Source organism: Agelaius phoeniceus, chromosome 13 (genome assembly GCF_051311805.1).
Source record: "Agelaius phoeniceus isolate bAgePho1 chromosome 13, bAgePho1.hap1, whole genome shotgun sequence".
Lineage (NCBI taxonomy): Eukaryota > Metazoa > Chordata > Aves > Passeriformes > Icteridae > Agelaius > Agelaius phoeniceus.
In genome coordinates this window covers 16,645,568-16,927,433 of record NC_135277.1, presented here as the reverse complement: position 1 = coordinate 16,927,433, position 281,866 = coordinate 16,645,568, and the positions used below count along the sequence as shown (strand labels likewise).

The 281,866-nt window shown below is 52.7% G+C and overlaps 2 protein-coding genes across 4 annotated transcripts; one reads left to right on the top strand and one right to left on the bottom strand.

The window, feature by feature from the left end:
* Window positions 1–5,837: 5,837 nt before the first annotated feature.
* CSPG4 (chondroitin sulfate proteoglycan 4) lies at window positions 5,838–31,827 on the bottom strand. Its single transcript, XM_054642319.2, has 10 exons — window positions 31,655–31,827; window positions 19,551–19,714; window positions 14,683–18,261; window positions 13,916–14,395; window positions 13,367–13,543; window positions 10,316–10,514; window positions 10,017–10,151; window positions 9,708–9,862; window positions 8,707–8,890; window positions 5,838–8,508 (listed from the first exon to the last, which is right to left on the bottom strand). Exons 1-10 carry the CDS (start codon window positions 31,746–31,748, stop codon window positions 6,605–6,607), a joined length of 7,071 nt encoding a protein of 2,356 aa, XP_054498294.2. The 5' UTR covers window positions 31,749–31,827; the 3' UTR covers window positions 5,838–6,604.
* A 42,096-nt stretch (window positions 31,828–73,923) lies between these two features.
* On the top strand, window positions 73,924–233,024 carry LINGO1 (leucine rich repeat and Ig domain containing 1). Of its 3 annotated transcripts, XM_077185635.1 has the most exons (6): window positions 73,924–74,149; window positions 88,459–88,629; window positions 125,278–125,320; window positions 168,349–168,491; window positions 172,755–172,840; window positions 230,737–233,024. In XM_077185635.1, the coding sequence occupies exon 6, from the start codon at window positions 230,749–230,751 to the stop codon at window positions 232,588–232,590; it is 1,842 nt and encodes a 613-aa protein (XP_077041750.1). In that variant the 5' UTR covers window positions 73,924–74,149; window positions 88,459–88,629; window positions 125,278–125,320; window positions 168,349–168,491; window positions 172,755–172,840; window positions 230,737–230,748; the 3' UTR covers window positions 232,591–233,024. The 3 variants fall into 3 exon arrangements, with proteins under 3 accessions (XP_077041750.1, XP_054497989.1, XP_054497988.1); XM_054642014.2 differs by lacking the exons at window positions 73,924–74,149; window positions 88,459–88,629 and adding an exon at window positions 101,032–101,183; XM_054642013.2 differs by lacking the exons at window positions 73,924–74,149; window positions 88,459–88,629; window positions 125,278–125,320; window positions 168,349–168,491; window positions 172,755–172,840 and adding an exon at window positions 216,121–216,546.
* The last annotated feature ends 48,842 nt before the right edge of the window (window positions 233,025–281,866 follow it).

Sequence of the window (281,866 nt, the reverse complement as noted above, 5' to 3'; positions counted from 1 at the left end):
CTTGGCTCCATCCTACCCCATTCCCAGCACGCTCTGGTACCATCCCAATCCCATCCCATCCCAATCCCATCCCACCTCAACCTCATCCCACCCTAACCCCGTCCCACCCCAACCCCATCCCATCCCAACCCTGTTCTAGCCTGGCCACATTCTAGCCTGGCCCTGTTCCACTCTAGTCCCATCCCAGCCAGGCTGCATCCCTACATGGCACCATCCCACTCCATTTCCATCCCAGCCCTATCTATGGGATGGGATGGGCCCACTCTGGCCACATCCTATCCCAACCCCATCCTGCTGCAATTCCTTCCTACCCTGGCAGTGTTCTACCTTGGCCCTATCCCACCCTGGTCCCATCCTGCCCCAGCCCATCCCACCCCAGCCTCCTCCTCACCTGACCATATCCTTCCTTGGTACCATCTCACCCCATTCCCTCCTCATCCCAGCCCCATCCCAGCTCAGCAGCCGTGGGAATGTGCTAATCCTGCAGGAGTGGCGGGTCCCCAGCCCTGCTGGCCCTGCTCTGGGTGACCATGGTGGCCTCGGTCCCACGCTGAGGCCAGAACGTGTCCCTTCCCCCAGCCCTGCTCCCTCAGGAGCACAATGGGCACTGGGGCTGAGCCTGCCACCGCCGTCCCCGGGCTGGCAGCCAGCCTCTGGCACTGCAGGCAGCCTCCAGAGCTGAGCCAACATCCCAGCTCCCCTGGACTGCCTGGGCAAGGGCAATCCCTGCCTGGGGTGCCCCATGGGAGCTCGGTCCCTGGGATGTCCTGAAGCTGGGGTGTGCAGCTGGAGCAGGGAGATGTCCCACGCCCCAGGAGTTCATCCTCTGCTCTGGTGTCCTGGCATGTGGACAGGGATGGGCTAAGGTCCCTGTGGGCTGCATGCACCCCTTTGGAAGGCTGTGCCTCAGTTTCCCCAAAGGTGGACCTGTGCTCTCTGTGGTCTTTCAGCATCCACAAAGATCTCCCTGCTCCACCATCCACCCCCTCTGTACCCTCACGTCTGGAGCACACTCCCAGGACACAGCAAATCCATTGGCTAGAACCTGTATTCCATTAGCATTCCTGCCTTTTCCCACCTGGCAGTAGGCAGCTGGGCCTTCACTGCCCATGGTGGGCATTTCAGAGTCTGCCTTGGCCAGATGAGGGGGTTGAGCATCCTGCTGCTGCCCCCCACACCTCCAACAGCATCCTGCAAACCTGCCCAGGGTTGGAGGATAGAACCAGCCCCGAGCATTTTGGTGGCTGTCCCAGGGTGCAGGATGGTGGCTGGGAGGAGTCTGGGGCTGTACACAGCACTTCACATGGCCCAGCAGTGTCTGTCACTGCCTCTGTTATCCGTGACACAGGCTGTTCCCTGCTCCCACAAGAGGAAAAAAAAAAACAGGGCATGGAGGGCTGAGAGGAAGCACCAGGAACATGGAGCAGATCCGTTTCCTCCTCCCACTTCCCAAGGCTGTTCCTGCGTGGGAAAGCTAAGGCTGAGGCCCTGTGTGAGTCCCATCAGTGCTGACAGCAGGGCTGGGAGGTGGCAGCAGCGGTGGTGGCTGGAGCATCCTGCCTGGAGAGCACTGCAGCCAGCACCAGAGAGCCCGTGCCTGCCTCCCTTCCTGTGTGAGGCTTCCTGGAGCTCTCGTCTTGCTGCTCCTCTTTTGGCCTCCCTCCACCATGGGAAGAAAACCTGGCATCCGTATTCTGAGCTCTGGGAGACCAGGGTTTGTGTGTGAGTCAGGCTATCAGGCGGTAGGAACCGCCTGTGCATGTATCCCGAGCCCAGCAAGATGCTCCAGGGTGGGCAGGATCAGCCGGGGCCCCGCAGGGACCGGCCAAACAGCTGGAGGGCAGAGGATGGGAATGCTGGGACAAGCAGAGCTGCTGATCAGAGCCCTGTCAGCCACACGGATCCACCCAGCAGTGCTCAGTGATTCGGGATCAGCCGCCAAAGGAGCGCAGTGACCCAACCCAGCTCCTCCCAGCGAGGGGAGCGCAGGGTGCAGCTGCTGCTGCTGCTGGGGCGGGCAGGACGGGGCTTGCTGTGCACGCAGCGCTGCCGGCACACGCTGCCACGGGGCTGGAGAGGCACAGCCGCCAACGGGGAGCAGGGAGCACCCCCGGGGGAGCGGCGAGAAGCCCTGCCTGTCCCCTAGGGTCAGCAGCAGCTCGGGGGATGGAGCCAAGTGGAGTTTCAGTGCCACCCCCACCGTGTCGGGAGGTGGATGAGTGCGTGCCCGCCTAGAGGAGTGATTCCGGGCGGATGCAGGTGGGTGGACACAGGCATGGATCAGGGCAGAGGGAGACAGCTCAGCCTGCCAGCTCCAATCTTTTAATTGCTGTGCTTCTGAAGTATTTCCGAAGCATGACCCTGAGTTGGCTCCTCCAGGCAAAAATACGAGCACCAACTGGTTCCCTTGAGCACCCCTGTATTCCCTTGGCTGTGGATATAAATGAAGCTCCCTCCTGCTCACAGCCCAGGGAAATTATGGCGGATCTGTGGTATCTGTTTTAGGGAATAAGCTGGAAACCAGCTCTAATGGGGGTGTGACCCAACCCAGCTCCTCCCATGAGCGTGAACCTCAGGTTCCCCCTGCTAGGCACAGCCCGGTCAGGTCAGGTCAGACCCGGACCCAGCTCTCTGTGCCAGCCCGGATTCCCTCTCTGCAGTGCTGGGAAGGTGCTGAGCATGGGGAGGTCGGTCCTGCACTGCCAGGGAGCTGTCTCTGGGTGTGTTGTTTGTGCAGGAGGGGTGGGGAGCCCAGGCTCTGGGCTGTGGTTATCCCTCCGTCATTGTCTGTCTGCCTTGCAGTTGCTGGGTGTGGAAACAGAGGTCAGGCTCAATTTGTCTGAAATTTAAAGCACAGCTGGCCTGGGGAGCCGTGGCAGGCACGGGGATGCTTTCTGGTGGCCGGCTCCTCATAACTCCACAATTTCCCTGGGAGCTGGGAATCTCCTGTGGCCCTGCAGTGTAAATCCGTGTGCTTTATCTCCTGTGGGCAGGTGGTGGGACAGATGCCAGGTTCCCGGGGCCAGCACCGGCCCTGTGTGGGTTTGTTTGAGGTGCTCCCAGGGTGACGTTCCAGCTCTTCCCCCGGGCTCCATCCCGTCGTGCCGGGCTTGCTGCCAGCCGAGCCTGTTCTGCCGGCTGTGGGCACGGCTGGCCCCGATCAGACAGGCACGTAGCAGGGAGGGAGGGCTCCCGGCATCCCGGGGCACTCACTGGGCTTGGCTTGGAGCCCAGTAGAGGTACTGAGCCCTGTCACACCAGGCAGCTGTCAGCCTCGGCTCTGGCTCTAAGCTTTCCTCATAAAACAGCTCCTAGGAGGACCTGACCCCCCTCACCTGCCTTGGTGTCCTCCTGCCCTCCCAGGAGACTCCTCCTCATCACCTGCCATCAGGCCTGTGCCCCCTGAGGGGACACCAGGACGCTGCTCCTGGCTCCTGGTGAAATCCAGAACATCTCCTGAGGCTGCTGAGAGCTGCCAGGGAGGTTTTGGGACTGGGACAGAGAGGCTGGAGCCCTGGGACGTCCCCAAAACAGAGTGGGGTTGCTGTGAGCTCAGGGGGCTCCTGTGCTCACTCCCAGAAGTGTGGACAGTGCTGTTCCAAGGTCTGCAGCTGCTGTGGCCCAGAGCAGTGGGGATTTTGGAGGCACACGATGCCTCTGTGGGTCCCAGTCTCCTGAAGCCGGGCTGGGAATGGAGTCCCACCTTTGTTGAACCCCTGCATTTGCATGTCTAAAGCTCCCCGGAGGGGTTTCAAAGCCAAAGGATCCATCCTGCCCCGGGTGAATTCTTTGTTTGCATTTGAATAGGTGCCTGGAAACTGGTTCAGTCACCCGAGCTGAGACAGCCTCCCCTCCTGCTCTGTGTCCATCCCTACCTGGGAGTCCCAGTGCCTCCAGCTCCTGCTGAAACCTGACCTGAGACCAGCTGCTGGTGTTACTCACCCAGCAGAGGTGTTGGATCCAGCCTGTCACAGGTGGGATGGCCCTGGGGTTATGGTCCCCTTCCTTCTTCCCAAGATGCTCTCCCAGGACTCTGGGGACAGGATGGGAGCACTGGGGGTGTTCACCTGGAGAGGAGAAGGCTCCAGGGAGAGCTTAGAGCCCTTCCAAAGGCCAAAAACAGGCTCCAAGGGACCCAGAGAGGAACTTTGGACAAGGGCCTAGAGTGACAGGACAGGGGGTGAATGGCTTCCCACTGCAGAGGGCAGGGATAGATGGAATATTGGGAAGAAATTGTTCCCTGTGACGGTGGTGAGGCCCTGGCACAGGGTGCCCAGAGAAGCTGTGGTTGCCCCATCCCTGGAAGTGTTCAGGCCAGGTTAAATGAGGCTTGGAGCAGCCTGGGATAGTGGAAGGTGTCTCTGCCCATGGAAGAAGGGTGGAACAAGATGACCTTTAAGGCCCCTTCCAACCCAAACCATGCCATGATTTTCCCTGAAGCTCTGCTAGCTTTATAGCCAGCTTGGCAGGGAAGGGCCTGGCCAGGAAGCTTCTGACATTGATTGGGCTGTGGTTTGTGTTTCATGTCCAGGCAGGAGCCCTCCTGGGCCCTCAGCCCTTCCTCAGGTGGTGGGGTGGCAGCACAGAAGCTGCATCTGATCCTGCAAACCTGGAATAACCCAATCCTTCAGTTCTGAGGATTTAAACTCTGCCAGCAGAGCTTGGCCCTGGAGAGCTGCTGTCCTTTTTCCAGGTTACTGCCTGTCCTCCCCTGACCTCAGGAAGGGGATGTTTCCCAGCAGCAAGAATACAACCACAAGCCTTAAAAATAGCCTGGTTTGCTTTCAGTGTTCCTTACAAAATAGGCCACGTTCCTGCTGTTTAATCCCTGGGCATGAGGCGAGAATCACTGGGAAGGAAAACACAGCCCTTGGTGGATGGAGGTGGATGCTGCCCCCATCCCTCACTGGGGGGATGTAAATGGTGAAGAGAATAAAAATGTGTGTTTGAATGAGATGGGGAGGTGCAGAGCTGTGATCTGGAGTCAATGGCAGAAGTTGTCCCAACCCTTGGGAGCAGCACGGCCCTGGCAATCCCCAGTGATGGCGTGGGCAGCACGGTCACCCTGACCCCGTTTCACAGAGGGGAGAGGGTGTAATTTGCCTCTGAGCAGAAGGAAACCTCATTTTTCCCTCTAGATGAGGCAGGAGAGGGTTTTGGAGGTGGGGAGCAGACATCCATCAGCCTCTCCCTTGGGCCAAACAGGCTCAGAGGTGCCAGGTTTCCACCATGCCCTGTCCTGTGGGGACATGGGGACATGGAGTGCCTGCCTGCACCCTGATGGCTTTGGGAGCCCATGAAGTGTGCCAGCACCAGCTGAAGCAGGGCAGGTGTGATTTACTGCTCAGCAAAGGTCTGGCACCATAAACCCAGCCAGGAAAACTGCTGGCATGATCCAGGCAAACACCCAGCTCTGCTGCAGCCTTGGAGTGGGACCACACAGGGTCACTGTTTAGGGAGGGATCATGTGCTGGATTTTGTCTTGGGTGAGAGGGGTGCAAGTGGTCCCCGTGGTGCCTGGGGGCTCATGTTAGCTTCCCACCAGACGTGTGTGAGCAGGATGTGCCCTGTGATGAGATTCCCAGCTGGAGCAGCACAGGGTATTATTGTTGGGTCCCCTCCTGAGCTCAGCGCTCAGTTTTTCCTCTGCCCTCCCTCAGACAGTTTCTATTTAAGTTTTTAGGACTCCAGGCTGGGGAAAATTTGAGCAAGAGCCCAGAATATGGTCCATTACCTCCAAATGTTGCTCAGCAGCTTAAAACAGGCCTGGCAAGGGAGACAGCTTAGGAAAACAGTGATGCACCTCGGAAAAGGCACTTTATTCTGTTTACTTCTGCCATACTGGAGTATACAGTGGAAAACCGTGCTGGCTCCGCTTCTCTGCTCTCCTCTCTGGTTTCACACTGCCCAGGTGAGCTCCAGCCATTCCTCCCTGCCAAGTCCTACCTGTTGTGCAACCCCCCCAGGGCTCGGTGCAATTGGCTTCATGCAGCACACGGCAAGTAGAGAAAGAGCAAGGCGGGTGTTTTTCCAAGTGGGCAGGGACTCCTAAATTCCCCTGGCATTGGCCACAGAATATTTTCTGAGCCTCTGCTCCAGTGTCTCAGTGTCTCAGTGTTTCGCCTAGCCCTGGGGAATTTGGGCAGCTTCATCCCCAGCCTGACTCAGCGCAAGCTGCTCCTCATCCTCCATCTCTTACCAAGAGCTGTGAAAAGCACCCCTATGGCGACTGTGCTGCCTTCAGAGGAGCCACCACTGGACCAGCCTGGGTGGCTCTGTGGGGATCAGAGTCATCAGGTGCCCCCCAGCACTGTGGCCTCCATCAGGTGGCCCAAATGAGCACCCAAAGTCAGCAATTCCCAGCAATGCTCAGGAATTTTGCCTGTCCCCAGTTGCTTATGCAGTGCCCCCCTCCCCTGCCCAAAGGAGATGTGGGGCTACAAGGTGGGCTGGAGCAGCAGCCCCTGTATCCCCAGGGCCCTCCTGCATCTGTGGGATGCCAGCTCCCAGGGAGGAGGAGGAGGAGAGCCGGGAGGAGGTGGCTGGTGGTGCTGCAGGAGGGGCTGGGTGCCCTGGTGGTCTCGTGCCACCGCAGCTGAGCCCTTCACACCCAGTACTGGTTGTTTTTCAGGGGGGGGTTGGAAGTCCGGCAGTACTGCAGGAGCTCGGGGTCGGGAGGTGCCCCAGAGCCTGTGCCCGGGGGCGGGGGCCCCGTGCCCTTGCCCTCCAGGGTGGTGACAGTCGTTAGGGGGATGCTTTGGCTGGGCTCTGTCCTCCGGAAGGTCTCGTGGTCGGGCACGGCCCCGTTCTTGGCCTTGGCGCTGGGGGTGCCCTGGACGTGGTGCTTCCCCGTCTTGTTGCGCTTGTGCAGGTAGAAGAGAAGGGGCAGGATGAGGGCCAGCAGGAGGAAAATGAGGCAGATGGGGATGATGATGCTGAACATGTTGGCCTCAATGAAGCTGAGGAAGGTGCCCCCCGCCCCGGGGCTGGGGCTACTGGTGGCACTGGGGGCCAGCCAGGGAGTGGGGGACATGCCCAGCTCGCTGGCATTGGGGCTGCTCCGTGCTGTGCCATGGGGCACTGGGGGTGAGGGTGCCAGTGGGACTGTCAGCAGGGTGACACCATAGGGTTTGGAGGCATTGTAGGGCTCGATGCCATACTCCAGGGATGCCAGCGCTGGTGGCACCCCATCAGCCACCAGCTCAAAGACAAAACTGTCCCTCTGCAGGGGTTGTTGGGTGTCCCCAGCATCCAGCACCTCCAGCCCCACCAGCCCCTGCTGCAGCTCACTCTGGCTGAAGGTTTTGATGGGGGATGTGGGCTGTCCTGGATCCCTGGATACCCTCACAAGACGGCTGGCACGGGGCGCCCTGCGGACCTTGAAGACTGGCACGCTCTTGGTGTGGTTGGCCAGCTCACTGGCATCGAGGACACTGGTGTCCAGGAGGGCTGTGGTGCCTCGGGGCCACAGGCTGCCCTCTCGGGTCTTCACTGCAGCTCGGACGGTCACGTTCACCACCCCGCTCCTGTTCCCTGCCCGCGAAATGGCAACAAACTGGAAGTCATCCTGAGGCGACCTGAGGTCACTGAAGGTGAACGTCACCTCCCCACGATCTAGCTGCTTCTGTGAGAAGCCCCGTGATGGCTTTTGGTTGACTTGCACCTGTCCAAACCTGGGCTCCCTGGTGATCCTGTACAGGACATTCCCTGCCCCTCGTGGTGCGGCACCCAGCAGGTGATGCTGGGACACAGGGGCCCTGTTCAGGTCTTGGGGCACCTCCAGCAGTGCTGGGCTGGCAGTGGTGCTCAGGACAGGCAGCACCTCGATCTCCAGTGAGGTCTGGATGGGTGGGTGGTGGCCACTGGAGAGGCTCAGGGCTAAGGAGCCTGGGGACCGGCTCCCAGTGGCAACAAACACCACGCGGCCAGCATTGACATCCGCTTGGGTGAAGCGGCTGATGGGCTCCCCTGGGTTGTGGGCGCTGGCCACGTGGCCAGAGAGGGGTCTCTGGAGAATGCTGTACACCATCTCCTGAGGGGACACCAGCGGGTCTGCCACATCCAGGTACTCCTGTGACAAGGTGACCACGGAGCCTGGCGGGACCTGCAGCACTCCTTGCCGCTTCACCACCCGTGGTGATGCGGTGCTGCTGGTCACTGTTATGTTGAATGCTTCAGAGATGACCACCCCATCCTGTGGAGGACGGACAGACCGCTGTTCCTGGGGCTGGAGCCATGCCCTGAAACTGAAGTGGTCTTTGGAGACGCTGTCCCCACCATGGGCATACACCAAACGCCTCGCTGCCAGGTCTGACTGCAGGAAGAACGGCCGTGACTGCTCCAGGGGCACACCGGCCACCAGGAGCTGTCCATGAGCTGGTGGCTCTGTCACCAGGAAGACAACATCATATCCAGCCCTCTCAGGGACCAGGATTCGGCTCAGGAGGTTGGAGGCATCCAACACCGAGGTGTCAATCTCAGCCTGCTGAGCCCTTGTGAGCTGCAGACCTGGCAAGAAAAAAGGGATAAGAATTAACTAATGAAAGTCGGTCAGAGTTTGTTGCAATGATGGAAGAAGGAATTGGATGCAGTTTTAGATGTCTGATCTAATATATCAGCCATGGAAAACAGGACATTTGTCCTCTTCAGACAAACAAGTCCTCCTGAAGAGCTGGTTTGTCCCATGCTTCTCCATCCTACCCTTACCTGTGTTTTTCCAAAGCTGAGTCAAGTGCTGGGGACAATTTTCCTCGAAGGAGATCAGGACGAGGAGGATGAAAGAATCTGAGATGGTCGTGGGAGTGACCACACGGAAGCGGATGGCATCTTGGGCCAGCCAGAAGGGCTGGCCTGGCATCTCATGCTGGTAGAAAATCAGCTTGCTGTCCACCTGAAAATTAAAAAAAACCCCCTTGATCAGCTCCTATCTTGACTCTGGGATGGAGCAACCAAGCTCTAATTAGGTAAGAAATGGGGATTTTCACTAGCCATGGCATGGTAGTGACCATGGAGAGCTCATGGTGTTTCTTGACCAGGATGTGAAATTGTGGCTGCCCCACCCCTGGAAGTGTTCAAGGCTGGGTTGGATGAGGCTTGGAGCAATCTAGTAAAAGGTGTCCCTGTCCATGGTGGGGGAACAAGGTGACCTTTAATCTCCCTTCCAACCCAAACCACTCTGTGACTCTGATGTTTCTCTCAGCAATAAGGGGACCTTAGGCTCAGAGGAATGGTTGAGCTTGCTCAGCATCCTCCAAGGGTGAGCATAGCACAGAGGAGCTTCTAGGGAGGGTAAACCTATGTGTCTCTGAGTGATGGAATAAAATAAGACCTTTGCTGGGCCCTGCAAAATTTGGCCCCACAGGAGAAGGGTTTTTTCAGAGCCAGGGTGAAAAAATCATGCTTGGCTCTTCCCTTCAGCAGCAGCCAGGCTGGCTCTGCAGCAGGGAGATGGCCTAGGAAAAGGGATTATAGCTCCCTCAGCCTCCCCCAGTGCTAAATCCAAGGCTGGGGCAGCAGCTCTTAATCCCTCTTAGCAGCTGCTGGCAGAGCTGGGAAAGTCACAGCATGGCTGGAGCCTTGTGCTGCCTCCTGCCTGGGATCAGGTGCCTGTGGTGGAAGTGGGCTCAGACTGGGACCCCCATGTGCGGTGGGGGGTGATGAAGGGCTGTGTTTGGGGTTCTGAGAGGCTGGAGGAATTGAAATCTCACCTGGGCTTGGGTGAAGTTCCTGATTTCCTCCCCCTGTGAGGTGGTCAGCCTGCCCAGGCGTGGGGCTTGCTCGATGCTGTAGTACAGAGCGGTGGAGCTGGTGGGGCTGTTGCTCACTGCCTGCAGGTTCTGGCTGGTGATGGGCTGCAGGGCACCTGGAAAACACATCCAGTATGGATTTCAAGCAGTCACCTTGTCACCCACCTGCAACCTCTGCCAGGGGCATCTCAGCAGTGCTTGGGCAAGGGCAGGAGTCCCAGGGGGGCCCCATTTGGGCTGGATGAGGATGGAGAATGTGCTGGTACCCACCTGGGCAGACAGTGAGGCTCTGCTTCCTGGCCAGGCTGATGACAGGCTCTCTCTGGGCCCTGATGAGGAAGAAGTGCCCAGGAGATAGATTCTCACCATCCCACAGATCGAAGGCAAAGCCACCATCCAGGGGTCCTGTGGAAAGCACAGACCTGGGCATTTGTGGGGCCAGAGGAGATGCAGCTCCCCATTAACCTGTCAGGGTTTTTTGGGATGGGGTTGGCATCCCCTGTGGTGGCACTGTGTCCCCACCACCCTGGGGTGGTGCAGGGGCCTGGGGCACCTCAGTCCTGCCCTACCTTGGTGCACGAAGAGGACGAGGCCGTTGTCTATCTGGGCCTGGGTGAACCTCTGGAGCTCAGTGCCGGGCGCTGACCTCAGCACGACCTTCCCGTTGGCCGGGGGCTGGATGGAGTAGGTCACCTCCTCTGCTGGGGAGTCCTCATCCTCAGCACTCAGGATGTGGGGGCTGAGAACAGCCGTGGCACCTTCCCGCAGCTGGGGCACAGGGAGAGGCTGAAATCCCCACGCCACACCCCCGGCACCTTTCCCCTTCTTCCCATCCCAGCTCAGAGCACTCTGCTGGGTGCCAGAGCACATCCCAGCCCAACAAGGGCGCCTTGTCTGCATCCTGGGGACGCCTCCATCCTCTGGCCTCTTCCCAGCCCTGCGTCACTGCTGCCGTGTTTGCCAGCACGTGCCACACAGCTGGGTCTGCGCCTCTGCACGCCATGTGCTGGAGGGCAAGCGTGCCTCAGTTTCCCCAGTTCCTGGAAATGGAAGAGGGCACAGTGCCCTGGGGCAGGGGCTGTGCCTTTGGGACCTTGCTTTGCAGGGAAGGGGTTTTAGTGGGGTGCACAAGCTGCTGCTGGGCACACAGTGACCACAAGCAGCCCCGTCTCTCCCTGGCTGGGTGTTTCTCCTCACTCCTGCTCCCGTCCCAGTTCCCGTCCCACCGCCCCCTCACAAGGCTGCAGCAAGGCCTGCTGTCCCAGCAAACCCTCCAGGAATGACAAATATGTGGCTGAGTTCAGAGCCACTGAGGAATTTCCCAGGACCACTTCCTCCCATCCAGTGGTGCTGACCCTCCCGTGGGAACATTGCCACCCCAAACCCTTGGCATCTCTCATCTCCAGCTGGAGGCAACAATTTTCCCTGCTCGTGACCCTGTGCCACATCCCCATCTTGGCAGACCACAGGGATGAATGCTGTGCTGCCAAACAGGTTCTGCCCACACAGCCCAGAGCTGCCCTTTGCCCTCAGGATGCCTGGAAATCATGGGGTGCATGGATGGAGCTGTGCCAGGGCTCGTGTGGGGTGGAGGGCTGGGATGTGCAGCATCCCACAGCATCATGGGGCTGGGACTTTGGAAATCTGCATCTCGGGAATCTGCAGGACAACACCCAGGCAAGCGCTGGAGGAGGTGCTCTGCTGGATGAGCTCTTTTCTGCTGTTTTTCAGCTGGCCTAACCCAAAACATTGCTTGAGTGGGTGTGGGTGCCGACAGAGAAATTAAATCCCTCTGCAGTCCCCACGGGATGGCAGAGGCAGGCTGGAAAACACAGCTTTGGAGAGGCAGGGTGGGGGAAGTGCTGGACACGCAGCAGGGACAGGAGCCTCGCTGAGCTCTTTGGGCTGCTTCCTCTCCCCAGCACCCACAGCAGCTGGAACTGCAGTCACACTGGGGACTTGGAGCCATAAAAAACTCCCTGTGGGCAAAGCAGGCGGGATGGCAGCCCCGGGGCACCGCTGTCCCCTGGGAAGGGACAGTTCGAGCAGCTGGAGCAGCTCTGCTCCCAGCCCAGAGCCCGCGCTGCAGGAGCTGACCCATTTCTCCCTGCTCCTCGTCCTCTCTGCATTATTAAAGCCTTCCCCTGGCTCTGTGCTCGCTGGCTGGGCCCTTTGTGTTTGCTCAGCCTCCGTGTCGCCTCCGCTCCCGGGGACAGCGCGCGGGGAGGTGGCGGAGCGGCGCCGGGAGCGTGGCCGGGTGCTCCAGGGTGGTGGAAACCTCTGCCTCGGTGGCACCCAGCCATCCTTCCTTCAGATCCGGCCCAAAAACTGCTGCTCCTCCCCAAGGGGCTGCACTTTGGGGTCTAGACCCAGCCTGTTGTCCCTCGGCATCCCTGGAAACCTTTGTGCAATCCCTCTCCCGGGCCTGGCCTGACCTTTAAACACTGAAGTCATCCCTCACCAGAGCACAAACACGGCAGGGCTGGGCCTCTCCCATCATTCCCGTTGGGGGAAGGAAGCCTTTCCCTGCTCCTGAGCTCCTCTGGGCAGCTGTGGTCACTCTTCCCAGGGTGCTAAGGCATTCCCATGGAAAGCAGGCAGACAAGTTGCTGCCTCAGAGTTTAATTTTAGGAGGTTTTTCTGTCTTTTCACCCTTATTCTTAGCATGATGGCTGGGGGGAAGGGAAGGCCATGCTTACACTGGATGTTTGCAGTGGGGAAAAGGGGCTGGCACGGGCCCAGCAGCTGAGGGGTCAATTTCTCCCTGAATTTGGGCCCAGGTGAGGCAGGTCTACAAAAGGGATTTGGTCAGAAGCTTCCTGGGCTGAAGGGGGAAAAGTGGGGCAGGCACAGAGCTGGGGCTATCTCCCAAACTTTGCTGGTATCCCTCGAATTAGCTGCCTCTGGGGCCAGGCAGGCAGCCCCTTCCCCTTGGGCATCTTCTCCAGAGTCCAGGCTCCCAGAACCCTTCCCAAGGCAACTGTGTGATGATCCCCATGGAGCAGATTGCTTTCCAGCTGCCAGTCTGGGAAATCCCAGATCTGGGATAGTGAAAATAGGTGCAGGGGGGTGGGAGAGGCATCACTGTGCTTCTGTGTTTCCCACTAAATTCTTTGCTGGAATTTTGCATTAATGACCCCGAATAGGACAGGGAGGGGTTGGAAGCAGAAGGTGAGAGTTGAGCAGCAGGTGAGACCTCTTCCCTTCTGCCGTTTTCCGGGATGCACGTAAAGAGAGGTGTGAAAGCTGCCCGGATGATTGAGTAATTGCCGCCTGTGTTGGCGAAAGGCGGGCAGGCTGCTCCGGGAGCTGCCGGGGATTATCCCGCGGGCAGGGCTGCGGAGGCGCTGCCGCCGTGGCAGCGCTGGGAGCGCGGGGCGATGCTCCCACCTCGCGGCCGCTCCCCGCAGCAGCTGGGGGCGAGCACAGCTCGCTCTCCGCCTCCTCCACAGCCTCGCCCCGGCGGGAAAACGCTCCTCCCTTCCCATTCCCATTCCCATTCCCTGCGGTCCGCCTCTGGGCGGCAGCCCGGCTCCGCCGAGCGCAGCTCCCGGGGCGGGTGACCCCGAGTGCCGGGGGATCCCCACGCTGGTTCCCTCCCCGCGGCCTCCCAGCCTCACCTGCAAACCGGCGTTGACCTTCAGCCGCGGCGCCCTGGTGCTGCGGGGCAGGATGGTGATGAACAGAGTCCGGGCATGGCTCTGCCGGGACACCTCGGAGGCGTTGGCCAGGATGGTGAAGCTGTCACTGAGGGATCGGCGACCATCCTGCCTGTACTGGATCTGCTGGTTCTCCACCTGCGGGGCAAGGGCCAGGTGATCCTCCACGGAGGACACAGGCCACCGGCCCCTCTGGGGAGGTGACTCTGAACCGTCCCGGGAGGATGATGGCAACCCACCACAAGCTCAGGGGCAGCCCTGTAGATTCTCTGTGGGAAGCAGACCTGGAGCCCAGCATGGGTACTCTGCCTGCATCCCCACTCCGTATCCCTTATCCCGTATGTGGGGCTGCAGAGCAAACCCACCACCCCAAATACCTCCATCCCTTCTGATGGGGAGAGGACTCCTGCAGCCTTCCCCAACCTCCCAGTGTGGCTGGGGGCTGGAGACCACCCCGGGCTCCCTCCAAACCCTCGGGAAAGCAGCCTGGTGGGCAGGTGGGTACTGTACCTCGCTCCAGGTGAAGCTGTGCAGCCCACCCTGCTCGGGCCGCTGGCTGCTCAGGAGGGTGCCAAACCGGGGGGGCTCCAGCACCCTGAACTCCAGGCCGAGAGCTGGGTAGTGGGCGTTGGGAATACGGAGAACGCTCGAGGAGATGGCGGCAGAGCCACCTCCTGGCACCGTGATGTTCTGGACATCCAAGGGGATGGTGATGGGCAGCACAACCAGGCTGACCACCACCCCCTCCAGAGGGTCTGCACTGCGGGCGGTGATGTCCAGGACAAACTGGTCACGCTCCTCGTTGGGCTTGGAGTGGAGGTAGAGGACTCTGCCATTGTTGATGTCCTCCTGGGTGAAGGACTGGATGGGGTCCAGGCTGGGCTGCTCGTTCATGTCCTGGCTGTGCTGAAGCATTGCCAGGAAGCCAGAGGCTGGGGGGCTGCTCACCAGGTAGACTATGTCTTGGGAAGGTATCTCTTCGTGGGTCACCTGGGAGTGTGGGGGAGATGAGACATGAGTGGGAGGGCTGGTAACTGAGGCTGGGCTGCCCCACAGCCCACCTGCTGTGCAATCAATCCCTCAAAGCTTTGCTGTGGGATGGACTGCAAGAACCACCTTCCTGAGGCCATGCCTGAAGCCATCTCTCTTTGCTCCCTGGGCAAAGCCTGACATCTGAGCAGGTGGGAGTAAAATGGAGTCCCGTGGGTAGCCACCCTGGTTTGGTGGCCAGGGAAGTCATACATGCATGGGGAATGACTAGAGAAGGGGATACTCACCATTAAGTCCTCCTCCTTGATCCCAGATGCTTCCCCCTGGAAAACATAGATCTCCTTGTGGTTAACTATGCTCAGGGGGTTGGGATGGGTGTCCAAGAACACGCTGATGGCCAGTGTGTCCTCCACTGCCACCTCATTTGCTTCTACAGTGAACTGGAGCTCATCCCGGGTGTTCCTGCTCCCGTTGTGGTGGTAGGAGATCTCTCCTGCCAGCAGGTCCCTCTGGGAGAAGGCCATGACTGGCTGGTCCCCTCTCAGCACAGTCCCCCACCTTGGGGGGGTGGTTATTAGGAACCGTATCTCTTCATCTGACCTGATGTCCATGTTGGTCTCCAGGCTGAGGACAGAGGAGTCAATGCTCCCTTGGGTACCCTGGTGGATGACCAGACCAGTGTTGTTGACTATTTTGATGTAGGGGTCAGATGCCTGCACTTCCAGGAGGGCTGTGGTTTGGTGGAGGCCATCCGAGACCTGCAGCTGGATCCAGCCCCGGTCAGCCCCGGAATGGACAAAGAGGATCTTCTTCTTCCTCAAGTCATCCTGTGTGAATCGATAGACCTGGTGGCGTCTGTCATCGACAGACACAATGCTGCCAAACAAGATGTCCTTCCTGGTCAGCACCAGCTGCGTGTCGGAGAAGCCGGAGTCCTTGTCAGTGAAGGCGATGTGGTCAGTGGTCAGCAGGTGCTGCCCGTTGCGCACCACATTGAAGACTCTGTTCACTGCCCGGACAGGGCTGTGGTCATTGACGGGCTGGATGGAGACCCTGAAAACGCCCCTCACCTCCTCGGCCTCAGACCCAGCACTGCCCTCTCCCTGCCTGATGGCTACGAAGGGGATGTCATCCTCCAGCGTCTCGGAGTCATCGTGCTGGTACAGCAGCCGGCGCTGCAGGATGTCGTCGTTGGTGAACTCAGTGATCTCCTCCAGGGAGGTCCAGCCGTGGGACGCAGCCCAGGCCAGCCTCCCGTGCGCTGGCCCCTCAATCACCTCATAGACGTAGTCCATGCTGTTCACGCTCTGCACAAACAAGTGATCCTTGGAGATGACGGCCTGTCCGCCTTCCGGCACGGTCAGGAGCACGTTGGTCAAATTTGGTGCATCGGGGTCCCCACCAATGCTGATTCTGTAGGTGTAGACAGGCGAGTGCTGCTCACCAGCGTAGACGCGGAACTGGAAGAAGTCCTCAGCTTGCTGGGAGTTTCTGATGGTCACACTGTAGCTCAGGTGGTTGCCCTGCAGGTCCTCTTCAGTAAATCCAAAGCCTTCAGTCAGCCTGTTGCCAAGTAACTCCAGGTTTCCCTTTTTGGGAGCCTGGATGATCATGTAGCGGAAGGGAACTGGGGCAGAGTTTGGATCTTCCAGCATTGCCTCCAGCTCCTTGCTGGTGATATTTCTGTGCCGCTTATTCTTCATCTGGAGGGGAGCCATGGTCCTCATCTTAATGGTGGCTCTTTTAATCCTTATGAGGAAGGTGTTGTTTGGCAAGACCTTCTGCCCCACCTGGACTTTGAATCTCACCTCCTCCATACTGTCTTCCAGACGGTGCTCTGGGTCTGTGCTAAAATACTGGATGCGCCCTTGCTCCAGGTCTTGTTGGTGGAAGGACTCAACTTTTTTCCATTCCCCTCCCATGCTCCCTTGCTTCTGGACCTCACCATACTTCAGAGGCTCTGTGAGGACGTACAGGATGGAGACCCGTTGTTCCACGGCGTTGGTCTCCACAGACAGGTTGGCTGTGGTGATGCGGGCAGCCCCTCCTTGGGAGAGGGAGAGGCCAGTGTTATTGAGCAGGCGGATCTCAGGATCAATGGCCAGGATCCTCAGGGTGGCAATGGGGCTCGGCACGGCGCCATCACTCACCTGCAAGGTGAGCTGTAAGTTTGTCCCACCCTGGTGCACATAGACTACGCTGCCAGCTTCCAGGTCCCGGCAGGAGAACTCTTCAATGGGCACTCCAGGGTGGAAGTCTAGCTCCACATAGCCCTCCTCCATCTGCTGACTGTGCAGCTGGAATTCGAGGTCGTCACAGGACGAGTCATCATCCAGGACCTGCAGGATGTCGGTGGTCAGGTGTTTCCGTGTGTGCTTCAGGATTGTCATGTGGTTCCCACGGGGGAAGATCACCTGTGGGGCATCGTTGACAGGGTTGATCATGATGGGCAGCAGGTACACCTGCCCCTGCCGCAGGCACTCTGGGACCCCTTGCTGGGTGGTCACTGTCACCTCCAGCATCAGCTGGTCCATGGGCCCTTCGGAGCCATCGTGGATGTACCTGACTTTCCGATTCACAATGTCTAACAATGTGAACTTCCTTCTGCTCCTGGACCCGGGAATGTCCAGCTCCAGCTGGCCATGCCTGGGGTCACTGGTGATGCTGAAGAGGATTTGGGACTGACGGATGTTGGCCAGGCTCAAGTCTACCGTAGGCTGGGCGTGTTTCCACTCCAGGTAGGCCATGCCCCCTTCGGAGACGATGAGGGGGCTGACGTGCAGCAGCCTGCTGATGTTGGCAAAGGCGGGTGGGAAGCTGCTGTCGGGCCGGCATGGTTCCACCACCAGGCCCGGTGCTCCGGAAAAGCCATTTGGAGGTGGGGAAGTGGATGCCTCATCCTGCTCATATACCTCCTCATAGTCCCAGTAGTGGTCCTGCTTCCCACAGCCTGCTGTGATGTCCTTTGTGATCACAGCATCCTGCAGGCTCCTCCTCTGCAGGTTTATCCGGAGGTCCTCCAAGCAGCCAACAAATGAGTGGTTGGTCATGGTCCACAACGAGATGAAAGAAAGATGGTGCTCCCTCAGCCTCTGCAAAGCTTTTTCATCCATACCTCCAATGAAGAGATTTCCCTGAAGGTCCAGGTAGTTGTTGATGCCCCGGTTGGATGTGGATGAAGCATAGTAATCGATCAGTATCTCAAACTTGTGGATGTCTGTGTGGACTTTGACGTAGTGCTGCTGCTCGTCGCTGATGAAGACGTTGTTGTGCAGGGTGATGACACCGTTCCCCTTCTCCACAAACCCTCGCAGGCGCCCGTTGGAGATCTCCAGGTAGAAGAAGTCATTCTCCAGCCCTGCGTGGTAGATGAGGGGTGCCTGGGTGATGCTCGTCGTTATCACAAACTCGATGGTCGCTTCCTGCCTTGCGTCCCAGGTGGGGAAAGCAATGTAGGAGTGTGGCCCCGGGAACCCGAATGGGTCCTCAGGCTCTGCAGAGAACTGTGTGCTGCACCCTTCCTGGACATGGTGGAAGGTCTTGGAGCTGCCATCAGCAGACAGATGGGAGAGGACATCCAGGCCATTGAATGTCACCAAGTGAAGGCACCCCCTGAAGGGAGGGCTGGCCTGGGCAAGGTACGGCAGGTCCAGCGTGCCCGTCCCACCAGCATAGAGGCCGTGCTGGATGTCCAGCTCCCTCGCTGGCCCTGCGATGTCTGCGGAGCTGTTGAAGAGGCCATCGATGGTCAGTGTCATCCTGCCATCTTCCACCAGCAGCTCCACGTCGTGCACTGCCAGGTTATCGAGCTGCAGCCCTGCTGGGGACTGTAAGGTCACCTCCTCCGAGCCCAACTGCAGCCTGGCCTGCAGGGAAAGACACAAAATCCTCAGCTCAAGTGGGACCTCTCCACCTTCCAATAGCACCTGCATGGACCCACACCCAGGTGCTCGCAAGAGTTTTGGTCCCTTGGTTCACTCCTCCACCTCTGGATGTGCTCCTCCTTCATGCTCCTCATGGGCCTGCCCTCTTCATCCTGCTCTCTGAATTTCTCTCCTTTTTCACTCATTCTCAGCAAACCCTAGTCTCAGGGCTAGGGTCCTCCATCTCCCAGTCTCACAGCTGGGCTTTTCCTTTCCCCTCACAGAACAGCCCTGCCAGATGCTGGCTCCTCCTTCCTTGCCCTGTCTTGCCCACTGCCCTCCATCCTTGCAACCTGGGCTGCTTCCAGCCCTTTCCCTGGGAACTGCAGGGGAAATAGCAGGCTTTGCTCCTCGTGGGCAGCAGCCTGGAGCCTGCCTAAGTAGAGGGTTAGCTGGTGAGACACATGGCCTGCATTAGGGACACCTCTGGCCAGTGGCTCTCTTGCTCTTTTGCTTTGGTTTAATGTGGTTGGTAGCCCAGCCCAGGCTGCAGGAGAGGCAGGATGTGTGCCTCGGATGCTCCCTGCTCTTTTTCCTTCATGGTGGATGCCAGCACCATAACCACAACTGGGAATTTTATTGCTCTGTCTTGATTGCTTCACATGTTCCAGTTGGGACAAGGGAGACCTCTTTTTTCCCTGGATCCTCTGTGTCTCACGTCCTCACACCTGAGGGTGCTGTGCACCATGTCTGACCATGCAATGCACACAGGGTGCCAGTGTTGGGGTGTCCCCGTGACCACCCCCAGCATCACCCAGGCAGTGGGTGAGCAGCTTCCCCAGATGGAGCCTGGTTCTCTGTATTTAACCAAATCTTTCAAGACTGTGTCCACTCTCCTCTTGGAGGTCCCTGTCAGGGGTCCTGGCAGCTGGGCTGCCCCTTCATCCTCTCACTGGATGAAGCAAGGAGGACACAGTCTCCAGCTACATCAGGGAAGGGATAGGTTGGATATTAGGAAAAAAAAAATTTCACCAAAAGAATAATAAAGTACTGGAATGCTCTTCCCAAGGAGGTGGTAGAATCACCATCTCTGGATGTGTTTAAAAAAAGACTAGACATGGCACTTGGTGCTATAGTCTAGGTGAGGTGTTAGGGCATAGGTTGGACTCGATGATCTTAGAGGTCTCTTCCAACCTCATCATTCTGTGATCCTGTGAAATCACCCTCCCATATATCTCCACTTTAAGCCGTGGCACAGAGCCCCCAGCCCGGGGAGAGGAGGGGGTGCTGACCTGCAGGCGGCCGGCTTGCAGCTGGAGCAGGAGGTGGTCGGGCTGGCCGGCAGCCAGGAAGAGCAGCCCGTTCCCCTGGCTGGTGAGCAGCTGCAGCCGCAGCCGCACCGCGCGCGAGGCGTCCGCCAGCGGCATCTCCACGAAGCTGTCCCCGAAGAAAGAGGCTGGGGAGAGAAGGGAGAAAGGTCAGGCAGGGAAGGACACCTCCTGCAAGCCCCGTCCGGGTGGATGCTGCGGTTATGGAGCCTCCCAAGCCCATCCATCAGCCCTTCCCTTGTTTGCCATCTGACAGGTTGCTGGAGTCCAGCAGCCTAAAAAGACCCTTGGGGGAATCTGTTTTTCTGATTTTCCTAAAGAAATCCTAGAATGGGCTTGGGTTGGAAGGAAACTTAAAGCTCATCTAATCCCAGTCCCCTGCTATGGCCTGTGACATTTCCCTTTCATGAGGGACCTGCAGCTTCTCACCTCTATCTCCCCTCTTTCTTGCCCTCCACTTTGGAAAAGACGCAGAAATTTTCCACTATCCCAGGTTGCTCCAAGCCCCGTCCAACCTGGCGTTGGACACCTCCAGGGATGGGGCAGCCAGAGCTTCTCTGGACAACCTGTTGCAGGGCCTCAGTACCTTCTGATTAAAGGAACTGTGTTTCTCCTCAGTGCAGGAGGAATAAACAGAAGTGCAGTGATCCATAGGTGGATGTGAGAGTGGATGGAAACCTTGGCACAAAGTGGGCGTCTGGAGATGCAGCTGGAACACGTTCAACACCCAGTATGCATCAGCCCTGGAGGACTCAGCTCAGTGGCATGTGGTCATGAAATGACAGACTGTGTCACAGGGCAGAGGCAGGAGAGTGCAGGATTAAGAGTACAGGGAGTGGCCAGGCTTAATTTTAGAGCGCTTTTAGTTTTTAGCTGACTCAATGCATGCATGTGCATCTCACACATGTTAAATGTGTGTGGCTGGGGCCTGCAGCCACCCATCCTGCTTGACTCCAGCTCAGCCTGTGGCAAAACTCTGTGCTTAAGCATAAACACTGCAGCCCTGTAAGCTGGAAATGTTTGGGGAGGATATGTCAGGGACGGGGGCAAATGCACATTTTCAGTCCATATGTAGTCACAGGCTCTGCTGGAGTTTATATGTGTGAAGCTTTCCTGCTGTGCTTTACTAGAGCACTTATCAGATCCACCCAGTGGGCGAACTACACTTAGGTTTGGGGTCCCAGATCTGTCTTGCTGAACTAGAGTAGGAATTTGGTTTTCAGGGTCCCAGCCCCTGATCTTTTTTGGAGGAGGCAGGGATGGATGTTGGATGCTGGGGTGACACCAATCTTCTGCACAGCGAGGTCTGGGTATAAACACCTACATCTGCTCTTACATCTGCTTCCCTGGATGCATTTTCCTCTTACCCAAGTTTCTGTGGGATGACCAGGCTGGGAATGGGCAATGCAGGCTTTGCTCACAGGGTGGTGCCCTAAGTGAAAACCCAACCCTGCAGGACAGCCACAGTCACTGAGACATTTGGGAGGGGACCATCTGTAGAGGTGATGGCAAAAGTTGGTGTGGCAGGGACAGAGTTGGAGCACTCTGATTTAACTTTTCCCATTTTCTTCAGAGCTGAGCCCTGCAGTGCCTGGGGGAAGCTTTCCTGAGCCCTTTGGGAATGGGGAGACCTCCTTGTCCAGGACACCACAAAAAATCATTTCCTGCCACTGGCAGCAGAAGAAAGTGCCTCAGTTTTCCCCTGTGGTCTGGGAGGATGACGTGGGTGTTGCAAAGGACCATCACCCCACCCGTTCTGGACAGGGAGGAAATGGCACCATGGAAATATTTGGCCTTTGCTGTAAGACCAAGCCCTTTGCCCAGCCCAGGGCAAGGCTGTCAGGGTGCCTGCTGCTGGCATGGGGCACTTTGGCTTCCTTGTCCTCTCCAGCCCAGCCAGTGACTCAGAAGAGCTGTTCTGTTCTCTGCAGGGCTCTGTCCTTCCCTGACCCGCTCCCTCCTTCCCATGGTCGCAGCAGAACCAGCCTTGCCCAGTGGCCAAGGGTGGTGGTGGGTGCTGGGGCTCTCAGCACCGCCTTGTCCTGGGGCTTGGTGAGCTGGAGTGACGTGGCACAGTGGAAAAGGGAATGTTCCTGTCCCTCCTTGCACAACCACAGGCACACGTGGTCCCCAGAGACATCCGTGGACGTTATGTGCTGGCTCCCGACGAGCTTCCCTGTGCATGCTCCATGCTCCAGCTCCCACTGGGATTTTGCTACATTTTAGTGGCTTCCCCTAATTCAAAAATGTTTTTCAGATGGGTACTGAGTGGTTGCTCTCACGGGGAGGGAAAGCTTGGCTGGGCTGGACCCACCAGCAGCTTCCATGCCCGCCCAGGGGCTGGGCAGTGTCTCGCTGTGGGTGCTGGGGATGAGGGTTTGGGGCTGCTCCAGCAAGACCAGCTTGTTTTCCAGTGTGCCAGGGGGCACCAGCTCCTGCAGCCAGCACATTTTGTCCTGCCTGCACTCTACCAAAGCTGCCAGAAATGTTTTCCTTCTTCTCTCATAAAATACTAATAATAAAAAGCTCCCAGAGGTGCGGATGCCATGGGGAGTGGTGCTGTTTGTTGGGGAGGAGGAAGGACCCTTGCTTGGATCCAGGAGGCGCTGGAATTTTTCTCCAGCAGCAGAGGCAGTTACTGTTGTTTGTTCTCCCAAATTCCTGCTTTATTTCAGGGCCACTCTCCTCCTCCCTCATCAGCCCAGCCAGGATGTGAAACCACTTGGCCTGTGACATTTCACTTTCACAAGGGACCTGCAGCTTCTCACCTCTATCTCCCCTCTTCCTTGCTCTCCACTTTGGAAAAGACGCAGAAAAAATGGATTTTTGGGGGTTCTTTTCAAATACATTTTGCTCTGAAGGACCCTCCATGGGACAGGGTGGCCCATCCTGGTCCATCACCTGGAGCAAGGAGGGACTTCCAGGCACCCATCCCCATCTTGGGCAGGCTCAGGTGAGCTCCTGGATCATCCCATGAGGATGAGTTCCCATGCCCCAAAAGCACCTATCTCAACTGATCTAAAGCTGCCACGATCATACCACAGGAGTGTTATGCCCGTCATCCCTGGACGCAGATGCTCAAGGGGGTCCCTCCTCTCCTGCCATGGGGGAGCAAGAGGTCCCCAAGTCCTGGCCACGGGTTGCAGTGGACACCCCGGATGTCCCACTCACCCCGGATAAAAACAATTGACATTCCCATCTTGCTGCGTCCCACAGGAAATCACCATCGGTGCCTTGCCAAGCCGATTGAAAGGCGTTGACGAGGCGAGAGGAGCCTCCTCCGTCACAGTTTCCGAGCAGCCAGCCAGCAGCCAGCAGATTATAGACTGCAGTGTCACTTGGGTTTGGGGTGGTTTTTTTCTTTCTTGCATGGAATAAAACAAGGAGATGAGCCAGAAGCTCTAAGGAGGGGTCTGGGAGCGAGGCCCTGGGCTGCTCCTGGGCCTGCAAACAGCGAGGGCTCCGTGCGAGCCGGCCCTGCCCCAGCGGCCGCCGGCCACGCGCCGGCCCCGGGAGCTCTGGCCTTCTTCCCCTGCTCCTCCAGCTGAAAACACGGCTGGTCTGGCCTCTCCAGCAGCTGCTTTTTTGGTGTTCAGGGAATTTTCTGGCTGGAGGAGCAGGAGCAGAGCCTGGGGGGGATCCCCATCCGCTCAGGGGGCTCTCTGAGTGTTTGGGGCTCGGCGAGGCTGTTTTGGGCTCTCCTTTGTGTTTTTAACACGCATCTCAGCACAGAAACTTCTCCCACCTCCTTCCCTGCACGTAGGAGGCTGAAGGAGCCAAGTCCCGGCCCAGGCGAAGGGAAGTGCTGGGAAAGCTCAGCGCAGAGAGGACCGGCCCTGGGCACGAAGGGTTTGTGCAGCAGGGACAGTCCTGGGCGTGTGGGAGGGCACGGGGGCTGCTGGGGCTGCTGCCCTGCCCCAGGGCTCCCACCCCAGCCCGGGGCATCCCCACCCTGCCGCAGGACAGCCAGCTGCGTTCTGGGGGGCAGCCGAGCTCCTGAGGGGCTGCAGCGTCCCCATCGCTCTGGCCACGGGAGGACGCCGAGGCTGAGGAGGAAGGAGCGGAGCAAACCCTGCCCGGGGATCGGGGTGTGGAGCCGGGGAGGGGCTGGATGCTCAACAAGGCTCCATTCAGGCTGCGGTGGGGCAGATGGGGGCCAGGGCCGGTGGCCGGCTGTGTTTGCAGGGAGGGGACTGGAATTCATTAAAGCAGCTCTTTAAAGAGCGCAGCGGTGCCAGGAGAGCCCCGTGCAGACACACGCGCCCCCCTGAAAGGCTCCCTGTGTTCGCAGCCGCTTCCCATCCCGGCCACACCGCTTTTCCAACGGTGGAAAAACAGCCGGGGAGTGAAGGCTCCTTGTTGCCCGAACAGCCCCGGGCTTGTGCGGCCGCTGGTGCAGCCCAGCCCGCCGGCTGCCCTCCTTCCTGCCCGGCCCCTGTGCCAACAGGCGGCCCCTGGGCTGTGCCCGCTGCTGGGCCGCCACAAGGGCAGCCGGCTGCGATCCTTCTCCGCAGCCTCAACCAGGGAGCTGGTTTGGAGGCCCTCTGAGTTGTTTGGGGATGTTTTTTTTTAATTTGTGTAACTTTTAAGGTAGTGAGATCACCCGCTGCCAGCCTCATTGTGCTGCACCCCCAGCCGCTGTGCAAAGGGCGGATGTGAACCCTGGAGAGATTGGGGGATGTGAACATGGGAGGGGTTCGGGGGGTGAAAATACCGGAGGGGTTCAGGGGAATGCCAACAGCAGAGAGGCTGGGCCATGTGAACAACACTGGAGGGGCTGGAGGTGGCTGCCCAGTGCTGGGGATGCTGCTGAGCAGCTCGGTGGCCTCTGAGCTCAAGGCTCCAGTCCCGCTCCCAGCGCAGGCAGGGAGGGCAGGACCAGCGCCGTGGGTGGTCCCGGGGGCTCAGGCTCCCTTGTCCCCATCCTGGAGCTCTGATGGCCAATGGGACCTGTAGCCCCCTGGAGCTGGAGCTGGGCTGTGCCCCTGTCCCCACATAGGGTGGAGGGGCCACGGGAGGAAGGGATCCAACGGGCTTTTGGAGAAAGGCTTCATTATGTTCCACATTCCCTTCGTTTTACGGTGTGGTTTTATTTATGGCCAGGGAAGGAAATGAGCAGCCTGCAAGGAGGTTAAGGCAAACACCGTAGCACTCGGCTTTGGCTGGGGCTTTGCTGGGGGGACAAATGGGGGGCTGCTGCCTTCAGACATGCCCTGAGACCCGAGCTGAGCACCCACCTGGGTGTAAAGAAATCCCAGTGCAATGGAGGTGACCTGGGTTTATGAATGCATGAAGGGCATTCAAAAACCCAGCAGGGATCACACCACAGTCCCCTTGTGCCTGCCCCAGGAAAGCCTGGGGTTCTGCCTCAAGATTTATGGGATGGGGTGTCACGGGCACAGATCCATCCCTGCTGGGATAGCTCCTGGCACAAAGAAGGACTTTTCCTTTTATTCCCAGTCCCAGTGATTCCAGGGACTGCTGCTCCCACATCCTGAGCCAGGGCTGTGCGTGCTTTTCCAGCCCCAGCAATGGGAATCAGTGCTCTGGTTCTCGCCTCCCCCCTCCATCTGGCCCTCCCTCACGGCGGGGCTCCCAGGGGCCGCCGCTTTCCAGGAGTGCTGGCCAGCAGAGATTGCTGGAAAGCAGCACCCACAAAACCACCAGGAAAGCCATGGCTGGTCACCTTCCCAGCTCTGGTCACCTTCCCAGGGCTGCCGACCACCAGAAGTGCCATTGCCATTGTTTTGGGCGTGGGAGGAGAGTCCTGGCCAGGGGTGCTTTGCTTCGCCCCCATCCCACCCAGGTGGCCTCTGGCTGCAGCACGCTGCTTTGAACCCCTCCTCCTCTGTTTATTCCTTCAGTTCCTCTCCCCTGTTCCCCGGCCAGCTGCTCTGCGTTCGCCTTCCCCAGCCTGACAGCTTTGGGGAAAAAACAGCCTTTTTACAGCCCACGGACTCTGGGGTCAGGGGAAAACATGAAAACATGCCCCCTGCTAATTCTGTGCTGTCTGGGAGGGGGCTGGTTGTACCTTCCCGTGTCCTGCCAGTCCCCAACCCCTGCCCAGAGCCTGTGCCTGCTCCTGCTTGCCTTCCCCATCCTTAGGAGCTGTGATACAGCAGGGAGGCCATATAGCAGGGTCCAGGAGGCTTGGCTAGAGCTCCAGAGCTCCATCGCTTATCCAGCATGGTTTTACGATGATTCAAGCACAGCCCTAAAGCTGATGGTATTTCCTGAGCTCTCCTGCTCAGCCAGATGCAGAGCCATGGAGGGGAGGGCCAGGAGCTGGGAGCCAGCCTGAAACCCCCCACAAAGGTCACAGTGCTTTTGGGAAGAGCTGTGCCCCCAAAGCCTGGCAGGAGCAGGAGCGGGGATGCAGAGCTTTTAACGATGCGTGGCTCAATGGCTCCGGAGGGACTGAAGGAATAAGCCCAAGCTGGAAGCAGAGTTTGGAGCGTTTGCCCTGGGAAGTGAAGCGGGGGGAGAAAGTGGGAGGATTTGGGGAAGCAGGAGGCTCAATGGGGCTTTTGTGCCGTCCCCTGCAGCGTGACTCAGGCTCACTCAGGCTCCCGCTGCCAGGAGAAGTTGGCCTGGAAATACTGTATCAGCCCCAGAGGACGTGGTTTCCAAACCATTCGAAGTCGGGTTTTGTTCTATTTTTTCTGTCTTTTTCTCTCTCCCAAGCCCTCTTCCCCTGTCTCACAGGCTGGCAGGTTTTCCAGCTCCACCCTGCCCATCCTGGCACCCGCTGCCACTGTGTTCCCTACCCCAGCTGCTTCCCACCCAACCAAGGAGAAGCTTGCAGAGAGCTGAGCAAGGGCATGTGGTGGCACAGGAGGGGACAATCGCAGCCAGCCCCTGGTGCACATCCCACCTGCGGATCCCTGAATCCCATCCCTGCCAGTGCCTGTTCCCAAGCTCATCCCCAGACGCAGCGAGGGGAAGGAGCTGGCGGGGGGACCGGCGGCGCCGGGCCAGGGGATGCTCACAGACGCGCCTGGAGCGCTCGGTGTTACCGGAGAGATCCTGCCTGCTGTCAACAAACAGCCCGCGGCAGAGGGGCCGCCTCCAGCCGCCCGGGCTCTGATGGTTCCCAGCCCCGCTGGTGTCAAGTGGCTCCCGACGTGCCAGGATGGGGGGAATTATCAGCCAAAATGGTGGGGGAAGAATGAGCACGAGCAGCAGTGTTGAAACCTTGCCAGAGGATACCTGCTTGCCTTAACTGCAGCATCCAGGGATGTGGAAATGTGTCAGCAGGGATGGCAAAAGGTGCAATTGCGGTGTGAAATGTGTAAATTGGGGCCATTCAGCTTTAGTTGTGCTGGTAAGGCAGCACCCACAGCACCCTGCACCCCACAGGGCACCAAGGACCACGGCCAGGATGAGCTTTTGGTGATGCTGGGTGCTGTGAGGGGCAGAGAAAAATGTCTCCACGGACAGAGATGGGGGAAAGAGAGGGCATTTTTTGATCCTCTGGGGCTGACATGCTAAACTGTCTGCAAAGAAAATTAGTATTTTCTTTTTCCTGCTCCTTCTAGAGCTGAAAGCTCTGTCCTGTCCTGTCCTGTCCTGTCCTCTCCTCTTCCCCCACCCTTCCAGAGGTCCCCCTCCCCACTCCTGCTATCCCTGACTTTTCCATCCATGAGAAACACCCACTGGGGTGATGTTTATAGAGAAAATAAATGCCTGCTCTATTTGTAGCCCGGGGGGAGGCCTGGCTGGGGGGGCTGTGGGGGTGTGGAGGCCGGTGCTCACATCCCCTCCCAGGGCTGCAGGGCTTTCTCAGCCACATCTACCTCGGGCCAAGACTTCCCTCTCTTCTCCCAAGCTCCCAGAGGAAATGACCCTGGTGGGCTCAGAAATTTCTGTGGGATGGGATGCTGAAAACCTTGAAGCCCTTCTGAAGCTCAGCTAGAGGCTGGGAAAGGGAATGGGAAATTCCTGCTGCCTGCCCCTCTCTCTGCCAGGGCTGCACCACGCCAGGGGTGTGAGATGGTTGAGGATGGGGAGCACCCATCAACACGGCTGGGGATGGCACCACCAGCACTTGGTGGCTCCAAACCCTCCCATCCCTCGCCTGCCTGCAGCAAAGAGGAAAAACAACTTCCAGAAAGCCAAGACTTGGGCAAAAGTAGCAGCAGGGATTCACAGGGCCATCCCCAGCTGACTCACAGCTCCTTCCCCAGCCAGTGAGTCATGGTGATGGATCCGTGTTGCTTCTCTGTCTCCTTGTCTGGGAGGCACGTGATGGGCCTGGCCACCTCCAAACCATGCTTGCCCCATCACTCTCTCCACTCCCAGCCGTTTTTGGCACCCTTCTCAGGGCTGTCAGGCAGCCAGGGCAGTCCCTGGGCACAGGGCAGCTCCCAGAGGCACTGCCTGGAGCCATGGGCGGCACACCCGGGGAACAGGGATGGAAAATGGGCATTTATCACCCTCCTGCATCCACAGCTCAGGGCACAAACACCTCCCACCCCACCCTGATGCCAGCTGAGAGGCCCTGTTTGGTCTGTCCTGAGGGTAGAGGACTGGCAGTGGGTGACAAATCAGGCAGCAAATGCATGCTCCCTGTCCTGGGGTTGGGAAGAGCTACAGCAGCCCTGCTCCTATGGATTTTAGCCTGGTTTTGCAGATCCCAGTGCTGCCCTGACTCTCAGCTCTGCTTTGCAAAAGGTTTTGTGAAAGGTTCTCTGACTTCATAGAATGTATTTGGGATATGCTTCATGGAATATATTAATATTCTGTCAATACAATAGACTAAAAATTATCCTCATATGACAATACCTAGCAATATTTTGCTATATTGGTCAAGATATTATATTGGTTATATATACATATATGCATATTATATATATTATATATGTTACCAATATATTATATTGGTAAATTCGACCTCCCTTTTTTTGGTCTATTTACCTCAGGAAAGCTCTCAGAGGTTTCCCATCAATGTCCAACCAAACACAGGGCATGATGGAGATAGCTCAGGAAGGCCTGGTTTGGGAATGAGGGAGCTCTGGTGGGCACCCTCCTGTCTCTGTGTCTCAGGGGTTTGCAGATGCAGATGGTGAAGGGGCTGGTGGCAAACCAGGCTCGGGCTGCCCAGGTGGGAGCTGGGAAGGGCACAGGAGTTTCCAGGAGTCTCCCAGCTGAAGGCTGGGGGTGATGCTCACACTCAGGCTTCCCAAAAAGGAGACAAAGCGAGCCCAGCACCTGGAAAGGGCCAGGGAGCAGCCCCAGGGAGCCGAGGCTGGGCTGGGCCAGGGCCTGCTGTGAACAGTCTGTGCTTGGAGCTTTATTTAGGCACGCAGGCTCCCGCCTCCCAGGCCCTGTTCCTGTCCAGCCTTCAACCTGACGTGAGCTCCTCGGGGTGAGCTTAACCCTGTCCTGCAATCCTGTAGGAATGCACTCATTATATTTTTGCCCACAGCTCTCTGTTGCTAAATATAAGAGTGAGACAAGAATATTCCTCCCCGATTCCCACGATACCGGTTTGCGTTCTCCCCCCTTCTCAGCATTTTTCCTGTTCTTTCCCATCAGCTGGAAACTTTTCCAGCTGCTTTGAGCTATGACCTTAAAACATGTGGCGCGACCATAAAAAAGAAAGTTTGACTAAATCAGTCAGATTTCCAAAAGTGGAGGAAAGGAAGAGCCGAGGTGGCTCCGTGGAGCTGAGGAACCTGGAGAGAGCAGAAGGGATCCTGGATGGACACCCCAGGGTGTCCCAGACACTGTTCCCTGTCCATGGGCAGGATCCTGGACATGCCAGTGTCCCTCCTGCCTCCCCAGGACCCCCTCACTGCCTCTGGGGTCTGCCTAAGCTTTGGAGGGTGTCACATTTGTGGCACCCACTTGCTGAAATCTCGGGGTGAACGCTGCTAACAGGGAGTCCACACATCCAATTCTCTCCTCTCCCCTCACTCCAGACTCCACTAACAGGGATTTTGGGGAAGGGGAGCCCAGCCTGTGGGTGACCTCACTGGGAACCAGAGGGGAGCCAGGCTGTCAAAAAACAGTTTACTAAAGCTTCACACTTTGATGTCAAGAGGACAAGTTTTATGAGTGTTTTTTCTTTTTGGTATAATCCTGTATTTGATGAAGTGCATGATGACTTTTCCCATGCTGGGCTGGGCAGGAAGGCCCGGGTTCCTGGACCTGAGCTTGGAGGGAGCACAAAACACAGGCTTCACCCCCAAAACCTCAGCCCCATGCTCAGCACACTGCTTGTGGCTCTCCCTGATGGGGACACGGGATGTCCCACAGTGGGCAGCCCATGGGAACAGCTGGAGTGAGTGCTGCTGGGCTCAGCAGGGATGTTCTCAGCTGCAGGGGGCTGGTGGGAAGCTGCTGCCCAGGCCCAGGGTCACAGCTGGCACATCTGTTCCAGCCCAGTGCAGAAACAGTCACCAGCATTTGAAAATGGGGGTTAACCCCCTTTTCCTCCCCAGCCCCAGGTGTTGACCAGGGGGGTGCCCACTGATCCCCAGAGCCGTGTCACAGCCATGGGGGAGTCACCTGGGGCAAGTCCTGGGCTGTCAGTGAAAGCCATGGGGGTTTCAGGGGTTTTTTGGGGTTTTTCCAGCCCCTTCACATGAAAGAATTTGGGACTGCCAGGGAAGCCCTCAGACCCACCCTGGACACTGCACAATCAACAGATCCATGTGGGGAAATCCCATCCCGGGATAGAAAGGTCAGGGCTGGGAGGAAGGAGACCACTCTGTTCATTAACAAAAGGGATTCTTTTTCCACTCAGCTTGCCAGGCACCCTCCTATTTTGGTGCATGACAAAAAATAGAAAGAACAAGGCCTAAGGTAATGAAAGGAGCATGTCCCAGAGGCCAGCTGCTCTCTGGGAGAGAACTGGGACAGCAGGAGACCAACAGCAGCCCTGCAGGTGCTGAGGGCCACAAGGCTGGGCTCTGGGACCATCCTCCTCCTTGCACTGACACAGACTGGGATGCAGAAGTTGGTTAGGAAGCAAAAGGCTGGAGGTTTTCAGTAGTTCCTTTGGGAACTGCAGGGAGCAAGCTCCTGCCTCTCCTGCTGGTCAGAGTCCTGCTCCCTGGGGGGAAGTTTGGGGAAGAGACACTGCTCAGTGAAATGATATATTATTTTTGGGGAGAGTTAGGGACGTGAAAGTGCTTTTTAAACACCCTTCACATTCAAAGCTGCAGATGCTGCTGATGCAGTGCCCAGTCAGACCCCAGGCACAGCTTGGAGGGTCAGACCCAGTGGGACCGAGCCCGTCCAGAGGTGCAGAGCCTGCTGAGGCAGGGAGGGAGCGGGAGGGAGCAGGGCTGTGGGACGGCTGGCAGCATGCTCAGGCTGGACACATGTCCGTGACAAGAGCTGGGTGTGCAAACCTGGCTGCTCCAGGGGGAAAACCGGGTATAAATCCCAAACCTCTCTCCCGCCAGAGCTGCCAGCCCTGTGCCACCACGGGGGCACCACCCTCAGCCCCAGCCGGTCCCCGCTGCCCTGTCCCCCCAGGGCTGGTCCCACAACCCTTCAGGGGCTGTGCTGCTGCTGGGAGAGGTGAGCCACTCACCGACCCCGGGCCGCGGGACGGACAGCCCGGGCAGGGACACAGCCCAGCCGCCCCCGCTCCGCAGAGGGATGCAGAGGGGCTGCCCTCGCAGGCGGCTCCCGTGGCAGGGCCAAACATGGGCAGGGAGGGCTGGCGAGCTCCCTGGCCGTGGCGCCGGGCTTGGCGGGGCAGCCACGGTGCCTTTCCCCCGCCGGCTGCCCCTGGCGCCGAGCGCAGCCGCTCCGAGCCGCATCCCGCACGGAGCACGGAGCACACACACAGCCCACATGGAGCACACACACCGTGCGCCCTGCGGGAAGCGCCCAGCGAGGCTCCCACCGCCCTGCGAGCCGCTCCTCTCCAGCCTCCGCTTCCCCCGCACGCCCTGCCCCAAAACCCAGCGCTCCTGCCAGCCTGGCGACAGCGCCCGCCACCCGGGAGGGACAGCCCGCATAGGTCACCCATGTCCGCTGCCTCCCCGGCTCTCCCAGGAGCAGGATTATCCCCAAGGGTTTGTCACTCTCGGGATGGCGACGGGACTCACCTCCGGCCGGGGGTCCCGCGCTGAGGGGCCGGGGGTGGCCGGCCAGCAGCAGCAGCAGCAGCACAGGGGTGGCGATGCCACCTCGGGCACCCATCGCGTCCCCGGGGCTGCAGCGGCGGCGGCGAGGGCTCCGGGACGGCACCGCCTCGGCCGGCGCCTGCTCCAGCCCGGCGCTCCCGCTACTACTATATTTAATAAAGCGGAGCGAGGGAGGGACCTGAAACTTCTCCCGCCTGTCAGAAAGGAGAAGTTCGCTCAGATTACAACCCCAATTTTCCCCTCTTAAAGAGCTAGAGGCCCTCGCCACCCACACCCGCTCGTGAAAGCAGCCTTGTTCCCGCCGGCCAGGGAGGGAGGAGCGGGGACAGAGCCCGACGTGGGGTGCGAGGGGCGGCTCCGGAGGCACCGCCTGCTCCGGGCTGAGCGGGATGTCACAGTCCCAAAATACTCTGGGTTGGAAGCGACCCACGAGGATCATCGAATCCAACTGTGAGGTGAGCGGCCCGTGCAGGGATCAAAGCCTGGTGCTATTAGCACCGTGCTCTAACCCCCTGGGCTAATCTCCACTGATCCCTTGGCACTTCTGGGGGAGCAAAGCCAGTTCCTGGTGTCCACGCAGACCCAGATCAGTGACTCGGTCCCAAAGCTGCTGTTACCCAGCCCTGGCCGTATTCCTGCGTGGCCCTGCAAACCTCACACCTCTCTCAGCTGGCGCTCAGGGTGACCTTTGGCCCTCAGGGCTCACAGCACTCCAGCTGTGTTAGCACAACACTGGGGAAAGAACTTTCCAGCTTCTCCTCCTGTTGCAAAGCTGATTCAGGACAAGGCCACCACCCTTTGGAGACCCAGCATCCCACCCAGCCTGGCTCCCTGCTCCTTGCTTATGCCCCATCTTTCCAACCCTATCCAAAGGTGCTCCCATCCTCCTCCTTGGCTCTGGTGCAGCACACCCCTCTTTCCTCATGGAATTCTGGATTTCAGGCCCTTTCCCCTGCGTGCCATGCTTGGCTGATGGATTATATGTGGCTTGTTTCCTGCTGGGTTAATTCTAACCCCTCCAGGGCCCTCAGCGTGACTTTGCCGTCTTTGGCAGCATTTGCAACACCTTCCAGCGTACAGTCATCTGCAAACATAATTAATTTGTTGTTTACTTTTGCTTTCAGATCATTAATAAAGACATTAAATAAACCTGGGATGCGCTGTTTTGTCAGTAACTTTTTCTGAGTAATTGCCAGGGGCTCGGTAAGTTCATTAGCTAATTCTGTTTAGTCTGGGGGTTTCATATTAGCCAGGCTGGCTGATTTGTACAGATTCAATTTTGCAAAGTATTCCCTTTCCTGCTCTTTATCTTAGGGTCTGCTGAGGACTCTGGGAGGCTTATCTCTCTGTCTGTGTTCAACAGTCCCCTCTCCTTGCCCCTCTTTGGGGCTGATGAAGGAAGAGGGGGGTACAGGGCTTTAGCCTTCAGCGTGGAATTCAATCTCCACTGTCCCCATCATGCCATGGGCAACAGGTGGGCTGAGCACATCCAATCCTCTCCCACCTACCAGGACCATCTCCAACCCACCAGAACCACCTCCAACTCACCAGGACAATCCCCAAACCACCAGGACTACCTCCAGCCCACCAACAGGCATCCCTGGCTCTGCTTCAGGCTCTCTGTCCTCAGGTTTGCTTTGCTCACTGGGCCACTGGAAATGAATCACCCTTTGCCAGGGGATCATCAGACTTGGATGAGGGCAGCAAGTACAGCTTGAGCAGGGGAATGGTTCCAAGCAACCTGAGTATCTTCACCCTCAAGGATGCTCAGGGTCCACTCCACAGGCAGGAGGCTGGTGGGAAAATATCCAAGACAAACCTGTCCACAGCAAGGACTGAGGAAAACTTCCACTGCTTTTTCAATTTTTAATATTCGAAATATTTAAATTTTTAAATATTTAAATTTTTATATTCCCCCCCCTCCAACAAGGAAATCACAACTTCTACTTGAAACTTCCTGCGTTGTCCAGAGGAGCATCCCCAGCGAGTCGTGCCTCAGGCAGCTCCTGCCACCCCCTCGGCGAGCCCCGAGCCCAGCCTCGTGCCCCACATCTGGCCAGCACATTTCCATCCCTCAGCCAGGCCCGCCGGCAGCGGGGGATTTGTTTTTCCCTTTCCCAGCCAACATCTGGCTGAGAGCAGAGGGGCAGGGCCAGCGTGGAGCGGTGTCTTTGCCCTCCAGACAGGGCTGGCAGCCTGGTTCTGCTCGGGGACCCTCGTCCTTCCCCCCAAGGCAGCTCCAACCCCAATGCCAGTGCCAGTCCAGTGCCAGCTCCATTTGCAGGCAGTGGGGGCTGCCCCTGCCCTTTGGTGAGTGCCCACCGTGGGGGGCTGGAGGCTTGGGGGGACTTTGAGGAGGGAAAAAAAAAAGAAGAATTAAATTCTTTCCTTCTCCTGCAGTCCTGGGGCCGGTGTTTGAGGCAGCCACTGCTCCCATCCCGTCTGGCTGCTCCCCTCCTCCTCCTCCTCCTCCTCCTCCTCCCGGTGCTGGCTGACCCGCTGGCCTCCGGACGCAGTTATTTATCCCAGCCCAGCTTTATTTGGGATGTGTTTCCAGGGCAGCCGGTACAGAGGGAGGTGTGGAGGGCTGCCCAGGGGGTCCACAGCTGCAGCCCTCCACCCAAAGCCCTGCCATGCCTGCGGGCACCCTGCTCACATGGGCACCTCTCGGGCACCCCATCTCTCACGGGAACCCCACCTCACCCACTGCATCTCAGCCCTGTGTGGGCTGGTGAGCTGGGAGCCCCTTCCATGGGACAGCCCTTTCCATGGGAGAGCCCTTCCCCTGGACAGCTGTGTTTGCTTGGCATGGGCAAAGCCATCCTTGGCAACTATTTCACTGGAATGCCAACATTCACCTGCAGGGCAGAGGCTCCCTGTGCACCTTTCAATACAGCAGAGCTCAGCTCCTCTATTTGCCTTTTCCCCCCAAAACTGCACCCTGCACCCTGGCTGGGCCTTGTGCCAGGGCCAGGCTCCCCTGTGCCACCCACCAGCAGCACAGGAGGAGCTCTGGGGGGTTCCTGATGCTGTGAGGGGAGCAGCGAGCGTGATTGGAGAGAGCTCCTGGAAGGAATAGCCCATTCCTCTCCTGGAAGGAATAGCCCATTCCTCTCCTGGAAGGAATATCCCATTCCTCTCCTGGAAGGAATAGCCCATTCCTCTCCTGGAAGGAATAGCCCATCCGGCGCTGGCAGCAGAGAGCACATTCATGAATGCTGCTGGGATTTAGCTTCTCAGCATCTGCCTTCCCATGTGCTGCAGGGATTAGAAAAGGAAAGGAAACAAAGCCCTGGGATCTGACCTGGCTGGAGCAATGCCCTGGCCAGAGGTGGAGGGTGGGGCTGGCCTGAGGTGGCAGGACTGCAGCCTTGGCCAGGCACTCCTTCCCCCAGGAGCAGGGGGGCTAGGGGCAAAAGCGACATGAACCTGGTGTCTGTGCTTGGAAACAGCTGGGCAGATGTGCTGGGCTCACCCAGGGGAGTAGAACAGGATATCACAGGGGTTGTTTGGTGTTTCTGACGTGCCTGCCCTGCCTCAGGATGGAGTCAAGGAGGAAAAGGATGCTGCAAGGAGCTGGGGATGCTGCAGAGAAGTTGGGAATGCTGCCTGCCTCTGCATTAGGTGGAAGAAGCACAGTCCAGAGTCTGTTTCATGTCTGCAACCACCCACAAACCCGACTTTGTACTTGTGGTGCTGTTAATTTGAGGAGACAAACAGCTGGGCAGGGGGTGCTAATTGTCCTGACAAGCTGCACCTGGGCTCTCACCACACCCTCCACTCCGGCTGCCCTTAAATTCAGGTGCCTTGAGCATTTGCTCCTTCTCCCCATGGCTGTTCTGTGGTGCTGGGTAGATGCAAGGCCTGGGCAGAGGGTCTGCACCCCTTCCCCAGTTTGGGGGAGTCCCTTGCCCTCAGAGACTGGGATGAGGATGAGGCTGTGTCCCCAGCAGGGTGAGTAAACCTCTCCTGTCCCTTCACTTGGTGCTACTTTGCAGTGTTGCCACCTGGGTAGCTCACACACAGCCTCTGACCAGGAATGGGGCTCTAAGTCCCTGAAAAGTCACCTGCTGGGGCTTTGGAGCTGTGCTGGACCATGGGACAAGCCCTCTGCACCAGCCCCACAGCTCTGCTGCTGCTCCCCCACACCCTGTGAAGGGGTTTGGTGTGAGGTGAGTTTTATTTACATCTGTGGGGGGTTTGGAGGGCTGTGACTGTGTGACTAATGCCTTTTGCTCTTCCTTGAGCACAGAACACATCACTCCCCAGCATTAGTTTTAAAAAGGAAATCAATACAGCCCATTTATTTTTAGCTGGGATTTAGGATGCCTTGGAAGAGGAACTGAGCTGTGCTTTGGAGGCAGCAGGCTCACCATCTTCTCCAGGGCTTGTCAGACAGAGGAACCAGCTTTTAACACTAGGTAGATATTGACTGATGTGTTCTCAAGGAGCTGATGCCCCACTGTGTGAGTGAGGAATTCTGTAAGGGCTTGAGAAGGGGTTGGAGGGAGCAGTGGTGGGCTGTGCTGGCTGCTCGGGCTGATTTTGTGTCTCCAGTGAGCTCTTGGGATCTTGGGCTGTGGCAGGGCTGGGCTTGGTCTTGGGGACCTTGAGATAATAGAATTGTAGAGGGGTTTGGGTTGGAAGGGACTTTAAAAAGGTCATCTAGCAATGGGGGTCTTTATTTTTAAAGGGACTTTAAAAAGGCAATCTAGCAAATATAAAGGTCAACTAGCTCCTGCCGTGGGCAGGGACACCTCCACTATCCCAGGTTGCTCCAAGCCCTGTCCAACCCAATTTTGAACTTTTTTGTGAGGCAGCCACAACTTCTCTGGACAACCTGTGCCAGGGTCTGGCCACCCTTACAGGGAGGAATTTCTCCCTAATGTCCAATCTAACCCTGCCCCTTGTCCCATCACTCCATGTGACAAGAACAGTGTCTGAGGAAATGCTCTTCCTCACCAAGCCAGAGCTAAAGCTCACAAAACCCAGGGCAGGCCCTGGCAGCTGGGTTGGCAGAGCCCTGGGAGCTGAGGAAGGTGCGGGTGCTGCCTGCAGGAGGGCGCTGGGGCGGCCCTGCTCGGCGGGGTGTGACACCGAGCGTGTGTGCGGGGTTCCTCAGTGTCCCAGGGAATGTGGATGTGGTGGATGCGGGACCCTCCGCAGCGGGCAGGGCAGCCCAGGAGATGGCACCAGCGCTCCGCGCTGGCCCGGCTGGCAACGGGAGGGATGGGTGGGGGGATGGAGGGATGAAGGGATGGATGGATAGAGGGATGCTCCCGGAGTGCAGGGTAGGATGCTCGGGGGTTGGGGACCCCAGGGGCCGTGCAGACCCCACTGCCAGATCGGGCTGTGTTCTCACCCAGGTCTAAGCAGGTGGGGACATGCTGGGGACTGATCCCCCTGCTCCCCTGCTCCTGCTCTGGCACTTGTGCTAATTTGGGAGGGTTTTACCTTGCTGCTATTTGGCCTCTTGTTGTCCATCTCTACTGTCACTAAACCAGCCTGGGAAGGTGTGCAGGTGCTGCCTTCCCAAACACATATTTGCAAGCACACCAGAAGCACCAAAACAGCAGCAGCTCAAAGCCCTGAGCCTGGAAAGCCCTGGCTGCTGCTTCACCTGCTTCTCAGAGGAAGATGGTGTTTCTTCACCTGGGAAGGTGGTGGTTGCTCCAGGTGCACTAACCTGGCCAGGGAAGATGCTCATACTCCCTCTCTCCATCCCCAGCAAACCTTGTGGTGCCTGAAGCCCCCAAAGCTCTTATTCCTCCCCATCTAATGTGTAGATAAATAAGCAGAGAAAGCTGCCATGGCACCACCCCAGCACTCCCCCCTTGCACACTGCTCCAGCTTCCAGTGCTGTGGTTTCCCTCCCAGCCAGGTTTAGCCGTGGGATTTCTCTCCCAGCAGAGGAACCCATCTGTCTTGGAGCAGATTAGAAAGATGTCACTGTGCAGGCACAGCCATTTATCACGGCGGCTGGGGAAATTAGCAGGGCCTGGGCAGGGAGGAGGGAAATTGGGCTTGTCCTGGAGCTCTAAGTAGAGGTTGTGGGGAATTCTTGCTGGACTATTTCTAGCCTGGCATTAGTTTGTCCTGAGAAGAAAAGCAGAGCCTTGGATTTCCACCTTCAGGTCCTGATGCGGCAGAGAGCAATAAATTCTATCAAAATTTACAGGGCAGAATAGCTGGGATCTCTCAAGCGTTGGGGTTTTATCCAAAGGCTAATATCCTCCTTCCAGTTGTTAATTCCAGGAGCCAGGGTATAAATGAAGCTATAATAACAACAAGGCTGGGACAAACAGCATCACCCTGCTGTGGTTTGCAGGGTTACCTGCACCTCTCTCTGGGTGGGAGCAGCCTGGGGGACAGCAGTGGGGCAAGGGGCCACAGTCACTACTTGCCAGCTGGGTGAGGACAAAACTCAGGAAAGGCAATAAAATTTTTTAAAAAAATGCGATTTTGCAGCCACAGTGCTGCAAACAAACGATGAGTAAAATGCAAATTAAAACAGATAAAAATTCCTTGGCAGTGTCCCCTTTCAGCGTCATATATTTTTATCCTGCCCTGGTTTTATTTGCTGGAAAGAGAAACATAAAGAGAGAAACATTCAATTAAACCTGCTTGTCAGCTGGAACCCCCAGGCTGTGTCCCTGGGGGCTCTGCCAGGGTTCTGCTCTCGCTGTGCCCAGCAGGGAGGGCTGGGGTGCCTGGACCATCCCTGGCCTGTCTGCTCGCCCACCACAACCAGCTGGTGGCACAGGGCTGTGTTTGCAAGGCAGCACCAATCACCATAGTAACAAGGGCTGGTTGCTGCCAGGATTTGTCCCCTTGGCTGCATGGCAGAGTGGGGCTGTGTCCTCCAGGGAGCAAGCAGTGTCCTCAAGGACACCCCTGTGTTCTGCCCTCTTGCTCTGTGTGACAGCAGCCTCCCCTTGCCCGTCTCCTGCTGCCTTCTTGCCTGGCTCCTCTCTGTGCCCTCTGCTGCTCCAAGGACCCAGTAAATCCACTGAGGAGGCCCCAGAAATCCAGGGGTCAAAGCTGGGGCTTTTGGGGCAGAAACTGCCTCTTCAGCTGCATGTGGGCACTCTCTGGTGTCCACACTCACTAACATGAGAGGGAGGTGCTTACAGGGTGGTTTCTGCTTGGGTCATTGCCTTTTCCTTCTGGAGGGTGAAATGTTGGAGTTCCCATGAGCTGATGCAGTCCACAAAGGTGAGCAGCAGTTTGTAGATGGCAGGAGGGAGGATGAGGGGCAGCTGTGAATCCCAGATTGAGACATTTTCCTGTGAATACAGTACCTGTGGAAAGAGTCAGAGAGAAGGTCCTGGGGATAAGTTTCTCCCCTAGCCAGGCAGGGTTTCTGTGAACATTCCCTGCCCGACCAGGCACAGCTGATTCCCAATAAAAACTGGTAATGTGGAGAATCCATGTGCTAGTGGGAAGGAGCCAGCCACTGGCTTTTTGCTGTGAAAGCACCAGGCAGTGGAGAAGATTCCTCCAGAAATAATCTCCTTGTGGGTACTTAGACTTGTCTTGGTGGGAAGGGAATTTCCTGGCCTGGGTAGAAGGTGCTGGTTAGCAGTGGTGTGACAGGAGCAGCTGCAACGTGGACATCTGTCTCCCCATAACTAGAGTGAGACCAATGCCTTGTTCCCTTGCATGAATTCATCAGTTGGCAATGACTTTCTGTCTTCATTGACCTGGGCTGGAGCTGAGCCAGTGACATGGAGGAAAAAGGTTATTTACCCATGAAAAATATCCTGAGGTGTCTGGAGCCTCTTTGAGATCCTAATAGTGGTGGGACCATGGATGTGCTGTGTGTGGGGAGGTGCTGGTGGGACTGGAGCACCCAGTAAGGTGCATGGAGCCTTGCTGAGACCTCCGGTGGTGCCCATGGGATGTGGGAGAGCTGCTCTCCAAGCAGGGAGACTGGCAGCTCAGCTCCTGCAGCCCACCACAGCTTCACTGAGGCCCTGGAAAGCTGTCACCCACTGACATGGCACAAACAGAGCTGTTTCACTGGAAAAAACCAGACAAGGCATCCTCTGTTGTGTTTCCCCTTGATGTGCTCTTTGTGAACCCCCGGCTGTGTGCACTGGAGTGCGCCCAGGTCACACTGCAGATGGAGATAGGGAAGTAAAAATGATAGAAATGGGACAAGAGCCACCAAAGAGTGACTAGTTGGAGAAGGAAATGGGGTAAAAATGCTTAAGGTGAGATAGGAGCTCCATCCCTGAGGCACAGGTTTGCTTCGGCCATTCCATCACCTCCTCAGCCTTCTCCACTCTATGTCCCTACTCCTACATCCCTGGAACCTTTCCAGCTGACCCCATGCACGTTCCCAGCCTCTCTTACCCCCATCAGAACCCCCAGTGAAGGAGCTGTACCTGCTTCCACAAAATCATTCATCCCTCTCCTCACCCCATCTCCTTAAATGGATGAAAATTCCCCCTTGTTGCTGACTTTGCTCATGCCACAGAGTCTCAGGGAGGCACATCAAATTTAATTCATGTGCAGGTAACTGTTATTTTTATTTTCTAGCTTGTTAGAAGGCCCAGGGCCATACCAGAAGACTTTCCTGTGAAAGCCAAGGCTGCCAGGACGGGTGTGGAGAAAGGATCAAGAAATCTCCATGTGGATGCAGATGATCCCCAGAGAACCCAGACCCTGGGGGAAATAACCACAAGAGGAAGAACCCAAGTTGGAGGAGGAAGAAAGGCTGAGGCAGCTGTAGAGAAAGGAGGAGAGAGCAGGGAGGCTGTGAGGATGGATTTTTGGAGTAGCTTTGGGATGTGCTTGTTGGAACTGCTCCTTCATCAGACAGAGTGTGTGGGGAAGGTCAGGCTCTATAAATCTCCCCAGTTTGAAAGCAGAGATCCAGAAATGCTCCAAAATGTCCATTCCTGTGATTTGTAAGCATCCAAAACACTGAAGAGTTGGTTCAAAAGACTTTTTGCCTAGGAAATGTGAGTTTGCTGTGCCACATCTAAAGACAAAAAAGGGAAGCAAAGCCTGATGACTGAATCCAGTCAGGATTTCTGCTGGGGTAGGTTTGGCTCCCATTCTTTCCTTGCAGCCCTTCCTGGCCACCTCTGTCTGTGCAGTGAGGACAGCAGCCCTTTTGGGTGACAAAACCCTTTCCTGTCATTTCTAGAAGAAAGTGGCTGAAATCCAGGACCTTGAAAAGACAATTCAGGAAACTGGAAATTCAGTCCTATTGAAAACTCAGTCTTGCCCAAATTCTGTTTTTCAGAATGCTGTCACTGACTCCCAGCCCTGATTTTCCAGCATGGCTCCAGCCCTGGGATGTAGGGAACATCCTCAGCCTGGCACTGACACAAGGTAAGTCACTGAATTTGGGCAATCTTTAAATATCCTGCACTGGAGTGACTTGTGAGTATTGTGTGGTTAATGGGGATTAATGGAAATTGTTGAGAAGCCTGAGAGGACTAAACTGCATAGGGAATAGGCTGTAAGAGGGAAGTGTTACCTGGAAAGTGCCTGGGGATGGAGCTGGGGATGATTTGAGAGAACATCCTGCAGGATGCTCTGGGGGCAGGGCAGGGATGCAGGAGCAGCCCCACACCCCCTTCCCCCAGTGCCTGCCTTCCCACAGGGGCTCAGACCTCCAAGTCTGGCTTGTGGGGTTTTGTGTCTATGCTTTTTTCATCTGGAGAAGTCTCATGGGGGCAGCTGTTGAGAGGCAAAGAAGCTGAATTGGATTTTTGTGCCCGCACGAAGCAGGCTCTGGTTACACAGTCTGAGAGAATAGGATCCTAAATTGGATTTCACTGCTCACTTGGAATGGGCTCCAGTCGTGTGGGATTATTGGGGATTTAAAGCTAACATATAGGAAATGATAATGAAACCATCACCCAGCCAAGAAGCTGGGGAGCTGCTACATTCACAAATGAGGAGGAATCTCCCAATTAACACCTGAGCCATGAACAGAGCATTGCTTGGGATGCTGGAGTGTAAATCAAAATTTACAGGATCACAGGTGGTTATTATCTCCTCCTCTGATGTGAAACAAAGGCACATGTGCCAGCATGGCCAGCTCCATCCCACTCATTTCTTTTCCATGCCTTTGCCAGGCAGGCCCTCGTGGGGGGCTTGAGGGTTTTGCAGATCCATGGATGGGTCCTGCCAGCACTCGAACATGGATCTGCAAAATCCCTGCGTTCTCTGGTAAAATCAATAATAGATTTCCTTTTGGTTTTTTAAAGAGTGAAATTTGGGATGCTCTATGGGCTTTGCCTGGTGCTGAGATTTAAGGTCAGATTTGTTTCCACTCCTCTGCCTCCCCTTGTTTTGGCCCCAGCAATGTGAAGGCCAGCTGGCAGAGTTATTTCTCCTCTTGTTTCAGCATCACCCCCCAGAGCACTGGGACTTGGGGTGGAATGTTCCAGAATTACCTGGTGCTGCTCTGGGCAGCCCCTGTCCCAGTTTGGGGAGTGCTCCCACAGGATGCTCAGCCAGAGGCTGGGTGAGAGCTGGGGCCTTGATCAGAGAATCACAGAATGACGAGGTTGGAAGAGACCTCTAAGATCATTGAGTCCAACCTATGCCCTAACAGCTCACCCAGACTCTAGCACCAAGTGCCATGGCCAGTCTTTTTTAAACACATCCAGAGATGGTGATTCCACCACCTCCTTGGGAAGGGCATTCCAGCACTTTATTACTCTTTTGGTGAAAGTTTTCTTCCTAATATCCAACCTATCCCTTCCCTGATGAGACTGTGTCCTCTGCTTCTGTCAGTGCTGCCTGGTGGAAGAGACCAACCCCACCTGTGCACAACCTCCCTTCAGGAAGGAATCCTGAAAGGATCCTGATCTGATCCAACAGCTCTTTTCATGGAGAGAGAATCCTGGTGGAGCTGTGGGAGCACATTTGGCAAAGGGGGGTGGTTGTTCAGCACTGGGATTTGGGGTGTGAGGCTCCCTCGGTGCCTGAAGAGGGATCCTGCTCTGGGTGTTGGGGACTCCTGGCAGGGCTGGGTGCCAGCAGCTGGCACTGCAGGATGTGCCACTCACTCAGCCTCCTGGGCTGGCACTGCAGGATGTGCCACTCAGCCTCCTGGGCTGCTCCCCTGAGCTGGGGCTGGCCCCAGCCCTGCCCTCCATCCCTCACTGCCTGCACATCCCCCCTGTGCCCCACAAATCCTGCTCCTCATCCAGGTGCTCCCCAGCCTCTGCTTTGCTCTCTTTGACATGCTGGGTGTGAGGAAGGAGGCCAGAGACCCATCCTGCCAGAGGGGGCTGCCCAGAGACCCCAGCCCTGGGTTTGGGGCTCGAGTTGGGAAGGGGAGAAGGGCTGGGAGCAGAATCCTGCAGAGGCAGTTTGTTTTCTGTCCCTTGGGTGGTAGGCTCTCACCTCTGCCTCAAATTACAAGTCATGTCACATCTTAGGAGGCTTGAAATTGTGTTTCTCAGCAATGTTCCCAAAGAGATTAGAAGCAGTGAGATGGTTGAAATACCCTCTGAGCCCGGAGCAGAACAAGCCACTAAACAAGGAGTGGGATGAGGAAAGAGCTGCAGCATCCTCAGCAGAGTGGAGGGAGGGCTGGGGGCAGCTCAGTCCTGGCCCCTCCCCAAATCCCTCCTGGCTGGGCTCTGTTTTTTCGGTGCTGGTTCATCCTGGTGCTCATGGGATGTGGGAAGAGCCAGGGTAGCCCTCTGGCAGGGGATGGAGAGCCCCAACCACCATCCCAAATAGCTCCTGGTGTCTTTTAACCCGTGGAGCACAAGGTGCTGCTCCCCACATCTTCAGGTGGAAAGTGAGGGGCTGTGATTTATGGGAATGAAGAAGGGCCAGGCAACAGCTGGCCCTGAGCATGGAAGGGATTGGTTTCCAGCACTGAGAGGAGAAGGCAGAGATTTCCACTGGGGCACCACTAAATGCTGGTTCTCTTTTTGTTTGTTGTGCTTTTGTTAAGGTTGGGATTGAAGTGTTTGAGATGTTGATGTTTTGTGTTTAGATTTAGGTGTTTATTATTTTTTATTTATATCATAGACTTATAAGCTGTGAGTTTTGTAGTATTTTACTAACAAGGTATAAAACGATTAATTATTTTTATAAGGTTTTTTAAGGTTAAACTATTTAATTAAGAAATTATATTTAAATTATTTTCAGTTTTAACTCAATAACTAATCTTTCATGTTTTGTAATGTGGACTTTTCTGTTTAATTATAAAACACTACTTAAACTCATGAAGAAGAAGAACTAGTCACCATCTTAAAACTTCTTAGTTTTATATATATTACTATATTCTAAAACTTTAAACTCTAAGTTTTCTATGTGATATTACACACTTTTATTTAAACTACACACTCATAATCTCAGTTTTAAGAGAGGTTTTAAGCTTAATAATGAGTATTGTGTATTGTTAATAGAAAGGTTTTAAGCTTAATAATGAGTATTGTGTATTGTTAATAGAAAGAAGACCAGCAAGCATTGTGTGAGGCAGGTGTGTGTGTACTTTTAGTAATTGGTTAAAACAACTGTCTGTAAGCTTTAGCAATATGCTATGGGCTAAAAAGTTTTTAAGATGCTGTGTAACACAGAAATCTTTGGCTGCTGCTGGCTGTACGTGAGCTTTGCCATCCTCCTGTTGTCTCAAGCATGTGATGAGGCTGATGCTGAGAATGAAGCTCAAGGAACAAACCCAGGCAATCCTGTCCCGTTGGTGAAAGGGAAAAAACATCAACAGAAAGGTGCTGCTGTGCTGTGCCCCTCCCTGCCATCCTCATCCCCGTTCCCGGCGCTGTCTGGGATGTCACTGGAGCCAGCTGGTCCCAAGGTGGCGCTTGGAGGGCCTGGCTGTGACACAGGGATTTGGGATCTCGGCTGAGCCCACACCTCACACAGCACCTGGAGACCTCCTGGAACGGGAGGGATGCAGCCAGGCGGGGATGGAGCCGGGTACAAATATTGGAGGAGCTGTTAGAGATGCAAACTTGTCAGCTCCTCCCAGGGATATCAGTGCCAGAGCAGCACACAGGGGTGATGGATGCATCCATAAAGAGTGGGTCTTGTGTTTTTGGAGGGGATGGAAAGGTGAGCTCAAGGACAGACATGTCTGCAAATCATCCCAGTTATGGCCTGGGAAGAGCTGCAGGGTGTGAGGAATGGGAGTGGATGGAAGGGGTGTCAGCAGAGTGGGACAAACCAGGGTTTGCTGCAGGAGGGGCCTCGGGTGTTGAAAATCCAGAGATTCGGTGAAGGAGGAGCTGGGACTGAAGGAGAAGCTCGAGTGGTTGGGTTTATTGGGGGAAGATCTGCCTCCCACTGGGATTCACTGCTCTGGACTTCACTGGTTAATTGTGCTGCCCTGTTCCTGTGAGACTCAGCTGAAGCCTGGCTCTGAGGTCAGCAGAGCTAATTGAGCTGAATGTCCTGTGAGAGCATTTACGTGGCTCTCTTCAGAGGGGGCTTTTTCCACACCTCTGGAAAAATGCAAGCTAAAAGAGAATTGCCCTCTGCTCTGAGCCTGGTGGGACCTGCTGCCCCATCCTGGCTGAGCTGTGCCTGGGGGAAGATGTTCCTTCAGCACATGAGGAGGGAGAGCTGCAGGGCACTGCAATCCTGGGGGGCCTAAAATTGTCCTGCCCTGGTGAGAGAACCCCAAACCTATTTTTATCTGGTTGTGCAGCTTTCTGTCTGCAATACCAATGTGCTCAGTGTGCAGAGTGAAATTAATACAGAGCCACATTTACCTTGGGAATATTTGAGCACGTTTTGAAATGAATATTCATTGGAATTTTTGTGCTCTTACATCTTGCTTGGCCCATCATGGCTGTAACTGGGCAGCTGGGTCAGCGCTTTCCAGGGCACTGCTTGCCCTGTCAGAAACACTGGAAATGTCCCAAAAGACAGCATATCCACCTCTGATTTTTCTCTGCAGCCTTTGAAGCTGTGGATATGATGTGAAGCCTGATGTTGACACCTGTAGTGTGAGAAGAGAGGAGCTGTGCCCAGGGTGCAGCTCCTGCCTCCATCCCAGTGCTGCTGGCTGGCTGGAGGAGAGGGTGTTTGCAGCCCTCAGAGGGAAGGTGTCCAACACCCAGGAGCCAGGTCAGAGCTGCAGGATATGCCTGGACTCTGCAATTGTAATAAAAGTATGTGAGCTGACCTGTGGCCAGCTCCATAGAGAGCTCTCAGCGCTGCAGCTAAATGAGCTGGTGGCAGATTTGGGCAAGACTAAAATTAAACCAGGTCAGGTACAAGCAGTATCGTGGAGCCAGGAGCCAGAGTTTCAAAGCACACTCACTCTGAGAGGGAGAGAAGGAAAAAACCTTCCTGTGTATGCAGAGGACATTTCCAGAGCTCTAATCTTTTGATTATAACAGATCTTAGGAGAAACTGTGCTACTCCTTGAAGATGGGAAGGAAAAAAAACCCATAACTATTCTGAACTGATGGAAGTGGAGCTGCTAATCAGAGGAGAATAATGATCTATTTATTGGATGTGAGACATTTAATAATGAAATACCAACTGTCTCCCCTGATTCCTGTGACTAATGGAGAAGGACATGGTAAAAAGTGCTGGAAGGCAGACTGAGGTGGGGCAGGGGTTGTTTAGACAAGGACAAAGAGAAAACAGGAACCAAGGGAGGGTTCAGGAGGGAATGGGGGTTTGCAGGCTGTATTTCAGGAGAGGTTCAGGAGGGAATGGAGGTTTGCAGGCTGTATTTCAGGAGAGGGGTGTGACGGTGTTCACAGGGGTTTTCGGACTGGGGAAGAGATGAGGATCTGACTCCATTTCAGAAGAGACTCCATTTCAGACTCTGTTTCAGAAGGCCTGATTTATTATTTTATGATATATATGACATTAAAACTATACTAAAAGAATAGAAGGAAAGGTTTCATCAGAAGGCTGGCTAAGAATAGAATAGGAAAGAATGATAACAAAGGTTTGTGGCTCGGCTCTCTGTCCGAGCCAGCTGGGCTGTGATTGGCCATTAATTACAAACATCTAAGATGGGCCAATCAAAGATCCACCTGTTGCATTCCACAGCAGCAGATAATCAATGTTTACATTTTGTTCCTGAGGTCTCTCAGCTCCTTAGGATTTTCAGGGGGAAAAATCCTAAGGAAAGGATTTTTCATAAATGGTGTCTGTGACAGAGGGGAATAAAATTACACCCATGGACACAGCCAGGGGAGCAGGGGTTGCTGGAGAGAGCAGGTGCAGAGGTTGCAGCAGCTCAGGGTGCTGGTGGAGTGATCCTGTCCTGGGCTCTGGGTGGGGAGTGTGACATGGGAATGGCTTGGATGGCTCAGGGGGGCTGTGCTTGGTAGGAGCCACCGGCCAGGAGAGGTGGTAGCAGAGGATTGTGCTCCATCCCTGGAGCTGCACGTGCCTCCCCAGTGCAGTAGCAGAGCCTGTAGCTAGGTGCCACTCAGCACCAAGGCGTTGTTATTTTTTATGAGCTCGGAGAACATTCCCTAATGCGCCTTGGAACATTATCGTAAATAATTAAATCTGAGCTGCAGTTGTCACAGTAAATGAACAAAAGATTGTTCCGCTCCCCATGTGCAAAGTGCAAATCACAGACTTTTAGTCTCCCTCAATTTTTACTGCCAATTTAAGGAAAATGGCAAAGAACTGATATAAAGTTCCCAGGTTGGGAGAGGATCCAAAATCCCTCCTAAAAAGCCAGCATTTGGGCAGATCAAATCTGTTTTTCTCTCTGCAAGGGCTGAGGAGATTGGGAAGCTCGTTGTGATGGCTCACATCATAGAATTTCAGATTGCCTTGGGCTGGCAGGGGCTTTAAAGATCACCCAGTTCCAATCCCCCTGCAGGGACACCTTCCACTAGACCAGGGTGCTCAGGTTTCCTGGGATTTGCCAGTCCTACCTTAAAAGTAAAGCTCAAATCCTCCTCTAGCTAAGGAAACACTTCCCTTAAGTTCAAGGGATATAACAGGGCACAATTAGGGGGCTATTTATGTGATAAAGGTTTAGTTTAGCTCTTGGGCCATCACATGGGTCTGCTCCTAAACCAGCCAAGCAGAAAAGTGACGTTCCCAAAAGGTGGGATCAACAGCCTGGCATGGCCAGGACCTAGGGAGAACAAAATACAGCCTGTGTCTGGAAAGTTGGCTCCTGTGTATCACAGGGACCCCTGTGGCCACCCAGGCTGTGCTTTGGAAAGTGTCTCCTGCCCCCTTCCCATGCCTTGATTTAAGGCTGTGGGTGTTGAGGACACAAGGATTTGATGATCTGTAGTACATCTCACCTCCCTAGATCTCCCTGTATGGGTCTTAATTCAGTGCAAAGTGGCCCTGCAGGTGTCACCAGGGCTGGGTGCTGGCTTGGATGGTGTCCCCAGGCTGTGCCACCATCCCAGCACACAGCCCTGGCCTCCAGCAGGGGAGGGCGAGTGGCAGAGCAATCACCTTCCTCTGCTCCATTCCAGGTTTATGATGCAAAACGTTTTAAAAGGGTGAATAATTAAGTGCTGCTCATAAAAAGGGTTGCTTGGCACTGCTGCCAGACTCCTCTGGCTCCAGGATCTGTGATCCAGATGGGGCTGTGTGAGCTGAGACCCTCCTCTGCTGGGCACTGGGCTCATCCTGTGGGCAGAGGGGGGACTAAACACCCCACATTCCTCTGACAAGGAGGACAGAACTTCCCACCTGCTGAGCAGTCCCCCATGGCTGAATCCATCCCCAGGCTGTCCAGCCTAGGGGGTGTTTCCTTTGGGAAGATCCAGCAGTGGTAAATAACCCAGAATTTGTGCTTGATGGATGTTCGTTCCACACCAGCCTGTCTCCTGAGAGTTATATAATTCCCTTTCCTGCAGCTCAGCTGTAAATCCAGAGTGATTCATGGCAGGCCCCTCCACCAAAAGCATTTACAGCCCTGCCACCCTTGGGCAGGCAAGGACAGGGCTGAGGGCAGAGGTGGCCTGTGCTGGGCTGGGGGATGCTGCTTGCCCAGGCATGCTGGGTCTGCCATGGGGATGGGACAGCCTGCTCCTCTTCCTCTGGCTGGCAGCAGCCTCTCTTTGTTTTTGCTGGTGTGGGTGAACCAACCTCTCTGGCTCTGGAAGGGTCCCATCAGCTCTGAAAGTTTCAGAGAGCAGGAGAAGCCAAATTACTGGGGGGTTTTTGGAGGGAACCATCCCTTATTCTGCTGTGCAAGCTCCTACAGGCTCCAGGCCTGTAGGATTTATGGTCAGGCTGGGCTCTGCCCACTCCAGTGCTGCTGGAAGGGACTGTGGCACCCCAGGGATTGGGGAATGGGGAAGCAGCTCTGCAAATATTCCTGTTGCAGTGTGTTTGGTGCTCAGGGGTGATATCCCATCTGCAATATTAGCACATGTGAAACTGAGTATATCCCTGTTCCCCCCTTAAATCAGGTGGACCCCGTGGTGGAGGGAGCTGAAAAATTCCCCAGGCAGTTACAAAGGCAGGGAAATGTAGTTAATTCTTATCTCTGACAGAGGCAGCAAGCAGCAGGCAGGAAAAGGGATCTTTCTGGCCTCTTCTCCATGCTGAGGAGCTGGAGAGTAAGGGAGGCTGCTGGACTTTGTCCAGCAGAGGGGCTCCCCATTCCCACCCTGATGCCTGAGCACAGGAATCTGCTGGGAGGAAAGGAAACAGGGACCTGCCAGCCTGCTGCTCATGGTTTGATCCATCAAAATCCAGGCACCTAACCATGTCAAAACACTGGGACATATAAATAGCTATTTCCAGGTACTGGAAGTATGTCTAAATAAAACCAGCTCAGCTCAACTGCTTGTCCCAGACAATAAACACCTGTAAATTGTGAGGTGCCTGTGACGCGCTCCTGGAGCACACCCATTCCTCCTTGGAAAAATATTTTGGAGTGGTGTTTATCTCTGGTGGTTGGGAAATCATGGCAGGGCTGGATGGTGCAGTGAGGGGCAGCCAAGAGCAGGGTGGTTCTGGGGAAAAGGGGGCACATGTCTGGTGGTGGGATGGACACCCACTGACAGGGTCACCTTCTGCAGCTGGTCCAGAAGCTCCAAAGCAGCCTGGAGCATGAGGCTTTGAGCAGCTCCAGGGTCAGGGGTGCTGTGCTGAAAGAGGAGAACTGCTCCAAGCACCCCAGCTTTGCCCCACTGCTCACCAGCCCCTGGGACATGCCCTTGACCTCAGGCAGAGGTGGGGATGGTGGGACCAGGTCTCCAGGACAAACCCCAGTGAGGGTGTGGAGCTCTGCTCTGGGCAGGAGGAAAAGGTCCCTGCCCTGTGCAGGGTGTTTGAGCTCCATCCAACTTCACCAATGCTGATCAATTCCTCAGTTTTTAATGCTCCTGTCCTCCCAAGAAGCCTGGCTTTCTTTTTTCTCCTCTTTTTCTCCCTGTCACTGGCCATTGCATTTTCATCTTATTCTGCCGATAGTTCATTTTCATTTGACGTATTAATCTATGCTTCTTTCTGTAAAATAACTCATCCCTGCCTGATGGCAGGAGTGCATAACCAGCACCACGCCAGGAATATTTTACTCCCTTTGAAAAGACGATGGAATAACAAGTAACCAGAGTTGAGCTGGCATCACCCATCCATTTTAAGAAGCCAGAGGTCCCTGGCAAGAGGCCTGGTGTGAGAGCTTTGCAGGGGGTGAGATTTGGAACAGGAGCTGGGGGGTCAGGATGCCAAGATGGGGCTGGATACTGGGCCCCCCTTCCCTACACACATTGGAACGTTGGGCTGTTGGCACTGGCTTCATTTATTTGCTGCTGTTAATCAGGCTTGTGGCTGGCTGGCAGCTTTAATGGTGTTTATTTAAGGAACGGTAGCAGTGTACAAGAGCAATTATTCCCACCAATCTGCCCGGGGGTGGGAACTGTGCTGATTCCACCACCCCATCCCCAACAGCAGGGGCATGGGAGGTACCACACAGGGTGGCAGATGTCACCCAGAGGAAGGTTTGACAGCAAAAGCTGCCCAGCTTCCCCTGCACCCATCTGCCAAAACCACACAGCTCTGGGGATGCTCCCTGTGCTGTTCCCTTAAATGCTTAAAAGGACTCCATCTGGTTTTAATTATTCAAATGAGCTGACAGGGTAATCAATATAAATGGTTAAATGTGGCCAGGACTAGTGTCAGCTCTGCTGCAGCACCTATAAAAGCTCTGGAGAGGGGGGATGAGCTGCTGGAGGGGTGCTGGTGTTCTCCTGCTCTGTGGGCATGGGTGGCATGGCAGCAGCCCGGGCTGGGGTCACAGGAAGGGTTTGTGGCCACAGCCACCCTGTCAGAGGCAGGATTTAAAGCCATAACCTGCAGTACTTCTGGCTCTGGCTGCTTTTTTATTGCTAATATACTGCTAATTGCACTCTGCTGTGTGGTGATACTAATAAAGAGAGATTTAGAAAGCAGGAGGCTGGAGAGAGTAAATCAAGGGCACGGTACAGCCTCAGTTCTCTGCATCACAATTACCCCCAGCTCCCTGGCACCAGGAAAAGGTGAGGGACACCAGGAACTGCAGCTGGGGTCCCCACAGCACCCCGAGGTGCTGGTGGGTGACACATCCTGGGGTGGGAACCTCAGCTCCTCCCTGCTGCTGGAGCACTTGTGTCCCTGTGCCCTCCATGGCAACAAAGTTTATCCTGACCCCTTTCTCCTCTTGGAGCTGTGGCCCTGCTGCTTTTTTGTTGTGTTGCCATGGAAATGCTGCCTGCATCCATCCCTGGTCCTGCCTGTCCTGTCTGCATCCCAGCCTGGTCCTGCAGCTGGTGAGTGCCACCAGGCTCCTCTCTCGGGGCTCCAAAGGGGTTCCCCCATCTCTGCCAATGCTGCACAAAGCATTGCTAAGAGATGGAAAGAGAGAGAGGGGAGGAGGTGGCACCCAGGGTCATTCACTCTGTCCCTGCTTCGGTGCAGGTGAGATTGATCATGGCAGCCCCCCAAAGCAGAACAGCTGAAATTCTGCATGTGGCAGGAGGGGAACATGGCAAAAGCTTGGGGAAGGGGGGACAGTGACATCCCTGTCACCACCTCCAGCCAGCCATGAGCATTCCAGGTTTGTCCAGCCCCAAGTGAGGGCAGAGCTGAGGTCGGGCTGTTCCTGCTCCTTCTGTTCCCAAACCCTCATTTTTACCTTGTTGGGCTGTTCCTGCTCCTTCTGTTCCCAAACCCTCGTTTTTACCTTGTTGGGCTGTTCCTGCTCCTTCTGCTCCCAAACCCTCATTTTTACCTTGTTGGGCTGTTCCTGCTCCTTCTGTTCCCAAACCCTTGTTTTTACCTTGTGTTATGGCATGGAAATGTTTGACTTTACAGCCTTAGTTTATATTGCCAGGAAGTAACTTAACCGTGCTCTCTAAGTGTTGAAGCTGCATTTCTTTTTGATGATTTCAAAGATTTATTAAGTTCTCCCAGGGAGAAAGAAGGAAAGGAAAGGAAAGAAAAAAAAACCAAACCAACGCCAGCAAATAAGATTCAGTGGTAAGCCCAGCAAATAAACCCAAAATATATGTGCAGTGTTTAGAGATTTCGCTGGAGCATTCACTTGCTGCCAGCTCCTGTCTAGAATAGGATGTAGATGTTCAGTATTATCCTTGGCTGTAGGAGCTTTGGGGATGCTGTTTTCAGGGTTCCCCCTTTATTTTGGGGCGTGGGATGCAGGAGCTGAGCAGGGGTAATTTAAGGTTTGCTCTTTGCTAACAGCTGGAACACAGGGAAGTGATCATCCAAAGCACTCAGCTGAAATCAAAACACAGTAAGTGCTTCCTGAGCTGGAATCTGGAGCAGTTCCTGGGCAGCCTGGGAACATGAGAGATGGGTCCAGTTCACCGCACAAGTTAGTTGCAATAATTAATGAACTGGTTCTATTAATTTACTCCAAAATCCAATCACTGGGGGATGAGGTCACAGCTGGCAGAGACGTACCAGCAGGTTGCAGAGTTTTCTGCAAAATAAATTAGCAGCATTTAATTTCAAGAATCCAGAGGAAAAAAATGTGTTGAGAAGTGATGGAGGCCTGGAAATCAGCTGGGGCTGCAGCCAGGAGAGGCATGGCCAGCTGTGAGGTGGGTGAGACACAGGGCCAGGCTTCTCTCCAGGGGTGTTTATGTACCTGCTCCATCAACCTGCTGCTCCCAGGACTGAGCCGTGCGCCTCCAGAGGAGAAATTCCTGGGGGAAGCCAGTCTAAATTACTGTCTCCCCCAAATAGATGTGATTTGAAGCAATTTTCTGAAGTGGGGGATTATTACAGGTAAGTTCTGTATTGATTTTGAAGGCTTTCAGGTGAGCAGAAACATTCTTGCCTCATCACAGAAAAGCTGAAGGGTTGGGGTGGGATTTTTTTTTGCTTTTTTTTTGAGAGAAAAAGAGGAAAATGCACCATAATAAGGCAGAAGTGAGACATAGGAAGGCAGAGATGGGTTTGAGATCTCCAAAAGAGCTCTAGCCACTGAATTATCCTCAGTGAGAGGTGAAAAGCAGTGATTTGTGGTTCTCAAGGTCCCACAGGTGTTTGCCTTCCTCCCTTTTCCCCTGCACCCAGCATCTCTCCAGCCCAGAGAGGGGGCTGCTTATCAGGGGGAGTGCTGAGATAAATCCCTGTTAATCTCTGCTCGCTGTATGTGAAGGGCAGTGGCTCTGCAGGTTATTTTCTCACCTGTTTGGTGAGCTGATGGAAAATCAAGTCCTATTCCTCTTCCATATTCCCTGCTCTGACAGAGGCCAAGCTGCTGTGTTTGGCTGTGGGATGCTGTGTGAAGATGTACTGGTGTAATTACCCACAACACACCAGCGTTCCACCTGCCTTGGGAACTGCAAAAATTGCAGCTTTCCTCCATAAAAACTACCCTTTGATGGGGCCTGGGCTGCCCAGATCCTCCCCAGTGCTGCTGGAAAGAGGATTGCTAACATCTAACCTGTCCCTTCCTCTCCTCTCACACTGGATGCAGGGAACAGCTCTCTCTCCCACTTTGCAGCCATCACCAGCTGCATTTGCAGACTCAGTTTTGCCCTTGACACTCTCTTCTCTGGGTTAAGCAACTCAAATTCATTCAACCTTTTGTGTTCCCCAGATCTCCTGGACTGACTTCATTGAATTCATTAGTGGGTTCTTAGGCCAGGAGGAGGGAAGGTCCCGCCTGAGCCCCAGGCTTATCACTGGATGTGAGTATTCTTCCCCTGCCATGATGCCTTGGGGCCCTTTGGGAAGGTACAGGGGATATTTTAAGCAGTTTTGGGCACTTTTTTGCCCTTACCTCTTTTGCAGAAGGCTGGCAGCACCACTTGCAGCTCTCAGCGTCTTTATCTAAGCACATCAATTTGGCTTTTCCTGAACTCAGTCCTGCAGGAGCACCTCGCTGCTTCTCCCTCCATGTATATATTTAGGTATTTTCCCATATCCAATTAATCCAGCCCCTGCCTGGATCCATCCTGCTTTCCATCCTGCTGCAATAAAGCCTCTTTTGTTAGCGGCGCGCTGCCGGCTGCGCTGCTCCGCCAGGCTGGTGTGAGCCAGCCCCAACCCCTGCAGGACAGGGATGTTCATTACCCTCACTGCAAACCTTGGTGCTGGGAAGGGCAAGGGAAGAGGTTCATTATAGTCTGAGCCTCAGCCCCCTGCATGAGAGGCAGCCAGAGGGAAGGAGAGCTCAAGCATTGCTGTGGTTAGTCAGAGAAATTTGGGGCTGTAACCCCAGGAATTGGGATGGATCTGGCCAGAGCATCATCCCAGGGTTTTTTTAGCACTGTATTTCTGTGGCTGCATCTCAGTTTCGCTTCCCAAACTGAACCTTTTTCTCTCCATCAAAAAACCTTTGAGGTGATGGATGTTTTTTCCATGGATGGCATGTTTTATTTCCATTCTCTCCTGTCCTTTCCCTTCCCAGCCCAGGGGTAACGAATCCAGCCTGGCTGGATTGTTCAGGTACCTTCAGGGAAGGAGATGATTCTATAGGGTTCTTCCTGTACCCGGTGAGGCTGAGGGTGTCCTGCCAGTGGGATGTCATTCCCAGAGGCTTGACAGTAGATAATACTTGGAAATGCAGCTCTTTCCTGGCTCCTCCTGCCAGCAGCACAGAGGTGTTTTCTGGGAAAGGTGCAACATTGAGCTGGGCATCACCTTAACTCTGCCCCATTTGAGATGTGTTCTACACAGTAGGGACACTGCAGGGCATTTGGAGATGGGATAGCTTCTCCAAAGCCCTGAGGGAAGCAAATCTTCTCCCTTGCCCTTTCCCAGCAGAGGCTTGTGAGCAGGTCATTGCCATCCCTCTCCTTTCCCTCCTGATGGATGCTGTGCTGTTCCAAGTTTAGCGTCAGTGGGTCTGTCAGAAAAAATTAATTTTTTAATTAAAAACATTTTTTTTGGTGGTGCTTTAATGTCTGGATCTGGAGTAATTATTAGTAGCTCCAGGGAGATTGTGCTTTAGAAAAATTGTTGGTGCTACTGCAAAGGAATTTATCTGATTAACGTCAGGCTTCACACGTGGCTGTCGGGGGGGATGGATGAGGGTGGGAGTCCTGCTGCTCTCAAGCAAACTGATTAATCATGGAAAATGAGGCAGGGCTCTGCAGGTGCTGATTTTCCACCTCAGAGGTGGGCTGGGAGCATCAGCAAGGGAGATCCCCTTGCCACCCCCTCCCCTGCCCACAGGTCCTGGGATGTGGCTGGAACAATGGGAGAGGTGAGTGGTGGGTTTGTCCCCAGCTGGAATAAAGAGGCAAGAAAACACCAAAAGAGAGCAGGAGCAAAACCTTGGATATTCTTGCTCCCATCCTGGGTGGGAATGGAGGGGCTGCTGCCACCCCAGGGCTGGGGGTGCTTGGTGATGTCCCCATCCAGCCCCTGCCCTGCTGTGGCTGCTTGCACCATTTTCCATGGCCAAATCCTTCTCCCAGCCTAAGATTGCCTGAGGGAAACAGCTTTTCTCCCAGCCTTTCCTTCCCAACTCCTTATTACAGGTTTATTCCTGTGCTGAAGTGTAAGCATTTTGATTCTTCCCAGAACTCCTGGCTCTGGGGGTTTGTGCTGGTTTAATCCCTGTAGCCCTGGCTGTGCTGGTTGGTGCCACTTTGGATTCTCTTGGCTGGGAGGGATTAACTGGGCAAAGTGGTGTGAAGGCACCTGTTAGCTCATCCATCCTCCTTCTGCAAGCAGCTCCTGGTGAGAGGGATGGATGGATGGACAAACAGGAGAAAGGGATGCAACAGGAGGTCCTGGGCTGTCCAGAAGCAGGAGGGACCAACCCCTGCCCTGCTCAGGACCCTCTTCCCCTTGCAGAACCTGTTTACCCAATTCCATCATAACATTACCAGCTGCTTCTCTAATGGGTTCTGCAGGCTCCAGGCAGATCCTACCCTTTGTGCCCAATTAACAGGCTGTACCCTGGAGAGTGGGAGGCAATACAAATATTTTCCATGTAGTAATAGGACTTTTAAAAAAAATTCCTTTTTAAAAAATATTTTTTGGCTGTGGTGCTGTCATTATAATATTGATTTGACATCCAGGTGTCAGAAACAGCTGGATGGCAGAAAAAAAGGCAACTTTAATTCATTTTGCAGGCAGGGGAGTGGGGGGAAGAGTTTCCTCGAGGCTTTTCCTCCCCTCACCACCTTCCCTCTGCGATGCTCCATGTTCCACCCTGACAGGAACATTTATAAACTGCCACTGTGGGGAGTATTATTAACAGCTCGATTCCTTAAAGATGCAATTAATTATTCACCTGCTTCCAAATCAGTTTAAGCAGCTTCTAAGCTGCAGTGTAAATAAAACCTTCCCAACTCTCCTCTCCTCTTTTGCACACATATTCCTGGTATTCATAAAGTGGAGCTATTTAAATTGAGCCAAACTAGCAGTTATTGTAAATTACTGCAGCTCCATTGGCTTCCCGGGCTCTCTGCTGAGTTACACCAGCCAGGATTTTAACTCATCCTTGTGGGGATGGCAACTGTCACTATTTCCTCATTTGCCGTATTTTTAGGCTATTTTTACCTTGTTGCTAAATCCCTCCTGTTTTGTTGTGCCTGTCCCCCCTTAGCCCAATCTCCCTTTTACCTGTTTGCTATTCAATAAATCATCCCCTAAATGATCCCCTGACTTGAGCATCAGCTACAACGCCTTGGTGCAGGGTTTATTTATATTTTTTTCTTCCCTCTTTGGAAAGACGTTGATTAGGTCTCAGCTGACTGCTGCCTTCAAAGGAGGAAATGCCGACTGTGCTCCAGGGGGGTCTGCAAGCAAAAGGCTCATTTATTGTGGTTAAGTTTCTGGGCTGAAATTTAGGTTTGGCAAATGGTAGATATTTGGGAAGAAAACATTTTTAAAAGGGGTTTGGACTTTTTTTTTTTTTTTTCTCTCAGGGAAAGCTGAGACCTGCAGTGGATTTTAATGGGAGTGGATGGGGCAGAGCTCCTGAAATACCTTGTCATCAGCACCCAGAGATGTTGAGCCCCCAGGGCTGAAGGGACAAGGGAGCGAGCAGGAATGCCTGGGGGATGCTCACCTCCATAAATAGATTCCGAAAAGAAAAAAAAAAAATAAATTAAATGGATAAAAATCCCCTTTCCTCTTGCAGGGTCCATCTCCAGCATGAGCACAGCAGCCGCCTCCTGTGTTTCAAAGAGGCCAGGCCAAATCTTTGCACAGATTAGTCGTTAACAATGGAGTTAATAATGATAATGGCACAAACGTCCTGTAGCTGCGTGAGCTACACTTAGGAAAATCTGCCAGCACCAGGTAATCACCATGTTTCACGCTGTCAATGAGATCAATCATGTCGAGAGCCCTTTCATCAATCAGCTGCGCCTGGGGCTTAGCAGGCAAGGGGGGAGCACAGGCAGCTCTCGATGCCTCAAACCCCAGCTCCTGCGGGAAAAGGGTGGTGTCCCGGGATCAGAGAAGGGTGGGGAGGTGGCAAAGTCCCGGTGGGCTCCAAACCCAGCTGGGTGCCAGGGTGCTCACCTCTCCTCAAGGGTGCTCCCCTCTCTGTGCTGGCTGGGGCTGCCGGGGCCCCTCTGCCGGAGACAGATTGTTTGTTGCTGTTCCTCCATCTGGCTGGAATCACGTCTGTCTTTCGCTGTGTTATTTGTTGCCCGATTGCCACCTGTAAGCCATCCTTTCTGCTCGGCTTCCTGGCAAGGAGATGTCCTCAGCTGTGCAGCCTCAGCACCGCCCTCAGGTCCCTTCTTCCAGTCCACCAGTGCTGGGAATCCTGCCCCAAGGAGCTTTCTGCTCTGAAAAATAGGATCTTGTCTCAAAAATCCTCCCTAAAGGTGTAGTCCTGGCAGAGGGGAGCAGCAAGCAGGGAATGGGCGGCTGACCCGTGGCATCTTCGCTCCAGCAGGCAGCGGGAGGTGATGGAGAGCTTGTCCCCATCTGCGGAGAGGCTGGGGCTGGACCCCGCCCCAGGGCACTCAGCCGAGCCCAGCCTCGCCGAAGGGACAGGAACAGACTGTAAAGAGCATTTTATGGGCAGCTTGGGGTCTGCAAACCCTGCTGGACAATCCTTGGTGGCTGCTGTGCTGTTATGGGAGAGATGCCCTAAGGGTGATCTCAACACCTCCCAGCTCCTGTCAGCACCAAACCTTGTGGGACAGGGACACCCTGCTTCTGGGTGGCTCTGGGGGGCAGTCCTGCCCTGCCTGTGCCTGTCCTCCCTGCTGGCTGATGGGTGAGCACCCTGGGAGCTGGGAAAGGCCTCCAATGCTGCCTGCTCAGAGCTGCCCTGTCTGGCAAGGCTGTCACTCCTGGCCTGCATGAATCAGACAGCTGAAGGCATGGGGACATGGAGGGGACACAACCCTGCCTGTCACTCCTCTGGCCTCTCCATCCAGCCCCAAACCACCCTGCTGCTGCCAGCTCTGCCTGCATGGACTTGCTGGTCTCCAGCTTCTGTGCTAGATGGAGATGCAGCCTGGGCACCCCCTTGGCCAAGGGGGCTTCAGGCTCACTGCCAGAGTAGCATTTTGGGCAGAGGATCATACCCCTTATTCTGCATCTTAGTGAGAAGGGAGCAAACTGTCCTACCTATCTCACCAGGTGAGTAGGAGTGGTAAACCCAGCACAGGCTTTGGTGATGCCACCTCCAGGCAGCCAAGAGGGTGTCCTGAAGGACCTGGCACTCAATTTGAACTCTATTACCTGCATGGAGCCCTTGCTTGTACAGCACTTCTATAATTCCTGGGGCAAACATTATTGCAGAGCACAGCCCGTGAGCCCAGGCTCAGCACTGTGTGCTCCAGAGGTTGAGCTGAACTTTCCAGAAGCTGTAAACTTTCCTTGCTGTGGCCAGCATCCTCATCTTCCTCAGTGTGGTACCCAGTGTGGTACCCAGGTCAGTACCTCAGCAGAGGTGCTGAGGATGCTGCAGATGCTCCCAACAGGTAATGGCACCTCTCTCCTCATAGCTGCACCACGAAGGGATGCAGGGCTGGTGGTGGGGCAGAGTTAATCCCTTCTCCCTGCCTTGCCTGGCCCATTCCCCTCTTTTTTTCCCGACAGCAGCCCTTTCTTTCTTCCTCCTTCTTTCCCCACTTCTGGGAGGCTGCTTGATTGCCTGGCTCCCTTCATTAGCATGATACCTCCCGGAAAATTGGTAAACAGAGGCGTATGAATGAGGTGTTGATTGCAATCAGCGGGGAAGAAGGGGGACTGAGAGCGCTGGAGAGGCCAACGATGCTTCTCAATCCCCCGGTGGTCCGGTGGGCTGCTGGAGAGGATCCGCTCCCCGGCACGACCCACGGGGGCTGGGGACGGATCCGTGATGCTCCTTCCACTCGAGCACCCCTCGGCAGGATGGCGCTGCGGGATCCCTCTTTGTGCGATCCCGCTCTTTGTGTGATCCCTCTTTGTGCGATCCCGCTCTGGGAAGCGTGGGATGTGCTCTGCAGGAGCCCTCCCTCTCTGCGGGACGGGTGGGATGCGGGACACGCTGTCCCGGGCAGGGCACAGCAGGGAAGAGCTCCCGGGATAAACCCATCACCCACCCTGGCGCTTCTGATTCACCGCGGGCCTGGGCTGCTGCCAACAGCTCACCCACAAGTGTCTGTCATTAAGCATCTATTTAGGCGTGCAGAAGTTGCCTAATTTTTCAAGGGTGCTGCAAACCCCCAACGTCCTTGAAGTCGGTTGTTGCTGAAAGTACCTGACACCTCCAAAAATGAGTCATGGGGCATGTGCATCTGGTGCCCAGCAGAAATAGGTGGGTAAAGGGCCAGGCTGTGTGTGGAATGGATGTTGTCCTATTAGCAAAGGGGGTGTCAAGGTGTATCAGAACCCTCATGGGTGTTGGGGAGCGATCCCCTGACTGATACCAACTCTCCAGACTGCAGCCCTGCATTGCTGGAGAAACCCAAAGAGTGATGGGAAACTGTGGGAACCCAGGGCATCCCTCTGGCTGTCCAGGACGGCCAAGACCCCTGCCAGGGGGCTCAGAAACCCTGGCATGGAGCCCAAAACACCTGTGGGTTTGATTATGACCCGTGGAGCAAGTTACCAACCTTATATGAAGATCAGCAAACCACAATAGTTTAGGTAGAATAATAGTGAAGTTATCACGAGGTGGAAAAGAAGATTTTTGGCGTTTCTGGTATGGGGGTTCAGGAGGCAAGATGGAGGGATCTGGGTGTGTCCAGCCTTTCTCCTTCTTCTTCTTGGCCTCCATCTTCTGCTGTGATGTTGGCACTTTTGGATTGGTTTGGAGTAGAAGCTCAGTGTCTAACATGGGTGATGGGTATTGGAAAGTAATTGTAAACATTGTACACGTAGTTTTTAGTATAAAGACATAACACCATCCTGGGGGCAGGCAGAGTGCCTCTGTCTGTCCTGCTGAGCTGACCTTGGCAGGACAGGAGAAGGAGTTTTATAGATAAGAAACAATAAACACCCTTGAGACTGAGAAATGAAGAGCCCTGACTCCTTCTTCGACCGCCGGGCTGGGAAAAGAGACTTTCCAACTCTTCTTGGGGTCACTCTGACAAGCTAGACATCCTGACAGGAAGCCCTGTGGGAAAGTGCCTTTCCCTCTGGAGCATCCCATTGTCACCCAGGCTGTCTCTGTTGCCTGTCCCCATCCCTGCTGCTCCCCAAAGGTGGCCTTGGCTCATGGGAGCCAAACTACTTGTAAAGCCCTGCCTAGAAAAGGCAGCCAAAAGAGGAGGCCAGAGGATTATTCCCCAGGCATCCTCAGCAGGAAATGCAACCACTGAAAGAATAAACACAGGAATTAGAGGACACCTGAAGACAGGGGCTCAGGCTGGGAGAAGGATCCCTGCAGAAGGAGGTAAAACACTGGCAGTGGTTTTTACTCCCCTGCATCTATTATTTGACCTTATAAAACTCTATTTGTGGAGGTGGATGTTATTTTTTTGTTAAAACTTTTAATCTAAAATCCCATTAGGCTCAGTGGTGTGTTCATTTGTGAGCAGAAGCAAAACAGTTCAGTGTTTGCTCATTCCTGTATCTTCCTCACTTCAAACAGATGTAATAAAGTATTTTCTCTTTCCTTCTTGTTTTCCTTTGTGGTTTGGCTTTCTTTAGGAGCCTTCGAGGCAGTTCAGCCTGGTTTTCCCCATTCCCTGCACTGCACGTCTCTTCTAGCTCTTCTGCTTTCAGGTCTGTTGAAATCAAATAAATTCACAGGATGTCCTCTGAAGCAGGGACTTTTCTTTGCCTGGCTCTCCTGCCAGTGGGGTTAAACCGGCCCATGCAGACTAAATTGTCTGACTTTAGGATAAAAGAGCATTAAAAGATACATCCAGGGTGTATTTTTGTGTGTGTGCCCATCTCTACCAGGCAGCAGCACCCTGTGGAGGGGACAGCCTGGTCCCCACACTTAGAGAGGCATCACAGTGGCCCTTTACAGTGGTTTTTTCCTTCACCCCCATTTCTCTGTCATCTTTATTTCAGGAATTGCTTTAAAACCAGGCTTTGAATAATTCACTGGGAGCATACGGCAGTCCACCCTGATTGCTTCGTCACAGCTTCCCTTGGCTTCAATAATTCACTTTCCCACCAGGAGCTGATGTGCTTTCCTTGTACGTGGGTTTGCTGCTGAGCACACCCGGCTCCCAGAGCAAAGCTGGTCTCGAGGAGGAGTAAAAGGGGATTTAAGGCCAAATGCCTTTGTTTTAAGAAGTGCTAAATTTCAGGCAAGGCAGAGAGTTGGCCAGGCAGCTTCTCCAGCTGTGGAAAAGGAAACACCAGGTTCCCCTGGGAGCACAGGCTGTTGGTCATGCAGCCCCTTCCTTGATGGAGGCTTTGGGTGCTGCACATCCAGTGGATCAGTATCCACTCCCCAAGAGCATCCCAGACCCCCCAGCCCCACTGCTCCAGCTATCTGAAAGCTGCATCACACACCAGTCTTCTTATAAGGGCTCTAGGCTTGTATTTTTCCCCAGAAAATCAAGCCAAAGGGGCCAATTAGTTGGTGATGGCCAGGAACAGGAAATAAGAATGGGAATGGGAGCAAGCCATGGGAATTCAGCAGCCTCTGCATCCAAGTCCTGCTTATTTGGGTAAATTAGGGTTTAAGTTAAAGGAAGCACAAAGGCTCCCATTGCAGTGTATTGATGGGAGAAGGTATGATACACATGGGGAGTAAATATAAAATATATGATGTACAAGTGTCTTGGTTTGAAAGACAGGCGGGAACCTCCCTTGGAATAGAGAATACGACCCCCTTCCCTCTGAATTATTGTAACTTTGGGGCTTTTGGGCAGAGCTAGCTTTAAGAATGGGGAAGATGGGAATGCAAAGCTGGAGCAGCAGTGCCGACACTTTCTGCCGTGCCCATCCCGGGGCAGCAGTGCCTTTGCCTTTGCCTTTCCCTTTCCCTTTCCCTTTGCCTTTGCCTTTCCCTTTGCTTTTCCCGGCGCTCCGGCCCCGCCCAGCCCTGCCCGCGCTGCAGTTCCCGGCACGGCCGCAGGGGGCGCTGCCGGCTCCCGGCCGGGCAGGCGGGCGGGGCTCCCCGCGCCGGCAGGGGGCGCTGGGCGCGTCTCCCTCAGGCGGCGATGGCTGAGGCAGGAGCGGCGGGGCGGCTCGGCCGGCGGCGAGCAAGAGGCGGCGGAAACTGGGCAGTTGTGCCGGGAGCCGCGGGGTGCCCCGGTAGGCACAGGGTGTGCGGTTACGGTGTAGCAAAAACCCGGAGCTGTGGCAGAGAAATGGCGAGGCCGGCTCCCGAACACGGCCGGGAGAGGCTCCCCTGAGGGGAAAGGGCCCCGGGGTTCCCGGGCTTCCCCTGAGGCAGCCGAGCAGATGGTGAAGGGCCCTTTTTTCCTGAGGTTGGATGTTGGTAAGGCCCTGGTGCAAATGGCGCTTCCACAAGCACAGCTTCGCTCCCGGTGGCAAAGGCAGCAGGAGACGGAGCCTCGCAGCGCTGCAGAATCTCCCCGCAGGAAGCACAGCGGCTTCCCCTCCGAGGGACAGGAGGGAGACCGAGGAACTGCACCCAATGCACTTCCCCCAGACAGATCTCAGAGGAGCTGCACCCAATGCACTTCCCCCAAACGGATCTCGCAGTTTCTCTGCCCCTCTAAGAGAAACCCCTCAGATAAGAGAGTAGCCAGCTGCACTCTTCCCTTGGCAACTTCTTTGGTCTCTCTTAAGTACTGGTCGTTTTGGTTTCTTAGCGACAGATGGGATGAAATTCCACGAGCGAAAGAAACAAGGAAAAATCCTAAATCCGGACACCAAGCTCTATGCAGTAGTGTTTCTGTTGTGGGTCTCTTTTCTTGCTATCTCGGGAGCAAGCCTGGCGAGTGATGTACAGCCAGGAGCCATGGGTGTGAATAACCAGCAAATTCCTGGGAGGAGAGCTGTGTACCTGATCCTGCAGATGCTGTGGGACATGTGTTTGCAGTGATACAGGCTGAGGTAGGTCATGGTAAAGATACTCTGGTGCCTGTGTAAGAGTGTGGCATGGAGGAAAGAGCTTACACTGGTGCTAAGTGCAGTGGATTTAATTTCCTCACAGTAGCACTTTGATATTACAAGGCGCTCCAGAAAAATCAGAGAGGGCCTGGAGCGAAATGCAGCCGAGTCAATTGAAGTTAACTTCCCTGGGCACGGGGCCAGGCCCCTCTTTAAAGGCTATTTTTCCAGAAAGGCTACAAAAATGTATTTTGAGTTGGTTTTGATTCAGCTGCCTTGAGCCTGCTTGAGTGAACTGTGTGCAGAAAGAACCCTGAAAGCCTGGTCTTGAAGGAGGGGGTGCAGACTGAGAGGAGCTGGCCTTGTATCCCCCCTGGTTCCCTCAAGGAGCCCCATGAGTGCTATAAGGGCCCTGTGAGGGCCCCCAGCCCTGCCCTCTTGCAGCATCACCGAGGAAGGCTGGAGGGAGGTGGGGAATGCCTTGCAGCCTGCAGGGCGTGAAGGGTTTGCCATCAGGCAAGGCAAAGCTCCCTCTGTGCTCAGTGCTGACTGAGGGCAGATGGATCCCCAGCACCAAGAGATGCTTCTGACTGGGAAGGGAAGCACCAGGAGAGTTGAGATTTAGGGACAGAGAGTCTGGACAGATCTGCTGCAGGTTGGGGCTGAGCTGAATTTGTCCTCAGGTTGTTTTCAGGGTTTGATGCTCCATGTCCTTGGGGGCCTGATGAGACTGACCATCCTCTAGCTGGACTTGCAGTTTCTCTTCCTTTTCAGGCTGTGCTTCCCACGCCATGGCGTGGAGCAGGAGGGGTTTCCACAGCTTCTCTCCCCCTCCTCGCTCCCCCACATCTGCTGCTGCCGCTCCCAATAGCTGCTGCCTCTCTAATTGCGTTATAGGCAATGGGGGGAAAGAAAACACTGCTTTGGCTTCAAATAACGACGCCCTAACCCAGCTCATTAGCCACCTGACTGGCTCCCCAACCTCCTGTGACACTCCCGTATTTGTCACGCTGTTTTAGCACCACTAACGAGCACAGCAGCTGAGGCTGTGGCCGGCGGCTGCCCCAGCACTGGACCTGGGCTCTGGCAATAAGCTTGTGCCCAGAACCCCAAGGGGATGCTCTGCCTCTGCCGTGCTCATCCTTCTCTTTGCCGTCATCCTTTTTATCCACAGGCGCTTCTTCTGGCCTACTTGCATTCAGTTCATTCTCCTTTTGTTAAATAAAACCTGACTCTAGGCCTTATTTGGCAAATAGAGCTGGGAGAAGCTGGGCTTGCTCTTTCTTCTCCTGACAAGCCTTTCAGGATGGGGGAGATGAGATGGAAAGAAAGGCAGATGAATAGGATGCAAAAGCAGTGAAGAAAAATAAACAGGAGATAAAGGGGGTGTGGGAGAGAGAGAAAAATGAGGCAGATCTGTAGCTGGGATGGGAAGCAGAGGGAAGGCAAGAGGGAACCTGCTAAACCCCAGGCAGCCTGGCCCCTGTGCACGAAGCCAGGGACCAGGGGGTCTCTCACACTGGTATAATATGCCCCTTCCCAGCTCCTCCTGGCCATGCTCACTTGGGGAATTTGGGGAGAGGGACCTGCTGTGGTAGAGAAATGTCCATATTTCCATCCAGGAGCTGCCCTCCCCTCTCCTCCAGTATCCCCTAACAATTTCCCCCTGAGGTACAAGGCCGTTCATGGAAGCAGATGAGCACTTTAGCCTGACTCTGTCTCCAGCTGTCAAATGCTGTAAATATCTGGGAGGTGGTTAAAGCTGGGAAAACACAGAGATGTTTTAAACACAGCCCAGAGCTGAGCCCACTGCTGGTAGGGCTCATAAATATCCCCTCTGTGCTCCTGCTCTGTCAGGAGGCTGCAATAACAGGGAACAAAAACCAAAGCCATTGTGGGGTGGCTTCAGCATTTCTGATGCCTCCTTACCCCTTCCAGGGCATGTTGAATAGCAATGAAGAGTAAAACTCAGTTAGCTGGGGGGACATGGTGGCACTGGGGTGTCCTCTGGGCATGAGATGGTGAGGTTGGGAGCCAGTACAAGCAGCTCAGCATGGAAGTCATTGTTTTTCCTATTATTTCCCCATTTTCAGCTGGCTCTATAACACTGAACATCTGCCTTAAGGCAAGTCACCTGGCCCAGCTCTTGAAACCACCAGCTTCATTGGCAGCGAATGAAGTCCTTGGCTGAAGAGAGAAATTGAGGACTTAAAACTGTCTGTGCAGCAAACAGGTGAGAGTGAATGCTGTTAAACAGGGCATGAGACAGGAAACAGGTAATTGCCAGCACAGAGCAAACCCTGGGCATTGCTGGGGAAGCCAGTGAAATGTCTCTCCTTTATCAAGAGGCCACATCACCCCATCAGCCCTACAAGCACAGGGCCTGCAGGGCAGCAGGACCCACTCTCAGGGAAGGTGGAAGCCTCATCTAGAGGCAGCACCGGCTACATTGCTCTGCCCCAGTTGTGATTTTTATAATAAGCTGAATTCTCAGTTGGACCCAGCAGAAAATCAATAGTGGGACTTGAGAAAGCAGTCAAAATCCATGGAGCTAAATTGGCCACCCCGCAGGCAGCCGGGCCTTCTCGGGCATTGTGATGTGCAGCCACACTGAAAGGGGAAAAAATAGGACAATTTCAAAAATCCTTTGAAATAATTGCCTAAGATTATTGAATTCTCTTGAAATACCAGGGCAAGATGCAGAAGTGCTTTTTAAAAAGTTGGCAGTGGGAGCTGGAGGAGCAAGGGAAGCCACCTTCCTGCTGCCAAAGGCATCTGGGGACAGTTGAGGTGGGTTTTTCCCTTTCCCAATTAGATCCAAAGAGTGCCTGCCACTCCACCTGTGGAGCCTTATCTGCAGAGCAGCACATCAGCTTTAGCAGAAAGCCTCTCTTTCTCCAAAGTCCCTTTAATTCCATCCTTTCAGATCTGCCTTTTCAAGCGCAGCCCCAGCGCCTTCCATCTGCCCTTACAATACAGACGCTGTCCTGAATGGTTTTATTTTTGGCAGCTCTGCCTTCCGCTCCTCATTGGCAGGGGAGCAGGGAGCAGATATGCCCCTCACCACAGCCTCTGAGGATGCTGTTGGATTTGAGGATGGCTATTTTGGTCCTCAGCTCCTCTCCCAGCGGTGGATGCAGGACAGACAGACGCTGTTGGGCAGCATCCTGAGGCTGTGTGAGCCTGTCCATGAATTACTCACAGCACATGGCTCTTGCTGGTTTATAGCCAGGTGACTCTAGGGACACCTGGCTGTGCCATGTGCACCCTATATCCCACCCCACATCCACCCCATGGTAACCCAGAGCTGGGCTGGCCTTTGAACATTCCCCCCCTGGGGCTGGGGAGGACATGGGAAGCCTTGACCAGAGTTCTCCATGCCTATCAACCTCTTCCAAGCTATAGGAAAAAAAGACAGGGCAGGAAATGAGGAAAAACATAAAGAAACAATTTTCCTCTGACATTTTTCTTTTCTTTTTCAATGTGAGCCCTTACAGGAGGAGGTCTTTAAAATTAATAATGTTCTTTCTTTTTCTCTCTCTATTCCCCAGACTCCTGGTTTAAATTAATGAGATGTCAAATACTATTAAGTTCCAATGATGTGTTTGTGATAACGAAGGGACTGATTTTCAGCCAGTTTACAACTCTGATCCATTCTTTCACCCCCTTCTCTTGGCTCTGATTAAAACTCCCTTTATTAGATTTGCTCTTTCATGGGCTCTCTCTGATTTCTAACCTTTGTGGTCCAAGGCTGGGGAAAGCCTTTTCATTGAGCAGATTTGAAGGCTTTTAAGCATTCTAGTATTTTCTTGCCATGTCTGCTCAGGAGCGGGTGGGTACTCCCAGGGATGTCACCTGGGCTGCTGCAGGGCACATCAGGACTGGACCCTGCCACTGGCATGTGGGCTTTCAAGGCAGTAGGGATGCCAAGCTGGGTTTTCCCTTATGGTGACTTTACTGGGACGTTGTGAAAAGGAAAAAAAAAAAACCTCTGATGGCCACAAACTGCCTTGGGGAAGGCCAGACAGGATCTCCAGAGACCCATGTGCCTGAACAGCCTGTCTAGGAATTGAGGCAGTCCTTGCTTCACTTGCTTCCCTGCCAAGGTCATATGGCAAGAGTTGTACAGCTGATAGCATGTCTGGAGGGATGAATTAGGGAAGGACAAATGGATGGACTCATAGCTAGATGGGCCCATCCTCTAATGGATGGGCCAACAAGGTGACAAGGTGCTCTTGCTGAGGGCTTCATTAGTCACCTGCCTGACTGTGCTCCCTGGCAAACTGGAAGAGATTAAAGGGTTAATCTGTAATTTAGGACTCAACACCAAAGATACAGTTGTTGGGAGAGAAGAAAGCCTTGTTGAAGGCTTTGGGAAATAATTTGCCTTGGCACTTTCTTATAAGAGTGAATTGATTTTTGCTGGGCTGTGTCAGGCTGAATTATGAATTGGGGAAAGTAGGACTGGTGCTCCTGGAGCTGAAGGTGTGATAATTAGAGGCACGTGCAGAGGGGGCTTGGGGGCTGCCTCCTTCCAGGATTTCCCATGTGAATCCAGGACTTCAAAGCGCTCAGAGTGCTTGGAGAGATGGGTTTGCTTCAGCCTGGCCACAGAGGTGGCCCCCTAGACTGGACCAGGAGAAGCCTTTTCTGGGTCATCTGGGACCATCTCCTCTCCCTTCCAGGCCGTAGAGCAGCATATCCTTTTTGCTGGAGGGTGAAGCAAAGCATCACCCTCATCCTGGGAGGAGGTGGGAGTGTGCAAGGGGTGATCCTGTCACCCTGCCCTCAGTCCTGCTCTGCCCACTGCAGTGCTGCTGGGAAAGAACTGTGTCCCCAAGCCCTGTTCCTGCCCTCAAAAACCCCTGGTACTGTGCCACAGCCTGAATCCACCTCCATCAGTCAGTGCTGAGCCTGCTGCCCCTCAAGTGCATTATCCTGACCTGCTCAGATGCTGCTTTCCAAGGCAAAGGCGTACAATTCCTGCAGGCTGCTGGGAATTGTAGTGCAGTAAAGCCAGCAGGCAGGAGTGGGGACAAAGCCAGGCTGGCAGCTGGCTGCTGGCCTGGCCCCTGCTGCTCCCCGTGGCAGAGCCAGCACCAGACCTTGCCCCTGGCCTGCAGAGACCCCAGGAAACCTGCATTTGCTTCCAGCACCAGCCACCTCTCCAGAGCTCCCAGCATCCTGCATGCAGCTTGGCTTTTGTTTGCCAGCTCAAGAGGAGTCACTGGGAAGAGAATGAGGTCTGGGCTTTTTCTTTTTTCCCCTTGCCCTTTTATTTATTCTCCTCTATTAAGAGCCAGCTCTAGCTCATCAGTAAGACCTGGGAACAGCAATTCCTGAATAAGAGAGACGCTGTAGAAAAGCCTTGGCTGATCGCAGCCACTTCCCAAACAAAGAGGCTCAGACTATTCACTTCCTTCCCTGCCCCTTTTCCCAGAAAATCCACCCCACAGAACAGCTTGTTCAATAAGCTGTCTGCTCCATAATCAGACTAACCCAGTAATAAGCACCGGGCTCATCCAGCTCAGCACAGCATCCCCCGGTTCCTGGGAGGATGGAAGTGCCCTGCTCCCCAGGGAAACAGGCAGCACCGAGAGGAGGTGGCTCAGGGAGGGGGGGAAGGGGGGGACCTATCTCTGTTGCCTCCTGGAGCCATGGTTTAGCCTTCCCCAGGTAATTGTGCATGGAAATGGATTCCCATTTCTCTGCTCAATTGTCCTGTTTGCTGTCACAGCCGAACGTTTTGCATGTGCAATTACCCGTCCCCGCACATCTCTGTGGGCACGCTCAGGTGTCGCCTGCCAGCCTCGGGCAGCACTGCGCAGCCACATCGTGCTGCGTTCGGGCTCTGATAGCAGTCAAGCAGAAGCCATTTTCCATATGAAGCTGCAGGACCTATGGGATAAATAAATGGGTTGGAAAACCAGGCTGTATAATGAGTTAATTTAAAACCTGCCTTCCCTTCTTGTATATTAATTTACTTGGCATTATGTTTAATCTTTCTCTTACTGGGTTGCATTGGTTTCTTTGTCTCCTTCCCCCTCTGGCAGATCCCTGGGGTGCTCTGCCTTTGGCTGGGGCAGAAGGAAGCTAAGCCAGGGCTGGAGACAGTGAACCAGACATGGACCAAGAGGAGCTGCTGTGTCCCACAGGAGCTCAGATTGCCACCTTGAAGAACTTTGTTCTTGTGGATGCCCAGCAGGTTTGGACGAGTTCCCTGCAATGGAGGGGAGACCACTGCTGGGTATCCCTGGTGTCATTCCCATGGTGCTAATTCCTTTTACCAACTGGGAGAGTGGCACAGGGAATTAATCAGCTGTAATAAGGACCTTTGCAGCTGACAAGGCAGGAGGAAGTGGAAGCAGAGGACTGGGTGCAGGAGCTGAAATTTGGCTGGGGATGATCCTGCCCAAGCATCCATCCCATCCTCCAGCAGCCATAAAGCCTCAGGTGTGAGTGGATGGCACTTCACATGAGCACCTCTCTGAAGGGCATGGGAGGCCAGCACAATGAATAAAAGGCTGCAGCAGCCAGGGAAGGCAGGGAAGAGCCGACAGCAGCAGCTCTGTGGTGAGGATGAGCAAGTGAACACTGGTCTGGGGCTTTGTGTCACTGTAATGAGACTGTGATGCTGCTCTGTGCCCATGGCTGGCTGGATCCCCACCGGATCACTCACTTGTCCAGTCAAAGACAAACTTGAGGGTGGATATTTCAGGCAGGGAGAAGTGGGGAGGGAGGGAGCAGCAAGCAGGGCTTGTAAGGGCTCACCAGCAACCCAGTGATGCTGAGTGCCAGAAAGTGTGGCAGGCATCAGGACACCTCAGTGGGAGTATCCCCAGCCATTCCAATCATCTCTCTTTGCTGGGGATCAGCTTAAACTGTCTTTTAGAAGGACTGACCAACCATCTGAAAGAAAAAGAGACTATTGTGGAACCTATTTAAGATAGGCTCACCAGGGAAACTGTCCCTGAGACCATGCCAGAGAGAGGAAGACTGATGCAGGCCCTGGGGCTGCATCCAGCCCAGGGAGCACAGGGTCACAGGCAGGTTTGATCTATGCCTGCTGCCTCTTCCGTGCTGGGGGAGCATGGGGAGCATCACAGCAGCTGCTGCTGGGAACATCCCCTTCCCTCCCCTCTTGATAACGAATGTAGGTGAAACTTGCTGTGCCATGACTTTAATCAGCAAAGAAAACTGCAAAGCCTTTTTTTCTTCCCTTTCCCCACCTGCTGAATTCAGCACCGAATGCGAATTAGGCGGCGCTCGGGCTTGGCTGCGCGCCCGCTTCCCGTGCTAATGCAGGGAGCCAGACTCCCGCACTCGGAGCCTCCCAGGCTAATCCGAGGCAGGCGTGCCTGGATCAGCCTCAGGCATTTCACACTGTGCACGGAACCCCTGGAGCTTAAAGGCTGCTCGCTGCCTGCTCAGCCTGTGCTGGGCAGTGGGACTGGCCCTCGGCACCCATGGGTGGCTGGGCAGGGTGACTCCAGCAAGACCATGCCTCACCAACCTTGGGAGCCAAGTGCTGCTCTGGGGAGTTTGTGGTTGCATTATCCCACAGATGGTGTGCTCAGCAGCAATGGGCTGCCTACCCCAGGAAGGGATGCAGGAGTGAGCATCCAGGAGCTCTGCATGTGTGTGGAGTGCTGTACCCCCAGGCTCACACCTATGGGTCCATGAGCGTGGCAGGAGTAATTTGTGGCTCCATTAGCACTAGGAGTCAGCATAGCAGCCCTGCAGTGTGTCCATTTGATAAGAGGCAAGTTCCACTGAATAATGAGCAGTAATTGGATTTCAGGGTTAACCAGCTTGCAGCAAAAATAGAAAAGAACAGAAAGCCATTGGATATTTCTGTTCTGGCTCATCAGACACTGGAAGTTTATCTCTGCTGAGAATAGCACAGGAGAGGTAAAGTTATTAGTGACCATCAGAGCATGGTGATACCATCTTTCTCCTGCGTTTAGTGGGATGAGTCTGCACGTCCTCTGTGAGTTTCCTTTAAGGCTATGGAAGTTTATAAGCTCCTGTGGGAGAGCTCCACACGTGTACCAATGCAGTGTGGCAGAGAGGGGAGAAACCAGCTCTCCTCAGTGTGCAGGAACACCTGGCTTTTCTGCTGCCAGCCAGAGGCAGAAGGCAGTGTCTCCTGCCAGTGTCACCTCATCCAGGTGACAGTCTGGTGGGGGGAAGGCCAGCAGCTGTGCAGCACCGCCATGCCTGTAGCTGCTTTGGGGTGGCACCAGGGTAGGCAGGATGGGCACTGGTGGCTGTGCCAAGCCCTGGGAGCTGCACACAGCCATGATGGCCCATCTTGCAGCGAGATGAATTCATGCTGGGAGTGGTACAGAGGAGGCCTATTAGCATAGGGCAGAATGGAGAGCCTGTCTTGTAAGATGAAGCTGAAAGCACTTGGCTTGTTTAGCCCAGCAAAGAAAGGCAAAACAGGAATATGATTACTCTCCATAAATATATCAAGCCAGTAAACACCAGGTACAGAAAGGAACCATTTAAGCTAAAAGACTGTTGTGGCACAAGAACAAATAGGCTTAAACTGGCTAATGTAGGCTGGAAATTAGGAGACAGTTTTTAACCATGGGAAGCAGAGGAGGAAAAAAATACCTCATTGCTTTTCCAAATGGAGCTAGGCCACCATGTGAAGAGAGCAGAATGCCAGCTGACTGCAACTGCAGGGATCTGGGGGGGGGAGCCTGCAGGGTCCTGGCATGCCAGGCTCCCTCCAGGGTGACTGGGTGCATGGTGCACAGCCAGCAACTTAGAGGTCCCAGTGTCCCAAGGCAGGGAACACTTGCTCCTGCAGGCAGGGCCTGCTGACACAGTCTGCCTCTATTCTGGGGCTGGCAGTCACCTGGCACTTGGGACAGCCCCTCAAAGTGCTCGGGGTGGAAGGGGTAATGAACCAGAGGCAGCAAATGGTGTCTACCAGCTTGGAAGATGCCACAGGAGCAAAACCTTCACTGATCAGAGCAGGACGGCTCAGAGCACCTGGATTAGGGCTGGGAATCCGCTGCCATCACTGCTTGGTCTGGATTTTCACTGGGAATGGCACACAGCTGAGCCACCAACTCCAGATTTTACCTCCTGCATGAAATTATTCTCAATTCCCTGTATATTCTAGGGCCTGCCTAAAGGATGGGTGAAGAATCTGTTGATGAGGACTCTAATCAGTTTTGAGAGCAGGTAATTTCTCAGCTAGAGATCATCTCCAAACAGGAAATCAGATTCAGGAGATATCTGCTTTATGCAGCACATCATGGTGGACTCAAGCAAAGCTTGTGGTAATAAGCAGAGCTGGAATAAGAAGATCATTATTAACATTATGCATTAATTATTTTACAATCCTCCTACCAGGTGTGCTTTCCTATCTCACTCATCTCTAGTATTAATGGAACAGGAATAATTCTAGACCAAATCTTGGCATCGGGGCAGGTTTTTTGGTGATGTTTCTCCTTTGTGAAACTGAAGGAAAGATTTCCCTGCCTTCATTGTGCGTTTAGATTTTGGCAGCGTGCCTAGGATCGTAGTAAGACACAAAAGCATCTGAAGGAAGTGGCCACTGGATGGAGCCTTAAAGGTCATAACAATTGCCGGCTCTGGTACAGATGGTGCTCGCTGATGAAAAACACCAAGCGGGAAAGCAGCGAGCATCAGGGCTGTGGGATGCTGCAGAGCCCAAATCCACCGCCCTGATCCCAGCTCTAGACACCTGAGCCAGCTGCCAGCACGGCTGCCTGCTCCTGCCCCCGGGTCCTGCCCTCACTGTGGCAGCTGGAGATTGCTCGGGGCAGGGATGCACTCACACCCCGGAATGCTCTAAAACACCTTGCTTCATTCCGGCAAGACAAATAGAGATAAGTGACTGTGTGAAGAGAATTCTAGTTTTGATTAAAACCCACAGACCTGCAAGCCTCGGCTCCCGCTTGAATAAGGATGAGGATAATATTGGCAGGAGAAAATGAAAACATCCGATGATATCTGAAGCAGAAGTGTGGCAGGGTGTCAGCTTTGGGAAAGGGCTTCATAGCTTTCTCCTGGACAGGGTCTGCTGTGCCGAACCCTTGGTGGCTTCACTCCCTGCAGCCCTGGGAAGGGGTAAGGCAAACTCAGCCCGTGGGATAAGAATTTTCTGGATGAGTGGACGAACGCGCTCACTAAAACGGGCTCTGCAGGGGGGACGAGGGCCATCACTGGGTCCAGCTGTCGGGACTCAGCCTCATGGCACACCCAGCCGCCCAGGGAGTGATGGAGAGCTACGGGGGTGCGGTGCATCTTGGAGGGGATGTCAAACAGCGCTCCCTCTATGCAGGCGCTCTCCCTTTAAAGCAATCCCGGGGCCGAGAGCGGGGAGGAGGCGGGGGCGGGCGGGGGGCGCGGCGCCTCGGTTCGGCGGCGGCTGCTGCGGGAGGTGGCCGGCGCCGCGGCGGCGAGCGGAGCCCGGCAGTAGCCGCCAGCCCCGGGGTATGCGGGTGAGCGGGAGAGGAACGCGGAGGAAGGCGGAGAGCGGCGGGGAGCGGGGCGAGGGAGCCCGGCCGAGCCCTCCCGAGCGGCGGAGGATGCGCCGAGCCGCGGGGAGTCGAGCCCAGCTGCAGCGCGGCGCGTCCCGCCCGGCCGCCGCCCCAGCCCGCGCAGGTAACGGCGGCGGAGGGGATAGGGGGCACCGGCATGGCGTTTGGTGGGGGGAGAACATCCATCCTCCCCGAGGCGGGGGGGACACCCATGGTCCCCGGGGACCTGCGGCTCTGCAGCGCATCACTCGGCAAGTGGGACTGGATCCCCTCGCAGCGGGGCTGGGATGAGGGAAGGGTCCCTCCGCGGAGTGAAGGGCTCTCCCGGCGCGAAGAGCTCGGTGGGGCAGGCGGAGACAGGGTCGCCGTGTTCGGGGCTCCCCAATGCCCCGAGGGGCTGGAGGCCCAGCTCGGAGCAACGGCAGATGCTCAGTGCCAACCTCAAAACCACCCCGATCGAAGCTCGGCTTTGAGGTTAGATGCATCCAGCAACCTCAGGCAGCTGGCGCAGGAGATAGGCAGAGTGTGGTGTGAGGTGACAGGTTCCCATTTTGCCGCTAGCTCCCAAAACCAGCCAACTTCGGGCTGATGCTGTGGGGCATCTGGCTCCCAGTGGTGCTGGTGGGGGCAATGGGAGCCAGTCCTTGCTCGGACTAAAGCTAGAGGAGATGCCAAGGGTGCCTGGAACATCACAGCTGGGTCCCTAGGGACTGCTGGCTGCATGACGGATGCTACCCCAGGTTTAGCAACAGCAGGGGTTTGATTTGATCCCAGCCAGACACTTTGTTTTCAGCTCTCTGTTCATCAGAGGATCTGCCCGGCTAGGGAAGCTGCCTGCGTGCTTCTGACATCTTGCTCCCCTGCTAAATTAGGGCAAATTGCCAAGTTGGCCCCCTGCTCCCTTGCCCATGTCTCTATTGAGAAACTGAGTCTCATCTCACGTTCCTCGACTTGTACAGGAGCAACCCACCACAACAGCGACTCGAGGGCCCCAGGGCTCTCCTTTTATCTGCTGTGCTGCCAATGGAGGAGAGAGAGGTTTAATTATCCTCAAGTGTCAGTTCAAGATAGATCTGCTGGGACACAGCTCTTGGCAGGTGCAAAATAACAGGACGTTTTCATGCATGGGAGGCTGAGCTGGGAACAGTTCAGTGGTTTAATTGGAAGGGTTCATATCAGGGTACAGGAAATGGGACGGTGCAGGCTCCAGCAGTGATCCTGCTGCTGCAGCTGTGGGAAGGGGAAGATGGATGCTGAAGGCTAAGAACTTTCTCTGGTGTATTGTTTTGTGGGCTTGGAGCAGAGAGGGTGCTGGTAGCACAACCTCAAATCCTGTGACCTGCGAGGTGCTGATGTGTTTTCAGTCTCACTTCAGTTCTCAGCTTTTCAGTCAGTTCCCATGAGAGTCCTTGCAGGGCCACTGGGAGATGTGCCCTGTTTTATGGGGCATCCAAGAGCTGAGAATGAGTGAATTGCTCCTGAACCAGGGCACTCTGGGGCTGTCTTCTGGGCTGTAGCTGTCGTCGCATAACCTCCTCCAGCTGTGGCATCCCACAATGGCCGTATTGCTACCACAAAATGAGACCTTTTTATATCCAGACCCTGTAATCAGCCTGGTGTGGGACACTCCAGCACAAGGAAGAAGGATATCTAATTTTATTTCCTTTTATTTAATTTTATTTTTTATCAAGATATGCTGAGCTTTTCTCTGTGCTCATTCCCTGGGGACCATGGGACAGATATTGTAAAGAAACCATGCCCCCACCTCTTCTGGCTCCTCGGAGGGGACATGATATCCTGATTTTCTGGCAAAGTCACAATGTTGTGCTGTTGTAGTTAGGTTCCTTGTTTTAGGGTCCAACATAATGAGTTAGCTGTACTTCTTTTCAGTGCTGGGTGCAACAAGCCAGCCCTCATGCAGTTCCTACAGGCACAAAACAGCAGCTGGCGTTAGAAATCTGGGGTTGGTCCTGTGTCATCTACAGCAATCATGTTCTAGCCCCCCTTGCTAATTGCTGGTGTCTTTTTCTGACACTGTGAGAGGACATTCAGTAAACTCGGTCAGTTTTGTAGTTGTGCTGAGATGGTGTTTTCAGGAAGACTCAGTTATTAATGGCATTTTGGCATTATTCCCTTCATGCTTGTGCTTGGTGAACACTGCCATTTGCTTGTAGCCATGCTCCAGTCCTGCCAGAGTCACATCCCTCCTTTGCAAATCTGCATTAGTGAAACTTGTTGGCTGTTGCTTGGGTGAAAACCTTGTGGATACTCCTGGTGCTGTGACCTGTGTGGTGCTGGCCCTGATGCAGGAGTGCTGGGTATCTGGCTAGCTGTGGCTCAAGGGAGGGCAGCTCTGAGAGGAGGCTTTCTGTCCTTTGTCCTAGTTAACTGTGCCTGAGTCTCTGACAAAGGCATTTTGCAGGTGAGACTGAGGAGCAGAGGCTCCTCCTCACTTCTCCTTGAAGGTCAAGCATCTGGGAGATGGGCTGGACCAAGTAAGAGCAGAACCCTCACTCATTTCAACTCCAACAATCTTTTGGTGCTGCCTGTGACAGGAACATATCTAGACTTGATATATATCCCCTGCCTTGACTTTGGGCTTTGGATCAAGGCATAAGAGCTTTTGATGCTTGCATACACAATAAAGGGAAAAAAATTAAAACCACAATCCTCAAAATGTTTGCAAATCCAAGAGCTTATCCTCACTCTGGGTAGGAAAAACTAACCAAGGGTAGGATCAGCAAATCACAGAATCAGCCACTTTCATCATCAAACATCAGGGCTGGGATACAGCTAGCATGGAGCAGCATAACCACACGGAGTCCTTGGGAGTATGATCAGGACCTGGCACCATGGGTTTTTCCTTTAATACCTTTACAGTGAACAGCTTGGCAATCAGCAGGGATCCCCGCCGTATGTGGATGGGGCTGGGCTTCACCTGGGTGTGATGGAGAAACAAAGGCTGCTCGTGGAACAGAGGACACCCACTGTATGAACCTCTTGCTGGGGCTCTGCGAAGGACAGTGGCTCATTCAGGACCAAATGGGCTGAGCTAATGCAAGCCCCCACCTTTGTCAAAGGGTCTGATAACTTCAACCAATAACTGAAGTGCAGAGCAGGGAGAACACCCACACTTTTAGCCCAGGGAGGAAATTTAGGCCGTCCCTGCAAAGCTGGGAACATCCTATCTACAGATCAGCATATCAGAGCCAACAATAAGAACAGTAAAGGGGCTGGCAGTACAGCATCTCATCCTTTAGCCACTCCCTACATCCACTTGCCACCAAAGCCCCTCTCCAGTGAGGCCAGTCCCTGCTGCTGGTGAGCAGGGGCCATCCTCTCTCTGTATTGGTGTGGTGGGGAGGTGGGTGGTGCATGGTGAGGTGGGAAGGGATCAGGCTGTCCTGGCACATGGGCATCAGTGGTGCATGATACCCTGAGGCAGCCACTGCTGAAGCTGACTATGTGGGGTGTGTGCAGCAGCAGTGGGGAGAAGATGGGCTGGCATCTGGCCTTCAGATCTGTCCTTCTGCCACGCTGAAAGCAACTCAGAGCCAGAAGCAGGGCAGATGGCATCTCTGTCACTGGTGCTTGTGTAGGGCCAGGCTGGTGTGTGCTCCACGGGCAGCAGCGAGCCCAGGCTGGGGCAATGTGCCAGTGGAGCAGGGCAGCACATCTTTGGTAAAGTCGGCAGGGACTCTCAAGCCCAGCCCACAGGGAGCACTGCAAGGCTGAAGGTTTTTTCCCAGGGTGTTTGGACCTGGAACACCCCCAGTGGTGTCAGGGTCTGGGGTCAGGCCAGTCCGTCTGGAGTTTCATGGCATTATCTCTTAAATGCCTTTAACTGCAATAGGATGGCCTGACTGATTGGATTGTGCTCTGTAATTAATTAGCTGGGTGTGCCGTATGGGAAGCAGCATCAGTGGGATGAGAGGGGGGAATCTGCTGGTAAGAGCTGTTAAGCTTCAAATGTCCATTTCTTGTTAAACCAGCCTTGTGCAGCAATAGTCTCTGGGCACAGGGGGTTAGTTCCAGGGTCATGGCCCTTTTCCATAAGAGGAAGTGTTGTTTTGCTGCCTGTGTTCTGAGAGCCCCAACCAACTTGCCTGGCCTTGGGGACCACTAGGAGGGAAGAGCTTGTTTGGGCTGGGATGTTTTGGGGGTGGTGAGGGGGTGCCCCCTCCTGCCAGGGTGACAGACCCTGTAGGATGGCTCCAGGGGTTAGGGTCTGCTGGGCATGCCTGGCAGAATTCCATTGCTCTTTCTTCCCACACCGGAGCCCATGGGCTTCTCCCTACTCCCTTCCTGCTCCCAAACTTGCCATGCCTCTGCTCAGCTTCTTTTGTCTACTTTTACCATCCATTTGTACCTTTAAACAGACAGCATCCCCCTTAGGGTGGTTCTCTTCCTTTGTGTTTACTGTGGGCATTAATCTGGACCTGCAGCGTAAGGGAAACCTGCAAGGAACGGCTCCTTGTTTATTGTTTGATTTGGGAAATGCTGCTGGGCTGGGCTCATGTTTCAGGTCTGTGCTGTTTTTTAAGGGGTACATTTTGGGAGTGCTGTGGGAAGAGGGGGTTCCCTGTCTGCCCTGGGCTGGGGTCTCTCCTAGGCATGGCATCCTTTGGGGTCGCTCCCTCCCTTGCTGGGTCCTGTATGGTTGGAGGAGGGAGGGCTCTTCTCAGGGTGCCTCCCCTGTTTTCTGCTCAGGTGCCCCCACCAATCCATCCAACACCCATGTGTCTGTCTGCAGCCCTCGGGTTCCTCCAGCATCCATTTGGAATGTGGTGAGCTGGGATGTTTGCTGCCAACAGGCACCTCTGTGCTCTTGTAAAATTTCAATCTGGCTCATGATGGGGAAGCTGAACTTTGCCCTGTAGTGCCTGCTCAAAATGGTCCCTTCACCTCTGTTTGGGGGTCTGGGATGGGCTCTCCCACTCCTCGATGCTGCAAGGAGGTGGGGAGGAGGGCAGTGTAAGACTCCAGAGGGTTGTTGTTACTGTCAAGCTGGAGAAGAGTTGTAATGCCCTCTGCTCCAATGGCTGATAAATCTTGGAGGAAAAAAACAAAGAAAAAACAACAAAAAAGTCATGTGCCTGCTCAGCTTAACCCTCAAAGGAAAACCACGTCATTTTAAAAAGAAAAGCTGTTAAAAATAGAAATTTTTAGCAGAGAATGACACTCAGAGGAGTCAATGAGATCCATTTCAAGAGCTAGGAAACAAAATGCTCCAGGGGCTGTGAAAGGAAGTCTTTCCTTTTCCAACTCCCTGGGTGTCAGGTGTGGCTCCTCAAGCTTGTTGTTTTCCATCTGGCTGTGCCAGATCCAGCAAGGCTTTGGTGGTCACTGGCTGCTCCCAGCTGCTCGCTGGAAGTAGGGAATTCACCATCTTGGAAGGGGACAAAGCTGTGACTCAGACTTGTGTTACATCCTGCCTTGGGTTTCCCACTCACCAGCAGGGCCGAAGGGGAGGTGGTGAGCCCCACGGAGCATCCCTTCCTTATTTATTTAATTTTTAATTGGCTAAGGAGCCCTCTCATTTGCTTTGGTTCTGACTAATGAGACGCGCCTCGCTTTGACAGCGTGTCACAAGCAATAAATTTCTCAGGAGCTTCTGGGCTGTGTGGATGCCCTCATGCTCTTGCCTGGCTCACCCTCCTCCACATCACCCTGTGCTGCTGCCCCAGCCTGGCCCTTGAGCAAAGGAGAGGAGGGTCGGGATGAAGAGTGTGAAATTGGTGATCTCTTTGGGCTAGCCTCAATTGGTGATCTCAAAGCTGGGGATTTGGGGGCTTCCTATATTGTTTGTCTGGGCTGGAAATTGGAAAGTAGAAATCTGTCAAAGACCCAGACAAGCTGTTGTTTAGCAGCCATGATCTCTGTTGCGTTTTCCCAAAGATCTCAGCTGTGCCTCAGGGTGTGAACATAGTGCCAGGCTCCAGCTAATCTCACCAGGGGCTTGGGCTGGCTGTCAGTGAACCAACATGCCAGTGAAGATCCTATGGAAGACTTTCATTCACATTAAAAATGCAGTTTTTTATTTGAAGGTTTTGCAGGAACAAAACCGTCTCCTTTGGTGAGGAAAGAAGGGGATGGTCTCCAACAGGAAAATCTAGATGGACCCATGATTTCCAAAGCATTTCTCAGGGGCCTTTACCAAAAGGGGCCTGGTTGCTGCAGGGGTGTGCAGAGATGGAATTCTCCTTCCTTGCCATCCTGCTGAGGTCAGGATGTGGGGGGCAGTCCTCCTGGGATCCTCGCTCTGGAGCATCCTTGTGTGCATTAGGAGCATATAGCACAGGTGCTGTGTTATATAGGTGATATGTGATGCTGATACAGGTGAGGAGAAGGGTCGTGGGCACGCTGAGGGCTGCCACCCTGGGGCAGAGATGCTCAGCCACATCTGACCATAGCAGAAGGGGCTGGATGCTGCTTTGTTTGAGAGCATGGATGCCATGGTGCTGTTTGTCACCTCTTGCTGGGTGACACTAACCTTCACTCTCCTGGAGTCGTTAAGGGACTGCTTGAGGTTTCAAATCATTGATGGGAAGCACTAACTATTAGCACTTCTTCTCTTTGTATTCGTGATGGATTCTCTTTAGGCCTTGCTCTTAGTGGCTCTCCACTGTTAGCTTTTGTTTTCTCTTCAATAGCTTGTCTAATAAACGCCATTATCTTGGGCACAAATCTACTTCATGTCTCAATTCCACTTGGCGAGAGTTGGTAATAACAGCTGAACAACATCCTTTGAAAAGGGACTCTGTCACCAGAAGCCCTGGATGCCACTTCTCTGCTTCCCACACTTGTCCCCAGAGCAGATAAAGACAAGGGGAAGGCGCGTGGCCAGAAAGCAAAAGGGACAGCCTCCTGATAAATTGGATGTCTGAGCAGTGCCGGCAGCAGTCAGTGCAGCAGCTCTGGGGATCAGGGCAGCTCGGGCCCTGCCACCTTGGTCATTAGAGGAGATGTGCTTATGGCTTGGGATCCTTCCTAATTCCAGCAGATTAGAGGAGAAGGATGGTGGTGAAAGGTGATGGCTTGCAGGGAAGATCAGCAGTATTTTGTACAGCTTGAAGGAGCGTCTTATCTGTGGCCAAATCAAGCTGTTGCCTCCCAGTCTGAATCTGGTTCTGAAAAGGCTTTAACAGGTAGCTGCTGGGTGCTTACTGGGTTTTGGGTCAGCCTGCAGGTCTGTGAGGGGAAGTATTAAGGCAGCTCCATGTTTTGGCTGAGGGCAGCACACTCCCAGCCCATGGAGACCTGACCTTGATGTCACTGTGGTGACTTTTGTTACTGTCCCTACTGCATGAGCAGATGAAGCGGAGGGCGAGGAGTGTTTTAATTAGAACAAATTTTATTTATTTCTACTGGACCAGGCTGCACTCAGCTGCTGTGTTTTCAGAGGAAATCCTTCTCAAGGAAGATTTCTCATTCTCAGGGGGAAGGGGACCACAGATAGGAGCAAGCTGCCCCACCTCCTCTCAGTTGTCCCATTGCTGGAATGTCTGGCTGCTTCCAGTATCTGTCCTCTCCCTGAGTTATAAATACTTTATCTTCTCAGTGCCTACTGCATCAAATATTTTTTTTTAATGGCATTTTCTTTTTCTATTTTTTCCTGACTTGGTTCTTGTATTTCAAAACACGCCTGCCACGCGCGTAGCGCTCAGACATGCTCTCGGCTTCCCCCCAAATGTAATTGCTTTAAAACTGCAGATAGTTGGCGAAAGCAATTTTCTCTCCATTACAGAAGACTCCAGCTCCTCTCATCCTTCATGCAAGTCACTCTCCCCCAGCCCTGCCTTCTCTCTGCCACTGTGCAATGCTCAGCACTGGGGCTGGTGGTACCTCCGCTTTCCCAAATGAAGCTCTCACTTTTCTGGTGCACGGTGGGGATCTCTCTGCAGGGAAAAAATGCCTTCTACCACAGCTTCTGCTGAGCAAGGGCGATGCTCTCTGGCAGCAAAGCCCTTCCTTGGCTGTGCTGATCTCCCTGGTGGGATGGGTACCTGTGCCAGGCACGTGTTCACCGTGGTTTTGCAGCTCCACCACGCGCACATTTAACATGTTCTTTCTGTCTGCAGGACGTGTTGGGCTTTCAAAGACATTAATGATGGAAAATAAATTGGAATCTGAGAGAAATAATCTTTAGGCATTCTCTGTAGGCCTTGTCTTGCCTTGCCTTCCTCAGCCATGTTGAAGGCTGTGGCTGGAGGGGAATATAAATGAGGAGGAGCCCTGGTCTCTCTGATCTGCTGTGATGCCTTGTGCTCAGTGGATCTCGCTGCAGGGAGCCTGTCCACTCACTGGTGCTGATAAACCCAAAGGGGGCTAGAGATGGTGGAAATGATGAGGAGTTGCTGGACCTTCCTGGAGGGTTTAGGGTCCTGAGTTAAAGGAGGTTGAGGCACACCAGGTTTTCCAAGGGTCTGTGCTGTGCCTGGGGGGTTTTAATGTCACTCTGGCATGGGGCAGCAGTTGTCTTTGGTTCTACACCAACGTGTCCCAGGGAACCAGGCCCTTGTGTCAGCTGCCCACAGTGCAGATGGAGTTAGGTCACAGGTAAACAAACCTGAACATGCTCCATACACACTATGGCTGCAGTGTTTCCTGCCCTGTGCTCAGACCCCCTAAGGTGCTGGTCTCCTGCTTGGAGGAGAAGATGTGATCCCCCAGGACCACCACCCACAGCAGGTAGGGATCATGCTGGTGGTTATCACCCCTGACATGTCCCTACAGAGGCCAGCAGCATCTCCAGATGCACCCAGAAATATCTTGTCTGGGCATCCTCACAGCAGGAGAGGATGCAGTGGCTTTGTCAGCATCAAAGCTTTTGGTCCCTGGAGGAGAGCCAATGTGCCATAAAACCTGCTCATTTCTCCTGCCCTGCTCCTGCAAAGTGAGTGCAGAACTGGCATGGACTGGGAGCCCACAGGGAGCCATAGCTCACACTGGCCTCTGGTGAGAGGCTGTTAAAGCACCACTGCCTATCTTAGCTGGCCCCTGGGCTGCTCTTGGACATGAACCAGCCTTGTAATGAAAGCTTTCTCTATGTCTGTTTGTTTTCTGAGCATCAGTTTAATGTCTGAAAAATCCTGTTGCAGCAGAGCCCGGAGCACTTCAAAGACACTGCAGGAGAGGAGGGGGCTCTGTAGGGACCCTGCCTATGCCAGGTGTGGAGAGAAACCTGGCCAGCCACCACAGCCAGCTTCCTACTTCCAAGGGATTTGGCTTGGTGTGTTGAGGGAGACATTGAGCTTTGTTCCCACAGCACAGATCCATTGCTGTGAGAGCCTTGTACATACCATGTCCTCCCAGCCTTGGATATTTGGAGATGCCTATATGAAGAGCTGAGGGTTTGGGTGGGGAGGATTCATGGTCTGAAACCTGCTATAGTTGTCACATTAGCATGATGAGTGCTGCTTGTGCATCCCTCTCTTAGGGGATGATGCTGGTGGCTTCCACTTCTCACTAGGATGAAGTTAAGACTGTCTGGCTGCTCCAAGGTGCTCCACAGCTCCCCAGAGTGGCACTTCTTGCAGTGGTATCATCCTGTAGTTCTGTGTTGTCTTAATGGTGTCAAGCTCTGAATGAGCTTGGGCAATTTGTTTTATAAAGCAATGCGCTAAATATGTCAACACTCAGCGCATGTTTTTAATATAATATTTCAGATTGTTTTGAAAGAAGCCAAGATCCTGCTTTCCCTCTTCATTAGGAACGTTTTATATGAAAGAGATGAACAATAGAGAGTGTTTGCCAGAGAGAAAGCTTTCCCAAGTATTTGTTGCTGCTGAGAAATCAGCTGCTTTTCACAAAAAAACCCTCAATGCATAACTATCAGGGCAATTAAGCAGCTTGTAAGCTGCCAAGGAAGGTTGTAGAATTGGCTTTGCTGGAGATGTTGGAGGCCAGGCTTGACCTTAGCCATTGGGTGTGCTTTAGGCACAGTAAATCCCAGTTTCCAAAGGGGGAATGGACTAAATAACCCACCAGTAGCCCCATGGCTCCTGGGAGTTCCACACAAACACTCTGAGCTGCTCTGGCATGAGCAATTCCAGGCTGATGGAGTGAGTGGGTTTGTGAATCTCATGCTATTTCAGGCCAGAATTGATGGCTTTGGCTTTTAATTCACTTCCCAGCAGGACCAGGGTTGGTTTCTGTCCTGGTCTCCAGCTGGGAGATTTGGTCTCCTGCCATGGAAAGGGTAAGACCTTCTGCCTGCCTGGTTGCAAAGCTCTGTTCTGGCTGATGCTACTCAGAAGAAAAGAAACCCAAAAAATCCCACTGCAGTACTTTCATCAGGGAAACTGGGTTCCTGTCTGTTCTCCAAAGAGTTTCTCTTTCATCACAAGTTAGAGGAAACTTTGAGGGAACTGAAAACTTCCCTCTTCAATGAGGACACACCTGGAGAGATGATGGGAGGAAGCTGTTCCCAAAGCCCCTGCCAGCCCTAGCTCTCTTTCCATCAGGCCTCCTCAGCTGAGGTCCCAAGAGGTGTTCTGAGATCACTTCCTTATGGAAGGGAGGGCAGCCAAGAGCCTGGAGCCTTCCTATCATGGAAAAGCCTGTCTGAAAGGCAGGGAGCCTCAGCCTCATTAGCTGGGGTGGTTGGCACTGGGGAAGTGGACTCTGGAGAGGGATTTGAGTGAAGAGGGCAATCCTACAGCCAGAATCAGCCCAGGAGAAATGCTCCAGAGGTGAGACCATGCAGATGTTGGCATGACAGCTGGAATGTGGGCTGTGCTGGGATGCTCTGGCCCAGGGCAGGAGGGAACTGACTGGGTGGCTCTGAGGTGAGACCTGGTGTTTTGTGTGTGTGCTCACTGCACACACACACTGCTGCTGGGCCTGGGGAGAGGGTCCCTGGGGATGCTGCTGCCCTGCTGCACCCAGGACAGGCAGGATCTGGTTTTCCTTCACCTCCTGGTAATCCCGTACTCAAATATTCTTCCTGCAGATCTGGTTTTTATCTTTCTTTTATTTTTTTTACCACTCCTAAATGGAGTGTTTAAGCCTATTCTTTTGTTTTCTGTGAAAGGAGCAGTAAATCCTTTATCCTGCCTGGCTATTTCTGTGTGCGTATTTTCTCATTGTGCTCTAGCTTGTCAGCTGTGTCAAAGCCCAGAAACCTTGGCCTCTGTTGGACTTCACACTTGGATTTCTCTGTGTTTAACAACACAGACTCCTTTGGACTAACAGTTCTTTTTTTCCCTCCCCTTGGTGGTTTTTTTTGTTTGGTTTTTTTTTTTTTTTTTTCAAAGAATACCTGGTTAAAAAATCCCTGACAAGAGGGAGCGAGCAGAGTGGTTGTTGGGTTCATTCCCAGCACATCATGCCAGCGCTGGCAAGGAGTCACAGCCAGCATGTCCTCCTTTCCCCCCGTGCCTCTGGGGTGCCAGGGCTGCCCAGGGAAGGGAAGGGGAACCCCCCTGGGTGAGGGAGCTTTCTGGAGATTAGCTCAGGCTCGGCGGGTGCCTAATGCTCAGGCAGTGGATGTGATGAGCACAAAGGCAGGATTTCGGTGGGATTAGCTGGGGAGAGGATGGATGGCTGCCTCTGTGCTGGGGCTGTGTGCCAGCTCTGCCTGCTGTGCTCACTGCTGGGAGCAAGTGTGGGGTGTCTCCCTGGGGGGATCTGATAGAGTGGCAGCCAGGCAGCCATCCCCATGGCTGCAGAGAGGAAGAATGGGCTGTGGCACTGATGGCTGCAGGAGGGATCAAGGATGGTGGCAAGTGAGCTGCAGCCCACACTGTGCCCTGACAGTAGTGGCAGTAGCCTCAGGAAGCCAAGGGAAGCTGTAGAATTGGCTTTGCTGGAGATGTTGGAGGCCAGGCTTGATGACTGGGCATACTTTAGGTACAGTAAATCCCAGTTCCCAAAGGAGGAATGGACTAAATGACCCACCAGCAGCTCCTGGCCTCATGGAAGTTTCAGAAATATGGTCTGAGCTGTGCTGGCATGAGGAATTCCAGGCTGGAAGTGTGAGAGAGGTTGTGAATCTCACACTGTTTCAGGCCAGAATTGATGACTTTGGCTTTTCACTCACTTTCCAGCAGGAGCAGGGATGGGCTCTGTTCTGGTCTCCAGCACTGGGCCCAGCAGCCAGTGACCCACATTTGCTGGGGTCAGCTCCACCAGCTGTGCTGGTGCTCCATGAATGCCATGGCAGCTCACCAAACTGGGCAGCATGGGCGTTTCTGCGAGAACAAAAGAATAAACAATGGAAACTGTGATTAATTAGTGCAGCTAATTAGCGATGTGCTTGGCCTAGGCTGGAACTTGGTGAGGTGCCAAAATCAGAGGCAAAGCCACAGGAGAAACTCTGATTGGAACTGCTTTGGGGAGGGAGCAGGGAAATGGAGAGGATGCTTTCCCAGCACCTCTTTGCAGCTTGCCACACAGACAGGTCAGACTGGGGCTAGCACTGGTCTTGCAGCCTGCAGGTGCTGCTGTTGCCATCCCCAGCAGCATCCTCCCATTCCCTGGTGCTGCCTTTGCTGAGACATCACTTCCCTGGCCACAATCAGCATCAGGAGCTGGGTGTTGCACCAGTGCTGCAGGTGTTAATTAATGAGCCCTCGTTAGGGTCGGTGGGGTTGCCTTCCCCATGGAATAGGATCCTGCTTGTTCATCTTCCCCTACACAGTACAGCCACATTTTCTTTGCTCTCCATTTGCAAATTAGTCCAAGGACCACGATCAGCAAACAAATTTGCAGTGAGCTCATGGCGGGCTTGGAGATTTGGAAGAATCCTTGGCAAATATTTGCCAGCCTCCACCGCAAACCTCGTGAATACTTTTCATGACAGAGAGATGCTGAGCTTAGCTGCCAACTTGGGATAGGATGGCAGACCTCAGGTAGGGGATGGCTGCTAAAAAATACCTGAGCTAAGAGGTGTTTTTAACTTGCTTCCACCCCTCCTGTCCCCTGCCCTCATGCTGTGCAGCATGGAGATGGATGGAGATGGGATATATCTGATCCCCATGCTGGATGGTGCATGTGGGTGTGAGGGCTAGCCCATGGGCACAGGGACACAGTGACACTGCACCCACAGGTCAGCATGGCTGCCACAGGCCGTGGGACGGGGGAATGGGAGAGCACCCCCATGGCTGCTTTGTCCCTCTGGGGCATGGGGCGAGCGTGGGAAGGGTCCCCACGGGGCTGTGGTGGCCTTTGATGTCACCAGTGGATGGGCAGGCAGGAGGTGGTGGGGAGGGGTGTGGCCCAAAGTTTGGTCCTGGGTACCAATGGGCCCCTGGCACTGCGGGGAACAGTGGGGCCTGTGGGCTCAGGGGGCTCTGCCTCACTGTGCCCGACTCCTGCTCCAGCGCTGTTCACCTTCCTTGTGGCAGGGTGGGGATTATGTCATTGTATTTTCAGTAATACCATCATTTGAGAGATGTGTAATAGTGCTTTTAGTAATTTTTAAGGGTCTGTTTTAATTAGGGGGCTTGGACTAGGTGACCTCCAGGGGTCCCTTTCAACCCTAACAGTTGTGTGACTGCTGCTGTAGCAGGATCACATCATTGCCATTAAAAGGTGGCTGCACCGAAATGCCATTTGCTCAGTGAGGTCTGAAGCAGTGCCCTTTGGAGTAATTGGGAAATGTGGCCCCTTTTTTGAGGACAGGACAGTCTATTTTTCAAGGTGCCATCACATTATCATTAATTTGTTAAACACTGACTGCTCAAAACTGTTTGAGATGCAAAAAGAGGATGTGAGTTCTGCCTTGAGGACCTCACCACTAAATAAATGTATTAAATCAAACTCTTTCTGGAGAGGAGAGTGCTGCATGTGAAGCTGAAGCTGGTTAGAGGATGGGTGGATGTACTCCCTCCATCAGCAAAGGGTCTTGCTTCCCTTTCAGTTTTGAATTTGGGAGGAGTGATCACAGATTGGCAGGTCAAGGACCTGCTTTCTCTTAGCTTTTCCTAGGTGCCAGTGGAACCCCTTGACTTGTGAGGAATGGAGAGAGCTCCCCTTGTCTTATGAGACCCTTTGGCTGGGCCTGTTGAGCTGGGGGGTTCTTCCCTTGCATGTTCATGGGTGTGTGCATCAGCACAGGCCAGGGGCTGCTTGCCCAGGTGAGCTTGTGCCTTCTCTCCTTCCCCACTAGTGATGCTGGAAGCATATAACACCCTCTGGGAAACTGCTCCCAAGAATCCCCCTGTGCCTGGCAGGAGCCCCTTGGGCCGTGCTGGATCTCTTCAGGTGTCCACATCTGCTTAGTGTCCAGATCTAAGCAGATCCCACTGGTTTCCTCTCCTTGATGACGGGGAGGTGGGGAAATAAGAGCAATACAGAAAAATACCAATATATTAAGTTCTACACCTTCTTAACTTTCAAGTCAGCCTTCCTGTGGGGTTGGGTTTGCTTGGTGTGTGCTCGAGGCCTTGTGTTTCCTGACTGACACCTTCTGTGCCTTCCCACCCACAGCCCCCTGTGCCCTGGAGCCATGAGCTGCCCTCAGTGCCCGCAGAACCGCCGGAGCAGCCTCCCAGCCGCAGCCCCTCAGCACTCTTAGGCTTCCCTGCCCCCCTGGAAGGTGCTCATCACTGGCCAGGAGAACCAGCTGCACCTGCACCCAGCCTCTGCATCCCTCCCAAGGTAAGGATGTCCATGAAAGGAAAAGGCAACCCAATTTCACTTGGCAAATTCAAGTGCAATCAGGTTGTTGCTGTGTCGTTGCATCTCCTACCTACTCCTTCCCCCTTGTCTTGCTGGGAGGAAAGGTGCTGGCCTGGGGATAGGAACTTCTCTTGCAATTAAAAGGTGATTTTGAAGATGAGGTAGCTGCTGGTGAAGCCTGATCCTTGCAGACTGTATCCCATTGGAATTCGCTCATAGTTTTAGAAAGTGCTCTGCTGATGCAGGGAGCCAGGCTTGGGTGGGACTGGTGCCTTGTGACTGCCTCTGCTCCCCTGATGTGCCTCCTGAGGATAATTGTGTATAATTTTCCTCTTAACGATGCTCTGGAGGCTTCCCAAGCACAAGCCACCTTTCCTCCCAGCTGTAAAAGGCCTTTGGGGTATTGGAGGCTTCCTGTGATGGGAGAGTAAGGAATGGCTGGGGCAGAGCATTTGGGTGGGGGCCAAGTTCCTCTCCCAGGAACACCCTCGTTTGTTTCTTGCACTTGGCAATAGGGTTTTTTTAAAGTTCAAAAAGTAGAGCTCAGCTTGTGGGGAGTGAGCAGGGGCTGAGGCTGATGTGGCCCAGCTGCCCTCCTAATGGGTACAAAATCAGTATTCATGGAACAGAAGTGGAAATCGGGATTAAAAACCAAAAACTGGTTTCTGAGGTGGTTTTGGAGTTGGAGATTTTTGGGACCTCTTGTCTTCAAGTTTCTCCATGCAAACAGAGATGTCAGCTGTGTGCAGTAGCATATGAGAATAGCAGCTTCTCCATGTGTGATCCCACACATGGGCAGAGGAGCTGGGCCTGGAGGAGGATGAGGATGCTACCAGCTTGTCACAGGATGGACATGGGCATGACACTCCTGTTTTGAGAGGTCTGTGAGAAAGTCACAGTGGACCCAGAGAGCTAAAAGTACAAGTCAGAGCTGTGAACTGCCTTATTCTGGTTCACTTTGGGAGCTCCCTACCTGGAGCTGGGATCAGCTGGGATGCTCCAGCTGGGAAGCAGAAGCCAGTTAGCACTGGGAAGACTGACATCCTCAGGCTGTAAATATCCAGCCAGCTCTAATCCTCCCAGTAGCTCCATCACTGCTGTTTTCCTAAGAGTTATTTGACTCTTTGTGTTGCACTTCTCAGACAAATGGTTTTTAAATAAAACGTCTGCTAACTTGTTAGGCCTCCTGTCCAGGTCACTTCCTGCATGGGTGATTTATAGGGCTGCTTTTAACATTTTATTAACTTTCAATCACTGGGGCCAGTCAGTCAGAGCCTATCCCATTAGCTGTGGTGAGTGGCTGCCCAGGGCATCAGGCTCTCCTGCTGCCTCCTCGCTTCTGGAGAGACCAACCATGGTGAGAGATGGGAATGAACAGGAGGAGAATTTAGATAAGGAGGAATAGATCTGGGATGGATAAGTGAATGCATAAGGGTTAAGGAGATAATGGGGCCTGTGATCATATCTGGGAAGGCAGCTTATCTCCTGCTGTTGGTACGTGATTTCTTGGCTGCATCTCCTGCAGCATGTGCTGAACCTGTGGTGATGGGAGAGGAGTGCCAGGGCTTGGTAAGGAGGTGGCTGCTCCACACTGATGGCAGCAAGGCATCACAGCTGGAGCATCCCTGGGTAGGATGTGCCTGTGTTAAACCCCTCCTGTGACAGTGCCAGAGAGAGCTTTCCTCCTTGCTAGTGAATTTGTAAGTCCCTTTAGCTCCTGGCAGCCCATCTGATCCTAGTTCCCTGCTATCTCAAGCTCTCCTCTGCATCTTCTTCCCCCTTGGAGCCGAGCAGAGCCAAGCCCTGCAGCCCTGGCACAATGGTGAGTGGGGCTGAGCAAGCAGAGACCAGTCCAGCTGGGAAATCCAAAGGAGATGGAGATTGTAAGTGATGTGAGGCTGCAGCAATAGCTTTGATTATCTCTGGTTTAGTTGCTCCTCTCCCTGCCATGCCCTGTCTTTGTTCCACCCGTGCTCAGAGATGTTATTCAGTGGAGTTTTCCAGCTCTTAGTAACAGGGAGAAAAAAACCCTGAACTCCTGCACAACCAGAACTAATGAGCTCTCTCTGGAAATAAAAGCATCCTAAGGACAGCCTTGTGATACAGAACATCCCGTTCTCTGTGGCTGCTCTGGCCACTGCCTCTGAGCGATGGCCCAGCACAGGGCTGTTGGGAGCTGAGCAGAGCTGTCACCTCCCATCCTTCCCCCCAGCCGTCGCTCATGTGAGGCATTGAGAAAGCTGAGCCATGGTTTGCTCCTCTGGCAGAGCTCTGCTGTGGGGACAGGGATTTGGGAACATTTGTCCAACACTGTGATGCAAAGCCCATCACCTTGTACATCCTCTCAGGACAGGGCAAGGAGGGGTCACATGTCCCCACAGGTCAGGACCAACTCTTACTGGCTTGGAAGGGGATTTGGGGAACAGCCTGGCTCCCATCCCTGGCTAGAGTGGAGAGGTGTAAGAAGGTGGGCTCACTGCAGCCCCTGTGTCTGAGGGAACACAGACCTGCAGTCCCTGAGGGCTGTCAGGGTTGTCAGGCATCTGGCTGGGAGAGAATTTGTCTTGCAGCAAAGCTGGCATCTGAAAGCCATCGCTTCTGATGTGCCCATGATTTGATGAAACCTGTGTCTCCTTTGTCATTCTTCTGTCTCTGTCTCAAATCCCAGAGCAAAGACAGAGAACTTGCTCACAGAGACAAGCAGTTTTTTTTTCCCTCCACCTTTAAATATTTATTCTGAGCTCTCAAGATACACACACTGTGGTCTCGGGGGCCTGCCTGTGTGTTGGTACCATCTTCTGCCTGGCAGAACAGGGCTGGCTGCCCTTCCCTCTGGGGAGCACAGGGAGAGCCTACTCCCCCTCCTACTGCCTTGTGCTGTGTCCCAGAGGAGTGACATGAGGTGTTCACCTCTTCCTACACATGTGCTCCCATGGGAACAAACCCAAGACCCACAAAATGCTGTCCAAAGAAGGTGTGGGTTGTGAGCTGCCTTTCTGGGGCTGAGACAGAGGGAAAAGCAGCCTGGTCCATCTGGTGTGCTCTGTTCCTGGGGTGGCACATCCCAAATGGCACCCACCCCTCTGTCCCCTGCCTGACTTCCCCATCCCTGTTAGCACACAGAGCTGCCACTGGAGGCTTTCCTCTTCCTCCCTGCAGCTTGTCAAGGTCGTGCAGGCAACTGGAGCAACACTGCCAGCCTTGGCTTTACAGCCTAAGCTGCGGTGCTGTGCTCAGCTATGGTTTTCTCTCCCTTCCCTCGTTTTCTCCACTCTCAGTATACTTCTCCAAGCATTCCTGGTGCTGCTGCTTGGGTACACAGATTGCAGGAAGAGCAGCCCCATGCCACTGGGAGGAATGTGCCTGGCATGCCAATGAGGAGTGAGGCTGGCGCTGGCAGCTCAGCCTGGGATGTGCCAAAGCAGAGCCACGCTGCAGGCACTGTCCCATGGTTCCCTTCAAAACAAGAGATGCAATCCCATCTGGCTGCAACTGCTACCTTCCAAGCATTTTTTCCTGGAAGCTGGCTGTCCTGCAGAGCTGTCTCACCTCTGCTCCTGCTATGGGGTTTTCTGCACTCAAGGGAGAGGGGATTTTGCATCTGCTCATAGTAGCTGGAGTATGGTGATGTTAAACTCCTAGGAAAAAAGCCAGGAGCTGGTTTCTCAGCAGCTCTGCAAGGGATGAGAGGATGTCTGCCTTTCCAGGTGAGTACACAAATCACTACCTCTGCCTCCAGCTGCTGCAGCCCAGGCATCCTGCTCAGCAGCTGGCACTCATCAACACAGAGCTTGTCCCCAGCTGCCCCTGGCAGTGCCAGCCATGGCCTCCCTGGGACCTGTACGGGTGTGGGCACCGATGCAGAAAGAAAATCCTTTGCAGAGGCCTAGGATTGGATGGCAGGTGCAGCTCTGCCAGGAGATGCCTTGAAACCAGCATGTAGCCAAAGGCAAGAGGAGGCAGAGCAGACAATAGCTGATGTAGTGAGATTTTTTGTTGTTTTTAAAGAGAAATAAATTAAAGCCAGGTCAGGAAAACTGAGCTCCAGTAAGCTGCAAAGTGATGAGGTTGAGACCATGGTGGTGGTTTCCTGGGCTGCTTTTCCCACCCCTGCCTGCCCTCTGCCTGCACCCACGATGGGCTGGCAGCAGCAGCAGCCCTCTCAAATCTTGCTGAATGTCTGAACAGAATGGCCTCATTAGCAGGGAAAGTTTCTACAAGATAAGTTAGTGCTGCTGTAAGAAGTGCAATTATCTCTTTTCTGCTCTCACAACTGTGGGCATTGAAGTTTCCTGCTCTTACACCATGTCATGGCCGAGCTCTTGTGCACAGGAGGGTGCCACCAGGAGAAAGAAATTATAACAAGGATATTTTTTGGAAAGAAAAAGAGATTTTTTTTCATTAAGGATTTGTTACTGCTTGGTTGTCTCACTGGCTCAGAGCTGCTGTGCCCATGCAGAGTGATGGCAGCCCCTGCCTCCCCATCCTGGTACCTGCCTGCATGTGGCTTGGTTGGGATAGTGGCAGAGAGTGTTTTTTATGGAAGGCAGAGAACCTGTGCTCTGTGTGTGTGTGTGAGCTCCTGCTCTGCCTGTGCCCTGTCCTCCTCATGGTGTCACCCCTTGCCCAGGGCTGAAACACTCCAGAGCTCTTCAGCTCCAGGGGGACTTTTCACTGAGCAGGGCATTCACAGGAGCAGCCAGTGCCAGCAGAGTGAAAATCTGGGGCCTGAGACTTGTAGGAAATATTCCTTCAAGATTCAAGCTTTTTCAGTCATTGGTCATTTGACCATGAGCCGTGGGGAAGGCTGCCAGAGCACACACAGAGGATGTTTGCAGCTGGATATTGTAACAACTTAGTAGTGAATGGTTGGGATAAGTCATATTTCATAAAACCAGCCAAGAAAAAGATTGGTGATTAATTCTTTTTAATAAACAATGGTGAGTAGTGTGGCTTGATTTGAGCCTGACTGACTTTTACAGTGATTCATGGATTTTTCCACAGGAAAAACCACCTTTATGGTGATTGCTGGTGTGTGGGGTGCCTGCTTGCCTTCATGAGTAATTCCCCCCAGCTCTGAAAGCACCAGGGTGTGGAAAAATGATGAACTCTGCAGGAGCTGAGAGGGAGGAAGGGTGTGCGTGGCTCCACCGCCACAGCCAATGACTGTGTCCCTTCAAAGAGCATTGGAGGACGTGGGAGAGGGGGAATTTCACTGCCAGAAGTGCTGAAGGAGGCGAATCTTACGGCAAAATGAGTGGAGCTGAGATGTCCATGTGTGCTGTTCTGGGCTGGCCAAGAGAGGCCAGCTGGGACTGGTAATGGTCCTCTTTGCACCGTGCTACCCCACTCCTCCAGCAAACCAAACACCTGAGCAGAAGTGTCCCAGCATCCCATCCCTATGACATTGGTTTTCTGTCCTTTGCAGCCCCCCAGGCTGGAAGCCGGCCAGGCTCCGTGGCGTCGTGCGGCTGCGATTCGTGGCTCTGGGGCGGGAGCGTGCGGCCGGGGGCGTAGTGCGCGTCTGAGTGATGCTGCTTTTTAAAACCCGCCAGGGTGGGATGGGGAAATGCCGGGCGAGGCACAGTCAGAGGTGTGAGCAGTGCCTGCGCCTCGCAGGCGGGCGCCGGGGGCGGCGGCAGCCCTTGCTGCGGTGTCGGGTTTGTTTTCTAGTTTGGAGATGAAGGAAAAAAAAGCTGTAGTTTTGCTGAGATGAAACTTGAAACATGATTTGGTTCCTTGGTGAGGGTTTTTTTGACTTTTGGTGAAAAATATAGGTATTTGGCTAAAACTTTGATTTTCAGAGCAACGGAAAGGAAAGGTGGCACAGTGGTAGGAGAGGTTTGTGTAGAGATGCCGCTGTGAAGGAGGAAGAAGGAGCCTCAAGGTTGGTCCAGCTTCTAGCAACAGCAGACAGGCTGACACCTCCCTTGGTGCAATAGCACCCCATGGCAGTGTGACTCAGGCCACCAAATGCCCAGCCTGGTCCCCTGTCCCTTCAGTCACTCTTGATCACTACAGGGGCTGCATTCTCTGGCCATCGTCCCACTCCCTCCTCATCCTCCTTCAGCCCTCCCTCCACCGCAGTGCCCATCCCGCATTCATCACGGTGCCCATGTACTTCTCTAAGCCCAATATACTTTGAATTACTGCTCATCTCTTCCTCTTGACATCCTCATGCTCATAACTAGGGAGCCTGCATTACCCGTTTGCACATCTGTCAAGCTGCGTGTTCCTTGGCCATTTCCAGAGATACATAAAATTGCCCGTGGTTATGACATTATTGACAACCCACCCCGTCTCCTTCCCCCTCCCCAAGCCCAAATGGCTGCCTGGCTTTATGAGGATTGATATTTGGGCAGTAAATATTTTAGAGCCTCATCCGATGAGTGTGTCTGTGCGGGTGAATACATTTGTGGCTGAGGACAGATGTTGGAGCTATCTTCATTGGAAATGCAGGGCCTTGTCTTTCTCCCTCCTGCCTTTGCAGCATCTCTGTCATCTCTCTGCAGCCTCTCAGTGCTGCCTGTTCCCAGTGGGAAGAAGGGAAAATTTAGGGAAAAACCAAGCAGAGGTTGACAGGAAGGATAGGAGCTGGCAGAGCTCTGTGAAGGTTGCATTGCTGCTGGGTTCCTATGCTCCATGTACAATTTCTGTGGCAAAGTGTTTTCCTTCCTTGAACCCAGGGAATCTACCAGTTCCTGCTGTGCTGGACAAGTAGCTTCAGCCCTTTTGAAAAGAAGACTACAAGTATCAGGCTGTCTGTGGTTTCCAAAGGATATATTCTGACTCCTGTTCTGAAAAGCTGCTTCATCACCCAAAGTTTCAAAATGTACTTCAGTAAATGCCACTAATGAGGAAACAACTTAGGAATAGCACAGCCTGGGTGATCTGAACCATTTTCTTATCTTGCTGAGAAAAGCAGAAGAGCCCATTTTCAGTTCCTCAGAATGATTTGCTCTCTTTGCTTTCAGTCAGCAAAACAAAGAGTGATGCCTGATTCCTAGGGAAGAGAAGAAGGACACTCAGCTTCTGCAGAGTGACCTGGGGCTGGGCTGGGCTGAGGTTTTGAGAGTCACAGCTCTCCTTGGGCTGGATCTCAGCTGTGTGCATCAGGATCCAGGGAGCTTTCAAAAATAAGTCTGCACTCCAACTCTCTGGGAGTTTTGCTTCAGCTACCAAGCAGAGTTGTCCTTGTACCGGGATTCCAGCCTGGGATGGGATTCTGGTCTCTTCCCTTCAGGGAGGACAATGGCATGGGGATCTGGCATGAGCCCTCTCTGCACACAGAATGGTTGGAGCACATGCAAGGCAAGTCAGCCCTGCTCCTTGATTTCTTCTTGCCATTTTGCTGCTTTTTTCCCTCTCCATGGCTGGAGCAAGTGCATCCAAATGTGTAAAAAATCAGCTGCCTGGGAGTGGCTTTGTAACCGTTCAGTCCTTGCAATCCCTTGGAGTCTTTGTCAGGAGACCAGGAGGTTCCTGGCTTGGTTCAATCCCTTTGTCAGGAGACCAGGAGGTTCCTGGCTTGGTCCAATCCCTTTGTCAGGAGAGCAGGAGCTTCCTGGCTTGGTCCAATCCCTTTGTCAGGAGAGCAGGAGCTTCCTGGCTTGGTCCAATCCCTTTGTCAGGAGAAGGGGATTTTCCTGGCTCTGCAGTGGGTGCTGTGCTGGGCTGGTCCCTGCCATCCAGGGTGAGGGGCTGTGGAGGCTGCTGGGCTGGCAGTCACCCCCTCCAGCACATCACCCAGTGCCAGCTGTGCCCAGAGTGTGGGTGTCCCTTTCCCGACAGGAGTGATGTGTTTTGGGGCAGGGAGTAGGAGGGAGTGTTTCTGGTTCCTGCAGCTTGAGGTTTGAAGCTGTTGTGTAGGCAGTGGGGGTCCCCAAGAGGGCACATGGATTTCCAGGGGTGGCCCATATGCCAGAGAATGTCACCTGCCTTCTTGGTGGCTGCTGTGCTGTTGAATGTGGGCGGTTGAGTGGACCATGGAGTCCACTGTAGCTCTTATATCCAGTTTGCTCATTGAAGGAGATATCTGTGTCATCAAGGAGCTGTACAGGACAGCTTTGTGAAGGTGCTGGGAGAGTAGGAGGTGCCCAGCTCCCTTTGCAAGGGCTCGGTGTCTCCACCTCCACAAAGCCTGGCTGCAGGAGCCACGTGCCGAGGGGAGGGGTTCAGTGGCCTCATTGAACTCCCCGATGAAGGATGCTGCCCTGGCCCTGGCCAGTCTGCTCTTTTACAGCACTATAGTATCTATTTATTTATGATTTCCGTGGGTGGTGTTTTGGATGATCTATTGAGCCAGAGTGAGATATTTTGAGGCACAGTGAGATATTTTAAAAACATCTCATCACTCTGGAAATATCCATGGTGCGATAGCTGTGTATTAGTCATTCGGAAAGGGAGTGATTTCAATGAAAGAAAAAACATTTCATCTTGTCAGAGCATTTTCACTCACTGTCTGCCAGGCAGCTCCTGTCAGTCTTCAGTCTCTGTGGCTGGTTTTACTCTTCTTAGGCTCTGCCTTTTTTATTTTCTAACAAGAAATAAAATAAACCCTCTAATGGATATTGGTACCTATGAACTCATCAACTGTTAGCGAGAAAGACCCTGTGAAAAGATAGAACAAACTCTCTTTGTACTGGATTATTTCCCATGGGATTATTTCTCTCAGGGGCTATTTGCATTTGGAAGGAGAAACTCCTTCTCTGGGTATTGCACCTTCAAAAAAAACCCCTTCCCTCCAAGATTATTTATCCCCCTGAAAAGTGAGAGTAACTCCAAAACCCTTGAATGTCAGCTGGAGATGCAGAATTAGGCTCACAGAGAGCAGAAGGAGAGATGGTTTTCTCCTAGGCAAAAAAAAAAAAAAAAAGCCTGTTAGAAAACACAAATGATGAGGCCTTGTCCTGCAAGGGAGAAGAGCTCAAAGCCGTTCAGCAAATGAAAAGCCAAATGAGCTGTGAAAACCTTACCACCATGGTAGGAGGGATTTTCTCTTGGAGGAAATCTGCCACAAATCACCTAATATTCAGCTTTGCACTGCCATTTGGGAAAATGCTCATCATATTCCCCTGGTCCCTGCTGCAGCTGATGTGTGTCTGTGCCTGGGTTTCTCTTGCACAGCCTGCACGCCCAGGGGGAGGTGATTGGGCCGAGGTGCTCCTGTTCTTGGATCATTCTCTGTAATCAGGCAAAGAGAAGTTGCACTGTAGTTACACCTGAGTGCTGTTCACTGTTGCTTTGAGGGGCACAATTGCTATTGCTTCATGCAACAAGTAGATAACTGCTTCAATGACTCAAAATGATCCCTCTGTGGATAAATCACAGTGTTGATATTCCAAGTTTTTCCAGGGTACGCAATAGTAGAATTGTAAAATCAGTTTGGGTTGGAAGGAACCTCAAAGCTCATCCAGTGCCACACCCTGCCATGGCCAGGCACAACATTCACTATCCCAGGCTGCTCCAAGCCCTGTCCAGCCTGGCCTGGGACCCTGCCAGGGATGCAGGGGCAGCCACAGCTGCTCTGGGTACTCTGTGCCAGGGCCTCACTACGCTCAAGCACATCTAAGGGTACATCCCTGGTGGGAATGGGGTTTTAGGGGATGTTTCTCTGCTGCTGTGGCTGCTCCTTGGCCATCTCCTTTGGTATTGGGAGTCTTGGCTGGGTTTTCTCTGCACCAGTGCTGAGCTCTGGCTGCATCCCTGTGCAGGCCCACCCCACTTCCAGCCACTGTGGCCATAGAAACTCCAGCCAGAGCTGTAAAATAGAAACTCTTAACTACAGAGCGGGAGAGGGCAGGAGAGAAGCAGCCCTGGATCCCCTTGATGCCTTGGAGCCTTTTCCCCAACTCTGCCAGGACAAAAGGGGCATCACTCCCCATGAAAGCAAGAACTAGGGGAATCAGGGTGCTAACTGCCCTGGAGCAAGTGCCCATAAACCCCATCTTGCTAAAATCTGGGCTTGGCAGCAGTGACCTGTAACCTTTACAACTGTTGCCTATTTTTTCTTGGCCAAATGAAATTAAAATGGCCAACCAGTGCCATTTCTTTCCTTTAACTTTTCCCTTTCATGTCCACACTTGACCCAAAATAATATTCTTTCTTGATACTCCCTTGCTGGACACTAATTCAATTAATTCAGTTAATTAATTAACACAAGCTGACCTCTTGCATTTCTTGGCCAGGGGCAGCAGGACTTACCACCCACGTGGTGAATCCTCTGCTCTCCTGCCCTTTGTGGCATGGCATCTTCTGCATTCCTTTGCTGGTGGTGAGCATGTCCTCGTCCCGTGCCCCTGAGTCAGCACTCTGCTGCTGGCGTGCTATTTCAGCTTAGGGGGAAAAAAAAAAAAAGAAGAAAGTTTCAGTATTTAAAGTATTTAAGCAGATGGAAAGCCACAAACTACAGTCGGTGGAAGGAGCGTGTTTCATGACTAACAAAATATGCCAGGTAGGCCGTTCCACTTGAGATATTTTCAGGAATATATAATCACTTTCACACATCCTCATAAATTTGCTAAAGTGTTAGTTTTCCCCCATATGGATGGGGAGGATGCAGCATGTCATGACTGTTGCACGGCATCTTGAATGCTGTGTCTTCGTGGTGTAGTTTTTTTTTTTCCTTTATTCCCCCCACCGTGGCTGTAATTGCAATTTTAAGTTTGATTCACCCTTCCTCATAATTAGTGTAGGCAGAAGGTCATCCTTGAACATTGTGGTGAGAGAGCTCCTTGGACAAGGCAGGGCAGAGGAAGCAGCAATTAAATCTCTAATAATACCCCCAAAAAATGGACTGGGGTTGGACTGGAGCAGTGCCAAGGATGCTGTCCCAGTGGGGTACCAGCAGGTGATAAAGGGATGCTCTAGGGGAGCCCCAAAGGCTGCATCCTTCCCACTGAGTTCCTCCGAATAGATGCTCCAGCGTGGCACTGGGGTAAACAAATGCAAAATATTTTGAAGTCATTCAGTCTCAGCATTGGATTCTTTCTTTTCTTTCTAGTATCATGGCAAAATTAAATAAAAGGACCCGTTTTCTGCATGTTATTGATCTTTCACTCAAAATCTGGGCCCTTTTCCAGGAAAAATGAGCCCTTTTGTGAACAAAGAGACAGGCACCTTCCCAACAAAAGTCAGCTTTCAAATCCAATGTTCTGTGTGTTTGAAAATTCATGTTTCTGATAGGAAAATATCAATTTCACTCAAATTTGCAGAGCAATGATGTGGTGGGGGGGAGATGGCCCTGAATGGATTGATGAGAACTTGAAGGCCAGATTGCCAGAGGGATTTAAAAGCAAAAGAAAAAGCAACCTTGTCACTGATTTTGAGCAGCTTGTGTTTGAATCCAGAGCCAGGCTGTTGGGCTGGAGCTGGCCCTGCTGTCCTTTTCTCTTGGGGACCTAGAGCCTTCACTGTACACTGTGCATGTGGCAGGAGGGCTCAGCCCATTTCTCCTGACCAAATCCCAGACTCAGTGGTTTATATACCCTTTTTTTAAAACATGCTGGTGGCTGGAGTCAGGCTCTGAGTTAGTGTGTGTGCTGGCCTTGCTCCGTTACCCTGGTTGGGTGCCCCACTGAGAGCTTCCTGCTGGTGTCTCAGACAAGCTGGGCTTTGCCAGCAATGTCTTACAGGTTAATTTGTCAAATCTCTGTAGCTAGATTATTTGTTGGTGGAGCCCTTGAGGATTGCTGGGGAGGAGATGCGTTACGCTCCCTTGGACCGTGCTACCACACACATGCTCAGCTGTCAGGCAGGGCTGCTGAGCTGGGTGTCCTAAATGTTCTCATAGTGCACCCTATGACACTGCTCCCATGGTAATGAGGGTGGCTGTGTTCCCTTGCCACTGCATCCTTCAAGAGAAAGTAAATTGGTTTTTTTTATGTATTCTCCCTGTGCCAGCAGTGGTGCTCCATCCTCGCTGTGACGTGGGGGGATGGAGGTAGTGCTGGCTCAAGGGCATCATTCCCAGCGCTGTCCATCATAGAATCATGGAGTGCTTTGTGTTGGAAGAGACCTTAAAGATCTCATTTCACCTCCCTAGTGTGTGCAAGGACACCTTCCACTAGATCTTGCACCCTGCTCCTTGTCCACTGCTACATGGAAGGTTTGCCTGGTACCTGAGCAGAGAATTTCCCCCCTGCCCCACGGGATTGCTCCCGGGGCTTTGCTCCCGGGCTGCGTGTGTAAACTTGCTTATCTTTGGAAAGGCACGGCGGCGCTGACAAGCGGTGCAGGAGATGGGGGCAGTAGGTGGATCGTTTTTAGCAGCGTGCACGCACGGAGCAGACAGCTTGGGCATGTTCCAAAACACTTCCCACGCCCCCAGGCTGAATTTTAAGAAGCTGGGGCATCTGCACGTTCAAAACGCTACGGGGTGGAAGGGAAAAAAGGAAAAAAATCCCCAAGGCAGGCAGAGCAGCCAGCGCGTGGAAGGGGCAGGCAGCACCCAAAGGCTGATGTCTTGCTGCGGAAGGGAGTTTGTTGCAAAGGCTGAGCAGCTCCAAGCCGCTCTCCGGAGGGGCAGAGCACAGGTGAGCGTGGAGCAGCGGGCGCTGGCTTACAAGCTGGTCTCGCTCTTGGTTGAGTGGGGGGAATGGGAAGAGGAGCTTGAATTACCCAGGAACAGCGCCCGGGTGAGTGCCTGTTCATCCTGTCCAGTTGGGGTGGTGCAGCTTTTGAGGAGCCCCACACATTTGGGGGCCCCAGAGTCTTGCAGTAAAAGGGGGGTTAGTGGGGGAGGTAGTCCTGTCTTCCTTATGGTGATGGGAATGAGTCCTGTGCTCAATCCACTTTTGGTGTTTCAAGGGACTGCCTGGGATCCTGCCCATTAATAGCAGGAGATGCCCCACTGATTTCTTTTTGTGGGGAAGCCATGGTATGCAGGACCAGCTTCATCCCCTTCTGCATCTCCTGGGGAAGCTGAAATAAGCAGGCAGTGGGCAGGGATTGATGTTGGGAACACACAAGCTCCGGGCTTGCACTGGCTAGCTGAGGACTATTTCTGCCCTGCCAAAGGCTCCTTGGGGCAGGGTGGGATATCCAGCCCAAGCAGGGAACTCTGAGGGATGGGGGAACAACCTGTGTGTACAGTCCAGCAGAGTCTTGGATCCCCTGGAGTGATGATCTGGAGTTCCTTTCTGAGTGCTGGTATAGCTTTGGATAAAGTAGCTTCAGCTGTGATGGTTGGGAGCTTTCGGGCTGGTTCTCAGCTTACATGGTGAGAACAGCCCCAGTTCTTGCTGTTGCTGCTCCCTTGGGATCCAAGGTCCCTGCTTCTGGTGGTGTGGGGCCTCGGATGTCTTGCACTGAAGCATCAGGAAGGGATGGGTGTAAATCTGGAGAGCCCAAGGTGCCGTCCGTGTTCCTCAGATCAGGATCCGGTGTGCGCTCTGTGATCCAAGGGTGGGGAACAAGCCCGTCTGCACGTTCCATTGAGCTCCTGTTGGTGCTGCTGGCGAGGAGGATGATGGTGTGGCATCCTGGCAGCCTGAAGCCATCCTGGTAGGGTGGCTGGGCTCTGACTGCTCCCTCCCATCTCGCTGGGCCAGGCACTGGGGGATGCTCCTCCCGACGCATCACGTGCACAAGGGGCATCTTCCCAGTGCTGCCCGTGGCTGCCTCCCGTGCTGCTCCTGCCTCCTGTGCCTCTCCTGCCTCCCGTGCCACTCCTGCCTCCTGTGCCCTCCCGTGCCACTCCTGGCTCCCATGCTTCTCCTGCCTCCCATGCCATTCCTGCCTCCTGTGCCTCTCCTGCCTCCCATGCTGCTCCTGCCTCCCATGTCATTGCTGCTTCCTGTGCCACTCCTGCCTCCCGTGCCACTCCTGCCTCCTGTGCCCTCCCGTGCCACTCCTGCCTCCCATGCTGCTCCTGCCTCCTGTGTAATTGCTGCTTCCCGTGCTGCTCCTGCCTCCCGTGCCACTCCTGCCTCCCGTGCCTTTCCTGCCTCCTGTGCCACTCCTGCCTCCTGTGCCACTCCTGCCTCCCGTGCCTCTTCTGCCTCCCGGCGCTCAGCTCTGGCAGTGTGCAGCTCTGCCCTTCTCCTGGCAAAGCCAATGGCTTATTGAAATGGGACGTTTGCCTGGTGAGGAGACAGGGAAACTAGTGAGGAGTGAATACTAGAGAAGTCCTGGGGGGAGATTTAAATGCCTCCAAGATCAGAGCTTTTTTCCTTTCATTCTGGGAAGAGAAGACTTCTTGGGAAGCCTCCACTTCCTAGGTATCCCTCCAGAAGAGGCTAAAACAGATTCTAAGTTATGCACTTTGTAAGTCTCTTGGTACCAGCAGAAGTAGTGCTCTCCATGGTGTCCTCACATGCCTGGTAGCCTCATGGCAAGAGCATCTTCTTGGCAATAGGTGTTCCTGGGGTCCTTCTGTCCCTTGTCCCTCGGGTGGGCAGGAGTACCTTAGCACTCTGGCACCCAGGGGAGGAGTAAAGGCCCTCCTGGTGCTAAACACAAGATGTGCTTCTATGCCCTCCAGGGTGAGGAGGAGGAGGAAGGCAGAGAGGGATGGGGATGGACCTGGTGTGCCCCAGGGGACTGGCTTGTTTCTGCTAATTAGCAGTGTAACCAGCCGTGGCACAGCCCAGGGCTCCTGGCAGATAATTACCTTGCTGGGTGCTGGGAAGGGAGCAGAAAGACTTGCTGTCCATGGGGACTTGAAAACCTCCCCATTCTTGAACAGATTTGGGAAAGGCAGCTCAAAAAGAATAATATGGATATATATTTTAACAGAGCAATTTCTGCCAGGCAGGCAGGCCAATTTGTTACTGAGGTGACACATTTGGTTTTAGCTATAAGAATCAAGATTTTTCGGCTTTTCTCCTTTTTCAGTCCCTAGGGCAGGGGTTGGCTAAGTCATAGAGAAGCTGGGGGTTTGCATGGGAACAGGCTTGGGGCTCTGGCTTCCTCCTGACCAAGCATTTATGGGTGTTTCATAGAGCAGGGGGAGAAAAATAAATCTGGGAGTGGCCCCAGTCTGCTCACTGCAGCTTGGTGAGGTTTCCATTCCAGGGTATCCTGCCATCCTGTGCTGTGTGTGGATGTGCAGATCCTGTGCTGTGTGTGACTGTGCAGATCCTGTGCCCTCCCTGTGCTGTGTGTGGATGTGCAGATCCTGTGCTGTGTGTGGCTGTGCAGACACTGCCCCAGGGCTGCCGGGGGTCCTGCCCCAGGGCTGGCTGCTCTGCCAGCCTGGGGATGGCTCCCTGGAGCTGCCCAGGGGTCCCTGCTGGCGCTGCCAGGGCTGTGCCAGGCAGGGCTGTCCCTCGAGTGCTCCTTGTGCCTGACGGGTGGGATTGCTGCTGGCCAAGGAGCATCTGTGCTCTCCTCACACCTCTTGTTGGGGCCAGGGACCTCATTAGCTGCTTCCATCTCCTCTCTCCTCTGTTTATCTCCAGGTTTTCAAACGTTTGTCTGATTTTTTTTTTTTATTATGTCTTTTTTTTTCCTGGCTTGAAGGGAGAAATGATTGTGTGAGTCATGATAGGGCCTGACAGCTCCCTGTGTGCCCTGCCAGGCTCTACTGAAATTGGGGCTGGGGGGCAGGGCTGCAGTGACTGCTGCCCATCCAGGTCCTGTTGCAGAGGGACACGGGATGGGGAGTGGGGAACAGGCATCACAGCCTTTCCCCCTCATCACCCATTAACCCTTTGGTCTGTGGTGCTTGGCAGAGGGTCTGGCAAAGCTCAGGCCTCCAAGGAGGGATTGCAGGCAGATTTGTGATTCTCCTTGGGAGAACAGAGGGAATGTCATGACACTGGGTGGCAGGAGAGCAGCAGGGTGGGAACAGCTTGAGCTGAAAGCCCAGTGTAGCCAGCCCTGCTTCTGTCCACTGTCTGTAGGAGATTTGGGGCCATGCTGAACTAGAGGAAAGCTCTTGGCCACATGCATGTGCCTTGTCCAGGAACAGGCTGAGATGACAGGCTCGTCTGGTCAGTGGATTTGTCCCCATTCCAGAGCACCCAGGATGTCTGCTTCCATGCAGAGTGGGGTCCCAGGATGGTGCTCCCCATGGCATCTCCCTGCTGAAGGAGCACAACCACCATGTAACAAGCACAGAAGGATGCAGGGGATGGCAATCCCACCTCTGCCTCCTTGGTAAGGGCTGGGGGTGCCAAACTGCATCTCTCCATCTGCCAGCCCTGCCTTGTTGGCCACCTCAGTCCCCCTTCCTCCACAGCCCATCTCCCTCTGGAGAGCCAGCAGTAACTCTTAGTCAGTGCTGTCTCACGGACCATTACTTTGGAAATCCCAGGGAGAAGGGTGCTTGCCCATGGTCCTTTGTGGCTGGTGCCATCCTCTGCAGCCCATTGCCACCCAGGCACTGCTGACTTGGAGGGCAGGGTCATCCTCACCTCTTCCTCACTGCTCCAGGATGATCCCAGCATCTTGCCTGTGCTTTTTATAGCCCGTGCTTCCCAGCAGGCTCACCAGCTGACCTGGATACGGCCACACCGCATTTGGGCTGAGCTCCCCTGCTCCCTCTGCTCCCTCTGTGCTGGGGTGGGCTGCTGCTTTGTCAGTGCTCATTGGCACCCCAGGTTGCTCTCACAAAGACAGAAGCATCCGTCATCCTGCTCTTGCGTCAAGCCTTTCCAGTCCAGGCTGGGTAACAGGGATTGTTGCGAGCACGCGCCTCCGGATCTCTGCTCCACGGGGATCCCTTCTCTTTAGCAGGTGCTTTTTCTCCCAGATGCTGTTCTGCAGAGAGGAAACAGGGACAAATTAGCATCCCTGGCATTTCTGGCTTTCCCCGCTCCTTGCCTGCCAGCTTCCCCTCCCTTCTCTTTTTAAAGATATTCAGGTCATGCCTGGAATTAGGGCTCCCTGAACTGCAGTGAAAGAGCATTTAAACTGCTTACCATCGATTAGATGGAGTAGTTGGGGTTTGGTTTGTACCCCACCTCTGTTCTCAGCTTTGGATGGGCGTTCACAGCACATTACTCCTTCTTTCAAGGCCTTTGCCATCATGGGCTGCTCTTCCCTGCACAGGTGGGTCTGGGGCCCCTGGGAGCTGCTCCCTACTTTGCACCCCGCCAGCAGCCAGCTGCTCTCGACACAGAGACCTTGCAGGAAAGCATTTTATTTAGCCAGCTTCGTTTATCGCAGCGCTCCGGCTGGGATTAGACACAGATAAGACGATCGATAAATCCTCCTCTTGGCTGAGATGTGCCGTGAATTTTTTGGGAAAGGGTAGAGAAAGGAGGGCACCAATTCAAAGGCAGCAGGACTGGCTGGAGGTGAGGGAGGGGACAGCTAATGCTTCGAGGTGGTGGCACAGAGGCGACCCTGCTGTGATGCCACCGGCAGTTTTGAAGAAGCCGTGTGTACGTGGTAGAGAGAAAAGAAACCCCGCGCTGCTGCTGCGGCTGGTGTGACTGTACCGCCAGGGAAAGTAGGTCAGGCTGTGCTGCAGAGCCCAGCTCAAGCCCCCAGCACAGCAGGACACCCACCCCTCCCCAGATCCCCTCAGCTCTGCTCACAGCCAGCCACAGCCAGCCCTGCCCCAAAGGCAGCTGCTCTGGGGCTGGGCTGGCATCAGCCCCTCACCCCGGTGTCTGGGCGGCTCTTTGGTCCTGCTCTGGTGGCTCTGGGTGAGGGTGGCAGTGTGGGAGCCGTGCAGGAGGAGAGGCAGAGATAGAGGGAGGGGAGAGGAGACAGTGCTGCCTCTCCCCTGCCTGCATCCCTCAGCTGCTCTCCTGCATCCAGTGAGGATCTGTCTGCAGGAGCGATGTAGGGTGCAACCCCAGCATCAGAAAGGAGCAGCTGTTTCTCCATCTCCCCAGAATTTTGAGGTCTCCCACTAGCTGGGGGTGGGAAAAGCTCAGGGACATCACCCTCCCTCCTCCCGCCCCTTTCTGGGACTATTTTCTGCATTGTCAGGGAGATTTGGGGAGGAAGAAAAAATGGTTAAAGGCAGAGACTAACACCTCAGTCTGCAGGGATTTTGGGTGTCTCATATGGATTTAAAAGCCTCCTCAGAGGGGAAGGGGGAGCAGGACAGGACAAATGATGGGATTCCTGCGGATAGGACTCAGGCAGGACTGGAGGACGTCCTAACTTGGCTCAGGAGGATGGCTTGTTCCATCATCACTTTCAGGAAGGTTTCTTGGCTGCTAGGGAGAGGGGAAAATTAAGATGTGTTTTCATGACAGAGGTGTTTCAAGTGCAAATCCAGTGTGTGCTGTAGCTCTAGGAACCCGTTGGGAGATGAAAGGAAACTCTGGAATTGCCTTTGCCACTGGACACGGCTGGGCTGTCACTCCTGGACATTTTGTGGGGAGGGATGCTGTGGGGCTGGATCACAGCCACAGGAGCATGGCCTGTGACTGCCAGGCTCAGGGAGGTGACACCAGTGCCATGACCCAGAGGTGGGCAGGGACACTGTGTCCTGCAGCAAGGACCTGACTGATGTGAGAGGGCTGGTGGTGAAGATGCAATGAGCTGAGCAAGGAATAAATTGAGTGTGTACATCACAGGCAGGTCTGGGCTTTATTGATTTTCAATGAAAGGCTGTGTCATGAATTTTTCTTTCCCACTGTATTTGCTGGAAAGTTGCATCTGGTCTCCAAGCATTAACCACTAACTAGAGAGCTCATTTTTCGCCCCCCAGGAGCTGCCCCAGGGGGAGGCGGGTTTGCACATGGTCTGTTTAAGGGTGTGATGGATGCAGCAGCTTTACTAATCCAGCATCAGAAGAGAAGGCCAGTATTAGCAGTGGAAAATGTTCTGTCCAGCAGTTCAAGTGACTCATTGCCGAGGGGATGCATGTGTGATGTGTCTTGTTTGATGGGCTGCTCCAGGATCCATCGGGAATGGTGTCCTGCTGTCCCCAAGAGGGACAGGGCATCATCTGGGTGTTGTCACTGCTTTTGCTGGTTTGCCTTTCCTCTCAATGACAGGAGGACTCTCAAAGAGAGGGAGCATATTCCCTATGGTAAAACCCTTTTGGAAGCTCCTGTTGCATCCTGCTTTTAAACTGGTGTTCAGAATTTGGAGCATCTCTTTAATCTTGAAGTCATTGTTTTTAAACATTAAAGAACATTTGGGAATGAGTGTAGCACAAAATGTTTTAGGAGACATTTCTCCCTATCTTCAGAAACTCTTACAGATCTTCTTTGCTTCCTTATGAATGTGTTGAGGACTTAGGGGAAAACGTTGAAACCAGTTGAGGGATTTAAAAGCAGATAACCAATGGAGAAAGTTGGAGAGGTTTAGGATGGGTTTGTCTGGAAAAGAGGTAATAGGGAGGAGGTGTTTGGCTAGAAAAGAGGTGATGGAGAGATGTTTTACCAGGTTTTGAGTAGCACTGTGCAGTGAGATGTGCAGCGACAGCAGCTTGTGTCCTCACAGGGAGAGGCTGGCAAGACTTGCAGGGTTGGGAACTTGGTTGGAAATACCCTGGAAGGGTTAATTCTGGTGCCTGGATATAACTGGATGCACTGAAGCTGAAGTGGAGCAGTATGCAAATCTATCCACTTTCATAAACTGCTTAATTAGGCGAATGTTAATGAGACGTTAATTACTGTTGTGCCGGCGAATCCCACGGAACGGAGATTATGTTTCTCTTCAAACATCCAGTCTTAATTATAACTTGTGCTTAATTCCACTGTCTTGCTTGGGACGGAGCTGGGTAGGGAGGATGAGTGCCAGCTCCCATGGCTGCCCGCCTGCAGAGCATCTCCCATCCCTGCCCATGCCATGGTGCTGGCTCTGGGACATTTGGGATGGAGCTGTGGGGGCAGCAGGGGCTGCTTGAGGACAGTGGCTCTGAATGCTTTGTTTGCAGCCATCTCCTTGTGCTCAGGTCCAGCCCAGCAGCAAACCCTCCAGTTGTGAGCAGGCCAGGGTGGGAAGTCTCATGTCATGTGTAAGAGCAACCATGCTTTTCCTTTGTGGGCTTGAGAAGCCTTTGTGAAGTCCCTGTTGGTGCCCTGTGCACCCCAGGGATGTCACATTGCTCTGCTCTGGAGATGCCTGCCCTAACTGGTCAGACTGGGGTAGGAAACTTGAGCATGTGCCTTGTCCTTCCTTCCTCACTTTCTACCTGCCTTGGTCTTCCCAGTAGGACTGCAAATGCATTCTGTTGTCTGTGATTTCTAGTTCCTGTATGGGTTTTTGTGGCAAATTGCCAGAGGTCTTGCTTCCAGAGTGCCTGGCACACATGAATATTTTTAAAGTATGGCTTCCACTTGGAGATCAGCAAGAGATCACAGCAGAGATGAGCAGAGAAATGGCATCCCATTTTCAATTTGAACTCCTATTATTATTATTATTATTATTATTATTATTATTATTATTATTATTATTATTATTATTTTACATGGCTTTCATTAAAGTTCAGGATAATATAATGCCTTCAAATGAGGTATAGTGAGCCATGGAATCTGCATCCTCAGGGGCTTTTGGCTGGTTTTCCTCTGTGCTTTGCTGGTTCGCTGGAACCTCTGAGCAGGCTTGTCTGGCTCGTTCTCATTGCTGCCAGCTGGGTAGCAGAGAGGACAGCACCTTAAGGCTGAAACATGAGATTTGGGCTCCATCAGAGCTTTGGGTACCCCTGAGGAAGATTTCTTCCAGTGGCCAGGCTCTTGTCCCCAGGGAGGTGTTTGCGTTGCCACTGCTGGTGGTGGGAGAGCCCATGGGCTGCCTGCTCTGCTCCTCCTGGCATGAGCTTCACAGGATTTTAATCACACATACAGTGGCATCTGCATGCTCAGGGCTTGTCGCCAGAAACCTGCAGCTGAGAGCAGTGACAGTCCTCATGCCAGGCCCTCTCTGATGGCCGGCGGTGTCTGGGGAAGCTGCCCCGGGGCCGGAGTCACTTTGGATTTCCTCTGCAGAAAGCGTGTTGTCCCCGGAGCGGTGATTCTCCGCATTGGGTGTTTTCAATTACAAAGGGTGTCAGTTTAGGTTTCGTTTCCTGTGTTTTCTTCTTTCCTTCCCTCTGTTCTGACTCTGCTGTTTGATTTCCAGACAGGTTTGATATTTCCTCTCCCAGCAAGCCGGCAAGTCCTGGGGACTTTGGTGGGCGGCTCCTTTGATCGCAGGACAGTCCCAGTGAGAGGGATGGGCTGGGCTGGAGGACCAGGAGCCGACAGGATAGGGGCAGCACCCATGGGGGTGGCACCACCAGGGCTCAGGGCAGCTCTGCGTGCCTCCTCCAGAATCATCGGAACATGAAGTTTTTAATCTCCTAAAAAGATTTTCTACCAGAAGAAATGTGTCCAGCAGCCAGGGAGTTTTGCCTTTTTTTTCTTCTCTGCATTCTGCATCTCTCAGTGTTGAAACATTTGTTAATTAATGAAGAATTAATTAATAGCAATTTCTTTAATTTTTGAAAATGGCAGGATCTAGCCGCGTATCCACTTGCAGAGCTGCCTGCTGCTCCCTCCTCCCCTCTTGCAAATCTCCAACAAACAGAGCCCAGCACAATCAACAGCTGCGTGGGAGGCAGAGCCAGCACTCTGCCTATGATTCCAACCAAATACAGTGTGTTTGGGAAACATGGGGACACCAAAGCCAGCTCAAGGGGACTGAGAGAGGTCACTGCCTGTGTTGAGCCCCACTGCTAAGATGCCTCCGTGTGTTGGTGGTTCCTGTGCTGCTTTTCAGAGCCCAGAAAATACCACAAGCAGGACCAGGTGCTCCAGTGCAGCCCCCCAGGGTGCCAGTACCTGGGGTGGGTGCCCAAGGGGACATCACAGGCAGAGAAGCAGGCAGGAGAGGAGAAGCTTTCACTCTGTGTTCTGCCTGCAGCTGCTTGTCACTTCCAATTGCTGAGCCCAGCACCTGCTGGCTTTAAAATAAAATAAAAGAAGGACAGAGGAGAAAGGAGGATTTGGCTAAACATCTAAATTAGCCTTATTGTGCTGGGAGCTGAACTGGGCGTGGGGTAAATCCATTCCCACAGCACAGTGTGTCTGTACTGAGTAAGATGTTGAGGGATAAATGACTGCTTTTCATACATTATCATGGCCTGACAGCCATGAGGCAGACAGAGGCAGTGCAAAGGTGATAAATGAGAAAGTTTGAGTAAACAAAGTCTAGATGTCTCTCATTAGTGGGAAAGGAATTCCCTTTACCACAAGTCCTTGGGCTTGTGCAGTTGGGATTGCTCCTGCCCTCTGTTTTGCTTTTTTAAAAATGCCTGATAATTTGTTTCTTATTTACCTTTGCTTGCCAGGTTGATGCTATGATACATGGGTTGTGTGCTGGGTGTGGGGCTCTCTTGCAGTGCTGGGTGAGTGCTTGGGGATGCTGGTGGGGGATAGAGATGCTCCTGCAGACGTCAAGGCAAGGAGATGTGCAAAAGGGACTGCTCAGGGCTGTGGGAGGAAATCCCTGCGCCTCCAGGCAAGGGAGGGGAAGAAGTGTCTCCCTGGCAATCAGCCAGAACCAAGAAAGCAGGTCTTCAGCAGGAACCTGCAATATTAAATAGTCTTTTAATGAAAAATACATCTGCTGTTGAGCTGCCTCGCAGCCCGAGATGTGAGCGTGCTTTTTGGTTCCACAATAGCTGCTGCACGACCTTTTATTTTACAATATTTGAAACAAAACTGGAATCTATTTTTAATCCTTTCCCTTTTCCCCTTTCAGTCTTCTCTTGTCACTCAGCCATCACACTAATCCTGCAAAAGCTCAGTCAGGGTTTGGGAGAGGCCAAGGGCCAGGTGCGTGCCCAGCTTAGAGCAGGAAGTCGACCCATCCCTGCATGGTCCCTCTGCCCAGTGACCCTGGCTCAGGCTGTCCTGCTCAGGGCTGCTTTGCAAAGACAGAGCTTTGCCTGCTGCCCTTTAGTAGCTCTACCTTTTCAAGGAGGGGGAGATTTTGTTTTTACTGCTGGATGTGGGGCAGACCAGGCAGGATCTCCTCAGCCTGGATTTCAGATTGTCTTATGGCAATCCTGCCCAGAGGCAGAGGTAAAGGCTGGGTCACAACAGTTTGCACTTTGCTAATGCTTTTCATGGTGGGATTTCTTAGCAATTCCCAGAGAAACCAGCCTTTGCAAAGCCCATCCTGCTAGTGAGGAGCAGAAGGAGCTGGGGAGGTGAACTGAGGTCCTGTGCAGGCTATACCTGCTGATGGCACATTTTGACATCCCTAGCAGTGGTTGTGTGTTTCAGCAGTGTCTGGCCCTGCCAGTGCCATGGGCAGCCCCCAGAGCTGCCTTGCCCTTCCTCCACCCACTGCCTGCAGCCACAGAGGCCCCATTTATCTAGAGCAATGACTAACTATAGAAAAATAACAGTAAAGAAAAGGTATGTGAGAAACATCTGTGAAATAATAACAAGATCCTGGGGATGGAGCTGCTTTCATCTGGGAGCTCTTTGAGAACTGCGGGTTGTTCCTGTCCCTTGTTAGAGAGGGAGCCGGGCAGCGATGCCCGCTCAGATCTTTCTTTCCTTTCAAGATCTCCCATGGCATCCCACAGGCTGGTGAGCCTGGGCCTTGCCAGCACATCCCTCCTGCTGCCCGCTGCTGAACTGGTTTTTAATCCTTCTAATCAGCCCCACATCCAAGGCCAGTGGCAGTGGCAGAGCTGGGTTCATCCAAGGCCGTCGTGCCCTCTTGCATCCCGAGTGAAGAACCTGGCAGGGCTGGGAGCTGTGGAGTATGGAAACCCCATGTCTGGCCTAGCTTTGTAAGGCTGAGCTGCCAGCTTTGCAGCCAGTCTCCTCCCAGCCAGGGTAGATGCTGCTTTATGCTTGTGCCAGGTTTGCTCCAGACCCTTGGGGAACACCCAAGCAGTGCAAGTACTGGCAGGCACTAGCTGGCTGGCTGGAAAATGTCCATCAAAACTTCATTTCCTGAGAAAAATCTGGTTTGGTCAAGCTAAAACACTTGTGGGATTCTGTGTTGAAACCTGTGGAGGCTTTTGATGCTCCCACATTGGTGCAGAGGAGTATGGACTCTCAGGGGTGGACTAGAGAGAGCTGCCCCATGAACAGCCCTGTGAGCAGCCCCAGAGCAGAGTAAACTATGAAGGGACCCCCCTGGCAGGTGCTGGGGAGCAGGAAGAAGGATGGGGGGCTCAGGATTACACATGGAAAGCCCAGTGCTGGCCATGCTTGGGCAGAGCTGCTGTTTCTATGTGAAACCTACATTGCTCTGCCCTTCTCCAGTGCCTGCCTGGCTGTTAATGTGTGGTTATTTGCACATGGCTTGTGAGGGCTTTCAGTGTGGTCCCTGGTTGGACTTTTCCTATAATAAAATAATTTGCTGCTCTGGAAGGAGGCGTTTCTGTGAGTGAGGATTAAGGTGTATTTCAGTGTTTGCCTCTTGGTCTGTGGCATGCAGGGATGTGTGGGTAAAATGTGCTGTGTCTGATTTTGAGGCTCAGTAGTTGAAATGCCTCATGTTGAGCTCAGGAGAGGAGGGATTTCTGCAGATTGCTGGAGGTAAAAGGTGGGGCAGTGCAGGAGGAACTGTGTTACATCCACAAGGTGAGCTGGGGGTCTTGTGGGCTTGTCACCTTGGAAGTGAAAAGAGTGGTGACCTTCTGAGCCTCCAAGAGCATGTTTGGACAGCAGTGAAATATCCATCATGTGATTTCAGGTGTGGATACACACATACACTGCAGTACACGAGAGCAGGACATGGCCCAGGGCCTCCAGTGGGGATGCAGGAGGCCAGAAGCAGAGTTCTCTAAGGCTAATGAAGATGCCTTAGCAGATGATTAGCTTTGCAAGCAGCATTCCTGTGCACTGGAAACAGGGATTATGGAGTTCACACTAAGCCCTTGGAGACCTGGAGCAGGAGTGATCTGTGTGTCACAGTGCTGTTATTGGCAAGGGTGGCTTCACTGCCTATCATCTGGCTTTGCTGACTTAGCTCTGTGGACCATTGCCAAACACAAAGCATCTTCTCCTTGGCCGTGGCCAACCCACCTACTTGGAGTGGGTGATGATTTGTTTGTTCTTCAGCTCAGCTGGAAAAAATTAGTGTCCTTGTGGGAGGGTGGGAAGAGAGGGCGTCACAGGGTGGCATCTCCTGAGGAAAGAAGCGGATTGCTGGGCTCAGGAGTTCAGCTGGAGCAATGTTCAGTGTCCCACTGCCATGTCAAGGTGGTCCTGTTGGGCTCCTTTGTTGGGCTGGGGCAGCACTGCCTGTCGGGTTCGGTCAACTCATCCCCTCCAAGGTCCTGAGAGAGCTGCACACAATGGCAGAGCCCCCCATCTTCACTCCTGGGGGTGTGGGGGTGCTCTTGCCTGGCCTGAAGGCCCCTAGAGCAGCGAGGCTCTCCTCAGTGTGCTGCCACTTCCCCAGGGCTCAGCCCAACCCGGCTTTCCCAGTGCTGGTGTGTGTGGCACAGAATGAGGCGTAGTTCCCTTCTTGGCTTCTGACGCTGTCAAGGCGAGAAGTGCTTGTCATGCTCCTGATTGAGATGGGAAGCATCCTCAGGACTTGGCAATGCATCCCTGCAGAGCTGTGCTGCTCATGGCAAGGCTCCCAGGGCTCCAACAGCAGCCGTGCTGGCAATGCCCGTGGCTGCCAGCCTTCCTGCTGCTGCTGATCCAGCTGCAGATTCCCCTTGGTGCCACCACTAGCATCACAGAATCACAGAATCACAGAATGATGAGGTTGGAAGAGACCACTAAGATCGAGTCCAACCTATGCCCTAACACTTCACCTAGACTCTAGCAGCACCAAGTGCCATGTCCAGTCTTTTTTTAAGACACATCCAGAGATGGTGATTCTACCACCTCCCTGGGAAGAGCATTCCAGTACTTTATTATTCTTTCTGTGAAAAATTTTTTCCTAAACATAAATCACCAAATCCCTTCTGTGGCAGACACAGACATGCAGTGGTTTAGGGACATGCAGGTTTTAGGAGCTTTTTAAAGAAAAAATCTGGAAAGCATGCCTTTGGCCCCAGAGCTGCTGCCCAGAGAACTGGAGCAGGAAGGAGGGGGAAGGTGCTGTGCAGGGAGAGAAGAGATATCAAATGGAGATGTGGGGTGTGGGAGGGAAAGACTGCCCTGGCTGCCACCTCTGCCAGTGAGCATCCCTCCCCCTGTGCTGGCAGCCCCACCACTGCCAAGGCTGAGAGAAGATTTGCATTAGAGGTGCAGTGCTGCTGCCCTGCTCTCCTGGCAGGAAAGCTGTGGAGCAACTGGAATTCTGATTCCCTGGGAACCTGTAAGAGCAGCATCACTCCAGGTCAAGGACTAAATCCATTACAGAGAAGCACTTGGGGGAAAGCCCTGGCTGTGATGCACATGGATGCTGATGCATTAAAACCATTTCCCGTGGAGATCTTCCACAAGGCAGGCAGGGAGAGGGGTCGGGCACAAACCTGTCCCTGGAACTGCTCCAGCACTAATGGCTTGCCCAGCAAGTCAAGGGCATCCTGGTCATCAGCCTGGTGCTGGCTGGAGAAAAAATCCCTCCAGCCCTCAGCCTGCAGCCCCTCTGAGGCCAGAGGTGGCTGAGACCCTTCCCCTCACCGTGCCTCTGGGTCCTGTGGAGCTGAGCTGCTGCTCCACCAGCAGGTTATCAAACCTGAGGAGGTTTTTCCAGCCATTTCTTTTCCAGCCACAAGTGTTGCACAGGTCAGAAAAAATCCATTCAGAGTGATCCTGGTCGGCTCTGAGCACAGATGGTACCTGGGTCCCTGGAAGGTCGCTTTTCCTTGCTGGGATGGCTGCCTGCACATGAGGTACAGGCAGGAGCAGGCAGCTGTGCTGTGCCACTTTCTTCCTAGGTGTTGCCTAACAACTGAGAGATGCAGAGAGCTTTAGAAAACCCCCTAGATTATCAGCCCTTTCCTAGAATGGGTTCTGGAGTCGAAGCAATCAGCCATTCTGATTTGCTTTGAAAAACATGTATTTTCAGTATTCATGTATTTTTCCCTTCTCTTCCCTTCCATCTTGCATCCCCACACACTTCCTTTCATTCCCCTCCTTCCTCCTCCTTTTCATGAGCTATTTTCAAATGCCAGGAAAGGCGAGATCTGAGGGGAGGAGGAGTAACTGAAAGAAAAAAAAATGGTGGTGAAATTATTTCACACATTTATGGGAAAAAAAAAAAAAAAGAAGGTGTGGGTGTGGGGAAAGAGAACAGCTCCAGTTTCCAGAAGACAAAAAGCAACTTCATTCATTTCCCAACATAATTTCATCAGGTAGGAAGGCTTGGTTACGTTTCTGCAGCCCTGCAGTTCCCTGAGATGGTCCAAGTTGTCCCTCCTGCTGTGTTGCCCTGACTTGGAACAGGTTTGGTACTGGGGCTTTGGTACTGGGAAACCGGGGTAGGAGGATGCCAAATGGGGGGAAAAGAGAGGATGAGCTTCTGGAAAATATGGCTTTGATTAAGCCAAATGTAGCCCTGAGAAGGGTAGGAGAGATATTGCAAATATCACCAGCCTAATTGGAAGCATTTTTTCACACAAGGACAGTATGTTGGATGATTTCCCTTGTTTAATAAATAGGATTAAACCCAGCAACAACAGCTTTTGCTGGGAACTAGGAGTCTGGGTTGTGATAAACTTTTTAGATGACAAAATCTCCTTATGCTCAATTGTTTTTTCATCTCACTGGTAAAACTGGAAATAACTGTTTTGGCTTGTCCCACCATTCTTGAAAGGTGATTTGTTTGTCCTACTGGCCCTCTGACTCACAGCCACTGGAAAAGGGAAATAACCCAAACCCTCAAGGAAACTTTTCTGAGTAGCTCACTGCTGAGATGCTGGAGGTAATTCTGGAGGACTCATGCTCTGGCTGTCCCACACTGAAGTTCTGTCCCCTTCATGCCATGGAGCTTTGGAGAAGGCCCTGGACAGGAGGAATTTGGAGATCCAGCAGCATTAGCCTGCCCATCTCCCCACGGCTGAGCTGGGGATCTTGGAGCAGGCTGGCATTTCACACCTTGGCGAGGGTGACATTTTCTTTGCAGCTTTTCCATGCTCGGGAGATGGCATTTCACCCCAAGAGGAAGCTGGTATTTATAAGGCAGGGCACTGGCATTTCATTCATTGTTACCATCCAGTGATTCAGACAAGGTCTCTTAGCCGGAAAGGTCAACTGGGTCTCTGCTGTTCTTTGCTGCTTTTCTTTCTTTCTCCTTTTTTTTTTCCCCCCCTAAGGGGAAGAGGGAAATACAAAACCAAGTCACATGCCAGAACTGCTGATTGTCATTTTTCTTGCCTTGAAAATGAAGGTGTGCTAAGCTACATAGAAGCTAGGAGTTTCCAAGTTTGCAAGGGTGTCTTTGGAAAGGTCCTTATTTTGCTTTGAGTTCCAAAGGTACAACCCAGAGCTTGGTGCTGGGGTGATGTGGGTGGGTGGCAGCAGTGTTTGCCCCAGTGCTGTGCCAGTGCTCACCATCACCCCAGCATCATCCTCTTTCTTGAAGCTGAAAAAGGGCCTAAAACTCCCATCTTTTCTGCCCAAACACCAGGTTTTGTCCCCAGGGCTGAGAAGCAGGATGGGAAAATCAAGTGCAAGTCACCTCTGTGACTATGGGGATCTTGTTGGACTGGGGCAATCTAAACACTGCCAGGGCCTGGGAAACATAAATAAAATCAATAAGAAGCTGTTAAATTGTGCCTGAACCTCGCAAGGAACAGCGTGGGGAATGCAGGCTGCAGAGATGTATCTGCTGCCACTCCGCGGGCTGTGGCACATTCATTAAGCATCTTTAAGATGGATACACCCCCCAGTTCACCTCCTGCAAAAGCCTGGGAATTTATTTCCTCCTGAACCATGCCATCAATCACCGGTGACAGCACCGCCTCGGCACCGCGTGGCTCAGCCGCACAGCAGCCAGAGAGGCACGGGGCTGGCTGCCCCCCGGCCTGGGAGGGGGCTGCCTCGGACCCCCACGCCCTGCCTGGAGGAGAGGGATCCCATTGCCTCAATCTCTGCTGGGGGAAAGGCTGTCTCACACCACAAATGCATCTGTGCATCTTTTCTGTGCTGTTCAGGACCCTGCTACCTCGTGCCGGCCTGCAGCGTGTCCCTGCTTCTCTTGGGCATCCAGCACTGCCTGCATCAGTCTCTAATCCCCACAGGCCAATGCTGCAGAGAGGAGTTGATGGTCCCACCTCTTCTCTCCCCTCTGTGCATCTCCCTGTGATCCTCTCCCCTTCCTTGGCACCCTGGCTCCACTCCCAGCTCCCAGTCCAGCACTCAGTGCTTGCGGGGATGCTGGGAGCTCCCAGGGCCCTGCCTTGTGTGTGTGAATATGAGAGCCTGAAGTCTGGACAGAAAATTTTTTCCTTGTGCTGACTTGATGCTTGTAGCTTTTATTGGAGCAGCCAGACAGGAGCAGGACAAATCCAGCAATCCAGGGCAGTATGGGGGATGCCAACTGATGGCTGAGCTGCTTTGCTTCCCCTCCCTTCTCTGCCTGCTCTGTTAGTGATGCTCTGGACTGGAAAGATGTGACAGGTCCACTTAGCATGAGGAAAGACCAGCTGGAGGGGGCTGAGTGACCCTCCTGTCCTGCACCCAGCACCCTCTGTCCAGCCCTGCCCGCACCCTGTGGCTGCCCCTTTCCTTCCTGGCACTGACATTTCACCCTCCAGTGCTTTCAGCTGTCAGCCAAGCTGCACATTACTTCAATTTATGCAGAGGCCTCAGTTTCTTGCAATTTCTTCTGATGCTTTTAATTTTTTTCCCCCCTATCAGCTGGGAACCTACAGATTATCCCATAAGAGCAGAATAAAGACTTGTCAACCTTTCTTACCTGCTCCTTGAGATGAAAATAACTTCCTGAACCCCTTATAATGCTTTATTTTCTGCCACTTCTGCTACTCGGAGTGTAATTTGACTGACTAAAGGATCTTGAGCTAAAGGTAAAAAAAAGATAAAGTAGACTAATAATAATAATGGTAAAAACTGCTCCTGAGAGGCTGATAAGGGCCTGGCGATTCACACACTGGCCTCGCCTGCCGGGGCAGGTGTGAGCCCGGCTTTTGTTCCCCAGCTCCATAAGTCAGTGCTGGGGGTGGGGACAGCCGGTCTCTGCAAAAATGGGATGTTTTTCAAGAGAAGAAAGGTATTGTGTCCCCTGTGATATGGAAATGAGCAGGGAGGTAAGGGCAGGGAGAGACGATTTCTGATGGTAATGAGGTTTTACACTGGCTTTCTTGCCTTGCCTCCATCCCTCCCTTTCAGCTGTAGGATGGGGTTTCAAAGGCTGTTGTATTCTTTTCCTTGGATTATTTGTCATGTTTGTTTTTTGTTTTTTTAACCTTGCCTGTTGTGGTTTTTAAAGATAAAAGGTGGGAGCTGCAATGGAGGAGAATTTTCCTTGCCCTTTACTCGAAGGGCTGGGAGATCCTGCAGAGTTTGGGTTACTGATGTAAGGATGCCACGAGCTCTCATGGGCAGTTAAATGGGCTTGGGAATGCATTTCCTCTCCCATCCTGTCCCACAGCCTCAGCATGGCTGGAGAGGGATGTGACTTGCTGGCTGAAGCAAAGGCTGGTGCCAAACCTGAGCCCATGGTGGCTGTGCCATCCCCAGGCACCATGTCACAGCTCTGTTGCACTGGTGGAAACCAGCCCCTCCACAGTTGTATTCCACTTGTAACTCTTGGATGGTGCTTGTGGCACCTCCTTTGGAGAAACAGCCTCGCTTTCCCTTGACATCACTGAAGGCTGAGTATTCCTCTTGTTCCTACCTCAGCTGCTGCAGTATTCCTTGTGACTGTCCAGCAGTCAGCCCTTATTTCAGTCCAGTTTGCCTAGATTCCAGCCTCCAGCCATTAACTCTGGTCCAGCTTTTATCTGCTGCCTTGAGGAATGCTCTGTTTTCCAAAGCCCTTCCTCATGTAGGAAACTGTGCCTCTTGATGGAACGGACTGGACACAAACTTCCTGTGCAAACAGTTTCTGGTGGAATACTGAGGCTTGGGCTGAGTTCAGTTTGTTGTGTAAAACGTGGTCTTTGCTGAAAAGGTGAACTTTCTCCTCTGCAAAACCAGTGCTGTGAGCCCATGGATGCAGCTCCCAGGGGAACAAGGTGGGGAGCAGACAGCTCGGGGCATGGAGGGACCTGAAGCTGTCCCTGGGCAGTGGCAGGGCTGCTGTTGGCTCTGTGCTGCCACTCAATTCCTGCAAGACCAGCAGTGCAGTGAGAGCCTCGGCAGCCAGGGCAGCTGGGCTGAGCTCCACAGTCAGTGCTTTTCATCTGTTGTTGATCTGAGGAACTTCACTGGGCCTGCCAGGGGAGCTGCCTGCCCCTCCTGTCTCTCCTGCCCTGCAGTGAAGGAGCACTGAAACGTGGCTGCTTCCAGAAAGTGCTGATTCAAACGAGCTCTGCCAGGCTGCTGTGGGTCAGGAGAGCTCCCAGGTCAAACCCACTCTTTGGGCAGGAGCTGCAAGCAAAGATGCCTCATGGTGGGCTGTGCTGGTGTTAATTCTGGAGCTCCCTGTCTTGCCAAAGCCCTTGAGCTGTGCTGGTGTTGCTCCCCTCCCCCTGCCCAGCAGACATTGCTGCTCAGCTGTTTGGTTTTATCCCTTCCTAATTTTACAAGAAGTGACACTAAATCCATTCTGTATGCACAGGACTGTGTGGGGTGTTTAAACAATCATTTGCATCCAGATCAGGTGATGGCTTTGGGGTATCTCCTGGCAATGTGGGTTGGTGTGGGATATATCATGCTGTAAAAGTTAACGTTCAGAGCCTGATATTCAATATGCAAGAGCAGGAGAGCATTTGGCCATGAGCTGTGCTGTGTGGGGCCATCCTATGGCCTGTGGGTGCCTGGGGTTTCAGGGGTGTCACCAAGGGATGTCAGGGATGTCTCCTATCAGACCTTCCTGCAGATACTGCCACTGAAGGACTCCCAGGCACAGCCAAGAGTACCTGCACAGCTTGTCTACACATCCACAAGGACCATTAGCTTGGGAGGAGGAGGAGGAGGGGCAGCAAGGGGACATGGCAGAGGAAGATAAGGCCATGGAGCAGAGGATTTGTGGGAAGTTAATGGGCGTTGAATTGGCATTATGCCCCAGCAGGTTCTCATTTCCCTGGCTCTGTGCTGGCCCATCCCCACCCCAGAGCAGAGAGGGAGCAGGATGCACCCACAGCTGAGGGCTGTGCCCCAGAACATCATGGCCAGGGAGTGCAGGGAGCCAGAGTTTGTGGCCCTGGGACCTTGGGCACACAGCAGGTGGCAAAAGGGATGAAGCAGAGGAAAATGAGGTTGCTGCACTGCTGCCCCATGGGTGATGCTGAGGGAGATGCTCCATTTTAAATCAAACTCAGATCAAAGTAGAGATGGCTCCTCTGCTGCTTGGGGATGCACAAGGCTGTGTCTGAGCTCATAACGTAAGGGCAGCTTTTACTACTCAAAGCTCTCTCCTTGCTCTGCTTCACTTCTCAATGCCTTCACAACAACCCAGTATTTGCTCTGCTTCATATTCCATTGGCTTAGAAGAACTGGGGGGAGATTGCCATGGCTTCCCCTCTGGGCAGGAGTGGAGGCAGGGCCTCTGCTGCTCTGAACTGGGCAGGATGCTGGCTCTGTAGGAGAGTTATTTTTGAGGCTTCCTTTTTTCTAGCACTGGGGTAGGGTATTCCCCCATTAGCTCAGCCTGCACCCCCAGGGTAAGTCTCTGATGAGGAGCCAAGGTGCAGCAGGGCTGGGGACTGGCAGCACAGTCCAGCCCCATGGGAAGCACTGCAGCTTCCCTCTCCATGGGGCAGGGAGAGGCCATCGCCTCGGTCAAAGCAAAAATGCTCCAATGTTGTTATCAGGTCTCTGGCTCAGGGGTAACAGCTCTTCTCCTGTGCCTCCTGAGCACTCTCAGAAGCAGCACCATGACTGCTTAAGTCCTTTGCTGTTCCCCTGTGTCCATCCAGGAACATGACAGCAGTGCTTGGCATAGGCTCAGGAGTGTCCTTGATGGGGTGTGCTGGGTTTGGTAGCCACTGGGGAGGGCTCAGCCCTGGGATGTGCCTGCAGGTGCTTTGGTCCTGGCATCTGCATTCACCCTCCTTCACGTCCCCCACAGAGCTCAGAGCTGCCTGGGACACATCTGAGAGCAGCAAGGGGATCTGGGGGGATGGAACCTGCAGGCCAGACCCTGCTTGGTCCAGTGGTTTCTGCAAGATTTTTTCCCTGCTCTCATTGCCTTGCTCAGGCCTGGATGGATGAAATGGACTTTACAGCCCCAAATCCCTTAATCTCCAGTATACTTAGCAGTATTAGCCAGCCTACAGAAGTTATATACACAGTAATTGCACTCAGTGGAGGACACTCTCACAATTTCATGCTGGAAGAAAACGTATTATTCATTTCCCCCCATCTCCCACCCATCTATGCAGAAGTACATTGGAACCATGATAGGGATACGTTAAACATGCAGAGAAAAGTCATAGCTGAAATACAACCTGCTCTCCTGGCAATTAACCCAGGCAGCCTTGCAGAAGCTGTGCAGGGTGAAATCTGCTCAAAGTGGGGCCTAAAGCTTCAGCACATCTTAGCTACTAATGCTAAGCAAGTTATGCTAAGCAATTAATATCCTTTACTTCTTTACAGCCCTCCCTTTGTTTTTATTAAGCATCCCTGCTAATACATTTAGCAAAGCTTGCAAAGCCTTTCAAAAAGCATGATCAGCTTCCATAATCTTATATACAGAATGATCACAAGCACCAGACCTAATAGACTCAAAGCTAGTACGATTACCACTGGGTGGAGCAGGAGGTTATAAATTCCTGTGGCTGTAGGTGACCACCCTGGGAGAGGTTCCCACCAGTGTGTTCTCCATCTCTTTTTCCTCTTTTGAACACACAACACATTTCATCCCCATTATGGTGGACGGTGATTATAGTTTCTTTTTATCAATTCATACGTGTTTTAATACTTGATGTAAGTCATCATGTAGTGATAATTTTCTTACCAGCATTAAGATTAATTCCAGTTGAAGTAGGTAACAAGTCTTTACCTAGTGTATAATTAGACTGTAACAACTGGCAGGACGTAACAGGAGCTGTATAATTAAAATCATACCCTATAATTCCACTAAAGTTACGAATGCAAATATTCAAATGATTACTTGTATCTGCAATAGTATCACCTCCTAATATAAAACCACAAAGGGTCCTTAAGAAAACATATCCTTTTCCAATATACATAAGTTCAGTTGCAGGGAAGTCATCAGCATGTGTTTCAAAATGACAAACATTTTGCTCAGTGTCAAGACATGTCTTGGGCTTTAAGGGTGTTACAGTTGAATCCTTGTTGTTCCCATATACTGTTTGCCACCTGTGTCCACTCTGTGGTGTCCATGCTCTATGTTCTATGGGAAAGAGGATGATTGTATTGTGATTTAGTGCAGCAATTGGCTATGTGCTGTGTACTGAAGCATATTATTATTAAGAAAGAAACTGTGACCTTATTGATAGTGGGGTCATAATTGGCCAAATACTACCAGGACTGAAGTTCTCTCCCAGTTGTGCTGTCCCAAGCCACTTTTCAAACCTCTGTGGGTAAGGTGCTGCGTTTGCCTACCCTTTTAATTTCTGCCAGTGTGGAGTGCATCCACAGTTGAGAGTGGATACATCTAAGAGCTGGTGAAAGATTGCCCTGGACTATTCCAAGTGCCTCTCCAATCAGCTGGTGGTCCTTCTCATTAATTTTCTCCCACAGAGGCAATATATCAGACAAGAGCCATTGATTAGTCCCCAGTGCTAATAGAGAGGATTGCAATGGGTGCTCTAATATGCTTAAATCACTTGTTGTTGCACTTAGTTTATTTAGGAACACTTCAACATCTATACCATTTAGGATTCCCAATCCTGTCCCTGTAATACTGGCTGCATCCCTCCCTGTTTGCTTTGAAGGGGGATGAGCAGGGAAAGGGTAATCACTCCTGGGTCAACACTTCACAAGTGATGTTAATTGTATACTATTACTTCTTAAACTATTATCTGTCATCACACAACAACTGGTATTAAGTCTTGAGCAGCAGCTGGTATTATCAAGGCAATGAGACCTGTCCTTCTGCTTACCTCTGCCCAGGCTAAATTATAAACCTTATCTGATAGACACCAGAAAGCAAGAGCCTTCCTGTCAGGTGTTTCAGGAATTGGGAACCTTGTTCCTATATAATCTAGGAAAACTATCTTCTCTTTGGATTTGTTAACTTTCCACTAATCTGGATCATCCATCATTTTTATCCTTAGCTATGCTGCAGCAGTAACAGAGTCAATAATACCAGGAGTAGTGAGATGCCCCATTCATTCTTAGCTGATGTGAGAGTTTTTCTAGGAGTCAGTCATTTGTCAGCTGGCTGGCTAGTTACCACCTCCTTGATGGGAGAATGGTGTATCCATCTTTCTTTTCCTAAACTTCTAACAGCAAAATAGGAACATAGTAAGATGGTATATGATGCTTCCCACTTGGGTTCCAGTTTGTATTTTCATGAGAACATGTTAATTAAAATGTCATCTCCAAGTTGTATATAATGGGCCTGTATTTCTAGATGTGTAGGCTGATACCATTCAGCTTATTCTATTATTTTCAAACCCCTCCTGCATATATATGATGTATTGTGTCAACCATTTATCAAATGAGATTAGTAGGTGTCTTAACTGGGTATTACCTTCTTTAATAAGGCCCTGTGTCAGCCTTTCTTGTGGGAAAGGCTTCTACCCAGCCTGGTAACTGATGTATTATCACTAACAAATGTATTCATTGCTGCTATATCACACAAGGCACTTCCTTCCCTAATGTCTGTAGAGGCCTTGGTATGTGGCTGGACAATACATTACAGCAATTTCTCTGGATAGCTGGAGCTGATTCCAGCACTTGTGTATGTCTTCTCCCCTTGATACTTTCCCCCCCAATGATGTGAAAAATCCTCATTCTTTCCACAGCTTTGCCATTGTGTGGCATACCCTGAGAGCACACAGAGAGGTTTTTGGCTCGTTTCCCTTTTCTCAGTTGTTCTGTACATGTCAGGGCTGCCAGTTCACCCTGTCCTTGCTGGGAGTGTGTTGTGGTTGCACTAAGCAATTAATACCCTTGATTTCTTCACAAGGTGAGGAGCAGTCCCTCATCTTTACAGCTGGGTGTTTGTGCGTCCCACGCCTGGTGCTGCTCCTGTTTGCAGAGCTGATAACTGATGGCAGAGAAGACTTTACTGTCTGAGGAATACTTATGCAAACAAGCACAATGGCTTAATAGGGAACACCCAGAGAAATCTCCAAAGAAAGCACCATAAATTCCTCTTTCTGTGGATTTATGGGGAGATTTTTCACAGATATTTATGGTTTCCCAGGTGCGTTGTTGTGACTCCTTTGCACAGATTTGCATGGCGTGCTCCGGGAGCTGATGAGAGGGGAACACTGATGGGGCAGCCCGATGTTCATACCAGGATGGTAATGATGGGAATGGCTCCTTAATCCCTTGGTGAATTCCTCTAGTGTGCAGCAGCTGTAGCTCTGCCAGCATCAGCTGAGCCCCTGGAGAGGCTGGCAAGCAGGGCTGGGTGGATTTAGGTGGCCCTGATCAATTTAGATGGTGCTGGTGCAATGCCAGGGTAGGTGACTGCCACAGCCCTGTCTGAACGTGCTGCCCATCCACCCCTCCAGGGCTGGGCCACACCAACACTCCCCTGCTGCTGACCACAGCCAACCCACTGAACCACATCTCTTCTTCTCTTCCTTTCCAGGTTCCTTGCCTCACCAGCAGGTCCTTGTAGGGTTTCAGCTCTGGTAAGTGCAGTTGTGTTTTCTCCTCACTGAGTCTGTTGTGAAAGTGTCACCTGGGGTTGGAAGGGCACTGGGGCTGGGCACCACCACTGCTCCCCAGGCAGGTGGAAGAGCCTGAGTGTGCCCCTGTTGAGGAGCCAGTTCCTGCTGCACTTCACCCCAGAGTTCTTTCCCCTGTGTGTGAAAATACACTGAGATGTGTCTATCAGTGCCCTCCTATAGTCCATGAAGGGAAACTGTGTGGGCATGTTTAATCCTTCCTGGGCAATCTGTATTGGACGGGAACTGAAAACTTTGGTGATTGGCATGATGATTGTAATAAAAGCTGGGAGGTATTTCCACTGGGTGTGACTTCAGGGGACATCAGGGGAACAATAAGAAGGTGAACTGATGGGTGGAAGGAGAGCACAGCCTGCCTGGGGACGTTTGCACAGGAGCCAGGCTTAGAGGAGCATTTAGGCCCTGGAAGAAATGTGAATGTGAGAAGCTGCAGTCCTGGCTGCAAGCTAGTGTTGTCACCTGTAACCTTTCCAGGAATGTGCTCCTCTCAGGCCACCCTCTCTGCCACCAGCCACCCAGCTGACTCTCCTGAGGGACTAGTGGGTAGAAGGATAACATTTCAGGGCTTTCTCAGGCCCAAGTCCCTGTGCCATTCAGTGTTTGATGTTTTCACATTTCTATAGTCCCCATGGGTTTTCTAACCTTACCTTTAACCCAGCAGAAAGGGTCCTGGTTCTGTGCTGAGGTAAATCAGCAGAGGTGTATTGCAATCAGCGTGGCTACCATGTATTGTGTCATCTTCACCTTTGTCCTCTTGATGTGTTTTTTTTTTTTTTTTTAAGTATGCATTTATCAAAAAAAGCAGCCTCTTTGTTTGATGCTATCTGTTGGTTTGATAATTAAGTCCCATGGAATGCAGTGACATCAGCCATGTGCTCAAGGAGTTGCCAGCGATGTCCCAGGTTGCATGGCCTCGTTGAACTTGAAGGGTTTTCTTTTCTTTAGCTGCAAGTAGTTCACTACTTGGGGCCTAAAATTATCAAAGGGAGTATTGTTACAGTGATCTCAGGGTTTTGGGGTGCTGCTGGCATGACCTTGCTCTGAGACAGAGCTGTTCTACAACAGGGACACCAGTGTCTGGGGCATATCTAACCATGGCAGGGGGCAAACGAAGGTTGTGGATCCTGGTGCCTAGGGAGCTGCCCTGATGTCCTCTCCTTGTGCATCCATCTCACCAGAGGGCATCAGGCATGGTGTGAGCTTACCCCAAAAGCTGCTCCTCACTCCTAAACTGTGCAGAGACTCCTCATCCGTGATGCTTTGCTCATGACCTTGGCAGCCTCAGCAGGGAGCAGCTCAGGCCCTTGGGAGAGCTGTGCTGTGTTGAGGAAGCAGCACTGCCATATTCCAGCACGTGGAGAAACTCCAGCCAAGAGGTTGATGAACCAATCAAGAGATTTTTCTGTGTCAGGGCTGTGTTACATTGGGAAGTGAACATATAGCTTTGTCTTCCCAGACAATTCCTGCAGGAACAGCTCTGGCCACACTCCCTCCAGCAACAAAAAGCAAGTGTCTATAGCTTCAGAGTGGGGACAGGCAAGACAGGACCCACTGGTCCTCCAAAAAAGGGAGAAAGTGGAAAATGGCCTGGAGGAGGGGGCAATGGGGGAGAAGTGGCCATGGTGGTAGAGCTGCCTCTCCTGACACAGCGTAATCAGCTCATGGCTTCTTCTCCCCAATCCTCTTACACCCCTCCCGTTGCACATCTCTCCCCAGACGTGGCCATGTGTGTTAGCAGAGATAAAAGCTCTCTTCCCACACGGGCTCTTCTTCCCCAGCATGCTTAATCATGAGCCAATGTGGCAAACAGCCTTCCTGAGAGGAGAGCCCCGGGCTTGGCTCTTCACTCTCCCTCCCTGCCTGCTGCCTTTTGCCTGGGCTCCCACTCTGCCTGCACCCCGGGGCTCCCCGCACGCCCCTGCAGCCTGCGCAGCCATCACGTGCCTCTGACAAATGAGCTTCATCTGCACCCAAAATTAATCACATTGTCATGCTGGCAGAGGATGAGGCAGCTGTGCTGAAATGCCTGAATCCCTGGCTAATTTATCACAGGGGCTGGATGCAGAGCTGCTCCGCAGCTCCTGCCGCATGGGGACATGCTCCAGAGAGGCAGATGGGGACAAGGAGCTGTGAGGCCTGGGAGTGAATGCTCAGGAGGACACATTCTCCTTCTCCCCAGAGCTCAGCCACTGATTTTCAACCAGGAGAACCTGGTGGGAGATTGCTGGTGCCCAGGGCTGATGCTGCTGGTGACAGCCTGGCTCCTCTGAGCCACCTCGGACCTGGAAGCTGATGAGTCCTCCTGCACTGGAGCATGCTCAGGAACCTGGAGCAGAAGACTAATGAAAGAAATGGATATGAGGGAATTATTCCAGGATTTCCAAAGCTATGGTCTTTGTGGATGGTGAAAGGAGGAGGCAGCCAGCCAGGCTGAGGTGTCTTGTTCACTTCATTGCTCCAGTTTTGCTCATCAGAAGCAAAGTGTTCACTGGCTGTGCCCGTGGGGCCTGTGATGGGCTGGGATCAGCATGGAGAACCAGCTCTAGGGCCCAGGGCTTCCAGCTGGACCAGTTCCTGTACAGGATGTCAAGGATGAGGGCCAGCTGTGATGTTTGCTCCTGATGTTGTGCATCTTTCTGGGATCCACATCATCCTGCTTGCCAGCTGCTCCTCTCCACTTCACTTCAGTGTGGGTTTGCTGGGCAAACTCTCTTTCCCTAAGTCCATCCCTAAGACAGACATGGGTTTCTCCAATATAGACACCCTTGCTTGTCTTGTGGTAATTAATTACTAATTCCAGACCAGACTCAGCTCTGGAGTGCTCGTTAACTAATTGGATGCCTTCCAGCAAATCCCAGCAGTCCCTGCACGATGGGAAAGTCATGCATTCCTTGTCTGCTTCCTCATTGCTTTGTCCCCCCATGGTCGATGGGAGCACCTTGGAAGAGAATCCACTGGGGCTGCTCTCCTGGAGCTGCAGGGGGCTGCTGGGGGCACAGCAGGTCCTTCCTTGGGGTGCATAATAATGGATAGCAAAGCAAAGCAACACACAGATGCCCTGTACAGTGACTGGTGGCATCCTTTGCTGTGCTCCCAGCTGCTGGAAGAGGCTGGAAACCTGCTCTGCCCACTAGTCTCTAAGGGTTTCACACCAACTCTCTTTGCAGATGTTGTTGGATGTGGTTTTTTCCTCATAGCCTGGCAGAAGTGCTGGAAAACTGTTGTCCTGTGCAGTCTGAAGCTTTGTGTTGCTCACTTTGCTGTCATGGGGAGAACTGGTCCCATGTTTTTAGAGAAAAGAGGCTTTTATCCATAAAATTGAGCGGGTGGTGCTCCCAGCAGTTTGCCCAGACAAAACAGTGAATGGCTTTTGTTAAAACTTTAAATCTTAACTTACAAGGGCATGGACTCAGATCAGTCATAAGCTGGTGCACAGATAAACATGGTGTTTTGAGGAGGGAGAAGGGGTGTTTTGGTCTCCTGTGCCTCTGAGGGCCCCGTGGGGTCTCTGACTGGGCACCAGCAGTCATGGGCAGCTGAGCAAGAGACAGTGGAGAGTTCAGTCTGAGCATCTCTGAGCCTCATCCTCAGACCCTGCAGCCTGCTGTGCTGACCCAGGAGCTCTCCTGCCTCCTCACCTGCATGCTTCAGAGTGGATTTTAGGGCTGGGCTGTGCTTGTGACTCCGTTTCCAGGCTCTTTGGAGAGGCAGATGTGTGCATGCCTATGAGCAGGAGACATGTCTGACCCGATGTTCATCCTTATTTCAACTCCCCCAGGGCCTTTGGGGGATGATGCAGCCTTCAGACAGCACAGAGGAAAGAGTTACAATTCTCTTGGCTCAGTTGCATGTTCAGAGTGAGCTGCTGACAAGGCAGGGGCTCCCATGGGTGCCACCCCTAACCCTGGTGGCATGGTGATGGGTCCCAGTGCTCAGCCTTGTTGAGGCTGCCTTATTTTTTCCCTATGCTCTTATTTTTTTAAGTCAGGGCTGCAGCTGAGGTTTTGTAGGCACCCCTTTGCCAAAACATGACTGACTTGTGCCCCCTGTTGAGTGGAGAGGCCAGGGAGGAGCTGGGAAGCAGCTGAGATGTGACATGGGGAATTGGAGATGTGTGGTGACACCAGAGCAAGACTTGGTCACACAGCTTAGGAAATTACAGCTTGGTTTTCCAGAGTGTGTTGAGAAGGTGGAAGGCAGAGGAGCAGAGGACTATAGTAGAGGAAATGTATTGTATTTGAATATTTGTATTTGAATATCTGTATAGAGGCTTTGCCCCAGAGGTCCCCATTGCCCTTGATGGGCTGCAGCTGTGATGTCCTTAATTGGGCTGCAGCTGTAACCAATGAAGATAACTGGGATAAAAGGGGGTGGGTTAGCTAGTCAGGGAGAGCCTTGGAGGAGCCCTGAACTGAGAGAGGACAGTGTGCAGAAGAAGGAGTCTGTGCAGTGAAGACCTGCAGCTATGAGAACACACCGAAGAGGTATGGACTTTAGAAGTCTGAGAATATCATTATGGGACTCTAGAGAAATAATAGAACAACATCAAGTGGTGACCCCAATGTGATAGTTAACAGAAGATAAGACAGCCGAGAGCTGTGGTGGCTAAGAGCTGCGACAGAATGTAGCCTTTGGGTCAGGGAGCTGTGAAAGAGTATGGCCTTTGAGCAAGGAGCTATGTGGGTTGTACATGGCATGTGAGTCATAGATAAATGTATACATTGTATTTGAATATCTGTACAACTGTTAACTTATGTAAAAGAAAAGGGGGAAATATAGTAGAGGCAATGCATTTGAATTTTTTTATAGAGGCTTTGCCCCAGAGGTCCCAGCTGCCCTTGATGGGCTGCAGCTGTGATGTCCTTAATTGGGCTGCAGCTGTAACCAATGAAGATGGCTGAGATAAAAAGGGTTGGGGTAGCCAGTCAGGGAGAGCCTTGGAGGAGCCCTGACCTGAGAGAGAACAGCATGCAGCAGAAGGAGTCTGTGCAGCAAAGATCTACAGCCATGAGAATATGCCAAAGAGGTATGGACTTTAAAAATCTGATAACAGCAATATGAAACTCTAGAGAGATAATAGAACAACAACAGAGGACATTGATGCTGGAAGATTCCAGGAGATGCCTTTGCTTGGGCTGTGTGAGGAGGAGTGCTGAGGGTCAGTCCCAGGTCTCCCAGAGGTGGCTGGCACAGGGGAGGACCTCCTGCCAGAGTCAGGCCTGGAGCCACTGCTGGCTCTGCTCAGCATTTACCATCCCCTGGGCTGGAAGGGAGCCCAAACACAGCTCCAGGAATGGCTGAGAGAGGCATCTCCAGGAGCACAGGGGATGCTCCAAGGATGCTGAGCCACCTCAGCAGAGGGAAGCACTTGTCTGCTCAGAGAAAAGGCTTTTCCAGACTCTGTTAGAGTGTGGGGAAAGCCTGTTGTGGCTGTTTAGAAGCACTTTGCAGTTGGAGGTGCCCAAGTCTTTAGGACTCAGAGTGCTGTTTCTGAAAGGACCTCTTCCCTAGAAATTCAGTGTGACTGACTGCAGATTCCTGTGTACCAGCAGGCAGGGCAACACTCAAGGACTTGTCGTGGCAGGGCTGACACCAGCCTGCTTTTTCCTAGGTGTAAATAACTGTGCCACAAATTACATCAGACTTTGCTATCCATTAACAACTGCTCCTTTGATCTTTTGTCAGTGTGAAGGAACTGGAAGAGTTTCTTTGGGTCTAGTCCAGCCCCAGGGTAGTAAATTGGACATCTTCTGGCCCTCTGTCTCTTGTAGAAATCATATGGATGTAATGGATTTAGTGGCATCTTGCATTTTCATCTGTTGGGACACAAATAATGGTATTTCACCCTGGCACCCAGTGGTGCAAAGCCCCTGCACCCACATTTTGGAGAGGACTGCACTGTGAATCCCTACCTGTGCTCCTCTGAGCTCAGCATTTGGGAGCTGGGCATGGTTTGAGAAGGGTTGGGCATGGTTTGTGTGGGGTTTGGAATGGTTTGTGTTTCCTTGAACCACTGCGCTTTTGGACAGAGCTGGAAGCACCAGCCTCTCTGGCACACCCCAAAGCCAGCTCCAGGGAGCTGCAATAACCTGGTGTGACTCTGCAGAGCCTGATTTCTAGTGCTGTCATTAAACACCCAGCTGTTGGGATCTTTTCTCTGTATTCAAGTTGAGACTTGGCAGGCTTCAGGTAGCAGGGAGCTCATCTCGGTGACCAGGAAGATCTGATGAGCTCTTAAAGCAAACTCATCATCCCACAGGAGGATGGGCAGGGATCTGAGCAGGCCAGAGATGCTTTCATGGGCTGAGCTGGTGAGATTGGGTGGGAAACTCTGCTGTGTTACTGCTGGTGTCCTGCCCATGGGAGCTTCCTTAGAGGTGGGGTCTCCAGACACCCAAAGAAGTACCCAGAGCCCCCTAAGGCACACAGGGGCTGCACTTTGTGCCGAGATGTTGAAGGGAGAAGAGGGCTCAGCATCTGGAAATTTTCCAGGCAGTGCCTGAGCTGAGCCTAAGGATAACCACCTCATCACATTGGAGCTGGCAGGAGAAGATGGCTGCTCCCCTAAATTCCAGATTTGTCCATCACTAGCGATAATGCACCGAGAAATAAATGTCACTTACAAAATTTATGGGAGAGCAGCTTTGCTAGTCTCCTTTTTTTAAGGTTATACTAAAAATTAAACCACATTTCGCCCCAAGGGGGAGCGGCAGGCTGTCACCGTAACAAATGTGCCGGTGTGTCACGGAGCAGCGCACATGTGTGTGCACACAGCGTTCGGGAGGCAGGGCGGCGCAAGCCGAGCCGCTCACGTGGCTGCTTAGCTGAGGAAAATCGGTATTTTTGTACTTACACTTTACATGGCACTTTCCTGGCCCCGTAAAGGAAAAAAAAAAAAAGAAAAACAAACATAAAAACATGGGAGAGTTACACAAGCTCAAAACCGAGTCCCCACTATAAAACCTGCCGCGTGAGTTCTTCATGCAGCGGAAGCCCGGGCTCCTCCCGCTCATGGAGAGCATCCCTTGCCGGCAGCATGGGCGGGATGGGATCCGGCAGCCCCATGCCGTAGGCACCATCAGCTCGCATGAGGTGTTTTTCTAAGGTTAAGCAGGGATCAATGTGCTTTTGAGGACTGTTTTCCCTCCTTGCCCCGTGCCGGGTGTTGGACGGGGCGCTCCGGCTGGGGATGTTCATCAGCTCTGGCAGCGGAGCTAACACGATTGAGGGCTTTTCTCACCCTCCGCTCTGCGCTCATTAACATTCCCCTGCTAAGGAGTTCAGAAGCGTCGCCTCTTCTCGCCGTAGCTTTGGTTTGTGACGGGCGGTGCAGGGGGGAACTCCCCCCGGCCCTGTGGGTTCTGTCCGGGCAGCCACAGGATCACAGAGAGAGGGGACGTGGCTGTGAGAGCCGCTGCAATGCAGTGCAGTGCCACCGACAGCAAGGAGTCCTATTTCTGCCGGGCACTGGGAGCTGGGCAAGGCAGATGCCCTGGTTGAGGGAGGGTGAGGCTGCCTGCCTGCAAACGGAGACCTACAAACAGCTCCTCTGTGGTGTCACAACCCCGTCCTCTGCGCAGGCAGGGAGAGAACCCAATTTTGGAAGCCTCCTTCCCAGATCTCACAATCGAGAATCAGGAGATATTTTTATTTGGTCTTACAAGTAGGTCTTGAGACGTCTCTAAGTGGGTGCTTCGTAGTCTGTGTAAAAATAAAACCCTCCCCGGCACCACCCAAAGCCCTTCACAGCAGCCAGCCCGAGGCTTTGTCCTGCTGCCTCTACTCTGTGCTCTCCTTTTGCTCCGTGTCCCTGGCCAGCTCTCCTGGGGGCACCCAGAGCAGGCTGACATGAGTTCTGACCCCTGCCCAGCAAAATTTCATGCAGGAGATGCTTCTACACTTTCTGTGGTGGGTCCCAGATGTCTTTTTAGTCACCTGAAATGTGTCAGTCTGTGTTGAACCAAAGAAGAAAAGTGCGCTCGATTATTTTTTTTTTCCCCGAATATTTTAATTCTTCCATCCAGAAAACCTGATTCTCCCATGGAAATTGTGTTTCCTGTTTGAAAACAGGTTGTTAACACGCCACTCAGCACTACAGAAGGCTGCTTTTCCAGGGGCTAATACTTGAAGATTGACTGATTTCAATATCTAGCACGCTACATCCTCTGATTCAGCCTTTCCCTTGCATCATCAGGGCTTTTGTGCTTTTCCTTTCTCCGATGTGGATCCTCTGGTGCCTTGCAAGACCCAGGCTCCTGCTGCAGCCTGGCTCAGCCGAGCTGAGGAAGACCTCTCCACTCTGTCTGCCTGGTTATTTCCATGAAACCTCCAGGAATTTAATAACTCTGAGATTTTCAGCTGTCACTCACAAGCTGTTGAATTTGACTGCTGAGTCGGAGAGTAATTAGGGTAGACAGACAACATGTGGAGCACGTGATGGCACAAGACTTGTTTTCTTAAGGAAACCACACCAACAAAAAAAGGAAAAAATATCTAAAAATACCTCTTTTCAAAGTTTTTGCCTTGTTCTACCTGCAGATAGCTCTTGACTGGCAGTAAGGGAACATGGGCTGCCTTAGGGTGGTGACACTCAGCACTGGGTGCTGTGTGGGCAGGATGGGTGTCCTTGTCCCTGCAGTCCTTGGGGACACAGGGCTGAGAACTCAGCATGGTGACTTTGGTCCCTTTGAGATGACATTGGGTGTGAATGAAGGACATGACACGAGCATCTCCAGCAGTGCTGTGCTATTTCAGGGCAAAGCCATCAACTCAGAACCATCTTTTATAAATAAAGGAGGTTTTAATTAAACCACAAATTGTTAACAGTCTAGTACACTGCACATTCTGCCAAATAGCAGAGCATTCTTGAAAGTACCTGTTAAAATACTGAATGGTGCTGCCATTAAGGGATTTTGGCTGGCTGGCCAAAGGTCTGTGTCCAGCTGCAGGACACTCGAGGTGTGCAGGAGGTGCAGAATGTCTCGGCTGAAGCAGCCAACATGGGATTTGGAAATTATGCCTGATTGCTTTGTGTGCCCTGTCCTGCCCTTTGGAAGGGAGACACCAGCATTGGGAGCAAAGAGGGGGCAGGGTTGTGCCAAGGGAGCTACTGAGCCTCTTACTGTGTAGGGAGGAATGGAAGATGCTGCCTAAGGCTTGTAGTGGAGCCTCATGCTGCAGGCAGAAACAGGCAGGAGGAGAAGGATGAGGGCTGCTGCTGAAGGCTGCAGTTCCTGGTCAACTCTCTGCCCTCCAGAGATTTGTGTCTGGGATGCTCAGAGAAACCCAGCCCCACACAGCTGCCTGCCCGTGCCAGCTTTTATTCCCTTTACCCGCTCCTCTCTCTCGGTGCTGGCGGGCAGCCCAGTGCCAGGCTTTTTATGGTTTTCTTTTTGTCTTTTTCAATGAGAATAAATCTTTTATCTGTTGACTGTGAGACTGTGCTGCAAACAGAGTCGTACAGATCCTGTGGGTTTTTATAGCCACCTCCATCTTCCAGGTTGATGGTTTGCAGCTTGGTCAGTGCCCAGAGTTGGCACTGCTGGCTTGGATGGAGATTAACCCCAGCTGCTCTGTGCTGGAGACTGAGATGCAGGGATGGAGACCTGCCCTGCCACCCCCATGATGTTGTCTCTGCTTGCTTTGTACTGAGTGTAAGAGGAAGGGGGAAGCATGTGGCTGGAAAGAGGCAGACATAGAACAAGGAAAAGCAGCTCATTTTGCTTAATTATGACTGACTGTGACAGCCTGCATCTTTAGTTTGAAAAGTATCTGTGAGGTATGGGCTGCTTCTCTCAAACAGGATAATTATGTTAATTAAAATGCTTTCTTTATGGCAGTTCTGATTAATAAAAACAGTTCCAGTGCTCTCTTTAAACACGCTAACCTTCTGTTGTGCGGGAAAACTGGCTTTTCTCAGCAATTTATGACTTTTAAAACAGATTAGAGTGGGACAGCCTGCTGCTTTCACACAGTAACGCTTCCTCCCCGGGGGAGAGCAAGGCAGCCCACCAGCACAGTGCCCTGCTCGTGGGGAACAGACGGAGCAGAGCACTCGGGCAGCGACGCCGGAGCAGGCAGCAACATGTGCCCGTGTGGGAGCGAGGGATGGGAGGCGTCACAGAGCTCTGCCAGAGTGCCAGCGAATAAAAATACCACTTATTTCTCTAATTGCTGTTTATTTCCTCTGCAAAGTATTGCGATAATTAACAAGCTCCCAATTAAGAAAAAATTGTGTGTAGAGGAAAAGCAGGTATGGGTGCCAAGAGAGCTGGGTTTGTGCCAGAGCGTGGTGAGGGGCAGTGGTGGTGGGTCCCTCTTGCTGACCTCACGTGGGATGGGGTCCTTTGGGGACTCCAGCACTCTGGAGGATTTGGTGAGTTCCCAGTTCCTCACTGGAGACCTTTCCCAAGATGATGGTTGTGCTTCCAGAGGTTTGAAAGCTTAGGAGCTCATCTGACCCCTGTTGTGGCTGCCTCATGTTTCATCCTTTGGCTGGTTTGCTGGTCCTTGAAGGGGTTTCTTTCCTGCACACGGAGGTTCAAGGCCCTTGAGCAAGGTGGGTTTAGAGAGGGGCTGAGCATCCAGCACCCTCCTGAAAGGCTGGTGGCAAACCAGGAGGGCTTGGTATCTGCAGATAGCTCTGCAAGTATAATCAACAGGCAGCCCAGTGTTCATTAGGAGGGTGGGTTTGCCACACACTTGTCCACAAATGTCAGTCCCCAGCCAGATGCGTGTTCCCACTGTGGCAAGGAGGTTTTGTGTCCCCAGCCTCCCTTTTCCTTTTTCCACATCTTTCCCCTGCTGGCAGCTGGTGCCTTAGGCTGGGCCAGATGCTGGAGCAGTTCTTAACTCCCACTTCCCAGGCCCAGCCAGGGACTCTTACACAGGGGTAGTGACTTACCTTGGGTCCCTTCCCTTCCTCTATGCCCAGGAAGGGACCAGCACCTCAGCAGCCCATCCTCAGGTTTGGGGAGTGCTGCTGAGCCCTCTGCTTTGGCAGGTGCTTTGGGAAGAGTGACACCATCCAGCTGGCCAGAGGAGTTTGGGTCTGTTCTGCCCTGCTCCTCTAGGAGAGAAGGAAAGGGAGTGCTTGTCCCTGACCTGTGAAATGCTGCATGTGACCAATAGCCCTTGCCTAAAGCATTAGTTTGCCATCAAGCTGTGACTCCTGATGTAGAGCTGATTGACTTCACTGGGTTTACTTGACCTGGTGAACTGTTGGCAGGCAGCCCCACCCCCCTCTCTTGCCATGTTTGAAGTATTTTGGGAAGGATTGGTGTGGGAGATAGGGAGTAAAAACACCTAGAGGTATGGAGTATAGGCCAGGGGAGGGTGGTGAGGGGCTGTGGGGTGAGGTTCCTGCGCGCATCCAGCAAGGCAGCTTTGCCCTTTGGTGTTTGCAAGCTGCAGATCTTGGTGAGCAGTGCAGTCACTCAGGGAAGCTATCCAGAGCTTCCCTGCAGGTTATCCCCCCAGCCTGGGGGGCTGCAGCCACCCCAGCATGGCTCCATCCCCCTGGCACAGCCCTTTCCTTGCCCTGCAGGCTCTGCTGGGGCTGGCTCTGCTCGTCTCCTCTCCTCGCTGCCCCGCTTACCTCTGCTATATTTACATGTCTATTTTATGATTTCAATTTTTAATGCTTCTGCTCTTTGAAGATGCTTAATGCTTTGGAGTGGAACATTTTCTTCTGAGTCCTGAGTGCCAACTGAGGACAGACCAATAAATCAACTAATAACTGGAACCTCATTTTCTGCTCCCATGGTTGTGAGTTAACCCTCCTTGTGCCTCCAAGGCTCTCCTGGGGCAGGAGAGCTGCCTGTGCCAACTAGGAACACCCTTTTGCTGGGCAATGTCAGGCCTTTGGGATTCCCATGCCGGGTTGTATCTTAAGTGGTGGTTTCTGGGTGTATCCTAAGTTGTGGTGTCCAGCTGCCACTTTGTTTACCTTTCTGTCACCACTGCTCCCAATGCCTCGTTGGGTCAGCAGAGCTAGAGATTAGGAAGGCAGCCTGTAGATAGTGGGGAGCATGGTGGCTGGGTCTGGCAAGTCACCCAGTGAGACCCAGGCTGTTCCAAAGCTCCTCAGGATAGGACAGCCAAGTGCCATCTTTGTGATGCTACAAATTCCAGGACTTCTAACTGTGCTCTGCAGGAATGATGTCCAGAGAAAGCCACTTCCTTGCTGCTTGCACAGGGAACTCTTGCTCTGCTGACAACTTGTGGCAGAACTGGAGGAGCACCTCAGGAAGGCATCCTGTGGCCCTTTTACTGGCAGCTGGAACTGATGAATCCCCAGTGCAGGAGAACATGCTCTGCACTGCAGGTCTAACAGAAAGTGGCAGATCTCAGGTAAATCTTCTTTCCAGCTATTCAGCCTAACCCCCAGGGGCTGAGGACTTTCCACACTGCTGCCTTCATTAGCCCAACTCTATTTCCTGTTCTCATTCATCTCAATAACGTCTAATCCTTTAAAGAAGCATCTGCTTTTACCTGTGTCTCGGTTTGAAAAGGCAGTGTCTGCTAAAGAAAGCAGAAGCCTCTTGAAATGGAAAATATAAACCCCCTCCCTCCAAATTATTGTAATTTTGAAATTAAAGGGCTCTCAGGCAAAGATAGGAATAACAGTTACTTTATTAGGAAAAAAAAAGTAATACAAAACAACACTGCCAGAGTGAGAGCAGGCCCTGGCCCCCTGTGTGTCAGGGTGGTGGCACAGCCCCATCCCATGGGGGTTCAGCCTCCTGCAGTGCCAGCTGTGGCTCTGCTGGAGCAGGGATCCTGCACAAGGGGGGAGTTTTCCTCTGCAGCTCCAGGGCTGCTGCAGATGGGCCTGGGCTCCCTCTGGCAATGCAGGGCAGCAGAAGCTGCTCCTCTGGGAATGCAGTGGGCAAAGGCTGCTGGGGTGTCCCAAACCTCAGATTGGATCCAGGTAGGAATGCTTGGCTCCTCCCCTGGGCAGGGCATCTCCCCATGGGATGATGGCACTGGCCCATGAACAGGAGATAATTAATAATTAATGGCCCATGAACAGAAGAGATCTCCTGGAGGGAGGATGGCTTGTGGAAGAGATAAAGGAAACTGCCCAATGAACAGAAGAGAACTGCCCCACCTCTAACAGATGGGAAATAGAATACACACCCCAGCCACATCTTCCATTTGCAACATAAGACGACCTGATCCTGCAGCAAGGTGTGCAGGATCCTTGCAGGGCATCTGTGTTTCCCCTCTGCATGTCCACACCTGCAGGCTTGAGGATTCAGGTGCTAGCCCTGCTCTCAAGATACCTTCCCTGAGACAGGCTGCTGGCCTTGACTTTCTCTAACACTTTATTGCCTGTTGAATTATGAAAGCACTGCTTGTATCACCTGGCAGATGGCCACAGAGCTGCCTCTCAGCTGCTCTTTTAACTCCTGACTCCCAGGTGTTGCATGCATTAGCCTGGTCAGCTCTGCAGCTGGAGCCAGGCTGTGCCCGTGGGCTGTGCTGACATGGGGTGCCAGGGCCCTGGGGAAGCCCTGGCCTTGCAGAAAGCAGCCATGCCTGGGCCCTGCTCCCCTCAGGGGGCTCAGGTGCTGTACAGTGGGCAGGGGTGCCCCTGGGCCAGCAGCATGTGGGGCTGGACACACCAGTGTCCTGTGGGGAGCCCTGCCAGGCAGGACAGCTTGGCATCCCCATGTCCTGGGCTCTCGAGGCCCTCTGCTCTCTCCACAACCTGGCACCAGCTGATCCAGAGCAGAAATGGGCTTCACAGGGCTCCATGGCTGCCTAATGATGTGCTGGACCCTGTGAGCCAGGCACATCCCCTGGTACCCTTCCTCTGCCACAGAAGCACAGGGCTGCAGAGCAGTAAACCAAGGCCATGCTCACTTTTATTTTTTGTCTCTGATGCTCTGGGTTTGTTCCTGGGGGCTGGAGCCCCACAGATACATCTGCAGGAGCTGGGGCTGCACTGCAGGTGCCCAGTGACAACCAGGAGTGGGCTCAGGCAGGGTGTGATTCCCTCTTTTGCTGTCAGAAGTGATTTGTCCCTAGGGAGCTCTTACAGTCCTTGCCTTGGCACAGCCTGGCCCCCAGCCAGCTTGGTTTTAGCAGGCCAGGAGTGCCCAGGGCTGGTTGGCAGAGCTGCTCTGGTGCAGAGCTGATGGCTCAGGCTGCCCAGGGCCATCTCCTTCCTTCCCAGTGAGTGCTGGGAGAGGGTGGGGAAGGGAGCAGGGCCCTTCTTCCAGCCTAGTGCTCAGTTGCTCTCTGATGGCCCATCTTGTGTTTATCCATAATTACATTGTGGTGACAGGGCTACAGTTTCCAAACCCATACACAAATGCTTAATAACCCATGGGAATGCTTTCCCATTCGTTAAGGGGCACAGGCTGGGTCCATTTCCCCTGGTCCTGCACAAGCCAAGCGTGGGGCAGCATCTCAAGGCTGGTCTCCTCTCTGCTGGGGACCTGCCCTGGAGTGACACCACCTCTTTCCCCTGCATCATCCATCAGGCACTCTGGAAATGGAGGAAGAGGGTACTGGGGTAAAATTTTCCATTGGAAAATGTATTTTTTATCAAACTACATTATCAGAATCAGCATGGAGCCATGGAGCCAATATTCAGGTGGGAGAATATTGAAGCAAATAATTCTGGCTTCTGTCTGTTGACAGTGTCCAGGAAATTCAAATGTGTCTCTTTGATTTGATGTGTTTTGACTTTTATGTTTTAATTTAATATCCAGGTTGTATTTAACATTTTATTATGGTTCGTGCTTGAGAAATTAAATACTTTTTCCCTTACTGCGGCAAAATTCCTGAATATTTCCCAGTGAAATGCCAGGGCTTGGGTTTTTCCTAAGTCCTGTCCTGCAGGTGATTTTGATTCACTTGAGTTCAGTGCTAGACAAAACTTTTCATTTAGGAACCTTGCACAAACCAGATAATGGTTTCTATTAGGCAGTTTCTGAAAATTCATGGCTTTTTGGTTACATGTGCCTTGGCAATAGCTTGGAGCAGGTTTGGGGATCTGGGGAAGCAGCATGTGGCCTTGTCTGGTATTTGGAGGTGCTGCAGAGGCAATGTAGAGGTAGATTTATTTATGGCTTTGACCAGACCACTGTCAGAATCAAGGGTGACCCCCGTGGCAGGGAGAAATGATGAGGAGGAGTCCATTGACATCAGAAGGCTAATTAATTACTTTATTATACTATATTATTCTATACTATATTACACTACATCTAAACTCAAACTGCACAAGCACTCAACCAAATCTCCTGACTGTCTCCTGACTGACTGTCAGGACACAGTTTGCAGAGATTGGTGAAGAAAACAAAACACTCACACCAGAATCCAATCAAGCAAATTCCTTCAGGTAAATAATCTTCCAGCACATTCCACATGTTCCAAAGCACAGGAGCAGTAAATGAGATAAGAATTGTTTTGATTTCTGTTTTTCTCCAGGAAAAACCTGAGAGAAAGAATTATATCTCTCTCTTCAGAGAATGTTAATGCCACAGACCACTGAGGGATGGAGATGTCTGGGGAGCACCATGTCCTGTGCTGTTGTGGGTCCACTGCTGGGAACAGTGCTGGAGGTGGCACAACCCTCTGGTGGGATGCCATGGGGTGCATCCCTCTCTCCTGCTGTGGGACACACACACCCCTCTGCTCTCACTGACATAACAGGGCAGGGGTGCCACAGACTAAAGCCTCCTCTGCACCCCCAGTGACCCCCCTTGGGAAGGGAAGCTGTAGGCAGAGCTCAAAGAGCAGAAGAGCTGCTGCTGCTGCCTGCGCCGGCTGGCTGGTTCCATGCACGTGAGCACGTGCGCGGGTGTTTGTGCATGCATGTGGGGATAAAGCCACTTTCCAGGCAGCTCTTTTAACAACCAAATGACAGCTTGTTTGCTGCTAGGATTGCAGGCCTGCCTGGCAGAAGCTCTAGAGTAGAACTTTGGAAGCTGCTGCCAGCGAATAGCCAAACATTTGTACGGGCTCAGTCGACAGCGTGTTCCAGCCTCCAGCTCTGTCAGGGGGGGAAAATCATCTCCCTGATATATGTGTTTCAGCACCAATTATCCAAGCCTCATTTGCTCTAGACTCACAAGACCATGTCCCATGACATCTATTAATTGCATTAAAGATCTCTCATTATCCTAAATCTCCAGGATGCCAGGTTGGAGTGGCTCAGGCCCAGGTTTTCAGGAGGGCACACGTGTGTGTGAGCACACGGGCCGGAGGATGTGCCTCATTCAAGGCAGGCAGGGCAGGCACAGCCACCACAGGCAGCAATGGTGTTCCTCCCAAGCTCCTGTCCCTGGTTATTCACAGCTGGGTTGTGGCTGTTCCCTGGGGCTGGATGTGACACTTGGCTTGGAGCAGCCTGGGAGAACCTTTCCTGTGGTCCCTGAGGTGTTGGTTCTGTGGGGGAAGGATGGAGGGATGCTGTCAGCACTCCGCACCACACACCGCCAAGCATGAGCCCACTGCCCCTTCTTTGCCAAATGCTTATTGTTCCTGCTTTGAACTTCTGCAGAGTGAGGTTTGCCAAGGATCCAACATGAATCATTAATTAATTCCTGGAGGGCTTTTTTTTTTTTTTTTTTAATGTTGTTTGTTTGTTTTGAGTTTTTTGGTTTTGCTTTTTTTGTGTGTGTGTTGTTTTGCTTTCATAATTGAAAGCAGGGAGAGGAAGGCAGTGTAGGTGCAGGATAGCAGAAGTGCAGTCAGAACCATTTCACCATCCATGGTCAGGAGGGTGTCATGGGGGCCCTGCTTGGCCTTGCTCCTTGGGCTGGGCTGTAGTTGCTGGCTATGGGCACCCAGATTCCTGCCCCTCATCCTTCCTGCCAGGCTCTGTGTGGGCAAACTGGCTATGAGCATCCCTTTCCCCCTGTTACCCTCCTCCTTCATCCCATATCATGTTTGGGTCTCCTCTGGTATTCACAGTTCTGGAGGTGCCCTTTGCCAAGAGCCTTGTTGGATGCAGGGACCCTGAGGTTCAGTGTGGAATTGCTTTGCTTCCTTTGGAAACATCATTCCTTGATGAGGCCTCTGGAGGGGCTGGTGGAAGCAGAAAGCTCAGCAGGGCACCTTGGAAAGGAAAAGGCAAAAGTGAAAAGGACAGAAAGGTCTCATTAAAAGAGAAAAAAAAAAAAATTATTTACCAGGGCAGCCTCAGGGTTGTGGAGATCAGAGGAGGGCAGTAAGGCCTGCTTGGAGGCTGACAACCCAACTCCTTGTGCACTGTGTGCTCCAGTCCCTGACTATCCCAGTTTGTTCCAGTGCTGCCTTGGACTGGGGAGCACCAGCTGGGTCGGTCTCATGGTGCTGCAGGGAGGGACAGGCCTGACCCCAGAGCTCAGGGAACACAGCAGGAATGGGCAGCATTTGCAGTAATGCCCAGGCCCTCGAGCCTGCATGAGCTCTTGCCATTTCCACCCTCTTTCTGGTGTAATAACTTGTTCCTTATTGACATTTTTATTCTGAACACAGGGAAAATGCCAGAATGGTAATTGCTGTACATGTAAAGCAAGGCACTGTGCCACATCCTCCAGATTATTTCCTTCCCTCTTCTCCCAGCTTGTAAGGCCTAGGTGGAAGTGCAAGTGGCTTGGCTGGAGGGTGGGATACAGGGACCCACATGTGCCATGGAGCTGCCACCAGGTGGGTGGGGAGGAAGGCACTGTCCCCTCCTCTGCAGTGACTCACAGGGCAGCGGCAGGGCTGGGAATAACACCGGCTCTAATTGCTCTGCTAACAGCTAGACCTGCTGCCTCCAGGAGCACTTACATCTGCAGGTATCTTGTGGTTTCTAATACCATCAGAAATCCCTCTTGCTCTCATGTTTACCAGCATGCAATTGCAACCCCTTGATGTCTGCATAACAGCTTTCCATCTCCCAGTTCCCCACAAACAGTGACAGAGCTATGACAATCAGGAAGGAGGCAGACAAGAAGCAAAAACCCACTGGGATCCAGGGAAAACGCTGTGTCCTGCAGGATGTAAATTGAAAATAGAAATGCTCTTCCCTCCCTCCACCCTGAAAGCATTTGATAAAAAGATAATGTAGAAAATGTAGAATTTTGCAAAGCCATGGTGGCCACATTTTTTCATGCAATAAGCCAGAAAATGTTTACTGCATGAGCAGAGCAGAAGCTGTAATGTTGTAAAATGATAGTGCTGGGGAGCCATCTGCTTATTGCCTGAAGTCTGGAGCATGGGCTTTCTGCTCCTGTGTCTTGCAGAGCTGGGTGTGCACCCGTGTGCCAGGGATGCACAATGAATGTGTGCTGCCAGTGTGATTCCTCATGCCCAGGGGCTGGTCCTTCACACCTGCAGAGACCCTGGGGTGTTGTTGGGTTACAGCAGGATGGGTGGTGGCTGGAGATGGCAGGCTCTGGGGATGCAGCAGGAGGATCTGGTTCTCTAAGCAGGTAGAAAAGCAAACCTGGGGCAAACAAGCAGCCCCATGAGCTTAGGGGCTCTCAGGATGGCTTTGGAGGGGGATTTTACTGGCACAGCACCGACAAGGGGCACAGCAGAGGGCTCAGAGGGCTCAGCACAGCCCTCCCATGTGTCTGCATCCGATGAGAGCCGGGTGCATCCCAGGCTCCTCCCGCCAAGGCCTCTGGGCCACGCCAGCACGTGGTTGCCCGTAGTTAAGTGGGGGATTATGCATGTCTGAACAGTTGGCATTGAACTCCCAAACTCTGGAAATCAAATTGTGCCCTGCAGAACGGCTGCCCTGCTGCTGCCGAGGTCAGGGGGATTTGTGGCTGCCTGTAAGAGAGCCAAATCTGTCTTTTCTGCCCCCGCTGAAGGTCGTGCCACAATGCCTTCAGCATCTGGCTAATCCAGCTGGTGCCCTTCACCCACACAGACCTGCCCATCTCCAGTGCCCACCGAGGCCACGCTGACTCCTGGCACCCCAGCTCACACAGGGGAGCAGCAGGGACCCCCAGACACCCCTAAGTGTGACAGCCTGGCTGGAGAATCAGTCTGCAAGTCTCCAGTGCTGTGAATTTGGTCTGTAGCATTGTTTTGATGACAGGAGTGGTGTGAAATAACACCCAGGGGACAGAAGGGATACCAAAATTATGATATTGCCCTTTGGAATTATTTCACGGTCAATGTAGCTTTCCTGTCCTCACGGTGATATTTTACCCAGCCATTGCTCAGAGGATCCCTGTCTTATATTAATCCATTTCTGTTGATGCACAGAATGAAATGCTATATTCCCCCCAGCCCTCCTGCTGTCCGTTTTGTTTCCAAGCAGCAGCTCGGGCAGTAGTGCTTGCCTGCTGCTGGGAATTCTGATGGGCTGTGGCAGAGCAAGGCTGGGCTATGGATTCATTCATCCTCCTGCTCTCTCACAAGCTGCTCGTGTATTATTGATAACCCAGGGCTGAGTGATTATTACATATATAAATTTATTTTAATTCCTTACGATTGCTGCTGTGATTAAAGGATGTGCCAGGTTGTACGTAGCCTGGTAGTGATTAGGCACTACAAGCCATTGCAGAGATAATGTGCAGGGCCTGGCTCAGTGAGGCTGACAGATGAGACAGGACTGGTTTTCCCATTCAGGGCTTTGTCCCAGACCTGCAGAGGGATTTCAGTGCCTACAGTTCCTTGGTTTCAGTTCTGGTGTGTCTGAGTGCTGGTGTTGAGCTCAATGCCGGGATGTCCCCATGCCCTGGGATTGTCTGCTCCAAGCCACGCAAATGGCTTTTCCTGGGCATCCAGAAACAAAACCAAACTTTACTGTCACTTATTTCTTTCCAACCTCTCCAGTTTTTCTTAGAATGATGAACTTTGGGCTGGAATTATAAAGGTATCATAAAGGTATCATACAACATCACTGAATATCCTGAGTTGGAAAGGACCTCCAGGTATTGAGTTCAGTGATCTTAGGTACTTAGGCTGTTAAAGACTGAGAGAAAAGCTGAGGAAGATGAGGTGGCTATGCCCTCCTCACTTGCCCCACAGACACTGACCTGCAGTTTCAATATCTCAATATCTGGCTATTAGGGCCAAGCAAAGCTAAGTGTGTGAGCAATTTTGTTGACTTAGTTATTCTTGTAAACATTGATAGAATCAGCTCTCCTATTCCTCAACAGGAAATACTTCCCAGCAGAAAATATAAACAAATTGCTCCTCATATCAGAGCATTTTAAAATAAAAATATCAATAAGGAGCTAAGTCAAAACTGCATTTTAGATTCAACAGATTATTCAGCAGAAAACACGAAAACAATGAAGCTCCTCTGGGGATGGTAATCAGCACACGTAGACATATTGCTTTTTCAGATCACAAAATCTCAATACCCAAGATCAGTAGAAAACTAAGCAGAAAATGCTTTTTATAGGATTCAAGTTTCAATTAAATTAGAGCAGATTATTCAACAAGAAAGCCTACAAAATGAAGTCTCGGTTTATGTATTGGAAAGCAAAATGCAAATATGTTGCTTTCCGGCTCACAGGGTTTCAAACCAAAAGACAAACTTACTTTAAGTAAAAAATATTTCATTCAAATTCTGGGGGAATCGACTCAAGTAACTGATCCTCAACTGAATTATTCAGCTTTTTTATCAACAGACTTATTTCTTCCCTCTTTATTCTTAATTTGCCTATTCATAAATCCCACTGCTTTGTCAGTCATAAGTAATACTTTCCAGTGGCTTTGACAAAGCAGAAATTAGCAGGGAAGGGAACTGGCACGTAACTGCCTCACTGCAGAACGCTTCCTTGCAGCGTAAGGTATTTTTCTCTTCCTGGAGCTTTAATGCCAGCAGAAATCAATGTGAGATCTCAGCTCACCTCCTGCCTGATGCTCACTGCAGGGCTTCAGCCAGGCTTTGGGTCCCCAGTGGTGGCTGTGTTGGACCTGCGGTCCCCAGAACATGTGTTGGGGGGTCCGGGTGCTGCTGCCCTCCCCGGGGTCCTTGGGGCATGCTCAGGGGAAGAGCTTGGCTTTTAGCAATGCTGAGTTGGGCCCAGAGGTCCTGCAGGGCAGGAGACTGTGCTCTTCAGCCAACAGCTCTGCTGCTCCATTTCCTTTGCTCTTAACCACTGACATCTTTGTCCCACCTGGAATTGCCTGGCTTTGAATTGGAGTCATTGGATCTCATTCTGTGAGCTTGTGAGGGTCGTGGGTGTTTCTAAAGGAAACACCAGTGATCATAAATATTTCTTTTTGATCTGCAGGCATCAACCTCTGGTGATCTGAAGAAGATTACAGCAAGAGTTTGAGTCAGAGCGGTAGAGCTAGATGAAAATCTTAGTTCTGTAATTTTACGAGGAAATGGGAAATATTTTAACAGGAAGATTAAATGTATCTTTAAATACAGAACTTAAAAGGAAGAAAGGGATTTGTTCAATTGACACACAGGAGGAGTTGTAGAAACCTTAGAAACAATTTGTAAAACCTCATTAAATGGTAGAATGTTCTGCAAATCCATCCAGTTTTCCTGAAGAACTTTGGACCTTCCTTCTCCCTCTGTCTGCAGTGATTTATTGCTGTGTCCATAGAGCAGTGACCAGCTGCCGGCCCCACGGGCTGCATCCTGGCACCCTGGGGTGTGGTGTGGGATATAAAAGCAGTCAGGTCCCTCCTCATAACCAGTTCTGATTCTCCCAGTTTCCCTGTGAGGCTCATGTTAGTGGAAGGGATGGAAAGAGCAGTGGATGCCTTAGGTCAGAGGTGTGACTTTGAGGGTGATCTTCCTTCTGCTCTGGAAACGTCACCTCGAGTCTCTGCTGCAAAGTGGCTTCTTTTCCTCACCTCCTTGTGTTGAGGTGCTCCAGAAGGGCCAGGGGGATGGTTTTGCCGTTCTCCCCTCTCTCAAGAGCAGGCTGGGAGGGGACAGTGAGGAGCTGCAGGGTGGGGGGTGGTTGCCAGAGAAGCAGTGCCAGGGGGTGACAGCCAGGACAGGGCACCCTGGCAGTGGGAATGCACCCCCAGCCTGTCCAGCCCTGCTGTGAGTGCTCAGTGTGCTGCAGCCTCGTGCCTCCTGGGATGTCAGGGGAACACTGCAGGTTTTGGAAGCAGCCCAGAGAGCAGCTGGGGTTTCTGGCACCTGGGAAGCTCTTGAAGATGGTTTACATGCTTGACAGGCACTTGGATGTGCTGCTGCTGGAACAGGGATGTCCCTCCGCTTTCCTCTCCCTTCTTTCTTGTGTGGGGGTGAGGGTTCCCCACCCTTTGGTGCTCCAGCTGTGAGCGAGACACCCTGCACAAGGAGTCTGGGGAATGGCACAGCTCCAGGCTTTTCCTGGCAGTGTCCCAGCCTTCCCCAGAGGGCTGGCAAGGCGACCTTGACTTGTTTCATGGAGCAGTCAGACCCTGTAGCTGCTGCTGCTGCTGAACACTGGCTTCATGCTTCTCAAGCCTCCTTCTCTCTGATGGCAGAGGATATAGATGTAGGGGAGAAGGTTTCTTATCAACCTCCTTAAGAGATTGCAATTTCCACCTGAGGGTGGCAGCAGAATGGAACCCCAGCTCAAATCCTCTTCCTCCTGTGACCTCTGCCTTGTGCCCACAAGGGAAGGGCTGTTACAGGTACCACACAGCAGAGGGGCTGGGATTCTCTCAGGATGGAGCTTTATCAAACCCTCAGCACTGCTGAGCTGGTGGCTTTTAGGTCCTGTTTTGGAGCTAGGGGACAGCTCAGCTTTTGCTGGAAGGAAGGGCCAAAGCAGAGGACAGGGGCTACTTATGGTCTGGGGGAGCTGGGGAAGGAGAGGGAGACAGAAGGAAAGGGAGGGGAGATAAAAGGGTTGCTTCTCCATTTCATTCCCCATGAGGGTGGCTGGGGAACAGCCCACAGTGTTCCCTCCCTGCAGAGAGTTTTCTGCAGAGCTCCCTGCTCCACCAGGAGGGAATGAGAAAGCAATGTCAAATATATGTTTGAAATGTCAACAGAAGGGCTCTGCAAGATTGACTGTAGTCTCGTGAAATATTTCATTCTTTCTCTCCTTATGAAGAGAGATGTTGTTCTGGATGACAGATAAATTCAGGGGGAACAGGGCAAGGGAGGAGGGGGCAGAGGGGGAAGAAGTGTGCAGGGAGAGGGAGGCACCGGCTGTCTCCCTCTCTCACTGTACCCCTCACAGGGTGCCTCTTACTCATCATGGGAAATATGGGCTCTTGCTTCATTATCTCAGCCTCCTTTATTTCTATCAGCTTATTTTCCCTTTCTGCTGCTTTTATCTCTGCATAGATGCCTGTTGCAAAGCCCACCTGCACTCTGCCCCCCCCAGCCCCAAACAGCCCTGGCACAGCCCACCCCAAAGCATGGGGACAGCAGTGGTGGTACAGGGCCCTTGGTGGGACAGCCACAAGGGAGCCAAATGTGATATTGTCTTGGTTTGAAAAGGCAGTGTCTGCTAAGGAAGGCAGGAGCCTTCCTTGAAATGGAAAATATAAACCCCCTCCCTTTGAATTATTGTAATTTTGAAATTAAAGGGCTCTCAGGCAAAGATATGGGAATAGGAATTACAGCTCTTTATTAGGAAAATTAAAAATACAAATGCAGTAGTACAAACAAAAAAAACAATACCCAAACCACTGCCAGAGTCAGAATAGGACCTGACAGCCTGTGGGTCAGGGCAGCAGCAGTGCCCTTCAGTGGTGGCTCAGCCCTCCTGCAGTGCCAGCTGTGGTTCTGCTGGAGCAGGGATCCTGCACAAGGGGGGAGTTTTCCTCTGCAGCTCCAGGGCTGCTGCAGGTGGGCCTGGGCTCCCTCTGGCAATGCAGGGCAGCAGAAGCTGCTCCTCTGGGAATGCAGTGGGCAAAGGCTGCTGGGGTGTCCCAAACCTCAGATTGGATCCAGGTAGGAATGCTTGGCTCCTCCCCTGGGTGGAGCATCTCCCCATGGGATGATGGAATTTTAACAGCCATGCAGGGACACTCACTGGCCCATGAACAGGAGATAATTAATAATTAATGGCCCATGAACAGAAGAGATCTCCTGGAGGGAGTATGGGTCATGGAAGAGATAAAGAGAACTGCCCAATGAACAGAAGAGAACTGCCCCACCTCTAACAGATGGGAAATAGAATACACACCCCCAAACCATATCTTACAACCTAGGACAGACACAGGGGTAGTGACCAGGATAGCATTTTCCTAGGCCTGAAGGTTTTATGCTGCCCAGGAGTTTGGTCTTGCTTTCCAACATGAGGTCTGATGCTGGAGATCCAGGGGGACAAACAGGCTGAGGCAGAGGGGGAGGGCAAGGAAAGCATTCCCCTTTTCTGCTCCCTACTCAGCACCATCATCTGCTGTGCTTCCAGAGGCTCTCTGCCTGTCCCTCTGCCTGCTGAGGGGAGCAGGGGGACAGCCAGGGCTCCTTGGCACCCTGCCCTGCCATCAGCACGTGGTGACAGTGACAGCTGATCTGGTGGCTCTCCCTCACTCCCACCAGGGCTGGCACTCTGAGTGGGACAGGGCTGGATGTCTGCAGAGAAGCTCACCTGGAGCCTCCAGCATCTGGCAAAGGCAGTAACAGCCACAATCCTACTGAGGCCATGTGAGCGGGGCCAGAAGTGGCTCAGGAAGCATCTCCCCACCCCTGCAGCTCCTGAGATAGAAAAGAAGTGAGTTCCCACCAGCATCAGAGATGAAAAATTCCAATATCAATAAAAGAATAAAAATCTTGAAAGCCCTCCTTTTGATTCCACTGAATAAGGGGTTTTAAATATGCTTTCAAAACATTTTGATAGTTGCTTTTCGTTTCTAGTTCTTTTTTGCAAACTATAAATTATCTGAGATTTATTAACCTCAAAATTGATTCTTTCTTATTTCAAATGTGTCAAAAATGGGACATTTTGACTTTTTGAGCCTTTTTCCAGGATTTTTGTGAAGTGGATAATTTGTCACAATTGATCCTTTTTTGAGAGGCTTTGAATTTCAACAAACTGGTATTTACTGCTGAAAACACAGTGAGCTGACAAATTCCCAAACCAGCCACTGTGATTTCAGGTTTCCAGAGCAGAGTGGAGGAAGGTTTAGGTACATGACAAGGAGCTTTAGAGCCTGGGTGGGGATGCATTCTGAGAATGGGCACTTCCTGGACTTTTCCAGCTCTCTGTGCAGAGACCTGGAGCACTCCAGTGTCCCCTCCTGAGTCTCCTTGGGCCACAGAACAGCTCCATGACTCCACTTGCAGCTCCCCACAGAAACCACAAGCACTGGCATCACTGGCACCCGTGCTGCTGGACTCACTGCAGCATTAAACCTTGATAAATGCTTTTAATATTTAATTGGTCTTTAAAAAACATAAATAGGCAGGATATTAAATGCAACTCCTCAGGCAGAGTAAGGCGAGTAATGAATGTTACCCACGACTGGTGGCATCTGCAAAATGCTCTTTTAGTGTGGTTTGAAACCAAGGGCTTGGGAGGTGTTTCCTGCTCTTGTTTCCCAGATGGAGTTTGTGGGCGCTCACAGGGGTCTTTCACTTTGGAAATGGAATGTGGGATTCCTTACACACCCTCCACTGTGTCTGCTGATGAGGCCACCAGAGGTTCTCCTGCTCCAGCCTCCGTCTGTGGTCTCAGCCAAGCATGAGGTGGGAGTTCCAGCCATTAAAAACAGTTTCCTAAGGGTCCAGCAGTTTTTGTGCCATTTACAGTAGTAGGTGGGGGCAAAAAGCACTGGGAAGTTCAGACTGGAATAAGGCCACAGAGCCAAATTATGGCTCTGAGTCCCAGAGCACAGTGCACACTGCAAGTTTCATCTGCTCAGAATGTTGCAGGATTTGCCCACAAATTCCCACCTCCAGCTGTGACAGGTTTTCAGAGGGCTTCAGCTGCAGCACCACATGTCCTGGAGTCAATCCATGCCTTGGGAAGTCAGGTCCACTTCCCCACTGTGACATGAGGTCACAGTCAAGAGCTTCAGCCTGGCTGTGGGCAAGTTATGGACTCTGCAGTGGGTGTACAGGCAGGTAACCCTTGGGAAAACAAAAACAAACAAAGCCCTACTCAAACACCTTTTGAAGTTCACTGGAGGTTCAGCTATGCAGGAACAGCACATTTAGGTTTTAGGGGAAGCTGGGGTTCAGTCATGATCCCCTAAGCAGAGTCCTCCCAGGGAAGGTGGCAGGGATGCAAAGAGCATCCTGCCCTGCCATCTCCAGCACACGTGTACAACCACTCCAGTGTCACCAGCACGAGTGGTGGGTGAACCTCTGCACGTCTCCAGGCCGATTTTTCAATCAGAGGAGCACTCAAGCTGCCCAGAGTTCAGGTACTTGTCTCTCTGATGCCACTCCTGTGAGTTCAAGTGGCCTGAAGATCCCAAGGGAAGAAGCTTTGCTATGGAGTTGCTGTTGCCTGGGGCTCTTGGGCTGGGGGTGGCACCAAAATAGCCACTCTTCCAGCTCAGCTCCCTGTTGTTCACCCACAGCAGTGTCTGAGCCACCATCAGCTGCTTCTAAATATGGAGAAATGCTGCAGGCCTTCAGCAGCTACGCTGGGGAGCTGCTGCTAAACGCCCTGGAATAATGATCCTGCTGCTGGGAGGCCTGGAAGAACAGAGGAGACAGGAGGGAGCGGAAGCAGCAGCCACAGCAGTAACAACCGAGGAGCAATCCAGCAGGGAAAGGCTTTGATCTCAGGGCTGGGAGACAGGTCTGCTGTCTGCAGGGGATTTTTCCTGCACAGGTTGTGGAAGGATCAGGGGTTTGTTGGAGGGAAGTAAGAGGCAGGAGCTACACCCCACCCACACAGTATTGTGCCCACCTCAGCCATGTTCTGTGTGCAGCAGGGACATCCCTGCATGGCCACATCCTTCAGATGGAGTGGGTGGGGGTGGCTGCAGGTCTGCATCAGCCAGATCTCACAGCCCTGCTCTGTCCCACTGCCACCCTGTGCCAGCCAGCAGGGCAGTAATTCCCAGCCAGGAGACACACACACTGCACTTTCTCCTCTCATGGAGCTCCTCAGAACCCACCCAGAGCAAGATGGAAGCAGGCACCTCAGTCCTGCAGGAGCCAGAAGCATCTCTCTGCCTTTTCTTTTCTCTCTTTTCTTTCCTCCATTCATTTCTGTTCTCCCTCCTCTGCAGAACCAAAACATTTTGGAGACTCTGCACTCCATGCTAGCCTATTATTCACAGAACCTCCTATCTCCCTGCTTCAGGATGCTGCCTGGATCCGACCAATTACCAGCTCCCTTGATGTATAACACCATAAAACCCTTAACCTCATTATAGAAAATTTCTTTTGAATGGCCTTTAAAAACCATCTCATTACACAGGAAGAACTGTAATTACCTTTAACGAGACTGAGATATTGTGCGAGCAAGTGCGTTTGGGCTGTCAAAACAGGAGCAGTGGGAGATCATCTCCAGCCGTTTTCGCCACAAGGGCAAACACTTTGTAATTCCCTCCCCTGCGCCGCTCCTCATCCTAGCCCTCCCCCTGCCCCTCTCTCCTCCTTTCTCCACGCCTTCCCTGGGCAAACACAGCTGCTCATGGGGCTCTGCTTCCCAAGGCAAAGCCCATCTTCCCCAGGGTTTGTCTCTGAAGCTCTGGGTGTGTGCAGTGTCAGCAAAGCTCTCGCTGTGGATGCTCTCAGAGAGCTTCTGTTGTTATGAATGGCACGTGAGCAGCTCCAGTGATTCCAGCTTTATTGGAAACACTCCAGGCAGGGGATCCATGGGGGTGTGCACTCACCATTGCTGCTCCTAAGATGGCATGGAGGGTCTGGCCTGGAGGAGCTGGGTCTTCTTTCCTCACGAGAGTCTCTGAGTAGGTGCCTGTTGGTTTCAGATCCCAGTCTTTATACTGCTCCTGGGCTGCTCTGGTTAGGGTTGTTAGGAAAATTAATCCACAAACACCAGAGGTTTCTGTCCAAAAAGGAGACAGAGGAGTCCTTTTTGGCTTTATTGGAATAAAGGGAGAGGCCATGGGGCATTCCCCTGGAGTCTCTCCAATTTTTGGAGGACACAGCCTACTTTTTATCCCAATTTCCCACATTTCCCTTCTCTCTTTCCCCATTGGCTGAGGTACTTGAGAGGTACAGACCCCCTGATATGCCTGATACCGAAGATTTCCCTCTAATGTATAACCCTCCTTTTAATTTTTAATTTTTACGGAATTTAGGGGTTTTTCCCCATTGGCTGAGGTACTTGAGAGGTACAGACTTCTCAAAATGCCTGATACCAAAGATTTCCCTCTAATGTATAACCCTCCCTTTTAATTTTTAACTCTTATGGAATTTGGGGTTTTTCTTCCCCATTGTTTCTTTCATCTTTCAATGTCTAATTTCATTTATCAGCAAACCTAAAGTTTATTTGTAAAAGTAAATATCTTTTTCCATTCACCAATCAGAATCCTTCCCATTGTTTCTTTTATCTCCCAGTGCTAGTTTTATCTACCAGCAGACCCACAGCTTGTTTGGAAAGACAAATCCACTATTGCTCTCAGGGTGATGAAGGTGAAAAGTTCTGACTCGGGTCTTTGATGTTGTCTTATGTTCTCTCTGGTTACAGGTGTTGTTTCAATTCTTTATTTGCATGGTGGTTCATTGTTCTAGGGGTTTTCTCTAGGTAATCCTTTTCTGCTAAGTCTTATGGGAGTTTCATGTTTGCTTGTTAGGTGATGTAATCTCCTTCATGGTCTCGGGTGGTTTGCCATCTTACATGAGAGTGGGAGCAGTAGGGATTCACATAACTACAGACATCTAAGAAGTAAGGGGGATCTTATACAACTACAGAATATTGAACAATCAACTAAGAGGGATTTACATAACTATAGAACATTCAGCTAACATTGGAACTTTATATTAACTTCTTCAACAATGAACTTTATATTTATATTGGGTGTGCTGGTAGATAAAACTAGCACTGGGAGATAAAAGAAACAATGGGAAGGATTCCACTGATTGATGAATGGAAAAAGATATTTGCTTTTACAAATAAACTTTACGTTTGCTGATAAATGAAATTAGACATTGAGAGATGAAAGAAACTATGGGGAAGAAACCCCCCTAAATTCCATAGAATTAAAAATTAAAAGGAGGGTTATACATTAGAGGGAAATCTTTGGTATCAGGAGTTCTGGGAAGTCTGCACCTCTCAAGTACCTCAGCCAATGGGGAAAGAGAGAAGGGAAATGCAGTCAGGAAATTGGGATAAAAAGTAGGCTGTGTGCTCCAAAAATTGGAGAGACTCCAGGCGAATGCCTCATGGCCTCTCCCTTTATTGGAATAAAGTAAAAGGACTCCTCTGTCTCCTTTTTGGACATAAACCTCTGGTGTTTGCGGGTTAATTTTCCTAACAATATCAATTCCTTCAACAATGTATTCTCTACATCTCTGGTCTTTGCACTCCAGGCTGGACTTGGCCAAGTGGAGCCAAGAAGGTGATGATGTGGCTCCAGGGACATGCCACCATCACAGCTGAGGGATGACAACTTTCCCAAGCAAAACCATCTGCTGTGACAGGGAGGGCTGAAGGTTTGCCTTCACCATCTTCCAGCGAGGAGAAAAACACCTTTTTTGTAGGGCAGACCCATCTCTGCTCCTTCCAGCTGTGGTCTCTAGTAATCTGAAGGGCAGGAGTGTGTCCCTGAAGTCTCTTGGGATTTGGCTCTTTGCTGACATGATGCAGGTAATCTCTGGAGGGGTTAAGTTTTTTTTCCTTTCTGCATATGTGTGACTCAAATGAAGATTTTTTTTTTTCCAAACAAAATTTTTTAATTGCCATCTGTCACTAATGTCAAGGCACTCCTTTGCCCAGATCCATTTTTTTTATTAAAAAAAAAAAATTAACATTATTTTAGAAAAATCTGGGTATTGCCAGAGCAGTGATATGTTCCTTTCTTGGGATGTTGCAGTGTTAACCCCTGGTGTTCATCCCCAGGGCTTCCTCCACTGGGCAGCTCTGCCTCCTTCTCCTGGGGTGTTTCTGGCTGTTACTTCTTTATTTCTGTCTTTTTATTATTTCTACCTCTGGGTCTTTTTTTGGGTGTGTTTTGGTATTTACAGAGAAGCTCAGGACAGAGAGCTCAGCTGGCATGAGTCAAGCTAATTGTTCACAGCTGCTGTTGCCCTAATTGCCCTAATGGCCCTAATCACCCACACCTGCTCAGAGCCCTATTTAACCTCAGGACTGGCCCCTTCATTTTTTCTCCAGGGCTTCGTGGTAGGTGGATGTGTGTTCTTGGGCTCCAGCCTGTGCATTTTGGGGCCTCGTTTGTTGCTGTTGGGGGACCGGGTTGCAGCTCCCTCCTGTTGTTTTTGGAGCCATGGGCATGTGCCCCGTCACAGAAGGCACCCGCTGCTCCTGGGCTGCCCTCCCTGACAGGACAGCCAGGGCTGCACCCTGCTGCTCTGGGGACACGTTTCTGCTGCCAGCTGGTGAGTTTTGACCCCACAGTAGGGGAGGCCCTGCCCGTGGGGAGGGCCCGGTCCGCTCCCGGGGCCCTGCCCGTGGGAAGGGCCGGGCCTGCTCCCGGGGCCCTACCCGTGGGGAGGGCCGGGCCTGCTCCCGGGGCCCTGCCTGTGAGGAGGGCCCGGTCCGCTCCCGGGGCCCTGCCTGTGAGGAGGGCCCGGTCCGCTCCCGGGGCCCTGCCTGTGGGAAGGGCTCGCTCCTAGGGCTCCCCATTCCCTGGGGAGCAGGCAAAGGGAGTCCCAGTGTTACAGAGAGGGGGAGTCCTGCTTTATTATGTGTAAGGTGGCTTTGCTGGGCAGGGGTTGAGAAAAGGCTGGGAGGAAGCAGGTGTGCTGTCCCTGCTGCTGCATGCTGGGCTTGCCCTGTTGCCTGCCAGCAGGGCTGGTTTTTCCTTTCATTCCCCTGAATGCCTTGAGGGAGGCCTGGACTCAGTCTCCTCTTACATCTACTGTGAAAAACGCCAATCACTTGTTTTTAAAATTTTAAAAGTTTAATAGTAATAAAATGGTTATAAAAATAGCAATATAGTTAGAGTAATAATAATTTGGACAATTTGGATTTGGACAATATGAGACAATAGAAACAAAGAGTTATGGATGTCCGGGTACATTTTTCTGAGGAACATAAGCCTGAAAAAGGACACATGTTAACAGAGGATTAACCCTTAAGACAATAACCTGTTACATATTCATACACCTCATACATGATGCATAAATTCCATTCAAACACAGGATTCTGTCTGGTCAGTGTCAACTTCTTCCTCTTAATCCTAACGGTGTCTCAGGGCTGAGCAAGGTGGGAAGAAGCTGATTTCTTCTGATAAGAGGGCAATAAATTCTCTTTCTCTGAAAGATTTAGGTGTCCTGTGGCTGCTATCTGAGTGAGAGTACCTCATTCCTTTCTTAAAAAATATCCCACATACATAATTTCTGTTTTAACATGATGTTATAACCTAAAACTATATTTAACACAGTACTTAAGAGAATTAATACAGCATAACTTTTTAACATAACACATATAATATTCATTTTAATATTTGCTAAAAGCTAATTGTAAAATATGCATTTTTCACATCTACCAGACATGGCTAATAATCACCTTGGGTAGCTGCCTTCTCTGTCCTGTGTGTGTGCCCGAGGCTCTGGAAAATGATCTCTGTGCTTCCCCTCCTTAAGCAGCAGCCTCAGGTCTGTGGCAGCAGTCAGGGCATTTCTGCAGCCTTCCTGCTGGCCTTTGTGCTGTAGGAGCACAGCCCTACCCTGTGCTTTCTTGTGACAGGAGGTTTTTATTGGAGGCTCCGTGCCAGGGTGGCCAGGTCCCCTTGCAGCAGCAGCTGGTGTGTCTGGGAGCCAGGATGGGTGTGGTGCATCCCCAGGGAGCCTGCAGCAGGAGCTCTGCCTCAGAGGGTGCCTGGGCAGCCGCTCCTGGTGGGTGTGCAGCTTGTGTTGGCTGAGGAGTGTTCCTGTCCTGCTCCAAGCACCCTCTGGAGAGGGCTCTCTCATCCTCCATGTCTCTGACCTTTTCAGTGTGCTGCAATAGCATTGGCTGTGGAGCTGCTCGCTGTCTAATGAGCCTGTGGGGATTGGGGGGAAATGGGCAGCCAATAAAAATATGGAATATTGAAAAGGTCAGAGCTATTTGGTGGGGACACAATAACTCACCAAACTTCTCGGGCGTTGCATTTCTGGCTGCCAGCCCCTGGTGTGTGCCTGAGTGCAGGGGCTGTGGGCTTGCAGCTGGCTGGGAGCTGCATTGCATGTGCTCCTGGGGCAGGGCTGAGCTTTCCAGCTGTGCCAGGACCTCTGTGGGTTGGCACATTGGCTGCACCTCTGCAAGAAGGGCTGGAGAAACCCTTGTCCAGAAGGAGCCTTCAGGACTTGGGCTTTGCTTGCACCTCTGTGGAGGGAGAGGCGAGCCTGTGGTCAGGGTGTTCTCTGGCATTGCTGGCAGGCTCCTGCCATGATTCCAGCAGCAGGGAGCTGGGTGACAGGGGCCTGTTTGAGGTTGTTTCAGTGTTGTGCTCTGGATCTGTGCCCCAGGTGTCACAGGCAGGGACCACAGACCTTGTGAGAGCACTTGCTGGGGCTCAGGGTGCATCCCTAATTGCCAGCAGCTGAGAATGCATTCTGAGTCAGCTGTGGCTTTCCTGTGCCCCTCCTACTTGCTAAACAAGGGCAAAGCTCTCATGCAAACCTGTGCTGATTTAGCAAATCTGTGCCTTGTGGGGGGGTGGGGAAAATACATCCAAAAGTTCCCAAACTGACTCCATTTCTCCCGTGTTAGCACCGAGGGGAGTCTCCCCTCTCTGTCTCTGACCCCTTTTAGTCTTCAGCTCTGTCCCAACACATCTGTCAGCTTGTCCTCTGCCACAGGCTGCTGGCTGAGGGAGACCTCACCTCTCCAGCCAGGGTGCCTCTGATGGCCTCTGTGGTGGCAGAGCAAGGTCTGTGATCTTGCCATATGCCAGGTGCCAGGAGCAGAGGGAGAAAAAGGTCTTTTAAAAGCCATCACACCATTTCACCTTACCAAAGTTGTCATGGCAGTGCAACAGTGAGGGCTTTGTGACAGCCCTGTGCCTCAGTGTTGGCTACTGGGAAATCCCAAAGAGCACTTTGTGCAGCCCCCTTTCCTGTAGGCAGGAGGCATTTGGAAATGACAACTCATTGAGCTTAACAGTAAAAATTTAAGTTCTGGGAGTGAAACCAGAGCAGCAGGAGGAAAGTGCATGTTGGTGCCAGGACTGAGCACTGGCAAAGCAGCAGGTCTCACCCTGGATGCTGATTCTTCTGCAGACTCTGTGCTCAGCAGTTGTGACTTGGGCAAGTTTCTGGCAGAGGAGACCGTGCTTTGTGCTGCTTTCTTTGGTTAGATGTGATGGCTGGATTATTCTGTGGGCTCCCCACAGCTGTATGCCCTGACCCCAGCTGTGGGCACTGGGGATGTCTGCCCAGCCTGGTGCTTTTTACAGCCCTTGGCTTTGTTATTCCAAGTGTTGGTGTGGCGTCCTGGTGACAGTCTGTGTGATGTGTAGTTCAGTAAATATGTAATGGGGTCTTTTAGGGCTTTATTGCTTCTATGCAGCACTAATGTAATGCCATTTAGAGAGCTCTGGCACACCCATCAGCAGCTCAAGTGGAGCAAAGGAAGGATGTTCTTCCTCTCCAAGCCCATCATCTTCCCCACTTGATGCTCTCAGCCTTGATATAGTGGTCTAAAGGTGACAACTTGTCTCTGTGAGCACTCTGAGAAGCAGGCAGTGGGATCATTAGAAATGATTGTGGATTGGCCCTGTTTTAAAAGGGAGCAAAATATTTGGCCAAAGTCCCACTGGAGCATTTTCAGCTTTTGTGAAAACCTTCTGCTAGACAACTTGTTTCTAGAGTTCCTACCAGAATTGGGCTCTTGGGTTTCAGATCACCTCTCTGAGGAGCTGCAGGTGCTCTGTGGGGCTTTAGCCAGCCTAGGAGGTGTCACCAGGCCTTAGCTGAGTGTTGGATGAGGTTGGAAACACTGCCTTGCCTGACATTCCCCTGCTTCAGGGCAGGACTTGGCTCTTGTTCCTCCCTGTGCCCATTTTGTAGGCTGGTCCTGGGCAGGGCTGCTGCCCAAGAGCAAAGCCTGTTCTGTGGTGAGCCTGGTGCCCCTGTCCCACACTCAGCACTGGGGGCTGGGACTCCCCTGTGGATGGGTGCTCCCTCTGGGTTGTAGGGGTGCTGATATTCTGGATTGACACCTCAACAATTTGGGCTCCTAGCAGTTAATAACTGCAGTACCTAATTTTAGTGTAATGGCACCCATTCAATCTGCTGTTCCCAGACTGTGCAAGTGACATAAATTAATGTTACACAGAAAAAGTCAAGTTTCTAGTGTGAGATCAATAGATCATAATGTGGTGATATTTGAAAATACATCTTATTAGCAGTTCATATTTTGGCACTTTCCATGGATTCCCACGAGCTCCCTTCCCTGCTGCCCCAGGGAGCTGCTGTGCATGTGGTTGCTGACAGCATCAGTAGTCCTGTGAGATGATCCTGCCTGTGCTGGATGTCACTTTGTGGCTTTTATCCCTTGGGAAATGAATGGAAAGAGGTTGGAGTGCTGTTGGTCGCTGCAGGGCAGAAGCAGGAGCCTTTGGCATCTTGCAGCAGTTATGAGAAGAGTTTCTTTCTGAGCTGGCTCAGGGTGCCCAGGCAGGCAGACATTGCATGGTGCTGTTGTGAACCAGCCTGAAAAGTGAGGTAGGGTGGGAGCCCATGGCTGCTCTCCTGTCCTGGATGAAGGCAGAGCTTCACTGGGAGGATGCTGAGCACACCTGGGTGAGCTGGGCTGTGCCTCTGGGTAGGTGAGCAGAGGCTTTGAGCTTTCAGAACCCAAACAGCACCGTTTACCTGCACTGAGGAGGAAAAGTAATGTGAGGGCCCCCCATGGCAGGGCATGGCTTTGCCTCAGCACAGTCCTTCTCAGCTCCAGCTTATGGGGCCTCTGCAGAGGTGTTTGACAGCTCCAAGTGACTTCCTTGAGGCCCGGGCTCAGGGTAAAGGCTGGCTGGGTTCTGTCTGGGGTCTCCAGTTACTCCTGTGCTTGTTGTCTCCTCCCCACGTGCAGGAGATGGTGCTGGGTTGATTTGTCTGCATGAGTCAGGCTCTTTGGCAAGGGGCTCAGAGCTGAGTTTTGCAGCCAGCTGTAAAAATATCCCTCGAGGGCATGTGCACTGCACCTCTCCCCTCCCAGCCTTGTGCTGCTTCCTCCTCCTCGGGAGGAAGCTAATCTCCTCTGCAGAGCTCGCCATCAGAGCAGATTAGAGCAGCTTCCAGCTCCTCTGGTGCTGCAGGGAGATTGCCAGGATCAGAGGTTTGGATTGGAGCTGTGGGGGATGATCCCTCTTTCTGTGAGCCTGGGTGGGAAAGGTGCTGTGCAGCCATTCTGAACCGATGGAGTGTGCTGGAGAAGATGCACTTCCCTCTGGTCCCCAGAGCCAGCAGGGCTTTGCTCAAATGGAAGATGCTTGTGTACACTTCTGTAAGCAATGAAGTGACTCAGGTTGCCCACTCAGTCTTCTCTTTCCACAGACTGTTCCCAGAGTCCCTCCGGATGTGTCTGAAGCATCCTAAATAAGACCTGAGCGCTGTGCTCCGAGGTGGAGCTGCTCTGAGCTGCTCAGAGGAAAATAGGCCACTGCTTTCCTCACACAGGCAGGCATTTAAAGAGCCTGTGAGGGAGGAGTGTGGGCTTGTGGCTAAATCAGAAGTGAGGAGCTGTCCCTTCCTTTGGCACCTCACCTGCCTTCCATGAAATGGGGCCACTGGGAAGCCAGGCTGCAGGCTGGCTGGCTTTTTTTGGTAGCTTGCTTGGTGGCATTGGCTTTGTGGGTCGCTCCCAGCACCCAGCAGAAATCACTAGGGAGAAACAGCTCACTTTTTGCCTCGCCTTTCCAACCAGAGTTTCCAAAATGGCTCAGGTTTTTCCCTTTTCTCCCAGAAAAGTCAACAGCAAAACCTGCTTGCCTGAAGTGGGATTAGGCAATTGCCCTTGCAGGAATCCCAGCCTTGCTCCCCTGATCCTTTCTTCAGCCAGTTGCCCAGGCAAAACATCTATCTCTGTCTTCCAACCTGAGAGGCTGTCTCTTCACTAATTAAATGAGGAATATCACCTCTTTATAATTGTCAGTTAATTTCAAATTAAAAAAGGGACCTGTCGGACCAAGAAGAACCTTATCCTCCCTCTGGGGACTGCCTTCCTTTTTATTTAAGTTTTTTTTCAGGCTGATAATTCCATCTGAAAGTCTCCTGTGATACTGTGGTAACCCTTGGATGCTATTCAAGTGCATCCTGGCCCCTGGCGTGTGCTCATTGCCTCCTAATTGCTCTAAATAAGTTGGGAATGATGAAATTAAAGTGCCATTGATATGAGGCAGCCCTGGCATGCTGCAGTTACAGGCATGTGAGGGATGTAGACAGATGGGGAGATGTTAGGATAATAGGTATTAAATGCAGATTTTACCCTGTTTGGGATCCCCATCTAAGCACAGTTCAACCTCTTGGTGCAGCAGGTTTGGCAGCTCCTGTGCTGGAGCCCCAGCTGAGCATTTGGCATGGGCTGGGGATGTGCAGGACATGGAACTGTGCGACCTCCCTGAGTTTCTGAAGGGCTCCTGGGTAGTGGACTCTCCAGCAACAAGGACATGCAAGATAACCCTGAGTCCACACAGTGTCCCCAGTCTGTAAATCCTGGGCTGCTCATCCTTTGGGTGATGTGGTTCAAGCTGAAACAATAGATGTGGGGTGCTGGATGTGCTCTGATTCATTGAATAGGGCTTGTTGTTCTCTTCATTCCCTTCATCTGTAATTTTGGAGTTGGGTTCAGGTTTCAAACCTGAAACAGCTGAGTTGGGGGTTCTGGTGTTGAACCAGAATGGGTAGCCCCCTGCCCTGGCATGCAGGAAAGCTGGGCTGACACTCCAGTGAGCCTGGGATCAGCATTGCCTGCTCCTGACCCTGTCCTGGAGTGGGGATGTGTGCCCTGGGCAGAGGCTGGGAGCTGCTGGGTGTCATTCAGTAGCTGCTCTTGTGCTCTGCTCACCTGGAAATGTTGCTGCTTTTAGTGTCCTTTGCTCTGAGAGAAAGCAGACTATTTTTGGCATGTGTAGTCAAAGGGGGAGAACAGCACCTTGCTGGCTGGTGGTGCTGCAGTGTCCCATTGCAGCAGAGGGGCCTGGATGAGACCTGACTCCAGATCTTCAGCAAAGGCAGCTTTGTGACAATCTGTTCCCAGCCAGAATAGACTTTTCACATCACCCACAGGGTGAAAGTCATCCCAGTCCAGCAATTCCACACTCATCCCCATGACTCACTATCCCATCCCTGATCCTGCAGCAAGAGCTGTCTGGGCATGGTACCACGATGCCCAAGGAGAGCATCTTGCCCAAAGCAGCCCATTTTTGGGGCATACAGGGGTGGCTGGTCCCAGAGCTGCAGGTGAGGAGGAGCCTCATCAGTCTGCAGGGACTTTGATAGCCTTACAGGTATGCTGGGCTTGGTGATTGTGCAGTTAATAGTTTTCTGAAGATAGATGGCAGGTACAGCACAGCAGTTTGCTTTCCAAAAAAATGCCAATCATTCTAATCACTTGCCTAAGATTTGGGTCAAGTCCAGCCACCTGGCTTTGGATAATAACTCTCCCAAGTCTTCTTGAGCTAGTCTTGTGTAGCATTGGCATTCTCAGGACAGTTGAAATGGATGGGAGGTGCTCTGACATGGCAGCCAGCTGGCCTCCAGGATGGATGGCTGATTGCAAAGTGATGGAAAGTTACATTTGCTCAGTCTGAGCCAATTCTATTCCTGTCACTGGCCTTGGCTGTGACTTTGGCTTCCCCGTGGCTCATCGGATGCTCACCCTGCGGCGTGCTCACCTGGAGCCTTTGGGTTGAGATGGCAGGATCCCTTGCTCTGGGCAGCCCTCCAGGCTCAGGGCTCATCTATCAGAGGAGTTCAAGACCTCTGAATTCTACCTGTTGCACATTTAAAGGCCAGAGGAGCAGATTTATGGCTCTGGTCTGACCTGCTCTGGAACAGAAGCCAGAACTTGTCCCTGGCTGATTGCTTTGTCAAGTGTAGCAACTCTGGGCACGTGGTTCCCAAAGACAGGGGAGCTGCAGGGTCTTGGCTCTGCTGGCAGGCAGCAGAGGTCTCCAGGAGGCTCCCATCTGTTCCTAGCTGGGCTGTTTGCAGTAATCCCTTTGAGTAAGGAGTGCTCCCAGAGTGCCTGGGATTGTGTGGGGTGTCCCTGCCTGATTGCACTGAGGCTCATGGGCACTGCCTGGGCTGGTCCTGGTGCCTGAAAGGCCAAATGTCCCCAAAATGTGGTATCTCCAAGCAAACAGGAGTGGTTATGGTGGCTGTAAATCCCTACAGGCAGGAAACCCCAGTGTTTGAAGGGATTTAGGTGTAAATTCATTCAGTTAACTTTCTCAAAAGGATATGTGAGCTGCAGGGTTGTTAGCATGATGCCACTTGTGCTTTCTGGATGGCCAGTCCCGTCTCCCTGGGGCCCAGCACCCTGACGTGCCCTGCTTGTGTTCAGGGGTGTGCCCCCACCCTTTGCTGCTGCTCCCTCTGCTCCCAGTTCAGCCTCTCTCCAGCTGAGCTCCCAGTACAGCACATGGAATTCTCAACAGAAGCTGAGGTGTGTGCTGTGACCTTGAGATCCATTCCCAGTGACTCCTTTTCTCCTCATCTTTCTTGCATGTCTGTCAGATCATCTCTGCTCTTCCTCTGCTTCCCCTTCCCTTGGCCACTTCCAGGAATTGCTGCCTTGGGCAGGAGCAGGTCTGTGCCAGCTCCCACAAAGAGCCATCCCCTTTCCTGCATGGCTGAGCACAGTACAGGACGTCCCTGGACCTGCAAGGAAAAGCTCCTGGTGACTTCCACAGGGCCATGGAAGAGGGGGAGCACAGAGCAGGGCTGGCTCATCTGTGCCAGCACACTGGGTTTTGGCCTGGGCTGAAATTGGCTGTTCCTGCCCTGCATGGAGGAGAAGGAGGAGGAGGAAGGAGCAGTGCTGGGTGGAAAGCCCTGGTGAGCTGGGCTTGGCATGGCTGTGGGAGGAGGGAAGGAGCAGTGCTGACTGCTCCCAGGAGGAGCCACAGGAGCTGTCACCATGTGTCACCCCCTTTTTGGTAGCCCCAGCCTGCTCGGCCATGGAGAGCAGTTAAAAAGGCTGAGCAGGCACCAGGACTTGTTTTGCCACCAGAAACTGCTTGATGCTGGAGGCAGCTCTGCCTTGTTGGTCTGTGCCATGCACGCTCTGGGCAGGGATTGGTCTGGGAGTTTATTTGAGGAGCAGATCCCTTGGAGTGCTGCCCTGGTGGTGATGGTGCATTTGTTGCATGAGAACTCTGCTAGTTGGGCCAAGCTTCAGTGTTTTGTGGGCTTTGCATCCCCTCCAAACAGGGCAGTCTCACCCCTGGCTGGCACTGGGCAGAGCAGGCTGCTCCTGGTCCCCACTTGCCACAGGTGCCCAGAGATGTGCTGGCATTGCTGGCCAGGGCACTGAGTGGATAGAAGGACTCAATTCCCATCTTGATTCCTTGTGGCTGAGATTTCTCTCAGAGAGCCTTTCACCCAGAGGTGAAGTCACTCACCATGGCCACCTTCAGCAGCTGCTTCTGCATTGTGGGTTGTAAATGTCCCCTTAATTTAGTGCCTGCAGTGCACTAAAGCAGCAACCTTAGCACAGCCTCTGCATAATAACCAGAGAGGCTCTAGATCCTGAGCTCTGACACACAGAGCTCTCCTTGACTGCTGTAGTCCCAGGGGCTGCTGTCTCCTTTACCCTGGGTGCCTCAGCCTCCCCACCACACGCTTTTGAAAGATAACTCCCTGTAAAATAGAGAGATTTAGTCTAGTCCAGCTGGGCAGGCCGGTTCAGGCAGTAATGCACTCACATCCTAAACGTTTCAATTCTTTTGGCTAAACTTCCCAGTGAAAGGTGGTTTTTTCTCCTTCATGAAAGAGGGTAACAGCTCTGACCTTGAGGAGAGAAATGAGGGTTCAGAGTTCTCTTTCTTTTTTTTTTTTTTTGTTGTGATTTTTCTTGCAAAATATTCCAGTTGAGAGGGATTTTTTGCTTAACCAATTTATACCCAGTGGATAGATTTATTCTGTTCAGCTACCAGCCACAAGAAAGCCTTGTTATTCCCTGTGGCATGTGGGTTTTTTTTTCCCCTCAATACTCATAAATACTCTTTGCTAACTATGAGTTTTTACTACTTGGAGCAGGAGGGACCAGGTACTCCTGCCCTGTTCTGATGCTGGAGGAATCAGCCTCCTGTGCTGCCCTGACCCTGGGTAACCTGAGTGGTGCTTGGGATTGGTTGTTAAATATCCTTCTGTCTCCCCATGCCTGATCCAATTCTGCTCCCTTGTTATTTCCATCTCTCAGGGATAAAGGATCTGCACAAAATTACTTTTGTGAACATCCTGGAAGCAAGAGGTGATTTGGAGGCAATGCTTCCGAGTCCCACCTGCTCTTCCCATGCCTCTGCTCCCAGCCAACACCCTGCTGTCCTGACTTTTAGCAGGAACTGGGCAGAAAAATGTTTCTTGGTTTAGCATCATTGTTTAAAGGGAGAAGAGGAAAACGTGGAGGTTTGGTTTGAAATTATTTGAGTGAACGTGACAGAAATGCAAGGACTTGACAGCAGAGTTGGTTTAGATTGGGGTAGAAAAGAAATGAGGGGAGTTAAAATGAAAAGTGGGCTCAGAGGGAGGGAAAAAAGGCAATGTTTCCTTTCAAACACATAAAACCTGGCTGCTTTGATGCTGATGGGGCACTTGATACTCTTTGTGAAACCATTCCATATGACAAAGCCAGTTTTCTGGGCCAGAATTGTTGCTGGTGATAGCTCCTTGAACCCCTGGTGCCTGCCTCAGTTTCCCTTCATAGAATCACAGAGTGTTTTGGGTTGGAAGGGACCTTCAAGGACAGCCCCCTGTCATGGGCAGGGACACCTTCCACTAGACCAGGGCACTCCAAGCCCTGTGCAGCCTGGCCTTGGACACTTCAGGAATTGGGGCAGCCACAGCTGCTCTGGGCAGCCTGTGCCAGGGCCTCCCCACCCTCACAGGGAAGGATTCCTCCCTAATATCTAATCTCTTCTTCCCTTGTCTGTAGTTTTTCCATGAGGTTTGGGGCACTTCAGCTGCCTCATCTCTCCCTTCACCAGAGAGGGCTGGTGCAGGGGGACCCACATGGTGCTGGCAGCACCTCCCTTGCTCTCTAAACTAAAGAGATTTAGTTGAGCTCTCCAAACTCATTGCAGTGGTGAGCCCGAGGCAGCATCCCTCCCCTTAGAGGCAGCTCTGTCTCTCTGTTTTTAGTTTCTTTGGAGCTCAGATTCTCAGCCTCCTTACCTCTCCACTGGTGCAATGTTTCAGGAACAGATGGGCTTAATTTCCGATTGCCACCCCCTGAACTTGGGAGGAGGTTTGAGTTTGGAGCCAGTCTGCCTCTTGTTCTGTGTGAGTCCATCCAGCAAGCTCCTGCCTGCCCTGCCCCTGTGGCCATGGAGCCAAGGACCCGGCAAATTGCCCTCTCTGGGATGAGAGAGGCTCTCAGAAGGAAGATTTTCCCTCTCAGTGGATAAATCCATCTCCATGTTACCTTAGCAGTGGCAGCGGCTGAGCATCTTCTTATGGGTTGATACTGCTGAGATGCTTAGTCTAAGCTCCATCTAATCCTCTTTCAGGGAGCTATCAGGCTGGTGATCTTCTACAAACAGGTTTTCCAGCACCAGCCTCGGCATTTTGTGGTTTGTGATCGTGCTGGAAGGGTGATGGTTCTGCTGCACCTCTGCTGCTGCTCCTGAGCTGAACCAGAGGTGAAAGGGAAAAGGAAATGAACCTACAAGTTTCTAACTTGAGCTCTGGTGGAGTTTGCATTTAGGTGTCTACTCCTGCTTTTATAGGGGCATGTGATCTCCTTATCCAGCTTCTTGTGGAGCATAAATCAGATTTTTATAACTGATTTTGTGTTGGATTAAAGCTTTGGGGTGGTTTTTTTGAGAGCACCCTTATGAATCTGGCCTGTTGTGCTCCTGCCAGTGTACCCTGGGAATCTTGTCACTCTTTGGGAATCAATAGCAGATGTAAAGCAGATTTAAGGTATTTCCAATGCCCTTCTGTGTGTCAAGGCCCAAAATTCAAGGCAGAATTTAGAGGTGCTGCAATGTGCTTGAAAACTCTTGGACTGTTGAATTTGGCAATTGAAGCCTGATTCCTGCTTGCTGAGTGGGAGCCTTGTGTGTGGTTGCCCTCCATTGTCACATTGTCACCCAGACATCTGCATGGGGACAGAGTCACCTGGCAGCAGTGCTGGCACAAGGCACTTGTGGGGACTGGCACCCAGGGCATGGAGAGAGGCTGTGAGATCTGCTGTTGGTAAGATGTGATCAGCACCAACCTGCTTGTTAGACCTCATCCCTGGGATCTGGTTTGGACCAGTTTAGGGATGGACATTGTCCCTCCTGGAGCAAGATGAGCAAAGCCCATTCTGCCATGGGCTGGGCTCCCTGCAGGGAGCACAGGGGTGGGAGTGAGCAGTCCCTGGGGGAGAGGGCAGATCCTTGGGCACTACTGCTGATGCCTTAAGGAGCTGGAGCAGAGGCTGGATGGAGTTAAGGGGAATAAAGTGGGGATTTACTGAAGTGCCCTCAAAGGCCACACCCTGGCAGTGCCCAGATGGCTCCAAGATGGAATCAAAACAGGGCTCAGTCATGAGATCTCACATTTTTATAAGTTTTAGTCCATTTGCATATAGGAGTTAACTGTCCAATTAACAGCTTCAAGTGATGAAGTTTCATCCTCCTTGCTTGCTTTCCCACCCTCCTCTTCTCACATTGTTTATGCTTTGGGCCTGAAGTTTGAAGAGTCTCCAGTCCTTGAATCTCCAGCTAGAACAGGATTGTTTTGTCTCCACCACCCTGTGAAAAGATCCCAGTAACACTTAATATAAAACTAAAGCTGCACACCAACACAGAAGAGAACAACCCCAAGGTATCACTGACGCTGTCCCCTTCCTCCTGTCTTGCAGGGCTGTGTGTCTGGGGCTGAGCCAGGTGCCCCCTGCTCCGTGCTGGGTCCCATGAGACGGGCAGGACCCCCCTGTCCCTCGTGCCCGGGGCCGCAGCGCCCGGCTCTGCCCCCCCAGAGGAGCTGCAGAGAGCTGCTGCCACGGTGAGTGCTGGCCTCTGGCTTTGCTTTGTGACTCCTGGCTCTGGCTTTGCTTTCCCAGGACACCCCCCTGCAGAAGGGCTGCTCCAGGGCACTGTTCCTGCTGACTCCGTGTGCGTCCCCGGCTGCAGCGGGGTCACAGCGTGGGGCACCTGTGCCAGCCTGCAGAAAAAAAGCTCTCAGGGAACAGCTTATGCACCAAAAAAATTCAGGTTTCAGTCAACAGACTCAGCTCACGAATTCAGGTTGTATTTAGCAAGTGGCTTTGGCTGGGAAAAAAAAAAGTGAAACACTGAAAAGTTTGATTTTGACATTTTCAAAATGAAACCTTTCAGCCATCTGTTTCAACATGACATTTCATTTTGATTTTTTTCGAGGTTTTTTTTTTTTTTTTTTCCCCAGGGTGGAGGGGAAGCCACCTACAAACAAAATGAAAGCTTCACTTCAGCCCAAACAAAATGTTTCATTCAGCCTCAAATTATTACTGGAGCTTTAAAATTTGGCAAAGAAAAAAAATATTTCTTTGGTCATCCTGAATGATTTTCTTTTCTCTGTTTAATCACCAGGACAAAAGAGAAGCGTGTGAGGGAGTGGGAGCTGTGGGGCCCATGGCAGGCAGCGTTGGGGGTTTGTGAGTGGGAGCTTGGGAAGAGCCTGTGGTGGCAGAACATGCTGTACCAATGACTTTGGTGATGGCAGAAGCCTGTGGGAGCCAATTTTAGCTGCAGCAGAAAGCTCATGCTGGAGAGGAGAGTGTGCTGTGCTGAGCCCACCTGGAGCCAGCACCTCCCAGGCTCTGGGGGTGGCCCCAGTGTCCAGAGCTGTGCTGGGTGCCAGAGGTTGAGTGGCAGGTCTCACCCAGTGCCATTCCCTCCCTGTTACCTGCTTTCCCATCTGCTCTTTGGGAAAGCCCACTTTGGGGATTTTGATAAATGGGAAGGAGAAGGGACCTTCTGCTCTGCCCAGAACCTTTGAACAGGAGAAATCACTCTGGGGATGGAGGAAGCAGGAAGGGACTGGGGGAGGAGATCAAGCCCCTGTGGGGCTGCATGGGCTCCTCTCAGCCCCCTGATGGCAGGGAAGAGGTGATCTGACCCCTGTCCCAAATCCCATCGTGGCTGGCACTTGGGTAGCACTTCCACCACCCAGCTCAGCTGAAACTAGCCAGCTGGAGAAAACAGCTGTGCTTTTCACTTTCCTCACCCTCTCCACCCCAGTCTGCCCTAAATGTGACCCTTCCCAGCCACACAGAACTGTTGGATGTGGAGGAAAGTGCTAGAAGGGGGCTGTGCTTGGTGGGGGCTGCTGGATTCCTTGGATGGGGTTGTGCTGGTTCATGCCCTGTGTCAGGAAGGAGCAATGGAGGCTGAATCACAGAATGAGAATAGGAAAGCCCCAAAATCATGCCATGAACAAAATCTGTGCAGCAACACGAGGGGCTGCAGGAAGGCTTCCTGGGCTGATTTCCTGGGAGGAGTGTGCTGCTGGCACATCCTGGCTGCCCACAGCCTGGCTGTGCAGGACTCCCACTCCAGCAGGAAGGCTCAAACACAGCAGGCAGGTGCTTGGGAGCGTGGTGGGACAGCAGGTGTTCAGGATCTGCTCACACGTGCTGCCATGCTTCTGTCAGCACTGGCTCCCTGCTGGAGTGCTGAGGGGTTGCTGCCTTTGTTGCAGAGGAAAAAAACCTGGCTGTTCAGAGGTAGGTGAGATGAGAAGGGATCATGGCTGCTGCAGGTCTGAAACCAGTGTCTGCCCTTGTTTGGAGGGGAGCTGGTTGTGCCCAAACCTCTGTTGGCTGTTTTGTAGGTAGCTGTGACCCCAGGGTGTGGGTGGCAGGACCTTGTCCCTGTGGGCTTACCCCAGAGGGAATCCCTCCACCCTGCTTTGGGGGAGTCTTTCCCCAGGCCCTGAAACTCCAGAATTGTGTACCTCTGGGGTTGCATTTACTGTTCCCACCTTCCATTCTCCTTCTCTGTTTTCATTTCTCCCTCTTTTCCCCCCTTCCTCCATCTTTATCAGTAGCTAATGAAACAGGCAGGGAGAAACCCAATTCGTACAGTAATTAAATTTACTTAGAGGGTATTCAGCTGGAGTAATGAGAAGTTTAATTCAATGATTAGTTTTTTCTTTCATTAATTAAAAATGGAACAACGGTGCAGTTACAGTGGGCTGCATTGATCCTCCTTGTGGAAAGCTGCTGATGGAGGAGGAGGAGGAAGGAAGGAAAGCTTCTCATTTTATCTTCTCTAGATGCTCTCCCCACACACAGATGCCTCTATTGTCCCCTGTTCCCAGCTGATCCCTTGCCCAGGTGTCCCTGAGTGACTTTAGGTGAGGGGTGCTCGGGGTGGTGATGAGGAGAGCAGTGGCACAGTTCCCCACACGGGTCCTCTCCCCAATCTGTCCCCAGCCTTTCAGTTTAAAATTGGATCTGAAATATTTGCTGTGGGTGGAAGATTGAAAAGCAGGTCCCAGCCCACAAGAAGTTTGGGGTGGGAGAGTTGTTTTCCATCCTTGCTGAACAGATTTTGATCCATTTAAATATGTTAAACTCATAAACATGTTTTTAGTCTTTTAAAATAAGTGATGTGTGAAAGCAAAAAATAAACCAAATAAGTAATTTCCCGTTTTTCCAATGCCTTCTGCAGGATCTTGAGCAGTGTTAGGACCTCAGATGTCCTTTGAAGCATGATTGGGCAGGTTCTGTTCCCCTAAAGCAGAGGCATTTGTGCTCCACGTTTTCACACAGATGGACTTTTTTTGGTAGCATTGGGGATTTTTGTAAGATCTGCTTATGTATGAGTTCCTAAGGAGGAGTAGACAGGAATAACCCCCAAAAAACCAAGGCACCATTAACTGGTGTCACACATCCAGTCTGTGCAGGAGCTGTGCACAGAAGGGGGCTGGGCAGGTGAGCAAGCTCTGCCTCCCCTCACCTGTGCCCTCCCTGCCCACCTGTCTGCCAGGTCCTCTGCTGCTCTGGGGGCTGTGATGGGGAGAATTAGCCAAGGGCTGGGGCACCAGCACCTGGGTTTGAAGCCAGTGAGAGCCAAGAGCACTCAACACCTCTGGAAATGGATGCTTTAGCTTTTCCTGGCTTATCTTGGGGGTGATAACTGCTCCAGGAAAGCTGGTAAGGGAGAGGCTCCTGGCCAGCCCAGCACTGTGTCCCTGTGCTGGGAGGACAGACAGAGTCCCATGTGGGACTGGAGCCCCTCCAGCAGTGCTCACACCTCCTGGAGGCTCCTCTGTGCCCCCTGGCTGTGGAGTGGCTCAGGACTCAGAGAAATGGCATTTTATGGCAAGAAAGGAGGAATGCATCCCCCTGCTTTGACCTCATCTCCTGATACAGCAAAAATTGTGCTGGGAGAGGGTGAATATGGGGTACAGGACAGCTGCAGCTGAGCTCTTCTACCTCCAGCACATCTCAGCTGTGGTGGCAGTGGGAGGGAGCCCCAGGCTGGGTAAATTGGGGCACCCCAGTGCTGCCAGCCTGTGCACCCCTCAGCTGGACTGAGCTCCTGGCTTTTCTCAGGGCCCAGCCTGTTGTCCCCAGGACTTATGGCAGTGTTCTGGCTGTAACACAGCATCTCCAAATCCCAGCACATCTGTGGGAGAGGCCCCCTGGGTCCATGGGGTGCAGTGTCCCCAGTTTGAGCCTCATTGCTGGGGTCCTGAGCTGTGAGAGCCTTTTGCAGCTCAGCCCTTTGGTGATGTTTTGCAGTTCCTGTGCTCTGTGAAGCATTTGGCTGGGATACAGGGATGCAGCCAGGGACTGAGCTGCCTGGAGAGGCTTTTGGAAGGAAGTGTAAACCTGTGCTGACCAGTGAGTGACATCTACACTCGTAATCGGCTGCAGCAGTGCCTTACAACAGTGTTTTTCCAAGGGGTTTTGCATGCATGTGCTTCTTCAGAGATCACTGCAAATGATTCCCAAGTGCTCTGGCCCAAATCTGTCCTGGTAGCTGTCAGCAGATCAATGCTCTACTAAGTACAGACCTGCTCTATTTCCATGGGAAAATGGCTCTCTTAAGCAGTTCATTTTGGGCCTTCCAGCAGCAGGGCCACTAAATTTTGGTAGTTGTGTTTTTCTGTCTGTTACAGCCTGATTTATAACTTTTAAATATCAGCTTGGATGAAGATTGAGCTTCCCTGAGCTCAGTTTTGAGAGGGAAAAGCATTCACAGCTTTTTAATTTCTCTCCTGCTCGCCTCTCAAATGCCAGGTTTAAAACCCTAATTTTGGTTTCCTTTTTGTTCACAGTGCATGAGTGGAAAGCAGAGGAGAGGCCAAAGCCCAGTGCACACCTGGCATCTGATCCCCCAGCATCCTGCCTTCATCTGACCCAGGTAGGTGAGCTCAGAGCATTGCTGCAGGTGATGCTCACATCCATTTGTGGTGCTGAGTCCAGGGCTGGACGGGTTTCCATTGCCAAAAGTGTGGTAAAAATGCCTTTTCTTTCCCCCTTAGTCTGGGGTGGCTTCCCATCCCTGCTGGTGTGGGTGAGGCAGCTGGGTGCCTGTCTCCCATCCCTGTGGTGGGTGAGGCAGCTGGGTGCCTGTCTCCCATCCCTGTGGTGAGGGTGAGGCAGCTGGGTGCCTGTCTCCCATCCCTGTGGTGGGGTGAGGCAGCTGGGTGCCTGTCTCCCATCCCTGTGGTGGGGTGAGGCAGCTGGGTGCCTGTCTCCCATCCCTGCTGGTGGGGTTGGGGCAGCTGGGTGCCTGTCTCCCATCCCTGTGGTAGGGATGGCTTCCAGCTGGGACCTGGGGCAGGTGGGAGGTGTTCAGTCAGTCCATCGTGCTTGCTCAGGGGAGTGTTTTACCAGGGGGAGAGGCCTCTAAAATGAGTATTTGGATGGTGATGATTTTGAGAAAGGGCTTTGTAAAGGGATTGTGTGACTCTGCTCGGGAGGGTTTGCTCCAGCTCGTGTTACATCAGGGAGGGACAAACGCTGCCCACGTGGAGTGATTCAGGTGGACAGCTCAGGAATGCCGGGCAGGAGCAGTTTTATCCTCCAGGAGAGGGCAGGCGAGAGGGTCCTCCAGAAGCGCTGCCTTTGGAGATGGCTCTGCTCTCCTTGCTCGGCTCCCCCGGCTCAGCTCCTCCCCGCGCTCTTGCCGGGACAGTTAAAAGAGGCAGGAGCAGCTTTGGGCTTGTTCTGCACATCCCCATCCTCAGCTGGCTCTGGGAGCTGTCAGCCTGGTGCAGGAGATGCGTGAGACAGCAAACATCAGAGCTGACTGGGCTGAGGTAATTTCCCAGCATGTCAGTCCTCGAGAGAGAATAAAAAGGATCTCTCGGTGAAGAGCAGAGTTTGGTTTCCTAATGAAAAAAAAAAAAATTAGGATGATTCAAGCATCTTTCATCTGCCACAGCTGGGGGAGGGTTTGTTGAAACTGGATGTTGTCCAAGGTAGTAGGAGATGGAGGAAAGTGCTGGCATCTCTGTTCAACAGGAGTGGTGGCACTGGGAGGGGCACTCCTACCTGGGCAGAGCACAGGGACTCACTGGGGGTTGCCCAAGGGTGGTGCTCCATGCCTGGTTCAGGGAAAAGAGAAGCAGAACAGTGAAGCAGAACTCTTTCACACTCAGATATGTCATTTCTCCCTTATGTTGCTCTTTGCTCAAAGCAAAGAGCAGGCTGAATAGGCTCAACCTGGTGCATGCAAAAAAGGGACCTGTCCTTACCTTGCCTCACATTCCTGTGTGAGAGGAGCCTGTGGAAGGCATTTCCAGCTTTGCAGGGAGGTGTTTGTAGCTTCTTGTTGCTGTTTCCTGTTTTATGGTAATCAGGAATGAGCCCAGACATCCCTCCCTGCTCCCACAGGTGCTCTGTGTGCATTGGACCCTGGGAGAAGCTGTGTGTGAAAGATGCTCCAAGGAGGAGCTCCCACTGTGTCAGGGCTGACAGAGCAGCTACAGGGACCATGGAAATAGCAGTTTTCTGTGAAAATACCTTCTCAACAGCAAGCTCTGAAGTGCATTTATTTTTAGTGATTGTCTCTTAAAACAAAATTCTGCTGGGAAATGATCCTGCTGGTTAAAGTCCTCCTGAAAATATAAGCACCAAGAACCATCTGCTCTGTGTTTGGATTTGGGTGTTTTCTTTCAGAGTGCTCTTTGCAAAAACTGAAGGTTTTTCCTAAGAACAGTATATAGAAAACGAGGTGGTTTTGGTTTTCCTTCTGCTTTTTCCTTTGAGAAAAGGAGAAAAGTTTTTTTCCTAGGGAATTTGGGATAATGAGGGAGATGGCAGAGGCTGCTCTGCCCACTAAGCAGTGCAAGAAGAGGGCAGCCAGGCACAGCTGGGGTCCCAAACACCCCACAGACCCCTGCCCTGCCCAGAAGCTTGGAGGGAAGCAGGATGTGGTGCTGGGAGCAGGGATCTCAGCCTGAACATCCAGCAGGCACAGAAGCTCTCTCCTCAAGGAGCCTGCAAACCTTGGGCTGGATGATGTGGTCAGAGGCTTTATTTAGTTCTGAGCCTGAGTGGATTTTTAATGCATGAATTTTTAGTGTTCAAACTGAGTAGATCTTTGAACTGCTGTGGTTTCTGAGGGATGTTTCTCTTCCTCTCTGACTGCATGTGCCATAAATGCTCCCAAAAAATCCCCCATGTGCTCTCTAGCTCTGGTGATGTGGCCATGGACTTGCATCAGGGTTTCCACCAAGCCCCTGTGGAATGTTTTGGATTCTATTGAAAAGCAAGTTTTTGGTGCCAAGGTTACATCAAAAGCCCCACGAGCTGGGGGGACATGTAGGAGTGGCAGCAGTGTTGGGGCTGTCCCCAGGGACAGTGGGGACACCAGGACCACTCTTGTCTTCAGCTGCCCCAAATGCTGTGGTTTAACAGTGGGGCTGGGAGAGCTGAGAGAGAGCTGGGCTGGAGGAAGGAGTGTCACACAGGGAGAGGTGTCTGTGGTCTCTTCTGGAACATTGGCTTCTTCACCCCAGTAGAGCCAAGGGCACACCTGAATTTCTGTTCTCTGCCTTACCTGGTTCCCACCTGGCTCTTTGGATTGAAACAGATTTCTTCTCAAACATCTCCCTCCAAGGGCTGACAAAGCTATTAAGAGATTTTTCTGTTGTTAAAAATAATTCTTAATTAATTAAAAATAATTATTAATTTTGCAAAAATCTACCAAGCCAGGCAGAGAGCCCTGCCCAAGGGTGGCACCATGAGTGCATTTGCTGGATGTCATCATCAGCAAATTTGCTGTTGCTGTCACCATTTGCTGGATGTCCAGCAGCTCTGCAGAGCCCATTGATGGGATCTTACAGAGTGTCTGATGCTCAGGGTTTGGTGGGGACCATCAGGGACTCTTTGTGGCAGGAATCTGGGCACTGTGTTTGTGACTCTGGGAGGCTTCTGAGGTTTTCTAACAGTTGAGGCAGCTCTCCCTTGTCTTGGGCTGGGAGATGATATCGTGTGCACACACAGCTTTGGGATGTCACATCAATGTTAACCACAGGGAAGAAGTGAGAGTGGAGGTGGGTGTGCATGGCAGTTTGTTTCTTTGGGTTTATGCCTTGATACTTTCTGCTTAATTGCACCCTGACATGCTCCAAGGGGCAAGGAAGGGTTTTAAAGCAGCTTAAAAAAAAATAAAATTACCTTCCATGAAATATTTAGGATAGCCTGACTACTTTTTAAAGACTGTTCTAATTACTCCTGCAAGGCTTCCACTTCTCCTGATCTCACTGCACATGGAGAGAGGCAGCAGGAGTGTTTGTCCTGGTTAGCACTGAGGGGCTGGGATGGTTTGTATTCACTGCAGGGAGGTGATCACTGCATTGACCTTGGAGATGGTGAGTTGGGAGTCAGAGGGCTGCTTTGTTCCTGTGGATGTTTGCTGGTGATGGACTCAGGGCTTAGAAGGGAATGGAGGCAGCTTAGTGACATATTAGGGTGTACTAGGAACAAGAATAATGCCCTGGTGCACCCCATGGCTCCCTCCTGGCTGTGTCCTGCCCCCCATGGCTGTGGGGAGCACGTGGCTTGCCTGTGGAGACAGGCTGCTCTAGGAAGTGCTCTCCCAGTGCTGTGAGGTGTGATCCAAAATTAGCATCCCATTCACTTGCTCTTAGCTCTGTTAGCTCTGCAAGGCTAATAGGGCTTAAAAAAAAAAAAAAAAGTCTCTTGTCACCAAAATCAGCAGCTCTGACTCAGAACATGCAGAGGGAGCAGACTTGCTGATTAAGGCAATGTTGATGTTGTAAGTGCTCACCCGGCCACAGCAGGGCCCTGGGACTTGCCTGAGAATCTCTCTCAGAGCCTGGGAGGGGTCCTTGGTTCCCATCTTGGTGCCTAAACCACCAAGTGAGGAGGATGAAGGCGTGAACATCAAAGCCAGCCAAGCCATGGAGTGTTCCCAGTGCCGTGCCATGTTCCACAATTAATCACTGCCACCCACACTCCACCTTCTCCCTTCCTTGAATCCTCCCTTGCCTGGCTCTGGAGCAGGGAATGGAAGCAGCTCCAGTTTTATGAATCAATCAAAGACAATGGCTGCTTTTGAGGGCTGCTGATTTAGAGAGCCCTTTGCAAGCATGTGTGCAGTGTGATTTCTTATCAGAGCACAGCTCTGGAGGAGCTTGCCAAGAGGAGCTGTTCCAGCTCCAGGCCACATCCTGGGGAGACGGCCTGAGTGGTCCTTTCATCTACAAATAAAACAAACAGGAACAAAGGAGGCAATAATATTGACTTTCATCATTGATATTTCCATTTATCTCATACAGTTACTAATAATTAGTATTTCTGGAGCTGGATGGGTATAGCTCATAATCTCACTGTTTCAGGGGAGCCTGTTAATGTCACTGCCAAAACCAGGCATGCATAAAGCACTGGGCAAGTGCCAGTGCACTGCACTGGGGTGGAGGGATGGGAATGGAGCAGGGCTGAACCTGGAGGGGAGGTGAGAGGCTGTGGAGCGGGGAACAGTGGGGCAGCAGCTCTGGGGAAGGGACACAGTGGGCAGGGCCTGAGTCAGCACTGCTGTGCCTATGGTGGGGTGAGAGAGCTGTGTGAGCTGGGCCTCATGGGGCTGCCATCATCCAGCCCCCTGCTGCACCTTCTGGCACAGCTGGAGCACAGCTGGGCTGTGCTGGGAGGGAAGGGCAAGACTGGCACTTGGTGCCAGTGGGTGCTGGGGTAGAGGATGTGCTCCAGGTGGAGGATCTGCTGAGATGCAACCCCAGAGCCCTCCCCAGGATGTGCCCCCAGACTGTGGCAGCAACCCCCCCATGTCTCCAGGACCCTGGGATCTGTGGGATACCAGGGCAGGGATCTGTCCCACCTGCCCCAGGGCACCTGTGTGGTTCATGCACACAGTTCCCACAGCACCTGCTTGGTTTCCTGGTGCTTCATTAGTTATTCCCTGTTCTCCTTTAAACCCAGTTATGGTGCAGTCTGTGGGTGCCTTGTGCCTGTGTGTGCACAGAGCTGGCCTGGATCTCCTCTGGCATTCCAGAGGAGGTGGGACTCTGAGGTTTCCATGCTGCTGCTGCTGCTCTCCTGTGTTTCTGTGGAAGCTTTGACACACAACTGCTCTGCCAATCATCCTGGGTCAGTCTGGAGGCCCATTTCTTGCATCTGTGTTTTTAATTGTCCTGTTCGGTGTGCATCCTGACCCCTCCTGTGAGGGATGGCATCCAGCATTCCCAATTCCACAGGAGCTGCTGTCAGGGCAGCCTCAGGGACCTGCAAGCAGCGAATGCAAATGCAGGGCGGTGCTTTTATTAGGATTTAAATGAGTTTAAGACTGTTCAGAATTACAATGTGATTTGAGCCAGGAGGGGCTTATAAAACTGGTATGAGTTCATATATTACACAGTAAACATGCCCAAGCCCATGGCTCCTGCTCAGCACTGTCCTCACCGAGCTGGGGAGAGCAGTGGGCAGCTGCTGGGGCTCAGCCCTGTTGCCCCAAGGTGTTCCCATGGGGAAAGGCTCTTTGGGATGGGAGATGGGCTGCAGTCATGGAGCTGGCTGTGCAGGGAAGCTGCTCCCTGTTAATAAACCTGAGCCTGTGGTGCAGTACAGGTGTGTACAGTCTCTGGCTGAAAGGTAGAGGTGCAGGAGGGGCTTGTGGGCGTGTTTTGGGTCAGAATGACGCTACTTTATCCATTCTTCCCTTTATAGCTCCCCTGTGTGAAGTGGCAGGGATGCCTCAGTGCTGGTTGTGCTGGAGGATGCTGTGCAGTGAGTTGTGCCTTCCCTGGGTGCTGGTGCAGCATGGGGCCACCTTTTCCTGGGCCAGATCCCACTCCAGGTATCTGGGAGCAGTGAGCTTTCTCCAGCTGGTCCAGGCTGTGCCAGCCCCAGCTTGTGCCTCCCTGGAGACCTCACAGCACACAGGTCACCTTCTGGTTGTACAGGCAGTGCTCATGAAAGCTTTAATGGCCATTAATAAAATCACTGGCAGCTCTGTGTGGAGATGGGTGCTGTGAGAGCTGTACCTGTGTGCCCAGGAGTCCTGGGCCTGTGACACCTGGGAGCCACCACGGTGATGGAATTCTCATCTGCTTCCTCAGCCAGAACAGGAATGAAAGGGAAGCTTGAGCTATTGGCTTGGGATGTTCGTGCTTCGCCTCGTTTCAGTGCTGTGCTTTTGATCTCTGAAGGATACAGCTGAATATTTGAATGAGAAATACGTGGTAGTGTTGAAATCCTAGACAAAATGCCTTTTGTGCCTCCCTGCATGTTTATTTGCGTAAGAAAGTGTTTTGCTGGAGAAACACAGGAAGGAGCTGGAGGGAGGGGAAGGCGGGCGGCAGTGAGAGCTTTGGGGAGCTCACAGTGCAATTCCAGGACACTTAAGAGCCTCTCATTGTCAGTGGCAGACAGTGACATCGGAGGCAGCTCAAGCAATTGGCTGAGACAAATTGCTTCGTTTGATGTCTTTGTTGGTACCTCACTGGTTAAGTTCCTGCGTGATATATTTATTATTATACACAAAGCACACGAGAATTACAGCTATACATACATATGTACATCTCAGGATGCACAGTTCTCTCCCATGAATGACCTTGCAGCAGTAAATAACGTCCCCAGCCTGCGTGATGCTCCTGAGCAGCTGGATGTTTGTTCTGGAGGTCCGGGGGGCGAGGGAGCCAGGCCCCTTTTGGGCTCCTCACGCCGGGGAGCGGGGCTGCCGCTGTGTTTGCCACAGGAGGGAGCATTCCCCTCGTTCCCAAAGAGAAAGGTTTCACTGGCTTCAGGAGGCACCGAGGGAAGCGCCTTTGACAGGCAACATGCTGCTAAAGAAAGCTGCTTTCCCCAGAGAGGGCAAATTGCTGCTGGTGCCTGCAGGAGAGGGGAAGGTGGAGGTGTGGCAGAGAGCAGCCCCGCTGCTCTGCCCTGCTCGGAGGAGAGCTGGCAAAGAGGGATGTGAAGGCACCCTGGTGGAGAGACCTGCTGGGGGCATTTGGATGGCACTGGGGAGGCTCAGCTGCCCTGTTCCCGTGGAGCCCTGGCTTTGGGCAGCCCTGCAGCGCTGTCCTCGGGGTGGGGACGTGGGAGGAGGGGCTGTGTTCAGGGCTACGTTGGCTGGGAGATGTGAGCTGCATCCAGCAGCCCAGATCAAAGGCACCTCAGCCAGCAACATCCACCAGAAAGCCTTTAATGCCCAGCCCTGGAGCAGGGAGATTTGCTCAAGGGACTCATTTCCTTGCCTGAATGTAAAAAACTGTGTCAACTTGACATTCAGGAAATTTTATTTAATACCTTTTTATTCATTTAACAGTTTAGTTAATTGCAATGCTTTTTTAAAATTATTTTTATATACTTCTTTTTAATTCATTCCAGCTTTGTCCTTCTATACACTTTGTTCTTTAAAGCCATTTCATGATGGGTGTTTATTGTCTGTGCTGGTTCTCTGAGTGCATGGGGAAGGAGGGGGGTGCCCCAGCTGCACCCATGTGCCAAAGCCATCAGTAGCTCTGGTGACACAAGCCTGTCTCAGCAGATCAGGACAAGATATCACAGAATTGTTTAGGCTGGAAAATACCTCTTAAGATCATTAAGTCCCACCACTAACCCACCACTGCCAAGCCCACTGCTGAACCATGTCCCCAGAGACCTGCTTCTGTTTTGCTTAATTGTTTATTTGGGGCAGAAAAGCAGAAAAAGGAAAATGTCCTGGGGTTTCATTGTGCTATTTTCTCTATGAATTAATTGCTACTTTCCTTTTGTAAGAAAACTTTAGTTGGGAAGTTCCTTGACTTTTGTTTTAGAGAGCTGGGTAAATCCTTGGAAATGTCCAGATATAAAGTGAAATGTCATTTTATTTCTCTGTTTTAGATTTACCAGCACTTAGCAGAAAATGTTTTCTTCTATTAAGCTAATTCTTACTGAATTGTCAAAAATATGAAAAGATAATAATTGCAATAATTACTCTAATGGTAATGGGCTTTCACAGCCTTGGCTTTTACCACAGCTAATTGTGCTCATCCATTCCTCCTGCCTCCTCCTCCTCACTCAGACTTTTCCCCAGGCACTGTGGGTCCCTACACAGCACCCCCTATGTGACCTCCTTGCATCCAAACTTGCAGCAGCCCTGGCCCTGTTGTGTACTGAACTCACCAAGTCTTGCTGGAGCTGCCTGTGCCTGGTATTATCCAGGTGGATGAGCTCGAGTTTCAGCTGGACCTGCTTCCAGGAGGTGCCTCAGGAGAGACCTTTGTGCTGGGAGCCCCATGGCATCCATGCCTGCAGTCTCTGCCACCAGATCCAAGCCTTGTCTTGTCCCCTTCCTGAGCAAGGCCCACTGTGCCCGTGTGCCCGTGGGGTGTTAGCCCAGTGGATGAATCCAGTGCTGGGAGCAGTTTGCCCTCCCTGTGCAATCCTGGCTCGGCCTGTGCGTGAGCCCCAGCCAGGAGAACACAGTGGGCAAAGATGTCAGGAGCTGTTAGAGCGTGTGCAGGGAGCTTATATAAAGGGATCCATTTCCACTGCCCTGCTCGTCTGCTGCAGTCAAAATACAGCACCACAGCTGCGGGGGTGGAGTGTCAGGGCCGACCACAGTGAGCCAATGCATGGCTGCTGCATCTCCCTGACTGCAGCCCCTAATGCACAGCTGCTGCCGTGGGTGCTGCATCTCCCCGGCCCCGCCGCAGCCCGCAGCTCTCCCTGCTGTGAGTCCTGGCTCCCTGGCGCTCCCCAGCTGCCAACCCCGGCCCTGCCGGGCTCCCCTCCAGCCGGGGAGCGGCTCTGCGGTGCTCGGAGCAGGAGCCGCCCCGGGAGCTCCCAGCTGAGCCCGCCGCAGGGCCCCGGGAGCAGCAGGGCCGTGTCAGGGATCTCTCCCTGCTCAGGGACAGGGGTGTGTCAGGGATCTCCCCCTGCTCAGTGATGGGTGTGTCAGGGATCTCTCCCTGCTCAGGGACAGGGGTGTGTCAGGGATCTCTCCCTGCTCAGTGACAGGGGTGTGTCAGGGATCTCTCCCTGCTCAGTGATGGGTGTGTCAGGGATCTCTCCCTGCTCAGGGACAGGGGTGTGTCAGGGATCTCTCCCTGCTCAGGGACAGGGGTGTGTCAGGGATCTCTCCCTGCTCAGTGACAGGCGTGTGTCAGGGATCTCTCCCTGCTCAGTGACAGGGGTGTGTCAGGGATCTCTCCCTGCTCAGTGATGGGTGTGTCAGGGATCTCTCCCTGCTCAGTGATGGGTGTGTCAGGGATCTCTCCCTGCTCAGTGATGGGTGTGTCAGGGATCTCTCCCTGCTCAGTGATGGGTGTGTCAGGGATCTCTCCCTGCTCAGTGATGGGTGTGTCAGGGATCTCTCCCTGCTCAGTGATGGGTGTGTCAGGGATCTCTCCCTGCTCAGTGATGGGTGTGTCAGGGATCTCTCCCTGCTCAGTGATGGGTGTGTCAGGGATCTCTCCCTGCTCAGTGACAGGGGTGTGTCAGGGATCTCTGCTCAGGGACAGGGGTGTGTCAGGGATCTCTCCCTGCTCAGTGATGGGTGTGTCAGGGATCTCTCCCTGCTCAGTGATGGGTGTGTCAGGGATCTCTCCCTGCTCAGTGACAGGGGTGTGCCCGTGGGCACACACGTACCAGAGTGCCCTTGAGGCGTCTGGCATCTGGTGTCTTCGTCTCCATTATTTAGAGGCTGTGAAGAGCATCTCAATCTGCCCCGTCGCTCCGTGGGCACATTATGGGGCCACTGGGGATGACTGGCTGGCTGGCACTGGCAGGGGCCAGGAGATGGTGCCTTAGGCAGAGGGCACAGTGGATGTTTGTATGCTCAGACCCCCTTAGCCAGGGCAGGGTGACAGCTGTTCAGCTGAACCTGTGCTGAGAGTCCTTAGAGATGTGATGTGGGGAGATGAGCAGTGTGTAGGGATCTGTGCTTCCCTTCTTCTTCTCCAGAATACTTTCATGTATTCCTTGGCAGGGCTTATCTCACCTGGACCCTTCATCCTGGGGACACCTGGCTTTTTTCTGCCACTCTGCTGGGCAGCAGACATGCTCTGTGTGGCTTGGAGAGAGCAGTGCATGTGCCCATGTGCCTGGGCTTGGCAGAGGCTCAGGGATGCTTTGGGCAAGCCTTTGCTATTGTGTTCTCCCCCTTCTCCCCTAAAAGTCCCTTGCATCTCCTCTGGAGTCCGTGCTGAGGCTGTGTGCCTGTGGAGAGCAGTGTGTTTGTCCAGGAGGTGGATGGGGGTGGCTCTGCCCTCCAGCAGCCCTGCTCCATGATCAGGCCCCGTGAGGATCATCCTCTGGCCAAGGCACCATGTCTTTGTTCTCTAACTGCAAACTTCTCCTTACTGAGGGCTCCATGAGCAGAGCCTGGTGCAGGAACTGGCAATATGAATCCTGAAACCTCAATGCACTGAGCAATTTTCATCAGAGGTTTTCACACCTTGCCTTTCTCTGCTCTGTTTTTCCCCTGATTTCTCCTCAGTTAGGAGGACATGGAAGCAGGTCTCCTGGGCTTTGCTGGGTAGCTCACCACCACTCCTCACCTCTCACTGGTGCAGGCAGAGCAGTTGATGGGGCTGTGGGGATGCAGCAGAGCTGCAAAACTCTTCCCAGCACTGGCTGAACTGAGGCAGAGGCCACCAGCCATCACCCACCCCATCCCCCTGAAATGTCACTTGCTTTTAAATGCACTAGTAGTTTAAAATAAGAATAACCTGCTCTAGGGCTTCTTAAACCGTGGAATTAAATATGGTTCTAGTCTCTAGGCAGAGTCTGACTCTTCAATTCTAAATCTGCTCAGCCAAGCGAAGTATTGCAGGGGGAAAGAAATCAATATTTCTCATGCCTGGCACAGAGAGGAAGCTGTCTGTGTGTGGCTGCAGGCGTGCAAGTGCAGATGTGCACCCAGTGAGGCTGGGGCTGGGAGGGTGGCAGAGCTGAGACCTGGGATGGAGAGAAGAGCATGGTGTCTGTAGTGCCAGTGCTGTGTGCTGCTCCAGGAGAGCTGTGGGGGTGAGTCCATCCTACTCATGTGTGTGGCACAGCTGGGCTTCCCTCCATGGGGTTCCCAGCACAGTCCTTTAGAGAAGGAAACACAGTTTTTCTCATTTCAAGAGGTGTAATTTAGTAGCCAGTGTGAGGCTGTGAGTATATTGCAGAGCAGGTGTGCTCTGCATGTCCTGGTTTCTGGTACCTGGTGTGTGGAGCTGAGCTGTGCAGGAGATGGGAATAATCAGGGATTCTAGCAGAGTGAAGGACTTTCCCAAGGACCCACAGGCCCCATCATTTGGAGGATGGAAGTGGTTGAGATAGGGAATGGATGGGGTGCTGATCTGGGTGCACTGCATGCAGCACTCTGTGTGGCCTGTGGTGTCGTATCCTGGCCATGGCTGTCCTTGTCCATGGAGTTTCTCTTGCCCAGTGGACATGGGCTGTGTGGTGAATGGCCCCTGGTGTCTGCTGTGGGAGCACTGCTGAAGATTCCCATCCTTCCCTGCAGAAGTGATCTACAGCTGGGGCTGTAGTTCAGGGTCAGGTGAAGCTGTTTCTGCCAGGTCTGAGTTCTCCAGGTGGTTTCTGTCCAACCTCTCTCCCCTCTGTCACTGCTTTGCAGAGTTCTGCTGTTCTCCCTCTCTGCTCCTCCATGGAGTGTGGTGGGAGGAGGGAGCTGTGCCACTGTGTTGGGATCAGGGGTGGAGGAGGATCTCCATCTGCAGTGGGAAGGACAAATGTTACTGACCTGCTCTGGCATCTGACCAAACCACAGACACTCCTGAAAAGCCTCTCTGATAGCTTAATTTCTTAATTGCTATCTATAATCTGGATGTCAGCTCTGGCTCTCCTCCAAGATCTGTCACTTCCAGCAGGCTGGTGCTCACTGCTACCTTGCTTTGGTCACTATTTTCAGCTTACCTGAATAACTGGCTGGAGAGTCTCTCCTCTCCCTTCCGGCCACCTCTGCTGCCCCTGAGGGCAGTGGTGAGTATTGAAGGAGCTCAACAAACTGAGGAGTGCCAGTTTAAGGCCCCAGCTCCAAACTCCCCAGCCTTGGCCAGACAGCAAGGGTTGGAGCTGAGCTGTGTGTTCTGAGCTCCCAGGTAGAGTCAAGCACAGTGCTGGGAGAGGTGAAGAGCTGTGGTGCTGGGCTCAGGATGGAGAGCATGGTCAGGAGCCTGGGGGTGAGTGGGACCCAAAGGAGAGCTGCCCTCTGTGGGCTCTGGCACTGGGTGATGGGAATTCCCAGTGGTTCCAGCTCCAGTTAAAGCAGTGCCATGAACATGGGCAACAGGAGCTTACAAGCTGCAGCACAGCAAGGTTCTGTATCTCAATAAGCAGCACTCCAAGGCAGACCTGAAAATAAATATTTGAGGAAGAAATAGTACTCTGTCTTCTGTTGTCTCTCCTCCTTCCCTTTCACTCTCTCTCCTCCCCCCTTCTCCTGTCTTTCACGTATGACTGAGCACAAGAGTTCATTGTTAAAGGGGGTTTGTTTTCTTGTGGGTTTTTCCCTTTCTCTACTTCCCCAAGGAGGAAACTCCAGGTGCTGCACTGTTAACAACCCCATACAACAGCAAGGGCTGTCTTCATGCTGAGTTTGTCCATGCCCAGGATGATGGGTGCTTGTTTTTTTTGCTGTGCTTAGTTTGTTTGCCATGATAAAACACAAGTAGACGGCTCTTCCTTTTCCAGGGAGCAGATATGATGGGATCAAGCTGCCTAAAGTCTGTAAGTGTGGTTCAGCCCAACACTACAAGCTTCCTTATTCTTAGCAGGTCAGCAGTGCCATGAGGGATACTGCTCCTGGTCCCTGTTCTTGGTGGGAAAGGTTAAAATTGGACCAGAGAGGAGACAACTGGGCTTGTGCTTTCCTGGAAAAAAAGGAGTCAGAGGCTGCTAAGCTGGGGATGGATGTGAAGGTCAGGGCTTGTGGCACTCCATGTCAGACAGAAGGTGAGGCAGAGGTGGGAACATCAGCCTGCCACCAGAGAGAGGGGTGCCCATGCCAAGATGGTGTGCACCCTGTGTTGGTTGTATGGGGCAATCAGGGAAAGTTGGGGTGCTGTGTGCAGAAGTTGGTCCTGGAAAAGCGAATGCAGAGTCAGCCCACAGGCTTTGCAATCTCCCACTGCATCTGAGGATCCGTGGGCTGGGAAAGGAGCATTGGCATCATCTAGAGCCCTCCTCTGAGCGTGAAGGAAAGTGTTAGGAGAATTCAACTGTAAAAGTAGAGGTGAAGAGTGGTTGTGAGAAGGGAATGGGGAAGGAAAAGGCTCCAAAGAGGAAATGGGACTGAAAAACGCAGAGGTGGTTTAAGGATATCTGAGACGTCAGAGGCAAGGGAGATGGGCCGGGGGAGATGGAACTTTGAGAGAAGTCTTCTCAGACTGGCTGCAAATGTTTGCTAAGCTCCTGGGCTATATTTAGTAGGCTCCATGCTCTTTGGAGAGCTCTCCAGGCAGATGGTGAGGAGCGCTTTGCCAAATGGTGGGAGCCGTGTCGGAAGGGGGTGCCCAGCGTTCGGGGATGGACATTTAATGTCAGCTTCGCCCTTTCTGCCGAGCGCTCGCTTTGCTGCCCGCTGGACAGGGCTGCCAGATGGCCAAATATTTGCTTAGAAATTAGCAATGGGAAACAGGTGAGGCAAAGCCCTACACTGGAGAAACCCAGGGCCCGGATTGGACTCTTCCTGCTGTGCGGGATGGTCTCTGCAGAGCGGGGCTGGGTGGATCCATTGTGGGGGCAGCACAAGGAGATCTCAAAGCCGATGAGCCTGGGCACAGCACTGTCATCTCTCCCCTCCTCACTGGCACAGTCACGGGCCATTACTCAGGCGTGTGCAGCCTCTGGCTGTGTTTGCTTTAAACCAATATGCAGAGAAAAACAGCTTTCCTCTCTAGGTAAAAAATAATGCTGCTTGGTCTTGTATCTGTGCAGTATCTCACTGAATGGGATATGACTGGAATGAAATTTGCAGGCACTAATGCAATAGAAGTACTCGTAATTTGTGTGTGTGCCTGTGTGGGCACAGGCAGTGTACCTGATCTGGTGCTGAGCAGCATTCCATATGGTCCTGCCCTTCTGGAGCTCACCTGTGAAAAGCCTTCATGGCTCATTTGGGGTGTCTCTGCATCACACCTGAGCTGGGGCTCTGTGCCAGTGGGGAATTAAAGCCTGAGAAATGCCAAAAGATTTTGAGGTTGAGGGGTGGACAAGGGACCACAGGGATGTGCACAGCCTCTCACCAAGGTAGTGCTAATGCTGCCTCTTGCAAGTCCTCCCAAATCACAGGAATGTCCAGCTCCCTGCTCTCTGCATGCCTTTACTCCAGAGGTATAAAATTATTTTAAAAACAGATAAATTTTAAAATAATGGCTTCCTTTTATTTGCTGCCTGGAGTTGGAGCGGGGTGTTTGCACATTCCCCAGTGCTCCTGCACTGGCCTCTTTCCTCTTCTGTTGCTTTCTTATGAAAGCCAAGCTTCCTGTGTCTTAACTTGACTCCAGGGGCTGGGGCTTGGAGAAGCTCTACCTCGTTAATGCTGGCAATAAAATCATAAGTGCTGGCTACACTGCTGTAAAACTTTTACTGCTGTGGGAAGAGGAACAGCGAATCCTCCCTCTCTCCCTTCTCTCCTTCCATGCTGCTCCCCAACTCTGGCTCTGCTCATCCTCCAGGGCTCTGAGCCTTTGTGCCAGGCAGCACTGAGTGCATCCCATTTCTCTCTGCTTCTGCTCCCTTTTCTGCTGTTTTCTGCTGCTCTGGCCCTGCTGTGCCCCATGGCAGTGTGCTCCTGCCCCTTCCATGCTGTGTATCCCTGTGCCTGTTTGCTGCTGCTCTGGCCCCGCTGTGCCCCATGGCAGTGTGCTCCTGCCCCCTTCCCTGTCCCTTCCATGCTGTGTGGCTGCTCAGCTCCATTTGTGGCGTGCTCTGAGGGAGAGGAGCTGTAAGAACTCCCCGTGTGTGGGGCCATGCATGCATTTTGCATTTCATGGCGCCTGGAAGCGTCGTCTGCCTTCCCACAGCATCCCTTCCGTATTTATAGATGGCAGCGGCATTATCCGTGCGCACACAGATCGAGCACGACGCTTTGCTATAAATACAAATGCTCTGTAATTATCCTTAGAACTATTTAGCCCAATTCAAAGGTAGATTAAATAATGAATGTGTGTGTGATACGCCTGTCGACATCAACAAATGGAAAGAGACATCTCTGGATGCATATCTGGAGGTTTCCCTGGTGAAGGAGGTGGGGGAGGGAGCTGAGCCGAGCATGGCTGGAAGTGCCTCTGTCTCAGGGCTCAGGTGGGGACTGATGGCCACACTCAGCTCCATGGTGGCCTCGTGGGACTGGTGTTCAGGAGGCACCGTGCCAAGGGGTGGACAAGGAGGATCAGCAGGAACAGAAGGCATTGGTATTCACAGCTACCCATGGCTCTGCATCTTCGCCCTCCACTTTCACTGGTCTCAGGAGAAAGGAGAGGTAGTTTCAGGCTAGGCTGCTGATGGAGAGCTGTGGAAGGTGTGGGATAAGGCTCCCCAAGGCCTCTGGCCCCTTGTTTCATGTGGTAATTGATTTCCTCTGAGGCCATGCATGCTCTGGCATGTTTCCCTTCCCACAAGCTGGTCCACAGCAGAGCCATGTGGGGACCCTGGCTCTCTCCCCTCTTTTGGCTCCTGCCCCTGGCACCCCTTGGAAAAAAGGAAGGGGGGAGCTTCAGAGCCCTTGCACAGGACCTTCGTGGGCTTTATTAGCATCACAAAGGGGTGAGGCAGAGGACAACTGACACTTGGGAAGACCAGAGGATTTAAAGGCAAGGATGGGTGTGTGGGAACCCCTAAACACTGTGTGTGCCCCAGGAGGGGAGTTTGCAAAGCCGGTGGAAGAACGAGAACAGCCAGCACTGCCTTTCACACAGGAGCTTCTGTCTCCTTGCCTTTTCCAGGTGCAGTGAAGCCTCAGCTCCCAGAGCACAGCTCCATTAGCTCCTGTGTGGCTGTGCTGGGTCTGAGCCCTCCCTGAGTTCTGTGTCACATCGTGGGCTGCTCCCCTGCCCCGGGGACAGCAGCATCAGGAGCCAAAAGGGAAGTGGGGCTGGGAGGAAGGGCTCCATCACAGTAACTAATAACTGTGTGCTGACAAATTGAATTATACCTTTTCCAGTTGCCTGCACTATTGATCAGAGGAAAGGTTTGTGTTTTTGTTAGGCTATTTTTTTCTTTTTCTTTTTAAGTTACAGTTGCAATGTCCTGGGGGCTTATAATGAACTAAATAAGGTCAGGTTAGCAGAAGAATCAAATATACTCTGTCAGCAGAAGCGTGGGCTTTTCCTGGTGACTCTGAGTGGAGAGGAAAGCAGCAGCAGCTCCTGCTCCTCCATGCCCTGGTGCATGGGGGTGTCCTGCTCTAGGCTCCTGCTCCCTGGAGGGCTGCTTGGAAAAGGGCTGATGTGGGTGGCTGTGCTTGGCCTGATCCTGAGGAGCAGTGTGGCAGGATCAGGGGGAGCTGGGGCTCACCAGGCCCGTGTGTCACCAGCCCCAGGTTGTGCCAAACTGTGCTGCCCTGGCAGCTCCATGGCCCCTGCCCTGCCTGGGGAGGCTGCCAGGAGAGGCAGCAGATGCCCAGGGGCACACAAGGAGCCAGGATGTGGCCAGGCACAGCACATGCCCCGTTGCTCTCTGTGGGGTCCCTGCCTGGGGAAGCTGGTGGTGTTCAGTTCTTTGCTGCAGAGCCGAGATCCTGCTGTGAACTCAATTAAAGCTGTGTTGGGGAAAGGGGGAATAAATTACCCAGATGAAAAGGATGAGTAAAAAAAAAACATGTGCAGAGAGCTGCCAGCCCACCTTTGAAAGGCTTTATTGAATTTGGACATGTGTCACCTTGGCAGCAGAAGCTGCAGGGGAAAGGGGAGCACTCCCTGGTGTCTTCCTTTGTGTCCCCACTCCTGGGCTGGGACTGGAGGAGGGTAGGGCTGTTGCAGGAGGAGCAGAGGGTTGAGGTTTTGTGTCTGTGCCAGGACAGAGGTGAGGCTGGAGGCTGCTCTCAGGTGATGGCTTGCAGAGTGTCTGCCTAAGAGGGAAGGGCAGCTGCAGGTCCAGCAAGTGTCCCCAGCAGCCTGTGTGTCCCGTGGTGTGTCTAACCTGCTGTTCCCAAAGGAGATGCAGGGGATGTGTAGTGCCTGGCCAGCTCCACAGCCCTGGGGCTGTGCTCAGCCTTGGCCTCGGGTCGCCTCTCAGTGAGCAGTAGAAGTAGGGACATTCACATCTTGTTTTTGTGTTACTCTGTTTACAAAGACCTCTGTTGAAATCTCAGCTGCCCTGGGGTGGATCTGGATGCTCTCCAGAGCTGTCTGTGAGCTGGCAGAGCTGCTGTGCTCCACACAGTGGGTTTTCCCACTTAGCACACAAGTCCCCTCCCTGGTGACCTAGCAGCCCCAGGCTTTGGAAGCACAGGCTCTGCCAGGACCAGTTCCCAGCCTGCCCTGGGTCCCTCCTGCTGTGCTGAGACTCACTTCTCTTCTGGATCCTTCCATACAAAATTCACTGATTACAGGCAAGGACCAACGAGCTGTCACCCCTTGTCTCAGTGGATTGGGCCTTGGTGGAGGAGGAGTGGCTGGAGAGCTGGGTCCCATCCTGCTTGGTGTTCCCCAGGACCTGCCAAGGTGTGGCCAGCAGCTGGGGATACTCTCTGGACACAGACCTCATATTTCTGCTCTTAATTGCAGCCTTCCTCCTCCCTCACTGCCTTGCTTGAGAGTCCGGCCACATCGGGTCTGGGATTAACATTCCTGGCACAGCATAACTCCATCACCATTTCTATTAAACTCATTTGCTATCTAAAGGAATTCATTTTCCACTTTGTTTGCCCATGAGAAAAAAAAAAAAGCCCTCTGAGCTGAGGCCCCAGTGTTTGAGAAGGTGGAGGGGGGGAGAGCTGGGTGCACGTGCCCTCCTTCAGCTGGCAGAAGGGATGGCATTCCCACCATCCATACAAGAAGATGCCCAACTCTGTGCTTCCACCGTGCTCTTGGAGGCAGGAGCTGCCCATTGCTGGCACCAAGGCCAGTGCTTGCTTTCTGAAACAAATGATGCTGTTTCACCCTAGGATGAGTCTTCACAAAATCAAATTGTTCCCTTTTCGTCAGGGATATCCCTGGACTTCCTGGAACTCCACTCCCTTCCAAAAATCAGGTTTCCTTGGCATCTACAGGAAGTTCAGGGATGGTAAAGCCAAGCTGGATTCTCTCTGCCTGCTCCCTCATCTCCTTGTGTTCAGTCAGTTGCTTTGCAACAGGCTCAGGAGCTGAATTCCTGCCCCTGCATGGGATGTGGGGCCAGTCTGTGTATTTGGGTGCAATGGGGAGGAGGAAAACACGGGTACAGGGGTGCCAGGAGGAGAAGTGTGTGTGTGTGGCATGTGAGGATACCTCTTCTGTGTGTGCATCCCCTCCAGGGATTGTGGGGCTCCTGCTGGCAGCGCTTCTGTGGATTATCACCTCCCGAATGGGCACCTCCTGCCCAGAAAAGGAGGGAGACACTCTACAGCCCTCTGTGCTTCTGCTTTCAAGGTCAGAGGCTGCTGATTATTGATCTACAGCCTCTCTATAAATCTGGTGCTGAGGGGAGCCTTCCCTGTGCCTCTAGACAGCAGCATCCATCCTGCAAGACTTGGCCAGCCCAGCCACCTGCAAGGGATGGAGGGTTTTAATCACTCCCTGCCTCTGCTGGGCAGCATTTGGGTTTGCAGCTGGCTCCCAGCTCTGCCACATTCCCTGTGCTGCTTGGGGAGCCTCCTCCTGGGGCCAGGGAACCCTGCCAGGGTGTGCAGCAGCAGGGCAGGAGAGCTGAGGAGCTGATGTGGGATCTGGGGAGTGACTGCTGGGGCCAGGTGGTGGATCCAGTGAATCTGGGATATCCAGCATGGCTTTGAGTGCCCCACAGGACCCAGAGTTCAGCAGATGGGAAATCTGACTCCAAGGCAGGCAGAAGAGGAGTTGGAATCCAGCTTCCCAGGGAGCCTGTGGAGCCATGTGTTACAGCGGGAGAAGGAAGGTGGTGATGGAGGCCACCAGCTGTGGAGCACTGGGCCACCCTCCTCACGTAGTGGCCACCAGCTGGATGTCAGGATGATCCGTGGCTGTGGTCCCTCTGCCTGATGGACTGCCATGGTCAGAGGCTGCTGTTGGGGTGGGAGCTCCTGGGTGTACACCACAAATTGAATTGGAACCCCTGGAAAATGACAAAATGACAGCCCTTCATAGCTGCTGAACATTTCCCTTCATCACCATCATCATCATCATTTGCAGCTAGACTGTGGCTCTGACAGGGATCACTGCAGTTTTCAGCCCAGAGCTGAGCTGGTCTTGAGCCCTCCTCACCTGCCATGGGCAGAGCTTTGCTGTCCCTGTCCCTTCCCATGGGATTAGCCCTGTTCCCAGGCTATCTCCTGCTTTATCCAGAGAGAAACCAGTTTCCCTCCCACAAATCCTTTCTCTGTGGCTGCTACTAATGGAGAAGAGAAGCAATCAAGGCAATTTAACCCCCCTGCTACCTGTGACTCTCCTGCAAAGCTCGTTAATGAGCCAGCTCAGGTTGTGCTAATTACCACAACCCTGGTAGGCCTGGTGAGAGCACCAGGAGTTAACTAACACTCAATTAACCCCTGGTTGCTCGTGAAGATTTCCCCTGTTCACAGCAGCCTCAGAAATTCAACAAGGAAACAGTGGCAGGCAGGAGGCAGATGAGCCTCTTGTGCAGCTGGGGAGGTGACAACTTTCCTGTGTGGTTTGGAAGCCACAAAGCCAAGGGATCCCAGGCCACACACCTGAGCTCTTCAGCTGCTTTTCCCTGGTGATTTGGAACACCTTGGAGCACCTCTTTGAGTCAGGAGTTTCAGGTCCCAGCTGCCTCTCCATCCCTGGAAGAGCCCAGCCAGATGGATGCAGAGAGCATCCAGCCCTGGTGCAAGGGAACAGAGCAAGTGGGATGGAGAAGCCAGGAGGGGTTGAGGTGGTCAGGAGGGCCCTTCACCAGGAAAACAGACCCCATCCCATGGGTCTCTGGGAGCCTTTGGCCATGGTGTATCTCATGCCAGTCACTCTGCAGGCTCCCAAGGCACCTTGGCTGCAGGGCTCAGGTGTGTGAGGGTTGGAGCTATCCCAACCCCTTGCACCCCACAGGCTGTGCAGAGGGGCTGGGGCAGCCCCAGCTCCTGATGATGCCTGAGCTGCTGCCCAGAATGTGCCCTGCAGTTGCTATGGTGACATTGCCATTTCTTACCTCACTGGGGGAAAAAAAGCCTCCAAACATTTAATTCTGCAGCCCACCTGGGAGCCTTTTAAAGTCCCCATTCGGTGTTTGACATGTAATAATTTTTCTGCTTTTAAGATTATCCTAAAATGCTCATTCTCTTTCTCTCTCTCGAACTCTCAGCAGTAGAGCCTCAGAAAGAAATCAGCATAAAAAAATACCAATACAAGTTTCAAATGCCAATTTGTCACCATCACTGGGAACAGGCAGTGACAGGCACCAGGGAAGGAGACACAGCAGAGTGAGTCAGGGCTGACAGCGCCGGCACGCTCCAGCCACCGCTGACCGGCTCCCGTGGGAGATGCCAGGTGGAGAGCTGAGCCCACGGATGAGAGGGGAGAGGAGGTGATGCCTGCAAGTGAGGAATTTATGGAGGAGAGCTGGTCCTGGTTGGTAGCAAGGAGGGCTTTGATCTGCTGCCCCACATACACAGCGGTGCTGTTCCTCAAGGCAGCCATCGATGCAAAAAAGGAAAAGATAAAACCTCCCTTAAGAAAGCAAATGGAGCTTTGGCTCAATTCCCCAGGTCTGCCTCGTGCTCCCAGCTGACCTGGGATCCCCCTGGATTTCCCGGATGGTGCGGGGGAGCAGAGCCCAGCCCTGCCAGGCTCCCAACCTTGACGTGCAAGTAAATATAGTCAAAACTGTCAGGCGCCGGTGCCGCCGTGCCAGGAGCGCTCGGGTACCACCAGCGGGACCCCATCATATGGCTCTTCATGCTTGGCTATCCACACACCTTCCCAAGCAGATGGTCTGCTCCACAGCACTGGGATCCAGCAAGCCTGTGGAGCAATTTAATCTCCAGAAATAATTTAATATGGCTTCCTCCAGAGTACGGTGGTTTGGGGTTTTTTTCCCTGACCAGCCATAGAATAATTTAATCCTGCCTTCTGTGTGAAGGTCTATTTTGAGCTTGCCACCTGCAGAGTGTTTTAATCCCACAACTCACAAAGTAATTCAATCCTCTCCCTTGGTGAGTAATTTAATCCTCTAATTCCAGGGTAATTTAATCCCCTCCCTGGGGAATAATGGAATAATTTGATCCTCCATTTCCAGAGTAATATGATCCTCTACCTGAGAAGCTCAAAACTTCAAACCAGCCACCTGCCTATCTGCAGGCACTGCCATCCCTGCAAAACATTCCCTGCCAGGTGGGGATCTGGGTGTTCTTCCAGTAAATTCATCCCCACACTGGCCAGGGCAATCCATGCAGGTCCAGAATGGGCAAAACCATTCAGCACTGCCTGACCCTGGGCCCTTGAGCCTGGATGTATGTGATTGCTTCATTTTAATTCCTCTTCAATTAATTAGTCCATTTTCTGATGAGTTAGTTGTAATCTAGGTTGGTCCCATGGTTGTTAAAGCAGGGCAGCCTTTGTCCACATTCTGGGGGCCTGCTGGTGTGAGGGAAGGGCTGCTGTGGTCTTGTGTTGGTCTGAGTGCTCAGTTATATAAATATAAATATAAATATAAATATAAATATAAATATAAATATAAATATAAATATAAATATGTGTATATGGATTGTTTTCCCATTTTTTTCCTGGAAGGGTAAATAGGAAAACAATCCATATATACAAAAAGTGTACCCTCACACAGCATTATCTCCACCAGGACTGACCTTTGAAATGTCTTAACCCCAGGTGCCATTCAGTCAAGGACCCCTTGGACCTTGCGCTGAGGGTCTGTGAGCAAGACCCCAGCCTCTGACTCTCCCTGAGGAGCTGGGAGCATGGCAGGGCCCTGGAGCCCCCCTGCCCTGCCACAGCATCCTGGGCACTCCATGTCCTCTGTGCACACTGTCCCCACACAAGGTCAGGGGCCTTAGGGCATGTCACATGCCACCTCCAGTATGGAATTCCACCTTGAAAGCAGTGAAGACTCCCCATGGAGTGGCAGGAAAGAGAGATTCTCTGCAGGAGCCTGGCTGGTTTACTTCTCCCTCATTTCTGCTTAGCAAAGGCTCAATAGGACAAAGAGTTTCCTCAGCCAAGATGTAAAAAAAGAGAAATCCCAATAATGATAGTGTCCGTTTCCATGCAGAGGAGGATCTGGGGAGTATGCAGAACAGAAATATTTCTCTGTTCCTCTGAAGACTGCAGCAGTTTGTACTCAGGAGAGGGATTAGCATACTGGAAAGGAAATAACCCCCTGAGAAGCACTTGTGGGAGAGGAGAAAGAGGGAGCAGGGCAGGAGGAGAGGCCTGCAGAGGGGGTCCCCTGAGCCATGCTGGCCCCAGGTTTGGGATGCCAAGGCACAGATGGGATGGTGCTGAAGCACAGGGGGAAAGGGGAGGTTCCCCTCCATGGCAGAGGGGGGCAGGGCTGGAGTCCATCCCCTGCCTGGGAAGTGCCCAAGCCAGGCAGCCCCACCCACACTCTGTGGGGCCCTTTTGCACAGGGTGCTCTATCCTGCATCATCTGTCACATCCCCAGGGAAAAGTGATGAGGCTGAGACTCTGATTATTCTTTTTGCTTAATCCTACTGTCAAGTTAGTGCTTGAATCTTGGAAGCCAAAGGGGAGGCAAGGGGCTTTGGAGGACCAGAGCCACCTTCCATCACTCCCTGCCTGTTGCTCCCATCTGTAAAGTGTTGAAATTATCATCCAGTTCCCCCCACCTTGCTGTGACCCCATGGGACCACCCCATCACCCACCACAGCTCTCTGCAACCTCCCTCTGGGGCTGCACTGGGCTCAGAGGTGCCAGTGATAATTGTCTTTCCTAGGGACAGAGAATTCAAACAAAAGTCCTTGCCTGGGCTAAAGAGAAATCACTGCTCGTCCTACTGCATGCTTTATATGCCCTGGTCCCGCCTGGGACTGCTAAAATTCTGCTTTTAAAAGTCTGCTTTGTACAAAAGTCTGTCCTGGATATGTCATCTTGCATTCTAACGTGATATATTAGACAAATAATTCTTTATGTGCAAAGCGTTCCTAAGTACCTGCAGGCCAGAGGGAAGAGAGAGAGGGGCTTGAATATCTTTAAAAATCCCATTCTAAATGGTTCCATTTCAAAGTCTCTTCTGCAAATTCTGTTCCATGCCACATCTCATGCCCAAAAGTCAGCTCTGCCAGTGCCTTCTGTGTCATGCTGATGCCACATGGCAGTGCTCTGTGGGGCAATGGTGGGCTTGTGCAGGCTGTGCTGTGCCTCCCAGATGTTGTAGCCTTCTGTTGGAGTGGGGGAAAAGAGCAGGAGAAAAGTTCCTCCCTTTACTCCTTGAGATATGAGCTGCTCTCTTTAACCAGGCTTGGTGTTCACTCACCTCTCTTCCCCTCTAATGAGTTGGGTTTTGTTCTCCCCTATCACGTCTGGATGCACATTGTGGGTAATTGATGGACAGGACCTGACCTCTGAAAGCTATCAACGGAGCCACTGTGAAATCACACGTCCAAATATGTTTATCTTCCCAGCTTTTTGGGCCTGAGCACTCTTGGACACGGATTTCCGTGCTTCAAGGAGGAGAACAAATTTCCTTCAAAATGTCAGCATAGAAATGAAAGATAAAAGGGAAGACACAAGGGCTGCTTAAACTTTGCATTCCTAGCAAAGCAGAGTGGTGTGGCTCAGAGGGAAGGAACTGGAGCTCAGCCATGGGCAGGCCATTTTGGGGGGGTTGGTGGTGCCTCGGGGGTCTGGATGGTGCCCTGTGATGGGTGCACTTCCAGTGGTGACTTCCAGCCAGCACTGGTGTGCAAACTGCCTCCTCTTCTCCACCGGTTTTCCCCAGGCTCCATCCCAGCAGGTTGGAGCCTGGGTGTCTTCTCCCACCGTGAGCTGAACTCCTGGTGTTCGGCACAGGTGGGTCCCTGGGGTCACACCAGGTGTCCACCCCAGCACTGGGGGATGTCTCCATTCACCTGATGTTCCTCTGGCATGTGAGGAAGCAGCCCTGGATGCTCTGGGCCTCTTTGCTCTGCCAGGACAAGGCTGTCCTGTGCTGCAGCCACTGGGAGTGGCAGGCAGTGGCCCATGGTGGTGGGCTCCTGTCTGTGCAGGTACACCCTGCCTGCCCCCGGCGTGGCTTTTGAGTGCTCTGTGAGTGATTCTCAATTGCAGGAATCACTCTCCAAACAAGCACCTCTCCAAAGCAGCAGCAGGTGTTCCTTGTTCCTCCCTGCTCCCTCCTTGAGCTGTGGTACGGGAGGAAAGCGGCTGAGCTGCAGCCAGGGAGCTGGGAGGATTTCCCTGACCAGCCAGGAGGATGGAGACCATTCCTGCCCCCTGGGCACAATCATTGTCTCCTGGCCAGAGCCTGGAGGGGCTGCCCACGGGCACCAGGGAGGCATTTCAGGGAGAGCACGAGCCCTCCCCCGTGTGAGCTGGAGCGGCCGCGGCGCTCCCTGCGTGCTGACTGACAGCCAGGACGCGTGGCCCCACATCTTGTTTTCAGCAGTCTGGGTGTTTGTGTTGGCAGAGCCTGGCTCACGCTCATGACAGGAGCTGCCTCTCACTGTCAGCAGCAGCTCTGCTGTCGCTGAGCCTTTGCACACCCACCTCTTCCCCGGAGCTGCAGGCGGCTCCAGCAGCCTCTGCTCCTGGCACCTCTCGCATTGCTGCCTGCAGCCGCTCCCTGCCCTCCTGCAAACTCAGGTTTTGCCCCTCTTTTCATGGAGCCCTGTTGCTCACCATCCCCCAGCCATCATCCCTCTCCCACTGTCCTGGGGAGCTCCTCATGCACCAGGATCAAGGCTTAGTCTGCTTCCAGCCTCGCTCCTGAGTTTGTCTGTGTGACGGTGTTCACAGGGGTCCAAGGATGAGGGAAGAGATGAGGATCTGACTCCACGTTTCAGAAGGCTTGATTTGTTATTTTATGATATATATTATATTAAAACTATACTAAAAGAATAGAAGAAAGGATTTCATCAGAAGGCTAGATAAGAATAGAAAAAGAAAGAATCAATAACAAAAGCTTGTGTCTGGGACAGAGAGTCTGAGCCAGCTGACTGTGATTGGCCATTAATTAGAAACAACCACATGAGACCAATCACAGAGGCACCTGTTGCATTCCAGAGCAGCAGACAATTACTGTTTACATTTTGTTCCTGAGGCCTCTCAGCTTCTCAGGAGAAACAATCCTAAGGAAAGGATTTTTCATAAAAGATGTCTGTGACACGTCTGCTTTAAATACCGGCAGCGGGTGAAGTGAGGAACCCTTATGGATTTGCTGTGGAGCTCCTTGGGGATGGTGTAGTTTGTGCTAAGCAAGAGCTGGGAGTATAGGCTGAGAGTGGTCCCTCTGGGCTCTCATTTCTCTGTCTCTAGCCCTCTTTTCTTGAGGAACTCTGTGGGATGAGGATGAGCTACTGGAGCAGGTCCATGGTGGGATGCAGATGGCAGCAGAGCCAGGGCCCTGCCCAGAGCAGTGCTGCCCACCCAGCCCATCAGCTACAGCCTGTCAGTCCTGCTCACACTCCCAGAAACTCTCCAGGACTGCTGAGGCTGTACCAATTGTACCTGCAACCCCTGGGATGGGGCTGCCTGCCCAGGCTCCTGCTCCTCTGGGCTACATTTACTTCATCCAGTGTGGGATGCAGGTGCTGGATGTGAGCTGCACCTACTGAGCTGCAGCCACTGTCTCACCCCATGTGAAGAGTGCAGATCCCCAGCCCTGCCGTGGCTCCTGGCTATGCAGCCCCGCATCCATCCCTTGTAGTGGCCTGTCCTCCTGTTGCACTGTCACCAGGAGATGCCACTGCAGGGCCAGCGAGCCTCAGCCTGCCAGGAGGACTCGGCTCTGCCCACTGCTGCCATGCAGGGACCTGACAGCAGCACGGCCCAGAGCCCTGTGCCTCTGCCTTCGGATGACAGATGCTGCCGTGCCCCAGCACAGCTTCCAGGCCCTTCCTGGACTGGAAGGAGCTCTTGCCTGGTACTGCCAGGGAAGGGAGGTGAGGAGAAAGAGGAGGGTGAGCTGGAGCACGGGTGCATCTGGGGACACAACAGCAGAGCTGCAGGGAGGGGAGCGTGTGGGAGAGGAGCTTGGACTCAGGGGTTGTGTATGCACACAAAGGTCATGTGGTCATTGCCTGACAACATGTCCATATAGCAAAATCACCTCTGAGCACCTCAAAATCACCCTCCCCACCCCAGGGACAGCAAATTATACTGAGACATCTGTAGATGCTTCATGACTCAAATGAGAGCTTGGTTGCCAACCTACTCCTCTCCTTCTTCCCTGCTAGTGCTAAAAAAACCCAAAGAGCCCTAAATCCAACTCGTGGCCCATTTGCAGCCTGCCAGCAGAGTGTTAGGTTGGGGCACTTGGTCTACAAGGGTCAGGGCTGCAGGAGGAAGCTTTGAGCCGCCTCTGAGACCTTTCAGTAGCCCCAGAGCACCCTTTGGTTCTGTCATCAGAAATCCATCCAAAAAGGCACCTTTTTGATAGAGAAAAATGAAATAGAAATAGGTTTCTAGAAGTCTGGAAGTGAGGAGAAGCTACATTTCATCCCACCCTCCCTTGGAGCTCTGGAAGCCTCTTGTGCTGCCAGAGCTGCTCTTGCACAGGTAGCCCCTCTTGGGAGGCATGTACCCTCCTCTAGCAAATGCATTTACCACAGTGTGAAGCACAAACTTGTCTTCTCTGTGTGTGACTCCAGGCTGTATTGTAGATTAAAAGATTTGTCTTTCTCCTTTATCCAGCAGGTGGGTCTCTGGTGGCTGTTTCAATACCATTCCTGCATGGGCTCTGGGATGTCTGTGCTGAGGTTCTCAGTAAACTCAATTACACCGTGGTAATAGCATGGTATTGACTCAGGAGCCTCAGCAACACAGGACTCTTGCCATTTATTAGTTGTTTAATTATATGGCACATCAGGCCAAAATAATGTCATTAGCTAATTAGCCCATGTTGGGGGTATCTGTAATTTTTCTTAAATGAATGTTAGCATCATAGAATAGCACAGTGAAAGGTGCCAGCTGATAGCCCAAGAGTCAGGGCTCCTTTTGTGCATAGACCAGGTTGGGGCTGATGCCAGCCTAGATGCTCCTTTGTGTGTCCCAAGGGCACAGGTCCCCTACCACCTCTGGGGACAAATGTCCCTCTTCAAGGGTTTGGGTGAGCTACTTACAACAGCACCTTCTCACAGTGTGACTGGGATCCAGCACCCTGTGAAGAGCTCACTATGGGCATGGCTGGGCCGAGCTCACCTCCAGGGGTTATTCAGTAGCAGCATTTTTGGGATTTGAGGAGTACTACGGTGGCATTGAAAGGCACAGCTCTCCAGGACTGTCACACAGCTCAGCCCAGACACTGCCCATGTGCTGCCAGAGCCACTGTGAGTCACTGCCCCCGTGTTTGACACCGGCCACGCACGGCTGGGCACACTGAGGAGGGAAGCCAGTGGCAGTGCTGCAGTCATAACCCACCAGAGGGGGTGACAGCAGCACAGCCCTAGGGCTGAACCTTAGTGTGGCACCCTGGTGCTCCTCCTGCTGCCTGTTTGGCCCAGGAATTCACCCAGTTACTCAGCAATGCCTCATTTTCCTCTGCCTGGGGGGCTGGGAAGGCAGAGCCCCTGTGTCCTGTGCAGGAGATGCTGCCAGGATTGCTGTGCCTGCCAGCACACACCCTGTCCCCATTCCTGTGTGCAGACTCCAGTATGGACTTCCCTGCATTCCCAGACTCCAGGGTGAAAGCTTTTGGGCTGGGGCTGTGTTCTCAGGATGCATCAGTCTGCCACAGGATCTGCTCCTTGTGTCACTCAGCAACATCCCAGTGGCTCACCCGGAGGATGCAGGCTGCTGGCATGGACATGGGCTGTGTTAATCCTGTGGGATAAATCCTGTGGGATTAGGAGTTCTACGAGACACTTCTGGCTGTCTCCCTGTGGTTTCTGTGGCTTTTCAGAGGAGGAGGCAGCATTGCCATGTGAGAGCACTCTGGGCAGGATGCTGCAGGATGTCCATCAGGGATATTGTTATAATTAGCATTTCTTGGCTGCTCTATGCCACCAGCACCACAGGTTTTCAGGATGATGACTCCTGACTTAATGTTAGTCCTTCAGCTGGCTGCTTTGGGCCTGCAATTCCCAGTTGTGTTGCCCCCACAAAATTCTTACCATTATTTAACCTAAACAGGTCAGCTCTGTGCTTTACAAAATACATTTGCTGATCCTGAAGATTTCTAAATGTCTTTCAATCTGGCTGGGTCTATTCCAAACTCTGAAAAATTGCAGACCCCTGCAGATGCATTCATGTCCTTAAGGACAATTCTGCCCACTGGAGAACCTCCCTGGGGAGCCCACACACTTCTGACAGGTTCAAGAGTCCATAGCAAATAACTCCAAAATTAACCATGCAGGCCTCCCCCAAGCCCTCAAAGCACAAGTTCAGATGAATAAAATAAATTTGGAGTTAATAGACCACACTGAATTTTAAATACGACTTTTCTAAAATGGGGAGGGGGAACAGAAGACTTGTCCAATAGTTAGAAACTTTCCCTTTTTCATAGCTTATCTCCCCAGTGCCTTCACTGCTTCATTGGAGACTCTCTCAAATAATTATATTCCAGAGTAGAGAATTCTTTGGTGGACAGATTTTTTTTTTTAATTTTTAAAGCACATTAGGGGGAAACAAAACTGGGCTTGTAAGGAGAATGAGTTATATCCTTCTGTTGGCTGTGGCTGGTGTGGTTCCACAGCACTGCTGTGAGATAATCACCCATTCTCCTATGCTCTGCCGCTCACCTTAATAACTCTCCCAGGATTTGATGTAATGGTTTACATAACCTTTCTGAAGCATCCTGAATTCTGATGCCTCCAGCACTTAAATGTGACATTGAGTCAACTCTGAGGTACTTTACAGCTGGGTGATGCTGCTTGGGGCTATGGCAGACGATGAATGGAAAAGTTTCACTTACCAAGATGAACTTTGTACCAGCTGAGCTGTGTGTCTGGGAGAAATCTCAGGGTCTCAAATCCCGAGCTGGGTTTGTCTCCCTGTCCTGCCCGTGGATCCATGCAGCACCAGGGTTGATCCAGGGCAGCAGCTATGGACTTGAATCCCTGTTACTTGTCTGCATGTGGCCTCTCTGTAGGTACCTGCCTTGGAGCCCACTGGCTGGATGACATTTATAGTCAGCAGGGAGAAAAAAGGCACGTCCAGGCAAAATTCATCTGACCTTTCTCAGGCAGGCACCTTAGAACGAGATTAATCCTGCCCCTGAGAGGCCTTTTCTCTCCATTAGCCATACAGCAGTTCATCCAGCTTGTCCATGGATGCAGGCTGTGTATGGGCAGATGTATCCCCCCAGATCCCTGCTGGGCTGTAGGATTTGTGCATGGCCAGGGAAGATGCTTTGCTCCTTCCTGGGGCAGAGTGCAGGTGTGGGAGATGGGCAGCCCTGCTTTCTCCCAGCACCCTGCCCTGGCACGTGGCATTCACCAAAGGCACAGGATAAAGATGGGCATGTTCTGATATCTGGGGCTGATTCTGCTGCCTTCAAAATCCCGCAGTAATTGCTGGTGTTGACTGTATATGTAAATGTGTATCTATAAAAGTCTCTCCCATGTATGTGTGTGTATATATATCAGGCACACGTAGATGTGTGTGTATCTAACATATGTGCTCCCAGCCCACACAGCAGATGGGGCTCTGAGCGCCGCTGGAGCTGCGCCTTCCTCAGCCCCGCAGCACCCACGCAGCAGGCAGGGGGACGGCCTGCCTGTGCCAGTGCCAGCCTCACCACCCATCCCGACCTGCCACTGCCCCCGATCCTCCCCGCTGGGATTGGCACCCTGCACAGCCTGGATGTGTCACCGCTGTCCCCCCAAACGCTGGGTGGGGTGCTGGCACCCTCCTGTGCTCCCAGGCTTTCAGGGTTTGGTCTGTGCTGGGAGGAGCCTGCCCAGCTCCCAGTGCAGGTGGGTGCAGTGGGATGTAGCAGGCTCCCAGTGCTGCGCTGTGGCTTCTTCATTAGTTCATGTGTCTTAATCAACCAGCTTGGTCCTCTGCCAGCAGGGAGTAACCCAGGCTGGGTTGAGGGGGAAGCACCTTGGGAATGGGAAGGAGCCTGTGGAAAGCACAGCTGTGCTCCAGGCACACACAGGAACCTATCCCAAAGCCCTTGTGGCTTGTGCTATGCCAGATTCTGGGCCAACATCACTCATAGAAGGGGCTTTTGGCTGTACCTTTCACCCTGAGGTGAGATGTGGCTGCAGGGTGTCCCCAGGCCAGCAGGACACAGTGCTCTGCAAGGAGAGCAGGCTCTCCAGGGTGCTGTCCAACCCTCCAAGCCCACAGCAGATCAAGGTGCTGCCTGACCCTTTTCCCCATCTCTAGAGAGGTCACCTTGCCTCCCAGCTCTTCCTTTTTGCCCGTGTGAGTACCTACATCAGAGACCAAGCACAGCCCCAGTACTTTGATGCAGGTCCTGCTACCATGGCTGGTCACAGTGAAACAACGTGATTTCATTGTGTGATTTCCAGCCCTGGCATATTCACAGAATCACAGAATATTCAGAATTAGTCCAGAGGAGCAGAGCTGAGGGAAGAAGGGTCTGCAGGAGTGCAGGGATGGAGAGGGAGAGCACACCCAGCTGAGGGTGGTCTCTGTACTGGCTGTGACCTGAGCATGTCCTGCCAAAGCACAGGAAGCAGAGCAGGTAAGGGAGGAGTGGGCAGGTGTAAGAAAATTCAGGTGTGCAGCTGGGAAAGAGCCTTTCTATAAGAGAGCCATTGGTGTCACTGATGTTGGTGGTGTCACTGATGGAAAAATTCAATCACTTCCAATGAGGGAAAAATAATTGTCTTTCGGGGTACAGTAGGTTGTTGTCATTTTCCTATGACACACTCCATCAACTTTCAATTTCTAGTACAAAAGCCCTTCGTTCTTGCTTGGGTCTCTCTAATCCATTGCAGTGAGCACTCATGGCAGACATGGCATGGGCTGGGGGACTCGTCTGGGAGCAGAGAGGCCCAAATTGCACCAAGCTGAGGAGAACACCCAGACCCTGCTGGGTGCAGAGGGTGCCAGATGGGGGAAACCAGCTTGGGTCAACAGTCAGTGAAATATCTCATGCCCTGGAGCCCCAGGTTCTGTAAGACAAGGAAAACAATATGGTGAGGGGCTCACACAGCTTGGGTAGAGGGGTTTGGGGTGACCTCTGGCACTGGGATCCCAGGCAGGTTTGGCACAGGGAGGCTCAAACCCTCTGGGGCTGGAGGATGCAGGTTCAGCACTGTCCTCCCTTCTGGTATCCACAGTGGCAGAGGAGAGGAAGAGGACAGTGGCCAGCAGTGATTTGGAGCAGAAGTGTGTGTACAGGAAAGCCAGAGCTCAGCACTTCCCTGCCACTAGGTGAAATGAGAGGTGATTAGCAAAAGATCCCAGCATCCCAGCCCCAGAGCCTTCTCCTCTAGCACTGGAAGAGGAAATATGTATTTAAAAACACTGCTCTAACAGAGAGGGGTAATGATGTGTTTCAAGGCAGAGCTGGTATCATTCATAAAGCCCGTGCTGCTTAATTATATCTGCCCCATTTAGGAGAAAAATGATTTCCCAGTGAGTTTCTGGTTTGTTTTCCCTCTGTCCTGCTGTATCTCACCATGGCTCCAGCTCTTTGTCAGGCTCTTTGGGATCTCTGTCTCCAACCACAGCTTGGGGCTGCCTGCCAGCCCCAGGAACTGAGGATTGTCACTGTCACCAAGTGCCAGCCACCCAGGGGGCCCTGAGGGCTCAGGATGGGCAGAACTGAGGTGATGCTATCCTACACTGACCCTGGGTGGGGTAGCAGGGGTAGGTCCCTTGTTCTTATGGGACAATAGTCAAGACAGAATCACAAAATATGCTGGGTTGAGAGAGACCCACAAAGATCATTGAGTCCAACTCCTGGCCCTGCACAGGAGCATCCCCAAGAGTCACACCAGATGCCCAAGGGCATTGTCCAAACACTTCCTGAGCTCTGTCAGGCTTGGAGCTGTGACCACTTCCCTGGGGAGCCCGTACCAGTGACCAGCCACCCTCTGGCTGAAGAACATTTCCTTGATATCCAACCTGACCCCCTGCTGCTAGGCACACAGCCCTGCTGTCCTGGCTGGGGACTCTCTGGGGACCCCAGCATTGTCGTGGCAGGCTCTGGCACACTGCTGCCTGCGGGTGCCTGTGCCTGGCACTGGTTCCTCTGCCCACTGGCCCCACCAGCCAGGGCTCCCCCTGCTAGAGGAGCTTTTCAGGCTGCTTTGAGGCAGCCTTAGCCTGTGGTGCTTTCCTTTTGCCTGTCAGCTCTAGCCTGACATTATTTGGGTAGAAGCAGAGGGGTGGGAGTGTAGAGAGGCAAAATGGTGGCTTTTTTTTTCATTTCTTGCATTCATAAGACATTTCAAGTGACACACAGAGACAATAACGTATCACTCAGCTCGAGTACAGCTTGAATGGTTTAAAAATACGCTCCTGAACTTTCCACCCCTATTCACACACAGACACCATCCCTTTGGGGTCTGCACTTTGGCAAGAACAAGCAAGGAGTTAAGCAGCTCGGCAAGACGAGCTATTTATGGATGTTGCAAGCTCCCTGCTCTGCTCCCATACCCCATTCAATCCTCTAATTATGTGCAGTTGTTTCATGCTGTGTCTCACCGCGCGCTCTCTGGGGGAAACCGCTGGGGCTTTGCCAGTTGATGAGGAGGGGATGGGAAGGGGGAAGACTCTGCCACACATGCTGAGGCAGCCTGGGAAAACAAGGAATGCTGTGAGGTCGTTTGTCTGTGGGCTGTGGGATACCAGGGCACGGCCCTGGGACCTTCTGGACGAGGAAGCAGAGTTTGTAAGAGCAACAGCCCCAGTGGGGGAGTTACCTGTGGGAAGGAGGATGTAGCAACAGAAGGTGTGGAGAGACTTCTCCCATCCTTGGGTTCAGTCCCCTGTGTCACTGAGCCCTCCCTGTGAAATGGAGCCCAGAAGCTGCAAGACAAACATGAGAGAGCAGGAGGGACCACAGGGCTTGCCAGCCACCGCTGCCCTCCAGACAATTCCTCTACAGCACTGCCAGCTTGGAGAAGAGAGCGACTGCTGCCAGGACTCTGAGCCTCCTCTGGCAAGCGCTCCCAGCTGCAGACTTGCTCCAGGGTAACATGAGAGCTGCCCCTGAAAACTGCCCCTTCCAGCTCCCTAAACCCCTGCTAAGATGCTGCTCCAGCATCATAAGAATTTTAGTTAATCCACTAATAGTCTTTGAATAAGTCGACCGAACAAGAAAAGAGATGAGAATAATCTCCAGTGCCCGGAGCTGCGTGGCTGTTTCACTAAAGCAGCTCTGTGAGCATCCTCAGTGCAGCAGCTGCACCCGTCTCCCCCAGTGTTTCACACTCCCAGGACACTCTCAGCAGCTTTTCTGGCCCTTAGGAATGGTGACAAAGTGGTCTGGGGCAGACCAGCCATGGCCAGCACCCTGTGTCCCCTCCACACTGCAGGGGGAATGGGCTCTGGGAGGACTGGAAGGGATGAGCACCCCCTGCTCATCCAGAGGCTGACAGGGCCAGGGGGATCTGTGCAGGTCCTGGTGGACACAGGAAGGTTGGCATCTGCAGTCAGTGCTGTCGGACTGGGAGGAGCTGGGGGCTGTTGCTGGTTACACTGGTGTCAGATAAATTGTTCATGGGAACTGGAGATGCCCAGATTCAGTTTTTTGTGTGGGTCTACCAGGTGTGCAGGGCTGTAACCTTCCCTGTATATCTATTCATGTCTCTCCTTCTCCCTCCAGTCCTCTGCCTTGTACTTCCCTTCTGGCTCATCCTGGCCAGCTCCAGCGATCCTGGGTCTCCTGGATCCTTCTTCCCATGCAGGTGTGGCCCAGCTCTGCCCAGGAATGGCAGAGAGAGCAGGAATGTCTTCTTCTCCCTTTACCCTCCCCAAGCTGGACCAAAGGTCATACACTGCACCCCTGGGAATGGTGCTCAGACCCCAAAGCTTTCACAAACACATCCATGTGAGTGAATTGCCTGACCTGTGCCTCTGCTGTCGTTTGAGCCCATCCAGCCATCCTCTGTGTCCCCAGACTGCTCCCAAGCCCATCAGCAGGGAAGGGAGGCTGTGGCCAAGCCCCTGTGAGGTCCCAGCAGGCAGCACAGGCAATCCACATCCACTTCCATCTGCCACAGCATCCAGAGGCACAGGCAGCCCCTGCACCACACACCTGGGCTCAGGGAGCCAGCCTGTGTCCTCCATCTGCTCCATCTGTGGGGAGTGGGGCTGCACCACCAGTGCCCCTCCAGCAGCTCAGTTCAGCTCTGCACAGCCTTGGGTGAAGGCAGGGTCCTGGCAGTCCCTGCCCATGGAGGTTTAGGCGCTGAAAGGGCCCCTCTGTACGGACCCAGTGCAGCAGGAATTTGGGGTTCAGCCCCCACGAGTACAAGGAGTCCCTTCCCCTGGAAGCCCAGTTTGGTGGGTGCTGATGGGGTGCTGGGGACCACTGCCATGGGGCCCTTGCTGTGGAGTGGGGAATGCTGCCAGGAGCCAGAGGCTCCCCCTCCTTCCCTGCTCTGCTCTGCTCTGCATGGGTTTGCTGTATTCTCACCTGATTAGTGGATTTGAAATACAGCCTTTGGCTTTGAGACCCAAAATAGATGTCGGGTTGTCTTTACTGCGCTGAAGGCTCCTTAGTATGTAAATCCCTCCCCAGCATGGTCGGTGCAGCACAGTGGGATGGCACCTCCGGGATCCCGGCGTTCCTGGGCATCCCCACCCCAGTGTCCTGCTGGGCAGGGCTTCCCCAGGCCCTGCTTGCAAGCCGTGGTGCAGTGGGGTGCTGGCACAGCCCCCGTGACAGGCACGTGTTAGGGATGGTGCTCTGCACCCCCCCTCCACTCCCCCTTCTCCTCCATGGGACCCGGCAGGTTTCCAGGGAGCCACTGGGGCCAGCGGGCAGTGACATTTGTTTTGTCACTTACGCTGTCGTCACCAAAAAACCCTAAAAAATCGCTGCCTGGAGGGGAGAGCTGGGCCCGGTGACATTCGCTTCATCTCACAGCAGCTAACGCAGCCGGCAGCGTCCCCAGGAACCGTGTGCTCTGTGCCGGGACAAACGAGCTCCGTGCTGCCAGCAGTGTCCCCCTGCTGGGGTCCAGCTGGGCACAGCCAGGACCTCCCCAGGGCTCAGAGACACCCCGTGCTACCACAGCCCCCCAGGAGCTGTGGGCTCTGCAGAGAGCAGAGTGTGTTCATTTGGTGACATTATTGCTCGATACTTTAGCAGTGTTCCCTACCTTGTAGAGATTGAGTCAAAAACCAGCGCCTGAGGAACTGCCTCTATTAAACTGATGTTCATTAGAGTTGACTTGGTGCTACCTCATTAGGCTGCTGTAATTGAAGGAGTTAATTGATTATCAATAGTTTGAGTTCCCTCTCCTCATGCCCACAAGGCCCTACTGGGTGTTCTTCGGGGGCCAGCATTCATCATGAGGCTGGGACGTGCCTCAGTGCTGGCAGTCACAGCTTGGGCTGCTCCGTGCGTCCCCATCCCCGTGCTGTGCCTGTCGTGATGCCGGCAGCGTTTTCCGCGTGGGTCCTTTTGCGTTCAGCTTATTCATCCCCATTTGGCACTCGCTCGAAACTGTCTAAAATACTTCTGATGGCTCCCCTTTCCATGGCTGTTCTTTAATGCATATGTATTCTATTTGGAGAGGCTACGTGTGGGGGTTTGGTGACTCTCTCCTGGGTGTGAAAGCAAAAGCAGAGCCTCCAAAGCAGCTGCTCCCGGAGCGGCTCCGTCCTGCAGCGCAGGGATGGGGGCATAGCCTGGGGGGGCCCGGCTGCCCGGCGGGGGCTGCGTGGCCACGCTCGCACGCTGCTTCTGCCGAGCTTGGACTGACTCCCTCGCACAGACACGTGCTGCTGACTCAGTCACACCTCTGCTGTTTTTAGAGGCGGCCTTCTAACACCCTGCCTCGTTCAGCAGAAAGCAGGGAGATGCTGTGCTTCCCCCAGCCAGCCTGAAAACACATCCCCTGCGCTCAGGAGCCACTCTTGGGCTGCTCGTCCTGGCCCTCGGCTGCTGGAAATGGGACAGGCGTGGGTTTTGGAGAGAGAAAGGTCTGTGCTCAGCCCTCCTGCCATAGACACCTCTGCCTCCTGCCCTGTCCTGACCTCAGAGTTCACCCTCGTGTAGCCCTCCTGCCGGGAGGAGTGCTCAGAGCATCCTCAGGTACCCCCAGGAGCTGATGGTCCATTGCTGCACCCAGAAGGACCATGGGTGACATGGAAGTGGTAATGCTGCAGCAGGCAAGCTGGGAATGGAAAAAAGGATCCTCTCCATAGCTGCATCCTTACACCTCCACAAGGGCACAAGTAGGGCTCAGAAAGCCAGGGGATAAGGCTGTCACAGGCCATCTATCTGCTGCCAGATTTTTTTTTTTAGCCAAATTTAGGCCTGCCCCAGCTCAGGGTCTGTGCGGCATCACAGGTGACAGCACAGACAGCGAGGTGGGAGGTAGACAAGCCAGTAGGAAACTGTTGCTCCCCAACTTCGTTAGCTTTAACTAACGAGCTGTTTATAGGAGTGACATGACACCTGCTTTCCTCTTTATAAATTCAATAATTTATGAAAGGTATTAAAGGCAAAACAGCCTCCCGGATAAAGGCTGTGATGCGTGTACGCTGGGTATTAGCCAGACGGGACAATGAGCTACACTTGAATAACACACGAAGATATTTACCCTCTCCCTCTATAAATTATTAAGGGGCTTCTTTGCACGTAATTACATGAGCTTTTATGTTTCTCACTCCCTGCTTTTAATCCTTTCTGGAATGGTGCCAGTCACTTATAAGAGGAGCTGAGCAAACAGCAAGTGCTGTGGCTGGGTTTGGGGTTGGGTTTGGGGTCGCTGCAGATGATGGAGATGCAGGAAGGGGCATGGCTGTGAGCCCATCCTGCTGGGCACGGGGCACACCCCGCAGGGAGGGACACAAACAGTGGGGCTGGGATGGGGTTTGGCCCCAGCATGAGGTGCTTTTCCTCTGTGTGGGTTCAGGGAGGTGGCTGTGGGAAAGTGCAGACAGGCTCCAGTGTTTTAGCACCCTCCAACTGTGCGTGCAAATCAATTACATGCAGATGTAATTGGGCATGCAAATGTCACTGGAAGGCTGTTTACATGTGCAGTGCACATTAGGGGAGCACGTATTTGTGCAAAGGAACACTGAGGATATTAGTAATAATTGCACCCTGAGAGTGTCCTGGAGCTGGGTCTGCTACTGCTGCTTCTCCAGCTTGGCCTTCAGGGAGCAGAGCTCCCTCCTTACCCTGCCACATGCCAGACCCCCCTTCCCTGGCTGATGTGTTTGCTCCCTGGCCTGTGCCCAGCAGGGCAGCCCAGCTCCCCCCTGCTCCCCATGCTGCTTCCCATGCAGCCCCAGCTGAGCCCTGCCCATTTCAGCCTGCCACACCAGGCAGGGGCCAAACTTCTTTTGAACATTAAGATGAGCATTTCATCCCCTTCAGGCACCCTGATCCCCTTCTCTTAGTTACCAAGTATTTGTGAGTCAGCCCCAGCAGAATGGTGCCCATATCACCTTGCCATCCTCCATGCCCAGGGCAGCTTTTGCTTTTTCAGTGTGGGCAATTGACAGGACTCTCCTGTCCTCCATACTCACAGCTCTCTCCAAGCCCTCTCTCCTTTGTGCCAAATTCTTTAATCATTGCTTTTGTCCTGTTGTGCAGCTCCTATTCTTACACCAAGCTGTTAAAAAGCTGTCACTGTCATAAATTCCTTGTCCCAGAAATTATCTTTCATCTCCTGAACGTGGGCAACAATAGGCACTGAGGTGCTTGATATTATTAATACCTTCTATATATGTGTCAATGGGCTTAAGAACTTAATGGAGCCTTTTCCCTCAGCCCTTCATGCCACGTGTTTGGGCTGCTTGACAGAGCAGTCAAGTTATCAGTGCTTGACTCAGGCTGACATGAGGACATGTGGCCTCTCTCCATTCCAGAACATTGCATAGAAAGGCCTAATTTCCACACCCAGAATTCCAATGGGTCAGGGTGGGGACAGTGCCCTGGCAGAGACGTGGATGAGCTGAGCTGGGGCAGACCCTGTGTATCAGCAGCTTACCCAATGTTCAGTAGCACTTGCTGAGAGGGGCTACAGAAAGGCTTTTTTCTCCTCTTCATCCCTGTTCTCCAGAGCTTCATGGAGGTCAGGTCATGATTTGAGATGTGCAAGGCATGAGCACAGCATCTCCTACTTCTCACCTCGCTTTCAGTTGGACACAGAGCTGGAGATGGGTCCAGCCATGCACCTGCAGCCTCCAGCAAGTGAGGCTGTGGTGGGGACAGTGGAGGGATCCCCTCCACGGCCTCACAGCCCCAGCCCATGTCCAGGGGAACATTCTGTGGCTCCTGCCACTGCTGTCCCAAGTGAATGGCTGCTGGTCAAAGAATTTTTGGGTCATTCTGCTCCAAATCAATAAGCTGACCAGAGCAGGGAGCAGTACAAGGCAGTACAGAGAGAAAGCATTATGATAATACTTGATAAGGATCCTCAGTTTCACTGAGGAGCAGCCATACAATGTGGAATTTGGATTCCCTCCAGCTGATAATGAGAAGCCACTGGACTGACTCAGCCTGCTGTGAGGAGGCACCAGCACACATCCAGATGGCCGTGGGGACGGGGGAGCAGGAATATCCTGCCTTGCCTCTTCATCCCACTCCCCCCACACACCCTGAAATGTCACCACCTCCAAGGGAGAACGTGATCTGGGAGCACATTTCTCCCTGACTGCATCCGCAGGGGCCCGGTGGAACAGCCATCCTCAGGAACAGGGGTTCCTCAGGAACAAGGGTTCCTCAGGAACAGGGTTTCCTCAGGAACAGGGGTTCCTCAGGAACAAGGGTTCCTCAGAAACAGGGTTTCCTCAGGAACAGGGGTTCCTCAGGAACAAGGGGTTCTTCAGGAACAGGGGTTCCTCAGGAATGAGGGTTCCTCAGGAACAGGGGTTCCTCAGGAACGAGGGTTCCTCAGAAATAGGGGTTCCTCAGGAACGAGGGTTCCTCAGGAACGGGGGTTCTTCAGGAACGAGGGTTCTTCAGGAATGAGGGTTCCTCAGGAACAGGGGTTCTTCAGGAACAGGGGTTCCTCAGGAACAGGGGTTCCTCATATATGGGGGTTCCTCAGGAACAGGGATTCCTCGAGGGTTCCTCAGGAACAGCAGTTCCTCAGGAACAGGTCCTGCTGCCCGCAGTGCTGAGGAGGGCAGGGGAGGTCTGTGTCCATGCGATGTGCAAGGCACGCACAAGAATCAGGGTGACCTTTCCTCCCTGTCCCGAGCAGCCAGGAGATGATGGTGCCTTCTGCAGGGACTGGTTAGGACTGGCAGGATGAAGGAGCTGGTTGCAGGTGGAGCCCAGGGCCATGTGAGGACCCTCCTCTCCTCTCCTCTCCGGATGTGCAGGGGCAGAGCAGGGACAGCCCCTCCCCCGTGCCTGCTGCCGAGGGAGGAGGCAGGAGGGGCAGACAGCCGATCTGGCGTTCCCAGAGCCAGCGCTGGCAGTACTTCAAGGTGTGGTACATCTTATCTCTGCCTGGCATTTGCATGTATTTTCTCAGCTCAGCTTGTTACGACAAAAGTGTGAAAATCTGAAAGAAAAGGAATGATAATAATAATGGGAGTAATTAAAATCCACCTCCCTCCTGCCAGCTCGGCCCTTTCTAGACCTCTTGTGGCATTTCTGGACACGTGCACTGAATCCAAAGGAGGGAATGGGTCCTGGGTCTCTCCCCTGAGGGGCAGCTCTGCTCCCACTGCCCAGGTCCCTCAGCAGTGTGCAGGTGCTGCCTCTCCAGGAGGGAGCTGAAGCAGGGATAAACTCCTGCCTCATGCCAGCAGAAGGGAACCATCTGCCACAGCCCGTTATCATCCCAGGATGGCAGTGGCAAAGAGCTGGAGCATCTGTCTGAGGGACAAGCCCCTGCAGATGGACACCCAAATGTTCCTGCCATTCCCTGCAGGTTTTAAAGAGGAACATGTTCAACGAGGGCGTGTGAGCCGAGCTGCTCTGCAGCTTCCAGGGGCTGCACACGGGTCAGCACAGGTAGTGGCACCTGGAGGGCTGGGGCCCTGTGGGTCACTCCATGCTGCAAAAAGGAGGTTGACCCAGTTGAGGAGCTGATCCAAAACCAGCTGGAGTTGGTCTCTACAACATGGGGGAGGCCAGTAAAGGTGATGGGAGAGGGAAGAAAGGCATGTTAGCTGCAAAGCTGTCAGCTGCACATAGCTACGGGCTGTTAGTGGGGACAGGAGGGGATGGTACTTCCAGTGAGGCTTGGTTGTGGGCTTGTGGCTGTCCCCAGCACACTGTCACCCGTGCCACAACACCTCAGGGACATGAACAGTAAGCTCAGCAGTCATGACAGGTCAATAAATGCAGAACATTGGAGCCTTTGGGGCTTCTGAGCAGGGCCCCATGCAGTTCCTCCAGCAGAGACCAGCAGGGTTCACTGCTGCCAGGATCTGCCTTTGCCCAAAGTGTCCTTGAGGCTGCTGGGCTGAAGAAGTGTTGCCCATGAGGTGGGCTGAGGGTTAAAGACAGAAAAACCCAATTGGCAGTGCTGCTCCTTGGGCAGGTTGGTTGTACTGGCTGCTCTTACACTCTGGCACTGTGGGCAAGGGCCTTGGGGCTCCAGCTGAGAGAGCAGCTCTTAGGTGATGGTTTTATCTCCCTGCACTCTCCATCCTTCCCCTCGCCTCTCCTCACTGCTGGCCAAAATACACAGTGCGGCTGTCAAAGCAAACAGGGCTGTGCCCTGCTGCCATTCCTGGGGCACCCGTGCTGCCCTCACCTCCCCTGCTGCCCCTGGTCCCTGCACCCAGGTCCAAAATCATGGAGCCATAGAATAGTTTGCATTGGAAGAGGTCTCAAAGATCCTCTCGTTTCCAACTCCTGCCCTGAGCAGGGACCCCTTCCACTTTCACCTTCCCAGGTTGCTCAGGGCCCATCCAAGCTGGCTTTGGGAAGGGAAGATTCACTTCCAGGGAAGGGAATCTCACGCTGAGGGCACACAAAAGGCAGGGTTTGCACGGACGGGACTGTTCTGTAGCAGAGCTGTGCACGGATGCCCTCTCAGCCCAAAAGCTCATCCCTGCTCCTGCACACGTAGTGCCCCGTCCTGTGCCGCTCGGCTCGCTCCCAGGGCGGGGATGGCCGTGGAGCCGAGGTGGGAAAGACGGTCTTGGAAGGCCCCCTGCTTCCAGGCAGTGCATAGCATCACTCTCACACGCCACCAGCGCTGCGTGCATGGCGTACTTGCCGTGTCTTTGTGGAAGGGCTGAGGTGAAATTTCCCCCCTCACACACCAACAATTCCAGGAATTATTTCCGAGTGTTACTTCTGAATACGCGGTGCCCTGCACTTTAGCGGGGCTTTAACGGGGCGGGGGGAACGGAAGCATTAGAAACGGCATTCAGAGCTCTTAGCCTGTCTTTTGTCCTCTGTTTGTTTTTTTCTGGCCGCATTCAGATTGCCGGCTTTGTCTGTGTTTGTGAAGTGCTATTAACATCGATGGCATTGCTGCCATAGCCGTAACAATAAGAGGCATCGATCCGCACCGAGTAAAGGTCTGAGGAGCGCTGCGAGCGGCCAGGCTGAGTTTCCTTGGTGGCAGGAGGAGAGCTCGTGCACCAACACACGCCTTGTCCCCCCACGGTGTTCCGTGCCACGAGGATGCAGTGCCCGAGCCCACGCAGGGACACACCTGACGGGTACCCACCGTGCCAGCCGAGCCGGGGGCTGTGCCCGTGGGAGCCGAGCAGCAGCGGGAGCAGGGAGCTGCAGTGATTCAGCCGGCGAGTTCACCGTGCCCACCCTTTGTTTATTCCTCCTCTGCTCAGAAGCTCGCCTGTGCCAGGCATGAGGATAATGGGGATAACGTTACCCATAACGGGGCTCCGCAGAGGCAGCAGCCACTGCCTGAGTGCCAGGGGGTGCTTGCTTGTAGCCCGCTGCAGGGACGTGAGCTTGGGATGGCCTCTCCTGTGCGATGGCCTCCCCCAGCCTGCCATGGAGCACAGGAGAGGCCCGGGGCCAGCTCAAAAGCTCTCACTTGCTGAAAGAGCCCTTCAAGGGAAGGCTCATGGGACCCAATCAAGAGAGTCGTGGCCCCAGCCCGTGCTACTGCCGAGCGCCCTGGTGCCCCTGCCTTGGGTCTGCCTTGGCTGGCAGCCAGGGACAGCTGGGGAGAAGCTGGACAGGGCAGGAAGCACCCCAGGAGAGCCCAGCCCAGAGGAAGCAGGAAGGAAAAGTGCACATTACAAGCAAAGTTTGTGTCCATTACTGCTGGAGAAACCAGCCTCGGCTGCGAGAGCCAGCGCTGGGCAAATCCAGCGCTGCTGGATAAAGAGTGCCCATTATGGAAGGGGGGAGCGGTGGGCAGTGCTCGGGAAGTCGTGCACTTAGTCCTGAATGAAAGGCCATCGGCTCAGCATGCGCCGGACCCTCCGAGGGGGCTTTGGGATCGCCAGGTCCCAGACCTGTCCTCGGAGGCGTCCCCTCAGCGCTCGCAGCCCTTTCCCTCTTATGTGCCGGGAAGGGGGGACAGTGTAAAGAGGAGCAAAGCGCAGTGCTGAGGGAGCTGCTGTAGGACGGACCCTCCGGAATCCTCAGGGTAGCCCGACTCCGTCTCCCGGCGGACGCGGGGAGGGCTGGGCACCGACGCGACGGTGACGGGCAGAGCTCCGTTGGTCCGTCCTCTGCGGGCAGCGAGGCTGCACCGGCGGCGGGGCGGGGGCTGCGAGGGCCCCCATCCATCGAGCGGCCCCGGTTGGCGGGGGAGCCATCCCCGCTCCCCCCGCCCCGCAGCCCCGGGCACCCGCACCCCCCGCGCGGAGCGGGGGCGGCGGCGGGAGGAGGGACCGGCCGCGGCCGCCGCTGCCGCGCTCGCCGCTCCGCGCACCGCCCCGCACCCGCCGGCGGCTCCTCCCGGAGGGGAGGCGGGGGCCGGCGGCACCCGGCCCGGCCCCGCCGCGGCAGACCCGGCCGGCGGAGCGGGCGTGCGGAGCCCGGGCTGAGCCAGCCGCCCGCCCGCCCGCGGGGGCGATGCCGCCGCCCCGAAGCGCCGCCGGCCGCCCGGGCGCGGAGGGCAGGGAGCCGCCGGCAGCGCGGCCCTAGGGCGGCCCCGGCGGGGCCCCGTGCCCAGCCCGGCCCGGCCCGGCCCTCCCTCCCCCGGGCGCGGGACTGGGGGGCGGCCCGGCCCCGGGAGCGCCGCCGCCGCCGCCGCTCCGTGTGCTGTCGCTGCGGAGAGGGGGAGCTGCGCTACTGCAGGTGGAGGTTTGGCGGGGGGGCCGGGGGAGATGCCATTTCTGACCGAAGGAGATCGCCGGCGAGGATGAGATGCGGGTAAGCGGGACCGGGGACCGGAGCGGGGCACGGGGCTGGCGGGACCAGCGGGGTGGGGGCTCCGCCGCCCCGGGACGGCGCCGCCGCGCTGCCCCGGGGCCGGACCCGCTCCGGTGCGGAGGGCGCGGGGCTGGAACTTGGTGCGTGCCCCGGGGCTGCGGGGGGAGCCGTGTGCTCCGGGAGCTGCCGCCCTCCAGCCCCGCCGGTGCGGATGCTGCCGCCTCCTCGCCCCGCTCTGCCCGGGCGCTCCCCTCTGCCCGTCTCCTCCCCGCACCGTTCCCGCAGCCTCGGCGCAGCCCCTGCGGGAGCTACGAGCCAGGCGGGGTCGGGGTTCGGGGCCGGGGTCCCAGCGGGCGGGCTGGGGCTCGGCGGGACTGAGGCTGTATCCTGATGGGGAGTGTCCTCCTCCTCTCCCGGTAGTTCCCGGGTGAATTGGCCGGCCTGAAGCAGATGCCTTGTTCAGGTAGGGAAAGGATTGTCTGGACAGCGCTACCCTCCGGGACTGGCACGGGAGCAGGGATCAGCCTCAAGCTGGCTGTGCCCATCTCCTGCCCAGCAAGGGTTAACTCGAGAGGAGGAATTGTTCCTCTGCCCATCCCCAAAGCAGAGGCATTAAGGGTTAAAGACGGGCAGGGAGAGCTCTCCAGCCCTGAGATTGGAGTCATGGGGAAGGGGTATTTTTCAGGGCAGGGGTTCACCTCTCTGTCAGCAGCCCCCCAGCCTGGAGATAGGTGAGTCGGGGCCGTGGGGAGCTCATGCCGAGGGGGGTGATTCCTCAGGCTCCGGGAGGGCTCGGGGGGCTCTGAAGGGTCCCCCTGCCTGGGCTCAGCTCCACACCCCGGAGCCAGGAGCCAACCCAGAGAACTGGAGATGCTGGGCCAGGGTCAGGCTGCGGGTGCGGGCTCTGCCCTCGGTTTGTGTCTGGCAGAAAAAATGAAGCAGTTGATGTTAAAGGAGCTCCACAGGGCAGTGGGGATTGCGGGGATGCCCAGGAGCCTGCTTGGCAGAAGGGCTCTGGGAGCCCTCCCGGGCGGTGCCGGTGCTTGTTGCTCTCCGTTACTGTGTGTGGGTTATTGGATTTTTCACCTTGCGCCGTGGATGTATAAATAGCCCGAGTGATGGGTAGAGGCACGACTCGATCCAGGTGCTGGAGGTGCCACCTCCGAGAAGGAATGGGAGCGTTGGTGCCGCGGAGGGAGGAAGGGAGGGAGGGAGGGCCAGCGGGCGAGCGTGGGCACGGGTGGGATCGGGGCTGCTCGGGCTGCTTGGCGTCGCCGAGGCTCTGCTGCCTCTCCCTGCCTGTCCCTGCCCCAGCTGCCGCCCCAGCCATCGCCATCCGCGCTCCTTCCCAGCAAACGCCTGCTCCAGCAAGCGACTGTGGCCGCTGGCCGGCAGCAGGGGATCGGTGTGACAGCCCCGCTGCCCTCCGGGGTCCCGACTGGCGGGGGGAAGTTCAGGCATTCCGGGAAGAGCCCCACTCTATGGATCTCCCTCCATCTCCCGTTCCTCTGCACCACCTCCAGAGCCCGGCTGTGGCTCTGCAATGATACCCCTTCCACAGCCCCATCCCAGCCCTCCTGCCAGTCTTAACCCTCTCCTCACTGCTCTGCACCTTGCAGCAGCCCTGACCTGACCTTCACGCACGCTGGAGACGACCCTGGAGCAGCAGTGTGGCCGTGCCTCGAGCCATCTCCTCCAGCACGGGGCTGCACAGACCTACAGGACTGCCCAGCCCATCCCCAGCCAAAGGCAGCTATCCCAGCCCCTATCCCAGCCCCTATCCCAGCCCATTCCCTCCCAAAGGCAGCTATCCTAGTCCCTGTCCCAGCCCATCCCCTCCCAAAGGCACTATCCCAGCCCCTATCCCAGCCCCTATCTCAGCCCATCCCCTCCCAAAGGCACTATCCCAGCCCATCCCCACCCTAAGACACTATCCCAGCCCATCCCCTCCCAAAGGCACTATCCCAGCCCATCCCCACCCTAAGGCACTATCCCAGCCCCTATCCCAGCCCATCCCCACCCTAAGGCACTATCCCAGTCCCTATCCCAGCCCCTATCCCAGCCCATCCCTATCTCAGAGCACCCACCCCCACTCCATGACAGCTGCCCCAGCCCATTTGCACCTTACAGCTGCTATCCCAGCCTGTCCCCATCCCACAGCACCCATCCCAGCCCTTACCCACCCCAACACCAGCTATCCCAGCCAGTATCACTGCCCAAACCTTCCTTCCCCCTGCTCCTTCCCTGTCCATTCCCCTGGCTCCAAGAGCATGCTGTGTCCCTGTCCTGCACCTCTCGCAGCTCGGGTGGCCGGAGCAGCCGTGCCTGTCCCAGGTGCCAGGGGCAGGCCCAGGGTGGGTCTCTCTGGGGCACGGCAGGAGGAGTGGCTGGGTTGGCTGTGCCTGCTCTCCTGCTGCTCCTGGCTCCCTCCTGGATCCCGTTGGCACAGCTGCTGGATGCCATGGAGGAGAGGGGGCCTCTCATGATGAGCAAGGCCAAGAGGGAGATGTGCCCCTGGGCTAAAGCCTCCATGTCTTCTCACAGAGAGTTTTCCCCATAGCAGCTGCCTGCTCCAGGGCTCAGGCAGCCCCAGCTCTCGCTGGGTCCCGTGGAAGGGGCAGGAGGTGACTGAAGGAGACAGTGGAGCTGCTTTTACAGCTCCTGGGGAAGCATCAGGTTTTGCAGGCCTTCTTGTGGATGGATTAATTACTCAACAAATGGCTGTACCACTGTAACACCGTACTGTGCTGCAGCTACTCTACACCTGTAATGTAATTACTGTGTGATACCTCTAATTACCACTGTTTCCTGGAAGGGTAACAGTATCACTGAAGGACTTCTGTTTCCTTTAGTGTCCTGCTTCACAAAGCCACAGTAGCACTGCTGAAGTTAGTGCTGCTCCATGTAAGTGACAAGTATAAAATCCTCTAACTTGAGGCTTTAATTCAGGGGTTGATAAATCACTTTATAATAACACCACAGTTATAGCTTTTATAGTAATTACAGTTGTTGAATTACAAAACACAACACAACCTGTTGGGGCTCAATGAGGTACATTGGATGACCACTGGGTGCTGCTGTTTGATGGGACCCTGTCCTTGGAGGCAGAGTTGGCAATGGGCACATCTCTGTGAACATTTGGGTGGAAAACACCCAAATGTTCCCAGCTTGGCCAGGGTGGGTGTTTGGTCTCTCCAACACACCCAGTGCACTGAGTCAGCAGCTGTCCTTTGTTCTGTGCTGAGCCTTGAGCAGGGTTCAAGCAGAAATGGCTTTTGGTGGGAAAAGAGCCAGAAGAGCTTTTCAGGTAGCTGGGATGAGAGAGAAAAGGGCTCCAAATGTTTAACTCAAATCAAACAACCCAAGAAAAACAAAGGGAGAAAGAAACGGAAGGCCATGACCTCAATTTTCTTCTTAGTCAATTTTTTCCACTTTCTTTGCAGAGAGAGAGTAAAAATTGGAACTTTTGGCAGGGAATGGTTGTGGGGAGAGAGATCTCTGTGCCTCTGCACCGTGTGACCATGCCTGGGGACACGCCTTACTCCCAGCCAGTGCTGGTGGCTGTTGGGCAGTGCTAGGGCATGTGTGATACAGAGGGGACAGGGGTGTCTGGGCATGGGCCTTACTTGGGGAAGGGACAAACACCAGCCAGAGTCCCCCCTTCCCAGTGCTTCCCCAGCCCCCAGGCGCTGTCAGCAGCATGGTGTGGCCTCTGGCCCTTGTCACCAGGAGAGGGCTGGGTGGCACAGAGGTGTCTGTGTCTGAGCAGCGTTAATTGTCAGCTTGACCCGGGCAATTGAGTAAATGCTGATAAATGTCACTGAGGGTGACATCATCATCTCCCCTTCAGCCCAGGCAGGGAGTGTGTGGCTCTCTCCATCCCTGGGGACAGGAGGTCACATCAGTGTGGCTTCACAGTGGGGGGAGCACTCTGCCTTGAGCAGAGACCCCAAGCATCGTGCTGGGCTGAATCCTGGGTGATTCCCACCTTCAGGAGCAGCAATCAGGAATGGCCAATGGGACCTCTCTGGGCCTGCATGGGATGCATGGAGTGTATTAGTGCAGCATGGCCATGTTGGGGGAGCCCTGCCATGAGCCCCACCAGTGGCTCAGTCCTCCTTCTGGCCTCACCAACATCATGGCCACCATCCCTTGCCCCTCCCATGCCCCATCCAGACAGCATCTCCTACCTGAGTAAGGCTCAGGCAGGGCAGCAGGTCACTGTCCTGTCACAGGGGCTGGGGAGCTTGGCTTTGTTTTGCTCATTCTCATGGTGAAGCACAGACCATGGTTCTGTTTAACCATGCTGCATGGTTTTTTCCATCATTTTATTCATGTGTCAGTGCTGGTCAGTGCCTTGGCATCCTGCAATGGACGTGTGTACAATGAGCTTTCCTCTCCTGGGCTCCACAGGAGTGTCTTGGCAGAGGCCAAAGGCTTTCCTCACTGAAGCACTCGTGTCCTTTGTCTCTGGGCTGTGGTCATTGTCCTGAGGTGGGGACAGTCCTTGGGTGAGCTGGAGGGTCCCCACAGGGAGCAAGAACAGAGTGAGGAGGTGCAGGACTGGGCTGTGCCTTCCAGGACACGATTCCTGTGCTCCAGCAGTGTCCAAGGGATGCTCAAATAGCAAAATGCCCATGGTTACCATCAGACTGGGCTGACCTCTGCTCTGGGGGTCAGGCTGGCCATGGCTCCCAGGGGGATGTGCCCTGAGCACCCAGCCCTGCCCTTGGGGATGTAAGGTTCCTGATGGAGCCCAGCCCCTGCCACCCCACACAGCCCTCACTTCCCAGGCAGCCCTTCCCCTCCCCCCTATATTGCCATTAGTTATAGCAGTAGGACCCACAATTACTCATTTTTTTGTCATTTCCATTCTGTTTCTTCATCAGAATGCAAAACATTAAATATCGCTCTGGTAATTATGGTTAATTTCATAACCTGCACCTTAATTGGATTGGTCTCTGATGGGGAATTCTCGTAGGAGGGAGAAGCAGAAATATTTTGACGTGATCTATTCTTTCAGCTCTTTGTTTGGATTTGAGATGTTGAGTGTGAAATGGGAAACAACCGATTTAGACCTCAGAGGCAACCTGGGGGTGGTGAGCAAAGCCTGAGCCTTCCAGAGGTACTTGTCACCCTCCAGCAGCCAAACCTCTCCCTCCCGTACCCAAACCCAGCCTTTCTCCACCCCTCCTTTGGATTGGGAATAGTCACAGAGAGCCAGATCCATCTGGTCTACCCAAAATATGAGCCTGATGAGCTGGGGAGGCATCACAGTAGGCACTGGCCAGGTGCCCTGTTCTGCTGGCCAGTGCTTTGTGTGCTCTAGCACAGAGCAAGGCATGGCACTCCACAGGCCCCCCGTGGGTCTGAGGACCTTAGGGACTTGAGGGACACCCACAGGGACGCCTCTTTTCTGCTGGGAATTGTGCAGACAACAGTCCATGGCTGCAGAGGGACACCAGTCCCCTTGTACTGTGATGGTCTGGGTGATCTCAGTGCTGCTGCCAGGGCAGCCAGTCCTGGGGGGCCCCCAGTGCCTGTCTGGGGCTGTGCCATGGGGTGCCCATCCCACAGAGCTGGCACCTCCCTGCCACTTTGGGCCTGAGCTGTCCCACAGAGCTGCCATCTCCCTGCCACTTTGGGCCTGAGCTACGGCTCGCTCCGGGAAGCGCAGAATTGCGCTGCCATTAGGTGCTGCCATTAAACTGATTTGTGCTCAGCCTGTTTATCCTCCTCGATGGGAAACGGCAGCGAAATGGAAACCCTGGCCTCGCATTTCCCACTGCATTCCCGTGCACTGGATTTCCCCATGATTACTTTTGTTCTCACGTACAGCCCAGAGCGCAGGCTCCGTGTCATTATCCACAGTGCTGGGAGAGGAGAAAGGGCAGAAAGCATTGCTGCAGCTCAGGCACAACACAGCAAACCCACCCCACAGCTGCCTTCTTTTGAGGGCAGTGGGGAGCTGCTCCATCCCTGTGGTGGGTCTCTCTTTTTTTCTATGCCCACGGGCTCAGCGTGTGCTGGAAAGGCTGAGGAATGCATGGCTGAGGCTGCCACTGTGCTGACACTGCCCCCCCTTGTCATGGGCATTAGAACAGCTCTGCCTGGCACAGCCCCATATCTGCAAGGACTTCTATCAGCCCAAACCCTGTCCAGACCACATCCCCCAGCACCTCCCTTCCTGCAGGATTTGGGCTGGGAGGGGCTGGTGGCCCCTCGCCCGCCCTGCCTGGCTGTGTGGGTTCAGCTGGAGGCAGGACGGGCAGGCTCAGCCGTGGCTCAGCACAGTTTGTTTTTATCTAATCCATTTTATTGTTGAATGAAACAATAACAGCAAATACAGGCCCTGAAGACAAGCCATAAATAATGCAAAAATCAAACAAGTGAGAGAGGGAGAAAGAAAAAGGAATTATACATGTAAAACCAGCCCAGAGAAAACCAGGCTGGGAAGAGGAATCTTCCCTCTGCACTTGCTGTTGCTCAGGCTTTCTTTGCCTCCCTTTTTTCTCCACTTCTCTCTCTGGAATTTCCTGCGGCACCAAATTTGTGATTATGTGAACAAAACTTAATAATAAATGGGAGGGGGAGAGAGAGAGAGAGAGATGTGGCTTGCGGGAAGGAGTTGGGAAATGAGGTGGATGGAGTGAACTGGGGCTTCCATCTCTCACAGTGCCTTGAAGCACAGCCGTGCTCCTGCCCCCTGCTCTGCCCCGTGTCCCTGGGGGTGTGCAGCAAGGACAGCTCTGCTGGTGCCACCCGTGCTCATGGGAGCCCTGGCAGCAGGGCACACACAGTCCCTTGACCCTTGTCTCACTGGTGGCTGATCCCAGAGCCGGCTCTGCCGGGCTGGGCTGCACTTGGCTTCTCCCAAAGGCTTCCCAGGCCACTTATTTTAGGCAGCAGTATAAAAATACCAGGGCTAGTCCTAAAGGGGGGTAAATCAGCAGGTTTCCCTGAGGTCAGCAAAGCTGACTACTTTATGTCCTATGTCCTTTGAAGTTCTCTTGCCACTATCCCAAAGGTTTCCAGAGGAAAGGAGCAGCCCTTGTACTTTTTTTTGGTATCCTGTGCTGGTTGTAGGGGAATTCAAGGGATGCGCCCTAGGAACCAAAGTGATGCTGTAAGTACAGTCTTAGCTTAAATTAAATGTAAGGAATATGACTGGTCCCTGCAGCTGCTGTTCCCCAGCCTTTGGGACTTTGATCTGGGGTTTCAACCTTTGAGCAGTGGCAGGGATGCAGTAGGGACACAGTGGCTTGGAGTGGTGGCATTTAGAGGGGCTCACATCCCAAAGCCTCAGAGCTGTTCTCTATGGCCCTTGGGACCAGGGTGTTGGGCTGGTTTGGCATTTGCTGTGCTGAGGCAGCCCTGGGTAAATGAGGGCAGGAGGCACTGCTGGGGCTCCCCCAGCCCTGCCTGCTAGCCCTGGGTTTGTGCTGCTGGAGCTGCTGGTGCCCCAGCCCTCCTGTGGGCACTGAGCAGAGCTCTAGGCAGCTGTGGAGCCATAGGATGCCTTTGGTAGCTGGAGGGGGATTGGGTGTTCCCAGGCAGGGAGCAATAGGAGGGAGCAGCTCATCTTTCCTGCCCCCAGGTGTGGTTTGTGGGTGGCCAGGAGCCGTGTCTCAGCCTGGCAGAGCTGTGCCCTCCTCACTGCTGGGGCACTGCCCGTGGCCCAGGCTGGAGCCTGGCTCTGGGGGAGCAGGGAGCCCCTGTCCCCAGCCCAGCCCTCAAGGCAAGCCCACACAGTGATGCCATGTGCTCCTGGCGGGGCTGAGAGGCGCTCTGGCAGTGGGGTGACTTTGTTCAGCTGCTTTTCTGCCATGTCAGGTGCTGTCCTGCCCTGCACACGGGTCCAGCTCAGGCTCTGTGCAGCTGGGCTCTGGCTGATTCAGCAGCTCTGGGGCCCTGTGCTGGGAGGGAGGGCTGTGCCCATCCTCCAGCCCCAGCCCAGCCCTGCCACCCCATGCAGGGAGGCTCAGGGCAGCTCAAGGAAGCACAGAAGGCATCCGGGCCCTGGGCACGTGGCAGGGGATGCCTTTGCAATGTCATTGTGACCCTGGCGCTCTCCCAGCAGGAACACTCCTTGGACTTTCTTTCACCTCTTCAGGGCAAGTGTTTCCATTGCCCTGAGAAGAGCCTGGGGTTTTTACATCCCCCTTTCCCAGCTTCCTCAGCTTTCTGGCAGGGAAAAAGAACCGTCTAAGGAGACCCTCATGCTACACTGGAGCCTCCTGTCACAGTGCCCACTGATCAGAGTGCAAGGTGAGCTGCCTGCCTTCAGTGAGCACTTAAAACATCCTGGTGACCCAGCCCATATCCACAGAGGTAGCAATCCCAAGGAAATTTGCCAAAATAAAGGAAGAAGAAGGAGAATCTCCATTCAAAATGGTGCATGTCCTTCCCAGTGCCCACCAGCCTCCAGCCACCTCCAGCCCTAGAAGTCTCCAGCCAGCCCTTGGGAGCTATTCCCTTGGCAAACACACCTCCCCTGCTCTTTGGCTCACATAAGTAATAAAAAATGAGCCTTCTCCAGGCTCACCTGACCTGGGAAGCACAGAGCCACCAGTTCAGGCAGTGGCTGTGGCAGCAGTGACCAGTCCATGTCCTGGCTACCCCCGCCCATGAGCAGGGGAGCATGGCTGGTCCTGAGCCCCAGCCCCACTCTGCACAGCACCCTCACCCCCCTTGTTTATCTTGTGCTGGCTCAGGGCTTTACAGCCCCTGACATCCACAGCTGCCTTTGCAATTACTTATTGATCCCTTGTCAGGATGTTTTCTCTGCTGATGGGGTGCTGAGGCATGTGCAGCCAGAGAGAGAAAAGATGCTCAAAATGAAGGAGCACAGGTAGGAGGAGGGTGAGGAGCTCTTGCACAGATGTGATCACAGCAAGAAACAGCCTCAGCAAAAACTGCTCTGAGCTTCAGCATCCTGCAGAGACAACCAGGATCTCCTTCCCGTTGTCCTGCTCCAGTAACCTGCCTGAAAATGAAAGCCACTCTCCAGGTTGGCTCTGGCCACTCCTGGCTGTCCCTCTCTGTGCATAGCTGTCCCTGCATGGGGTCAGGTAGATCCACAGCCCAGGTTTAAACCAGTAGGCAGCTGGGCCAAAGCCTCCCTTACCAGCATTCCAGCCCCTCAGCCCATGTTAGAGCTCTTCTCCTCCCCTGGGCATCTCCGTTTTTTCTGCTCTTCTTGCTCTCTGACTTGGTGCTTTCCTGACTGACTGCAGTGCTGGGGACACCCCATTTTGGGTGGCAGAGCCTGTTTCCATGAGGAAATGCCTTTGCAGGGCGCTTCCATGGGCCAGCCATGACCAAAATCTGGTGCCAGCCGGGCGGTGTCAGTGCCGGAAGGGGATTTGCATCTTCAATTCTTCTTCGTGCTCTTTTACAGCTCCAGAGCAGCTGCCAGAGCAGATCAGGTTGCCTCACACCTATTCCAGGCTCCCACCTCGGAGCTGCTGAAAGCAGATACTCCAGGAGGCTGAGCAAGAGCTCCCAGCTGGAGAGCTGTGCCTTCCTGGGGAAGGGGAGCAGTGACCCTGGCAGCTGGGGGTGCTGGGCTGGGGCTGGGCTCTCCTCTGGCTGACCTGCCTTGGCTCTTTTGCTTAATTTGCACAACTTGCTCGTGTGTCCCCACCACCCTGAGGGGTCCTTCTCATCTCCTGCCTGTTTCTCCCCCATTCTTTCACCCTCCTGTGTTGCTCCTGGATGATTTTGGGGCCAGGCCAGGACACAGTGCAGCCCTCTGACCCTTTGTTAGCAGCACATCCATGAATGAAGGTCCAGAGGAGTGTGGTGGCAGGTCTCCATTGCCCAGGCCAGTGCTGTGCCACCCTGGCTGTGCCCACCAGCCAGCCCTGACAGCACTCAGGAATCACTTTATGCTTTCCCTCTTTGATTTCTTCTTCCCCATGTGAAGCATGGTGGTTCCAGAAGGGAAACTACTTCCTTTGCCTGATGCTCCCACCCACTGCTGCCCATCCTTGAGCAGGGGGGAGAAGGGCAGTTACTGCCAATGCCTGCACTCTGGGACTGGGTGGGAAAAAAGGAGGAGGAGGAGGGAGCAGATAGGGTGGAGAGGAGGGAGAGACAAAGCAAAAGGGCCCACAAATGCACACTGGACACAGGGGAAATGATGAGAGGAGGAAATGGGCACAAACGTGTTTGGCAAATTAAAGCTGCTCCCTTTGTTTTGCTGCTTTGCAGATAGCTACAGAAACAGTGCAGAGCCCGGGGTCTGGGTAAGAAACTCCTCTTCCAGCAGGAAAGGTTGTTAAATATTTATTTGTAAACCTGAAGTCTTTGTCTCTAAAATGTAGTGAAGTTCAATAAAATTTGATTTAGCTGGAGCAGCTTAGAGGAGACAGGAGCATGGACTCAGGGAGCTGTGTCTCACTGGCTTTGTATGAAGCCATCATGGCAGAGATGGGGTGAACCCATGGCTGAAGTCACCCCCCCACTGCAGCCCAGTGAGGATGCCCAGCACTGTCCAGCTGTGCACAGCTGGGAGCAGCAGGTTGGCTCCTGCAGGGACAGGGTGGGGATGGTGCCCCCAGAGCACCGTGGGCCCCCCTCCCTGCTGGGGTATGGCTTGCTTTGTCCTAAATTGCCTGTTGTGGCTCGATGCTCTCAGAAGCATCTGGTTCAAGGGTGAACATCTCCAGCCCTGTAATTTATGGCTGCCAGGTGGGCTTAGAGCTGACTCGGGGTTTTTGCCTCCTGCTCGCTCCCTGTCAGCACAGCAGATCGCTCCCTGCTCGGCGGGGTGGGAGCAGGGGACAGCCCAGGGACAGCGGTGACAGTGGTGGGCATGGCCAGGCGGCTGCACCACCCCTTGGGGCATCCTCAGGAGCACACTCAGGGGCAGAACCTGGGCTCCCTTTTGGGTCATCACCCAAGTTTGGCTTTCTGGGGCTGTTCCTCCCACACCAGGGCAGCGTGTGCCTGTCACAGCAGAGCAAACCCCACGCACGTCAGCGCTTCAGTCTGGCCCCAGGCTGCATTTCCAGGCACAGCCCAGAATGGCATCTTCCCTCCCAGCAGTGAGGCCAGGCACAGACACTGGGCAGGCCCTGCTGTATTTAGCACCAAGGCAGAGCTCTGGTGCCTCCATCTGCGCCTCTTGGGCTGAGGCTGGGACGTTCCTGCGGGAAGGGACTGTACTGAGAGCCCTCAGCCCTGGGCAGCAGGTGGTGAGGACAGGGGTCAGTGGCTGCCATGGCTCTGAGCATGAGTTTTGCTTTGGCTTGCACTGGGTTTGCTGTCACCTAAAGGCAGTGAGCCTGGCAGCTGCTGCTTTTTTTGTCCATTCTTTTTTTGTGGTTGAGGAAGGAGAACCACGCTCATGCCAAGGGCTGGGCTGTGCATCACAGCCATGGCCCCATCCTCTGCTCCTGCCCGGCAGCTCCTGTTGGGCCATGGCTGGCACCCTGGAGGGGAGCTTGGGCATGTTTCAGGGTCTTCCTCAGAGTAAATCTGGGAGGGCTTTGTGGAAAGCCCTTCCTGCAGGTAGCAGTTGTGCAGTGGCTGTAAAGCCATGCATGCATTGTTGGCCCACAGCTCACACAAAAATCACAGTTTGAGTCGTTTTTAGAAGGGCATCTCTTAATATCCACATCACCTTGAGGCACAACTATTTCTCTCCGAATCAGGCAGAGGTAAATGGGAGCCAGAAGTGATTTAAAGCTCATCTTAGCTCAGAATTTTCCAGCTTATTTATTGTCTTTCTCCCAAAGCTCTTCTGTGGCTCTGGTTATTAAGATTACGGATGTTTTTGTCAGGGATTGTATTTATCACGGATTTAAATTTAGCTGAGAACTAATAACATGTGAGGTGTGTCTAGACTTTAATTCTGGGCTGTGCTCGTCGGTAACACCACACAGATTCTGCTTCATTCATCTCTGGCCTCTTTGCTGATTTTTTACTCACTGATACCTCACAGCTCTGGCTCTGCCGAGGCTGCGCTGGGGATGACAGCACAGGACAAGGTGCTTTGGAGGTGCAATTCCCTTCCTGCTGCTGGAGAGGCAGGATTGAGCCTGGGGGAAGTTGGTCTGCAGGATTCAGCTCTGCCTCCTCCCCATGGCCAGCAGGGACCAGAACAGAGCAGCACATGCAGGCAGAGCGGAGCTTTTGGCCCGGCACACAAACAAGGCTGGTGCCTGGCACTCTTAATGAGCTGAGTGTTTTCAGTCCTGCTATAATTAAGCCCCTCAGACTGTATTTTGTTTTGCATGCCGTGTTTTGTTGTCTTTGATGGCTTTCTCAGCACGGCTTTGAGGAGCAGGAATTGGTTTCTGAGAAAAAAAGGCTGCAGGCGAGCCAGCGCTCAGGAACGAGCCTGTGGTGGGAGGGCAGTGCCCAAGAGGCTCCTGGCCATGGGCACCCCCTGGCAGCCCAGCCCCAGCCAGGGCTGCAGCAGGAGCCTAGGGAACAAATCCATGTGCAACCCGGGCCATGCCAACCAGGGGGCCAGCCTGGCTCCAGGGCACCGGCCCCAGTCCCAACCCCACCCCAGCAGCATGGCAGTGGGAGCAGCAACCCCCTTGTATCTGTACTGCTGCCCAGCATCAGGGAGGTGATGACATGGGAGATGATGGATTGTAAATACCCAGCAAATGGCTGTTTGCAGCCTGGCTGGGGCCCAGGCACTCCCACTGGAAATGTTTCCACTGGACTGGGACATGCTGGCCCAGGGCCAGCAGGAGGGAGCTCAGCATCACGGCCAGGGGAGCTTGGCAGGACCAGCTCCCATCCCTGCACCCCTTCACTGTGGGGTGATGTGTTCAGCATGATCCCCATTGAGCAGCCCCACTGCAGAGGAAGCAGGGAAAGGGGGGGGGTGGGGGGGTGGAAGGGGACAGTGAAATGGGAGGAAACCACAGAGGGTTCCTCTGGAGACACTCCCGGCCCTCACGGCCCATCACTGGCTGTGCCGAGGCTGGTGGTTTCCAAGATGGTGCTGGTGGACATTTTTATGGCCAGTCCATCATCTCCCATCCTTGTATCTTACAAAGAAATTTTGAATAATTTTTTGGGAACAAAAGTGATCCTTGGGTCATATATCTGTATGAAATGATGAATATGAGCAGATGCAATGGCAGGAATGTGCAGAACGTGTACCAGCTCCATAAATAGTGCTGGAGCAGGGAAAGTAATGGACAGGATATACAGTGATGGATACAAACAGAGCCAATGGAAGTAATGGATTGGGTGTGTTTGGTGATAGCCATAAATAGCATTAGTGGGAGTAGTGCAGAGAGTAACATAACAATAGATATAAACAAGGGCTGGAGTAGCTGGAGATCTAATATGCAATATTGATATGATTTGATTCCTCATAACAGCCTGAACAAGGAAATAAATGCAACGAAGGCAGCGTGACAAGGAGCATCCGCTTCTGCCGGGCCAGGACGGCTCTGGGCTGGGGCACAAGCCAGACCATGAGCCCCCAGGGAGGTCTCCCAGCCCTCCCCAGGGGCATCAGCAGGAGGCTGGGTGATTCCCAGCTGACACCAGGCAGCTCCCTCATTATCCAGAGCCCCCCTGGACCTGACTTGAGGCCACAGCTTGCTCTTGTAGGCAGTGTCTGCCCAGTTGTTGTTTCTGGAAAATGGTTTGGGTCTGCCCTTGCAGGCTGGCATGGTGGGAGGCAAGGAACTTGCCTCGGGGACACACTGAGAGCAGCTGGGGCATGGGGGAGCACAGAAGGAGGGAGCTGGCTCCCACTGAGCTCTCAGTGTTGCTTGCCCCAAGTGGGGCTCCCCCAGATGCTCCATCCTCTGCTCAGCTCCTCTGTTTGCCAAGCAGCCTTTATATTCAGGCTCCATCTACAGGGAACGGAATAATTTCAAGAGCTTAAAATAGGATGTAGATAGATGTGTTTCGTATTAAATTATTTTTTTAAGAAGCAGAGGAAGCTGTATGACACAGATTCCTCAAGGCCTTCCACTCAAGAGTCTGTGCACGTTCAACCATCAAGTGGAAAGTCAGGGAAGGGGGAGAAGAGAGGGTCTTGAAGCCAAAGGGCTGCATTTCAGCTGGAAAATGAGACCCTCTGCTGTGCATGGATGGTGCCTTTTGCCTTCCCATCACCTCTGGCAGGACACCAGAGCTTTTGCCTTGGCTGTGCCCGTTGTTTGCTCACGTGCCCCTTGCTCTTTCTCCCGCTGTTACCTGCAGGTGAGAGATAGGATGGTAGCTGGGGAGGCGAGTATGCGCAGCCCAATCCTGGCCTGCTGGCAGCCGATCCTCCTGCTGATGCTGGGATCCATCCTGTCCGGCTCCGCCACGGGCTGCCCGCCGCGCTGCGAGTGCTCTGCCCAGGAGCGCGCCGTCCTGTGCCACCGCAAGCGATTCATGGTCGTGCCAGAGGGGATCCCCACCGAGACCAGGCTGCTGGACTTGGGCAAGAACCGCATCAAGACGCTCAACCAGGATGAATTTGCCAACTACCCTCACCTGGAGGAGCTGGAGCTAAACGAGAACATTATCAGTGCCATTGAACCTGGGGCTTTCAACAACCTCTTCAACCTCAGGACGCTGGGGCTCAGGAGTAACAGACTCAAGCTGATCCCTTTGGGGGTGTTTACTGGACTCAGCAACCTTACCAAGCTAGACATTAGTGAGAATAAAATTGTGATCCTCCTAGATTACATGTTCCAGGACTTGTACAACCTGAAGTCTTTGGAGGTGGGTGACAACGACCTCGTCTACATCTCCCACCGGGCCTTCAGTGGCCTCAACAGCCTGGAGCAGCTGACCCTGGAGAAATGCAACCTGACCTCCATCCCCACGGAGGCCCTGTCTCACCTTCACGGCTTGATCGTGCTGCGGCTGCGCCACCTGAACATCAACACCATCCGGGATTACTCATTCAAGAGGCTGTACCGGCTCAAGGTCCTCGAGATCTCACACTGGCCCTACCTGGATACCATGACATCCAACTGCCTCTATGGGTTGAACCTGACCTCCTTGTCCATCACCCACTGCAACCTGACGTCCATCCCGTACGTGTCGGTGAGGCACTTGGTTTACCTCCGTTTCCTGAACCTGTCCTACAACCCCATCGTCACCATCGAGGGCTCAATGCTCCATGACCTGCTCAGGCTCCAGGAGATCCAGCTGGTGGGAGGGCAGCTCACCACGGTCGAGCCCTTCGCCTTCCGCGGCCTCAATTACCTGCGCATCCTGAACGTGTCAGGGAACCTGCTGACCACCCTGGAGGAGTCAGCTTTCCACTCGGTGGGCAACCTGGAGACGCTCATCCTCGACAACAACCCCTTAGCCTGCGACTGCCGGCTGCTCTGGGTTTTCCGGCGGCGATGGAGGTTGAACTTCAACAAGCAGCAGCCCACCTGCTCCACCCCCGAGTTCGTCCAGGGCAAGGAGTTCAAGGACTTCCCCGACGTCCTCCTGCCCAACTACTTCACCTGCCGCCGAGCACGAATACGGGACCGCAAACCTCAGCAGATCTTTGTGGACGAAGGCCACACGGTGCACTTTGTCTGCCGGGCAGATGGGGACCCGCCGCCCACCATCATGTGGCTGTCTCCCCGGAAGCACCTCATCTCTACCAAAACCAACGGGCGGCTCACTGTCTTCCCTGACGGCACGCTGGAGGTGCGCTACGCCCAGATCCAGGACAATGGCACCTACCTATGCATCGCCAGCAACGCGGGTGGCAACGACACCATGCTGGCCCACCTGCACGTGCGCAGCTACTCCCCAGACTGGCCCCACCAGCCCAACAAGACCTTCGCGTTCATCTCCAACCAGCCCAACGAGAGCGATGCCAACAGCACGCGCGCCACCGTGCCTTTCCCCTTTGACATCAAGACTCTCATCATCGCCACCACCATGGGCTTCATCTCCTTCCTGGGCGTCGTGCTCTTCTGTCTGGTGCTCCTCTTCCTCTGGAGCCGCGGGAAAGGCAACACCAAGCACAACATTGAAATCGAGTACGTGCCACGGAAGTCCGACGCGGGCATCAGCTCTGCCGACGCGCCGCGCAAGTTTAATATGAAAATGATTTAACCAGGCGACAATTTGCAAATAATAATGGTGTTGTTTTGTTTTGTTTTTTTAAAAAAAATGAACAAATGAACAAATAAAAAATAATTAACAAACATTGCTACAAACATACCGACCTCTCTCCTTCCACCGTGCCCTCTGCCCCTGTCCAAACCCACTGCGCCCGCACTGTCACCACCTCCTCCTCCTCTTCTTTATACCAGGAAAACATTCAGCCGATGTCTTCAGGACTCCTGTGTTTGTAAGGACTTTGTCTGATGGACTCTGGTGTCAGATATAACTCTGAGAGGGGAAAAACAATGGGGGAGGGTGGGAAAAAGAAAGAAAAAAGAAATAAAATCAATAAAAAAGTTACGAACTTTCTTCTGTAACTTTGATTTCAATAATTATGGATTTTTATGAAAACTTGAAATAATAAAAAAACCCTATTTCCTATAGATAGTTGGAATGAAAAATTTTGACTTCTTGATCTGTCCAGTTCTGTACCTGGCAAGTGCTTGCTTTCTTGCCTCAGAGGCACTCCCCAGATGCCTTGCCAAGAGCAGCCCCAGGCCAGGGCGAGTCTCCTGCTGACACCAAAGGCACCTCCCACAGTGCAGTGCCCACTGTGGCACCAAGGCAGGACTATTTTTCCTGGTTTTTATAGTCAGTTCCCCTGGCCATCCCCAAAGCCTGTGGAGCAGGGCTGTGACACTGGTGTCCATAAGCAGCATGGAGCAGGGCTGTGCTTTCCTGCCCTCTGTGTGGGAGGAGGATGCAGAGCCCCATTGCAGGGCTGGCCCCGCCTGTGGCCTCCAGGCGAGGAGCCAGGGGGGCCAGGCTTTGCCTGGGCAGGGCTGGGGATCCTCCTGCTTCTTACATGGGGAGAGGATCTTGTGCCAGCCTTTGCAGCAGTACCAGGGTGTGTCCTCTCCTATAGGGGACAAGCTGGCTCCTGTGCCCTGCACAGCTGTGCCCATGGGCAGGGATGGGACACATCCATTGGCAGCACCCACTTGGGTGCCTCCAGCAACCAGTGCCTGGAGCAGCTCCAGCACTGCTCCCCACCTGCCTGTAGCTCAGGACCTGATGACTGGCAGTCAGTCTCAAGCACCCTCAAGCACATCCAAGGGAATTCAGCTTCCAGGCTCACAGGAGACCTTGTCTGAAAATAGAATTCCACAGGTTATAGACACAGGCATAGGCTGAGGCAGAGGATGGGCACAGGCTGTGACACACTGCCCCTGCCAGGCAGCAGTGAGCCCATCACCATGGGCTCTGTCACAGCAACATCCTGCCTTTGCTCTGGGACTTGCATCAGGTCTGGAAGGGCTGTGTTGCCTCACAGAACCATGGCATGGGTTGGGTTGAAAGAGACCTTAAGGACCATCTCATCTCCACAAGAACAAAACACAGAACATCCCTGCAAATGGTGTCAATATGGGCACTGAAGGTTTTATCATCCTTACTGAATCAGGAGGTGCTTCCCAACCTTCCCAGCTGCCACCAGGAGGGTGCCACCACACTGACCCCCCTGGCCCACCCAGCCTCAGTGACACCTCTTAGGCACAGCCCAGATTTTCATTCTTGATTTGTAAGGCACCTAAGGAGTCTCCAGGGATCAAAGGCACTACAAGATGGTAAAATGTAAGTGCCAGGAACCTGGGGCCCCAAGAGGGGAAAGAATGGATTTGCTTTTCTTTCAGACTGTGCCATCCTTGAGGAACCAACCTGAAGCATCTGTGCTGCGGGGAGGGGGAGTTTTTGCTGATAGCAGCTTTCTGTTCATCTTCAAACAAAACATTTTATGTTTCTTTCTCCACAGCAAGTTTCAGAAGCTTTGATTTGTTCTTTCCTCATCTCTAACACATCCTTCCTTTGTAACTTTGAAACCAATACATTTTTTAAAAGCCTTTGGCTTTGTTTTGCTTTTTAAAAGAGCCAAAGCAAAACGCTCTTCATGAGCTTCCCCTCCCAATATTTCCAGCAAGCTAAACATAAAACTGCCAACAGCAACACACAAACCTAGGGCTGAAGCTGAAGGCAGGCTCCAGAGACTGCAGATCCTGCTCCAGGGGCTCAGAGCAGCACTCCCCTGGGACAGGCAGGGATGCACAAGGACTTCAGCCCTTGGAGGATGATGCCAAGCCAAGTGGAGCCAAGCGAAAAAGAACTTTAGGCACAGAAAGCTCAGTCTGAGCCTGGTTGTCAGGACTGACACAAACTCAACCAGTGGCTCAGCAGAGAGGTGGAAGGGGGGTCTCCATGACCCTGGACAGTTACAGGCACTGGCCATCCAAAAGAGCTCTTAATTGGCTCCAGTGATCACTTTTAATGCTGTAATGAAAAGAGTTAATTCAACACACATAGATTTTAAAAAATACTAATAACCAAGTCCAATGAGGAATTTGCAATACATTACAGAGCCCCAGCAATCAAATGGGGGAACCAAGTCTTTCACTGTCAAAAAAGGTTTAATAAAAAAAAAAAAAAAAGAAAAAGAAAAGAAGAGAGCAAATTATTTCTTTTCCATAGAACATCTCAGGAATTTTCCCAGCCCAGCCCTGTCACAGAACCCCACACCTGTCCCCAGCCCCATCACCTCTGCTGTACCCTCCTGGGGGAGGCCACGCTGCTGCCTTAAATCCCAAGCTGCAGCTCAAACCCCTCATTAGTGAGTATGCCTGATGCTCTGTGGCACTGCCACACACTTTGTTACCCACACTGATTTTTTAATCTTCGATGCTTTGTGAACTAGATAATTTTTTTTCCAGTCACCATGTGATTGAAGCAGATGGATGGAGCAGAAGAAAAGCATCTCAGAGTGGCCAGCAACTAAGCTCAGCCATTTTCATAGCTGGTAAAAACGAGGAAAAAAACAAACCCAAAGAATAGACTCTCTTTCTCTCCTTTGCTGAAATTTACAGTCTGTTTCTATTGCAGTTTAATCAGGGGTGAGAAAGCAGAGGCTGGATTCCAGCACTGCTCTTCAGGGAACCGTGGCCCATGTGTCAGAGCCAGACAGCAGTTTCCACTTGCTTCTTCTGAATCACAATAAATACAATGCACTTTATAAAACAGTTTAAAAGAGGTAACAAAAAAACCCAGGGAGTTGTGCTTAGGGCATGGAGGGCAAACGTGCCTTACCTCCTCTGCTTCCTAGACTGGGAGTGCCATGGGGATCTTGGTGACAGGCAGGGTGTGTGGGGACACAGCAGGGAGGAGATGAGTGCTTACACAGCCCTTCCACCCTGTGAGCATCACCCACCCTGGCTCCATGTGTTCCCCCACTGCAGGGCCCATGCCTGGCAGGTGGCAGCTCTCCCCTCTGCCTCCGAGGCAGGAGCAGGGCTATGAGCACCCTGCAGGCCACATTTACACCCACCCACTCCCTGACCCTCCCCAGCAATCCCTGTGCCCGCTCTGCTCCTCTCCATGGATCACCAGAGCTACACAGAGCTACACAGGGGTAAGGGTGCTCAGAGAAGAGGGGTCAGGCTGGCCCTCCACCTTCCTGGGCCCACAGCCCCCCAGTTCTCCCCAGAGCCTCTCTGCCCTGCCCACAGCCCTCCAGCCCTGCCCACAGCCCCTCTGCTCTGCCCACAGCCCCTCTGCTCTCTCCCCACAGCCCCTCTGCTCTGCCCACAGCCCCCCAGCTCTGCCCACAGCCCCTCTGCTCTGCCCACAGCCCCCCAGCTCTGCCCACAGCCCCCCAGCCCTGCCCACAGCCCCTCTGCTCTCTCCCCACAGCCCCTCTGCTCTGCCCACAGCCCCTCAGCTCTGCCCACAGCCCCTGTGCTCTCTCCCCACAGCCCCCCAGCCCTGCCCACAGCCCCTCTGCTCTCTCCCCACAGCCCCTCTGCTCTGCCCACAGCCCCTCTGCTCTCTCCCCACAGCCCCTCTGCTCTGCCCACAGCCCCTCAGCTCTGCCCACAGCCCCCCAGCTCTGCCCACAGCCCCTCTGCTCTCTCCCCACAGCCCCCCAGCCCTGCCCACAGCCCCCCAGCTCTGCCCACAGCCCCTGTGCTCTCTCCCCACAGCCCCTGTGCTCTCTCCCCACAGCCCCCTGGCTCTCTGCCTGGGCTTGCTGCCTTCCCCTTCTTCTATCAGGCCTTATCACACTTAATTTTACTCCTTCTCTCACTAACTGCCCTCTCTCTCTTATCTCAGCTTCAGAGCCAATATTTTACTCTTTCCCTTTTTCTTCCTTATCGCTCTTTTTTTTTTTTAAATACTTTCTGCCTTCTGTGCTGCTCCCTCGCTCTCCTGCCATTTCTCTCTGTCAAGAGCTCTCCTGTCTGCACCACGGCTGTGCTTCCTGCAGTTCCCTCTGCTCACAGGTTTCTCCCCCACATTTCTGCCTCCCTCCTCCCCTGGCAGGGTCTCATCCTGCTTCCACCACAGCAAGCAGCACACAGAGAGGTGGAGGGAAAAAAGATCTTTGGGCTTTGATTCCCTTTTCTCTTTTTTTCCCTCATCTCCTGCCTTGTCCCTCTTTTTCCACCTCCACATGGGTTCTCCAGCCCTGCCCAGCCAGTTTGCCATGAGACAGGGCAGGGACATTGCAGTGCAATCCCTGCTTCCAGGCTTTTGCAGGACACAGCAGAGGAGAAGGGATTTGAGGTGCTCAAAGCCCCAGAGGAGATGTTTGGGGGAGCAGCCCTGTTTCCCCTCCCCCTGGCCCTGCCAAGGTACACATAACTCCTCTAAGAAAAAGCCTATTGCTTTCTCCTCTTTTTCCTGGATCTGTATCTGCATGCTTATGATAGATTTACTGTGATTCTATCAGTTTATGATTAAAACCCATAAATTTTACTAGGCCTTTTTCTTATTTTCCATAATCCTCAGGATTCAAGGCAATCAAATTTTAACTGGAAAGCATGGGCTGTGCTGTTAGTCCCAGTGTAATGGGGAATGGTTCATTTCTCAATCCACCCCCGTTATTGGTGGTACTGAAGAAATACTGTCCTGTGAAAGAGATTTGTTCCTCAGGTCCCTTTAAAACAATGTCCTTACCTGAGAAAAGGATTAGAGGAACAACACAAACTGTGACTAAAACACAGTTTGCCCTGCCACTGTGGTTTGTTCCCATCCTGAGGTTTCCAAGCAGAGTTTCCCTGCAGATTTGGGTGGGTGCTGAGGGTCTCAGGGTGAGCAGCCTGCAGTGAGCAGGGTGCCAGCTGTGGGTCCCTGTCAGCTGCTCCATGTCAGCTTGTAGCACCAGGAAAGCTGGTGGGTAGCTCCAGCCCCTCTGCAGATTTCACATGGGCCTGTTACGATCCAGGTCATAAGACATTTCATTCAAATGAGCAAATTTATTCCAGTGGCACTTTAATAACAAAATCAATTAAACTACACTTCCCAGCAGGGCTTTATCATATGCTATAGCTACAGCATATTGCCTGGATATACTAAATTCTCTCCCTGAAATAAAGTGCAAAGTTTAGAAGACAGATGACACCATTTGCAGCACTAGTAGAATAATACCCTAATAAATCTGTGGCCACCTGGGCACTTCAGAGTTGTCACACACTGCACTCAGTGGCCACTGGGAACTTCCCAATGGCAGTGAGAGCTGGAATGAGACCTTTGTGCTCCTGGGGCTCAGAGTGCAGATGCAGGGAGTGTGGGCTCTGGAGCACAGCCCTCTGTCACAGCAACGAGGCATCCATGCACACAGAGCAGCCAGAGGGGAATGCCTACATGGGAACACTGGGGGCCTGGTATCAGTGCAGGCTGCCTTATCTGTGGTGGCTCTCTCTGAAGGAAGCAGCTCTGACCAGGGAGAACGGCGAGCATCCAGCTTGGAGACCAGGCTGGCCTCTCCCAGCAAAGCTCTTTGGTGTCACCACCAAGCTGGCAAAATGATGGGACAGTCAGGAAAGGCTGCTGGTCCTGCAAGCAGCACCCTGGGAAAGGCTGCCCAAGGAAGTACCCACATAAGGGGGCAGCTGCTGCCCTGCCCTGCCGTGCTCCCCTCCATGCAGGATCCCAGCCCTGACCCCTGCCCTTTGTGGCTGCTCTGCCCCAGGCCATCCCTCTCACTCTCTGCCCACCTCCAGCCCCTCTCAATTCCCCCCTGCCACTTCATTGCTGTTTCCCTATTGTCACACTGCAGACCCTGCCTGAAGAGATTATGGCTCTTCCCTCCTCATCATCCTCCCAGACCATCCTGCAGCAGCTCTCCAAACCCTGCCCTGCTCTCAGCCATTCCCATCTGCCAGTCAGCCATTTCCCACCAGCTCTCTTCTCCTCATCATCACTTCAGCTTGTGCTTCCCAAGCCTATCAGTGTTCCCCAGCCTTGAGTGCTGAGAAACTAATTAGCTCGCTACAAAGATTGAGGAATAATTAGGGACTCCACGGAAGGCACAGAACTAGGGCAGCCCGCCTGAAATAAACCGAGCGAGCGGCTCCGTGCTCTGCGCTCTGTGCTCCGTGCTGAGGCCGCGATTGCTGCGGGCACTCGATTCCCGACTCACCGTCCCTCGCTCCGCCCCAGGCACGCTCACCAGAGCTGCCTCTGCCTCCATCTCACCCTTTAGGCAGGTGCTTTCTGGGTGTTTTGGCTCCTCCCCAGATCTCCACAGCGAGCCAGGCACCAAAGCAAGCAGGCGGCTTTCCTGGAGATGCTGGTGCTGCCTCCTCAACAGTGCACCATCTCCAGCTCTCTCTGGGGGAAAGCTAGAGCCAAGCATGGATCATAGCCAGAAAAACATTTGCAAAATTTCTCTTTCAGTTACCTCTGCTGGGTAGAAGAGAGGCTAAAACAGTCTTTCCCCTGGGCAGCTCCACTGTGATGGGCAGGAGCCTGCCCTGCCCCATACTGGAGCCCCTGCAGACCAGGGTGATACAAGAGGAGGATTTTGGGGGCTGCACAGCTCCTTCTTCCTCACACACAGACCATGCTGGGGACTCCCCATGTGAGCACAAGGAAGTCCCTGGTGACACACACCCTCCCTCCTGCCTCTGCCAGGTAATGAGAGTTGAAGGCAGCCCAGACTGAGGTGTCCCTGACCTTCAGCATTCACTCATCTCCTGGCACTGAGAACCATCCCTCCTCCAGTCACTGTCTCTGCCTGAGGAGCTACACACAGTTTTGGCACTTACTAATGACATTTAATAACAACCTGACACTCAGCCCCTGCATCTTACCCAGAGACCTGAGGGAGCCTGATAACATCCTCAGCCATTTGCGGAGGAGCAGGGGAAGGTGCAGCAGGGCACAGGGAGACAAGCCTTGCTTTAAGCCCTTTGGAAGAGCCTCTCCAGTTTCTGCTCCCTTTGAACCTGCTCAATGCAGGCTGAGCAGCCCCTCCTGTCCCCACCTGTGCTGAGGAATGCTGGTGGCCAAAAGGACAAGTTCTCTCCTCAGGGACCAACCACCAAAGGACCTCATGGATACTCTGGTGCTTCACACAGAGCCACAGCCCCTTCCATCAGTCTTATGGACTCTTGGGTTTGGGTTGTTCTTCTCAGGGTTTTCTAGTGCCTCAGATCCCCAGCCACAGAAGGGGCAGGGAAGGAGAAGTGGGAAGAGGGTTCTAACTTGGTAGCCTACATCAAACCAACCCTCATGTGATTGCATTCTGTAATGTACTCATGCCCCTGCCTGCAGCAGGAATTGTGGCAGTGGGTGCCACCCCCAGATCCTGCTTGCTGCCACCAGTGAGGTGCATTTACTCAGCACACCCAGCACTGTGCATACAAAATTACACTGCAAATACAGCTCCCTCTTCTCCAGCCCTGAAGGGTTAAGGATTTGCAGAGTGAAGCCAGGCAGTACAGGCAAGGTTGGATATGCTATATCTGCACCTTCAAATGGACTGGAGCAGCTGCTCCCTTCTCCTGGGTGGCTGCTTAAAGGGACAATGCCAAGGTCAATTAGACCCAGCCCTGGACCTGCCTTTTCTTTCTCGGTTCTTTTTCCCAGGGCTCACAAGTTGACTATTCAAATGGATGAGAATTCAGGACAAAAAGCAAGAGAGATTCAAACACCTTCACCTAAGAACCCTTCCCAGGCTGGCTGGCAAGGCAGCTCAGCATTGCCTGCTGCACAACAGCTCACTGGCCCACTGCAACCTGCTCCACAAACCACAGGGGAAGAGACCCAGAGCTTTTAAAATTCCCCTGCTTCTCTCTCTGTGTACCTGGATAGCATGTTTTCACACCCACTGAGTCTGCTCTCAGCCTGTAAATCCTCTGTGGCAGAGTCAGTTCTGGGATAAAACCTCCACCTAAGCCATCTTACATCAGGCTGAGAACAGAGGCAGGGCCAGGCTGTTTGCTGTGGCGCAAACCCCTTGGCTCTGCACCAGAGGAGTCCCTGAGCATTGTTCCAGCCTGGCACAGGGCAGTCCACCAGGCAGAAAGGTGCAGGAGTGGATGGGGAATGGGCTGCAGGCCCTCCAGCCCCCTCTAGAGTAACCCCTCCAACAGGATGCTCTGGAAGCCAACCTGGCAGTGTCTCCACATTGCTGGTGGCTCCAGGTGCAGGGCATTGAGCATTCAGCAAGGTTGTGTTGTCAGGACCCCAGCAACAGCACCAAAGCTGAGAGCATTCTTCAAAAGCTGAAGTGTGATGAGTAAGAGACATAAAATCACCTGAGACAATCTTGCCCAGTGCCAGAAGGATTCTGCTCTGGCATCTTTTAAGGAGGATGAGAAATGCCCTGAAAGTCTGAGATGGGTTGGGATTTGTGTGGAACCAGAGGTTTCTTCTGGCACAAGGCCCTCACAGATGGATGCTCAAGGCAGCAAACAGACAGACATCTTTATCCTGCAGTGCAAGTGGAGCTGTTCTTGTCTTTCAAACACACACCTAATCATTTTTAAGATCTCTGCCTCAGACCTATCTTTTTGATAAAACTAATCACAGGCTTAAATTACAGAAAACTACCTGATATTAAAAGAACAGTTGGAAAGGGAGGAAAGTTTAACGGTGCTCATTTTCCCTGCTTTTCTACAGCACACATCTCAGGCTATTTAACTGTAGAGCTTATGAGCTTCATTCTGACAGCTCTCCTTTCCTTCAGATGTGGCTTCTACAAATGTTTCCCCCGGTTTCTTTGCCCGCTCTGCCTCTGTTATTGCAGCAGTCACTGTAGCTCCAGCTGAGCCTAAGAAGCAAGCGTGCTATGAGCTCTATGAACACACACAAAGGAACCAACCTGGTGCTTAGAAGGCTGGACCCAAAAACATCTATACAGGGAATCAGGGACTCACAGGTGCCTGCAAAGGATCTGGGCTATAACAGCTCAACAAAGAAGAGAAGCTAAAAAAAAGAAATCAAAGCTGCAAGAGGCTCAAGAGGCCGGCTGAGGACAGAGGTCTGTGCCCACAGCTCTGCCAGCCCTTGTGCTGCCAGCCAGAGGGATGGAGCTGCTGTTGGCCTGGCAGGAATGATCCAGCTCTAGGTGCTTTTAAGCACAGCACAATCCAAGCTCACGCTGGCTTCTTCTGCTCTGCAGGGAACAATGGCTTTGATCAACAGAAGATTGCCGAGTTAATTGTAATGATATTCTAATAAAGCTGGGGAGATTAATTACGGCTCTTTATCAGCGCTGGCCCTCTGCCAAGGGTTGGCAAAATTGTTTGCCTCTGTTTCTTGTCATTTGAATTTAGGAGAAGAAAGGAGGAAGTTGGGTGCCTTGTTTTCCTGCAGCAATCAGGAGCGTGGCCTTGTGCCCTGCTCACGCTCACAGCTCGCTGCGCTGACGGAGGGAGCGGGGGGGCAGCAGGGAAAGCAAATGGAGAGAGACAGAGCAAACCAATTAGACATGATGCAGCACAATTACACTCCTAGTCAATAAGTGGGCTGGTGCAGAGAAGCACAAAAGATGACGTGCAGACCACAGACATTGCTCCACAGTGGGCAAAGCTGAGGCATGCTGCACCTTCACAGGCTGGGCAAGACAAGACACACACAGTGCTTGCCAGGAGGGCTCACGGGAGCAGTGCTGACAGCAGGCAGAAAAGCCTCGTGGCCTTCATTCCTGCTCATGCCACTCCAGCACAGCAAAGAGAGTGTCCAGAGAGCAGCCAGAGCCCTGCTAAGTGGCCTTGGGGAACATGAGACTCAAGCCTTCCTATTTCACTTGACAAATAGTTCTTCCTTCCAGGGAAGATTTAGCAGTGCCCAGGCAGGTGAGAGACAGACCTGCAGAGGAATGATCCGGGCTGGAAGGCAGCAGATCAATCAGGCAGAGCTGCCTGTCTCACTCATGCACAAGGGTGAAGAGGCCTTTCCTGCATCTGGCCAGCAGGAGATACACTGGTGGAACAGGCTGTGAGTGAAACCAGGGAAGGAGACGTGCCCCTCACACAAACCAGAGAGCTGAGGATTAAAATAATACCACCTGATTTTCAGCAGGCAAGATAGCAGTACCGGAATCTTCCTACTGAAGTTTCAGTTTTCCTACTGATGGGTCAGGGGTTGCAGTTTTTAGGAAGAAACATGCCACTACCTAACCCATGCCTTCTCCAAGGGCAGCCATGGGACACACAGCCAATCCAGAGGTATTTCCCTGGACAGCTCCAGGAATTGCTGCAGTAGCATTGCTGCTGTTTGTGAAGCATGATGACAGACTGGAGTCTAGATGAAGATTTGAAGCATTATTCCTGCCAAACAGAATGCATCCAGGTTTTATGCACCTATGACATGCTCAGGCAGGAGCAGCCCCACAGGGTCCCTGCTCTCCCTGGGCACTGGGGCTGGCACTGGCACAGTGCAAGCCCAAGTTATTCACCCAAGAAGAGGTGAATTGGCAGGAGTAGGCAGGGAGCACCAACTTCCATGTGCAACACGGCGCTGACAACCTCTGGCTGCTTTTTCAAGTGCACTGAGCCCTTCTTGCCTGTGGAAGGACCAGAACATGACAGCAACATCCTCTCTGTGCTAAAGCAGAGGACTCAGAGCAAGGTCACAACAGCCTCGGAGAGCAGGGTCTGTGTTTTGTGCCATCACCCTGATAACAATCCAGATAATTCTGTAGGGTTTTCAATGACCCATAAAACTATCTCACACCCAAAATGCTTCCTCTGACTGAGAGGAAAAATTGCTGAGCTACATACTTTTTTCCTGGAACATGACAGAAACAATTATTCATTTAGGCTTTTGTAAAGGCTATTGAGTTTGGCAAAATGTCGCCCCAGGGGCAAAAAAATGGGAAAAAAGTTTCAAATATATTTCAAAACCCGGCTCTTTTCTTTTCTTTTCTTTTCTTTTCTTTTCTTTTCTTTTCTTTTCTTTTCTTTTCTTTTCTTTTCTTTTCTTTTCTTTTCTTTTCTTTATAGAAACTCCAGGTTTTCTATTTAGAACAAATCCTTACCTTGAATTGGAGTTTATCTTAAATACAAAGAAACAAACAGAACGTTAGGAGAACAATTACCAAGATGGAAAACACCAGAAAGCAAAGTGTTGTAAAACCTTCCATCACAACCTTCCATCCCAAGAAAATCTATCTGTTTACACAGATTCTGGGCTACCACAGTATTTTAGCAGCTTAAGACATTCCTTAAGAAGAAAATCTAATTTCCAGCTGCCTGGAGCCATTATCCCTGCCAGCAATGGGTCTGGTCCTGGTGTCTCTCAGAGGGCCAGGGACAGCACCACCACTCCAGCATGCACTACCCAAGATTCCCCATAAATAAAATCATCTGCATCGGCTCCCGTGTTCATTTCACAGGCGGCTGCTCTGCTGACAGGTTTCACACGCTGCTACTGTGTCTTGTCAGCTTTATACTCTGAGGCCAACGCCAGCTCACCAGCTCTGATGTATATACATAAAAATAAACGGCTCAGAAACCCCAATAAAGTGACAGATAACATAATGGGAGCCGGCTTCAGAAAATAAGCTTGTTTATGGAACCTCTGTGCCTCCAAATTTGATTTATGCCGTGTGGGCTGCCTCTCAGCAAGGGTTTGGGGAGCAGGGCTTGCTCGTACTCACTTCCCATGGGCACTGAGGGGAAAGTCACTGGTTAAGAGCTGCCTTTAGGGCTCCTGCTCTAAGCCTGGCAGCATTAGTGTTGGGGCAGAGAGCAGAGCTTCCCGCAGGATTTGGCTGATGTGATCTTCCTCCAGCTCCTGCAGGTGCTTTGCATTTTTCCCACAGGCTGTCTCCGTCAGGTCCAGTACCTGCCCACAGCAGGGAAGCTTTCCTCATCCTCTCTGACCCTCTGAACTCCCCTCCTTGTGCTTTCTGGGCTTGCCCACACTGTCTGCAAGCTGGAGGTAGCAGCAAAGAGCTCAGGGCTCCAGCAGCTGACAGAGCATATGAAGTTAAACCAGACAGTGCCTAAAGGAGACCATGTGGGCTTCAAAGGGGAGAGCTCCTGATGGCACAAGCAGGTTCTCCTGGTAGTCCCTTTGCTCTGGGCTGCAGATGGTCCTTATTCAATCTCCTTCTCAAAGAGCTTCCTTGCAAACAGGGATAATCCTTCATTTGATGTTTGCTCCCTTGGATATCGCTGTTCACAGCAAGCACTGCAATTTGTGTTTATTCTTGCCAAGCCATGTTTATTCTTGAGCCGCTTTGACTGTTACAGTGAAAGCTAGGATGGCTCTTTCAGTCAAAGTGCCTGTTTCTAGGGGGCTAATAATGAGACACTGTCAGTCTGGAGGCACAAGGGAAAAGATTGCAGCCCCTCCTCTCTCAGCAAACAGTCAGCCTCTCAGACCCCACGCTTTGCTCTTCTCAATCTTTGACATGCAGCTGGGAGATCCTTTGCTCCAGCCTCGACTGGAGGTGCCAAAGGGATGCCAGCCCCAGCACCATTCCTGCAGAGGGGCACAGAGACTCCCAGGAAAAGCTGCACACACGCAGTGTGAAAATGCCACGAGACCTGGGGATTCAGGCAGCCCCGTGCCACATGCCTGGTGTGGGGTGAGCCAAGCAGAACCTGCCTGGTGCAGCTGGACTGCTGGGACAGACACAGCAGAGCTCCTGGCCCAGCAAGGCATTTCAGAGCAACCCACGGGCACAGAGTTCCCTCTGCAGGGGTGGGTCACAGTAGTTCATGTCCATGTCCTACCCCATGGTGGTTCACCCTGTCCCTGCACTCCTGCCCAGCTCCCAGGCTCCCACATACAGAGCAAACCCCTGGCTACCTGCTGCCAAGCATGGCCCACTCCTGGAGAGGAAGAATTCCCCTGCAAGATGCAGGATCACACAGCCAGACCTGCCACAGCACAGCATGGAGACCTCTGCCTCGTGTGATAACCACGTGGCTCCCTATCTCCTTGTTCCAATCTCCAGGCCCTCATACCATTCAGATTTTAATCAAACCTTACATTATGCTGTCATTTGTCTGGGGCTTACTACTAAGGAGGGTTGTGGGGGAGGTTTCCCCTCAAATTAAATAATTAAAATGTTTTTCTCAGGCTAAATAATTTTAATTTTTCCCCCCCAGCAGACCAGTGGCTATAAATATTTAATACATTGCTTGCTTCACTGCATCCAGTGTGTTGCCATTTTAGAAATCATTTTACTGTGTGTATTTTTCTTCTTTTAATTACAGTCGCCTGGTATCAGACCACTTCAATAAATAATTAAAGGCAGGGGGGAGACAGGGCAGCCAGGATACTTCAGGAAAGGTGGGCTGTGCTATCTGCATGGACAAATAGGAATGGAAAAAAGGGATGCATCCCATCCTGGCTGGGTGCTGACACCCATCTCCATGCTGCAATCCTGGCAGCTGATTTGGGGTTACCTGAATGTGGCCTCTGGAAAGGACACAGTGCTTATCCAGCTGCAGTGCAGAGCTCCACCCTGCAGTCCCTCCGTGGCAGGGGCCAGCAGTGGATGCCAGGGGATGGGTGTGAGAGCTGGCCAAGCGTGCACTGATACCTCCCCAGGACGCCCCCGCAGCCGCCGGCAATCTGCGGCTGACAGACTTCCTGGCTTAGGCACCCTAGCTCTCCTTTAAAAGCCTTCAATGGATTTATTTTTATTTTCTTCCAGGAATTTCTCTAATTACCAGGATAGCCCAAGCACTTCTTAACTCTTCTCTGTCCAAACCAGGCACTGATTTTCAGTGAAGTGCCCTCCATGCCTGCAGTGATAGGGGGGCTCCTGGGGATGCTGGGTGCAGCAAGGAGAGAACAGAAAGTGACCCCCCATGCTATTATAAGCTGGAAACCTGAGAGCTCCAGCCCTTCACTGCATGGCCAGATCCTGCTGTCTGCACAGCCACCAGCTCATGGCCCCAGCAGCTTGGCAAGGAGAGAGTTATCAGCTCCTGCAGCCACCACCGCAGCCAGCCTGGTGAATGGCATTAGCAAAAATGAATAGGAATAGAACATGAAGCTAATAGGATCTGAGGGGAGCTCCTTAGACAAGTTGATTTCCAAATTGGACTGACTTTAACCTCACATAAATAAAAATGAACGCTTATAAAATATGGTGGAAAAATCCATAAGGGCAGATGAAGGCACTGATGCATTTTCCTCTCCCTCCTGCACTTGCAGTACAGAGCAGGGCTCTGTGTGCTGCTCAGGATCACCCTGACCCTGCCCCTGCTCCAGATTAGTCCAGGTACATTATGTCTGGGGCCAGACTTGGTCTGCACCAGCAAATGCTGCCCTGAGGTGTACAGGGAGGTTCCCTGGCAAGGCTCAGGACCAGGAAAGCTCCCCTGGGCCATCACCAAGCACAGTGGAGCAGACATCAAGCAAGGTGGGGCAGGGGCTCAGCCTGCTCCCCATCAGCACTGAGCTGTACAAACCCAGCACAAACCCAGCTTCTACACCCTGGTTGCCATAGAAGGTGCCTCTCCAGTATCTAGACATAACCTGGAAGGAATAACATCTCCAGCCAGCCTGCCAAATTCATCTTGAATTCACCACTGCTTGCACAAGGCATGGCAGCAGGACAGGCACACATCACACAGGCACAAAGCCAGAAGGGTCTTGCGAGTTTCTTTAGGCAAACACTGCTAAAGAAAGGTCCTGCCCCAAAGGTCTTCAGCCTAAGCTGGTGATGGAAGAACAGCACAAAAAGCCAGGATCACTGCCTCCCAGACAGGTGGTCCCCACACCTGCACCCGAGCCATTGTCACCAGTTTGGGATAGGAGCTGGCAAATGAGGGCTCTTCTTGCTCGAAGAGGAGCTCCCAGAGGCACCAGAGCAGAAAGCAGAGAGCTGGGAGACAACGGCGAGTGCTGGCAGAGGCTGTCACCGGAGGGTGAGTGACAGTGAGAAACCACGTGTGGAAAGGGACTACAAGGTTAACAGCAAAGAAAGCTGTGAAAGGGCTGGAGAGCAGATACAGGTAACTGCTGTTTGCCAGCAGGAATCAGCAAAAGCAAGTAAAGCATGGGTGACATGAGCAAAATGACAGGCGCAGAAAATGATCCTTGCAGCAGAGCTCTGAACAGGCAGGAGTGGGAGAAGATTGCATTTGTCAAGGCCAGAGAAAAGGATGTTGAAGGAATTGAGCCGTGAGATGATGACACTCTGGATGAGAGTTTTAGCTGTACCTTGGCAACCTGAGGTGAGGGAATGAGGCAGGCCAGCCTCCACAGACAACACTTCACTGGCCCTTGGAGAGGGGTAACCCTCAGGTACCCCTGGGTGCTTGCACATGTGTCACCATCATATTTTCTGAAAAATCTCTTTGTCCAGGATTTTCTCCTGGGAAGCTGAGAAGCCTCAGAGAAAAATGAAAACAATAATTATCTGATTTGCCTCTCCTGTGTTTTGCTGCTTTGAAATGTGTTTGGGCATTGTTTACCAACAGGTGGTTGTTTCATTGGTTTCTGCTGTGAATTGTTTTGACTCAATGACCAATCATGGTCAAGCTGTGTTGGACTCTGGAAGGAGTCACAAGTTTTCATTAGTATCTTTTTAGCCTTCTGTCTGTATCCTTTCTGTATTCTTTAGCATAGTTTAGTTTAGTATTCTTTAATATAATATAGATGATAAGATAATAAATGAGCCTTCTAAGAACATGGAGTCAGAATCATCATTCCTCCCTTTGTCGGGGGTGTCAGAAAATACAACACACATGGATGCTGAGATCCCAGTCCAGGCAGAGGATGGGCTCTGGGGAGCCATCTCTGACCCAAACCATCTTACTGGCATTATAAGGGTCCTCAGACAGACAAGGCAAATGAAGAGGTACATAGAAAACCAGGAAAGATGATCTGAGTTACCAAGGGAGGACAGGTCTTCAAGAGGTCTGCAGGATGAGGGAAATGTTTTGCCAGTGTGGAGCTGTTGCCAAGGAGAGCTTATCAGTATCAGGGCACGTAGGGCACAGGGACAGCCCTGTGCTGGAACCAGAGGACCAGAAATGGCCACCAGTCACTGACAGCACATCCAAAAACCTACAGGAACTGGGGGGAAGAAAGGGGTGTGTGAGAGCTGACAGGGTGTAAGGTAAAAGGGAAAAAAACCCAAGCCTGTCTGGGAAGGGAAGATCAAAGGGGAAAGAGGTAGGGAATTCCAATGAATGGAAAAAGTCACTGCACCCCCTCTGCAAGCTCAGCCAGGCCTCCCACAGGCACCAGGTGAGAGACATCAGCAGCTAAAGCCCTAAACCAGCCAGCTCTGAAATGCTGATCACAGCAGCAGCTCCCCTATAAAAAGGGGTCTGGCATCCTGAAAATAATGTGGGCAATAACAAAAAGGAACAGCCTTAAATATCCATTTCCTCCACATAAATAACACGGTCTATAACTCTGGCTTGACATGCAAATATTTACAGGGCAGAGAATCTACAAAAGATAAATAACCTCAAGGCTGCTTGGGACAGACGAGGAGTTCAGAGAGCCCCTCTTGCCCAATGCAAGCAAGGTCCCTGGGAAAGATGGATGGGTCCAGGGGCTTGGGCAACCAGCTGACACTGGGAGCCACGTGCCCCTCTGAAAGCACTGGCACTCCTTTGGTGCTCTTGAGATCTTTTCTCTGCTGCCACAGGCCAGCTTGGAGCTGGCTGCATGCAGGATCTGATGTTCACCGTGGGCTTTGCTGACAGGGAGGCGGTGACCTCAGCTCTGCCTCTGCCAGGAGACAACCTGGCAATGATGGAGGAACCATCAGCAGCAGCCGGAGCTCTGTGCTCACCCATAAAAGCCAGGCTTGATCAACCCACCACCCTGCTTGTACCAGCAGGCTCCAGCTGAAGGAGAGGGCAAACATCTCAGCCTCATGTGTGCTGTACTTGTTAAGAGTGTCCCTGCCTCCAGCCTCCCTGGCACTACTCGAACATATCTTGGAGAAACTCACGGTTGCCAGACAACACCAACCCCAAGGAACCGGTCTCAAAGCCGTGAGCAGCCCTGGCAGCTGGGAAAGCACCAGGCACACAGCAGCTGCAGTGCTTCTCAGAGAACACAGAGCGTGATTTTGGATCCATGAAAAAATGCAAAGCTTTTTGACCCATTTCAGGAGTGAACAAAAACAACAAACCCAGACCCATGTATTAAATTCTCCAAGGTTTCTGTGGCACTGAAATTCAGGCTCAGAGCAACTTTCTAGGAGTAAGGAATTCCCGCTGTGTCCCTCCTCTGCACTCACCGCTCATTATCCCCCATATGGAAATTTTTCCTAGCATTTCCAGGAGGTGCTTTGAGCTGTTTTCAGCTCAAAACGTTCTGTGCAGTGAATCCAGATTGGACTTGGTAGTCAAGGATAACAGGAGACTGTGAGCAGGAACAAAAATCCCTCATGACACACATACAGCATAAAGACGCCTCCAGCCTCAAAGGATTTACCACTTTCAGTGCAGACCTTGCAGCCTTCTCCTAAGCCTTCCTGGTCAAGTTTTATTGAATCTGGCAGCGTGGGCCAGTGCAGGATTAGGGCTTTGGGGAGGAACATGTACACCCAGGAGCTGGGGAGCACTGCAGGACACAGCAAGCACCCAGCTCACCTCCCCGGGGTGTCGGGGCAGATCTGGCACAAACCCACAAATGGGTTCTTCTCTGAAAACACTTGCCATGGCCATTCCAGAAACAAAGGACAACTACAAGGGAAGAAGCCTCCCTCTGCCCAGGGGAAATCAGATCACTGCTTTCACATTTGGGCTGTGCCCTACCCATGTGCTGGGAGCCAATGCCTCCCAAGTCAGCATGGCTTGCCCATGGCATGGATGGCTTGCCCATGGCATGGATGGCTTGCCCATGCCATGGATGGCTTGCCCATGCCATGGATGGCTTGCCCATGGCATGGATGGCTTGCTCATGGCATGGATGCCTTGCCTATGGCATGGATGGCTTGCTCATGGCATGGATGCCTTGCCCACAGCATGGAAGGCTTGCCCACAGCACGGCTTGTCCATGGCATGGATGGCTTGCTCATGGCATGGTTGGCTTGCTCATGTCATGGATGCCTTGCTCATGGCATGGATGCCTTGCCCACGGCATGGATGCCTTGCCCACGGCATGGATGCCTTGCCCACGGCATGGATGCCTTGCCCATGGCATGGAAGGCTTGCCCATGGCTGCACTCAGGGCTTGGACAAGTCCCTAGCCCTCTTGTAGGGCATGAGGTGCACGAGAAGGACTTACAGGGGTGTCTCAGCAGACTCAGGCAGGGACAGACACACAGATGTCCAGGGCAGATTGGGATGAAGACAAGGGAAATTGTTCATAAAAGCGATGGATTTACCATTTCTCACCTCTCCACCTTAAAATGCAGGTTTCAAACAAAGACATACAGGTCAAATTTGGAGAAAAACTTCAGAAAAAAAGAAGTGAAAATGAAAATTTCAGCCCTGACTTATTTTTCCTGGACGTTTCTAAAATAGAGGACTTTTCACTGAGGAAGTGAGCAGACATGCACAAACAAGAAGGAAAATGAAATGACCCCAAACAAATGAAATGGATTTTCATGGTTTGTTTCTTCCTCAGGGTGTGTGTGAAGAGAAAGGGATCACTGTCAGTCTCCCAGAGACATTCTTTTAACTGTTCTACTTCAGACACCACACTGAAAAACTGAATTATTCAGAGAGCTCTAATTGCAGCTCCGAGGTACCCCTCCCTTCCCTGCTACAGCACCACACTGGGTGCAAACTGCTGCTCTTCTGCTGCTTTCCCAAGGGACACAGGCTCTACCAAACCCAGAGATCATCATGTACCTATTCCCAACAGCACAGCACCCTGGGGCAAGAGGGTTTTACAGGCAAGTGTGTGCAGGTCTGGACAAGCACATTGGAACTTAAAGGGATGGGGGAAGCAGGAAATAATTATTCCCCCTGCACTCACTAAGTCCAAACAAATAGACTGAACTGGGAGCCTGATTTGCATTGGTTTGATTGAAGATGTAATTTGCTGCTGAATAAATGTGGTTGCATCCAAATCAAACCTTTAGTCCCTCAGACATTATAACTCTTTCCTCTCTTCCCTCAGGCTTTGCCAACCTTTAAGGCTGACCAAGGATGATGCATTACAAGAAGGAATGAACTTAAATAAGAGAAGGACAAGAATAGATTATAAGGAAAGACTTTCCATAAGGAAGAAGGAGATGTTTAAAAACACCTTAGAGGAAAGGTGCCATCACTAGAATGATCACAGCCAGCCCAGCCCCACATCCCACACAGCATCACCTCAGGATTATGGAGGCAGTAATACACACAGAGCTGGCCCTACATACCAAGGGGCTGGGGCTCTCTTTTCCCAGCAGCCTCCCACTTGAGTCACTTTCTATCCACCAGAGCTCCCCTTAGTCTGTCCCACAGGTACCCAGCAGTGTCAGCAGCTCTCCTGGTGCCCCCATGTCACCATGGCTGCTCAGAGCAGGGTACATGACACCCTGTCCTCAGGGCAGGTGGGACATGTGCAGGTCTTAGTCAGCACACATTGCTAGGATGGGCCCCGGATAGAAATGCCAAAATTTAAGGCTATCCAAACTGGGGAGCATCTCCCAGAGCTTTTCAGGAACTTAGAGCCTTGGCCCTGCTACCTCTGTTGCAGTAAAGCCTGTTGAGATTCAGAGCTTTCCTCCTCTGCTCATATCTCTGTGGCTTATCACAGCTGCCCTGCTGCTGGAATTGACACTTGGACGCCTTCCTCAGGCTACTGCTGACTGGGTGAACCTGCTCCCCGTCACACACCCGCTACAAGCTGAGCTCCCTCACTTGTTCTTTCCTCCCAGTCCCATATTTATGAGATCACTCCAGGGTCCCCATCAATCCCTTGGGCAGCCTTGGGCACACAGCAGCTATCAGAGCAGTGAGTCAGCCTCTCAGGCAGGGAGCAGAGGACAGTCAGGGCCCAGGAAGGACAGATTTACTGGGTAGCAGTGGAGGATGTGGCACACACCCTCTCCAGCCCCATCCCAAGGGACACTACAGTTGTTCTCTGCCTGCCCCCAGCCCACAGCACAGCTTCATGCAGCTATCAGGCAGCATGGTGCTGAGTAGAGAAAACAGAAGTCAGTTCAAAAGAAAGGAGAATAATAGTGCAAAGATGAAAAATTGGGCATTATAGCCAGGAAGGAAGTTACTTACCTGTCACTAAGCAGGTTTTGGCTTTGCACAGTGCCTGAAGGTGTGTTTTGAACACACACCAGCACGGGGACAAGCATCTCCTGGGCATGAATTCTACCCCTGCACAGGCCTCACTGCTCCAACTGCAGCTTCCCAGTGGAATGCATCCCTGAGAAGAGCAAGGATGTTCACAGCCTCAATTTATGTGAGGGAAATCCATCACAAGGCATGAAAGCCTTTCATTGAGGACAATTTGTTGCAGGAGTTATAAACAGAGGTGCTGGGAAGGCAGTTGTCAGGCCAGGAGCACTGCAGATTGGCAAGGCGGGCAGGACTGCCCCTGCCAGAGGGATGAGAGCTCCCTCATGAAGGCTCAGTGGGCAGGAGGGGCTGCAGACAGCACGGCTGGGCAGGGGGAAGGAAGGAGGCAGGGGTGGGCAGCCTCATCCCTGTTTGTAGCCTGGAGTCATCACTCAAAGCAAGGACCACGGTGCAGGCAACGCCAAGGCCAGAGGAAGGGAGGGAGGCAAAGATTGATTATCCCATAAATCAATCGCCAGGCACTGATTACAAAATAAACCACCAGGGCAAAGGTCAAGTGCTTTGTTATATCACCCAGCCCACAAGATTTATTCACCCCTTGGGCCATCCGTCCCTCTGGCCATCTATTACAGGGAGCTGCAGCCTATGGACACAGCCAGCACAGCCCTGCAGGCAGCAGCACAGGGCTTAGAAATCAGATCCAGCTGCCAGGACCAGGCAGGTTCCACACTGATCCTGTGGAACCTGCAGAGCCACATCTACAACATTGGGAAAGGTGAAAACCAAGTGGCCCATCCCTGCTGAGGTGCTTGCCAAGTCCTCCATCACCACCAGCCCCTCTGGAAACAAATCAGTTCTCCACAGTGGGAAGATCAGAAGGATGAGGTCTCCTCTGGAAAGAGCCACCAGGCCTGGCTGTGGCCACCATGAAGAGACTCCCATGGCCACTGGCCTCAGGGTGCACTTGCCTTTTCTTTCTGAGCTCCAGGAAAGACCAAACACTCTGAGAAGTCCAGCAACTTCCCAGCAGCCAAGCAGGGCCTCACTCCAAATCAGATCCGTACCCAGCCAAGCTTTCCATGCCCACTTCCATCATCTGAGATCCACATCCTTACAGGGAGAACTGCAGGGAACGTCTTGTAGCACTCGACTGGAATTCAGCCTAAAAAACTTTATTTTTTTCCTCCCTTCCCTCTCTAACTTTGTATTTTAAACACAGGCAGCAGTAAGAAAAATTCCTGGGAGTATTGTTCATCTGTTTCCCATAAGCTGCTTGTCACTGACCATGAAAAAAAAAATTTCAGTCTGGCTCCCAAAATATAAAAACCCTAAAATGGACATTTTTTGGGTCCTTCGCAGCAACCCAAGGAGAATAACGTCAGAGCCACATGAGGCGTGTGCATGCGTACCCGGAGGGTGGCGAAGCGAGCTCCGGCAGGAGGCGAGGCGCCAGCCCTGCGCCGGGGGCGGTGCCCTGTCCCGCCCCCGCCGGGCACACAGCGCGGGCTGCTTCCCCTCAGGGCTGTTCCCGAGGCCCTGCGGCTGGCACCCACCCCCTGCACCGCGGCTCTGCCAAAATGGCTGCTGCACTTGGCACTTTTGCCTAGAGTTTGTTTTTCTTTCCAAAGCGCTGAATGTTTTGACTCCTATTTTAGCCCATCTGGCGGCAGAGAGCAGAGCTCCAGGTCATGGGCTCAAGCACGTGTCCCCACAGGGCACAGGGGACACCACCATGCAGGGGGACACACAGCTGAGGTGATGAGCTGCAGCACATAACATCACAGACTTCTTTGGGTTGGAAAGGACCTGAAGCACCATCTCAATCCAACCCCCTGCCACGGGCAAGGACACCTTCCACTGGAGCAGGTGGCTCCAAGACCCATCCAGCCTGGCCTGGGACACTTCCATGCCCTGATGCCAGTCATGCTGGCACCAGAAAACCTCAGTGATTTACCCAGACACCTCCTACCCCAGGGTGGAATTCATCCACTTTTTGTAGGGCATTTCACAGCCTCACCAGTCTCTGCACTGCTCCTGCTGATGTCACCCTCCCAGTAAACTCAACCTCAACTGTCTCCAGCTTGAAAACAGCAGGCATCCTCATTCCCAAGAGCTAAAACTCCCATCTCTGCTTCTCTGAACTGCAAAATCCATCCCTAGTCCTCCAGGACAACCCTATGTCCCAACAGAATCAGAAAAATACAAGGGTCCATGGTTACTTCATTGGTCCCAGCTTCCCTGAGGAAAGCAGCTCTCTGTGGGAGAAGTCCCCACAGTGCAGAGATGGGCATCTCTACCAGGAGCTGTGTTGATCTCAGCAATCACATTTCCCCCTCCATAGGTGGGTTCTTCAGAGGATGGTGCTCATCTCCAGAGCTCCATTCTCATCCACAAGCACCACCCTGACCTCAGGGGGAAGAGTGTTGGAGGTAGCCAGCCCCTCCTGCACTTAAGGAATCCAATGCAAAAAAAGATATTATTCCAAGCACTCATTCCTAGAGGCTTTTGCAAATCCCTTGAAGTCAACAGTGTATTACTTTTAGGGCTTGGTATGTCTGTCCCCTCCCTCAGGGGTTCTGACCTGCATGGCCATCCATCACTCCTATCTCTCAGCCCAGCTCCTCGTTTCAGACAGCAGGAACAAACCCAGGCTGGGGTGAGGCACTTATATTCCCAATCCCTCCCTCTGCTCCCCCCTGGCAGATTCAGAAGTTCAGATTTAATCTGAAAGAGGGAAGATGGAGAGGAGCCTCAGCAGTTGCAGTTTCTGTAAATGTCAGGATAAGGGGATCTTAGCAAACCTTAATACACTATGCAAATCCTCAGAGCATGACCGTGTGCTACCAGGGCTTTTTATTCCCCTCCATGGTAATTGGAGAGACAGGGATTAAAAAGAGGAGTTACCACAGCACTGGCTGAGCCCTCTGCTTTACCAACCATGGTTTATAAACAATATTGGGCCACACAGGCCACAGGGTGTGTAAAGACCTCCAGGTAGAGGTGGGTGTTCTCCTAAAGGGCACAGGGCAAAGACTTTTGCCTGCATAAGGCCATTAGAGAGTGTCCAAAGGAGAGCTACAAAGGTGGAGAAGGGTCTAAAGGGAGAAGCCATGAATGGAGTGGCTGAGGTCACTTGGCTTGTTCACCTGGAGAAAACTGAGGGGAGACCTCACTGGGGTCTGCAGCACAAGGAACAGGCACTGATCTCTGCTCTCTGTGACCAGGGACAGGACCTGAGGGAAAGGCTGGAGCTGTGCCAAGGGAGGGCTATGCTGGATATCAGGAAAAGGTTCTTCCCCCAGAGGGTGCTGGGCACTGCCCAGGCTCCCCAAGGAATGGGCACAGCCCCGAGGCTGCCAGAGCTCCAGGAGCCTTTGGACAGCGCTCTGAGGCACAGGGTGGGATTGCTGGGGTGTCTGTGCAGGGCCAGGCTGGACTTTGGGGATCCTTGTGAATCCCTTCCAACTCAGAATATGCCTTAATTCCCTATTTTGGCATATATTTGGTGTATGTGCAAGGGGATGAGAGATGTGTGCAGGCATTTGGCTGAAAGTGAGACTGTGCTCCATGGAGACAGGAGGAGGAGAAGGCTCTGCATGGTGCCCAGGTGTGAAGCTCTGTGCTCCTCTTTCTACAACTGCATGTTTACATTGCTTTTTTCCCTCTACATGTTTTTTTTTAATGGATCAGAAAAGCTCCATCACTTTCCTTTCCTGTAACGATGTTGACCTGATTAAAATTTTTATTGGATTTTACAAAATAATTTCATACATACTGTTCCCTGGAGCACTGCAGGGTGGAGGGAGGCAGGGCAGAGAGAGAGAAGAGAGTATATTAAGAATGAGGTGGAAAAGGAAAATATTTTATTTTACACTGAAATGATGTTTCCTGAATGAATAATAGATTAGAAAGATTTTTTTTTTAAATAGTGCTCTTACAAGTGCCCCTGCAACATGGAGACATGAAAACATCACCAGTTGAGCATTTTTGACCTATTTCAGTAAAGAAGCTTTGCCTTCCTCCAGGTCCTAACCCTTTCCACCATCTCTCAGCAGTAAGCAAGCAGTGGTTAAGGGGTTGCCAGAACCTGGGAGACAGGCAGGACCACAAGGACAGACCCTCCTGGATATCCACAGCCCTTCCATTAACCAGCCCAGAGCATCCCCTCTAGTCTGACTGCTGCTTTAATGTAAGCAAACTATGTGGAGGCACCCCAATGTCACCCTCCATAGGGACAATGGTGTGGGGTCAGTCCCAGGGACTCCCTTAGGAGGGTTTCATTGATGAAATCACAGACAGGTCACAAACAGGACACACACATCAGGCTCTTGTCCCCAGCCTTGGCCAGTGAATGAGCCTGATGCACCCCAGGGAGCTCATGGAGCAGGGCAGACCCTGGGAAGCCTGAGACAAATGAAACACCAGTTACAAAGGCGGGTTTGAAGCAGTGCTTCTCTTGCCATTTTAGCATTTTACTGCTGTTTTCCTTCCTTGCCAAGGCAATGCCCTAGCACTGATGTTTCAGGCATAGAATCCCCACTGGTGTTTCACTCTGGTCCCTAGAAAGAAATCAGGTCTTTGCTGTATAAGGAATGTCATGAGGATGATTTAGTCACCCAGTTCCATTTTAATATATTTAAATTAGATAGAAACCCCCTGGCCCATGGACTCACTGTTGCCTTCCAGAGAAAGGCAGGCACTCCTGCCACAGACAGCTTTGCACCCACCTTTGTCCCTATTGAGACCATTTAATGGTCCCAACATCATTGAAAAAAAAATTTTGCTTTTCAGGGAATGCAATATTTCCTTCAGTGTCCTTTGAAGAGTACCCCCACAGGGCTGGCTTGTTTGGAAATTTAGTTTTCCTGGTGGATTCTTAAGAAATAAATATTTCAATGCTGCATCAATGGCTCAGCAGAACCCCCCAAGCAGCAATAAATCTCTGAGCTGAACCTGATGCCAGTTTAGTCCCAGATGACAGCAAGAGTGAAGCCAAGGTGAGAGACAGAGCATGTTACTCTGTGGCTACTGCCAGTGGCCAGCATTGGAGACTGTCTGCAAGTGCCTTGCTCTCCAGGTGGTTCTCAAGGTCCCACAGATGAAGGTTGTCTGGGTAACTCTTAATATGTGCTTTGGAATGAGCCTGCAGGGCAAGGGTTGATTCCTTTCCCAACACCATATTCTCTAACCATTGCTGTTTGACATTTCCCCACAGGCTCTGGTTTTACCCCCATAGTGAATGTTCTGTCAGGCTCCAGGTCTGACCTGCAGCCTCTAAATCCTGCCCTGCTGGGCCAGGACTGCTGTTTCCACACAAGGAGCAGAGCAAAGTGTCACCTCCCCTCAGAACACAGGCAAAGCTCCTGACCCCCAGCAGTACTGGGGATCACACCTGGGATTTCAGGGCTGGGATTGCACCTGGGCTCTGCAGTCTGCCCTCAGAGCACCATCCCTTCTGCTCCTTCATCTCCTGCTGCACCACTGTCCCAAGGGCAACCTTCTATGGGATTTCAGGATCTGTCACCAGCACATCTTAATCTTGACTTCACCACTCTGTGCTACTCCATTCCCACCCGAGCACCTCCTGGGTGAGGGTTGGAGGCAGCAGGGGGAGTCACCACAGTCTGTGCCAACCCAGAGACCAGCAGAGCAGAGATCTTGCAGCAGAAAGGGATTTGCAATGTAGTGAATAGCTAACTGATAAATACTACATGGAGAAAATTCCAAGCACTGGATAAAAATGGCTTATGTCATTGAGCTGTGCCCATTGTCCAAGAAATGGAGGACATCTGTCACCACTCTTACACTGCTCCACACCCAGCACAAATCCCTCATTCATTCCCAACTGACTTTTATTTCAAGTTCTAGACAGTGACAAAGAAAAGAAGAATATAAAGCATCCCCAAGAGAGTGAGCACAGAAATTCACCAACAGCCTGAGCAGGGCAAGACATGAAATGGCAGCAGCAGGCCCTGCAAGCAGGACCAGCAGAGCCAGCTCCTGCCTTGTGCTGCTGCACAGCTGGCTCAGCCCCAGCCCAGGAGGGAATGAGCAATCAGGGACATTAATTTCTACTCTGTGATGGGCAAAAAGACAAGCCCACAGGCTCTAACCAAGCCTGAGTCTTTTTGAAACTCAGTCATTCATCTGTAGAAAGAAGAATAACTCTCTCCAAACAGCCACATTTTCCTCCTCTTGGTTTGTGAGGCAATACAAGGCAGACGCTGCCCCTCTTTGCTGGGTGACCAAATCCTGCAGAGCCCACAGCTCTAGGAATCTCACACATGATCTGCAGACCCACTTTCAGTCCTCACAGCTTCACCTCCTCCCGTGGGAGCTCCTGGGAAGCCTTTGAAGCACACATGCACATATCAGCAGCCCCTATCCAGGCTCCCTGGAGTGCCTGCGCCACAGCCAAGGGCAGACAGCAGCTCCCAGGCCACTGCCTTGGCCCCTGTCTTGTCCCTAAATCACACATGCAGGTGGGTTTAAACACACCCATTGATTTCCTAACCTCACATCTCCCTGGGAGCAGGGAGCAGGGGCTGGAGCTGTCACAGCCAGGTTACACAGGGCAAACAGGAGAGGCATGAATTTGGGAACTGCTCTCACACCAGTGAGGAGGGACAGGTCAACATCAGCTCCCGCCAACCCTGGCTGTTAAAAGACATCTTTTATGGGCAGGGATTTGGCAGCCAGTGTGTAAAAGGAGCCTGTAGCCCACACCACAAAACATCATCACCACAAGTAGCATCTCTTGGCCTCCACAGAAGCAGATGTGCATTAACTTGGTCCCTCAGCATGCATGGGAGGCTTGTGCTGTTGCTGCTTCACCCTGGATAACAAGGGATTTAATCTCCAGGTTTCTCAACTTAGCACCTTGCCAGAACTAGGGCTCATTTTTAGTATTAAAAAACAATGCATATTTATCAAACCTAGTGAGGCAGAGGGAGGGGGAAACAGCTGGCAGCAGCCTCCCTCTGCCCATCTGACATGTGCTTGCCATTTCTCACATTTTCAACAGCTCTCCAGCTCTAGTCCTTATAATTATGATGAAAAAATCCTCACACTCAACCATAGTGCCTCACAGCCAAGATGCCAATGTGTTCCCACATAAAAGCCTCATTGCAAAAAATCTGAAATTTCTCAGTGTCTCTGCTTTATTCCCATCCTCCCCTACATCATTGTATTCACATGGCGTTCAATTATTTACAAGCATACAAAACACTCCAGCCTGGATTCTCAACTGGTATTAATCAGTGAAATGCCAACTAAATCAACAGAGTTACAAAGAATTGCTCCAGAGAAGGATCTGTCCTGCTGTCCCTGAAGATCCCTTCTTCCCTTCACAGCACACATTGGGAAGGAAAGGACAAAACACAGTTTTGGTAGGTTTGTTTTTTTCATTCCCTGAGTCACACAAACATATTAATGCCCACACAAAGAGCTGCTCCCCACTGCAGACCTACTTCCCATTTCTATGCATGTGGCACACTCACCTGCCATGGCAGTCCCAGGTATTCCTGGAAGCATCCACCCCTTACCCAGAACCCTGGGGCAGCACCTGGAGCTCTGCATGGGGCAGCCCCTGGGTGTCAGGATAACAGCCTTGACCTAAATGCCACATAACACTCCCACATTACTCAGCCAGGCCTGGCACTTCCTTGCAGTGGGTGCAGCATCATCTGTCTCCAGCCTGGTTTTGGGGGGCGTTTTCTCCATCCTTTTCAATGGCAACACTTCCAAAGAGGCCCAAAGGGAGGGACAGCTTCCCAGGCTGGTGAGCAGAGGGCTCACAGACAGGATGAGCTCATTCAGTGATGGTTTCATTTCAGTACTACAGCCTCCATCATGTTAATTCAATGAGACCAACAGAGCTGCAGGACACAGAGCACAAATCAGATGGAACAGGCATAGGGTATTGCTTCTAAAGCTATGGGACAATCTTCAGTCAAATTGTGGTTTTTAGGATTCCCACAGAAAACTGAGCTTTCCATAAGAGCAGGCCCAGCACAAGCAATCCTTTGGTAAGTCTCTTTTCCAGGACTTTGTGATCACACAAAAATCAGAAACTGACTTCTGAAATAACTTTTGTTATTTGAACCTTCACTTTGAATCAGAAAGAGAAGAGTCCATGAAAACATAATGTGAGTGTAAAGAAGAGGTCTGGTCCCTCAAGAGCATTTTCACAGACAGGCTGGAGAGCCACGTGTGAGACCCTGAGGCTCTGGGCACCTCATTAGAAGACAGGAGATAAATGTACTCCTATTTCCAACACAGGTTCATGATCTGGGGCTTCTCCATTCAAAACCAGAAGGCCAAGGAAATGCAGGAGATGCACACCAGGCTGGGTCTCACTGCACTGAGCAGAGCTTACTCATCCCTTGTGTACCACCACCACAGCAGAGAGAAGTCACAAGGCCTTCATCATGACTGGAATCATAATATCCATGATTCACATGGAATACTTTTTATACAAAGCACCAAGATAAAAATAAAATGAAGAGGGAAAAACTTAACAAGAAACTTGTTTCATTCCCTATGAGATGGATAAACGAAGATGAATGTAAACAGCTCAACTTGACCCAAATATTTCTTCGTTGCTGAGTAACCCCACAAAAAATGTTGTTATCTCATCAGCATCTGGGGAGATTAGATGGTGGGGAATTTTAAACAAACTTTCACTGTTGTGCCTTGTTTGAGGAATGTCAGACTGGACATGAACCCTCAGGACTTGTAGCACCCCAACCCCTTCCAGGAGGGAGCACACAGCTGAGGAGGGCAGAAAGCATCTGTTACATCTCCAGCACATGGATATGTGGACATGTTGTTGACATGAAGGTTTACATGAAACATTTGGGCATCCAGCTTTGCCAGCCCTTCCAAGGGAAGGATGCAGCTGCTCTGTGAAGGCTGCAAGCAGGAAACACAGGCTCAGGCCATGCCTCCAGCAGGAGGTGGGAGCAGTCCCAGCAGATGGCTGTGAGCCATTTTGGGTGGCAGCAGGCACCCGCTGAGGGGCTCAGACTTTGCAGCCCACACTGGCTGCCATATGTTGTGACAGTGGCTCATCATCACACAGGACCCAATTTATAGCATCCTTTGTGGCTGCAAGCACCACACTACCTCACACTGCTCCCCATTAGCACAATCATCTTTCCACCAAGCATCTTTTAGCAGCTGCTTTCATATTTACTGATTTTCTGCATGTTTCTGTAGGTGGAAGGAGATCTGGGAGATCATCTGAGAGATTCAGGTATGAAGTTTTAGTCTCATTTGTGCTCTGGAGGTCAGGCCTGCTCACTCCCAACAGATAAATGCTATCTCAACAACACACAGATGCTTTTAGAGATCACCTTGGCCACTGCTAAGCTGTGCAGCATTCCTGCCAAGTGCATCCCAGCAAGCAAGGCTATGCCTGTGACACTGGGAGCTCAGAACAGGGCAGGTGGGAGATTACAGCTCTGAAAATGGCAGTCCTTCCAGCAACAGCAGGATTCCTTGGTGAATTTCTCCTGGAGACACTCAGGGAAATGAGAGCAGCAAGGCAAGAAAGGCCTGGAGGTGGCAGGATGGAAATCAGGCTTCCATCATCCAGGGCTCAGAGGGAGGGATGCCAGTGGCACTGGCAACAGGCTGCAATGGCACAACATAAAGAGGGGCAGAGCTAAGGCACAGCATCACTGCGCTCCTGCAGCAACATAAACCCCAGGGCTGTGGCATGATGCCAGTGCAGCCCAGTGAGCCCCAGGGGTGGACAAAGTGGGATGGGCAGCCTGAGAGCTGGGCCTGCCTCCCTGGGATGGCAAAGCTCTCACAGGTCTGTGGGGCTCTTTGGGAAACATGGCAGTCTGCCCAAAACATGTGGCACCAGCCACATGCAAGTTCATGGAGTGGACTTTGTGCCCTAGGAGAGCAAAGAATGGGATCAGTTCATCCTTCACCCTGTCAGCACCAGGAGCAGGGCACCCTGAACCACTGCTCTGCACCTCACCCAGGTCAGCCCAGCTGCCCAACTAAAGATTCAGGCAATTTACTCTGTAAGGGTCCTTAAAATATCAACTCAGCACAAGTATTGCAGCTCCCACCAGGGCTCTGAGGGAGGACAGTCATCCACACTTGTGCTAGGCAACTGTGGTTGCATCCCTTGGATTTATGAAAAATCTGGGATATTTTTAACACTTTGAAAAAAAACCCAGCCACTCAGCATTGGTTATTTTAACTCTGTACAGTCCATGAATTCAGACCAGCCCTACAAGTCCATTTCCTGGTGTCCAAGCCACCTCTCTCTCCATGGATGGCTCTGGCCCATCCTGGCCCTCCCAGATCATGGCAGTTACATTTTCTACCTCAGGTGATGCCTCATCTTCTCAACACACACAGCCAGGGAGCTTCCTGGAGCAAGCAATTACAGAAATTGAATTCACCTAAACAAAAACAATAAAGCTGAGATACATGTCAAAGCCTCATTTTTTCTCTCTACTGCACCTAGAACCTGCATCAGACCAAAATGCATCAGTGGGAGCAGACTCTGCTCTTCTCCAGGTGCTGCCTGAGCCTCCACCAGTGCTGGCAGCCCTCTGGGTTAGCCCAGAGGCTCCAGTTCACCAGGAAGGTCAGCACAGACCAGTTGTCCCATTTAGACTGAATCAACCAGTTCCATAAAGGAAGTGGTACTGGTTTCACTGGTGCAGACTGGAGCCTGGGAGCACCACTTTCAGCCCTGGAAAGCAGAGGCTTCTCTCTGCTCAGAGCCTGCTGGAAAGCTTTGTTTTTCCTGCCCTAGCTGGCAGCTGCACACAGAGCCAGCTCCATAATCCCCAGCAAAGCACATCTCAGCTGCAACTTAATCTGAACTTCAGCTCTCACCGACAGCCCAAGTGAAAATGAAAAGCAACTGATAAAAGAAAACCCACAAAATGCAGCAGGTGGTGAGGGGGCCAGAGGCAGGGAATGAGACTGGAAAGAGCAAGGCTCTGCTAGATCTGTGGTGGCAAACATTAATTGCCTTTTAAGTATTCCAGTGCTTTCCTTCCCTGGTGGCTGGCAGCTGTAAAATTTCTGTTTGTTCTCCAGAGGAGGAGGAGAGGGAAGCCAAGAGTGTGTCAGCCAGGCAAACCAGGGACCAAGCCCACAAGCTGACCCCACAGGGGACAGCAGGAAGCTTCCCTGACCCTGGAGCTGCTGCTATTTCTTTTGAGCACCATTGCAGGGCAAGTCTTCCATGTCACCTCAGCCATCTCTGGGGGAACCTGAACCACTGGTGATACCTGTGTGAAAATACAGCTTGAGCTTTGAGTCAAGTGCATCATTTGCTTCTGATCAGAGATATATATAGGAAAAAACAAACAAAGCAAGCACAGGCCAGATGTTTTGCCCCAGATTCACCTATGTTTCTGAGACTCTAAAACACAGAGTAATGACTTTCTCCTCTGCCCTGCTGCCCACAGGCCCCTGGATCTGGACACTTCCAGCTCTACAGATGGGCCCCACTGCCTGGCAGCAATCCTCATGCTATCAACACCCACATAACAAAGCTAGCTTTGTGCATCCCTCTGCTGCTTTGTGACCTGGAGAGGCCAGGATGGCAAAGCACAGACACCACCAGGTCCCACCCATCAGCTGATCATGTACAAGTGTCCCTACAACAGTCCTGAGCCAGCAACAGGCCCCTCAAGCCTCCAGCAGATCCCGTCCATGGGAATCTCACTCAGCACCATGCATAAGATCCCACAGCAGCCACAAAAGAGTAAGTAAATAACTTGTCTTAGCTAGACAGGACAGGAATTGGTGCTGCCGTTTTTGCTGGCATTGTCAGGAGTCACTTTCTGGCATTGTAATGGCTTTTCTGGGAACTCAGACAAAAGGGATGAAGGAAATCATGCCTCATCTTGCCTTTCCATAACCAAGCCTCTTCATGAGGGAGGTGGAAGAGCAGCATTTTAACACAGGAGAAAGGAACTGCTGCTACAGCAGCACAAACAAGCTCACCTTCCACTTGGGACAGCTGGTCAGCACCCCAAGGGATGCTGTAGGTGGGATGATCTGGGGGTTGAACACTGTCTCCCAAGCAGACAACCAGGCATGTTGTGACTGAATCCCAGGCCACTCTTCCAAAGGAAGAAAGAAAAGCAAGTCCCCTTGAAGCCTGTGGCAGGGCCACATCATGGCCACTGTGCCATCAAGCCACTAGGGTGTGACAAAACACCACTGGGGGAGACACAGACACCCACCCAGCCCATCACCACGGGGGTGCTGAGGAGCAAAAAGCCATCTGGGGTACAGGAGAAACACTTCAAGAGCAGTGGCCAACAACACAACACGGTACTGCAGAGAGGAAGCCCTTGCACCTTCACACACACTGCCCTGTTTCCTCAAAGACCCAATTCCAAGCCCTCCAAAAATCAATGAGATAACAAGGAGATGAGTTGCAGCCAATATGGATTTGTCAAGAGCAAATCACATCACTCCCATCTATCTCCCTCCTCCGAGAGCCTAACGGGCTCTGGGCCCAACACTCCCTGTCAGACACCTCCCCTCCCATCAGCCAGGGGAATGGGGTCTGAAGGGGAACAGTGACAGGGCAGGCACAGAACTGCCCAGAGAGCCATGTGTAAAGAGCAGATATCAGCACTCTCCTGTGCTACAAAGGCAGAGCATATCGACAAACAGGATTTTGTAGGAACCTGTCACACACCTGCCTTCCTCAGAGCTTCTGCTACAGAGCTGGATGAAGGAGCAGAAAGAAAACTCATTAAATTCACAGGTAGCATGGAGGTGGGAAGAACTGGCAGGTTCTTTTAGAAAACAGAATTAGAGAATGTTGGTAATCTTAAGAAATAATTTTTTTTCCAGGGCAGATACAAGGGCCAGGTTTTTCTCTCCAGCAGGAATAATCAGCTGTCTAAGAACAAATGTCCACATAGAAAGAACAAGTTTTCAGGGTTTTGCTTCACCACTCTTGCATATCAAGGGTTACTGAAGCTGTAAGGAACTGAGACCTCTTGCCCTTAGCCCTATGACAGTACCACGTAGAGTTTAAGGCATTAGGCAGGCATCTGGATCTCTCCCCTAGCAGCATGCAAACAGAATCAGTATCAAGCTCAAAGGCCCAGAACAGGATCAGAAAACAAGAATTGCACTCCCAGGCTGCTCTTTATCTCCTGCATCACTGTCACCTCGTTGCAACTGGCACACTGAGTGCCTCTTGCTTAAGCAGGGAAGGTGTTGCTGTGCCAGCAGCACATCATGCTAATCATGACAGCCAAGCACAGGCTGCAGCCCCTGCTGTGCATGCCATACATGTTTCATAAAGTTGTCCCAACTGCCTGCCCAAGCCCTCCCCATAACCAGCTGCACCCAAGTTCTGCTGTCAAGTGTCCTTCCCCTTTCCCTGTGACAATTCACACCATTTTAACCCACAGACTCTGCAAAGACAAGGATTTGCCATCTCCAGTTGCCACTGGAAGCAAGCAAAGCACAACTGCCCCACAAAAATAATGAGCCAGCATTTCCAGATGTGGTCTTTTTATGGAAAACCATGGCCAAGCCCCTGCAATGAGCTACATTTTTAGCCTGAAGAGAAGATACACTTGCAGCCATTCTCCACATGATCCTTGGGCTTTTCCTTTGGCTGCACATTTGGTTTATCTCAGTGTGAGCTGGTGGGGAAGTGGACCTTGCAGCCCTGGGAACTCTGATGTTCCAAGAAAGTTCATCCACTGCCAGAATAAGAAAGCAGAGTTTCCAAATAAGTGACATTTCCTTTGGCAGCAATTGCACGGAAGACTGCAAAGCAGCAGGGGATTGATCTGGCTCCTGTGGAGGTGACTAATGGGAACAGGATCCCACAGCTACAGCAGAGGACTCGATGGCACTGTCCCCCACAGCTGCCTTGGCACACAGACACTTCCCCACATGTAAGGGAGGGAATCCTTGCACCATGCTCCCCATGTGTACAGCTCCCACAGACACGTTCTGCCAAGCCCTCCAAGAACCCAGAATGGGGGGCAAACACTTGAAATGAAGGCAGGAGAATCATGTCAGGGAAGGCACTTCAGGTTCAGAGGTACCCAGTCAGCTGGCAAAATCCTCTCCACTGGAGCATCACCCAGACCACAGGCTTTTAGCACCATGTGGAGCATGACTGAATGCAGTCTTATCCCTCCAAAATGAAGACTGAAATAAAGCATTGCAGCAGAAATTATAGTGAGACTCAGGGCAATCCCAGGGCAGGTCTTTTCATGGTGAGGTCAAGACAATTCATGCATCAGGAACTTGACCAAATTTAAAGAAAGGTTCAAAGAAGAGACAAAGAGGATGAAATGGCTTGTATTTATTACCCACCACAAAAGACAGCAACAAGATCAAGGTGTAAAAGCAAGGCATTAGCACCTCTGTGGTCAGCATCAATCTGTGAGCAGCTGCCATCTCTCCCACCAGTACTTATTGTGGTTTCTCTCCTGAAGGATGGGCTATGCACATACACATCTGTACACTCTCCTTCAGACTGAAGGCTCACTGCACTGACAACCTTGGCACAGCCTGCCATTGCATTTCCTCCTTCAGAAGAGACTGGGCATTATTAGCATTGCCAAAAAGCCTGTGAAGTTTAAAGCAGGATTGTCATGCTTTTGTTATTCTCACAGATGCCAACACCACAAGGGTGCCCTAGAATTTACACAAGATCAGCTGGGAACTGAATGGAAGTTACAAGCTGTGTAAATTCACCTCAAAAATGGCCCTGAGCACTGGAGAGCAGGGTTAGTGTGCCACTGGCACAGTCAGTTCAGCTCTTGGCTTCCTCACATCCCTTGCTGCCATTAAGCTCTGCCAGAGCACCTGTGATCCACACTATTAACACCAGCATGTCAGCTCATTCCTGCCTGAGAGCAGCAGCACAGGCACAGCTATTCGTGCCTTTTGCCACCTCTCAGCAAGACCACAGCAATCTGACAGCCTGCAATGTGTAAAGAGCTCTATCCAAACTATGCTCTGCACCCCGAGTGCTCTGTAATCCCATTTCCACACTGAGCTGGTCAGCTGCCTCCCAGGTCCTGATCCAGAGATCCAGGAGAAATCTGATCCAAGGCCTTGGCCCTCATGTCCCTGAGGCCTCAGCAGCAGAGGCAAGGCTGCTTCCCAGGATGGAGTGAGCATGGAGCACTGCAGAGTGCCACAGGATCCCCAGGGCTCATCCCATCCATATGCAGCAGAACCTCCTCAGTCCCTGCTGAGCTGCTGCTGCCCAGGGAGCACAGGTTATCAGACATCTCCTGCTGCAAACCACTGGGTTTCTTTGTGCTACCTGGTGTGACAGAAATGCACCATGACGTGGATTTCAAAGAAATATCCTAGAACATGACTTTCCACTGCAGGCACTTAACCCCTGGGATGACAGTGAAATATCCAGACCCTGACAGATGCAGACACGTTCACTGTCATGCACAACTCAAATCTCTGAGACATCCTCAGAGCATAGGAAGCTCTGTCTGCAGCCCACACTTATAGTGAAGAGCTTATAAATTCTCAGTCAGCCTGTTCAGTCATATCAAATTAGCATGGGAGTTGTTGGGCTCCTTTGGAACAGGACTGGGACAGGTTATCTGGAACAGGACAGGTATTAGAGACATGGAAGGGAGAGGTGGGCTCTCCAGGGCAAGCAATGACTATCATGGCATGAAGTGACAGAAAGATGTAGTGTCTGTGCCTCTTCTGAGCTCAAACAATTCCCCTATGGCTCCACTCCCTCATCTGTAAAGACAAGGAAAACTTGGCTCACCTATCAAATTCCTATTTGCATCAGCTAAAAAGAATAAAGGTCTGGTCCCACGAGGTTCTGATTCACTCTGCTGAAGGTGCCTTATCCTTTTACGACAAGTTAATGGGAGCTGTGGTACAAAGCAATCCACCTTGTTTGGATGTGTTGGAACAGATGACTGATGAAGAGAGGCAGCCTCAACACCTCACCCTGCACACTCCCAAATGTTGCTATAGACCTTTTCTTTACCTGCCTCTGCCAATTTTCACCATGAGCTGTATTGCTTTATTATCACCTCTCTAAGGCTCCTCCATGTGCTCCAAGCTCATCCCAGGCTACCTAAACACCAGGCAGGGCAGGCAGAGAGCCATTAGCACTGCAGTGCTGTTATTGTTGCTGCCTGGGCTGGAATTAATGCTGCTCAGCCACGGCGCAGCGAAAATATTGACTTTCCAGCTAATCAAACCAAATTCCATGAAAGCTACAACTTCAAAAAAATCCATCAATGATTCATAAATATTTGAAAGTGCCAGATTGATTGCATCTGGATTACTGCAGTGGAGGGAGCTGAGGTCTGGCTGAGGAGGAGATGGATGAGGCAACTGCTCAGACCTTGATGTCATGGCTCTAAGGCTGCATGGACCTCCCCAGCCTCAGTGAGAGGAAGAGCACTATACCCCAGTGCTGTGTTATCTGCACTGCTGCTGCAGCCCCACTTGATCCAGAGTGCCCAGCCTGCAGGTAAGGATGTACCAATCCAGCTGTTGGCACCATGAAGATTAGAAGCCTAATAACCTGGTTGTTTAACTTCTGACCCTGGAATAAAAAAAGTAAAATATATCTAGATATTCCAACCTCCTCCACTCATTGCTGCCCACAAACAAGGTTGTTGGCATTCCCAGAACACTTCAGCTGGTCTCCAAGGAAGCAAGGGAATTTGTTAGCCTGGCCTTCTCTCCACCCAGCCCAGCCCTTCCATCTTCATGCCATTCAGCCAGCCAAGGAGGGGTGTTTTATTTTCCCAACAATCTTTCCAAGGGGAACAAATTCCAGGAAATTATGCAAGATGCAACAAGTCAAAATGATCTATTTTTACTTCACCCCACAGAGAAGCTCCAACTTTTCCCACATAAAAGAAAATTAATCTAATTCAAAGTTGGATGGGGGAAACTTTTTGGAAAGAAACACAATAAATAGCTTTGGTTCACTGCAGACAGTCTTTGCTGCACAGAAGTTGGTTTGCAAAGCCACTGCAGGCTGCCTTTGTCCTCCAAGTCTCTGGAGCTACATTTGTACACAAAAGAAGGCAGCACAAAGTCCTTGCCTGTGAAACCATATATCCAGCTCTTGAAATCAAGAGGGGAAACAGAGGCCTACAAATCTTACTCTGAAACACAAAACTCTCCTTCATTAGCAACTGATGTGAGAGAAAGTCCTTCAGGGCAGGGCAGACAGGTAAGAGAAGAGGACCGAGGCAGGTTCAGGGCACCGTTCGACCGCCTCATTCCTCAATGACTGCCCTGGCAGGAAGCACAAATGCTGACTGAAGTGCTCCTGTGATTTCAGCATTCAGGGTCCCCTCCATAATCCTCTCTGTAATCCTGTCAGCTAGCACAGCACAGCACTGCAGCCTCTCCCTTGGCAGGAGCACTCCCAGCTCCAAGGCTCTGCAAAGAGCCAGGCGAGCGTGGCCTCTGCACAAGGCTGCTCTTTGTAGCAGACAAGCAGAAATCCCCAGAGGCTGGCAGTGCTGGCTGGCACTCCAAGAGACCCAGCTTGCCCAGGAGCACTGTATCCACCCCCATGAGGGAAGGCAGGGCCACAAAATCCTCACTTCACCCAGTCAGGTGCCTCATGTCCGTGGTGTGCACAGAGGGCAGTGCAGACATGCTGTGGGCAAGGGCTGGCCCCCAGCATAAGGGAGAAATCTGCTCCTCATCCTTTATGAAGATCAAGCTCCCAGAGTCTGCCAGCTGCTTGACCACAAACCCTGACAAGAAGGAAAATATTTAGCTGCCAGCCTTCTCCAATTTCCAATCCCCACCAAGCTCAAGATCTGGGCAAAGGGCTTCTCCCTCCCTGGCATTAAACCATGGGCCAGGCCACCTCAGTACTCAAAACACTGCTTGCACTGGTGGCTTGCTGGCTGGGGTTAAACCACAATACACTGAAATAAGGCAATTAAACCACTCATTTCTTTCTCACCACCAAAAATAAACAGAGGCCCTAAGATAGTGGTTCTAAACACAAGATTAGAAAACATTCCTTGCCCATAAGCTTCCTGAAGCAAGCCTTCCTGTCTTCATTCCAGTTAAAGATACCTTTAATACAACTCACTCTACAGCACTGTTGGTTCCTCCCAAAACATCTAAGAATAGTCTCATGTATTTAAAGATTTTTTTCCCTAATCAGGAAAGAAACAGGACAATCACTTGAAGTACTTTAGTGAACTAGTTAAGAGTCACAAAAACCTCAACTTTCTTTGGCAGCCATGGCATGTACATTGGTCTGACCCTCAGTGCTCACGTAGGGAGCTTGAGGGCAGGGCTGAACCTCGGTTCTGGGCCACTGCAGTGCTGGAGATTGGAAATGAGCATCACAACTACCACAACAGCCAGCAAAGCAGCAAACACACCCATGCTGCACTGTCTGGGTTATCTGCCACAGCTGCCTTGGCCTGTCACACTGCCTTGTAAGAGGCTGCATGAGGAGGAAGAGGAGAAGAGGTCCCTGATAGTGTCCATAACCAATATGTGCAGCTGCTTCTCCAGCCTGCTGCTGCACACACACCTCATTTCTTGCCACTCTCCACATCCTCACTCCCCAGGGTGAAATTGTGTCCTAGGAAAATCAGAGGATCTCGTGTTTAAGAACTGGACTCCAGTTTAAGTAAAAGCTATTTAAAAAGGAACCTGTCCTTGTGAACTTGCTCATGGAAACCAATGGCATGCTAGCAGATGTACCAAAATCCCCCAAAGTGCACGTGTCAGTGCATTTCTGCCTTCAGAGATCATTAACGGCTCATGACCAAGGTCAGGAGTCAAGTCTAAGACTTTGCTGCTGATATAGAGGAAAGCATCTTTGCAGTGACACAGGGCACAACCTGCCCAGCTAATAGACTCACAGGAACTCGACTCCCAGACCTCATCCATCCCCTAATTTATAAATAATAAATTGCCATTTTAAAGCTGCTGTCTAGGAAGAGTATCCTAAGCCTTTTCCACCTCTTGGAGAGTGCAAACACAGTGACAAGACAAGAAACACACAGCAGATTAAAACAGCTGTAAGTAAAATCAGCTTCAAAGCCAAAACAAAAGCCAAGCACACCACCAAAATCTTCTGGCCGAAGAAAGGTTTTTAGCAAAAAACCCCCTTTCTTTTAGGCAGATAAGGCCTGAAATGGGCAGGCCTGGGACCAGCCCCCCCCAGCCTCCACAAGGGAGAGCACTCAGTCACCATAGAGACAAAGCACAGGCACGATTGCTCTTGTCCCCACTCCGCAACCTCCGTCTCCTCCGAGGCTCCGGAGCAGATGGCAAGCTGCGAGCAAGGGAAGGAGGGACTGTGGAATGCTGCATGTAAATAAAACAGCCAAACACTTTTGCCGTGCCTCGGCAGCAGCCGAGCAGGGCTATTAAGGGGCTGCTGCAGGCGAGCGGCTCGGCAGCAGTAATGAGCTGGCCACGAGTGACTGATTCCGTGGCAGGCTCGGGCGGGATCGATCAGAGGCTGCAGCGCTGCCACCCCGCACTGACGCCGGCTCAGGGATCGCCTGCAAGGCCACGGCACCGGGGCAGGGCAAGGGAGCGAGGATGGGGATAAACCACAAGGCAGCGTCCCAGGAGGAGCCAGGACAGCGCCGGCACTCCGGGCCGGAGCTACCCCGAGCGCTGAGCTTCTCCCTGCTGACAGAGGCAAATGAAGATGTTCCTGTTATAAGTAAAAAATCTGCCAATTTTTTTAAAAAAAAAGGTTGCAGAGTGAACAAGTTAAACCAGTTGCTGCCAAGGTGGAGTTCTAGCTGTTTAATATTGTAGTCACCGGGTGTTTTGGTTAATTGCTCCTTTTGTATCAGCATGGCCCTGCCTAAAGCTAAGTTGATAGCCCTTCTCCCCGGACAGTGAGAGGAGGGGACATGGGGTGGGGGACGTCAGAGGGCACGCAAAATAACCTCGGGACCAGCATGCCATGGGAAGCCACCCCACCAAACTTACCGAAAAGACCCCAAAAACAATGAGCCAACACAGAATTAAGAGATCAGAGTGATGTCTGGACGTGAGGAACAAAGTACCGAGCCTGCAGAGATGCTGAGAACCCTTGTTGCCCCTCGCCCTGACCACAGACTTCAGCTGGAACCAAGACCACAAGACTGCAAAAGTCAAAAGTTATAACTTGATACAAACTTCTGTTGTTTGTGTGTGGGGGGGATTTCTAGCTTTGTCTTTTAGGACACCAAATTGGATGCTTCTCCTTCATTAATTCCTACTGGTAGCAACGATGGGGAGGCCGTGGACCTTCAAAGCCTTCCAACCTTAAGCTGGTTACTTCAAATAAGGGCACTAAAAGGACATAGAAGTCTCCTGCCCTGTTTCCTTCAGTTCCTTTAGTTAATGCCCTCAGAATCTCAGGATAGCTTTTCAGCCTAAAGTCCTATCTGGTGAGGGAAGCTGGAACAGGGATAGCTTTGCTTCCTTGGAGAAAAGTCTGATTTGCAGCACAGCAGCCACAGCCCTGCTGGAGACTCCTCCCCACGGGAAGGGAAGGTGAAGAGGCAGAAGAATGCTGCCGTGCTTTGACACAGGACACACCGGGTCCTTGCAGCTTAGACTGTCCCATCACTGCCCCAGCCAAGAAACAGGGGTTTTTCAGGATTCTCACTTGTTTCCCAGGCATTCAGAGTATCTGGTACTTTGTTTTTTCCCTTTATACCTGATTAATTTTTCCACCTTAAAATTGTCTCAGGCAAAGGACCTGTGTATCTCTTGGGCTTAGCCTGCTGTTCCAGGAGAAGGGAACAGCTCTGCACCTCTCAGATGGACTGAGGCAGCTCTCAGTGCATGTTTGGTACCCAAAGCAGTATCAGTGGGTCCCTCCACACACGTGCAAGGCCAAGCCTTCTGCACAGCCACATCAGCACACCCTGCCCAGGCTGGGAGAAGCAGGAACAACATCCACTTGGAGTGCATTATCACAGCAAGGCCTTGATGGATCCAAGCTGCAAAGGGCAGACTGACAGCATGTGGAGACTCTCCCTTGGAAGAGAGGAGCATTCCCATTCCTGGTACTAACCAGGGCACCACAGCCCAGCTCAGCTTGCAGGGCTGGGGGGTTTGAGATGAAGGGTCTGCCCACCATCAGTCATTAGACCAGTCACCAGCAGTTCTGGATTTCTCTGGGTTTACACTCTTCCACTCTCCCTTACACAGCCAAAAAAGACTAGCAATAGTCACAGCTCAAATGCTCTATTTAAAGGCTGCCTTGAGGACTAGAAGTTAATTTTAAAACTAACTGACCTAAGCTTTCTGCCATAGTACCTCAGGAGGAGTCTGGAAGGGTGGGGTTACTGCTAATGCTTGTCTAGAGAGTGTGTATTTTACCTCCCAGCTCTTATTTCACATTATTAATGTCAAGGTTTTTTAACAAAATTTGTCTTGGTCAATTAACTCAGACGGGGATGCTTGTAACATTCCAAATAAAGCCAACCACATCCTGTGCTCAGAAAGATGAGCAAGCATGGCTCAGGAAGCAAGGGAATGACAAGGGCAAGGCATGACTCACACCCACCTCACTCCCACATCCTGGAAAACAACCCACCCCACCAGCCTGGCAAGGACACAGACACCAACAGCCTCCTGCCCTCCCCACAAGAGTCCTCTCTGCTGTCCTGCACACCAAGGCCAACAGCTGCCCCTAGCACAGAAGAGGCTGTTTTGAAGTATATTTGCCCAGTGGATCTGCCACAACAAAAGCATCAGAAAGACACTTGCAATGACACTGTTGCACACTAAAAATAGAAAAAGGGAATCCTTTTCACAGAAAGGTGTTACTGGTGCATCAAAGTATCTCTTGGTTTGACTTTTATCACATTCAATTACCATGAATTGAAATTTAAGGTACAGTCTTTACCTGACCAGACCCATGAGGGGATGCCCAGCATCTCTGCAGCCAGGTAAGAATCACACTGGGGAAGCTGGGACCAGTTCCCTTGAATTTCAGTAGCTGCACTCTGCAGTGGGTCACTTCACATGTTATTTTTTTTGCCTTGCCTGGATGACCACTGCTGTGGAATTGGAAGGCAGTGACTGGTTGGCAGAGAAGAGGGATGCAGGCAGAGCTGCTGAATGAGTATGCTTCCCTTCCCAAAAACACCTCAGGCTGTTCCCAACCGAAAAACATTTGTGTATCAAAACATCCAAGTATTTCTCCAAACTATGTCAAATCCAAGAGACAGGAGTAGTTCCAGGGAAACCTGGACAAAAAAAGTAATTTAGAACTTCTTCTTAGATCTGAAACCAAGTGTTTTGACTATCAGAAATTCATCTCTCTGCTGAAAAAACCAAACCCCTCTCAAATTTAAGGTCCTCACAGAAGCTGTACTTTCACATAAATAGAAGTCATTGTACAAGTAGCGAGGAAGGATTTTTGAAAGCCATCATCATCTGAACTCACCACTTTTTCCAAGGAACACATTCACAAGTATATTTTTTGCTACAGGAATTTTAGCACATGTCATTTCCAACCAGAACATGCACTACCCATCTCAAATCTGTGATATGGTCAGAGCAGGCACAAACCCGTGGGTGCCTGGGGTGAGAATTGCCTCTGGCTGCCTCCAGGCCTTCCTCATCAAGTCAACTGCTAATGAAGAGCTGGTAAGAGCCCATCTTAGGGGAGCAGCCCCCACAGCTGTGTGGGCAGGGCAGACCTTGCCTCAGACTGTCACCTGGCGTGACAGGCACAATGGGACAGGTCCAGCAAGCACCAGGCTCATGTAGAGAAAAGCAATCTGCTGGTGACCACGACGAGAGCACAGGTAAATGGCTGGCTCAGGTGAGCATTTATTCACACTGCCCCCACAGTTTCATATTCCAATCAATGGAAATAAGGCTTGCTCTACACGTTTGGTTTGTAGGCCAGATACCACCTAAAAGGTCTCAGCAGATGTCAGCTCTTGCCAGCCACGGGCTACAAATCCCAGGGTGCAGGTGCAGACCATACCACTTCTGGCCATGCAAAGCCTACTGGAATTCCCCCCACAGGCTCCTGTTCAATCCCAGCCCCTCCAGAAGCTCATTCCTGCCCTCATGTGCAGCTGTCTGTGCTGGTGCAGCTCCCAGCTTTCAGTGGAACCAAGGCAAGCACGCAGGACCTTCTCGAGCCGCCCTCACAACAAACCACCCCAGGCACACATCCCTGCTCAAACACTTCCAGATGTGCTGCCTGCTTCAGGGTTACCAATCCCAGCAGTATTCCAGCTTTGCACTGCTCACGCCTGCACAAACCTGTGCTGGGCTGTCCCTCTGGGTGCCACAACACACCTCAGGCAGTGCCTTGCAGGGACTCTGTGACATCCCATCCCAAGAAGCAGCCTGCTCACAACTGAGCTGCAAACCATGTCAGTTCCATTACCTGCACCAGAACACATGAAGAACTGTAGTTAACAAAATAAATAAATGCCAGTCTTCAGTTCAGGAGTGCAGAAAGGCAATTGCTTTGATTTGCAGTACAAACTAGAACTTGAAGGAAAGCAAGACCAATTTCTACTAATTAGAATCATAGAATCCCAGACTGGTTTGGGTTGGAAGAGACCTTCAAGATCCTATCATTCCACATGTCCTACCACAGGCAGGGACACCTTCCTCAGGTTGCTCCAAGCCCCCTCTAACCCAGCCTTAAGCACTTCCAGGGATGGGGCAGCCACATCTTCCCTGGGCAGTCTGTGCCATGGCCTCACCGAAATTCTCACCCTTTTAGTCTGTTCAGCATGGATGTGGAAATGACACAGAGCAGAAGAGGAGCTGCAGCTGCTGCACAGCTGTGACAGGTAAGTCAAGAAGCAGCTGGAACAGGTTACTGTGCTCATCCAGCAGCCCAAGAAAAGAGTTTTCAGGATAACCTTTCATTAGTGCATCCTGCTGTGGGCTGCACAGCCCACCTGTGCTGGATGGCAGCAGCCAGCTCCCCAAATCCTTCCTCGTGTAACTGAGGGCACAGCATCACAGGGATCCTGCAGATCCCCAGAGCCCTTCCAAGGGAGAGCACAGCCCCCCTGACCCAGCACACACAGGCACTGCCCCTGTCCTTCTGATGCTGCAGATCAGAGGTGGGATCAATACCACACTCCTGCTCAAACCAGTGTTGAGGGCAAGGATTTGACACTGACTAGAAACAGAAGTAACACTGACCTCATTGACTATCATTTTCCAAGCCAAGGCAGTGAATAAGGAGCAGACTAGCAGTGCCAAGAGCAAAACACTAATTTGGTGGGGGCTTTCTATTTAATATCCATGCTCTTGATCCTACAGAGATTTAAGATTTCTCTGGGCCTACACACTTGCATAAGGTTGTGTGTGCATTTAAGAGACTGTAGGATCTAAGCCCAACTTTTTACTAAGTACTAGATAAGCAAATTTGCCTAACAGGAATTTTAATTTGCCATTAGCCCTTTAAAAATGTATTTGTTCTCTGCTAAATAGTAATAAATTAGCCTAACAGCAATCATTTATGTTTCTTTAGCATCTTGAAAGCATCTCAATACATTTTTACCAACCACAGCAGCCCAATGAAGCTAAATCAACTGCCACATGTACATCTCACAGGGCTTGGTTTGAAGATGGGGTCTTTACAGTAGAAAGCTTGAATTTTTCACTAACTCACTGAAAAAACATATTTATAATTTCAAGTAGGAAGGAAGATGCACAGGAGCTCGGCAAGAAGAGTTTAATGTGGTGAAAGGAAGAATTTCTTTCAGTAGATTTTGTACCCTGCCCACCCTCCCTGCCAGCACCCATCAGGAGGGTGACACACAGCGAGCCCAGCCCTTCCAGGGAGGCTGGCACAGCCTCCTGCACACCTGGGCTCTGCACACAGGCACCAGTGCCTGCCCCTGCCCCACACCAGCCCAGCTCCAGAGGTGGGCACTCCTCCCAGGGCAGGGATGGGAGCACACCCAGCACAGGCCTGCCTATAGCAGGGGCTGGTTTCAACAGACAAGGACCAATCCTGGAGAAATCTGTGTTTCACAAGCACTACAAAGCTTTTTTTTTGGGGGGGGGGGGGGGGGGGCTTGCCTGCTTGCTGAGCTCCCTTCCCAAATGCAGAAGGGTATTATCCCCTGGAAGAGGCTGGAGAGGTGACAGACACTAACCAGGCAGGCATCTCCAAACTGGAGCCCTAAAATCTCTGTATTTTGGCATTCCTCCTCTCCACCATAACCTGCAGCATGTATCACAACCCATTTCACCCCTGAAATAACACCACTGCAAAGGCAGGGAGGGGAAAGAACAGCAATGCCTAAAGAGGAATTGAGGCTGACCCAGGATGGCACAAGAAAAACCACTCTACCTCTCCCAAAAACAGCCATGCTGTCCCCTCTCCCCACCAAAGAGGTGCTCCCTTGAGTGCAGCTGGATAGTAATGAAGGACTGGGTGGAAATGGATTTTTTGTTCTGCCTGGCCGTGGGCTACTGGAGCCAGGATCATTAGCTATGCACGGCAAGCAGCAGCACTCCCTCATTAGCAGGCCACTCTCAGCTCCAGCCACCTTCATTATTGGTTCAAAGGAGTGTGCCCAGCCATTATTGCCCTCTCCAGAAACTCAGCCTAATTGGCTTAGGGAACATACAGGTTAAGAGCATGAACAGCTCTGCAGCTAGCACAGTTTTGCCAAGTCATGATTTTATGAGTTCAGGGAATTGCATATCCTCAGGTCCTGGAGTCTTCAGCACTGCACTTAACCTCACTTTCTGCATCAACTGAAGGGGACAGGATGCTTCTAATCCTCATGGCTTCTCGAGGAAAGAGTGGCCCTTAAAGGACTGCAAGCCAGATAGAACAACTTTACAAGCTTTTTTCCTCTTTATTTTTTTAATTTCCAGGCCATTTCCCAGGGAAGAGCTGGTAATGTAACTTCCACAAACACAGAAAAGCAGGCATGTTTGCTCTGGGCCAAGGAAGCAGCCAGCCCAGAGCAGTGAAGCTCTCTTTGTCCTCTGAAGCCAGAGCACAGGCAGAGCCTGTGTTTCCCTGTTTTCCAAGGCCAGGGAACCTCTGTCCCCAGGCACTAGCCCACACCTGCCCTACCTACAGGGCTGGTGTTGCTCCATCCACCATCACAATCCAACTCAAGAGAGAAGGGAGGAACAAGGATGAGGAGAGCCCCTTCTCCAGCCACAGCCACCACCAAAGCACACCCAACAAAGCATACCTTCAGTTCCTGAGCCACTCCTGTTTAAATGATCCAACACCCATACTTGTCCTAAGGCTTTTGCAGTGGTTTCTCTCCTCTAAAGCTGAAGCAGCACATCAGAACCATTCCCCCAGTTTCCTCCTTGCTTGCACACCTCTCCCCAGCTGTCCTTCAGACTGAAGGACTTCTATCTTCTTCTCAAGATATCTCTTCAGAGTATCTCAGCTCCTCTGGTCACATGGTTTATTACCTGCTTACAAGTTCCAGGTGCTGCAGTGCTCACCTGGCTGAGCCTCCCTGTTGGTGCCACCTGTTTGCAATTACCAGGGATGAGCCAGGGACATCACTGGGGGGCTGCCCCCACCCTGGCCTTGCTACCACCTGAAACCTGAGCCCTAACACATCTCAGCTGCACACTCCTTCCAAGCCTCTTGAATTCCTGACTGGATTTCAGCCTTGCAGCCCAGTTCCCTGGGGCCTGTACTCTAGGCAGACATTGGCCTTGGTGTTTGTTAGGGGTTAGGATTTTTTCTTTTGTTTCTTTCTCTCATGGAATTTTGTCCCATTTGTTGCTAAGAAACAATAACAACCAGTAGTAAGAGCAACAAAAGATGTACCTAGGAAAGAGGAAAGGAGAGGAGTGTACCTGGCTACACTTCTCTTATCTGAGGGGTTTCTCTTGGAGGGGCAGAGATCCTGTGAGATCTGTCTGGGGAAAATGCATTGGGTGCAGCTCCCCTGAGATCTGTCTGGGGGAAGTGCACCCGTTCTTAAAGCCAGCTCTGCCCCAAAGCTTTGTTTGCCTTCGTTTCAAGGTTACAATAATTTGGAGGGAAGGGAGTCATACTCTCTGGGAAAAATGCCTATTTTATGATTGGCTTTTTGCAAATATTAAAATGAATATTCTATGTGTTGTGTTAGAAAGTTATGCTGTATTAATTCTCTTAAGTAGTGTGTTAAATATAGTTTTAGGTTATAAGATAATGTTAAAATAGAACCTATGCTATGTAGGATACTTTTTTTAAAGAAAGGACTCCCAGTGAGACAGCAGCCACAGGCCACCTAAATCTTTCAGAGAAAGAGAATTTATTGCCCTCTTATCAGAAGAAACGAACTTCTTCCTGCCTCGAAGGTGCCATTAGGACTAAGAGAAAGAAGTTGACACTGACCAGACAGAATCCTGTATTTGAATGGAATTTATGCATTATGTATGGGGTGTATGAATATGCCACAGGTTATTAAGGGTTAATCCTTTGTTAATGTGTGTCCTTTTTCGGGCTTGTGCTGCTCAGAAAAACGTACCCAGATGTCCATAACTCTTTGTTTCTATTGTCTCATATTGTCCTAATTCAAACTGTCCAAATTATTATTACTCTAATTATATTCCTATTTTTATAACCATTTTATTACTATTAAACTTTTAAAATTTTAAAAACAAGTGATTGGCGTTTTTCACACTCTCCATTCCAAGGGAGGTTCCCTCTCTTTCAGACCAAGACAGTGTTAGGGGTCTGTCTGAACCTTCACAACAAGTCCAGGCTGAGCTGATCTGCTGAGAACTCAAGCAGACTGAAATGGATGGGAGAACTAGCACTGTTAAGCTCATCTGGCAGCCTATTTCTTTCTTGCATCATTCTGATAAAATTCCCTGTAAACTGCTGGAAGAAATTTAATATTTTACATTGACATATGATGCAGAGGAGTGTGTTTAGGGATTTTTTGATAGTGATGGTCACAAAAGCTTCCCTTTGCTTCTTGCAATAGCTAATGTCTCATTCTATAGATAGTGACAAATATATAATACAGGCCTTGTCCATCTTTCTAGAGCAGATCAGAAATTTTTCATCAGCAATTGCTTACCACCAAAATAAAATAATCAATTGTATTCATTTAAATCAACACATCTCAGGAAATACTAATATCACACAGTCTGTTCAATAGCTTTTCAATTTAAAAAAATGAAACAAAGAATTTTAAGAAGTCTAAAACGCCTTGTTCAAAATGACTTTTCCAAACAAAATCATTTAGTTTGTATTTTAAAAATAGTGGCAAGCTGCAAAGACTGAAATAGAAATGAAATGTTTAATTTTGGAAGAACATATGCTTCATCAGAATTTCTAACATTCATTTCAGAGTCAAGAGAAAAACTGATGCCACAGACTTTCCTGTCAAAAGGAAAACTCGCTTCTTTGCTAGTCCTAATATTTACGACTTCTGCTCAGTGTTAACAAAATGCAGAAATACTTTTCCCTTGCCACGTGAGTGAGGGGAGCTCTGTTCCAGAGCTGCCACCCTCCAGCCCAGAGCGGCTGCACTTCAGCCCTCTGCGAATCGCTCACTGCACGCAAAGGCTGCGGCTCTGAGGTGGCAGCAGCTCCTGTCACGACTGGCCAGAGCAGCAGCAATGGATCAGCATTGCTGTCACACTGCTGTCAGTGCCTGGCCCTTGGCAGGCAAAGGATGGATCCACTGGGGCTGAATTAATTGAATCCCAATCCTCCAGGCATCCTTCAGAGACAGGAGTTGGACACAGCTCCCCATGCCTCAGGCATAGGAGTGCTGCTTTTGTTTGGAAGCACCTCTTTCCCAGAATACCTTTAAAAGTGATTAGCCATTGGCAGGTAGACAAGTGACTGAGCTCTAGGCACTGTAATTCAA

Coding starts and splice junctions, on each gene's coding strand:
- CSPG4 (XM_054642319.2), bottom strand. CDS start 31,748: ATGGGTGCCCGAGGTGGCATCGCCACCCCTGTGCTGCTGCTGCTGCTG. Junction 8,891..9,707: donor GGAACTTCACCCAAGCCCAG/GTGAGATTTCAA, acceptor TTTAATTTTCAG/GTGGACAGCAAGCTGATTTT. Junction 8,509..8,706: donor TCAGCTTTGGAAAAACACAG/GTAAGGGTAGGA, acceptor TTTTCTTGCCAG/GTCTGCAGCTCACAAGGGCT.